Source organism: Pipra filicauda, unplaced genomic scaffold (assembly GCF_003945595.2).
Source record: "Pipra filicauda isolate LSUMZ 115617 unplaced genomic scaffold, ASM394559v2 scaffold76_size2844353_pilon, whole genome shotgun sequence".
NCBI lineage: Eukaryota > Metazoa > Chordata > Aves > Passeriformes > Pipridae > Pipra > Pipra filicauda.
The window spans coordinates 503699-787722 of record NW_024104942.1 but is presented as its reverse complement, the minus strand read 5'-3'; the positions used below and the strand labels follow the sequence as shown (position 1 = coordinate 787722).

General features: G+C 44.3%; 11 protein-coding genes and 1 long non-coding RNA gene across 19 annotated transcripts; 5 read left to right on the top strand and 7 right to left on the bottom strand.

Annotated features, from left to right (window-relative positions):
* Positions 1–28964: 28964 nt before the first annotated feature.
* Positions 28965–37319, bottom strand: RGS13 (regulator of G protein signaling 13). The gene is given in 6 exon segments (XM_039389798.1): positions 28965–28993; positions 31125–31314; positions 33135–33204; positions 33206–33296; positions 35161–35222; positions 37255–37319. Coding segments are annotated over 6 exon segments (507 nt in total).
* An 11999-nt stretch (positions 37320–49318) lies between these two features.
* Positions 49319–52882, bottom strand: RGS1 (regulator of G protein signaling 1). Its single transcript, XM_027713368.2, has 5 exons — positions 52702–52882; positions 52234–52317; positions 51543–51604; positions 50837–51000; positions 49319–50142 (listed from the first exon to the last, which is right to left on the bottom strand). The coding sequence occupies exons 1-5, from the start codon at positions 52800–52802 to the stop codon at positions 49957–49959; spliced, it is 597 nt and encodes a 198-aa protein (XP_027569169.1). The 5' UTR covers positions 52803–52882; the 3' UTR covers positions 49319–49956.
* Positions 52883–85537: 32655 nt separating this feature from the next.
* RGS21 (regulator of G protein signaling 21) lies at positions 85538–89668 on the bottom strand. The gene is made up of 4 exons (XM_027713370.1): positions 89658–89668; positions 88133–88209; positions 86708–86874; positions 85538–85741 (listed from the first exon to the last, which is right to left on the bottom strand). The coding sequence occupies exons 1-4, from the start codon at positions 89666–89668 to the stop codon at positions 85538–85540; spliced, it is 459 nt and encodes a 152-aa protein (XP_027569171.1).
* A 6585-nt stretch (positions 89669–96253) lies between these two features.
* Positions 96254–105948, bottom strand: LOC113983832 (regulator of G-protein signaling 18-like). The gene is made up of 5 exons (XM_027713359.2): positions 105713–105948; positions 104950–105051; positions 101563–101624; positions 100320–100486; positions 96254–97876 (listed from the first exon to the last, which is right to left on the bottom strand). Exons 1-5 carry the CDS (start codon positions 105829–105831, stop codon positions 97622–97624), a joined length of 705 nt encoding a protein of 234 aa, XP_027569160.1. The 5' UTR covers positions 105832–105948; the 3' UTR covers positions 96254–97621.
* Positions 105949–133334: 27386 nt separating this feature from the next.
* On the top strand, positions 133335–141354 carry RGS4 (regulator of G protein signaling 4). 5 transcript variants are annotated; one of them, XM_027713365.2, is made up of 6 exons: positions 133335–133477; positions 133906–134134; positions 136956–137060; positions 137995–138056; positions 138810–138976; positions 139488–141354. In XM_027713365.2, exons 3-6 carry the CDS (start codon positions 136966–136968, stop codon positions 139737–139739), a joined length of 576 nt encoding a protein of 191 aa, XP_027569166.1. In that variant the 5' UTR covers positions 133335–133477; positions 133906–134134; positions 136956–136965; the 3' UTR covers positions 139740–141354. The 5 variants fall into 5 exon arrangements, with proteins under 5 accessions (XP_027569166.1, XP_027569167.1, XP_027569163.1 ...); XM_027713366.2 differs by lacking the exon at positions 133335–133477 and adding an exon at positions 133695–133793; XM_027713362.2 differs by lacking the exon at positions 133335–133477 and adding an exon at positions 133700–133804.
* A 3020-nt stretch (positions 141355–144374) lies between these two features.
* RGS5 (regulator of G protein signaling 5) lies at positions 144375–154292 on the bottom strand. The gene is made up of 5 exons (XM_027713369.2): positions 154176–154292; positions 148878–148988; positions 146737–146798; positions 146459–146625; positions 144375–145976 (listed from the first exon to the last, which is right to left on the bottom strand). Exons 1-5 carry the CDS (start codon positions 154217–154219, stop codon positions 145815–145817), a joined length of 546 nt encoding a protein of 181 aa, XP_027569170.1. The 5' UTR covers positions 154220–154292; the 3' UTR covers positions 144375–145814.
* A 4676-nt stretch (positions 154293–158968) lies between these two features.
* HTATIP2 (HIV-1 Tat interactive protein 2) lies at positions 158969–161436 on the bottom strand. The gene is made up of 5 exons (XM_027713315.2): positions 161237–161436; positions 161046–161153; positions 160802–160939; positions 160007–160068; positions 158969–159466 (listed from the first exon to the last, which is right to left on the bottom strand). Exons 1-5 carry the CDS (start codon positions 161405–161407, stop codon positions 159241–159243), a joined length of 705 nt encoding a protein of 234 aa, XP_027569116.1. The 5' UTR covers positions 161408–161436; the 3' UTR covers positions 158969–159240.
* On the top strand, positions 161028–165045 carry LOC113983813 (1-phosphatidylinositol phosphodiesterase-like). Of its 2 annotated transcripts, XR_005566617.1 has the most exons (3): positions 161028–162449; positions 162665–163876; positions 164291–165045. XR_005566617.1 is itself a non-coding variant. In XM_039389801.1 (2 exons), exons 1-2 carry the CDS (start codon positions 162210–162212, stop codon positions 163778–163780), a joined length of 1356 nt encoding a protein of 451 aa, XP_039245735.1. In that variant the 5' UTR covers positions 161028–162209; the 3' UTR covers positions 163781–165045. The 2 variants fall into 2 exon arrangements, 1 of the variants encoding a protein (XP_039245735.1); XM_039389801.1 differs by having other exon boundaries at positions 162665–165045.
* A 1236-nt stretch (positions 165046–166281) lies between these two features.
* On the top strand, positions 166282–178687 carry LOC113983815 (P-selectin-like). Its single transcript, XM_027713316.2, is given in 20 exon segments — positions 166282–168158; positions 169142–169229; positions 171269–171658; positions 171754–171861; positions 171974–172156; positions 174234–174419; positions 174554–174739; positions 174875–175060; positions 175194–175379; positions 175516–175701; positions 175837–176022; positions 176165–176350; positions 176485–176496; positions 176499–176663; positions 176792–176977; positions 177142–177327; positions 177469–177588; positions 177954–177984; positions 178166–178221; positions 178362–178687. Coding segments are annotated over 19 exon segments (2835 nt in total). The 5' UTR covers positions 166282–168149; the 3' UTR covers position 178221; positions 178362–178687.
* A 735-nt stretch (positions 178688–179422) lies between these two features.
* Positions 179423–257334, top strand: ATF6 (activating transcription factor 6). 2 transcript variants are annotated; one of them, XM_027713313.2, is made up of 16 exons: positions 179423–179504; positions 179588–179652; positions 181309–181396; positions 181715–181809; positions 182279–182408; positions 182669–182875; positions 185640–185860; positions 191837–192022; positions 192444–192535; positions 204100–204243; positions 206014–206133; positions 207038–207140; positions 208299–208363; positions 212254–212365; positions 239108–239192; positions 255004–257334. In XM_027713313.2, the coding sequence occupies exons 1-16, from the start codon at positions 179435–179437 to the stop codon at positions 255210–255212; spliced, it is 1992 nt and encodes a 663-aa protein (XP_027569114.1). In that variant the 5' UTR covers positions 179423–179434; the 3' UTR covers positions 255213–257334. The 2 variants fall into 2 exon arrangements, with proteins under 2 accessions (XP_027569114.1, XP_027569113.1); XM_027713312.2 differs by having other exon boundaries at positions 212251–212365.
* Positions 257335–257807: 473 nt separating this feature from the next.
* OLFML2B (olfactomedin like 2B) lies at positions 257808–271603 on the bottom strand. Of its 2 annotated transcripts, none has more exons than XM_039389803.1 (8): positions 271460–271603; positions 270079–270342; positions 266500–266607; positions 263251–263427; positions 261356–261593; positions 260235–260711; positions 259662–259838; positions 257808–259355 (listed from the first exon to the last, which is right to left on the bottom strand). In XM_039389803.1, exons 1-8 carry the CDS (start codon positions 271601–271603, stop codon positions 258754–258756), a joined length of 2187 nt encoding a protein of 728 aa, XP_039245737.1. In that variant the 3' UTR covers positions 257808–258753. The 2 variants fall into 2 exon arrangements, with proteins under 2 accessions (XP_039245737.1, XP_027569173.1); XM_027713372.2 differs by having other exon boundaries at positions 261365–261593.
* Positions 271604–278533: 6930 nt separating this feature from the next.
* LOC113983798 lies at positions 278534–279207 on the top strand. Its single transcript, XR_003539227.2, has 2 exons — positions 278534–278618; positions 279045–279207. It is a non-coding gene; the product is annotated as an uncharacterized LOC113983798 (long non-coding RNA).
* The last annotated feature ends 4817 nt before the right edge of the window (positions 279208–284024 follow it).

Sequence of the window (284024 nt, the reverse complement as noted above, 5' to 3'; positions counted from 1 at the left end):
TTCCTTAAAATTATTTTAGCGTGGTATATTCTTTTTATCACTTTCAGAGTTGCTGAAATTTGCAATTTCTTCTCTGATCGTAAGTACCAAGATGCACCAAATAGATAATTTAAGGTGAAAAAGGAAGTCTTGCCAGTTCTTAAAGGTTAATCAGAGGTGTCAGAGAGGAGAGTTGAATATGTCTGTGAACAGACTTGTATCTGTAAGTTTGGTAAAGATCTAGAAAGGCTGCCAAGCTGTGAAGACAACCAAGGATGTTGGTCAGCTCATTTGGAACCTCACAAGATACTGCAAACCCTGACCTTTACTATCCCCAAGCTAGGATGAAAGACAGTACTAAAGTCCTGAGAGGGGAGTGATCTTCCAGCAGGCATGTAGAGGAAAAGGGAGGGAGAACTAACTGCATAAGAGGGGCCAAATATTGCCCGAGTCCCACTGTGGACACTGCCTTTGCTCCCCTCAGGTGTGACCTTGCAGATCACCGTTTCTGTCCAGCCTGGTGGCTTCTTCTTAGAGATGAACAGCTACTGCAGGGGAGGGGCATGCTCTGTCTTGTTAGCTGTGAGTTTACCTGGGCCTTTCAGGAAGCTTTTCTTAACTCTTCTAAAAATGAAATCAAATGTATGGCAGTTTCTAAATGAACGCTTCGTTACTTGTTCTGGTACGTGTTGTTCTGAGGTGTGATCCGTGAGCTGCAGTTCAAATTCTGGGATGGTGAACTTATTTTACAGTTACTATTGTACTAATGTTTAGTTGCTATGGTTTTATTGATGGGTTTTGGTTTTGCTTTTTTTTTTTTTTAAATCAAGTTGTTTACTTAATGCCTTTGTTTTAAATAAATGTGTTCTTCTGGTAGTTTTCCAATAAGAACTGTTACTAGAAGGCTGGGAAAATATTCCTGGCAAGTTTATAACTGAGAAAGAAACCAGGGGACAAGATGGCTTACATCAGCCCTCTGGGATACACATGAACATACCAGGAGTCACTGGAGACATAGGTAAATTGCAAGGAGTGATAGAAGAAACTAAAATTTTCAGGAGGAAATTTCTTTCTGCCAGGTCCTATACCAGTGTCCACCGAGTAACTAATGCCGGCTGTATTGATTATCTTCTGCTTGTTTTGGCTACAGGAGAAGCGAGGACAGTTTCTTCCACATATTATGGAATTATTACTTCTTTATATAGTGTATTTTCTTTATTTCAGACAAATACTCTAATCCATATACAGTATGCAGCGAAGAGAGATTTGGAACTGGGCACAGAATGAACACATGGAAAACCTCTTGCAGGTAGAGGATATTTTTGCACTGACAGTTTCCACACGGGTGGTTTGCGAGTAAATGAAGAGTAAAGAAGGATGTGATGATGTCCTCTGCTGTGGTTTTGGTTTTTTGGCAGGTATTACAAAACTACTCTCTGTGCATCATACAGGCATGCTGCTTTGAATATTTCTTACTAAATCTTCTGTCTGCCAGCACTATTTAATTTGCATTTGTTAAAACATATTGAAACAAAAGGTTATTTTGTTACAAGTCAAAATGGCTAAGAGACTTTTGTTTTCTTTGCCAGTTTGCATTTACATTTCTAATGTATTACTAGCCAGCTCATTTTCTCTTCTGATAGACTTTATTTTCAGTGACAAGTACAGCTGAGAAATCAGCAGCTTTTTATTAAACTACATTCCCAATTTTTTTTTATCCCTCATGGAAGGAAATCTAATAAGATTTGGTTTTGCTTGCCTGTCTGTTTGTTTTTTTAGTTTATGACTGAAGAATCAACATGTATTTATAACATTATTATAGTGAGTCCTTTCTGAACTGGGGAAAATAGATAAGGAAAGTCACCTTGAATAGGAACAGTCAGGCCTACAGGGTGTCTGCCTGTATTTTGGGCTGACCGTCCTGGGGATGGAGATGGGTTACCATGATGGCTGTAGTATGGAATAGCAGCATTTCACAGCTGGAACACAGCTGCATATGCACATGGCAGTGAGGCTTTCCTGTTAGGTCTGCCTGACATCCAGCCAGCTGGCAGCACAGGAAAAGCACCTGTGAGCCTGGCTGGACCCCCTCCGAGTGAAGCAGCCTTCAGAAGTGGACAGGTTGTTCTTTGTTCTCCACGAACCTCCATTTTCCCTGCCATGACCGAAAGTGTACATTGCAAATGCATATTCGAACGCGTTTGTGCCCGGAAAGGGAAGGGATTTTATCAAGGGGTGAGAAACGAGCATTTGCCACTCTGCGTCTGTGCTGATCCACTGCTTTATCTGCTCCTGAAACAGCCGTCAGCCCGAGATCACGTTCTGTGCCGAACAGCCCCGTGCCAATGTTCCACGGAGCGGTGCTGAGCTGCAGCAGCTGGTGACTTGGCTTGAGCAGCCCTGGCTCCAGCTCTCTCCCTGTCACAGCTGAATCTCACCCCTGCACAGGCTCCGACACCCTCAGAGGGCAGAGCTGGGCAGCCCCAGCCCTGCCGGGGCTGGAGCTCACTCTGGACCCCGTCCCAGTTCCAGGCGGGTGTGCACCAGGACCACGCACCTACTGCTTCTCTTCAACAGAAAAATCTCTCTGTGGCTTCCTTCTTCCTTTGTGTGAAGCCCTCAGGCTCAGCAAGCCCTTTGAAGTGGTGCTGGCAGCTGGGAAGTAACCTTCTGAATAAAGAGACTGAAGGTTTCCCTTTCCCTCTCTGTATTTCTATTATTTTACTTTTCATGTTTTCTTTCTATTCTGAGAACTGCGCATTCAGTGCTGCTGTGATTGTAATTCTTTTTGTCTTTTCTTCAAATCCTCAGTGAAATAGCAATACTGGTCTGATGTTTTAAGCTTTTAAAAGCAGCAGGTCATTACCATTTGCCATTGCTCAAGTTTAAGAGCATGTTTATTTATAAATATTTACCCAAAGGATAATGAAACAAGAAACTGGGAATGTTTTCCCAGTCTTCTATACTGATCTGGTCATGTGGTACCATTTAGTAGATTTACAGCAATTTTCCAGCTCTGTGAGTTCTCCTAGGTAAGAGAGCTACCAACGAGCAGCTCCTAGATTTCCCTTTTGCCAGCAAATACACTGGGAGAAATGGGAAGGTATGAAGTATCCTGAAAATCTGCAGGTGTCTATATTGGTTGTTCTAAGCTGTGCCATAGCTGACATTTATCCTCATCCACTTTGGTCTGCATAAGCTGCATGAAAGCAGCTGAAAGCATGGTCCAAGGACTGGATCACTGAGATTAAATAGTAATTAAGATTTAATTAAATTAACAAATTATATGCTGTTCAGCAAGAGTATAAAAAGTAGATAATGTAAGTGCCAGCTGATATTCTTTTTGCAAAAAAATAAAGTACAAAAAAATTCTCCTTTGCAGACTCTGAGCTAAAATAGCTAAAATGTAACCGCTCCCAGAGTATATAGAGGAAGGTTGGGTCAGATTTCTACTTGTTTTCAAAAATCTAAAAGAAATTCTTATCTGGAAAGCATCCTGTTATTTTTACAGTAACAGAGGATTTTTAGATTTTGCAATCTCAAATGTTTCTATATTGGCCTGTATTTTGCCCTGCTGTTAATCAAGGGCTTCCTAGAGGGTAGTCATTAGCTTTTACTTGTCACAGAATTCTGGGATGCATTTGAAAGACATGATGAAGTTTTAAACTTACTCCAAACAATGCAGAAGAAAAGCTGTCAGGAAGACTAAATTTGCTGTGGAGAGGCTGTGGTGAGATTTTTAGATCAGTTTAGTTGGTACCACAAGATTTTTAAATCATGGGCACCTGGGTATTAACTCATGCAGCTGCCTTGCCTTGCATCATCTTTTAGAGAAGTAGTGGTTGTTCTCTGTCTTTTGTCTCGTCTTTGTCATTAATTAGCAAGAGTTTACATGCTCAGGGACTTCTTTTCCTTAAGAGACATGTAACCTTTGAATATTTTCAACCAGCAATATAATTACCTTGATCTTCCTGCTTAATCCAGTTGCTGATTTTAAATAGCTATGTTTTTTACACAACCTTTTCATGAAGTAGACTCAAATGCATGTGAAATTATCCTAATCTCCAGCCAAGCTCCATTTGAACGGGAATGTTCTCAGACTGTGATAACAGCATTTTGTGCTCTTTGGAATTTAGGGTAATTTTAGAGAGAGAGGTTGAGAGCTCCAATTATTCTTTTTCAGAAACCATTTCGAGGAGAAATCCTCTCTAGGTAGACACATCCATTTGTGTTGTTTATTTTGCCACAGTCACCCTTTGCTCAGTCATTACCAGGTCGATTTTTCATCAGCTCCTGGGTAAACTGAGCTTCTTTTCTGCTGGCTCCTTAGTTACTGCAATGCCAATTTTCAGGGCCACACAAGGCACCCTTCATTTTCTAGACATGCATTTTGTAAAATATTTCTGCTCCTGTTTCCTTTTTTCATTTTTCCTAACCAGATTTTAGTCAGTAGTTAAATGTAGATGCACTCAAGAAACTTTGCAAGTACTCGAGATGTAAGACAAAAACATTACTAAGCAGTTAGTGTTTGATGCTTCATTGCTGCCCTTTTTGGAATATGTTCAGAACTACTGGAAAAATGTGGTAATGGTAAGAGCTCCATGTTATTTTGTCACCTGATGCGGGGGGCCTTATGGCACATGCTGTTAGTTCTTGCTGGGAGCAGGCTGGAGAGTTCATGGGCGATAGGTCTGTAAATGGATACCAAAGGATAGTTATTTTGGGCTTGTCTACCAGGAGCAAGGAGATAGTGCAAAGAAGGGATATTACAATGATCAAAGGGATGAAACCAGGGGATCACTTGATAAAAACAGTAGGAGACCAGTTAGAATGGAAACAAACTGTCTTCAGCCAGCAGACAGTGACTACCTGGAACTTGCTTCCACGGGAGGCTGTGGAGATGGGGCAGTTACTGGGTTCAAAGTTAAACAAATTCATGGACAACAGATCCACAAATAGATGCTAAAAAGGATAAGGATCCTCTGACATCCCTAGTGAAATAGTTGTGAATGCTGAGCAACTGTGAGGGAAGCAGAGCAAGAAAGCAGTTGGGTTCTCGTAGTAGGTTTCCCTACTTAGCTACTTCACCACCACTGGAGACAGACTTCTGGGCTAGATGAGGCAGTGCTCTGTCCCATTGGGGCATTTCCTATGCCTTTGTAAGTTTTTATTATTGCTCAGACCACCACACAATTAGGACTTAAAGCATTTACCCCTCAAAACTCTACAAGGAAGGACCATGTACGTGCTCAAGATTTTGCTAGACTCAGGTCCTATACTTTATTTGGTTAAATAGTACAGCGAACATTAACACAGCTATACAAATAATCACATCCAGCTAGTCCTGTCAACTGAGCCAAAATAGAGATTTTAAGTGCCAAAAACTTAGAACATCTCTTTCTAATTTTACCCTGGCTCAAAGTATGTTTAGAAGATAAGCAAAATTATTTAGTATCCTGTCACTTGTAAAATGTTTATCAGTTAAAAATAAAAGAGGTGAGAAAAATAAGTTAATCTTTTGCAAGAAGCAAAAACATATCTAATGGCTGGGTTAGGAGCCTGTGTTTAATAAGCAACAAGCAATGATTACAAACAGTCCACGCAGGCTCTTGACAGACATCCTGTTTTTGGCAGTTTGTGCACAATTCACAAAGAGATGCTACCTGCATGTGTTGTCTTAGCTGTAGCTAATTAGCTGGAAGATGGGTAGAAAAACATGAATGACTAAACTGAATATTGGAGTTGTTTGGAGATGTTCCAGCTGACTGGTTTTCTGGTAGAAAACGCTGATTCTTCCAAATGAAAACATTTTGCTAGAATATGTAGTCACAATAAGACTGACTTTTGTGCTCGGTCCAGACTATTCTCCCACTTTGCCAGGCTCTCTGGCAGTCACCAGGCAGATGGTAGAGAGGTGAACCCTTTCCCTCTTCCTCTGCTGGATTTGCAGTGCCTCCTGCCTGGTCTTGCTGTCAGTGGCCATGTCTGTTCTTACAGCCACATCAGCTGACTATGTTGTCTGTCCAAAGTTACCACTGCAGATGATATTTTTTCATGTGTTTGAAATATTTTACAGGCGGAATAGAAAATCTTCCAGGCAGCTGCATTAATATACAAAGATCCTGGAGGCAAGAGAAGTCCTTGCAGAAAATACAGGAGATGCTTTTTTTTTCTCCTGCAAGAAAAACTTCTGTAGGCTCCTCATTATTGATTTGTAAATCAGGAGGGATTTTCGGTGGTTTTTTGAAATATTTCCAGCTGAAACTGGGCTATTCCTGCCCTTAGCAGTGTAATAATATCTAATGGCTTATGTATGCTAAGCTTCATCCTTGTTTATGAAACAGGACTTGTGGCACAAAGGATGCTGAGAAAGGTTCCTGTGCAAAAAAATTTAATAATGTGTTTCATAGCTTATGGTATACAGTAAATCTAATGATGCATGTTACTTTTGGGGAGACAGAGGCAGAAAAGGGAAAAGGAAAAGTCTCAGTAGCCACCTGAGAAGAGGAAAAAGCACTGCCACAGCACCTCAGGTAAGAGGTCTCAAGAGCTGCAGGTGGGAAGCAGCTACCACGTTGCAAAGAGATTTTCAGTGCTACAAACAGTAAGGCTCCTTGCAACATCCAGCTGCTACATTTTCTCTTTACCAGCTAGTTGGATGTCTGTTCATCTCTTTCAATATCTCACGTTTTATCAAACACTCCTTTTAAAAAATCATGGGACTGTGCCTGTCTAAAGGCACGTTGCAAGTTTGAATGGTTTTGTAATAGTTCAGTGTTTTCTCAACCTAAAATGTCACTTTTGCCAACTGTTTCACTGCTTTTGCAACCGTGAGTATAGCTGAAATGACAGGGTAGGAACAAGCAACTTGCATTCCTCTTCATCAGAAAACAGTTCTTTATTTCAGTTACGATATTTGTTTCTTTTTTTGGCTCTAAGGTGTTACAAGTTCTCCATCAGAGAGATTTATTTTGTGCTTTGTAATTTATATCTTTGTGTCATGAATGTCAAAACTTCACAACATAGAAGGCAATAAAAATGTTGAGCTCAGCAAGTCATAGTCCAGGCAGAATGTCAGCCATGGATTTGTCCTTCCTGGAAGTCGAGACATGATATTACCTTAAGGAGAAATGAAGAAGTCACTTAGGTTTGTTTGTCACAGTGTAAGGACTAACTTACCCTGATGGTGGGAAATTTGGACTCATCTCTGTCTTTTCCATATCAAAACTACTGTACTAATAAGGAAGGAAGGAAGAAAAAAATGAGGCAATTGCTAGACAATTAATTCTTGCAAAAGAGAAAAAATATGTTTACAGAACGATGTTTATATTATTAGATGGAACAACCATTAGGGACTTTAAACATGAGCCTTTTCAGTCTCTGTAACTCCCAGATGTTCCTGCTGGCAGAGGCCAGCTGTCCCTTAGCCTTACTGCTTGTGCATCCAAAAAAGGGATGTAGAGTGATGGAGTTTCACCTTACAGCTAAACACATCAAATGGTGATTTGCTTCTGCAGGGGCTGGTCTTGTTGTTCTGGCTCTAGCCCCCATATAACCTCTGGGTGTGATTCAGCTGGCTTTTCCAATGCCAGACTGCTGCTTTTGTCCCTTTCCCAGTCACTATATCGGATATGAGAGAAATAATGGGAAGAGGGTGCAGGGTAAAGCTCCTCTCAGTGCTTCTTTGTGTCTTATGCTGCCTTGGCTGGGTGACATTATACCCTTAGGAATGTGGAGGTTACTCCTTTACAAGTTCCATGCCTGGAGTTTGGGACACCTACAAAAGGATATTCTGGGGGATAGACATGTAGAAAGAAAAAGAAGTATTTTGTGGATCAAATGACTTCTCCTTTTCAGTGATAATTGATGAATTAAGAATAAAGCCAATTTTTAGAAGTGTGTGTTGTAATAATGAAAAGAGAGGGTTGGGTTGAAAGACTGGAGATGGTCCCATGACACTATGCTTAATCTTGATCTGGAATCACAAGTTTTTCCTTTGTTTTCTTTTGGACTCTGTAATTATTAAAAAAAAAGTCCAACACAGCAGCTAGCTGAAGCAAAACATTTAAAAAATTTCCCTGCTCTGTGAAACATTTCCTTTTAACCCTGAACTGATGAACAGTGGAGAGGCGAGTTATTATTCCTTTCCTTTACAAGGAGAAAACACCAGCCTTTCCCTATTGCTGGTCAGCAGATTTCACCATGGATACGGATGACATAAAATACTCTTTTTTCTTTTCATTTTATGCTCCATTAAAATATACTTGGCTCAGTTCAGAGTACTTCTGAGATGGCCAGGTTTTAATCTTTCAAATAAAAATATGCCTGTGCTTTCTGATTTATTTCTCCTATTTATTGACTTCTTTTTATTTCAACATAACAAATTAACTCTCAGGAACAAAGCAACACGTGAGAAATACTGTGGCAGGAATCCCAGTGCAGTGCAGCCTACACAGCAAAGCACCTGCAACAGGACGTGCTGATGATGACTTCTGCTGCATTTTAGTTGATAGATAGAGTTGGGGGTAGTGCTAAGGTCTCTAAATACTATTGGTGGACTTTGCAAGACCCAAAGGATACCAGAGTCCAATAAGACAGAAATGGTTTTGTATATGTATTATATGGGCTGAACACAACGGTCACGGTTGCAGGTACGTTTCAAAAAGCAGGTGCTTTAACATCCCACCCTCTCCCTGGCAGAGGGTTTGTGGTTGTGATGAGACCTGCTGTGGCCAAACTGCAGTGACAGAGGCTTAGTTCTGGTACTGGTAGGTATTATTACACACAGGGCACAGCAAGTTTGTTTTGGGGTTACTTGTTAAAAATATAAGCAGTGAAGATTCCAGTTCTGAAGTTCTCACATTCCTCTAGTCCCTGGGAAGGAACAGGAGAGGCACAAGCTCAAAGAGGCAAGAACATCTTACATTTTTAGAAGGTACTGTGGAGAACATATTAGTATTATTTTGGTCACATGCATTCCAAAATTAAAAAGAGATAAGGAGTTTCACTGCAGGAAGATGTTAAAATAATCCAGTCTTATATTTAAAAATTAGAAAACAATCTTCCCAGTATGATATTTAAAGGCTTTGAAGGCTGCTTGTATTAGATGATCCTGTCTCTCACAGTGCAGTATCAAAAGAATCAACTTTCTCAAGACCACAGGTAGAATTAAAATAGCAGAGAAAGGATGGCTGCCAGAGCTCCTTTTCCAGCAAAGGGTCTTCTTGCAAGTGTTCTGGGAAAGAAGCAAGGAATAATAACAAGAGTGTTGATCTAACTCTTTTTCTCCAAATATATTCCAAGAATGACCTGAAAAATATTCCTTCTCTAAACTTGCAATGGATGTGCTCTTCCCTCTCCAGTGTCTCTCTCTAGCAATGAGAGAATTGCTGCAACAGGAGTAAGGTCAACTCCTTATCTAGATTTTTTTTTTTTTTTAACTAGAAGTAGATTGTTAAAAGAACAAATTGAGACCAAATTGCTATGCAATATCATGTGGAAATGCCAGCTTGGTGGGAGATGTGTTTGAAAGTCATAAGAATATGCTCAGTCCTCTAAAATTTTTGTCTCCTAATTTTAGAAAGGAAACAGGTGCCTCAGAAGGTAAATAGTCTCAACAACTACTTGCAGAAGTTCTTACAAAGAAAGTTTTCAGTGCCTATGAAAATGTAAACAGCGCTGTGCTGCTGACTATTTATTTTGGCTTGGCTTTGGTGGTATAAACTTTGGAGTTTCAGTTGGTTTGCTGTAAATAGATGTCGGGGGGGGGCTGAGAATTCAAAAATGCATTACTTCTGTCGTGTCACTTTCTTCTCATTGTGTAGGATAGCTAGCAACCAAACTTATTTTATTGTACAGCTTTGCTATTTAGAGTTATTACATACTAGTGAACAATTTGCTTAAGGAGCCTAGAAGGACCTTCTAACAAGAACCAGTCTCAAGAACTGAACTTCAAATTCTCTGAAAAGGACATCTCTTGTCTCATTTCCAAAGTGTTCGTCTTCCATTTCCCTTATAATTGCATGGTACTTCTAGGAGACATTCTGAGTTCTGAATCTCTTCTCATAACTAGACAGAAGAGGTTTTACAGAAGTCTCCTTCAGTGGGAAATGCATTGTTTAGCTTAGTTTATCTTTGTGTAGGTATTTAAGATGAGAAGTTAATACATTTTTGTGCAAAATCGTTATGCTGACCGGAAGACTTAGATGGTCCCACTTAACATCTGTGTAGTTTATCTGTAAACAGGGGAAGCAAATGAAGAATTATTAGGGACATTGGCTTGTTTTCTTCACACAATTCTAGGCTCAGTGCCAGAGAGGCCTTCCTTTCCAAAACTCACGAAAGGCTTTTTTGGGCATGGACTGCATCATGGTGACCGTTTGGAGAGAAAAATATTCTTTAATTTTGGTGTATAAGCTCAGAAAATTCAGAAGCATCAGGTGAGAAAGAGGTGACGACATATTTGGGCTTCATTAAAAATTAAAAGCAGCAATACGCCAGATTCAAGGAATTGGCCACCAAGGAAACAGAGTAAACAAACAAACAAACAAACAAGAAAAGGACATGATGGTTTGCAGGCAGGAAGTGCTCTTTGGTGCTAGATGAGGCTGGAAAAGGTGCATGTGGTGGAAATTCTTCTTCTGTCTTCATGAGAGTAAATATTCACAGTTAGCATTATGTAGGGTGGGAATTTCTTGTACGAGTAGTGATAAATAAAAGAATTTTGAGGAACAAGGAGGGCTTTGCTACTTCTGGGAGAACAACCTTCCAGGCATGTCCCCACCATGCTGGGCAGGGCTGGCTGGAGATCCACTTCAGCCATTTAGGAACTTCTGCAGATGAACAACACAGAGAAGGACACAGATGTGTTCTGGGCAGGAAGAAAGGCAATTTACTCTCTCGTAAGAAGGCACAATCAGAGTGCAAGGGTACAACCCATGTACAGGCCATGCTGTCAGCCCTGCCTAGAGGCAGGGGCAGCTGCTCTGCTGTGGTACCTTCAGGGAGATTCTCTTGTCTGCCCATATATATGAGCATCTTCTTAGTGCTTGTGGATTGAACACAGTGATTACTCACTAGTAATCACTGACATAGAGATACTGAGCCACTAAATGTAAGGTGTTCACAGATATTGTTCATGACTCTAAGTAACTTATTCTGGAGAATCCATCTTATTACAGCCCTCTGCTTGTCATCTAATTGCAGTTCCATTATTCCTGTAGCCACAAAAGCAATGTGCTTAATCTTTCAACTTTCAGAGAATGAGTCAGAGGACTTGTTTAACCCATAAAGTATAACAATTTTTTCCTGTTTGTGACTTCCTGGCTTTACCTTACTAATCATGGTGTAAATATTTGACATTATTTCCAGGTAAGCTTATCTGATAAGGCTCACATTGCATAAAATAGAATTTTACATTATTCACCAAGGTATTTATTTAATCCTCAATTCATGGGAATGAGGCTGAAAGTATTCCATAGAAAGACACAGTCAGGGTCTGAGTGACTTCCTCCAGCCTACATGTTAACATATGACTAGCTTTACTAGCAAACTTGTGACAAAAACACGGAATTACCGCAGTCCTGTAAAAGTCTGTGAAAAAAGTCCAGCCAGGTTTTGCTACATAGTACTGAACTGTACATGTAAAAGGGAGGGCTGTAGGGATTAGAAAACTCTTGCAAATAAATTTCTTTTTTCTCGGTAGAAATATTTTTCCTTCCTTTTGTTAGTGGAAAGGAAACCTAAGGAATAGGGGCGGTATTTGTGGATTGCATCAAATACTATCAATACTACAAATACTGAAGATTGGAGCAATATTGATTTATATAAAAGATAAGCAGGAGGAAGTGTACAAAATTATGTTTGTCCATCTTCCATGACTTGGAGAACTCACAGTGAAGTTCCTCTGCGTACGATACATTGAGCTAAGCTGAAATTGCAATAAATCTGAGAAAGCTGCAGTACAAACTGAATGTACTGAACCACAAAATTTATGAAAATTGGTCTTATCTCATGTTCTGTTGTAGGTTCAGACTGTTTCTTAGCCTGATGCCAGAATTTAGTCAACTAGGTGTTTTTTAAAGACTAATTGGATTTTGAAAGAAAATATTTGCATAGGCATCAGATGTGCTTTTTGTTCCATTCTCTTGCTTAAACTGATATGGAGCATGCACCTCTATTACTGAAAATTAATACACCATTTTTGGACAAAACTATACTACTATTCAGCAAGACATACTGTAGCAGTCATGTGTAATGTGAAAATCACAGCAGCTCTTTAGAATCCCTTCATCACCAGTCAGTGCCGACGCAGCCTCGTGCAGGGTGGTTAGTCACCTGCTCGACTCCAATCCCTCTCCTGGTGAAATGATTTCTTATGCTACCTTGTTAGGTTAATCATCTGTTACTAGCTTGGGGAGGCTTATATGTTTCACTTTACCTCCCAGACCTAAGCTGCCAACGTTGTGTAGAAGTACACTAATAAATGGCTGGAATTTAAGGAAGGGCAGAGTGACCAAATATCTAATTAAAACCTGGCGCAGTTGTGATTCAGGCCTCTAAACCAAAGTCTGTGGAAGCTAATAAAATGTGGGTCGTACAACTCTGTGCATAAACACAGATAAGAATCTAATTTTTGGCCCCTGGTTTTTGGAGACTTTTGGCACAGATTTCTTGAATTGCAGCATATAAGCCATTGTTACTTGACAGCTTCTCCAGACAGAAACTGTGACAGCTGACCTATGATGCAACTTGTAAAAATTATAAAGAAACCATATTTCTTTCTTATAAGGAAAACAAGGACAGCCTCAGATCATCACATTTTAATCTCCTCCTCTGTATTTCCTCTGAACTCAGAAGGAATTTGGCCAGGGCTCTCCACTAGTCCATCTTTACTGGAAATTTGTGCTGAATTAATTGGCAGACTCTGTAAAGCTTTTCTGCTTTTGCTGATGGTGATTACAAATCAGGACAATAGTGACTACAAATCAGTGCAATAGCAACCTAGAGGTGACAACTGCTCAGCTGCTTAAAAAGAATAGCAGAGAGCTGTTCTCCTGGGCATACAGGCTGCAAGCAGAAAGTTTTCCTTTTGTTAATGGTCCCTGATGGAATGGCTGTTCCATGTTTCTCTGGTTCTCTAAGTATGATGATATGTCAAGGGGTCTTGCAAATCCAAGTTTAACACCAGGTTTTCTTTGCATGGGGTAGGTACTTTTAAATGAAATGCAGCACTTCAAACTAGACAAAAATATGTTTCAGAGAACACCATAGACCAGAAATACCAGGAAAAATACTCCATAATTTTGACGGCTATTGGTGGATATACTGACACCTAAAATTAGCCGTATAGGTAATTTCAGTAAGGGTAGCCTAGTTTGGAACAAGTAGCAGTTTCTGTCCCACTGCAGATGGAGTTGAACAGCTTATTTAGCAGCTGCTGCCAATCACAGCCCCGAAACCCCATTGGGCTGTCCTAAATAGCAAACAGGTGATGTGCTAACGGCTAATTGAGCAATTAACTGCTGTTATATGAAGAGGCTGAAGTGAGAGGAGGTTTTGCCTGGTTGGAGGGCACATATTTGGGAAAGAAGTTTTGTAAGTTTTAATGTAAGGAGTTTGTTTAGTTTAAGTTGTTTGTGTGAAATATGTAGCGGAGTGATTTGAAAAAGCTATACTGAATTATCCTTCTAATTCACTAACAGGATACTGGCACCAAATCATCTGAGCAGCTGAGACTAGGACATTCCTACAGGAAGCTCCTCCGGTACAGATGGCTAGATATACAACCTGCAAGTGAGTTCAGTGGAATTCTAGTACCACAGTTTTAAGTAAATATGTTGAGTAGTAAAATATAGTTTAAGTAAAGAGGTAAAGTAAATGATCAATTGAATAATCACTTTTATTTTAGCACAAGTTTTCTAAAACTTGGGCTTTCTTCAGGGAGAAGAAAAAACCAGGATGTGGGTAACTGTCACCTCCCTTACCCCTTGATGGTAGCTGTATTTTTAAACAAAGCTTGGGAACTCAAGCTTTAGAGGGGCATGGTTCAGAGCAGCAAAGGTGAACGCTGTGGTGGCCTTGCAGGTATTACGGTGCCTGGAACTGTGGCTTCTCAGGAGTTTACACGGTTTGCAGGCAGAAATCACCTTGCTCTGCCAAAATGCTGAACTGCTGGGAAGGGTCATTATGTAGCTGCCTTGAGTTGAGTGGTGTGCTTGGCCTGCCTGCAAGGCCAGGAATCTGTCTTCAGAGTTTTTGCTGTACAGCTTTGCACATTTTGGAGCACAGGCAAGAGCCTACGCCTGCTTTGGTAATGAGCCAGTCAAGCCTGTTTCTGCTTGCAAAGTACTGGAAGGACAATCTGTAGGTTTAATAGAAGGCTGAGGTATGTCCAGCCAAAGCATGCAAAAGATATCTCTTATCAATTCTGTTTTCTGTTTGTATTTTTATTCTCTTTTAATGAATTCTTTATTGTAATACTTCCAATAAAGACTGAGTAATAAACTTGGGGAGCAGGGCTATAGATTTGAACTGCTACCAGGGAGACAGAAGGTACTCACTGCTCAGTAGGATATTAAAGTTAGTTACTAAGTTAATCAATTAGTTAATTAAGCTCAGCAGGGTTTATGGAGCTGATGCTTAGAGTCTGACTAGCAACATTTGCCAGCACTACACAGATGTGTATGTTCTTTTCTGTTCTTCTCTGTTTTAAATTAATCTTCGTGCTTTTTCCATTGGAAGAGTTTTTAAGCAAAATCTACATTTGTTGCCTTCTGCTGTGCGACCTGCACAGGGATATTCAGCAGAAGGCAGTGCTACCAGACCCAGATGTGAGCTCAGACCTGCTCTGGAAGCTCTCATAAGTATTCCCTTTGCTCTTTGGCACTTAGTGAGCTGCACTGGCTGCTTACCTATGAAATGCCTGATGTCCCTGCAGCTGCTTACCTGGACAGGTACATGACCCTGTCAGAAATAGTAATAACAAAAAACAATACGGAAAGAAGTTGGCGCTTCACTTTTATAATTTAATTTGCTCTTGAACTCCAAAGCAGAACCTGAAAGTATCTCATTTAAGAGTGTAGCATTTTAATTGCATCATAGTCTGTATGCAGTGAGGTCTAACAATGTGTATTTTAGATTGAATTAGGGATGGGTTTGCTACTAATAACTTTCTCATTTCCTTGTGATGAATTTAGTGTTATTTTGTTGTGTGATCTGTTATTTCTGTAAACACTTTGCCTAATCTAGTTATAGGAGCATCTGCCTTTGTGAAGAATTCCATTACTATACCTGCTCCTTATATTTGCATCTCTGCTTTCCGGGCTTGATTATCTTCAAATTTGTGCATCACAACAAGTTAGTCGGTTTTCCACTGAAATAAGTCACATTTATACAAAAAGTGCACTGCCTGAAAATTTGTGCAAGTCATATTATGTGTTCTTTAGAAACTCTAGTGTTTTATTTCTGTCTTTCTTGTTTGATGTTTGTGTTTTGTAGCCATAAAGAAGGAGAGGGAGAAAGAAAAGAGAGCAGGTTACATAAAATGTTTTCTTGCATAAAAATTAGGCTGTGAATTACTTTAAAGATCCTTTTACAGATTAAAGGGTTAAAAACATCACTGGAGTGTACTATTTAGAAGTATGAGGGCTTTTAGTAATGAAAAATCACCAATGAAAATGCTGAAATTATCTCTGTATGTATTTTTTTCTTGAAGAAAACTGGTGTTGGAGCATGCATGTTTCCTTACTTTCATCTGAAATATTCTCTTGGAAAAAGTAACAGAAAGTGGGTGTAGAATAAATATTTTTGATACTGCAAATGTATACAATAGGAGGTTATGTATTTGTTTTACATCATAGAAACCTGGCTGGGCTTAATCAATTGCTCCTCCTTGCTAACCTTCCTTGAGGTAATTTGGCTCTTGTTTTATTAGGGGTTTGTATAATTACGGTTTTTGAAATATTGCTACTATGTTGCAGGAGACAGTATCTGAAAAGAAAATCGGCAAAAAAGTGTGACAGAGAATTAATGTTCTAGTTATAAGTTTACAAGCAAATTTGAACAGTCCGTTCTAAACTATTTTGTACTTCTGGCATAGGAAGACAGAAAAGTGATGTTGGTAAGCTGGAGCAAGTTATGTGTTTGTGTACTTGGCGTGTGGGATTTTTGTGTGTTAAATTTGGCCAGATCTCTGTGGTCTGAAGTCAGTACAGCTTTGCTGGTCAGGAACAGGCTAATGGGAAGCTAATTTTTTCATTTAATGTTATGTTGGAGATCAGGCTTGATATTCCCATTCTGTCTCGTGTGTGTGACTTTCTGCAAAGGTTGTCTCATGATCTGCCTTTGATTTCTTTGTTTACAACATAAAACCAAAATATCCTTAATCTGCAAGGAGTCTGGAAGAGTTTAGATCATTAGTGGCTGTTAGTACCAGGATCACTCACCTTTTCAAACAAATCTTCCTTTGCTAATATATCTTCCAAAACATTTTTTTCCAGTCTTTCTTTTTGGAACCTAGAAAGAAAACGTGGTTTAAAATTTAACCAAAATCAATTCACTGGGGAGAGCAAACCCAACTCTTGCCTTATTTCGATTTTACTGTGGGTTTGATGTCTTGCACACATTGCAGGTTGGGCAGAGCAGCAAAGGACCTGCCTTTCCCAACTCTTGTTCCTCCTGGGGGTGTTTCTGAGAAGGAGAAGGTAGGGTGGCTGTCTGTCAGCAGGGTCAGGGCCGTGAGCTGAAGGGAGGCAGCTGTGCTGATGAGACCTGTTGCACTGGGAGAGGTGGCAAAATCTTCCACAGCAGAAGTTTTTCCTGAGGTCACAATGTTGGTGGAGTGGGGGTGCGTGTGTGATTTTTACATTGTTACTCCTGTACTATTTTACATCTTATTGTAGAAGCTTCCCTTTTGTTTGCCTGCTGTCACCTTCTGGCTCCTTTCCCTGATAAGAGGTTTTCTGTATGGGCAAGCCTGTTACATCTCACCAGGTGGCAAGTGCTCCTCTCCTGTAGTCCAGGCTTCAGGAGAGACAAAAAAAAGCCAAACAGAAAACCTGAGAGAGATCACATGGATGATCTTCTGAAGACACCACTAAATAAATGTTTGTGACAGTGGGAGTTCTCTACATGTGATGTACTCTTTCCAAGTATCCCAGGAGGAAGTATGCCTCACTGACTAGGGACATTCATGGGTCTATTGAAAGATGGAAGAATGAATAAACAGAACGCTTTATTTAAACAAACAAAAAAGGAAAAAAGAGAAAAGAAAAAAACCCACCTCCTGGGTATCAGAAGCAATGCTGTTTGCTGTGATCCTTTATTTGCACAGTAGGCAGGTATTTTAATTTCTCTATTCTAATTACAGTGGCAAGTACATGTTGCCCATTTCACCTTTTGTTGTTGGGTTTTCTGTTCCAAGTATTGTAATTCACATAGAACTGCCTGGAAATGCACAGTCTGCTCTTGATGTAAATAACTTGCTGTCAGTTGCTTTTGAGTAGGGTTTTGGCCCCTATCTGATGGAGGAGACAGAACAGCACAGTGGGGAGCTGTGCATGATGAGGAAATGACTCAGGCCATCTTTACATCTCATTTGAACCTGCAGCTGAGGATTCTTGTACTTCAACAGGCCTGGCTTTAAACTTGTGCACTTAAACACAAGGATGGATTTATTTCAGTTTAATCTAATCTGATCTGTGCTGCTGGATTAATTACTTTCTAAATGAGTGTGATGATTCCATGTAGTAATGGTGCTCTTTTTTCCCATTTATGGGGACTTAATGACATGAAGGATTTGAAACTTGGCATAAAACCATTCAGCAGATCCACATGATAAGTAATGGAACATTTTACTGATAGCAAATATCACTTGGTGGTATGAGACAGTTAGAGATGTAGCTGGTGAACTTCTTGCCTTTTCTTCCCTCCTTGGTGTCTACACCTGCTAATAAGCTTATAAGAACAAGTACAGTAAGTTTGGTTTCCTGTGTTACTCTACTTCTCTGGCATAAACAAATCCACAAAGTAAAGGCAAAATGAATATGGATGTCTTAGTTGCATACTTGCATTCTTATCAGAAACTATAGTCTTTGCTCAGCTGAGCCTTTCAGTTGCCCTGGATACAGGCACTTTGTGTATTAATGTTCTCTCCTTATCAGAACTTGTCAGGAACTTTCAGTGAAAGAAGAAAATGATAATTCAACTAGTCTTTTAAGTTCTGATAAAAATCAATGGTATCTGAGCTGCTTCTGGCAAAGATGTCTTAGCTCTTCTGGCGAAATTCTTTTCCAGAGTTGAGAGAAAAACACTTCTAAAACCTATTGCCTGGACACTGAGGTGTCTTCCATTTGTTTTCAAGACTGCTGGTTGGCCACTGCTTCTCAGCTTTATGCAACCACATTTAACAGGAACTCTTTCTTCCATACAGCAGCCGAGGGTGCTGAACTAGTCATCATTTCAACCAGGTTTTGTTTGGATGTGGAGACCCACTGTGGCATGACCTAAAGCTGTATATTGTGGGGACTTAAGACATTTACTTTAGGCTTTGGATGAGCACAGAAAGGACTGGCATGGGTCCTGAAAACACAAATGGGCATCCAAAAACAATGGGTGTGATTCCTAGCCTGCACTCAGCCTCAATTAACATTGGTTAAGTCTTTTCTAATGCTTTCCTACTGAGACTTGGCTATTAGGGATTGCATCTCATAAGGTTACCTGGAGAACTTGTGCCTGCAGAAGAAATCTTTGTGACACTGACATGGTGATTGCAGAGCTCACCTGTCAGCAAGCATGAATGAAATAGGGGGTGTTTCCTTCAGGCTGAGGGTGAGCCCTGGAAATCATGCAACTGAAACTAAGCACAGTAAGAGCCTTGGCCACTCCCAGTGTCCTGAGCAATATGTATTTTATATGATTTTGGAAAAGCTGATTTCTCTGGAAACTACAGAAAAGCTAGCATTTACAAAGCAGAGTTTATTTGTCTGATGCTAATACTACTTGATCTGTGTCGGACTACATCTGGGTCTTGGATTTTTGCCTAATAGACCACAGCTTTGGAACTAGTGTGTTATAACAAATTAACTGAAACACCTGCTTTATTATGGTCACACTTTCTTTTTTAGATTGTTGAGACAGCACTATGAAATTTTAATTTATTTGAGGATATATTGCCATTTAGTGCTTTGACAACTTGCCAAGTGTTAAGTGACTGAGTTTTCCAGCTGCATGAAACTCTGACTTCCTTGGTTTTGTTCCTTTGAACTATTATTCTGTTTCACCAGCACACTGAGTCACCCCCATACACTGAAGTTATTTGGTAATATTCCTGGAACACTGTATAAACCAGTTTATTCTGAGAAGTTACAAACTAAAACTGACATAATCTTACTCAGCAGACCTACTCCTCTTACTCATTACAACTTATTCCAGCTTACACTGGAGGCCACCTACCTTTTGCTACTTTTTGTTCCTGGGAAACTTTTGGTCAAATGTGCCAAGTCCCAAACCTGTGGTATCAGAACATTTCTCAGGAGGTGCTATCAAGCACCACTGCACAGTTCAATGTGGAAAAAATGCTCTTTCAGACATCTGCATGAAGGAGGAGAGCTTTGATGACAGTGCAATGAAGTTTAACCTTCTTCTCCAAAACTACAGTGTTTGTGCACACATATAGAGCCAAGGATGGAAGATGAGAAGAAAAGTGAAACATTTAAAATATTTTGTAAAAGTCCACCATGTTTACTGACACAAACCAGCAATGAGTGGAGAGACTGATAAGGAATGCTTTTACTTTTACAGAGCAGATACTGGCTGGGTTTTGGCTGTCCCTGCGTTCTGTGAACACCACAAGAGTGATTGATTATGCAGACAGTTATGGAGTGGGAATTCCTTGGATGAGAATTGTTTGGTGGCAACAACTTTTGCCAAAACAGAACCCTGAGTTTTTATATATGCTTTAAAGCGATGTTTAAATGCCTCTCTTTAAATCAAAACGAGAAAATTGTGGTGGTGGAAGGTATTATCTTAGGTTTGGCTACTTTTAAGCTTGTGTGCTTTACAGAAGACATTTAACCTCTGAAAATGAAAGGATTACTTCTGAAAATACCTCCAAGACTGTTATCAGGAAAGAAATGTGCTTCTAGGCTCCTTGCCAAGCCTCGAGGTTGCATCTGTCCTTTTAGAGTATGTTTTGTTAGTGCTAAGGAGACAGTGTACTCCTGTGTGTGTTGTCTCTTTTCACTGGAGTAATAGAAGTGACCTTTCAAAGGATAATTAATTGGATTTTTCTTCCTCTTTTGTATGCTAGTTTCCTACTGAATCTAAACTGTAAGGGCAGAGACTTGCTGGCTCTGTGATCTGTTGAACTGTACCTTCCATCTTATCAGGGCAGCAAATTACAGGTCTCCAATATCTATTGTTGTTGAATGAAGGGCTCAGTGGGTAATTAATATTCCAAAATACCTAGGTATAAGACACTTGTGGAGAAGTTTTGAGCAGTAAACAAACTTGTAAAAGTTGCAGAACTTCTCTACCCAGCTTGTAATCAGCCAATAGGGAAACCTGATGGCTAATATTCAGGTCATTTAAATGTGGTTTTTTCCTCCTCCTTTTTACCGGCAATGACAGATGGGATGGGCCAGGATTGGAGGTTTTGTTCCAGGCCCTAAATATGCTTTCCCATGTAATGATGGAGCAAGCTGGTTTTTGTATTTGATAATTTGAACACTTAGGAAAGCAAGCAGTCAGTGGTTTGAGTGCTCAGAGGAGTTGGGAATTCACCTTTGCTCTCAGTGTTTGCAGTAGCACTGACCAGGTGAGAAGGGCTGGAATAGCCGGGTCAGAAACATGATATATCTGCATGGGGGAGGAAACAGGCACAACTGTCATGCAAATAATAATTGGAAGAAAAATCCACACAATACTCAAGTAACAAGTGATCCTAATGAGAATGGTAATGGTACATAAAAAAGGCCCTAAACATCTAAAGAGCTTGCATGTCAATCTTGAAAAATTCACTTCCAGGTTCCTCCCTTGAGATATGTGGCCCTAAATTGCTCATCAGTTGAGGGTGTTATTTCTTTTTGATGCTGACATTTTCTGTATGGTTTTTCAATTTCTTTAGAAAGTCAAGGAAATGTATTAATACTTTACGGAGGGGCAGAATTCCAGCTTGTGTTTGTATAAAATTCTATCGACATGCTATTTAGACACACCACTGCTCGGACTTTTATTTAGCTTATTTTATTTCATGTTTGAACTTAAGGGGTTTTTTCCTTCTTTTGCAGCATATATATCAGTACTAATTCATCTATATATGACTAGTAGCTGGCAAGTTTCCAGAATGTAGAAGTCTCTGAAGAAACCTTATTCAGAGTCTCATTGCTTACAGTAGTGGGAAAGCAGAAATAATCTGCACCCCTGATAGCAGCATCTTTTTAAGGAATTACTAAAAGAGAACACAAGTGACACATCTTAGTATGCATTAATATGCTAGAACTGCATGAGCTGCTTGATTGGCCACTGAGAGTTCTGCAATGTGCATTTACCCCTTCTAGTTTTGGTAATGTCAGCTCTTAGCTACGTCACCTTCCTCTTCTTAAACAAACTAACTGCGATCTTCACAAAGTGGAAGTAAACATAAATGTCACTCTAAACAGGTAGGTCTGACTGCCTTTTATGGACTAAACTGTGACAAGGCCAAGGACAAGTGTAGCTTGTGGTGGCGTTACTGTCTAAATTGGAATGAGACAAAAAAATTATCAACTTATAAGTGAGTTTTAGGAGTCCTTTATCAATTATGGGAAAGAATTTTTATAAGGAAGTTGTTGAGGTTTAACAGATTTTAGGTCTTCAGTGTGAGTTTATGAATGGATGATGGGCAAGTCTAAGAATTAGATGGTTTCCTGAAGAGTATCTCCAAACTTCTTTGGCTTGGGACATTAACTGAGCCCTGCACAGTCCTCCTGCTTCGATTAAAAGCAGAGACATCAAAGACTCCTGTAATATTTGAAGTCTTCTGCCATACAGAATATTGTGTAGTTGTAACAAATGCAGACCACTCCTCATGCTTTTCTTGTTTAACATAAATACTTGTGTGGTCACTCTATAATACATATGTATAAATATTGGGCATATTAAAAATCAGTCTTTGTAACAAGGCCTATCTCTTTAAAGACTGATAGTTAATATCTATAATCAGCAGTAGCATCATCTTAGCATGCTGAGGCCTTCTTATGTGCTGCATAGTTGTAGCAGCAGATAAAGCTGCATTACTCTTCAAAACTGCATGGCAGGAATAAGTGATCTCTCTTGAAATTTGAGCATGACCACTGTATAAGTTATCAAATTTGTCTTAAAGTGGGTAAAAGTAACTTAAGAAAATTAAGGCAAAGCATGTGATTGCTTGTTTGAGGATCTGAAGAGTCTACACAGCAACTAATCAATATAAATCAGCTTGAATTAACTGGACTATTCAGGACTTTTTATGAAGCCAGATGCTTCTAATGGTGGGGAGTAGAAAAACCCAAACAGAAAACGAAAGCCTCCCCCTGAGTCCTCAGGAATGTCCTGGTGGAGGGAGAAGCTGATGCAGTAAGACTTTGAAAGGTAAAGGAAGTGTGTGGGCTTGATGGGTTTTTTATTTTGATTTTTTTTTTCCTTCTCCACAGACAGTACCTATTACACATTTCCATTCTGGACACAGTTCTAGGAGTGCTTTGACATAATCTGTCATTAGATAGAGTTGTTTTGTTGCTTTAGTGTGGTATATTACTAACAAGAATTGGAAGAAGGGTTACAGCAGCAGGTTGTGCAGGTGTGGTATGGTTGTAAAGATTCCATTACGCTTGAAGTAAAACTTCTCCCATGGAAGATGCTGGACCTAGGAACTGAACTGGGGAGTTGTAGTTAAACAAGGAAGTCAGGCCTGCATATTTTTAAATGTGATCTTTAACAAGGAACAAGAAAAGTGAATCAAAGCAAGTACAGAAACAAATAACAGTTCAAGAAACAGCTAAGCTCACAGCATATTTTTACACACCAAAAAGGCTATGACTTTTGTTAAGGCTGTTGGTAAGCTTGCTCATTTTGAGAGTCCAGTTAATTTTTGTGTTTTTGTAATGTTAGCCACACATTCCCTGGGAACTCCACTGACAACCCTAGTACTGATTTAAGCAGTGTGGAGGAACTGCTTTCTTGCTGAGAGCTGATGAGACCTTTCAGATGTCTTTGGGGACTTTCAAACACGTCTCACAGTAGCGTTACTTCCAAAAAGCACGAAGTAGAAATGTAGGGAAGCATAACAACTACAGCTACATGACAGAAAACGTGATCTGTATCCAGTTGCTGGCATTCCCTTCTCTCTGGGCAGTTTTGGCAGAACAGCAATGCTAACTGGAACTGGTTTCAACTGAATATTAAAGTGACTGAGTGACATAACAGGTCCTTTTTGTATGTTGAAATCAATGCAGTTTTGGAGAGGGTTGAAAGGAGGTGTGTAAAAGGCTACAGCTTGCACCTTTCCTGATCTTTTCCCTAAATGCTCTTCTGTTTGTGAAGCTTCCTTCACAAGTGAGAAATCTTGCTTCTTTATCACAGAGAAATTCTTTTGCTCCCCTAATCCATGACCAGATGCAACTTTTTGGTCATCATCTTTCCTGATCATTATGGGTCAGGACCAGTGCAGGACTGATACACTAATAAAATACAGATATGTTATAAAATTCATATAGTATATAAATTATATAAAAACATAAATTGCTTTACTTTGAGTTATTCACCTTATCTTTTGCTTTTAAAGTACTTCTTCCTGCTTGTTTCTTTTGTTCTTTTTTGGTTGATCCCTTTTGTGACACTGCACTTCTTGTTTCTTCAGTTATCTGAGAATCCATCTGGGATTAATTCTGCACTGGATAGTGTGGTTGTATCTGCCATCTCATTTGTCACGCTGCAGTAAAGCAGAGTACGTGTTGTGCTTTTTGTCTCAGCGAGCTTTACCACTTATTAATTGTCATACACTTTAATCATTTGCTCATGTAAATTCTTTTCAAACCTTTCATTAAAAAGGTTAATGGTAAGCAGCTGAATTTAAATGGCAAATGTAACCATGCAATTGTTTCCTGACAGAGCTCTCTAGACGAGAAGCAGTAACAATTTCAGTTTCCTGAGTGTGTTTGAGGACCATATTTTCTTTATCACATAAGAAAAGGCTCTGCTATGCCTGTCCAGGCAGGTCTGCTTTGTACATCTATCAACAGAGCTGTTTGCCCAAGGGAAAAAAAAAAAAGAGAAAAAGAGAGCTCTAAACAAAATAAAAATAGCAACAGTGGAAAACTGACCAAAAACCATTTTAATTCATTGAGCACCAAAGGAATGTTGAGTTTCTATAATGGTATTTCCCATTGGATCCAAATTGTCCCCTTTACAACATTGGTCGTAAATACTTTTTTCATTGCTTCAGTAATATTATTGCACATCTGGACTAAATATGATCAGCCTTAGATCTTACTGATGCAGTGCATGCTGGTGCATTTGCAGGAATGGACTGTGCACAAGTTGGGAGGGAAAAGAAAGCTTCTAATCTCCTCCATGTGTGGTAGACTTTAAATTATTTGTGAGGGTTTGAGAAAGTTGTGTTAGGCTAAATGGGAAGCCAGAGTCTTTTTATAGTTTTGTTTCTCTACTTTCTTAGTTCTTCTTATTTCTGGTCTTGCAGGAGTGGTGTCCTGATTAAAACATTCTGCCTTCTGAAGCCTGTTGGACACATGTTAATTGTGTTTTTAAATAAAAAAGTCAAATAAAACGGAATGAGAAAAGTCTGCTTGAAACTCTAAGTTTCTGATTTATGTTTGTATGTTTGGTGCAGTTTGCTTCTCTAAATATCAGTCATAAATGATTATGACTGATTGTTTCGTGGGTTTTTAAGCTGCGCGTATTAAAAATACTTTTCTAATATAAAAATACAGAATTATGCACTCTTACTGAAATAGAAGCTGTAATTTAAGATGGCTTGATGTGGTAATGTGGATACTCTGTTTTTAGTTTGAAATTTTAAAAGAATCTATCTTAATAAAGAGCTGAGTTTTATTCATATGACTCAGTTTTTAACCCTGATTCCTCAAACACTTAAAAATTACCATTACCTGCATGGTAATAACCCCTAAAACACTTCTGTAGCTGATGGATGACATGAAGTATGACCCTTGTGAGGTTGCCCTCCTTGTTGGGTGCAATGTTTATCTGGCTGGTTGTAGCAGGTAAAGGAGCCCCAGCAGAGCCTGTGTGATGGTGACACATGGAGTTGTCCTGCAGGTTACTCCTGAGATACCTCCAGGGACTCTTCCCAAGTGCTTGTCCTGGCTGGCAGTGGGCTGTCTAAGGCTGTCTAAGGCTGTGGACTGTGGCCAAATAGGGGTGTGGAGGGGACGAAGTCAGGTTGAGGTGAGCAGGCCCTCTCCCAGCAGACTTCTTTCTGCTGTTTGTTTCATTTGGGGCAATATTTCACCAGCAGACCTGGTACTCCCCTATGTCTAATTAAGTTTCTTACCTGCTGGCTTTCCAACTCTGTTACTCCTTCATGAATTCTTTTGTTGGTTTTTTTGTTTTGTTTTGTTTTGTTTTGTTAAAGCAGCATGTGCTAACACCCTAGGGCTTTCCATAAGGACTACCAGCATTAACATGATGTAAATATATGAGAACCTGGTCCTCTCTGTCCAGAAATCCTTCCAAGTTACATCACTGCTAAAGTCTAACTGTCAAAACAGCTTTTGTCAAAACAGTTTCTCAGCAATGGTTCTAAACTTTTGCTAGTGGGGTTGGGTAGCTCTTGGCACTGGAAATCGTCTTTCTTCTGTTGATGTGAAGTGCAGGTGGAGTAGATAACACCTTTCTACTGGTGCTGTAGATATATTCCAGCTAGCTGGCTTCACTTTCAAACCACTAGATGCTGGGTAGAAAAGCTATTTTTATCACCAAAATGGCTGTCAGGCCCAGTGCAGATAGAGAAACTGGAAGAATTCTTTCCAAAAGCTGTAAGAAGAACTATCTGAATTATTTGGACAATTAGCTTCATGTATCACTGCACAACAATCAGTAAGTCCAAACTACGTTACTGGAGGCAAAACTATCAGCATATTCTGTTAAAACTTTCACCTGTTAAGACAGGTAATTTCTTTGCTAGATTTAATCTTCACTGTTGGATCTCATTTCTGATCATGCTCAAAAAGTTTTTGTAACGCTATACCTTTTACAAGTTGATTAGAGAAGCAGAGCTAGGCAGAACATAATTATCTTGGTAACTGTTGGTTTGCAACTTATCACTTGTGTAATTGACACTAGATGTAGATTTCACCCACTCTTCAATACTTAGAAATGTAAAACTATCTGGTTTTAAATGTCAGTGAACTGTTCGTCCAGTGTACTACAATTGTAAAGACAATACAGGCTTATTATCCTCTGAGCAATTTTATCTTGCCATGCTGAAGTAGCAGCAATAAAAGTTTAACTAGAATCTCCCCCTTGTAATTTAGTCAGTTGCCGTGTTTGTGTTCTGGAATTATATTTGATAATGTCCTATTCATCATTTGTCTTGTAATTAGTCCTTGTGAAGAGACCTCTGAGTCAATCAAGGAGCCCTTTTGACTCGTGGGCTGGATGGGCAGCACTCCCTCCAAGCAGCAGGGAGCTGCCACAGTTATACCTTGCTGTGGTTTAGGTGGGACTGCAGGAAAGTCCATGAACAGCATTTCTGGGAGGGCTTTTTTGGGTGCTGGAGTATTACTGGTGCTTTGGACATGTTATCTGTGATGGTTATGAAGAGACTGTGGTGGTGCTGGAGAGTGTTCTGGAAGGCTCAGTATGGGTAGAGTGGAGAGAGGTCTTTTTTAAAGTAGCATCAAGATAGCTCCTGAGAGAGTATGAGCTTGTCCAAAAGGGCTGGAAGTGATGGATGCTGATCTGGAACCAATGTTGTAAAACCTTACGTTATTTAAAACAAACACCAAACCCTCTAAAATATGCTGAAATATGTGAGTGTTAAATATGCTTTAAAAAGAAATACTGAATGTAAAAAGAAAGGGGAGTCAGATTGGAAGGGAAGGAATCTGTAGAACTGCTGAGATAGATATATAAAGGAAAATATGTTCTAGAAAACAAAAGCAGGGTGTCCATCAGCAGGAACTGTTGCAAAAATACAGCTAAAATGAAAAGTAGGGACAGAGTAAAGAAGATAATGAGGAATAAACAAGTAATTTATGTGTTAGTATCTGAACTGAAATGAGATTACATGTATTAGTTATAAAATCCTCTTTCATTGTTATAAGATTATGTCAGCAACAGACAAAACTGAGTGAAGGAACAGGGATAATGATTCTCAGACTAAATATTTATTCCTTTTGAATTTTTTCATTGATTGTGGACTTTTTGAATTATGATATTAAAAAATAAGTAGGTATTCATTGATAGAGAGTAATTAATAGAAAATATTGCTGACTACTACTGTTAAGAACTGATGTAGTCTGCCATGGTACTGAATGACTCATTAATAACTGACTGGGTCATGTGTTGTGAATGATAAATCTTTATAATTTCAAGTGTCTGAAAACTGCTTTTAGAACTTTTGAGAGTTCTTTCCCTGTATTTTTATGCAAATAAAGTTACGGTCCTGTACTCTCTTTAACTAACCAAAAGCAAAGCAGGTCATGTCATGGTAGTAAGGAAATACCTCCATGAAATAATTGTGTAACCACTTCTTCAAGGCGGGGGGAGGGGGGGCAGAATTCTTGTTCATATTTACTCACCTGTTGTTTCCAAAGTGATTACTGGAATCACCATTTGCAGATAAGGAGTGTGAGAGAAAAACCTATTTGCCTTGGCTGGTACTATGTGTAGCAACAACCTTAAGGATGGATGTTCTGGGTGGGTTTTGACTTAGCAGTGGGAGACTAGTGAGACAGACAATCCAGGACAACAAAGAGGTAACAAATTAATTCTGTCGTTAGATGAATGCCCTGTTCCTTCAGAACTGAGCAAATACAGTGACAATCTGTCATTTCTGATTATCGGCACTTTCAGTGCTTATGAAATGCTATCTGCCAGCTGTGGTGTCACATGATACCTTAAGACTTGTCACCAGCCTGGCAGAGCACTCTTACCACAGTTACAAAGCTGCTGCTCTTCGCAGCTGGGCAGGAAGGCAACACTCATATACAGTCTTTGCTACAAGTTTTAGGTTTTGGCTTCTGAGTTGTTTCCCATTAAGAAGTGTGGGCTGTGGATCTAGAAGGTCCTGTAACAGTGACTTACAGGGGGATGGGTTTGTGGAAGAGGAACTGCAGCCCTGTTTTCCTGCTCTTTTGCTGTAAAGCCTCAGGATTTTCCCCCTGTCCTCAGATTTGTGCACCTAATGCAGAAATCCAGAGAGAGGAAGTAGCACTAGAGAGCTATGGGTGTGAAGGTGGGCTGTGGCTCATCAGTGGAGGTTTGACATGGTTAAAAACCCCTAGCTGGGTAAACTTCTCAGACTAGACCTATCCCATTTCCCAATTGTGTGAGATGCATGTCTTTGCAGTAAGGAGCTGCTCTTAGTCCCTGAAGAGTTGCATTGTAATTTGAGCTGTGCAAAATCTGAGGTACAGGACACTTGAGATAACTGCCATGGCAGTTTTGGAGAGAAAATACATTTATAGATAAAACAGTTCTTCAGTAAATGATTTAAGATGGCAGAGGTGGATAAAGTCTAACAAATGTGAAACCTTTAGCTAATACAGTGAAGAAATCGGGCTTGAGTTGTGTAAACACAGGCATCTAATCCTACTGAGATGCTCTAGGATCTCTGGCATCCACTTACCAGCAGGGAATGGGCAGTGTCAGACCTCCTAGTCGTAGGAGAAGCCTTAGATATCCCAAGGGGCACTATGTGCTATAAAGTGTTTATGTAGCGGAGTCAAGACAGAATCTGTATGTCCATAATGCTGACTGTCTGCACTTCATGATGTCCCATTCCGTGTCACTGTTCCTGTAAAGGCATGCAGACACATGAAAGTCAATGGGAAGACGCGCCTGGAATCCATAATATGATGTTCTTTCTGATTTACATTCCTTTCTGAAGAACCAATTGCACAATTTGGCTGCAGTGCCTGATATCTTATTTCTGGTGTCATAAGAACTCCTAGTTCTTGGAATCTGCACACCTATGATGTATAACGTCTAAAAGAGTGCTCAGCTACATGATTAGCTTCCTGAATACATAATTTGCACCTCCTATGTTTCTTTATCTTTCTTTCTACATTGCTTCACCTGTTTCTTTTTTCTTTTTAATCTAAAAAAAAAAAGAATCTTTTTTATATTCTAATCAGACCCTGAGATTGGTCTACTGTTTTAAATTTGAATTTTTAAAAGTTCGGTTTTCTAAAATGTTTTAGCACTTGAAATTTAACATTTTGATATCAAAGCACCTTAATACTGTGCTACTGATAAATTATTAAATGGGTAATTCTGCTGAGAGAGGTTACCATATTACCACCTTTGTGAAGCTTTTTTGTAGGAGACTGTAGGTAAGCCTGTGTTAGGATGCAGTCTTAGCCAAGAAACAGCTCTGATCTGTAGCCATGGATTCCAGCTCACTGGAATGTGCAGCAAAATGTTCTTTTTGGAAGACTTTTTGCATTGCACTCTTCCCACTGTTTAGCGAACATTAGACCAAACGTCATTTTCTGAAGGGCCCTGTGATTGCAACAGTACTGTACATTTGGTAATACTTGGAAATGCTGCAGTCATTTCCCTTTCCTCTGAGGTTGCAAGGTCCCAAACATTCTCATCTGCCCTGTAATTGGTGATAAACATTTCTGCTCACAGTTTGTTTAAATCTGTTGTCTACAGTACCAAGTTCTGTACAATTGTTCGTTGCTACACTGAGAGTGACACTGCCTGCCATTTATTTTTTGGGACTTAAAAGTAGAAATATCTAGAGTTAAAATGGAAGTACAAAATTGATTGAGAGAACCTGAGAGAAAAGCCTCCTCACAACTTATTCTCTGAAGTCTGTTGATTGTACAATGAAGAGACATTGTATGTTCTCACCACCCATCTGCGCTGAAAATATTATCTTGTGCTATTCTTACAGCTTTGGTTTGATTGACTCTGATTATAAGCAGATTTTTACTTTGTTTCATAGGTCTGACCTGCAATCTGCATTTTTTATTCTATGCTTATCAACTATATACCAAGAGAGTGGATGTAAAACTCATGAAAACAGCAGTATAATAATAAAGTATGAACTTCAAGACCGTTATCAAGAATGGAGGCTAACATGGCTCATATTTACAAAGAAAAAATTATATAATTGTCAGCTCTTCTAAAAACAAAACCCAATAAACCCCCAGACCATCTGTTCAGTATGGTTGTTTTCTTGGGTGCCTCCATAGGTCAACAGTTTCCAGGGTTGAATACGGTTAATTGCTATAGTGGTTTTATTAGTCTGCATTTTAATCTTGCCAAATTTAATGTTAGAAGAGTTGCCTACTTAATTTTTTTAATTTTGTTTTTATTCTTCTTAAATAAATAAGGAAAGAGACAGAATTCTACCAATTTAGCTATTTCTAAGGTTTTTATCTTTTTCAACAGTAGCTTTGAATGATTAATGTGAGCAAATGCCTTTTAGTTTTGTCTGCCAGTGGAAAAGTGTACCTGAGCTCGTTCAAGTGCTGTTAATGAAAGTGATAAAAGCAGTGATTTGTTATTGCTGCTGCCATTAGTTACTGTTTTATGAATCATATGATCTGAGGAAATACAGTGTTATTGCCTTGCATCTGGTAACACAAAAGAACAATCAAGCAAGAGAAAGATCTGTAGCAGTTAACAATAAATCTATTTTGGGAAAAGGACCCTCTCTTCTTCCAGCTGGGATGGGGGGGGATGTGTGGAATGGACTTGGGGGACAGGAAACTAACCTCTCAAAATCAACCTTTTAATTATTTCTAGAAGGAAGGGGGAAGATAGTGCCTCATGAATTCTAGTATCAACAGAACAGTTGAATGGATCAGTAATAATATTCATCTGTTGTCTGATTTTTCCTGTCTACTTAAAATCTGAAACACTTGCATACCAGAAGAACCTTTTCTAAATTTTCAACCATTTCTTTAACTTACCATTGAATTGTTTGCCATTAGTTTGAAGACTGTGTTTGAGTTTTTGGTAGAACTGTGATTCAAGAAATCGTGGATGAGAATCTCTTTCCATGTGCATGTAAATTATTCTCTGTGCTTCATCAAAGCAAGGTTGTGTTGGCACTTGGATATTCCTCATGATCCCTTTCTTCGCAGGACTGTCAGTGTTAATCTGAAACAGAAAGCAACACCACTAAGGCATCTCTGAATATATACAAAGGTAGGGGAAGGATCATTGAATTCAGGGGATCTGTATTGAATGCCTTCTATTTATATCTTTTTATGTATTTTATAATCCAAAATCAGAACTGAAAACAAACCTTTCATTTGCTAAGAGTTGTTTCTAGATCTAGGATTAGATTCTGTAGGAGGAAGCCTGACTTTTGATTTGTAATGAGTCCAAGTGTGTGAAGGTGCACATTACCAGTGAAAAACAATGTCTAAAATTGTTCTGATCTCTAGGATAGATAAAACTGAGCCTGTATACAAACCTTGTTACGGAAAAGTTTTAATTTCTAGAATTTTTCTGTTGCAATCCATGGCTTGTAGCAGATAAATTGAAGCTCTGCAGGTGTGTAACAGCAGAAGGGTGTAGTGATCAGCAAATACACCAGGGAAAAGGAAATGTTTGATAATCCATCAGCTCATGATGAATTACATTGTTTATTTTCAGCTTCACTTTGTCTGTTAGTGTTGAGAGGAGATTTGGTTAGTGCTGATGTATTTCATGGGTTGAGATCTTGCACTTCCAGAGGAGTCATTTGAGTGGCACCTTTTTATATGCTGCTGAAATCTGAATATAAACTGGTTTTAAATCCTCATGAGCATCTAGTTTTTTTAGAGTGGTACCTAGTTCTTGTGTTAATAGTGAATATCAAGAATATATGAAATCAGTGTGTCCTGAAGACTTAAAAACCAGACACCAATAGCAAGATTCTATTACACACTATTTTAGAAAAAAATTGCACAGCTTATTTTTAAATGTCCTGATTTAAGCCCTGACTTTTCATTAATTAATTTGTGGTTGGCAAAACTGACATTTCTCTTTTGGAAATGCAAATGTCTTGCTGAGTTTCCTATAGCTGCTCATGCTAAAAATAAAATCAGGGGGAAAAAAAAGGGACAAGAATGCACTGTCTTGCCAATTGGCCTTTAAAACCAAAAGAGGGAACTTTAAAATTTTAAAGTTTTGGATTTGTGCAAGTGGTTTAATCATTTAAAGCAGCAACTGCTCTCAGCCAACATTTGGGAATCCAGCTGATTTGGGTTTAGCTTGTCCTTCAATGCTGGCAGGGAGGCTGCATTTTGAGACTCTATAATAACTTTATTGTTACACATAAACCAAAAAATAATCTAGCATGATTCTCTGGTTGTGTCAGCCTGCCAAAAGCAGTGGCAGTAAAAGCCAGTACTGGCTTATTTTTGCAAGGGGAGTAATAAGCAGGAATGGTTAAAGGTCATAGAGCATTACTGGCTGAGCAGGAATGACTTTTTTCTATAGCCACTTGTCAGGGGAGAAAAATCAGACATTTTATATACAAATCTGCTCTGTTTTCCCTAAACCTTGTGCTGCTGGAAGCAGGAATAAAAAAGGTTATCTGTCCTGGAATCTTTCTTTTAGCCTGTTTTACAAAGGGTAGAGTTTTTACTTTGTTCATGTATATTTACTCTTGCAAAGACCAGACTATTATATATATATGCTGCAGTGCCATAATCCAAAATCTCTTGAAGTTATATCAATGGATCTGATGCTAAAGAGAACAGGACAGATCCAAGAACTCGTGCCTTTTGTATTCTTGGTGGATATAGGTGAAAGCTTTACCTATAGACAAGATGGACTAAGTATTAAAATTTGAGAAAGAGGTTTGGGGAGGATTAATAGTTTTCACTCCCTTTAATACAAGAGGTGCAAGGCATTTAATGTTGTTCTTTGTTGCATGACACATCAGGCCCTTCTGTAAGAGAAAATAAAGAGCTCATGATATTTTTCACCTCTTTGGGAGCCTAGGGTTGAATATATCTCGAAAAAAGCTTCCTGGCCATGGATATCCTTCTCCTCTGACATGTTCTTATAAGCTTCACAAGCAAGCCAGAATCCTGTATTTTCATCACAGTGTTCTGTCTTCAAGTAGGTCTTGCAGATCAGAGGCTCATCTGTAAATATTTTAGAAGCCAAATTTATATAACCTGTATATATACATTACCTTTAAAGTCCTTTGGAGGCAATAGAGATATTTACAAGGCAGTGTAATTTTTGATTGCACACCTACAAATATTGTATTTATATAATATAATATATAAATATTATTAGATCATGTCAAATGGGCAATTAATCACCGTATCTCACCCCCACACTTCAACCTTGCATTTTCCTGCATGTGCTCCCTTTAACTTCAGTGGCATTTCAGTATACAGGGGCAGAGCATGGAAAGCTTTGTTCATTCTGGACTCTGTGAAAAAAATATCCAAAGACTTACAAGTATTCCTAATTTCCAGTTCTAAGTTTTTACAGAAAATATCTAAGTATTAACAAATAACCACGATCTGAGTAAAAAATCAAGACCATTTTTTGTGCTGTAAGAATCTAGGGGGAAAAGCACTTAGTAAAATAGAAGACAATAACTTTTTCCTTGACGATATAAACATTTAAAATAATTCTTTCTTTGGCAAATGAGTGGTTCTGCACCTGAGGATGTTTTTGAAACACGTGGCATGGAGTTTGACGGGAGCAATTAGTGGGACCTTGGCAAAGATTAAGTTCCTGAGGCTTGTTTTGCACAGAATTAGGTGACAGAGTTGCTAAAATGCCTCTATCTAGCAGAATATTTATGAGGCTTCACTCGGTGGCACAACAGTGGAAATGGTGCTTGCAGTTGTGAGATGTGCTTTCAAAGTAAATCCAACACAGGCAAACACTTTGCCCACTTTTCATAAAGAGCTGCAAATCCACTGGCTTTAGAGTCTGTCTTTTTATGTGAGCACACCTTTGCATTTCTTGATGTCATGAAGCTTAGAAATTAATTAAAACTCAACGAGTAGTGCCATCTAAGAACAATGAAGGAGGCATTTTAAGAAGGGCAGCGTTCTGAGTACTGCTGGAAGATACAAGTGTTTTATTTAAAGCAAGCTTTCCTACTTGTGCAGCACTCTGGGCTTTCATATTTCTGAAGACGTTGAACACTCTCTATCATCTGGCAGTAGTGGTGATCACACGTGTGCCTGCTGCTTCTGCTGTGGTGGTGTCTCTTCAAACTGTTTTCTTTTGTGGAGTTTCTTCCTGTGCTTTCCCTGCAAACTGTAACATACTAATTTGTTTCCTGTTAAGGCTCTTACTGGCAAAATCTTTATAGTTAGAAGTTCTGTCTGTTAATCTGCTTGCTCTTCGTAGTTTGTCTGTAGTTTGAAAATAATGTCAGTCCTCAGGAATAATTTTTAGAAGTTTGTGCTGTGATGTAACATTTTTGTCAATATTTAAAAAAAAAAAAAAAAAGCAGTGATGTTCCAGACTGCTGGCCATATGAGAAATGTGGGAGAGCTCTGAGCCCTCTGTGAGGCAGAGGGAGGCTGGGGTGGGAAAGGTCAGAATTGCTACTGCAGCTACAGTTCTTCCCGTATCTGAATACGGGAGTTAACTTCCATGGCATCACCCTGCACAGAGGTACTATTACATACAGTGCCTTTGCCATACATGGGATTTCCCAAGTCAAATTTTCTTTCACTTTTCTGCTAATATAGGTTGCTATTCAGTGCTCTAAGTGGGGATATAGCAGATAAACCTGCCCTCATCGTATGTCTTTAGAAGAATTATGAGTGAATGCAGAAATGGCAAGTTTGGGAAAGCATTTACAGCATGCTACATTTATTTTTAGTGCAATGCATGCGAAGTATGTCACATACAGTTGTTTTTCGTTAGTTGCATATAAGGCAGCATATATTATACAACATGAGTTGTTGATTTTTGCTTTGTGGGAACTTTTTTTCAGTAATCCATCTGGGATGCAAACACACAATTACTTACATTTCCTTGTTACCAGCTTTTCAAAAGACTGGGATCACTGTAGCACTTCCTCCAAAGACACACTTCAGAAAAAAGGAGAGCATTATTGCAGGATTAGCTACAGTTCAAAGTATTAAAAAATATATTACACTGTTGAAAATCTGTCCCCTAATTTAAGTATGATCTGTGTGAAACTTATATTGTAAAAGGACTTTCTGTGTGTCCTAAATCTTGTGCTTATTATGGTGATACAAATATTTTTCTTGCCTTTTAAAGGTGTTCCCATATAATTCCTCTAGAAATGGCATTCACCTATTTAAACTGTGCTTAGGAGGAGCACAAGAAGTTACTAGCTTTCTAGACAGCAACTTCATTGGGACAGGAATCCCCACAGAGTTTGGGGAATACTGAAGTTTGTATTTAGTAGCAAAGTCTTCAAGGATACAAGATCTTATTGTAATATTTAAAGGCCTTTAACATCTAAGCTGATTTATCAGCTGAGAGATTAATATAAGCTCTAAACATAAGGTAAATAATTGAAAGGCTGATGCAATCTTAGCTGCAAGGGTACTTTCCATCTCTCTCTAGTCTGTTTACAATGCAGAATGACACATTATTACTAATCTAGACAGATCTTGGAGGTGACTAAAATCAGATTTTTACTTTTATGTTTGCTATTCTTAAGCAATAAGTCCATAAGCTTGTAGGAGTCTCCTGCCTGATTCTGGGAAAGAGCATGGAAGTAGTGAGGTGAGAGACTAAACAATTTAAGGAAAAACAAATGTTTGAGGGCAGTAGCTCCATTTGAGTGCACATAGCTCCATTTTCACCAACCGATTTTTAAGCATTGCAGTTTTAGGACATCAGTGCTGGTAACTTGGAAAAAATTCTTATGCTTATATTAGTAGAAGAAAGCACAAGGGATTATGTGCCAGCCAAACCTGGAGGAAGATCCATTCTCATTGAGTATTTAGTTTTCATGTTAGCTATAATTCTGACAACAGCTTTTTTTTTGACACAGCACTTCTTAAAAATCTAAATTAAAATTTGTTACAAGTGCTGCATAATGCTGTGTAGATTTCTGCTGCAGAACAGCCATTAGTAGCTTTGTACCTTTTTTAATTGGTGATGACCCATTTATTTTTAATTTGATATAATTATCTTTCTCGGAAAAAGTACATGCTGTGACTCACAGATTTTGTCAGGCTTTTCTCCTCAAAGAAATACACAATAAGAGAAATGTTACCACTGTTGAACTGTATTGTCAATAACTCTCTAGCAACTCTGGCCAGTAAAATAGTTATTTTCTTTTTCATTCTCATGAGCTATTATCCTTCTCTCTGCATAAACTCATGAAGTGTGTTGTTGTGGGGAGTGAGAATCCTTTAAATGATTTCTTTTTTTTTCTCTTTAAGAGCTATTTCTGAGTCATATTCACTGTTACTGACGCAGATAGTTTTTCACCTCTGTCAGCAATGGCACTTGTATATAGAATGAGTGACAATCGGGCCTGTCTCACTGAACATCGTCAGTAGAGCTGTCTTATTTCCATTTCTGATTATTTGTCTTTACCATTATTCTGTGAAGCAGAAAGAACACTGCCCCATGGGGCAGCTGACACAGAGGAAAAGCTTTTTACCTTTTTACTTTCCTTTAAAAATTGGGAAAATGAGAAAGACAACAAGGGAGAATGAACATGAGTTATGATCTGTATTAATGCAACTTTAATAGCTGTCGTGCTGACAGTAAGAGTCTTGCTGCACTGATCTGCAGCATGATTTAATTTGCTGAAGAATACGTATTACACTGAAAAAAAATTTGGTATTCCACAAAAATAACTAAAGCTTTATAGCTGGAACTCCAAAATTCAAATTGTAGTGTCTTGTGGGAGCTATCATTCACTTATTGTACACCCTCCACTGTGAGTGGCTTCCCTCGACACTGTGGTCCAGAAGTCCTTGTCCAGGAGGCACCGGCTTGGGGCTGTTGGGAAGATGTCACGCCCTTTTGCATGACCTTGAGCTTACAAAGAAAACTTCCACTGTGAATTTTGAGGGTTTTGTATCTCTTACTCAGCTGCACGTACTGCAGAACATAACTCTCCTCTTTACTTACTTAGAACCGATCCCATTTTCTTCTGCTCTGAATATCTTGCAAAGCCAACAGGCATTTGGACTCATTCTTCTAAACATGCAAAATATGTGAGCTTTGAATGGCTATGCTCAGTTGTGGCCTTCTTAAATAAAAACTTAAAATTCACTGTACGTATAGCAGTGCAATCAGTTCTAACAGTATTCTTATTTTATGTATCTGATCTCTGTGTGTGAGTCGTGTCTGAAGCATTTGACCAAAATATATTTTTGTAACATATGAGAACTTAAAAAAAAATAAAAATTAAAAATTATCTTTAAGCAGTCCAGTGAATATCTCTTAGGGAAGAATAGAAATGTTAATAATTCTCCCTTTTAGCTTCCTCAATTGTGAAAAGAGATTAGAAGGTTGAGTCTGACCCAAACCAGAAGGAAACTAGCAGTCTTCTCCCTGAAAGTTCAGAGTGACCTGGATGAGAGATCAGAGCTCAATGTAAACTGGACAATGCTGATTAAGTTGTTAACTGTCAGAGATTAACACTGATATTTGTCCAGCATGTATCTCAAAATCAAGAAAACATCATATAAAACTTGTTTTTGTATAGAGATGATATCCATAAGAAAGTTTTTGTTAAGAATGAGGCAGTTAAAAATATGTTTGTCTAGAAAAGACAAAATTTAAAAAATATCTTGTGGCATGGAGAATGTTTATTGCTTCTCCTTTGGTTTCCAAGCAATGCCAATACTTTGGTAAGTTTTCACGGGACAGTGAGTAAGTTTGTATAGACCTGCCTGAAATCAAAACAATGGTTTTATTTATCTAAAGTCAGAGTTTCTTTCAGGTTTGGGTTTGACTGGCACATATTACTCCTAGAACCAATTTTTTTTCCTTCAAACTGAAACACACAATAAAACACAGGACAAGGCCGTATCTGAACTTGTGAACTATGCACATTTGCCTTTCATCTTATTTTCCTTCTTTCCCTGACATCTATATTGAATTTTACATTATTTGAGAGTCTTACCCAGTACGTTTCCTACAGGATATTGAAACTTCATAACTCTGCCCAGCTGCTGCACTGCCACTCCTGCTGCTCATGCTCCCTGCAGCCCTATAGGATTGCCAGTGGCCACTGCCTGTTGCCTGCTTTGGAATTCTCTGAACTATGTTCTCTGCTTTGTTTCTTTGTCACTTCCTATTTGTTTTGTGAGTATTTACTTGTCTCACCCTCTGCCTAAAAACAGAGTGTCTTTTAAAACTACACAATATTCTATATTTAAGATGAAGTTATACATTTAAATTCTGGCATATGATTATTACTTATCACCTTAGTTTAGACTATTTTACCCAATGCCATCTATTTTGGGTGTTTTCATGTGGCAATCATTAGTCTTCTGTTCACTGAAATCCAAGTTACATACAGCCTTTGTGGCTGTTTGGAAACCTGAAGAAACTCATGTAGGTTGCCTGCTATACAGAAATCCTCAAGAAATATTAGATTAAGCAATGTAATGTAATCTAATTCAGCTACTTCCATCTAAATTCAAACTGTCAGTCAGTAATTTTTTTCTTCAGGTGGTTTCTGCATGAAGTTACTTCTGTGTAAGGAAATGTTATTGTTCTGAGGAGCCATTTTAATTTGAGTGAGAGGCTCTATGCAAATATTATTCCCCAGGGTTGTTGAGTACACACATTTGTCAAGCATACACATCCAGGGCTTTGTGGTTCTCTCCTCTTATGTTACTCATCTCCTAGTAGACCAAGGAACAGAGCATGCTGATTATATCTTCTCCAGAGCTCTTTGGAACATCTTTTTTCCACTGAAGCATAGTATATGTTTCACTAGTGAGATGCTGTGTGTTTCTGCTGACCATAGTGTTAACCCTAAAATAAGACAGGACTAGTATGAAAGCTACAACATCCCTTGAGCAGTTTGTTGGGTTTGGATCGTGTGATCTTCACAAGTGCTGCCTGTTACTTTACCTATATTAATGTCTATTGTAAATGGTAAATCGCATCTTAATTACTCAATACATCTTTGCAGAGTTCAGCTAGACTTGGATCATGGGAACTCTTTTCATCCAATCTGTATAAATGATGTGTAGAATCCTTTCTCTTTGCTCATTATGAGGCTTTATTGCAACAAGGCCATAAGTTTTTTTAACGTGTAGGACCTGTGCTTCCTGCAGGACCTGTAATGAAACAAAGTCACGTGACTGCAAGGTTTTTGGAAAAGGAATTGCCTGACTGATAATATATGAATCCAAGTGCTGAAGTTACTTGTGTCTGTAAAACATATAAGCAGTACTGATCTGGAAATGACTGTTTAACCCTTAACATAGTTTATATTGGAGAAACATCAGGAAAACTGATTTAGTATATCAAAGAACAAGATCTGTTTACTTTTCAAATTACAACATACATTTTGATTTTTTCACCACCTTTATGCTGTGCCAATGAATCTGTAAACTACCTAACGCCACAGTTTTTAGTACACATCTAGCTTTCAGCTAGCCCTCAGAGAGAAGCTGCTATATTAAAGTTTTAATTAATTGCCTCTAATGTTATTCAACTTACTTTGCACTGTTACACAAAATATTCATATATAAATAGGGATAAAGTTGTTTATATATCAGAAACATTTCAAACATGAATGCCTTTGCTATGATGACATACCTTTTTTTCTCTCGGCATGAAAAGTTATTTCCCTGCCTTTGCTATACTTTGCTGTTTTAATATATCAGAGTGTGAAATCTTATACTTGCACAAACTCTTCCTGTTTGCCTTGTTTAAAAAGCTTAATTTAGCAGTTCCATTTGTAAGGGTAATTTTCCAAATTTCTTGACTTGTTCTTTTGTTTCATCATTTTCTCATAGTGTAGATAGTCTTAGTACCCTTTGGCTGTGCCTGTGCTGCTTGTGTTAGTGCCTGACTCCTTTTTTTATACATACTTGGGCGAACAGTTGCTGTGGTTTCTACCAGAAAAAGCTCCTTTGATTAAGGGGCGGAAAACATTACTCACAAAACTTGGACAATACATGCAAGATTTCAATGAAGTAAAGCACAGTTTCATGTCATTACTGCTGATCAGTAGAGATGTCAAGATAATTTCAGTGCAAACAGTCTGTCAGTGGTGCATCAGAGTCCAAAGTTCTTTATATGAAATCTAAAGTCCACGTTGAAATGAGACAAAAGGCACAAGCATTGCATTGAAAACAAGTTTCATCTTCCTACAGGAGAGCATTATGAAGCACTTTGAGCTGCCATGAGTGAAGCTTTATTTTCTGCTCTGACCCATTAGTGTCAGGCCTTTATGTGCTTCTAACTGGTCAACCTGCTCTTGCACAGCATCTGAGGGATGTCAGACCAGAATTCTCTTTAAACTTGTATGAGGTCCCCTGTCATTCTTCTCATAGCTGTTGCCCAGATTATGGCCTCCTTTTAAATTAGGACTTGGGTTATCTACATTTTGCTTATTCTTCTCTAGCCAGGTTTTTCAAGGCAGCTGTGCAGAGCAATAGCACTGAAGTTGCTGTTTGTGCCAGTGGTAGATTTGTTTGTAGTGGTACTGGGGCTTTGAGAGTAAGTGCTACCTCAACTAATTGCTGCAAATAAGTTGTGGAAGGGGATATTTCTAGGGAGTTTTCTGTTCTTCCTGGGGTAGTTATGACTTGTGATCTCTGAGGATTTGCCAGTGCCTATAAAGTGCAGACTGACAGTGTTGAGAGGGCAAGGTTGGTCATCTCCCTGCTCCACCTGGCAGCCCACTTGTGTGCAGTGATATTTCTTTCAATCTTGTCTCTCTCTTCTGACTCATTTCTTTTCTTTTTACAGAGCCTCCTAGGCAAAGCATGAGCTGTGTAGAATTGGAACTTCAGTTGAAGCTTGAGCCTACAATAATACAGTGCACTCATTTATTTTATTGCAGCTCACCCTACTGGTATGCAGCCTTTGTGTGTGAGGATGTACACCAGTTTCCCCACAGTAAGGGTTCTGCTAGGGAGGAAATGTATGTGGTGTGCTCACCCACAGCAGAACCTTGTGTTTGAGCAGGGCAGCATCAGACACATGAGACTTGGCCTGTGCTATTGGCTCCTTGCTATTTGGCAAGGACAAATATCCCTATGTGATCTATTTTCTATGGGTTGCTATTTCATTAAATCTTATTTTGTATTCTTCATAATTTTACACAGGATTTTGGAGTATTTTATTCTATTTCTATATTGGGAATGAGAAGGGGCAAATATCTATGCAATGTGACTGAGCTGATTATTCAAATAACCACAATAGTGACATGTTTTGACTTTCTCACATACCTCCTCAAACATCATACTTCTAATGTCTCATATAGAGGCAGTTATATGCTAAAAGCATCTGAGGGCTGGATTGACAAGCTAAAAATGGCTATAAACAATTTCATTTGTAGAACTACTTAAAGTTAAATAAGAAAAAAAGCAGCACATTAATAACGTTGGCTCTGGAGAAGTTACAGAATGAAAATCCCAATTATGTTGATAGCCTCCAGTAGTGATTTGAACCAGTATTTAACTATTTGATTTATGTATGTTTTGTAAAAACCTTGTATGTATAGATAGGTACATGTGCAAGTTCTTTTGCAAAAGCCTAAATCTATCTTATTTTTGTAATAAATTTCATTGGCATGAAATGATAGTGCATCTCAATTCTCAATATTAAAATTAATGATAATGAACTACTTAGGGCTGTTTTTTCTATCAAATGATGTTCAGGAGACCATATATGACCAGATATTAGGTTTAAATTGTGCAGAGACTGAGGATCAGTAACTAATGACTTTATGTTCACATATTTTTCTTTTACATATTGCAGACATAAAGAAATAGTGTAATATTTCTTGAATTGAAATAAACTTGTTTTGGGGTTTTCTCTCTAAGTTTGTTTTTACTATTAAGTTGAAGAAAATACTTTTGCAAACCTCTCTTGACTTGTACACTGGGAGGATATTTAGGTACAGGACTTGTTACTTATTTCATATCTGCAGTTTTGTTGTATTCTTGACCGTGCTCTAAAGCATCATTTGAAATGTAATAGTTATCCACAGGCACTTAGCATTGCCTGAGTCCCTTAGCATTGGGTGACTGACTTGCTGGAAAATGTGTCCTTGGATCAGTGTAGAGGAACTGTAAAACCAGAGAATCTGTTTGGGTGGGAAGCCCTCAGAAACCTGAGAGACCCTGAAGGGCTGTGGGTACATTCCTGGCTGCCATCTCTGTGCCTCCCAGCCACTACCAGGTTTCTTCTTGCTCTTGACAGAACTGCTGCAATTCAAACCTGTTCCTACTTCATTAAACTTGTTGCAAATATGATTTTACAATTTGTTTCTGACTCAGCTCTCTTCACTACCATCATTCATAGCTTGATACCCAGAATGTTACCTATATACTTCTGTTTTTAAAGCCCATAGGAGTGGAAATTTTAGTCATTAACCAGGTGTGCAGCTTCACTGAAATACTGTGATTTAACCAAAATCATACACTTCCTTTTATTGCATCTATATTCCACTAGATGTCATCTGGTACCACTCTGAAGAAAGAGGTTGAACTGTGGTGTTCATCAGCTCAAACTGGCCTCACGAAGGGTGGATGTGGGTGCAGGCTCTGTGGACACTCTGCAGTGCCATTGATGAATGGTCTCATTTAGCCTCAAAGACTCCTTGTGCAGACGGGTGAGACACTGAGATCAGCAGGAAACTGAGATATAGTTGGAACAGGCAAGTTGACATAGATTCTGAAAGGGCTTTGTTCCTTTGAATTTCTTGTGTTGCCATCTGTATGGGCACAGAACAGCTTTAGTGTCATGAGGGGATGTGCTACCTAGGAATTGATCATTGGCTGGACATCCTTTTCAGAAAAGAAAATGATGAGGAAAATTGAAAAGTACAAAAAATTAGAAGATGGCTATATCATACCAGAGCTGCTGAATTTGTCAATTGTCAGACCTGTTCTTTTCTAGGGATTCACTCTTAGTTGCCAGCTAGTTTAGAAAATGTATGCTGACCATCTTGATTGCAACACTTTTTGCTTTTAGTGAGGATAATGCTCCCAGATGAGTTCTTGCTCAGTCTTCTATTTCCTTTTCTGTTTTCTTGCATTCACGTACCTAGTATCACCTTTCTTAACTTTCATGCCTTCTCTTCGGGTTTTTTTCCTCCTGCTGTTATATTAATTATTTCCCATTTGTGTTTCTATTTTAATGTTCCTCTGCTCAATAAACATCTCACCCACCTACATCTGTTTTGCACTAATGCATGTGGAAGTGCTGTCTGTCTCATTCTCTGTGTTGTACCCATTCTTTCCATCTACCCACATGCTCCCTTGCCTGCACATTTCCACCCTTCCTTCTGCAGTGCACCCACACAGTGACACTCATGAATGCCAGGGACACTGCTTGTTGGGGCTTGCCTGGTGCGCAGGTCCTACAAGGGCATGTTAAATAGGGACACCCAGGATGGGGCCCAGAGGTCCAGGTCTAAGCACAGGAAAAGTAGTCAGACAGTAAGATGCCTTTGTTAATCTTGAAGTGAGCACAAAGTCGATACTCTGATCTAGCTGCTGCTCATCCTTACTGCTGTTTGATTGGGTGTAGTGCAGAAATAATGGATCAATGTTCTTGCTTTTCCCTTAGTACAGCCTTAGATGTTTCTAGCAGAGAGTCCTGTTTCTCTAATTACATCTGACTTGGTGGCTTTGGCAGATTTTGTTGGGAGCTTTCTTGCTATACATATGAAAATAGCCTCAAGAAAAGTTAGGTTCAGTGTGCAACAAATGTCTGCTCAGAGGGTAACAGGGAACAGTGTGCACAGGTTCAACTCCTTACAATAAGTCACAACAATCAATAAGTTGTCTGCAAATATAGAGATGATGCAGCAGTTTGGTTCTAGGTAGAAGTAGCCAAGGCCTGCTAGTAGTTACTGACTGAAGAATTTCAATAGTTTCTGTATTCATGGCTTTAGGTTTTAAAAATAAAGTTGGACAAATCTTAACATTGTGACTGGTTTCTGCAAGCTATTAACTATTGCCTGCTGAGTGAGAACAGATTCAAGTCCAGATAGCACTTTTGAAAGTCTCATCTCAGTTGTACTGTGTGACCTTTCTCTTCCTTTTTTCTTCCTAATACTGTGATGTCATTGTGTGAGCCTGATATCTTGCAGCCATTGCAGTAGGAAAAGACATCATGTCATTAGAAACTTGGACTGATTTTTAAATGAATTTTCAACCCACTCCTTCAGTCAGGCTTCCTGGAGGAGCGTACTGTGGTCTGGGTATGATGCACTGCATACCCTGAACTCTGTCAGACTCTGCATTCCCACACAAAGCTCTGCAGTGAGCAGGGTTAATCACACCACCTGCAGGGGCACTCATTTTGAAGATCCTGGTTCTCCATCTTGCCACTTTGTTTATGTCAAGTTATCAATTATGGTGTGGGCCAAGTTGGTCAGAACATTTGACTGTGTTAATCCAGGGCCCCTGTATCCTGTTGCTCCAGCTGAACTTTAGGCTCTGTTTGAACATCCAGAGTGTGTTCACTGTTTCCTCAGACTGGCATGAACAAGCACACTGCCTTACTCAAACTTGTGGCTGGTTGTGGTCAATATTGAGTCTCTTCTCCGTATCTTAAGTTGGCTTCTTGACCTTCATGGTTGACAAATCATTTGCTACAGTAAATGTAGTACAGACTTTTTCCATAAGTAGTATGGAAATCATGGGTTACTGAGTTATTACTCTTATGCAAAGAGTGTTTGTTTTATTTTTGAAGCTTGTTCTCTAATAGCAGAAGCCCTTCAACCACAGTAACTTGAAAAAAACCCAAACCCCTTGTGACTGAAGTCAAGTTTGTAGGCAGCTGTGCTGTCACTTTAGTACTTTGGCTGCATAACAAACTTTGAAGAGAAGCATTGCTAATCTGCTCTGTTTCTCTCTGCACACAAGTCTAGAGTGGTCCTGAAAGATTTACATTCCTGCATTTCATGTTCTACTCAAGCTATTTCTAATTTTATTAGTGAAAGGGACCATATGAGAGCTGGTCTCCAAACTGGTTTAGATAAGTGCTTTAAGGCTGTGTGGTGCTTAGGCTGCTTGAGGAAATTGAAAGGAAATGCTCAGAAGAATGTAAATGTTGATCATCTTTGGGGTCTTTCAAGAGAGTACCTTCTGGGGATGCTTTGAGAAATGAGGGGGAATGAGTTTATTTCCAAAGAAGGCACACTGATTCATGATTGATGTAAATCCTCTTTTTGTGACTGAAAACCTTTGAGGCTGTATCTATCCAAGCAAAGAGAAGAAGAGGAGGCTCAGGGGAGACCTCATCAGTCTCTACAACTCCCTGAAAGGAGGTTGTAGCCAGGAGGGGTTGGTCTCTTCTCCCAGGCAGCTCTCAGTAAAACAACAGGGCACAGTCTTAAGCTGTGCCAGGGGAAGTTCAGGTTAGATATTAGGAAGAAATTCTTTACAGAGAGGGTAATCAGGCACTGGAATGGGCTGTCCAGGGAGGTGGTGGATTCTCCATCCCTGGAGGTTTTTAAGATGAGACTGGATGTGGCACTTGGTGCCATGGTCTGGTAACCATGGCAGTGTTGGATCAAGGGTTCGACTTGATAATCTCAGAGGTCCCTTCCAACCCAACTGATTCTGTGATTCTAAAGCCAGGGGATAACTTTAGCTCCCCTCTGACCTTGTTTCTGAGCATCCAATAAAAATTTAAATCATCCCATGATTAATTAACCAAGAACTTCTTTTGCAATTTCTGCCTGTGTTTAATGACTAAAGATGTAATTTCAAAAAGCTTCATTTATAGACATTACACACTCTGATACAATCAACCTATGTCCCTGAATGGAAGATGAGAAAATCTAATTTTTCCACCTTCTGTCATCTATTTTTGCTTTTCAAACTCATTTCACTACTATAAAGGAGGTGACATCTGGAAAGCCTGCTGCTGCAGAGCGTGGGCAGGGAGAGGTGGCACAGAGGAGTCTAAGTGGTGAATCTGTACTGTGTATCACTATCTCAGCTTTAGTTTCCTTCCTGCTTCACTGTGCACAATGATAGAATGTCTCCACTAACAGGTTTCCATGGATGGCCTATTCACTATATGGGAGAGATTGGTACTATGTTATACCATGGCTTATTTGGGAAAATATTAAAAACACCTGTTTCAGTGAATTAATTTTTTCCAAATTGGAGAGGTTGAAGTTGGTTTTCTAAATTCACATTTGGGGTCTGCTGGACCCTCAAGTCCTTCTGTAAAGAAAACTGCAGCAGAGAAAAGTTAATTCACTCCAAAAGTATACTCGAAGATGGTACAATAATTGATTTTTACACTGGAACACTGGCAAACAATGAAAATGTTTCCTTCAGGGCTAAGGCAGAACACATAAAGAAAAGTCTGAGTCACTACTGTCAAATCTTAAAGCTTCTCCATGTACTGCATCCTGTTTTCCTATACTTTTCTGTAGCTGATGGTCAGTCTGATTCAACTGCTTCTCTTAGAGACAGTGAATGGAACAGCAAATATCCATTCTTTTATTGTGTGCTTTTTCCAGAAAGGGAAAGCTAAATCTAGTTTAAAAAAAAAAAAGACACAACCCACAGCTGTGAAACCAATCTGTGATATTGAGGCTGTTCATGTGCGTGAGTGGAGGGACGAGATGAGTGCATGCACCTTGTAAATAAACCAAGGATCACAGAAAGTACTGAGTTCCTCTGATCTCTATGTTCCACTGTTTTTCTGAGTCCAAAGAACCCCTGTTTAGCAGTATTTAAAAAAAAAAAAAAAAAAGGAATTCACTGCAAAATAAGCATTGTATACTGCATTTAAAAAAAACCTAATGGAAATACCTATCTCTGAACCATTCTAAAACATGTAAGTATTCTTAACTGTCTTAAAGTAATGTAAAATTTCTTTCACTTGTACCGTCGGACTACTACTTACAGCTTCTTTTATAAAGTATGGATGGCACTATAAATTGTCATAAAATATATCCAGATCTCTCGGACCTTGTTTAAACACTAGTTTGTATAGCCCTGCTATAGCAACAGATGTATAATACTGGGTGTATGACAGCACCCCAGAGCCAGGTCTGAATTTCTGCTATACTGTTTATTGCTTTGTGAAACGTGGTCGTGTTGCCAGGGGACGCTGGAGTGGGCTGGAATATCTCTGGAATTAACAACCTGGGTGATTGACCTCTGCAGTTGATTTTGGGTTTGTACTGCAAATAAGGTGAAAGACTAAGAAATACACCAAGGTTGGGGTTTATGGAGTGGAATCGTTTCTTTTTGATCAAGGAAAAACCTTTCAATTCTCTCACTGTACCAAATCGTGAAGTAGGGAGAGATGCATGTGGAAGAGAGGCAAAAGTCTCTTCTTCCCTTCTAAAATACTCTGGTCTGTACCAGCTGTATAATACAAGTCACTCTACAGTCTTCTCTGCCAGCAACAAGCCATTGAAAAATAAATGAGAACTCTAACTATCCATGCTATGAAATATGATTTTAGTCAGAAATTTCATACAGGTGCTTGGCTAAATTGTAGCAAAATTGTAAAACTGCAGGGGAAGCAAACGAAGACTGTGGCCATACTAATTTAAGGGATTTACAGTCAAAAGAACAATGTTACTTGAAGGCAGTGTCTGTTCAGAGAGTAGCTGATATTCCATAGTTCTCTTTTGTCTTCTCTGAGGTTGAAGTAATGCAAGAAGTGCCATTTGGTCCATGTCTGTGTCAGAACAAACATCATGATCCACCTTGTGTGGGAGGCATATTTGTTGTTGCTGCTTCACAGAAATTAGATTTATTCGTAGTGATCCTGGAAAATTATTTCATGTAAGAGTGCCAGCTGGAGATTGCTTTACATTGTTTCAGGAGCATTCAGGTTTTGCAGTCAGACTCCCTCAGGTATACACATTTAGCAATAATACTGCAAGACCAGATTCTTTTCTTCTGGATTTTTTGGCCCTGAAAGGAGGAAGATGTGATTTGCAGTGGCTTCCAGCTCCGACAGTTGGTGATGGTGGAAGCTGGCAGCGTTTGCGTTTGGCTCTGTTCCTTCCAGCTGTTTTACTTGTAACATAGATTTTTTGTTCTCCCTTGGCAGTCCCAAAGTCCCCAAAGGGTGGCAGCAAGAACACACGGTCTGTTCTCGCCATGAGATGACGTCTCTGGGTTTATAGCTTCTCCATTTGGTGAGGAATAACAGAGTGGGCCTGACTAAGCTCATGTTATTTTGGAAAAATGGAAAATGTGAGAAAATCTTGTATTGCCACCCATGTGATACCAGTATCTCATGATGGTAACTCATTAAGACCAGGGCACTCTTTGATTTATTTTTCATTGTAAACTCTAATGTCACAAGATCTCAAACACTTTAGTTTTGGTGGTACTCATGTTCATAGTTACACAGTTCAAGCATAATCACACAACTTTTCTTCTTTTACTTTAGTTCTCATCACTACCCACTGTGGTACAGGCTACTCAACATTTGCAGTGAAATCACGTGATCTTTGATGCTAGTATTGGTATTGTGAGGTACAGTCTGGATCTTGCCAAGGTGGCATCACAAGCAATGGGACTGCTGGTGAACCTCACTGATTGCTGCCTCTCTGCATAAGCAACCATGGGTGATCTGTGTGCTCAACACATCATTAGTGTCAAAAGGGGATTGAACTGTGAGTTCAGTGGTTAAACAATTTCTGTATTTGAGCTTTGTTTGAAGTGCTGGTAGCTGGGGCAGTATGAAAAACAGGGAGGAAGTTCAGACCTGCTCCTCTTTTTTGTTTGTTTGTTCTTTCTTGGGGGTTGTGAGGATGGATCTGTGTCAGTCAGGATCACCCACTCCAGAAAACTAAGGTTGTGGTTGTGTAAAATGGATAAAAAGAGACAAGTCCTGGTGGCAAAATTAATATTTGGATACCAGGATGAGTAGTGGCCCAGTGGGATGGAAGGGGATCATGTTTCAATACTTCAGTAATTATGGTTGAAAGATCACTTAAAATAAGATACAAAATGACAATAAAACTTTATTTTTAAGTAGATTTCATTGAAGAGTTGCTTATTATTTTGCAATAAATTAAACAGCAAAGATGCTACATACCTGTCTGTTGAGTACAAACTTATTAAAAGTACAGCTTATATAATTCTTATATAATTTAAAACATATAAATTTTAACACATGTCAATTTATAATATATTTACATAGCACAATAGCATCGTGGAGCTCACACTCACACTTATTAACACTTCACAGATTTTTATGAAAGCTATCAGTCTTGTCTGAATGTTTTCTTGTTATGCACAAAATTGTCAGTCATCCTTGTTTTTCTTCTGAACTTGATAATCTTTTCCCATTACTCAGCTTGATAGTCTTGCACTTCCTAATAATCAGCAGTTCTTTGGGATCTAAGATTTGTTTCAATGTTCATAGTGTAGTTCAAACAACAAATAGTATCCATATCCTGTCTTGACTCCATGGTGTATGGGAGGAGAGGATTTTCTCCCTGTGCTGCTCTCACCCTTGTGACAGCCTTGCCAGTTTTTATCCTGCATTGTCTTGGCTGTGGAGCTTTTTGCATCTCCCTCGTACTCTTCCTCCCAAGGCAGGGATTTGCCTTGCCAAGATCCAACCACCCTGAAGGATCTTGTCAGGATACTCTACATAGAGTTTACCTGGCTCTTCACTGCCTCAAACACTTTATTTTGAAGTGTTGGGTTGCAGCTGGTTCAAAAGGTTCAGGTAGGTTTTGGATTTTAAAAATCTGGGATATGAATCCCTTTCCATAAGGGTGTACACTGTTTTCTGGGCTTCATCAAAACTTGTGTGAGTTGGGTCTTGAGCCTTTTTGGCTGTTGCTTCTCTCATCTGATAGTCAATATTGATCTGGAAAGGAAAAACCAAATGCCATTGAAAACTTAAAAATGTACTCTCTTTCTATATCTAATGTTTTCAGCCTTAAAACTCAGTGTGATGGTTCAATGTCAGAACTGCAAAGTGAGGGAATTTAGGTACTTATATTCCAGTTAGGCACTGAAATTGCTGTTCATTATAGAAGTGCAGTTTCTTATGGAGTCAGAAGTAATACAGCTCAACAATGGACTACTTGGAGGAACAGCCTCCAGTTAAAGAGAGAAATCTTGTGTTGATCGTCTCCAGTTTGAAATATGACCAACATACAGAACTTTCAATTTTCTAGAAGGTCCACATATTTTAAAAGACAAGAAATTACCCATGGTGCTTCTGCTAGCAAACTCTAGGGATCTACAGACACCATCAGTAATTCAAACTGGGCTGACTCAGCAAGAAGCATCATGTGCTAAGCTGCTGAGGCCTTTGCTGAGCTCTGCTATTGGTGTTGCCAAGTACTGGCCTGTATTCTGTGACTCTGTTTGTGAGATCTGATAATCTTATGGCTGAAGACAGCAATGATGCAAGTATGGTCATGAAAACATGTGTCTATCTCTTCCTCTTCTGTAACTGAGTGAATGTGTGAGTACGTCAGTGAAGCTACACTTTTATTTTCTCACTGTCCAGAATCCTTGTAATGTAAGACTGCACTGACTGACTCTGTACATACCTGTTTAATAGCATCTGACTGAACAAACTCCTCATAAATCCTCTCTGCTTTGCCATGTAACTCATCAGACTTGGTTTTCTTGTAATCCTCACAAGCCAACCAGAACTCGATGTTTTCCTCGCTGAACTCTGACTTCAGGAACTCCCGAAAGACACCTTGACCACCTAAAGCCAGACACAAATACATCTTCACTTATTGACCAGAAAGGATAAAGTAAAGAGCAGGAGTTGTATTGAAAGCTGATATAACATCTTGCCAAAATACACTGTTCTTCCCTTCTTCACCATACTACAGATAGTCTAATATTAAGGCTGGTGGGAGTCTTCATAGTTATGTTCAGTGTTTTTAGATCTAGACCCTGAGTACCATATTATATCAGTGGGTTCTAGTCCTTCCTGAACAGACTGTCTTATGGTACAAGTGGAAAGAAAATTCCAAGTTACACTAATGTATTATCCAAGGATAGAAGACTGAACTAAAAGCACTGAAATGAGCTATTTGGGGGTTATTTGCTGTACTGGAAATGGAAAGAAGAAAAAAATCAACTTGGAAACAAAGCTGTACTTGTGGCCATGGTGAGAGCTGTAAAAAACTGGAATGCAGCTGGCCATTCTCTGGCAGTGTTTATATAATGCTACAGCTTTGCCTATTTGGTGAGGTTGGACAAAAGTTTGTCCTCAGAGTCATATTGAAGTAATAGACTTACTTTGGCTGGCCAAGAGCTTTTCCAAAGACTGTGACCACTGAATAACTTCCTCTGTAGAAAGCCTAAGATGACAAGAGAAAGAAGAACTTTAAGCAAGAAGTCATGGGGGTTTTTTTGCACATCTGAAGGAGATAAATTTTATTATTATATTCTAGGAATATGTATACCAGGTATTTACTAAACTTATGGTTTTCTCATAATTTGAGACCCTGGAGACAGCCTATTTTCAGGAAAATAATCAGAGATGGAAAAATGTGCAACTATGATGTTGTCCTGAATTCAGTTCCCAGGAAGATAAGCTTCTACTGTAATTGCAATAAAGTAATTTTGTACCTGTACTTCTATTTCCAAATTTCTGCAAGAATGGTAATACCTCCTGCTCTTCACTTAAGTGTGAAGCACTGTTTCTTGTAAATCTTTAGAGAATAGATACCAATGTCCTTCTGATGAAAATGGATTTAACTGAGTTGTCTTCTCCCTCACTATTTTATGCAAATACATCAAATCACTAAGAAAACATCTCTAACTCCATGAATAGTTTCTATTTACTAATGTTCACCTCTCTTGCAGTTTGGAAATTCTAGGCATTATTATAATATTTGTTGTTCTACTAGTTTAGAAATGAAGTAGTTTATTACATTGTAAACTGGCTATAGTTATATTTTATAACTTGTTTTATCTCAGTACTTACATGACATTTCTAGTGTTGGAAGTCTTGATCCCAGATTCAATATGTGGTACCATGCACTTCAAATAGTTTTTGAGATCTGCACCACTGAAACAATGAACAGACATTTTTGTAATCCATTAAAATTACAGTTGCATTTAAATTCCACTTAAATTTTCTTCAGACTTTTAAACAGAGACAGACAGGTCCATCCTATGACTGAAGTCTGGGAAGCTACGTACCCAAGCAATTTTTTTGAAAAGACTAAGAGGCCCCCCCTGTATCCAAATCTACTTCTGATTACTTAAAGCAATCAATTAATTGATATGCCTCAGCTCATGCCTTTTTTAATGTTGCTGCAGTCCTGGGCTTTGAGCAGGCTTTTGCAGTCATCTAGCCTGAAACACAGTGCTAATTCTTAATCTCCAAGATTAGCAGAGTGCTATTTTCACTTCTAATACATTAAAGTTTGTACGAGTTGTATATACTTACAAAGACTTTTGCTTCTTTTTATGGATTTTGCCTTCTGCAAGCTTGCAGTCTTCTCTTCCATTTAATTCAGTCATGTTGTGAGAAAAAAAAAATCCTGGCATTTTACTTAACTTCAGTGTGAAGCGACTTTTGCAGTGATAATCCTCCAAGCACCAAATGTCAGCTCCCTGCCTCTGCTGCTGCCTTTTATTGACGCAGGCAGACCTTCTAGCTGGTGTGAACAGATCTGTTTATCATGTATCCTCACCACAAACTGGAAGTTCCCTTTTTTCAGTGCACAGTGACGTGAGTCTTTTGAGAAAGAAAACAGACAGCGGTGTCTTGTGGTCGAAGTTAAACCGGATGACACTGTGTGTGTCTGTTACCCAAAAAAAAAAAAAGAATCCCCTCTAGAACTTTGAATCCTTGTCCCTTTCTGATTGGTACTTGCAAATCAGTAATATTTCTTGCTTTTATCAAATGAGCTGCAAATACTGCAGTCTTTTTCTTCATAAAATTCACCTGTTACATGCCCATGACCTGAAATTTTCAATTAATTAGGTGGGTTTAGTAGAATACTAGAAAAAAGTACTTTAAGATACTCCAGTATTAAAATTCCATATGCAACAAGCTATATACAAGTCACCAATTACGTTTCAAACTAGAACACTATATTGGACAGAGGCATCTGGTTTGTTTAGACATGTGCTGTGAAAATATTTAGAAGTGATTTTCATAGGAAAGGGTTTTGAAGCAGCAAGAACTTATTTAATTTGGTGTAATTTTACCAAGTCAGATTATTTAGAAGCACACTACCATATTTCAGGAACACCTCCATAATTTTAAGTGACTTGGCACATATAAATATTAAGTTAAAGAGCTGCTGTTGTAACCACAGTGTGAATATTACAGCAGGTTTGAGGGAGGTGTGCGTTTTTTGTGCATACTTAAGTTCCATTGCAAAGAGGAAACCATGGATATAAAACAAGATGAAGAATTAATTGTAACTCTCTGTCTGGGATGATGATTTAGATGTTGAAGTACTTGATCTGGTCCCTGGGCATCCCAATTTCTGCTTGATTGCTTGTTGGGTTTTTTTTTTTGTATTGGTGGTTTTGTTTTGTTTTGTTTTTCTGTGACATTTTGAAGATTTTGTTGTACTAAATAACACGTACGACTTTGATTACTTATAAATAGCTCATGACTGATGCGAGCAGGGCTGCATATGATCGTGGTAACTGCTCACACATCTACAACTTCCTAGTGAGGTGTGATGCAAAGGACTGGGAGACCAAAAGCTGTCTGCAGACAGCTGTGCGCGCAAGGACACACCATCTGCATCAGGGTGGTTTTAACCGCAGGAGGCTCCCGATCCTCAGTGTTTAGTGACACAAATGCGTCTGCATAGGTCGTACTGCAGGAAATATTTATCTCCGTGCTATCAGGTAAACACTGACCTTTGTGCAGCAGAGATATTTACCAACTGCTCTTAGCCGCCCTGAATAAGGCTAAAAAGGAAGAAAGAGATGTTATCAATACTGTGTGTGTTTTCGTACCCAGCGTGCTGGGCTTTGACATTCAGCCCCCTCAGCACCTCATTGTGTTTCCTCAGTTAGTAGCCGTCCTTAGTGAATTGCTGGGAGGGTTTTAGAGATGCTGCATCCAAACTCATCTCACAAAGGTGCAATAAAAGGGTAAAAGGCGACAGACAAAAGTCACATCGAGGGGGGAGAAAACCGAAATCACTATTTCCTATCGTGTATCTCCCGGTACTTTGTAGCCTGAGGCTAGAAGCAGGGCAATGTCTTGAACTTACAATTACAAACCGGTATAAACAAGCCACCAAAGACGTTCTGTGAGTCTAAGAGGGATTAGATAGAGTAGATTCCTTGAAGAATAGGATGGTTCGTTTGTTTATAGCTACTCTCAATGCAAGACTGTTGACAGTTCGTTTGCAAGACAAGGAATGTCTGTTCTCCATTTAAAATGAAATTACTATCTTTACTTTTGGGATTTGTTAAATATATCAATGCATATAACAGGTGTTGCATCAGACCTTCCTCTAAAAAGGGATTATCATGTGGTCTTTGTACTTCACGTTCTTGCGATAAATATTCTCTTGAGTAAAGAAAGAATAATATTCTTGTAATTTACATCAAGATAATGCCATTGTCACACAATATTTGAATTGTTTTCCAGATACTTTATTTTTTATAGAGGAGATCAGATTTATTAATATTACATAACAGTGTCACTTATACCACTGGACTCTAGGGGAAGTGATAACCTTTGTCTTTAGGATCCTGGTGCTAATAAAGACAGTCAAAAGTGAAGTAGGAATAGGTGGGGTACTATACTGTGAAGGAAGAAAAAGTAGTGGTTAACAAGCAGACCACCTGCCATCAGCTGATGTTCTTATGTTCTGTTGTTCTCACATCCTCAATTAGCAATGCTCTTAATACATGGGAGAGTCCTCTCCTGTCTTCCAAACCAGTAAACCCCATTCCCTGCACTACTACTGCTGCTCTTTATTCCTGTGCAAAGAAAATCAGAGCTGCCTCTCTGGTTCACTCTATGCCAGGTCTCTTTGTCTACTTGTGTAAAGATTCGTTTAAGACTGGGAAATGCAGAAAGAAGACTGGGAGTTACGAGTATCTGATTTGGAGAAGGGATGAACAGTGTGTACCTAGGAAAGAAGTTTGGCTCATAAACTTCTTAGCTTAGGCCATAAGAAGTGTAAAGGCAATGTAAAACAACAATATTCTCATCTCTTACTGTAAGCAGTGCTCAAACTCTGCAAAATCAAAGCTTATTGCATTTAGTAGCAGACATCTCAACGTGGAAGTGTGATTATTATTCACTTTTTTTCCTCCACTGTGGATAAATACTTTCTTCCTCTGAGCAACTCTGATATTCAAGACATCCTTTTTTTTTTTTCCTCAATGGCATGTTTCACAGACTTTGATTCACTCTATGCAAGCCTACTTGTCTTTAAAACATTACTTGTTGAGTCCAGTGCAAGTTTCCCAATTTCAAAAATGGGAAAAATTGTCTACAAGACTTAGGTAAATATACAATTACAGTGAGAAGGCAAAGAGCAACTGCAAGATTCATAGGGCTGACACTAACTTTTCTCATTACTTGGGTAACCTTATACTTCCACAGAAAGTCTGCAGACCACAGAAAACCAGGAAAACCCCTGCATGGAATGTCCAAAGTTAAAAGTGCTTTGCTAACTATGTGTTTGGTTATTGTAGGGGATTCTGCTTTGCACAAGAGTTGGACTAGATCCCATGGATGGACTAGAGGTTGATTACCTACAGCTTGCACCATTTTATTGCTCTGAATATCTGACTTGACATTTGCAGTGTCAAAAGGGCTACTGATTTTTAACTTGACTTAGAAAATATAATACTTTCAAACCATAGGCATACATCCATATTCAGGGGCACTATCTTTGTTTCCTGTAGACAGAAGTGTAGTCCAGGTTCTGGTGGGGCTTAACATGATTCCCTGAGGTATCATAGTTATGTCCAGAGCCTGTGGAAAGCTTTTGCATAATTTCTGTCCTCCTAATTTCCTGGGTTTCTTTCAATTTCCTCAGGAGATGGTTGGTAATAGACCTGTCTTTTTCATCTCCCACTGTCTTAATCTACCCATATAACACTTTCCTCTATTTCATGCAGAGCATGATGGCTAATTGCTGCTTGAAATACTTCCTTACTTAATAATCAGTCTTCTTCTGTGTTATTACAGGAAATTGCAAAAAGGATATTTTAAGCCTTACAATTGTAGGGCTTATTAGAATAATCCCATCATTTGATACAGAATTCTTTTTGTCCTAGGGTTTGACCCCATTGCCTCGTTTAACTCTGTCCAATAAAGGGACAGAGGAGCACTTTTTGCAGCAACAGTAGCACAGGTTGCCTTCATCAACTGATTTCTGCTGATTTCCAGATCTCTTGTAGGTTTGTGATAAGTAATTAATCCAACTTAATGTGCACAGAAAACACTTGCAAATATTTGCTAATATCCAACCTGTTTCCATGCATTGTTTTCTGTTGTTTTTGGTGACCGGTTGGTAGAGTGTAAGAGAGAAAATATGAGAATTTCCATGGTTACTGGACAAGTTTGGTTACAGCGAAAGGATAAAACGTTCTGTGAACTCTTAAGTCCCATTTGCTGGTGTAAATGACTTCAAGCTTCTCCTTCTGACTTCTGCTTTTATGTTTCTTTTTGGTCACTCTTGACAATTTTTAGCTTCACTGCACTCTTGCTGTTTATCACAGAGTTCTCTGGAGTTAAGCCTGACCACATCTGCTGAGGTTGAGTGCCCAGCTAGACAGTGCTGCCCCACTGCAGAATATCCACCTGCCCATCACATAGCTGAGTACCAACTACGAAAACAAGTGATTTCTTTGAAATGCTGCTGTCTTTTATGTGACCTAAAGAAGTCAACTGCTGATAAACCATCTCTCTACCAAAAAAGAAAAAAAAAAGGCACTTAAAGGAAATAGAAACTAGTTTTTATGTGGGAGGAAACAGTGCTCATTAAAAAAAAAAAAAAAGGTGGGTTCTTTTGAGGTGCAGGGATGATATGTTGGAACATTAGGATTTTCTCTAATAGCATATAGTCAGTCCATAACAGTCGTGGTATCCATTATGATTTATTTTTATATCTAATTTCTGCTACAAGCAAAAGTTTGCTCGAATGAAATACTGAAGCCATTAAGATAAAAATCTTGCTACTGGTTTTAGTGGTCTCATTTTTGGTGTTGGAATGATTTGACTGAGAATTGGTTTCTTTGAGGACTATTGCTTTTGTTTGAAAGTTCAGATGTTCCCAATGTTAGCTGTTGTTCCTAATTAATTCAATGATAGTTTTAATTTTGGAACCATTGAGGCCTAACTGGGATTGAATGGCATTGTACTTCTCAAAATACAAGAGGACTTCTATATTTGAAAAACAAGTGAAGGCTGATGCCAACCTAGGTCAAGGAATGCCACAAACTAAACCTTGGGCAATGATCTACCACTTGAGGAAAGTCTTGTGGTGTTTGTTGTGTGGGAGACCTGACTCTGGAGGACAAGTAACCAGAGCTTTCCTGCAATCTGTTTTAGCTCTTTCACTTCCTCAACATAAAATAACTTGACAGAAACATTCCTGCAAACTGCCAGTTCTACCCAAAATTGCCCTGTCTGTCTCTGAAGTATCTGCAGGATACTTTTAGGGGATTTTTTTTTTTCTTTTAGGGGTTCCCCTAGCTTCTGAGGGAACCTTGTGGAGTTTTGGGGGGTTTTTTTAGACCATGGCAGCGAAGGAGAGACCTGTCAGGAGCTCTTGAAATCACTGTGGAGAGCACTCAAGTGATGTTTTCCCTGGTTTTATGAATCATATGGAGATTAAAATACAGTCCAGTCTCTACATCCATTCTGGTATGCCTACTGGCTCTGTAAAGAGATGGCAACAGGTCTTTCCTTTATCTGTCTAAACCTCTAAATGTTTCCATGGGCACTGTGCTTCCACCTTTTGTGACTTCAGTCATGTCACTCACCTCTCTGGCTGTTGTAAGTGACCATTAGCTACTGTAAGCCTTCGAATTTAAAACACTGTGGAATATAAGTTGTTATTATGGTTACTATTTTCTCTATGGCATCTTTTCAAACTTTCATGACTCAGCTTTACAGAAAAATACTAACAATATTTTATTATAAGTGTTTTTAGCATTAACAGTCGTGTGATTATAGGATAGAGTCAGTGCAAGGCATTAGATGTATATTTTTCTCATGATGCTGAAGCACATTTCACTGATATGCATATCCAGTAACTCTCCATTTTTTTTGGTGACCATTTCTTAATTACAGTGTAATAAGCTTGTACAGTTTATCAGAAATCAGATCCTTTTCTCTCTGAGGCTTTGCATCTGAAAAAAATTAACTGTTTGATTTCTGTAAAATCAAAGGACTTCTGGTTCTCAGCCAGACTGAGTGACACATGGATTGACAAAAAAAAGGGGGGAGGGGGAGAAAAAACTGCAGTACAGTGACTTTTGGGTGCTGATGCTGATGGTGATGCTTCCTGTATCTGCTGTTTGGTAGCGCAGGAAGTGTTCATCATGCACCATCTGGGAAACGCACACATTTCTGATTATCTCCTCACATTTTTATGCACTCACACACTGCACTGACCCAGCATGCTGTTTCTCATGTTTTATTAAGCAAAATAGAGTGAGAACAGGACCTGAGGCACTGGGGTGTGAAGCAGAGTTCGCTGAGTTATCGCTGTCAGCGTGGAAATGTGGCGTGAGCAGAGTGCAGCTGTAGCTTTTGAACTTGACAGGCTTCAGTTTCATCTGAATCTTAACAGTGAAAGATTAGGTGCTTTTTCTCTCTTACTGTTTTAATAGAAGTTAAAATTCTGTATCCTTCAGTATTAAAGTAACAAAAGGTTTGATTCAACGCAGCAAGCTAAAACTCATGGTTTCCATTTTTAAAATGTTTTTAAAAACTTTTAAACAGGAAAAGTATTCCTGAAGCTTTAAGTGGGATTATGTTCATAAAGACTTCTCTGTAGGATTACAAATAGTTTTAAGTGTCTATTTCATGCTTGGTGTTATAAATTTTCTGGCTGAATTATCACATCAGTCCTGGCCCAAATATGGCTCTTGCTTTGACCAAAAAAACCAAAAAAAACCCCAAAAAATCCTCACAGGGATGGGTTCATCCAAAGATTGCCTTATTACTGGAGACCACTCCAGACACAAGGAGAATCTGTCCTGACACTCAGAAAAACAACCAGATGTATCAGGAGACTATCTTGGCTGAGCAGGGAACTCACGATGGAGCTCAGATTTAAAAAAAACAGCGTACAGGGAGCTGAAGAATGGACATGTTAAAAAGAAGGAATTTAGAAACGTTGTCCAGGGGTGTAGAGATGTTGTTGGAGGGCTTATCAAGGAGGTGAAACCAGGCTCTCACAATGCTGTGTGGTAGGAGGATGAGACACAATGGGTGCGGATTTGCACAAGAACAGTTTTTGGTTATACAGAAAACCTTCTTCCCCCTTAAGGGCAGCAGAGCAGGCTGCCTGCAGATCTGGGTCATCTCCATCCTTGAAGATTTTCCACAGCAGACTGGATAAATTTCTAAGCAACAGGGTGTTGGAGTAGAGACCTACTCAGTTCCTTCCCAATCTGATTTATTCTGAGATTCTATGTATAACTAATGAATAATGTCCTGACTATAGAAGTGTAATTCAGTTAGGAGAGTCCTACTTAGGAAAGAATGGTGATTGTAGAAATTATTACATGTTTCCAACTTGACTTTTTTAATAAGAACTACATACTGGAAGTGCATAATTCAAATTACCATTTCTTCCATCTCCCTCTGAAAATCCTTGCCTAGTATATAGGAGAAGTAGCAGAAAGTTACTTCAAGAAATGGGAAAATTGGAGGTAGCAATGTAGTCTCAATTTAAATCTATGGAGATTTAAAAGCAACGTGTTTTCTGTGATGTTCTCTTAGAACCAGCTCTTCTTGTGATGAACCAGGAAAGGAAGAGAGTTTAGTTGTATTTCCTGTCACTTACTTTGAATCTCACCTGCTGTCTACTTTGACTTCTCAGGAATCAGAATGTTTGCAACAGAAAGACTTGAATTTGCTCTCATTTATTGTATTTGCTGTTTTATGCTATACCACAGGGACCAACCCCATCCTCCCTCCCTCCCTTCCATATGACTTGCACCTGACATATCCTGAAACACGGGGACATCTTGCCCAGAGAGGTGGTGGATACCTAGGAACATTCAGGGTCAAGCCAGACAGGGCTCTGAGCAGCCTGATCTGATTGAAGGTGTCCCTGCTTATTACAGGGAGTGGGACTGGATGACCTTTAAAGGTTTCTTCCAACCCAAACCATTTTAGGATTCCATTAAATGCCTGTACTAGACTGGCTGCTACTTTTGAACTGCTGGCACCTCTGTGCATTTGAGGAAATTCAGCTACCAGCAGTTGGCATATAATTCCTGAGAAGAATGTGGGCAAACACATTATTACAATGCAAGACTACTGTAGTTCTTAGAAAACTGAACTGCTCTTTGATCATATAATATTTAGTTAAAGACAGTTATTTCTAAGAAACAAGTGGGTTTATGTTTGACAAGACAAATATTCCTGAATGTACCCACCCATATTACTGGTGCCTGTGCTTGGCTCCTGTTTTCAAACATGCATCACCCAGGATGCCAGTCTGAAAGCTTAACAAAGCCTTTGGTGCATGGGTTTGATTAAGAACAGCCTAATCCTTCACATACCTTCTCCTTGCAGAGTTGAGAACAGAGTTTATGTATATGCCTAGGGTTTTACTAAAATAAATGTGTGCTTCTTTGGATCCCTACAATTCTCTCTCATCCCTAACATGTGTGGGAAATGACTCTTTAATTCACATCTAAGTTACAGGACATAGGCCATAGATGAGCCTTTGTCATTCAGAACCACTGCTCAGTTCCTCGTTAATTATCTACCTGGAAGCCTACAGACAGGAGTACTGATTAGAATCTTTATTCAAAAGAGGATTTGTCATATCCTCAGAATGGATTTTCCTAATACGTGTCATTCTCAAAACACAAAGTGACTACCATGTCACACCAGTTCCTCACCCGTGGTGAAAACTAATTATTTCAGCCTTGTTTCTGTGACCTCCACAGACCATTAAAACTGCTCTTCCTGCAGCGTGGGCTACGTGTTGCCAGGTCTGAATTCCCCATGGCCTGTGTGCTGTACATGTCAGTACTGTAAACTAGGTGAGTTCTGACACATGGGGCCACTTCCCTTTGATTTTGAAATGAATTTGAACACATGAAAATTCAGTGTGCAAACCAAGATAACCAAATCTGGAGGGAAGGTTTCATATGAGCAGCAGGAAACGGAACCCGCTGAGTTTCACGACAATAATAGTTTTGCTCTTAACTGCTGAGCTTTTTTGTGCTGCTCTGAGTTACTCTGAAACAGTCATCAAAACTTGATATAAAAGTTCTTCTAACCTCAGCCTGAGACATGGGGCTTAGAAACCACGGGATAACAATCCTTTATAAAGATAGCTGTTCTATTGGTTGGCACTGCCTAGGCAAGTGCTAAAAGGAAGCAAAAGAGACTTTTAAATATATTTTTCTTTCTTAAGAGTGTGAGATACTTGTAAAAACACATGTGGGTACGTATGTGTATATATAACTTTACATTATTACATTTAAATGGATATTAGAGATAATAGAATGGCTCCTCTCTTTCCATACGTGATACATAACATCAGAATGTTTGCAGCAGATCTGATTAATACACACCTCTTAGGAAATATTCGTAGATGCTTGCATGTGTTTTATTAATAATGTTACTTAAAAGCAGCTTTGCAACTTCCAAGTTGCCAAGTTGCCAAGTTTCCTCTCAAATACAGTTTGTTCTTGGTTTTCATTTAAACCTTGTCATATTTAACACTCAAGCAATGTATTGGAACACATCATGTCAGTGACAAACATTGCACAAAACCTGTTGGTGTTAGAAAATAAAATATAAAACAAGTATTATTCTATATAGAAGCATGGGGGTAATTCTCTTAGATTTGCTTAGAATCTGATTACACCCTTCAGTTTTACTGTGAACTCACTTAATGTAGGAATAGCCACAGTAAGTGAAGGAAAAGGAAGGCGACTTGGGTTTTTGGTTATTACATTCTCTTTTTTTGTGTGTTAATGTCCTTGAAATGCTAATGCTTTCTGTATTTGTTTTTCTGGAAACTGCAGAATAGCTCCCCCCCAGCTTTTTACTCTTAATGAAGAAATCAAGTCAGGTAATGATGCAGTTTGAATGAAAATCAGCAGAGCTGGAGTGATCTCTGCCAAACTTCACCCTTAATTGTAATGGTAAGAGACACTTCCCTCAGCTTGGAAGCTCTTTCTTTCTTTTTAGCTCTCACTTCCTCATTGCTGTTATTCAGAAGGATGAAACTCAAATTTTCTGTGAGTTTTTTTGCTCACTTAAGACTGTAGAGAAGTCCCAGACCTTTTTAATGTAAAGGTTGGGATCTGTAACCAGAATGAGTAAAGGCAACAACTCAGGAAACAAGAAAGCTAACTTCTGAGCTGAATAATAAATAGGACTTCACTTGGACCAGGACTCAGACACGCAGTGAAAGATTAATTATAAAATTTCTCCTACCAACGGGAGAAATTCCTAGCAATAGGAAATGGCAGGACATTACCTGCAACGGGAGAAATTCCTAGCAATAGGAAATGGCAGGACATTACCTGCTTTATGGTTCTTCTCCTCTAGTGAATTGGCATGTCATGCCACTTATTTTTCATGTAGTAATTGGTTATGAATAACTGGACTATCTCCCATGGGAAGACTTTTCCCGTTGTCCTGACTTTGTTTGGTTATATTTTGCTTAGGATCTTGCATGTGGCAGCTTCCCCCTCACATAAACAAATATTGCTGATTGGAAAATGACAACATCAGGAAGGCTTATTACTGCTGGGGAGGGGGAAAATGTGTAAAATGACATTCTGTATGACATGGCCATTCTAACTTTGGCCATCAAGGATGGTATAAGTAGAATCTACTAAACACAAAGCTACAGTGAACCTTGATGAATATTTAATAGATCCTTTCTGTATTCTCATGGTTCATGCAAATAACCCTCTAAAGTCAGGTCACAATAAAAGAGAGACCTAACAACATTAATTTGCGTCATTTGAAGCTCAGAACACTGTTTGCATATTGTTCTCTTTTTTTAACTCGTTTCGTCTGCTGTTGTAGCAAGATTTGTATTTTACAAGCCAACCTCTTTCTGATTCCTCTTACGTTCATTGAATAACCAGCACCACTTTCACTTGTCATCTGGTTTAATCTCACTGTGGGTTGCTATGGAACGTTCCAAATATTAGGGAGCTGCGGTGTTACAGAGCCCGAGGCTCCATGTGGTTTCCAGTCACAGAGCAAAACAATTGGAAAAATACGATCTTTGAACCTGAGAAACTAACACAGACCTCAAAACATTGCAGCACATGGAATATATATTTTGCGACACTCACGGTTTATGATTGAATGAGGTTTCTGTTTACCTGATCTATCAGTTGATAGGCTCACGTGAAGAACAGACTATTCTGCTATTTCTGCAAATGTAATTTCTGGGAATTTTACTTTCTTGCTCTCATTGGCTCATACTAATACCTGGTTCCTTTTTGCCCAACTTGTGTTATACCTTGTATTCATAAAAGAAGGAAGAACACTTACAACTTCAGTGAATCTCTTCAGAGATTTCTTGTCCAGTTTTTCAATACTTGCAATATGCTGCTTGCATTTTCCAGAAATGGAGGGCTGATGTCAAGACAAAGAAGCAAATAATATAATTGCCTAAAAAGTATATTTTTATGTATCACACTGGACCTGTAGTTTATCTGGATTCTTTTCCCCTTATGTTCATCAGCTTTTGCTTTTCATTCTCTTCTTTCTACGAAGCATCTCTGTCAGTGCTAGAGACCATTCAGCCTCTCTATCTGGCAATGCTGCATGTGGATGTCGAGAAGATTGCAGGGTGCAGAAGGGCTGTGGGTGAGGTAACACTGAGAGGAAACTGAAACAAAGGAGCTGGTAAGATGGAAAAAATAAAGGAATAAAAGAGTGAGAGGGCACTTCTCCCATAGAACCTGCCACTGTGCTGTGGAATGAGCCCCAACCCTGTACTTTTTTCAAGGCAATAGACTTCAGTGAGATGAGGAAGAAGCTGTTATATTCATTTTCTCCCTAAACTTGATAGCAGAGTTTAGCTTGAAACTTCATGTTCACAAAGCTTTCCATGAAAATAACAATGAAAGCTCAGTACTGTCCCAAATACAAAATTTGCCAAGGATATGTGAAGTGAGGTTTCAGAAAAAAAAAGATTCAGTTTTAATCTTCCCAGTCTTTTGAGGATGGTAGTTAGATCTCTTGTTAGCGTACACTGGCTCCAGGAGCGATACAGAAAACCCAGCCTGCATAAATCTGTTTGTTCTAGAATTCAAGCCAAAGCTTTAAGGCTTTCCTCTTGTGCGTGGTCTCAGAAACAACTGGAGCACCTGTGGCCACCAGTGCATCTGCAGTTGCTATCCCCGGGGGCTGGCAAAGGGAAACCACTTCAGAATGAGTGGTTTTCCGCTGTCTGTGCAGTGTTTATCAGCCCTTTTCAAAGGTAACTTATTCCTTTTCACTGTTACAATGGCCAACCAGATGTGGGAGGGAGGGCACACCCGAGGTTTAGAACAAACGCAATACCACGATTCTTTGGAATAAACTTGACAGTCTGTCACACACGCAAAGCACCTGCATAGCAGTATGACATTCCTCTTCTCTTCTTCCTTCTATGTAATTGAGTCTGACTGCCTTTGGTGGGATCCCTGCTGAGAACTAGCTTATTGCAGAATATTTTTGTTGCAGAGGCAGATGAGGAAGTTTTATGCAGCATCAGCAGAACTGTAGGATGCTCTATAATTACAATAAAGTGATTGTTGTGAGCTCACCCCGACAGTGAAAAACACTCATCTTATTTCAGAAGCAGATAAAAGGAAGTCACTGGGACATGGGCTCTAAGAAATCTGTGATACTGCTAGAGTAGCACTGGGAAGTTTATTTATCATTCTTAGGAGACAAAATTGGAGTTCTTTGGTGTGTTTAATTACAAAATTCTAATTAAAACAATGAATTGCACTGAATTGTACCTATATAAATGAGAAAACTGTCTCAATATAATTTGAGATAAATTTTCTGTTTCATTACTAAAAATCCAGCTCAATCAATGGCCTTGTAATTCCCTAGTCACTGTTGAGCCTGGCTGATGGAGATTGTTTTTCTGTTAAGCAAGATAATTTTTGAGTAAAGACCACGTACGCATTCTTATTTTAACGTGTTACCCATTTGTCAAGGGTAGGCCACGTAGGCAACCTCACAAGGAACACCAAATAATACCATGTTTGTCCTTGAGTAGAAGGGGAAAGTATTTGGAAGCTACATTGCAGAGAAAAGGCCAAAAGGCACGCTCTGTGACCTGCTACATTAATGAGCTTTTATACTTTACAGACAAGTTCACTGAGTACTTGTAGACAGTAAAGAATTTCAGAAGCCAGTGTGAGTGCAGATATGATACACTTTTTTTTAAACTCCTTGCTACACTGATACTGTCACTTTGTTCTAGCTCAAAGCATGGGCACAAGGAAGTTGCAGCATCTGTCAGAGGAGATGCAAATTTGTTCAGTTTGGCTCCATTGTCATAAAACCTGGGACAGAGTCTTTGATCCAGTACTAACAGGCATGATGGTAGCTATTGCTGTTTGCACACTTATATAGGTAGAGGTGGGTGTACAAACCTCTTGTGATTTCCTTCTCCATTCCATGGTGCTGGTAATCCTGGGTCCTCAAAGTCTGGGAATAACAGGAGTTAGTTTCAGCACTACGGAGCTGACAGAGGGACAGTGAGTGCTGGATAGGCATAGAAAATCATGTAATTTGTTTAACATAGGGTTCTGGTTAGTTGTTTACTATTTATATAGATGTATATTTTACATGATACAAAAAGAGAAGAAATTTCTTTCTTTTGTTTATTTCCCGGAATTTGTAATAATAATAAAAATTAATGACATCATAGCAAAGAATTTTGTGCTGAACACTATGTTCTGAAGCATATTGATCTTAAGTCCCAGTGTATACCAGTCTGCATTTGCAATGCAAAAAGGTAGTTATGAGTTCCTGGAACAACTGTTGACATGTAACCTGGGTCACTCCTAGCATCACTGATGCAGGTTTAAGAAAAACCCAAAACAAACAAAAACCCCCCAAAATGCTAGATGATGCTGTATTCTTTGGGCTTTGGACCTGCAAATGCTAAACCCAGGTGCTTTTTGATTGATCCTCTCCCTAAACTGTAATCTCTTTGAAGTTTTGTGAAGAAACAATTATCCAAAAGTGCTGCGGAAACAGGGTTGTAGGTTGTATAAGATTGGTAGTATCAAATTGGCTTGGCTTTGTGGGTCCTGTTGTCAGATGTGAGGCTGCAATATTATCTCAGATCTCATCTCAACAAAGAGATTTTGTTGAATGCTTTGCATAGCCATCAATGTCATTGACCCTCTAAAAATTATTTTAACATTAACAAAAATAAATGAAAATTACACGTACCTACTTATAGAAACTTACACATAGATGCATGTCAACCTTTGTGAAACATCATCATGTGATGTTTGACTTTGTCTAGTTCCAGATTTGAGCTGAAGTGTTGAAGGATGTTATTTGCCCATTATAAGATGAGGTTTTAATCTTAGCTCTTTTTAGCATGGAATAGCCTTCTCAATCTGGTAATGTGCTCTCTAACATGTGAATTTTATTCCTCCTTAATACTTCTGCCCCTTTTTTTTTTTTGGCTCTGTCACAGAGTTTTGTGATGTTCCAGCTGTTTCTCCTTTTATTTACAGAAGACACCAGTCAGTAGTACTCTGAAACCTGTTGAGCTCAGTCTCCTATTAGTTCAGTGGATGTAGCTGTGCACCTGCCTAAATACCAAAGCAGATTGAAGACATTTGGAATTGGTGAGAACATGACCTTGTGCAGATATGAGAGAGGAAAGCAGACCAGCTTGCCACCTCAAAACAATTACAGGAATTCAAACTTGTATATTTTGATTTCAAATACCTTTTGTCTGGTTTTATTTGGCTCATAACTATTGTTCTACAGATAAAATTTCAATAAATCAACTAGATACAGTTTCACTGCTGGAGAGCACACTTGAATGTATGATGCTAGAATATGAGGTTGGCAGATATGCAACTTGGTGTTTCAATGAATTCCTAATATGTGTGTTGGTCACACATCAGCAGTATTTACTGATACAGCAGTGAGAACAGTACACGACAGAGAACAGAACATGATAGAACAGGAGAAGGAAATAGATTGAATGTTGGGTACAAAAATAGCTAAGAAGTCATATTGCTGTGGTTGGAAGATAAAGTGTGGGTTGTTTGGTGCTAAAGCATATATAAAATGAAGGCGTTTCTCACCACCAAAAAGGGGTGATCAGTTTAAACAAGTTTCATTGCAGCAATAGCAGGGGTCACGTAGTTATGGAATGACGCTTCAGTAAACTGGGTCTGCCATGGATTTCCTGTGTGAGTTAGAGCAAAACTTATTCTTTCCGGGTTCTTAACAATCACCCAGGCATGGGTATCTACTCCCATGTGAAATATGGTGCTGTGTCTGAAAAGTCTAGGCGGCATTGGCAAGTATGGCCTAGGAGCTGTGGAAGCCCTGTGGTCTCCTCAAGTGATGAATGAAGATCAGGTGGCTCATGAAGGGGTGTCAGATGACAATATGTCACTATGTGCGGGCTAAGTGGCGAGAACAGAAGCCAGAAGAAAGGATTTGTAGGGATTTAGCAGATGTGCTGCAGGTAGAACAACCTAGATCCAACAAAAAACTTACTAAGGAGAAAAAGTAAAATGAACCTTGGCATAGCTTCATGTAAGCAAAGATTAATTTTGAGTTTTATTATCAGAATGTTTGGGTTTCTGAATTTCACACAGCCCCTGAGGTAAGAGCTGGTGTTTACAGGGGAGTTTTGTTCAGATTATATATGTCCAGCCTGGGACAGGAAAGACTATGAACTAAAAAGGCTGTGAATTCAACGTGATGTGGATCTGAAGTGAATCGATAAGTTTTATGAAGTTGTCTAAGGTACTTGGTCTGATTTTGACTGGATTTTTCTAAGTGGTTTGCTCAGAGTTTGAACAATACCGAAGCACTTAGATATTTGGCAGCTTCAGACTGGCCCTGCATCACAGTTAACAATGGCCTCGTTTACTTTGCTTTTGGGGAACATCTTTTAAAATGTGTTTTCTCTTTTTGCTTTATTGCTCCTTAGATAATCAAAAAACAGTAAAGTACATTTTTTCCCCTTTCTCCTTTCCTTTTCTACAGCTTTTAGATACACATAATATGACTACATCTGCTGCTTTCCTTATTTACACCCTCAACTGCTTTACTTAAAGAGGTGACTGTGGGGAGACTATACTTCCTCCACGCTACTAAAATGTCCCATCATCAAAATAGAGTATCAGAGAGGTCCTGGAGGTCTTCTGCCCACACAGCTTTTTTTTTTTGTAAATCTCACCATGAGATTACAAATATCGAGTGAAATGAGTAAGAGTCCCAACTGATTAGTCAGTCCTTCAAAAGCGGAAGCAGACGACTTCCACCCAGAGCCCTGCACAGGGGAGACCAAACAGGAAAAAGGAAATGGGGGACAAGGAGGCTGAAAAACTGCGTTCACGACGTGCGTCCCACATAACCACACGCTCCTGACAGACAGACAGACCCAAACCTTGTCTTACGCATTGTCTCCTCTTGTGACTAAATCAGCATTTACTTACTAAAACAGTTTGTTTGTTTAATCGAATAAATCAAATAAATAAGTGTACTTATTTATTTGACATCAATACTTATAAACCCCTTCCCTTTAAGTGAATAAAGTGGCAGCACATGTTCACACCATTTAACATAACTACAAAAGATGTAATTTTCTTTTTTTTCCAAGTACCAACTGAAATTTGCAAAAAAATTCATAAAGTCCCCCTAATACCATTTCAATGTGAGAAAAATGTTTTGGAAAATGAAATATAGTTCATGAAAAAAACCAAAGAAAATCCAAGTACAAAGGCTGAAAGGGATTATATTCCCATCACAAAATTAAACAAATGTTTGCTAGTGTCCCATCAAACCTTCCATCTACAGAGTCCTATCTATGTCAATCTACACTTTTTTCTGGAAAAAGGGACATGTTTTGGGGAATATTTATACAAGGCTATAAAGAGAAAGATTTTAGACTGACAAATACATTTGGAGGGTCCATACAAATCAGTGATTTCAAGAAAAAAGAAATAAGATACACTAAATGAACTGACATGGCAGCATCATGTCCACTTTCACGGACTTGAAAGTTAGTGCCTCCCTCCTAAGTTTCTTCTGTCTCCCTCCTCACAGAAGTATTGAAAGGTTAAAATATACATATTCACCAAGTCACAAAGGCCCTGGAATTTCTCTTCTTTCCATCTCTCTAATGTTTGCTGTGTCCAAAAGCTCTGCACTGCCGAAGGAAGGGTTTAAAGCATTTCCTATGTACAGACTTGCCAAAGGCAACACTAATGGATAAGGAAAGAGAAAAGATGATCAGCACACTAAACTGGTATGGATTTTAGTCTTATGAATATGTCTACAGATGCTATTAAGTTCCTGAACTTTTGCCTTGTATGAGACTACATAAAGGCTTAAAGAGCATGTCAGCCATTATTGAAGATTTGTGTGGGTTTTGTGGTTTGGTTTTTGATTAGACACAGTGGGGACAAGACTGTCCTGGTTAATAGAACTATGACTCCCTTTGTAGTGAATTTATAAAACTTAGATGTGTTTCTGTGCATTCCCTTCCATATTAAATGCACCATAATCTGGTCATCCTTGGGTACTTTTATAGTAAACCCATAGTTTATCTTCTCACTTCAGACAATAAGGGAAAGATAAAGTCTCTAAGAAATAAGATCCCTTGGTAATATGATTTGGTTCTGTTCCTGTAGTTGTTCAGCCCTCAGACCTTCAACTGACTTCACTGGGATCTGCAAAAATGTAGCTCTAGCAATGCTCCTTAACCAAGGTCATTAATCACTGGTATGATTTTCATGTTCCTGTGAATCCTGTTGACAATGAAACAGTACAACTGCCAGAAGTTTAAGACTGTTTCTAGCTGTTAATAGCAACCAGTGTATATCATAGAATAAATGTCCAACAACCAGGGTGTTCTGTGTTCTCTCTTTTTGAGTGTTATTTGATTAATGTTAGCACACTCAGCTTACATGAAGAAGGATTTACTGGTGGAAAAATAGATAACAGGCACAATCCTACAATTTAATGTACCTCATGAGTAGCAATAAACCAACAACTGATTCCGCTGATTCTGAAGTCCATGTGAGGAGTTATGAGGTTTATGAGGTTTGTAGTAGTCTCTACAGAGATTCTAAATGTCAGATCACAGAAGTAATGAGAAGATTCTAAAGGGCTGAAAAATACTTGCATAGATTCAGAGCTTTTTAAACCCCTAAAAGACCTTGATGACCTAGTTTGACATGCTGCAAAATAAAAGCTTTAGAATTGCATGCAAGTAAAACATTCTTTAGAATGCTATTTAGTTTGGATTTGGAGTCTATTACTGGTCTAATACGTCTTGACATGGTCTTGTCCTTAACAAGTGTCTCGTTCTAGTTTGAACTGGTCTTGCTTTTGTATTTCAATTTCTGTTATGGGTTATGATGACATTATTTGTTGATCTGTTCCATGACAAATTAAATAGATCTAATTTCTTTGCTGCTTTACTAGCAAGGAGGTTGCTGGGCCCCAATTCTGGCTCTTTTTATAAGCCCTTTAAATTTGGAAATGATAGTTTTAACACATGGAAATCAAAATAACATAGGGGATGGTATTTATGTCCCACTTTATATGCAAGGATATTAATACCTTTCTGTGTGAATAATCAAAATACAAAATGAGCTGCCTATCACATTTGGAATGCAGAAAATACACATTTATGTGTATAGAATATATATTTTAAATATATATTTTTGGGGTACGGTCTGTTGGTCTAGGACCCACTCACTATGGGTGATGTGTGAACAGTTCCTGTATTAGGAAGAATGCAATTTTGTACATAAAGAGCAGGAATATATTTCCTTTTTTAATTCTGCGGGACTCTTTTCAAATGAGACTGTATGTTAACTATCTCTGGCACATTCATATGCTGATAGCTATTTGGAGATGGTCCAATTCATTTTCCAGTATTTTGAGAATTTTATAGGGTAGTAAATATTGTTGGAAAACACTTTTAACAAAGTAAAAATGTCTTATTGATAATGTTTTGAAAAGGACTCTTTTTCTCATTTACCAGGGCTGAAAAGAAGAATTCTTGATTTTCACTGGTCCCTCAAAGAAGAAAACCTTTATCCTGATTTTTAAAAGTACATAGTGAAGGTTTTTGTTAGTCTGTGATGGGGGACCATATAAATGTTGTCATTCCTTGGTGGTAAAGTATCATCAAATCTTGTGGAATATGAAGTCATGGAAAAGGACAGCTATGATCAGACATGACTGTATTTGAAACTTCTTCCCCATCCAAAGAACCAGAGTGTGAGACAGCTGCCTAAATATAGTGTATACTGTCCCTGCAGGTAAAAAATATTGAAGGTATAGGGCTGTCAGTTATGACATTGAACCTGCAGACCTCAAACCTTCTGAAATAGCAACTAAGGGCAAGTAGGAACCCATTCAGCATGTAAAATAGCACTAAATATCTTTATTAAAAAAAAAAATCTCTCCCTGGATATTTTGGTTAAATAAAATAGGGTATTGCATTTCTAATCTAAGATTGAGCCTTGTGATCCATACTCCAGGTTTTTACTATTATTATACTACAATTCTGGCTGAATTTGAGCACAGTGCTTAAAGGCAACCAGGTTTAAGAACTGAGACTTTCAGTATCCAAATGGTGTAATAGTTGTGCAAGTGTACAGCTCAGTCATTTCTCAAGAGATCTTTGCTTCTGTAGCACATTTATGTGCACTCTTGACTTTCTTTTTGGATGCCTTTGCCCAATGTTATCTAAACACTGAACCATCTCTTCTCTCAGAGCAGAAGGGCAGATCTATCTCTCTATATGTATAAAGCCTTGCTGTCCCCTGCTGGTAAATAATGTAAACTTTAATTTTTTGAAACAGGGTGTACAGAACCTTGTCTGAGCCCAATTTTCTGCAAACTTACTGTTCTTTTTATCCCATCAAACCTTGGTAAAGTTTGTGTTTGTTTTATTTTGGTGCCTGTGCTTGAGTGACGGGTCATTGAGGCCCAAGTGTGTCTCCAAACCATGTGCTGTGGCTCTGCCAGAGGTCTGCAGGCAGTGGGAGAAGATGTGAAATGTGGGTGTAAGAAATGGAACCTTATGTAAGGGTGAAGTGGTGGGTGACAGCAGGGTGAGACTTTTTGATACTAAGAATAGAAGACACAAGTTTCCATAGAGAAAACAGGTTTCACCGGTTCCAGTCTTCTCACAATAGCTTGTTAAAAAAGTGCAGTTGCAAAACCCATAGCTGGAGTTTTACTTTCAGACTAAGAAGATGTCTTTGAGCAGCAAAGGGGATTGTGTACCAGACTTGGTCAGGATGGGCAATTCAGAAGTGGCAAGGAGGGGAGAACACAGCAGGCTGACTCAGGCATGCATTAATAGCTGGGCATGTTGGCAGAAACTTTCCATGCAAGTCATCACCTTCCTTCTGTTTTTTTTTTTAAAACCTACAGTTGTGGAAATGTCACATGTATACATCTATATATAGATGGAGTGGCTCAAATGTGGGCCAGAGTGCTATATCGATCACCCTCCCAAAAGTCAGACAAACCTAAAAAAGCACACAAGGTCATGATGTCTACCCCCATGCTGAGTAACATTCAGTCTCTGTGGGTAGAGACAGACAGGGGATCACATCATTAGGACCTCAAAAACCAATACACTCTAAATCAAGAAAAAAGGCAAGAGGGAGGAGTGGAAATTTGGAGACAAATGGTCTGGCTTAAAGAAAAAAAACAAAACAAAACCAGAACTGAAGCTACTGCTACTACAGAAGAACCCACATCAGTCAGACAGACACCCCTCAGTCACAAGATAAGCAGCATCTGGACTGAGGGAGACTTGAGACAGCTGTTCTGTGCTCTGTTGCACTTCCATACATCCCAACAGGTTGTGAGTCACTGGTTACCTTCAAATGAGGAAGGAAATACTGCAGTCATGAGGAAAAGAGATTTTTTTTTTTCTTGCCCCTCCCACCTGGTCCTGAGAGTTTCATGATGGTCCTTTTGAAATATACCTTTTTATTTTTTTAGGAAATCAGGGAGTTGCCTCCTAGTTTTTGTTGAAAAATTCTGGCCAGGTTTAACCCCTTGACATACAGAGATATTTTCTTTTCAGTCTATTCATTTGTATATTGATTGCAGGATCTGAACTTGAAAGGATTCTTCATACGAAGCTGTGGAAGGAGGTACAAATAAGTTAAGAGCAAAAATGTTAACTATTACAGGTGCATCTGACGAAAGCCTCCTCCAGCTCTGTGTCTTTGCCACCTTACTGCCCCATTGTGCAGATGGCTAATGTATGGTGGTTTACAGCTTCCTTATCCAGCCCACTGGGACAGTATTCAGCTCATTCTGTAGCATGAAAATAACTGATAAAAAAATCACAAGGAAGTATAGAAGGACTGTATCAGAGTTTGAAGACTCTCACTGAGCCATCATAGTTTTCAATTCCAGTTCTGTGTATACAAGTGAATATCAACATATCAACAACTCTTTCACTGTGCTCTTATCACTAGTCCTGTGACTGTGGGAGTGCTGCTGAAGGAAATGGAGTTTTTACCTATCTTATATAAATCTAAACTGATATCCAAAACTATTTCAGAAAAACTATCTATTCCTGTTGCACTTGATTTTGTTGCTGTTCTCCTTAGACAGTCATGCTGTGTTTTCTCAAACTGTTCCCTCTCTTCCTCAGACTTCTTCACAGTGAGGACTTGACTTTCTCCTCGCCAGCTGGGAGGTGAGCAAATGTTTAAATACTTTCTGAATTGATCTTCTTTCTCGAGAAGAGGACATGTGACGTGGACTGTTACAAGTACACAGCATAGATTGATAAATGGGTGCTTAGTGTGTTGAGGTTAAAGCAGCTGTTTAAGAAACCTTCCTTTAATTAGCTCGATATATCTTCCAAAGGGAAGATTATCTACTGCTTCTCTTTATCATGAGTTATGACTTATTTAGTATAGCATTGAGGCATGGGCTTATAGCTACCATAAATGATGGATATTTGCAAAGATTATTTGACAGGTTACAGTCAACATTGCCTTATAGAGTATGCATGGGAGTTTGGAAAACACATGTCCCAGGTACATAAGTGCCTACTAAGTGGAAAAATATCTGACTATAGTAACAGACTGTGGCATTCACTGGGAAGACAGTAGTGTGAGCCTCTAAAGGGTAGCTTTTAAAAACGAAGAAAATAGTCAAAAGTTCATATCTGGTTATTCTGTCAGAAAGTAATATCCATCAGAGTGCTTCAGGAGAAAGTGGGTTTATTGCTCTGATCACTAGATGGGCACTCTTTTGTGACCTTTTTAAACCTGAGGTAGAGTGGTAACACAGCCATTGGATGGGAAATACTAAAAAGTGTGACAGGAAGGGATCTAAACAGAGAGTCTTCTGAGAGGGTGTAAGAGCCTTTGTTCACATCTTCTGTTGCTTTGTATTTTAGCCTTCTGCTTTCTCTTCAGTTTGACCGAGAAACATCTGATCTTTTGGCATTTTCATATTTCATTGCCACCTCAATAAGTAGGTGTAATATGTAATCTCAGTGCTTTTCTCTTTGGGGTTCAGATGGAAACTGAAAAGTGGGATGCTGGAGAAACTAGTTCTTGAGGAGCCAAAAACCCTTGCTTCAAATTGGGTCATTCATGTCTAATTCTGTGCCAGTTTTTGATCTTTTCTTACATTAAAATGATACTTGCAGTTAGTGAATGAAACAGGAGCACATGTGAGTTTGAGCTGGGGTGTGGCAAGCTGCTTCAAATTGGAAGCACGAATTTGAAAAAACCCAGAGCTTCCTTGTACACACAATAAACAACCTGTTAACTCCTGTTTTCAAACAAGGGAAGTTCTCCTTCCTGCTCTGTGTTTTCAAATCAGTCAAAGCTGTAAGATAAATTTGTCCCTAAACTTCAATACCCTGAGATGGACCTCCACGAAAGCACAAAGTCTAAACAGATGGTACATCTTGTTTAAGAGCAGAAGCCTCATTTCCTGCAGTGATGTGGAAAGGAGGCTGAAGATGGCTTTTGGGAGAAGCAGACAAAAAGGTTCTTGAAACAATATTGTTTGTTATACTTTAGTGCCTCTAAAAAGATTCAAACCCAGGAGAGTATGAAGGGGCTAATTAGCTACTGACCCAGCGAGGTCACCTAAAATAGATGCTTTTTCAGTGTGATGCCTCCAGTCCACTTAGCAGTATCTGTATTTCTGTGTTTTTCTTTCCAAAAGCTCATTTTTACCATGGCAGCTCAGTTACTCATCAGTTTGCCTTCCAGAGTTTTCCATGACTTCTAATCTTAACACCATGAGAGTAAAACCTGCTGTCTTCCCTGTGTTACCTCTCTGTACCTCTTATTGGCTTTCTTCTCCTTGCAAATCTGTGAGACAACAGGGACACTCTGGGCTCCTCCAGGTCTGTTGGTTCCCTCTTGTGCTGCTGATGCCTGCAGGCTCTCAGCAGCTTCCTGAGCTGTCACTCCTACCTGACAGATCTGTGGTGTAGATCCCACCACAGTGCCTCAAAAAGAGGCATATATGTATATATATATATATATGTATATATAAAGTGTTTTCAAATAATGTTGGAACACCTATATCCAGCATTCACTAAAATGCATTTGAAATCTCCTTCACATATCAAGTATTCTAATTGGCAGGAGGATGCAGACGGTTCTGAACACAGCTCAAAACTCTAATGAAAGCAAATGCTAACTGTTCTATTTTAATTTTAAAAAATCATTCACAGTCTTAATGCCAACAGAGCTATCTAAAAATCTGCCACAAGGTGGTACTGCAGTATTTGATAAGATTTTGAAGCTGTTATATTAAAACAACTCTTTTCTTAATATCAGTGCAGTGTAAAATAGATGTGGATCCAAAACAATGTCTTTTTTTTTTTAAGATAAGGCCCCTTAGTGCTGCAGAAGGGCTCTCTGCAGAACTTGGATCTGCTCCTACAAAGGCACCAGCAGTCAAGTCTGTCTGACAGCAGTGATTCAACAGGGTACCAATGTTTGCAATGGGCTCTCCAGACATAATTATGCAAGATAGATTTTTTTAGGTGCTGAAAGTTAAGCAGATTAAATATTTTCCTAATAATAATAGCTGCCTAAGTAAACAAATTAATCTTGATGTCTATCTTGGTTTTTCTCCTCCCTTCTCCCATATGTTAGTCACTGTAACATTTTCCAGTTCCTTGGTGGGGCAATTGTGCCTGAATTGTATAAAGACATTCTCCTGAAAATGCCAGGATATTTAAGTGTCAAGGAAACAAAAAAACCTGGGCAGATTTACTGTATGGGAATAAAGCACCAACTTTGTGTCTCCTGTAGTGGTGGGATCAGTATCCAGCTGAAGTATGAGCTGAAACAAAATATTTAGTAATGAAAGTCCATCAGCTGTGCCAGTGAGGATTTCTTCTCTGGTCCATTATCTATCTAGTATTCCAGTGAGTATCCAGTCTCATGGGAATTCTTGTCCTTTTCCTTGGAATCAACAAGAAAAAAAACTTCATAGGGCCTCCATCTGTATTATGTAGCTGTAAACCCATCACTCTTTGGTGTCTCTAAACTACACTCCGTGTGACAAGATAGATCATATCTTCTGGTTTTATACTACTTTAACATGCATGGTTCATGTTTCCTTGACTGAGACACCATATTTATGTTACTTTCTTTAATGTTTCTTCATAAATTAAACCTCTGTTGCCCTAATTACCTAGACATTGAGTTCCTGCTGGTTCACTTATATTGTTCAGGTAACTGAGGTGCTTCTGATTCCAAAATGCCAGTGTATGGAAATTTTAGATAGCAACAGTTCTCTGCCTGTTGAATACCAATAGGTTTTTGAGAAAGGAATGAGCCCTAAATAGGTCCAGACTGAAGTGTATTGAATTCCAGGACTGTGTATGGATCTGTACTGCTTTTGATCCTTGAAGCAAAGCTCAGTGGAGTGGGTTGTGCTTAAGGCAAGGCCATGTCCCTGGAATTTGATTTCTGGGCTCTACTTCAGCTGAAACCAAAGGAGCATTGTATAAATATTATCTGTTGGCTCAGATCTTTGAAAGGTGGTTTTGATGAGAGTTAATACATACCTGTGAATAAACAAGCTCTCATACCAAGGCACACAATGTTTTTCAAGACTATTGCTTAGCTATCACCTGCCCAAGGGGCTGCATTTCAAGCTGTCTTCCCTCAATTTTATTGGATTAACATTCATAAAGGTTTATAAAGTAATATAAAGCATTTATATTTCTCTGTCATTATCCTGCTGCTGCTGTGCAGATTCTCTGCAATTACATTGTACCCACCTCCCTTTTTAATGCCAGTGGATTCCATTTGCATATGAATTTCCTTCACTTTTATATAATTGACGAATTTAAAAAAGATCTCTAATGGTCTGCAATTCCTTTTGCCATTCCTCTTTTTTTTCATATGAACTGTCAACAAAAGATCAATTCCTCACTTAATTTTAAATACATAATTAACAAAAAAAGGACAGTAATACAAAATAATATTGAAATGTATTACAAAAATAAGATGCAAGATACAATTTTTTTATATAATAAAACCACACAATTTTGTACCACAGGCTGCAATGCTTCTGTAAACACTTTAGTAAGCAACAGCTCGCTGGTAATTGAAGTCTCCATCAGACAATTCCTATGCATAAAACCCTGTTTACACCGAGGACAGAGAAGTATTAATTCATATTTCCATCCATTCTAAAAGGAGGCAAAACAAACAAACCACTCCCTTTGTTTGAGAAAAAGAAGTGTTTATTTTTGCAATTATTAAACCCACAGATACAGTTGACCCAAAAATGTATTTTTAGGCTATAAAATGATAATGATGGTAGTAATTTGTTTTCATTAACTCACTTCACAGAAACCTGTGGAGATTTATAGAGGACCAGATGAATATTTTTTTAAAACCAGAATCCTCTGTTTGTGTTCTCCTTTACCATTCCTCCAATTCTAATTTCAGTTCAGTATCCAAACTTATTACCTCGTCACGCATGGTAAAAAAGAAAGTGTTATTCCTAATAAAAATGGGAGAATAATCTTATAGAATTACCATTAAAAGTTGACTGCAATCAGCAAGTTTTTTTTTAATATATCAAATTATCTTGTACTAAAATTTATTCCAAAATGCAATTTTTCTGTGAAAACCAATGTATTCCTGGTAAATGGCATTGTCACTGCAGAGAAATCTACATAAAGTGTGAGAATAATTGAAAAATGGTATAAATATCAGCAAGTGTAAAGTATGATCCAAGTACAGTGTGTTCTAATAATTTCTGTCTCAGAAGATGTAATTTCTAATACTGACTCACTATCAACAGTGAAAAACATTTGAGACTGAAAGGTGTATTAATGAGTCTGTTTAGTTTAGAATATGTTGTACTTTCCACTTGACATGAAAAGATATCATGTCACAAAAACCCCTTTTATGCCATTTAACATGCCACACATTTTATCCTACTCTAAAGCTCAGCTGTGGAAAAAAATTCAATAAATACAGAGCTTTTCACTAGTGCAATTTTATCTCATTACAACAGGCAAAATGATTGCATCGAGATCAAAGTCCAGTCCATTTGTTCTGGAAATTAAATTCAAATCAATTTGAAACTATTCGTATTGTATAGTTGCCGATGGCACTCCAAGACAAGTGATAGCACTGTGCAAATTTGGAATGGGCTTGAAGCAAGATTGGTCCCTTCACAGCTTGGGTAAGAAAGAAAGGGAGACAGAATGCAGAACTTAGAAATGCACTAGGAATACAAGCAGTAGTGTGATTCTGTCAGATAAATCGCTATGGGCTGATGTGTCCTGGTTTATGTGATGTCACTTTACAGTGTCAAGAGCGTTTCAGAAGTTCTCTGTTGTCAGCTCATTCAGCCTGCATTTGCCTATGCATTTTCTCCACTGAATATAATGTTTTTAGTAACAAACCAGTCCAACATTTCAAAGGAGCTTCCCCCTGTGCCATGATATGAAGGATGAGCTTTTTTGAGTTTGTGATATTTATACTTCTTTCCATTTTTTGATTTCCCCTTAAGGTCTGGATATTTGCTTGGGTTAGTGGCAGAAATATCTATTAACTAGATGAGAAGAACTACTAATAACATTATTTATGTGTAGTGGTGGTTTAAAGACTCTGTAGCCTGTAGTTAACACAGTGCAGTTATTCTATATTTTGGAGTGATTGAAAAAATTATTGATTTTTAGTAAGAGTCTTTTTGCTGCTGGAATTTGGTGAAGAATTGAAAAGTGAATACATTGCAGCTCACCAAAGAGCTTCAGCCTCAGGATGATTGACCAGTGTGGGAGACTGGCCTGGGTGATCTCCCTGTATCCTGCCTTGCTATATTCCCTGTGCTGTGGAGGCACGGAGGTGTTTCTGCCAACAAAGATAAGATTAAGTTGTTTTTTATCCAAAATGCCAAATCATGGATCTTCATCATTCCTCCTATTTCGGTTTTATCCTCTCTGCTAAAATACAATGTTTAGAAGCATAGCATATTTGAAATTATTCAAGAAACAACTTATTTATGGATTTCCCCTCCCACTTTCTTTTCTGGTTTATGAACCTGTAAGTTATAATCACTGTATTAGGAAAAAAAATGTTTTCCCTATGGTTTTTACTGAGTACTTGCTTTTGTTTGTCTTTCCAAGACTGTTATGCATAGTAGGAAAACTATTCATAGAAGTAAAAATAACCTTCATGCAAACCTAAAGGGAAACAGATATGGACTGAGAGACAAATCCATCTCTACTCATTTTATATGCAAATAATTGAAGCCATGCAATATAGGAGAAAAAAATTACAAGGTGCTGTTTCATTTAGTACAGAGAAATTATGACACTGCAGCTAGAAACCATAGCAACAATATAAAAAAATAAGGTAGGGAAGCATTTGATCTCATATATTCTCGTTTTTCTCACTAAAGATCAAAGCATCCAGAGCCTTCTTTGAAAGATGTAGTAATACCTTGAGTCTAATTTCCAGGCCCTAATATTATAGAAGTTGAAAAGCTGGGGGGAAATGGAAAAGAAACTTCTCTGTGAGGTGTTTTTTTCTCCAAATGAGCAGCTTCAGAATACTTAAAGTAGAGCTTTTAGTGATAATTTTAGTGCTGCTTGTCAGTTCATCAAAATACTTTCTGTTACTAAGTAAGTATTTCAAATTATTTCAAAATTACCCTATCAGACAATTAGTGTTTCCAGGCAGTGCAGAGACTGCATCTCATGCTGTATTTACTGAATGAAGGTGAATATGCATGAGGATCTCTTTTTCATTACTCAGTTTAATTTTTCCTTAATGAACACGAGCTGCTTCTTGAGTTACATGAGACCTTTAATCCGTGTCAACAACTGTGATAATACTTCTTTTCATGGTTTTTTTTTCCCCCCTTGTTTTTCAGTAAACTGAAAGGCAGGAAGTACGCTTCATTTTTCAGATCCATAATGTGCTTTAAAGCTCCACCAGCACTACAGTGTGATTATAATCCAGAAATTAAGACCTTATTCTGATTTCATTAGTTTAATTTATCTGTCTCTTCTTTGCAGGAGTACATATATGATAGGTTTCCCTTTCGTACACATAGCAGATGTCTAAGATGCCTAGATGTAGCAATTAGTCTTTCCCAAAATTCAGAGAGTTTTTTGGTAAAAAATGGTTAATTTTAGCCTCTAGTCTTCAGAATTTCTGGAAATTTTATATATCTAGTTCAGACTGGATTGTATTCTCTTGCATCTGATCTAGCACCCCCATAGGTGAGCAGGGGCCCTTCCGCTGGCTAACGTACCTTCATTCACATCATTTCACACGAGCTGGAGCATTCCTAAAGCTGTGTGCTATAGAGGCAAGGTAAAAATCATTCATGTCATGAGCCAGCTTTGACGTAAATATGTAGGGAATTTGTCAAACTGAGCGTTTTCTAGCTGCTGCTTGCTGGAATAGTTTGAACACACCTGTATCGCTTGTGTTTGGATGAGCTGCAGTGGTTGTGGAAGCTGTCACTGACTCTTTCCATGACTGAATTCCATTTCAAAAACTGCGTCCTCTAAAAGAGCTGAATGGGGTCAAGAATCACCCATAGACATGTCATCAAGAGAGAGATCTTTATACTCAGAAAATAAGGCTGATTTAAGAAGAGTCCTGTAGCCTCAGTGGCTGGTGAGAGCTCAGGGAGGCAGAGGATGAGCAGTGTCCGCGTGTCACGGGGTCAGGTCTCTGGGGTCTGACATCAGTCCAAAGGCCTTGGGAATGCCTTGCACTGAAGTCTGCTCGTTGAAAATCTACTTTAGCCCCTCACAGATCACGTAGGTTCTTAGAGCAGTGGTCATTCTGCTTAGCAGCAGACGCTGCCTGAGGGTTTCTGTACTCTGAACTGCAGTGTTTGGGTTGAGATCAAAACAAAATCTAGGAAGCTCTTGTGCAGACCCTGTAATTATGTGTGTTTGTTCAGGTATGGTTTTGCATTATTGTGTTAGCAGAGAATTTTCTGACAGAACAGAAAATACTGAGTCTTCATCTCCAACATGTACTGAAGAGGCTGTATTTAACAAACCTCTGCTAAGACATGTAGGAGTCTCACAAATCCTGTCCACAACTGGAAATACACCTGGCTGCCTATAATTTGGGATCCTGTGCTTCATAACAATCCTGATATGAGTCCTGTGTCAAGGAATACTTATACATTTATTGTCTTTATTTATATGGTCATTATTTTATATATTATATAAATATGAAATATAATAATTTAATAAAAGATAAACTATATGTCTTCAATTTTAAACTTGGGGCAGTCCTGTCATTATGTGAGTGTGATGGATCTGGTGGGATCTATAAGTATAGATGCTATTGGAGTTTTAGGATTGGCACTTTGTGAAGAAATTGAGATTTTTTTAAAAAAAATTTTCAAATGTTTTTTAAGAAATGTGGTATTCACTTTGCATTTATTACTATCATTTCTGTTTGGTAGGATTTTTTTGTAGATCTGCCTTTTTGTGCTGAAAGAGATTGAGTCCTTTTAGCAAAGTTCAGTCTAAATCCTCTAAATCGCACTTCAGTGCCTGGCCTTTTCCTATGTCAAATTATCAGAGCTCAGATGCTAAGCTGTGACATTTTTGGTGTTGTAGAAGTATGAAACATCAGTTTTAAACCTAGAAAATAAAGAGAAATAAAGACTACTGGCTCCTATCTTTCACATCTGGGTGTTTTCAGATAGTTTCTGAAATAGATTTTTAATAATGCTTAAATGATAAGTTATATCACAGAAGTTTTCAGAAATTTGATTGATAAACTCCAAATCCCTTCAATATGGTGTAGATTCTTTTGTTTAATTGTGTATGATACAGAGGGTGCTCGGAAGGTTTTAAAAATTAATTGTGAATGTGCATCCAATTACCATTGGATTTATATGAATTTATAGTGATCATTTATTTAAACTTTGTAAAGCATCTGAAACAGATTAATTAGTAAAACTGTTGAAAGGCTTGATCAACAGCAAAAGTTTAATTAACTTTGTCAATTAAATGTAACACAGTTTTAATTAAGGGGTTATGAAAGGATTAGTATTGTTATGTTACACTTAAGTCTGTGATAACCCCTACAAGTGCCATTACTGTACATTTCTCTTAAACATTCTAGATTAATTGAAAATTTGTTAAAACCTTCATGGTGCTTTATTAGATAATTATTAAAATTAATGCCAAATGCTAAAATGTTAAGAATTATTGCCTCTTTTGACAATAATTGTGCTGCTGATCATAATCAGCCAGACATCATGTGGACATGATGATTCATGCTATTGCTTTTATATAGTTATCAGAATAATGGCATACATTATTTTTATCGTGTTTGCCTATTATTTATGCTTTTAACTTCTCCCTGAGCTGTGTTTTCAAACAGCCAGGAACTGGAGCTCCCTGGCAGCCATCATTCTGGCACTTTCCCTCTCTGTTTGTGATGGAGTAAAGCCAGAACTGTGCAAGTTTACAGGGGCACTGAGAGAGTTGCGAGATTTCTTGACCACACATGTGTTTTCAAGGTACTTTTTTATCCTCAGGTCCCAGGTAGCACTGAAATTTTGGGGTTTCTACTTGCCCTGCTACAAAAGGTGCCACGATCCCACTCCTTCCTCTATGCAGGAAATTTCAGTTCTGAAAATGAGAATTAGACTTGCAAGGAAGGAAAATCACTTGCTACGTTTTTGAGCAAATCATATAATTTCAGCAATCCTGACTGCTGCCTTCGCTGTGACTTCAGCCAGCAGAAATCCCCGGGTGCAGAAAGGCGCCGAGGCTGCACCGCGGGCAGAAGTTGCGATTTTTCCACTGAAATGTCACCGCGAGGTAAGTGGCAGCTGCGGGACTGCCAAAGAAACCCACATCCTCCTTGTAGCTTAACCTCAGCCATCGTGTTCATCTCTCTGCCAACCATCAGGAGTGGGGAAGAAAGAAGAGAAAGAACCGTGGACATCAAGAGGAAAAACCAGGTGATAGAAGCTGAGTGTCAAAGAGTAGAAATTTTTCACCCTGCCTACATAAGCTGTGGTAGGATTTTAACCTCAGTTCACAACTGGAGCTTTCAGGCTACTTAACACCTTTTATTGTCTAAATTAATTGGTTCCTTAATGTAGTTTGATAAAATAGAGAGGATCTCTTGCATAGAGGATGTGATGGCATGTAGAAGGCATGAGCAGAGTTCCAAAGAGGGGGAGATTCCTGGAGATTTAGAGCAGCTCAAAAGCAAAAGCATCAGAAGGATCAGATTAATAACAAAAGAGGGGTATCTATTTTTAAAAAAATCTTATTGCTTTCTCTTGTATTTAGAATTATTTTCCATAGTGAAGATTATTTCTGCCCCATATGGTTTAAAATAACTTTTTCTTCAATATCATGACACAGCTCCTTCCTTACCTAAATATATGCAATAAATCCTCTAATAGCAGTCAATGAGATCAGTGCATCTTGAGACACCTGAAGATTGCACTAGAATCAGATTGTATCTTGCTAGTTTGAAAGATAACCTCATGACTAAGTCCTGTTTTACACATTTACTTGCCTAAAACTGTTTCCTATGCCTACTTTTCTGCTTATCTGTATTTCACTGAAAAATGATAAAACTTAATGAAATTACTTCTTCATGAGTGCATGGCAACAGTACCACTGATATATTTAGAAAATCAAAGAAAACTAATTAATTGAATATGCACAAAGGAAGATTTACTCCTTTTTGTTTTCCAAAATGCCTACACAGTTATTGAACGAGACTTTTCAATAAAAAAATTGAATTAAATAAACACAAAGAAAATTGAACTCATTCATATTGAAGACAGCTGTATTATGAAACATTAATTTGCTCTGAATGCCAGGAACATTTGTTATAAAGCAGCTGCCTATTTATTAAATATTATCACAGCGTGTTATCTACCATATTTCTACTTGTCCTGTTTTGAATTGGTATAAAACATTTTTAAAAGAGGATTTAAATTTTTTTTACAAACTACAAATAAGATAGCAAATGAATGAATAAATGTATTCAAGTGCCCTGAATTTTTTTGGAGGCCATACTTCTCAGAAGAAATCAACAGAAACCAGAAAATCAAAACATTCTGCTTAAAAATGTCAAATTTCTTTGACAAATAAAGCAAGCACTGAAAAAACTAACAATGGCGAACTTCTTTATTAAACAGGTAGCTCAAATTTCTAATATATTCCATCCTGTTTCTTGAATATTTCTCTACCATTAGAAAGTATCATGTGCATTTTGCACTTAAGCTGGCAAAGGCAATTTTTGGGTGTGGTTTGTGCAATTATTTTAATAATTAATAATTATCTGTACTAAATTGCAGTGGAAGATGTTTATAAATTCATAACCCCTCGGGTATTTTCTCACAAAAATGGGAGCCATCTCTTCTGATTTCTGTCCTGATGCTTCTTTACAAGTTCCTTGTACACTTCTGACCTTAGAAACCTGGGGAAAGAGTCCTTTGCCATGAGACTGTAGATTAACCTCTGAGCATTATCAAAGCAGCTGAGTGTGGGCTCAGAGATATTCTGAGAGATGTCATTTTTGGTATGGAAGTCAATATTAATCTGTAGGAAGAAAGGAGGCATAAAACAAATGTCAGTTTGATTGGAAAGCTGAGATCTGTTTGTGTACATGACATAGTCTGCATTTGAATTTCCTCCCAAATTACCTGACTGATGCAAATAAATTGGAAGCTTATCCCTTCATTTTCTAGCATACTGAATTCTTCATTTTATTTGGCTCTTAAACAGATGGCATGACTGAAAAAAAGAAGGGAAAACTAACTTCTGATTATCTCATCTTTTTGCCAAGCCAAATCCTATGAAATACTGATTACCAAAGACTAAATTAGAAGTGAAGGTACTCAGCATCATTTTAGATTTTGGTCCCATGGATTTTGTAAGGATTTTGTGTTTTTAACAATAATAAAATGGATTTGAATCATGTATAAGACATGATTCAAATCAATCATTCAAAGCATGCCTGCTAGCAAAGGCAAAAACATCAGTGTAAAAGTTTAAGGTGGAGAATGTGAATAAAAACAGGAAATTTGTTCTTTCACAGTAAGCATTTTTAAAATAATGATAAAATTGAATGCTGTGGTGGAACTCTTTGCAAGTTTGCATTCTCATCATGTTTAGAATACCTATACAAAAGAACAAATGTCATCATTAACATTCCAATATACTGGAACCTAAAATATGGAAGAAATGGTGCTTATTGTGTTATAAAAAATGGTTAGAGAAAACAAATTATATTGAACATAAATTTCCTTAAATCTTTAGGTAGAAATTTCAGAAGGCAGGATAAACCTATGCTTTGTGTGAAGAATGTAAAGTATAAACCATAATGTCTTTACTTCACAGAGTTCCACCCAGTGTTTTTTACCTGGTAAACAATGGACATGAAAATGGAAGTTACAGTCATGTTGAATTGTATTTTCTGTCATTCCTTGAAGTTTGGTTCTAAGCTTTTCACTTGATTCCCATCCTCAGTACCCAAAGTACATGCAAAAAAACCTCCCTATTTACCTCTTTTGGAGCATCAGCTTGAATAAAGTCAGAATAAATCTTTTGGGCTTTCGAGGTGATCTTGGTGGGGGACTTGGTTTTCTTGAAGTCTTCACAGGCCAGCCAGAACTCCACATTCTCCTCACTGAACTCTGACTTCAAAAATGTCCGAAAAGCTGCCAGGCCATCTGGGGAAAAATGAATGAGATGGTGGGTAGAGGAAAATTGAAAGGCCAATGCAGTTTATACATATTTATACACACCCACGTGTATGTGTGTGTGTGTGTGTATATATATATATATATATATGGAGCATATATATAGTGTAACCTGTGTGACTCATACTGGTTTTCATGTCAGCCAGCAGTTAGGCTTGAGAAGCTGTTGTGGGGGAAATATAAAGGAGATTAAATAACAGTGATGGTAAGGGGACTAAGAGAATTCTTCTGGTGAGTTACCAATGAGGGAACGCTCCCAACACCTGCCTGCTGTGGTTTGGTCTCTCTAGCACGGATACACTTAGTCAAAAGGGGATCCTGGAGATTTTGATCTTCAAGAGAATTTGTGGTGTTTAGGAAACTAGAGATTTGAGGCTGACCCTGGTCTAAAAAGTAGAAATTTAAGTCATATTGTTGTAGTGTGCTTGACCCACAGCTGAGGTTATCTTGCCTAAACAGTGCTTCCACCTCCTTTCAAGTAATGGTTAAGTCTTGGATGGAGAGACAGACACCTCATTACTTCTTTGGTCCACTTTTTTTGCACTTTGGAGGGGGAAAAAACGAAACAAATTAAGGTTTGTTTGGAAGAAACTGCTTTGAAATTAATCCAAATCACAAGCTCTGAGAAAAGAAAGCTGACCCAAATGTAATTGTGTTGGGTTAATACTATCCAGAAACAGTGTGGAGGCACTCCAGAGTCCAGGCCACAAAGTTACTGCAGGAAAACGAGGCAAGGGCAAGGAAATTTTCAAGTTACGTGTGGTTTGGCATGTCAGGACAGTAGGAATGGCATCTCTCAGAGAAGTGACTTTAGATGTGCTAGAAGTAATCATTTTTTGTTTGACTTAATTCACTGCACAACATGTATATTTCTTTGGAACAGGAATACTGAAGAAAAGGTTTGTGAGGTTTTTATTTTAAAAAAATATGAAAACCGGAACCATTGTACAGACAGTTTAGCAGTTATCTTAGTAAAAAATCTTTCAGAGAACTTCTGCTTTATTAAACGTCCCCTGAGGGCTGGCCAGAAGGTATATTGTGTTTGCAGCTTGGACAAATGTGACCCTCTGTCTTTCAGGACAGCAGCTCACCCACCTCCAGCAGCAGCTGGTTGGTTCAGTACATGTGGAGAGCTGAACTGGAGAGCAGTGTGAAAACCTGACAGAAATCTTTGGCAACTGGGTTGACGCATGTTTTTTTTTAAAAAATGTGTTTTTCAATCACTTACCTTTGTTAGCTAGTAGTGTATCCACAGACTCAGACCAGGCCATGGTTTCCCCAGTATTTGACCTGTAGAAACAACATCTATCCTTGAAAATAAGATTTTGATCTTTCACCTGTGCAGTCTGTGGTAGCTAAGGGTCTATGATTTGGCTTTCTTCTTGAGGGAGTAGGCGAGTCATTCATCCCACCTTATGCACAGAATAACAGAAACTCAACAAAAAGTGTGACATGGTTTTTTTGTGTGTGTAGAGAACCACCCAGACTCATCAAGTACACTGTTATTTGACACTGGCAACTTGATTATTCAGCCTGGAAATACTAGTAATGCTTGCAATTGGTGGAACTGTAGTAAAACATAGGAGAGATATTAATGATCTAGAGCGTGTGTTGCATTTCTTCTTGAGTTCAGATGGATTAACTATCAATTTATATGAGACTTTGTGCTTGGAATGACTAGAATTATCTAAAATGTTACACTAACACTGGTAGGATACATGAGCATTATATCAGTTTCTCAGTGGTATAAATAACTGAGTAAACTCATAATTTTAGCTCTTCCTCTGTAACTTTCTGTGAGCTTCTGTTAGACACGAGAGCAAACACTTTGTTCTGTATAAAATGTTACCACTTTTCTTAATTAAAAAAAAACCAAAACCCCAAACCCCAAAAATCCCCACACAAAAACCTCAAGCACTCTAGAATTCTGTAAAAAATATTTGGTATTCCCAAGGGGGGACTCAGACTGCTCAGCTATCAAAACTCTGCTCTGAACTATACAGGTTAGTCTGAGAGCTGTATTCCAAAGCCATTTCTCATCATCAACAGTAAAGGTATTTTCTAATTGTAAATTTATGAAGAGATTATATAACAGTGTCACTATATTAACATAGCTGTAGTTATAATTACATGAAGTTGTGGCAGTGACATCTTTAACAGGCAAGCTTTTTTGTAGCTGTCAATTTACTTGTGTCCAGAGTGCAAAAATCATATTTAAACAAGAAAAAACATGCATGTTTATGAGTAGATATAAACACATACATGATGGAAACTGAAGTGTAAATATAGTAAGTCTGTGAAAACAAAAATGAAAAACAAACATAGCACGATGTTGTACTTTGTGACACATTGAGTGCCAGTGGAATTAAGCAGCAGAAAATTTGTTTTAGCAACTGTAAGAAACTTTTATGAAAAATGTAACAAGTTTTCAGGTTATTCAGTAAATGTTTACTAGCTTTCTTGTCAAACAAAAAAGGCAAATGAAAGACCAGGATAAAACAGACAGTTTTGCTTCTTATCCTTATGAGCAATATTACTTGTTTTAATGTTTGCTCACCACTCAGAGAATGATCTCACTGACCTTGTGAGATTTACTTGAATGGGAATGGCAAGCAGAATTGACAAAAGGAATCAAAATAGTCATATCCACTTCAAAGGGGGAAGGAAAATAAAAGCTGTACAGATTATTCAAAACTTGGTCATCCCATCCCATAAATCTCCTACAATTAAAATAGCCATAAACAGCAACTCACTTCACTGGCATTTTTTGTTCCACTGTTTGTTTGTTTGACTGTCACAGGTTGGGCAGAGTTTCTTTTTCTGACTGATCTTCAAGCTGAAGGCAATGTGACAGCAGGAACAGTACAGTTAGCAGGTGAATAACCAAACAGGACAATGCAAATTGACAAACTGCTTTTAATGCTTCCTTTAAACATGGCTTATTTTTTAACAGTGGCTATTCACAACTTACAGTGGCCATAACGTGGTGACTTGAGGGATGACACCTTGCTGACCTGTGTGGGTGCTGGGGCAGGTCCAGAGAGGGCACCAGAACTGGGGAAGGGTCTGGATCACAAGTCTGATAAGGAGTGACTGAGGAGGTGTTCAGCCTGGAGAAAAGGGGGCTCAGAGGGGACCTTATTGCTCTCTACAATTACCTGAAAGGGGATTGTAGTCAGATGAAGTATATATAATTTGTCTCTTGCTCTTGATAGTTATTCTTTCATCCCCAGCTCTTTTCTTCCTCTGTTTGTTCCTTGCTGTCCCTCACTGTCCTGACCAAGTCAAGCAGCCTTACCGATTTTCTTACCTCCCTCCAAATCTTGTCCTGATGCCCAATCCTCTACTCACCCTACCCAGCTTCCTGGTTCTCAGCGTCTTCACTTGATATAAACAAACTTCCAGTGGTTCAGGAACTGGGATCCTAGCTGTCCCAACTTGTAGAAAAAGGGATTTTTGTCTTCTTGGTTAAAATATTTTACACCAAGTAGGGCAGTCTTATGAGTTTAGGTCCCATTTGATTTCCCTGTGTGGTGCAGTCACATACCAAGCTGTCCCCTGCCTGAGGACAATCTCTCTTATTTTAGCTATGTCTTTCTTCTAAGGTAAGAAAACCCAAGCACCACATGCCATGTTTTGACCTTAGCAATGTTAGTAGGTTATTCCTTATCCTCACCTTTGGTAGATTTGTAAAAGAAGTTTCAGGCCTAATTATCTGATGAACTTCCTATGGGACAAAAAATAGCGAATCTGGTCGATTGTGCCCCAGGAAACTGAAATCAGATGAAAACAAACAGAGAGAGGTGTTTTACTGGGATGAGCAGGAGAACTGAACTGTCTTGCAGGAGAAGAATAAAAGACCAGCTTGTCTATAAGATGTAAGCAGAGAAGACCTATGATTGCCCTCTGAATATAGAGAATAGCCCAGTGAGAAAAAAAAGAATTATTTTAGCTTAATGATCAAACTGACAAAAGAAAAAAAATGTATATAAACAGCCAGTTAATAAATTTAGGCTGAAAACCAGAACAAGGCTTCCCAAAGTATTGTTTTTTACAGTCTCCCAGTAGATATTTTTTGTCCTCTCTGCTCCTCTGTACTTTGAAGATATAGCTTAGTATAATTATGAGATTATTTTAAACTGTTGTCTTTGCTAAGATTAGAAATGATGATCCAAGGTACCCCTTCAGTCCTACATATTACTAAAAAAGATTCCTGGCAACAAAATACAAATCCTTTCTGCAATTTCTTAGTTTTGCATTTACTTGCTTCTGAAAGCTGTAGAAGAGGAATAGAAATATTAATTATCATCCTGATTTCCTGCAGTGCTTCTTGTTTTCCTTAATTGGTTATTTTCTCTTATTTCCAGAGAATGTACTGTGGACTGTAACACTGTGCCAGACAGGACCAAAAGCCTTCCATGCACTGTCCTGGTGAGATTGGCCTCAGCATCTTACAGGTGGAGAGAAAACTTTCTGCACCTGCATTTACATCAAATCCTTTGTGACTGATTCAGTTCCAGGTTTGAGCTTTGGTAAAAGAGGATAAACATAATACAAAATCCAACCAATATTTGTTTGTAGAGCTTCTGGCGTGGCAGACTGTAAACAGCTACCATCTGAATTTTCTAACAGTGAGATCGTCTCTTTATCAATTATTGTAGAAATAGTACCTTTTCCCCCTAATGTTATGTTTTGTGATTGCTGATTGATCTTTCTCATGTAGCAAAAAGGAGGTTCTTCTGCAAATATGTACAAGCTTTTACATGCATTACTGTGTCTTGTTGTTTGTTGGAAGGGACCTTGCTTTTAAGTACCCCAAGTTCTCACTGAGAAATAGTTCAAAATTGGTGTTGAATTTTCAGCCAAGTAATAAAATTCTAGATGTAGGCCTGATGCAAGTTTCCTCCAGATTCTTTGGTGTAATGCCAGTAAAGTCAGTGCAGTTATGAGGACAGGGGTGACACCAAATTAAGCAACACATCATTCTTGGATGATTCCATTTATTTCTCAATGTTTACCCTGTCTCATCCCAATGATTATAGTATTTATGTGCCTTAGATCTGGGATCATAAACTGACTTATTTTACATTTTTGGAGAGGTAATATTATTCTTGTTATGTGGTAGTCTCATTAACTCCTGTTGAAAGGAGTTAATGAAACTAAAGGAACTCCCTATGAAAGGGAGGGTTGCAGGATTTGTGCCTATTTTTTTTATCATCTGATGATACACTTAAAAAAAAAAATTCCAAGCAGTGCAACAGATGCACTTTTTTAAATTTCTATCTAATTGCCTGACGTCTAATGATAGACATGACAATCTCTTGAAGATTTTCAGTGCTGATAGATATTTTTAAGTCAGTCTTAGCAGGCCACAGGAGAGCTAGAACTGTAGGAAAGAGAACGTAGATCTATTGACTGAACATTTCCTCCTTTGCCAATATTACTTGCTAGGGAACACTGATTTATTAAATATTTAAATCTCCAGAACTTTTAAGCTAACTACTTGATTTTTTGCTGATGCTCACCTTTTATTTTTAGCTATGTTTAGTAATTAGTTTCACTGAGTTTTATTCCTTTATGAAAAGCTATTGGCTTCTAGTGGAATAAGGCATGTTGGTTTTTTGTTCCTCTGACCCACATCTGATTTAGACACTAATCACAACAGAGAGTATAAAACAGTGTTACATGATCAAACTATTGGTGTATTAACCTAAGACATAATTTTCATTTATATATGCTCCTAGAAGGGCTGCCTTGTACTCACCTGAGTGCAGTGTGAGAAAAGCTCACACTCTCCAGAGGCTGTTTCTGTGTGCTGGTGCTCGCCTGGATCAGGTTCAACACATTAATGCCCTTCAGCACGTGGCCTCTCTTAATTCCATTCCATACACAGGTCTGCTTGGATAGTGTTGTCTTGTATAACTCAGCCTCAGCAGAAAAAATTGTTAATGTTCTGCTGGTCCAAGCAATTCAAGCGCACGGTGACTTGACTGCATTTCTTATGTTGGGAGAAGCCAAGATGATCTGAGCACTGCTGGCATCCTGGTAACATGGAAACACCTGTCCTACTGGATGCAAATTTATTTTAATCACAGCACTATGTAAATGCCCACCTTCCCATAGCACTGCACAGCATGGGCAACTCAGAAAATAACATTTTTCCATATGAATAACTCTGTGTGTCTGCAGTATGCCACAGAGTTGTTTTGCATAAGAAAATAAGCTGTTATTTTCCACCCAACCAAAGTATGCCCTTCAGGTGAAGTGTTTTGATTTCAAGAACAATCTGTCAAAATATTTTACAGCACTCTTGGCTCCTCATATATAGGATTTCCAAGTACTATTCAAATACAAAGCTATATTGGAAAAAAACTGGAAACAATTCTCAAGAAAGTGTGCAACCCCAAAGATTCCCATGTAGTACTAACTAGCAGATTAGTTGGCACAGCTTGTGTCCTGGATGAATATACTGTTATTTACACAGCATCAGACTTGACAAAACTTCATACAAGAAGCCCATCTAGCAGAAACATAAGGGTTGTATTATGACCTTGTGCTTGGAGACAGGTATAAATTGCACCAATGTGCAATGTGGAAGGAGAGGTAAAAGCTTCAGTATAAAACCAGAGGGAGCTTTTATGAGACCAGCCTTAAATTATCAGAGTGCAACAAATGAAAGATAACAAGACATTAGCAAGAAAAAAAGTAAAATTGGAAACAAGCTTGGGTGGTGGATAGAAGAATACATTTCTATCTTCATCACAAAGCCACACAGGAGCTTAAAGGGCATTTGATTGAAGCATTTGACTAAAATGCAAAGAACAGAGTGGGATCTAGGACAAGCAGCTGAGCAAGGCGTAAGTTCATGAGCATATGAATCACTGATGGGAGGAAGATGATTTTATGCTATTTTTTTCTCAGTTGAGGTCTTTGGCAGTATGCCTGGAAAGGGGAGGGAAATGCATTCAAAGCAGTAGCTAATTAAGGCAGGCTGAGCAACTGGGGACAAAAAGAAGAGAAAAATGATCTGCCATTTTTGAGTTGCTTATAAGTTGTAGCATGTAAAGGCATGTAAGCCGTATTACCAATTGCCTACTTTACTGGAAGATGGAAATTGATCTTCTTTGAGATTAATTAATCTCATATCAATTTATGAAATCTTAGATTTCATTCCTCTTGTTTCTTGTCAGTTCAAAAAATAATCACGTTATTTTTTGTTCAATAACAAATCCACAAGCTGAAGACGACGTGTATTTCTATCTCCCTCAGGTTAAACAAGAACAGCAGATCATAATTAAGCTCATATAAAGCATCTAATTAGGCTGAAGTATTGAAACAGGAGACAAATCTTTGTGCTAATACAAGTCAGCAGATTGTTTCTCTCATACTTTGCATCTTCACATATGTGAGGAGTAAAGTGCAGTGCTTATGTGGGTAAATCATGGTGTTGGTAAGAGGAACAATTTGGGAGCTCTTCCTGAAAGCTGAATGGCACATATGAATATAAAGAGTTGCTACATAAAATAATCCTCAGTAGAAATGCCTGCCCAATAAGCTTTGTGTATGTATTATTTACACTAGGTCAGCTAAACAAGAGGATTTTCATAAGTATGGCATTGATTCTGCCAAAACTAGAGAAGCCTGACTATGTTCTCTGGTACCGCTCTAAGGTTCATGCTGTAAATATGTCTGTGCAGGGTCAGCCCTGAATCTGATCAATTCTGGAAGAGCATCACAGACTAAATCTAAGCCTAGTTCATCCTCTAGTACTGCAGTAGAGCACTAAACAGTAAAGCGCTCATTTTCTCTCACTGAAAGGAGCCTCTTCTAGAAAAAACCTTTTGCCAGATAATTATGTCATTTTGGTTTATCTTTGTGTCCTTTGCCTTCCTTTCTCTGAGTTTATCTTGACTTTCTTTTTACAGTAGTTCCCATGGTATTAGTCTGCTGTAAATTCAGCTGCGGTTCATAATTATCTTTGAAAAACACACATGCATAAATAGCTACCAGGAATATATTATTTGTTTGTTTTCATTATAAAACTCATAATAGAGACTAGCACTGATGGTTTTGAGGAAGGCCTCCCTGGAGATAAGCAGAATTTTCCATGTGTCTGTGAAATGAAATAACGGGTGCCTGCTGACTTGTATTTATCATTGCAGAGTGTTCTGACTAACAGCTGGGCTTTTGCTAACAACAAAAAAAAAAGCCTTACTCAAGGTACTATATTTGTCATTTGTCTAGATTTTGGAACAGTATTAAATATGTGGGGGTTTTTCATTTATTTAGTCCATGGCAATCCATTCAAGGTACAGATTCTCAGCTGATAATGAAGGAACATAGGAGGGCAGACTCTAGCTGCAAATGTCTGTGCTGCAAACAAACCCACTGTTAACACTCAGGTGGGGCTGTTCTCAAATCTGTTTCCTTTCTCTGACAAAGTTACTAATACATGACACAGGAACATGCATATTTTAAATATCTGAGAACTGTCTTTCATTGTTGGTGATGTATTAGAGATTCCCTAATCACAGAATCATCAACGTTGGAAGGGACCTTCAAGATCTTCTAGTCCAACCATTAACCTACCACCACCTCAATCACCCCTAAACTGTACCCCCAAATGCCACATCCAGACAACTGTTGAACAGTTCCAGACGTGGTGGCTCCACCAGTTTCCCAGGCAACTCATTCCAATGCCTAACCATTCTTTCAGCAAAAAAAAATTCTAGTATCTAATCTGAACCTCCCATAAGCAGAAACAGGATCATTTCTGTCGGAATTGATTCTTTTTCAAGCATCAGACAAAGAGCAGAGGTAAATAATCTATTCAGAAAAAAATACTGATTTCAACAATGCTACTGGGTTAGAAAGTTGCCTTTCACTGCATTCATTCACGTGACCCTTTGACAATGGCCCTGGAAGTGCAGACAGCTTGTGAAAAATGGAGGCTGTAAAGCTCCAAAGCTGCATCTGATAGTGCTAAAGAGACTGAAATACAATGTCAGTGCTCCTAAGAACGGTTGAATTGTTCCTGAATCACTGTGCCCAGGTTCTGACTGCTTTACACTGTCAGGGAGAGCATGTGCCTGAAGTTTTGAGATCAGGGAAGGATAATGGAATGAACCAGCAAGGATCATAGCCCTCATAGTTACAAACGTGTTTCCTCTCTATTTCTAGGTAATGATAAGGGCTTGGAGATGGTTTCCAGGTCGTTGTGACTCAACAGCATTTCTTGGTGAGTTTGAATCTTTATGCACAGTAACACTTTTTATTAAAATGGTAATGATTACAGCTAGTATTGAAATTTAAGTGAAATCTTCATACCTTTCTCATCAATGTACTAATGATAAACCGAATCCTGACAACTCCTTAAGTAGATCAGATTTATTGAAAGTTAGTAAAGCAGACACAGAAACCTCAGATCAAGCAGTTCATATACACTCCAAATTAGCAATGAACATAAAAGTCCCATCCTTAGGAACTTCATCTCTTCTCTTTCACCATTTACAGAAAGGAGAAGAAAAGGGAGAAAACTTAAATTCCATGTGAAGCAACTGAAAACAGAAGCCATAGTTACAAATAAATCCTGCAGCCCCTTGCTAAACTGAACCAATGTTTAAGCTTTTAAGAACTGCCCCGTGCTTCAAGGTATGTCTGCATCAATTCTGAAAGAGAAGGACAGGATAACTGTGTATGCTGAGTATGAAAAATATATGTGATTTCAATAGTAAGGAAATAAAAATGGAGATTTCTCCTTCCTCTGCTATAGAGAGTATATTAATGACCAATAGAAATGAAAGTTATTCTACCTGAGTCCAAGAGATGTTAGTTTTCAGATACACTTGCAAAATGAAAGACGGAGAAAATTTAGAACAAAGTGTAGTAACAAAGGTGGCATACCATGACTATTTACAAATAAAAGTAGAAATATTATATATATATATATATATATATATATATCTACATGGACATGACCTGATATTTAATGACACACATTGTGTTAAAATAACATTCTTGGCTCTTTTTTTGCTGCTCAAAATTAGAATACAAGTATTTGATGCCAAAGTTAATCTATACAGCATAACTTAAATACAGAGAACAGACACATGTAATAAGAAAAAAGTACAAAATGTACCCTCAAAAAATTAAATATGTATTTTTATGTTCCCCTTAAAACAGGCAATAGCTACATAATAATTATGCAGTGTCTGTAGTTAAAATTCATGTAACTTTGCATTATACCTAATAATGTTCCTGTGTGTTTTACAGCATGAGAAAATACCACAAATTCTCTGTCCTTAGTGTAGGAAATATGGTAGAAACATAAATATGTGCAAAGACTATGTATATACATGCTAACTGTGATGAAACTCTGGCTTAAATGATACAAGCCTAGGATAAATGTTGGATATTATCAAATGGCATTTTATGCTGCATTTTTATGCAGGAAATTCAATTTTTTCCTCCAAATATGATCACAGCTTTTGCTTGAGTTTAAAAAAAGTACTGTATAAAAACTTTACATTATATGACTTGCCAATATGTTGCCTACTTCTCTATGCAAATGAGATTAATCATCTACTACAGAACTCTGACCTGGTGTAGGTGCATTTAATTTTGCTTTGCCACTTATTTACACCTGCTAAGGATTTGTATTTTAAAACACATACAGGTAGCTGCAGTAGCTAGATGTTATGAGGGCAGAGGTTTCTTGTTACCAAACAGTAAAGTCTGGGCGTACACCTTGAAAATCATTGACAGTAAAAGACCGTGACCGCCTCCTAAGGGTAGGACGACTGGGATTTCTCCCTTTAACCAAATTTAAATAAGGATCAGATCTCAGGAAGCGTGGGTAGCTGTCTTGCTCCATCAGCCTGTAGACTGTGTTCTGTGCTGTGTCAAAGGTGGTGATGAGGGGCTGGTGAATATTCTGACTTGTGGCTTCTTTGGTGTGAAAGTCCAAATTCACCTGGAAAATGAGGAAAAGTGTATTTCTTTAATGTACATTCTTGCATTTCCTGAGTTATCATTCATAGCAATGACATTGTACATTGGTGAAAAACTTTTCTGATAAGGAGACCTTGAATCCCCAACACAACAGGATGTAGGCACCCCAGAATCAGTATGTTCATGTTCAGAAATGGCTGTCAGAAAGTCTTCAAAGCTGTGTCACTGGTGCAAAGCAAAACAGGTAAAATAGAAGATAAGGTCTGATGCTTGACTAAAAGCGACTTTCTAATAGTGATCTTTGTACAATTGCAGCTCTGGGGCTTTGCAACACCAAACTAATACAGAACTCCCTCCATTCTCATTTAGGTTTCATGTAGAGCTTTGTCTAATGAGACTGTGTTAGTGAATATTTAAAATTTCTGGGGTTTGTGTAGAAACCAGTACAGTAGTGCTGTAGGAAGGTGAGAGTAGGAAGTAGCAGTAGGTGTGTAGTAGGAAGGTGAGAAAATTCTAATAAAATGAAAAAAAAATATTTGAATGGGTCTCTGGAGCTTTATGTTGGAAAGCATATAAAAATTATTATTTATTCCATGTGCTGTTGCATTCATCCTGGGAAATGTTTATTTGGTATGAGAATTTTATTAAAGTGTCAGGCACTGATTTAAAATGTTATTTTCAAAAATAAGATAGAATATATAAAAAAAATTGTTGATTTAGTCAAAAAGTGAGTTCTATAATATGTTTTCTTTTCCTCACTAAGAGACACCTGTCATTTCCATACAACTAGTTAAAACAAGTAGCTTAGATCTAAAAACTGAAGGGTAATTAGTGATGATAGAATGGTCCTCTCATCTAAGATTGTTATGAACCTGTTGAACCGTATGCTCAGAAATTTTTGTGTAAAAGAGTTCTGTGGACAAGGAGTTAAAGAAAAGGTGCAAACTCCTGAGCTGTGTGGTCTGAAATGAGGTGCTGTTGGCTGGTCTCAGCTGCTCAGCTCAACCCAAGGAGGAAGTCTGACCAAAGCCAAGTGCTTAAGGTGAACCCAGCACCCACCTACCTGCAGCAAATTAAAGTATGACACACAAAGAAATTGCTTGGTTATTGTGAGTCAAAGTACAGCTTCCATACCCTGTCCACTCCTTAAGCTTTCCTCCTGCTCATACTTTGAGTATGAGCAGTTGTTACCTGACCATAACTGCCCAGGGACTGATCAATTGGCAACAACAGGTTCTGCCTCAAGCGACTCAGGGTGTTCTTTTTATAAGTAAGGTCCACCCCAAAGGCACACAGCAGGGAAAGAAATGAAATGGGACACAAGCCTTTGAAAGTGGGCATTTCCTGGGAAAAGAAGACCTGGATCTTAAATGTAATCTATGAGAAATACAGGTGGAAATTGTACCATTTTGCAATCAGTTTCTTAAAATGAGAATTACACCGTTTTTGCCCTCGTTACAGGGAAGCAGCAAGTGTATAACTTCTGTTATTATAGAAAATAAAAAAAAAATAATAATGCAGGCATTGGCAAGTGACATATTTGATCTGCTCAAACTCAATAGAATTACAGGAAATTGTAAGTCCAAAAGACCTACTGGTTGTGATTTCACTGAAAAATTCATCATCTCCCAACCCGTTCATCTCCTCCTTAGGGAAGGCAAAAATATTCCTCTTGCTCATTTCTGAATCCTTTATAACACACTTAAGTAACATGAAGAAGTTGTAAATATGAAAACTTTTTGCACTGTTATAATATTTTTAAAAGGCCTTAGTGTTGGTGAGGACTGTCATATCAACGTATTTTTGTGCTGACAGTAACATAACAAGGATATGCAATTAGAGGTGGTGGAGGTGGAGAAGGGGGAGGGAGTCAATCAAGACAAGTCCATACCTAAAACATAGTTATTATTTTAAAGGATATATTTAATTTAGTAGTTTCTTCTAATCTCTTTTATTCTTTTAGCTTATTTAAAATAAAAGCTTCTGAATCTCTGTTATGTAATAATTTAATAGATAATTAGTGTTTTAAGAGAAGGGGGGAATAAATTTGTTGTTCTGGAGATAGCTATGAATAAAGACAGGTGATACTTCTCCACAAATGCTAGCTGATATATCTCATTGCAACTTTAACATTTACTATCACTTTTTTTCTTAAATATACATCGTGTATGTGTGTGTATATATATATATATCTCCCAGATTTAAAGATCACTAGGAATCAATGATTCTTATGATATAATATATATATTCATATAGTAACTTGAAGGGCGTATTGAAAGGAGTATGGAAGACAGTGAGAATTATCTCTGCAGATTTCCTTCCAGAGCTTTGATTTTTATTATTATATCCTTCTTATGCCACCTACTACATAAAGTAATTGTTGCACCTGCTTCTGGTCATGCACTTCTTAAAAGCAGATTTCATCAGTTGTGTCAAATAGAGTGTAGAATGAAGAAAGACTTTACCTCCTTTGGAGCATCTTTCTGTATGAATGTTTCAAAAATGGTCTTAGCTTTTGGCAGAAGTTCATGTGCAGTTTTGCTTTTCTTGTAATCCTCGCAAGCTATCCAGAACTCGATGTTCTCCTCACTGAACTCAGTTTTCAGAAACTTTGTAAAGGCATCCAGCCCAGCTACAGAAGGGAAAGTTCAATTGCATTAAAAAAATATATCCTTATCAAACAGTTACTCTTTTCACACAATCTGTGCAAAGAAGCAAAGTCGTTTGTGCTCCCTTTGAGTAATACCACATTATGGATAATTAACTTAAAATACATAAAGGTTTTAAAATAATTGCAGTTTTTCCATTATGATCCTGAGTGCTGTGACTCCCATTACAGAATTCTCAAGATCAGTAAAAATCCACTACCAAAATCTCATAAATTTAGAAAGAGAAGCAAGCAAAACATGTCCATGTAAGTAGAAGTGACGGATTTTATTCCATCTGAATATCAATTTAGGTTGACCAAAACACTATTTGAATCTTTGCTCATAAGTAAACTGTTCTCCCGTAACAATTTAAAGTGGATGGCTTTCAATATCTTTATAATTTCCTTTATCCTATTGTTGTTATGCTGAGGACATTTTCTTTCTCAAGTGTGCTTAAATCTACACAAGTCATGCAATTGTATTGAAGTCAACTGTTCAAAGAACACAGATTTGAAAAGCACATGGTGTCCAGCACTGTAGCTGAAACATGTGTGCCCCTCCAGAAGGAAAGGAGGAACATATGTGCATTTGATAATTATGTGAGCAGCAGGCCCTTCCAAAGGATAGGGATCCCAGCTTGGATCCTGTCATGGGTTTAGAAACAAATTGTATCAGAAGAGACAAAATCTTTTCTTAAGTGCATAGAACATATCTTGCAATCAGGAATATTTGAGAAATATTCAGATTAGATGCTCCTGTTTATTGAAGGAATTCTTTGCCATCTGTTATATTACTTTGTTCAATAAAATACAAAAGTTATTTTCAGTTTTTTTCACTAGTTAACAGCATACTATAGCCGAAGCATGTGAGGAGAGCAGAAACACACACTGCTATAAATGACCCATCATACCTAATTTAGGTAACTGCCAGGTCTACTTAAGAGAACAACTGAATTTTATAATTTTCCATCAATTTTCCATCATTTTCCATCAATTTTCCATCATTTTCCATCACTTTTCCATCCTAACACTCTGCACGGAGAGGAAAAAAAACTACTAACCTTTCTCAGAAAGCAGTTTGTCAAAAGATTCTCCCCATTTCACTGCTTCTTCAGGAGACACGCTGCTTAAGAAACAGAAAGGGATTCTTAAGAATTGTGTATACTGTGTATTTAGGAAGCTGTGTAATGTGTTATCAGTTACCCTTATGGCTCAGGACTGTTTCACAGAGCCTTTGATTAGATCACATTACTAAAGGAACTCATTCTCTTGGGGACTTCAGAAACATTTTCTTTAATTTTTTTTTCTGACCTTTTTTCCTGCAGAGTTGTACTTCTTTTCCCCTTTTTAAAAAAACATCAAAGATTTTTTTTTTTTTTTTTTGCTTTGGTGTTCACATTGCTCTACCAGTCTTTAAGGGAATTGAGATCATGGGGTATTGTAAAACTCCTAAGGGACCCAAGTCTGTCAGCTATTGGAACTTAAGAAATACTTGTGCAGAGGTGTGGTTTTGAATGCCCCCACTGAGGCTGTGTTACCGCAGTCTGCTTCTGATGAAATATGGAAAATTCAACAGCCTGAAGACAGAGCTGTAGCGATATGGTTTGGGTGTTAGCCTTCTAGGTTAATACCACACATAGTCTGGTTTGTTTACCACAAACATATTTCAGATGTCATGTTACTCTGAGACACTGTGCCTCATTTACAAAACTCCTCATATTCTTCATCAAGCATGTCAAGATGCAGGTATTTCACTTTGATTTCAAAAACTCTCCCCTAGAGAACGGTGAAGAAAGGAAAAAACCACCTCGTTCCATTCACACATATACAATTTTGGAGAAATCATTTTTTTGGTTTTGTGTAGACTAACCCTGAATGCACATCTGGACAGTACTTGGATTTTTAGTAGACCAGAACTGTAGTAAGCAGGAGGTGAGCTGTATCATGCTAGGACTAGGACTTAAGTTCTACACCTGAAGGTGAAGTCAATCTTTATCAACTGCTTTTTGAATACTAATATTTAGAACCATTTTCATTTGAGGACAAAGCACAGTACATGGAAAGTATCAATAAGCAACTTGTCTGTGATTAGTTGGTTAGAACAACTTCTTATGGACTGAACACTTCTGGAATATGTTTCTCCCTTCCTCATGGAGTTTTGCAGTTCTGTTGCCTGATTCACACAGTTTGGGCTCCCTTGGCAAAACCTGTAGGCACATGAAGTTTAGATGAAAGAGAATTCCAATCACTTTGGGAAGGAATTTAAGCCAGTAATGACCTTAATTTTGCATAAAACTCAAAAGGAGGAATTTTTTTTATTATTATTTTAATAGGTGTCACATGTCTCCTAGCTGAAGTCATTGCTTACAGGAAGGGAATTTTTAACCAAGGAGAGAAAAACAGTTCTTGAGGAGAGGTACAAATGCTGGAGAAGTGAAATCCAAGAAATGAGCATAGGCTAGTAAAGTAGGGGAATTCTGGAGTCAGGGAAAATGAGACCTCGCTCCCTTACAGAATTTGTTAGTTATGAGAAGCACAAAAAGTGTGGTTCTCTGAACTGTGTGGACTGGTAAGTCTGGTAACTGTGGGTTCCTGTAGCTGTAGAAGTTATTTTGGTCATAGTGGAAGATAAAGCCTTATGACTTCAGACCACATAGTCAGTCCACAAATGCATGGAATGCCGTAGAGGTTCTTTGTTGGGTTTGGAAACTCCTAGTGCAAGTTTCTGTTTCTTCATTTCTCCTTCAGAATCTGCATCAACCCAGTAGCCTCACAGATCCCCAAAACCTGGGTGCAGCAATGAGTTTGTGCAATAATGGACAGAAACCAAGATTTGTTCAGCTTTGCCACTTTCTAAATATAAGAAGAAACTAGTTTAAACTAACAGATTACAGGCTATTTCTACTATCACCCCACTGTCCCTCTGCAGTGCTCCATTAAATTCTCTTTCTACTTGTGTTAGTAACTCCCTGTGAAGAATAGAAATCATGAAAGCTCAGTAAATCTCTTAAAAAATCTCAAAATTTTATCTCACTTTATTATTCGAAAAAGAGTAATTTTCTTTTTTGTTTTTTTTTTTTTCCATTTTTGGCAAAAATAATTGTCACTTCTCTCTAATCTGTATATAAAGACCAGCAAAAATCTGCAAGTTTCTCTTCTATACAAGAACAGCTGAATCTGTTAGTCAGGCACCTATTCGAAGTAACATGGTAAAAGGTAGCTGGCTGAGTGAGGCAGTGATGGTCTGTTAAAAGGGGGAAATTCTTCAGAGAGTTATTGTGGCTACTGTATGTTCCTCTGAAAGTGCCTTTACACAGATTATAAGAATGCAGTAATGGCTGTGTATTTGTATGAAATACCCTGGGTAATGAGTACTGTCTGCATACAGACTGCAGGGCAGCTGTGCTCCCTCTTTTTAGATGCAATCTTGGCATGGTTTTACATTTCTGGAACTGAGATGGGTGGGATATTTCCAAATGTGAGCAACAAACTGCCCAGTTATCCAGATGCGTGGGTGCAAGCGTTTAGATACCACCTTCTCAGCCGCTTTTTCATGGGTTCTAGAAAGAGAGTTTGGGCCTTTATGTGATTTCTACTGTGTGCTCATAACTAGTAAGGGCTTGTAAGAAGCAGTTCTGGTCAAAGCAGGCAGCTTGGCCCAAAAGATAGGAACTGTTTAAACAAGGTTCATCAAGACAAAAGAGCATGGTAAGCACTGAAATGTTCTGAAATGATCTCTGATGGGAAGAAAGGGGCAGCAAATTTTTTAGGCCATGGAGTTGCATTACTTTACATGTTCCTTCTTCTTAGTCAGGACCTAAAAGTGCAATTCTTAATATATTGGTCAGATCTTGGTACCCAATTGAACTCAGAAACTAAACTGTTGCTGAAGTCAATAAAACCAAGAATTTACCCTGTATCTTTATGAAAACATAACAGGGGCAATATTACCACAGTGTATAAGCATCAGTATGAATTTTGGAGAGAAGAGTATTCAACCAATTACTGCAATTACTGAGGAACTATGCATTAAGAATTTAACATGCATATGGCATCTGTACAACATGAAATTCTTTGGAAAACCTGCTTTGCAGGGTGATGTATCATTTTGCTGCAAGCAGTAATTTGTCAGCTGCATTTCTGAGTTGATGCTTAGTGGACTAAGACAAAGACAAAGGCTGTTGGCATAAGTAAAGGTTTAAATGTATCTCCAAGTCTATGGGGACCAGTGGTGTGAAAATACTAGTGGTCAGTTACCTTGATGTGCTACAGATATTTCTATAGTGTGTGTATGCTTGGATTAGATTGGTAACTTTCAAATTAAATAGGTCTAGAAAGCATTACTCTGCCGAGTCTGCACGCACACACATCGATGCAGGAAATGTTCTGAGTCACACAGGCACTTCTTGGAAGGAATCCCCATCAGCTCAGTCATTTATAATGCTTACCTTGCTGGTTTTGCCACGTTTCCAGGTTTACCAAGATGGTCACTTTCATGGAATTCGGGTTTCTGCAGGAGCAGGCTCAGCCTATTTCTCTTCTGCTTAGCTCTACAACAGATTTGGAGTAGCTTTTCAAGAAACTGTTTTGAAAGTTGTTTATTCCCCCTCAAACATTTCCTTTGACTATTACTCTGTTTCTGCATCATAGATCGCTATTTTCACTTACAGTAATGTTGATGTTACTTCTCCTACATATATTATTCACATTAGTTATTTTTTTCTTTACTGCTTAGCACAAATTCACATATGAAGCGAAGAGAAATGGAAATCCTTTTGTTTCCAGCATGCTTTTAATTTATTTTAAAGAGGAAGGGGCAAAATTTCCCATTAGAAAACGCAAACAGTTGGCTCAGCGTCTTCTACTTTTAATGTTTCATAAAGAAAAAAGGAAGTATTGCTTCCTGTCATTTCAAATTTTTGAAAAGAAACCTTCCCAAATCATATTCAGCATTTCTCAGAACTTCTTCCAACCTCCCTTTCCTGGTTTGCTTAGACCATTATTTGATTTGTTTCTTGTTCTTAAAAAAAATACTTCTGCAATGACTTAATATTTTATGTACATGGTTTCTAGAGTTGCAGTTCACGAGTTTTCATATGTGCGTCAAAAATAAAATTACCTGTGCCCTAAATTCATACCCACAAGCTGCGTTAGAGGAAACTTTTATGTAAACAGAACACTCAGATGTTTTGGCATGACCCGAAAACTTACCCAGGTTTGCTTGCTTTGTGTGGCTCTTCTTTAATCACCGATTTCATGGCTTTGTAATAGGATTTGTCCTTTGAAGCAGAAATGTTCAGCTGGGGGAATAAAAGAAGGGGGGTCTCCATCTTCCTTCAGAAATGCTTCCGAAAACGTTCCTCTTGCTCCCTTGCAGTGGTGGCACCTGGAGCAGCTCTCACATGCTGTGCCCACCCGGGGCTGCCCCCGGTAGGGAACGGCGCAGTTTGCAGAGGAGGTGGTGGGAAGAAGGTGGTTCTCCACCTTCACTGCCACTGCAGCTGCACGTACACTGTGCTTTAAGTAGAGTTCTGGTTTTACATTCGTCATTTAGGGAAGTGAGGTTGCAACTTTGCAAAATGTCCGTCGCTCACGCCGACAAACCACAGCCGGAGAGCAGCTCCGGGGTGCCTGCTTCTGGGAGCTGATGTTCTGCTAGGCTTAGGGTGACACCAGCATTTGCCCCCAAACACCTGTAAGAAGTGTACATAGTGTAGTGTAGTTTCTCTAAAATTAACTTTAATGACAATAATATTGCATAAAACAGTGTACAGCATCATCTTAAGCTCTTAGAGAGCTTCCATCTGGCCTTAAACTACTCTCCACAGCTCAGGTGCCATGTGCTGGACACAGTAGTAGTTCCATCTGCAGCATGCTGACTTGAAACTCAAGGTTTCTCAGCATCTCCTGCAACACCCAGATGAAGCTGTGGGGGATCATGTATTTTGCAAGCAGAGATTTTAATTTTTGCACCATTCCTCAGAAATTATAACCACTTTTAATTTCAAGTTTGTACACTAAAAGATCCTTCCATATCTTCTCTATGTGTGGATTTATTTTTACTTGCAATCTCACAGTCAGGATAAAAAAAAAGTCTTTAGTTCAGAACAAAAATATGTGACTTTTTAAATTATTATTTTGATAGTAAATAACCCAAAAATTCTCAATTCAGTTCCATAATATAAAAATGTATTTATGTTGTAAGCTGATCAACACGAATTACTTCTTCACAAACAAGTTTGATGTCAATTAAGTTTCATGGTTTTAAGTTCAACTTGTGTTGGAGATGTCATAAGAACAGTACATCTACTAAAGAAACCTCCTCAGTGTTAACTGAATGAGGTGCTGGAAAAGATTAAAACTATGCAGTAGTTAATTGATTAAGAATTAAATAGTTCTCCTTTTTTTTTTTTTTTTTTAGTGCCAATGTCTCATTTTGATCATTCAGGTAAGACATTGAGCCCTGGGGAGAAGACATGACCTCATCACCTCCAATAATTTTGTTGAGTTCTACAGAACTGCTGCAGCATTGGTAAGTTCTGATGAGAGTCCACTTTGACCTCTTTCCTGTGGCTTGCAGAGCTAAGGAGGATGGGAGGTATTAATATTCAAAATAAACAAAAAAAAAAACAACAAAACAACAACTCTGCCGGGATTCCAAATTTGTGAAACACTAGAAAAAGAAGCTGTTATCTATTGTGATTTTTTTTTAAGAGCAAAAAAACTGAAATAAAACTCACATGTGCTACATTTGTGCTACAAATTTTAAAACCAGACTGAATGGGAAATACTCAGTGAACAACTGCTTTTGTAACCCAAGAACCTTTAAGGAGCAGGGTTATGGTTTGAACTTCATTTTCAGTTTCAGAGTAGGCTTTATATCACATCATGCTTATTTTAAACTGGCTTTAACCACAGCTGTGTTTAATCATTTATTCTGCCTTTTACTGATAAGTAGATAAATATAGGCTGCATGATTTTATTTCACTTTTCTGCAATAGTGGTAGTCACATGAGCTTTTTTTACCTGTTATGTGTATATAATGCTGTCTATGTTTGTCTGCCATAATTTTATAACCTGGTGATTTCAGTTCCTGAAAAATGTCATTAACTGTAGGCTCAGCAATTCATATAAGCTGATTTATGAAAGATTTGGAACATCACTCAGAAGTGAATTATGGTGGCATTGCCACTGTACCAGGTAACTTATAGATGGGAATGAGCAGCTGTGTCATCTCTTTGAGCACTCATCAGTGATGGGCTCTCCCCTGAGAACATCTGAATGGCTTGTCCAACACACTCTTCAGCGACCCCAAAGCAACAGGTGCTATGCTTCAGGTGCTTGAAATATTGCTGTACTACACTGTGGCAATAGCATCAGTCCCAAATGCAGCAGTGTGCTGTGCATCTCCTGAGAATTCATTAGGAAATCTGGAAGAGTGGGGAGAGGAAGGGAATAATCACAAAAAACTCCTCCCCCGCCCCCACCCCCCACTCCCCTATTTTTTTTCCCCATTAATAGAAAGCTAATATTAAATCTAGGCCATGAAGTAGCCAAATTACACCCAAGGCAGCCTGTGTTTTGTCAGGGATGGTGCTGGTGCTAATAAGCATTTCTGTTTTGCACTGCAGGCTACAGTAGTTATAGCAACAGTATTAATGACCCTGTAAATGCTTCTGGGCCATTTTGGATACTGCAAGATGACGATATAGAAAAACAAGTAAGTTATTTTAAGCTGGAAAAAGCAGACCAAGAATATTATGTTGATGACATGACTAGAGACCTAGAAATCTCTAAAGAAATTTGTGATGGGAACTAAATATCCTGCTTCTCAACCATTTCTCTAACCACTGAAATATATCCACAAATCTTTTGGGAAGAAGACTACTGATTTTTAAGCTCTTAAATCAAGATCATCTCTGTAATGTGAGAACATTATTGACTTAATGATTTATTACTTGTAGAAAAGAATAAATATATTTCTCAAGATGAATACAAAATGTATTTGCAGAACAATCTTTCTGTGACACAAAAGTAAAATTGAATAGATCATAAAGTGCAGGAAGTTCCTTGAGGTGATGTCCTGACCCCTTTGGGCCTGTTCTTCAGCTGAAAAGTGTCTGCACTGGCTTCTGTACCTGTTTATAAGTTCCTGTCACAGCTGATGATCAAGTCGTGCTTGGTTTCTACAGACACAATAGCTGCCTGCTGTGAAAGAAATACTGACTGATACTGTTAGCAATAGGGGCATTGTACTATACACTGAGTATGTCTTGTTTCTTTTTTAAAGGAAGGCACTGAAAGGCTCAGCCTTTCAGTTCAGCTGAATAGAAGTGCAGCCCCGACTGAGCGGTTCAGCTCAGCACAAAGAGCTAGAGCACAATGGGGAGCTCTCCTTTGTCAGTAATCCTGCTGCATCTCTCTCCAAGCTATTTTCCTTGCTTGTCAGGTAAGTGTAAACTTTTCATCCTTCATGTCTCTGCTCATGTTCTGGCACTGCCCAGGTTCCTCCACAGCCAAGCTCCATCACTGTTCTTATTCAGATACAATCTTACCAGTATGGCTTTTGTTGGGTTAGGTTTCTGCTGAAGGGAAGCAATATTCATCTTTGTGGGAAGAAAAACAAACAAACAAAACCAAGAGAGGTTCTTTAGCGTTCTGTAAGGAAATAGGCATGGAAAGAAACTTCACAGAAGAGCATGGGCTGAAAAGATGAATTTCTGTATTCCTTTTTCATGTAAAGGGATTTAAAAATTTGAAAATTAAAATTACATGTTTTGAATTAATTTGGTTTTAATAAATAACTCTGCTCTTCACCAACTTCTTAACAATTTAGCACTATGCAATATTTATGTTGTTTATTCCTTATTGGAAACCGTAATTGGACCTACAATTTAACAATTATATGATCCAACGTGTGGTTGTTCTGTTTATCTTTTTCCTATCAAGCAATTCCAAAAGTAAAATAGTTTTATTGGAAATCTCAAGTAGAGGATCTTGCAGTCTGCTAATTCAGTGAATTTGTTTAGTGGTGCACTTAAAAAATTTCATCCTAGTGGAGGAATTTGGCACATGAGATATTTCAGAGTTAGTGAAAGAGAAGCATTGCAACACCTGCACATAGTTCGCATTGTAAAACCCTGTTTCGTTGCTGATGTTTATAAGGAAGGAAACAAAGTTGCATTGCTTCATATATGGATTACTGACAACAGGAACATAACACTTTGCATTGGGGGTCTGTCAGCCGGGGATCTCAAAAGAACTTTGTAAGGAGCCCGTGGTGAAAACTCAAGGCTTGGTGCAGGCTTGGGAATCTTTGTAGTTTTATCAGAACTTCTGCTGTGGAAAGTGTTTACATCTGTGCTAAACTGAATTCATTTGTTATGTCTTTGGAGAGGTCAGAATAAGAAAGTGAGTCTGCAAAGTTCTCAGCTGTGTTCATTTCCTGCCTGTCCCGTGGTTACATGGCCGGCACCTCTGATTAGTTCTATTTACATATTACATACATCACTGTCACAGTTAATCTTCAGGAAGCTGGTTTCTCGGTTGAACCACTCTGTGTTTACAACCAGCTCGCACAAGTGCAGAGCAATGACATCAGCGCTCATTAGACAATTGCCTGTTAACAACCAGCTTCCGGAAGGGCTCACCTAGAACACTCACATGCATTTTTTTAAAACGTGTTTATTTTAGTGTGGTATTCACAGGAAACGCTAAAGGCAGGAATGTTCCCTAAATCCTGCCCGAAATATCCTACTGGAGTTCCGTGCTACTGGATTTATTTCTGTCTCACAGAAACCCAGAGGGATTCCTCACATGACAACCCGCTTTTATTTTTTATTTTTTTTTTAAGGAGAAAGATTTTATCACTCCAAGACAACAGTGCAAGCAGCATCAAGTATTGGGCTGAGCGTTTTCTGGTCCTTCTGGGAAAGGTGTGGGAGAACGGAATGGAGGCATTATTGCTTAATCACATAAGAGGGCTGTGACTCCTTGTCTGCTGACTCTTAGCCATGAAATCAAACTCAAGGGAATAAAATCTGTGTTACATCAGGACTCAGTCTGCTATCACTGAACTACTCAGTGGTTAAAGCAGAGCCAACATGTGTGATGCTAAGCATGCCCTCACTCTGCTTTTCCAGTCAGGAAATTGAGGATTATCTAGGGATAATTATGAATAAGGGATTCGGGAATATCTAGGGATGCTGCAGCCCAGGTTGAACTACTAGGGCAGGCAATGTCAAACATCCACAATGCAGAACTAGGGATGCTGTAAGGAGCACTTCATATCAAAAAAGCAGCTCTGCAGGAGAGATGGCTACCCCAGGGCTGGGAAAGCACTCAGAACAGGTTTTGAAGGTCACACTTCAGTATTTAGGATGAAGTTAGGCAGGGTCTAAAAGCTCAGGGTCTACTGTAAAAACACCTATGAGGGCTGCAGGGTTGCATCATGTTTTCCTTTAGTATAAATAATATGGCCCTGATACAGGGACACCTCATTCTGCCTATTTAAAACACGGCTAAGGTTTCTGTATGATACTTTCTTCAGCTTATATGTTATTATGTTTTATTCATTGTTACTCCTTCCTGATAGTGCATTGTTCTGATGTCCTGATTTAGCTGATGCAAATAGTCCTGGGATTTACAAAGTAGTATGGTGGATTGCTCATCAGAGCAGCAAAAAAACTGGTACCCAAAAAATTGAAAATATATAGCAAATATCTATCTATATGAATATATAAATATATTATCTTCAAAGTCTGTCAAAAGCATCTGAAGATATAAAAGCTACATGTCACTGATTTTTCTCTTCAGTAATTACCCAAAGAAATTCACCACTAAAATTAGGCAAAACTTAGTAATAATGCCACATCACATTTCAGTGAGTATGAAATCTTCAGAATGACTGAGAATGTTTCCAGGAAGGTTCAACTCTTTTTTGAGGATTTAAAAAAGCTGTATTCTAAAATGTAAGTTGGAATAGTTTTATTTCCTATGGAACTTTTTAGGGAAGTTTTGCAGTAGCAGTTTCTTTTCCTACTCCCAAACTGTTAGCAATCTTATGAAGAAGCTGGCTTCAAGGCAGGGACACTCATTGTCAGTGTTCACCAGCCAGTCATAGTCTGTCTTCCTCTTAGCTTGTGGCAGAATTTCCAACAAAAGCCTTCCATTATCAAGCACCAGGGTACCAGTGGCTTTCCAAAACCAGCCATCCGATTTTTTCTTCAGATTTGCAAGAACCCTCAAGAAAAGCTTGCTGATTGCCTAACACAGTAATATGCTGAGGGCTGTGAATCTTAGTGAGCCTTCAGAAAAGCTTCAGGCATAGTAGAGACAAAGCTTTGCTCCTGAAAAGTACTTGTGTGTGTGTTTAATTCCAGTCATGCAAGGAAATCTTGCCTGATTAATTCGCTGTGTTGGATTGGAGGCTGTGTGATCTGGCAAAGACTGAGCCATTTTGGGACACAGCAGATGTAAGCAGCAGCATCATAAAGAATTGAACTTATTCTTCATTCTGCACTCTAGGCAGCAGGATGGATTTTATTAATTCCTCACTGTCACCCTTGCTGTTATGTTCATGACAAAAGACCTTGCCATTTGGGCACTATCCATTTCTTGAATTTTTTTGGCTTTTAGCCTGAGTCATGGCATGCTTCATGATTACGAGTTTGATGGTACAGTTTGTAGCTTTTGCAGATGCTGTCCTCGTTGACCTCTGGTTTTCACACCAGCATCTAAACCAGATTCTCATCAGGACCAATCTGCTGCTCCTGTCTTTCTCATCTGTGCTTCTCTGCCACGGCCAGAATAATGGGAATCATAAAAATAAATTTTGCAAAGCTTGCCAAAAAAGCTTCCTCAAAACAGAGGAAACATGGTATTTGCACTTTCAGTATGCACACTAGGAAACAAGCTATTCTAGTCTCTCTGTTGAGTAAAAACAGGTGATCGTATATCAGGTTACACTGTCAATTTGATAAACTTGAAACTTGTAATAGGTTTGATATTGCTGTGGTCACCAAATCTAATACAAACGTTGCATTTCCTTCGTTGCCAATCAGTCTAAATTGCCTGAGGACAGAGACTTGGTCTGAAACCTGTCTGTGTGGCACATATGAAATAATTTCCATTCCAGTTTGCAGTGACCACAAGTCATTTCTGTAATGCCTAGGGAAGGTCTGCAGACTGCTTTGCTTGATTCCCAAATGCCTTTCAAATTCAAATTTAGAGATTGTCGGGGAGGCTAAGTAAGGCTTTTTTTTCTAAGCCCAGAATGGTCTCCAAGTTTAAAATCTTTGCTTTCTGATTACCAAATTGCACCCCAATCCTGACAGTGTAGATGCATATTCCCCAGAGGATGGATGTATGGGCACCCAGGTTTTCCAGTACCAAAATAAGGCACCTCAGGTGATGGCTGACAGTGGCCACGACAGTCCCGGTGCTCCCTCTATTGGAAAAGTTCTGACATGTCCTTTCTCCTCCAGAAAATGAGAGCATGTATGGCTCTGCTTGGGAATCAACATCCCAAGTTTTCCCCAGTCAAATCTAAAAGAGCTGTGCTCATCCCTCTGCTGCTGGTACCTTCCATTCTCCCGCCCTCCCATCTCCACCTCACTCTGGTGAGGATCCTTGGTTCAGTACCAATACACAGAGCAACCATTTTGAAAGATTTAAAAAGACTCAATGCAATAGTCTGATGTTTTGCAAATATTCTGCCCAGGTGCTTCCAAGATGAAAGGAGTCAGTTGTTTGGGGGTTTTTTTTAGCATTTGATTTCCAGCACAGGCCACAGGCTCAGGTGCAGCCATAGAGGACACAGGACTGCAGTTCCCTGTATGTTCCCCTGGGCAGGGCTCCTTCCAGCCCTCCTGCCCATCTCCCTTTCATTATCACATGCTATTTCTTCTCTGGAGGGGGTTTGGCCATAGCTTGCCCTGTCAGGGTTTCCCCCAAGGTTTAGAGCTCCCTGTGAGCAGGGCTGGACCTGCAGCCGGCAGAAAGAGCAGCTAAGGAAAGCTGAGCACAGCCAGGCCACCCTGGGGCCAGGGGTACCCATCACACACCCCAACAGACCCCTGCTGAGTCACACAGAATCACAGAATCAACTGGGTTGGAAAAGACCTCTGAGATCATCGAGTCCAACCTATGACTGAACACCACCATGACAAGTAGACTATGGCACTAAGAGCCACGTCCAGTCTTTCCATAAACAGCTCCAGGGATGGTGACTCCACCACCTCCCTGGTCAGTCCACTTGAGTGTTTAATTACCCTTTCTGTGAAGAAATTCTTTCTAATGTCCAACCTGAACCTCCACTGGCTCAGCTTAAGACTGTGTCCTCTCATCCTGTTGCTTGTAGCCTAGGAGATGAGGCTGACTCCCACCTGGCTACAATCCCCCTTTCAGGTGGTTGTAGAGAGTGATGAGGTCACCCCTGAATCACTTGGTTGGAGGGTCGAGCAGTCCACATGGGGCCAGACCCTGTGTCAGCTCTTGCCCCTGCTTAAGCTTCAAGATTCCAGCCCCTGTTCCCTTGTGATCCACCCTGTGAGCCATGGGAGCACACACAGGTGAGCCAGACCTCTCTGGTACCTGCAGTTTTGCTATCTGGTTCACACCAACTCATCCCTGACACGTGCTACCATGTGAACTTCTTTGTCAGCTGCCTGGGGGGCAAAAGGGTTGGCCCTCTTGACTCTGCAAACTCAGACCATCAGCCCTCAGTTTAAAGATCATCTGCATCAGAGAACCCTTCTGTCCCTGCTGAGAATGACCAGGATGCTCTTATCAGCCAGTACATTGTTGCTTCTGATGGATCTCCAGTATCTAGAGCTGGGTGATCATGCATCCATTTCCTGGTCACCCGCTTCCAATGACAGCCCCATTAATAAGAGATCCCTGTTTGTGTTGAGGGCACAGGCCTCATATACATTTTTGTTTCTGCTACTTCTGTGGCAGGGCTGTGCAGACGTGGCAAAAGACACAACTGCTCTCTTGATGTTTGCGCCTGGAGTCATTATCTTGTGACTGAGCGCATGCAGGAACCTCTGTAATCTCAGTTGTGAAAAACACAGGTGGACTGTGAGCTGGGGTCCTTTTCTGTCTTCTGAAGAATCATTTGGCACAGCTTTGCCTCTGCGCTTGCCATGCTGTATTCATTCAGCTGGTGTGATGGTTATCTGAGCAGAGCTGAAAACAGGGAACCCCAGCAAGTCCCTGGGGCAGAGTCAGAGCAGACAGTTCAAAGATAAATCCCAGGCTTGTGCCTAGGACATGTGAGGGAAAGCCTCTTGTGCACCAGTGAGCCTCCCTGAAGTCTCATTTAGGCTCCTGCAAAACGTACTCATTTTCAGGTGCCTTCTGTATCTCCACTTTCTGATTATCATCACTTGGGGGGCAGTTATGCTTATGTCAGGTCTTGCTCTAGCCAAGCGTGATTGGATCAAATTTTAGTATTTTAGCTCTTAACTTATACAAAACCCGGTGCAAGCAAGGAGAAAGTCATTGCTTTGGGGCTGACTGTGTCCAGATTGTGCCAGGGAAACTGAAGTTGTTAATCACCATCTTTCTGGGTGGGGGAGGATGCTCTCCCTTTGCTTGAATACTGCCTGCTCCAGCCGACCAGCTGGTGCACCCTAAGATCACAAGTGCTAGATGTAATACTGTCCTATGATATGTCTTGGCACGGTCTGGTCTCTGCAGGGATCAAACTCTTGGAGAGAAGTTGTTGGCAAACAACCTTAGTCATATGAAAAAAATGGTAGTCCAGTGACCAGTTAGCTCTCAGTGTGTAATTGCAGCTGAATGCCACAGCGATAACAGCAGGCTGACTAAGTCCAGACAAAGTTAGTTTCTTGAAGAAAATGAAAAGTTCTTATCTCTCATCCCCAGTGAGAGTGACTCACTGGCTTTGTATGGGCACTGTGTGAGGTATATGTTGGCACATGAGACATGAGCACCAGAGCTCCCCAGATGGAGGGATTGCAGGGTCCAAGAGCAGAGGCCGAGGTGTGCGCAGGGCCATGAGCCTTCAAACTGCAGTGTGTGGTGAAAACCAGCCTGAAGGAAAGAGATGCTCACTGGTGTCTTTCTACCCCACATCAGGCACCCAGCTGACTGTTGCCTCCTCGCTGTCCTTCTGGCAGTGGTGCTAGTCCTGTGCCATGCTTTCCGCTTCCTTATGAGGCATTGGAGTTTTTCTCCTGAAGTTTTTCCCTCCCTGCACTGCCAGCTGTGAGCTTTGGGACAGAGGTGTGGGTGATGGATGTGCACAGCTCCTGACTGCAGTCTTAGGGACACAGTGAAAAAGTGTAAGGTGAAGTGGTCCAGTGTGATCTGAAGAGATACTAAAAGAATGAGCAATATTGCTGTGGCCTTGCAAAGCTCTGAGTAGGCTAATTAGCCAGGGTGATGGCATGGCTAATTGGACAGGGCTGGGTGTGGTGCTGGTACATCTGTTCTGCTGGTATATGCAGGGAGGAAGCCCTCCTGATTGAACTTGAACTACCTCTAGGTCCTCCCTAACATTCCTGGTTGAGGTTTCCTTTTGATGGGACCAGATGCCACCTGATTCATAGAATGGATACAGGATGTCATATCTCTCCTTGCTTTGTGTGAGTGTTGGACCAGATGGGTTCTGGCTGCCTTCCAGCCTCAGTTACTCTGTGAGTCTGAACTCATCAAAGGACTTGACAGTCTCCCCCAAAACAAATGAGCCAACAAATCATCCCCAGTGAACCAGAAAATTGTAGAGTAATGAGCATCACAAAGCCCATTGATCTTTCTCTCAATCCACCATAGCAACCGAGGAGTTGTACTTTGGACTCTTCCCCAGTTTGCTCTAGGACACACTTTCCAGGGGCTGCAGATGTCATCGACAGTCTTGTGTTGCAGGGAGCAGCTGTTGAATGGAAATGGTGGAGGGTCATTTAGCTGAAGTTAAAGCAGAAACAAATCATAAATTGTTTGCAGCTGTGTTGCTGCAGGCAGAACACTGCTGTGCACACCAGCAGTGGGCAGTCGAAGTCCATTCCAGTGTCCACCCAGTGTCCAGCCTGTACTCAGGGTGGGAGGTGGGAGAGGTGTCCCCCACAGACAGGGGAAGGCAGAAGTTTTGTCTAGATTTCCTTTTAATTTTAGCACTGCCCTGGACATTAGCATCTGACAGGAGTCTGCAGGCCAGGCAGGAGCTGGGAAGAAGGTTTAGTGTAAGGAAGAAGGTAAAGCAGCTTTGGTTTATTTTCTGAGAAGGCTGAGATCATTTCTTCCCTCCATATCACAGTCCCGGGCTCTTGTATTTTTCATGCTTCATTAAAAGTGTTTGTAATTATATGAGTGGCTTCAGAAGCCAATTAAGCCTTCATTTGGAGGCTGCTCTGGGTGCTGGAAGCCCTCCATTAGCCTGGGCTTCTGCCAGGGAAAAACACTACATAGTCTTTAACAACTGCACCAGCTCCTATCTGCTTAATGTTGATTTTCCTATTAAGTTCAGCTAATACTTTCCTAATTGTGTGAGCTGGGCCTGAAGCCAGGCTGGGTGACTTTTGCCAGCTGCTTCCAAGGCTGAATCAGAGATGAGCAAAACCCTCACAAACACTTCACAATGCACGTGTGCAATTGCATATAAACCGGCTGTTCTCCCCAAAACTGACTCAGACTTTGGTTTGTGACCCCTGTGTTGTTTCCCAAGGCAAGCCCCATACCATCAGGAGATGAGGATGCTCAAGAACCTACTCACCCAGGGCACTAGGAGTCTGGCATTGCATGGAGCTTACCCCATGAGGTACCAGAAAGGATGCCAGGAAATCAAAGGTCTGCCCACATCTCTGCTTGTCGATGAGCCATAGGCCAGGAACTATTGTGTGGGTTCTTTGAGGCAGGTGATACAGTGCAAACTGCCCAGGAGGGAATACCTACAAATGGAAGGACTTGTTACATCTGCAGGTCTGCACGTGGAAGGGAGGACACTGACACCATTGCAGGGTAGGAGATTTCAGTCCCAGAGCTCGGGGATGCCATTCACCTGCTGTGAATCTGCTACTCATGAGAGGGTGGTATGACAAACCTCCTGGGCCGGGCACTTCTCACTGTGTTCGAGGCAGAGGTGTGATGGGAACCACCTCTATCCCCACAGTCTAACTGGAGAGTTACCACCTGGCTGCAGGCTGGGCATCTCTGCCCAGGAGCTGGTTCTGGAAGCCTTAAGGAAAGATGGGATTTTTTTCTTTTGGGAGCCAGTGTAGAGGCAACATCCAAACAAAATATCTGTTATATCACGCTGGCAGCAGCAAAGTTGCATGTTCTCTGAGATCCTTGCTGAGAAATAGAATCCATTATCAGCAGATGATTGACAGCCATTCGTAGGTGACACCTACTGTCTACACATGAAAAGCGTGCCCTTTTCTCTCAGGCTATGGATTGCCCAGAAAGGTGGTGGATGCCCCATCCCTGGAGACATTTAAGGCCAGGTTGGATGGGATTTTGAGCAACCTGCTCTAGTTGAAGGTGTCCCTGCCCATGGCAGGGGGATTTTAACTAGATGGCCTTCTAAGGTCCCTTCCAACTCAAACTATTGCATGAAATTTAAACAAATGTGTAGTTTCATTGTGGACTAGGAGTGAAACTAAGCACATCTGATTTTAATAATTGAATCTCATTCTTTAATTAAAAATGGCCAGGCAATTAAATAATTTAATAAAAAAGCTTATTTAATTTCAATTAGCTCTGATTAATGACTATTGCTTCAAATTAAAATATCACAATGATAGAAAGCACTGCTTTGGGATTTTTCACTTTAGAAACATTATTCTCTTTTAACTTTGAAATCCTTGCAGCTCTAATACAATTATTATCTGCTAGTCAAGTTTTAATGCCTTATTACATCCTAACACTGACAAATGCAAGAGGCATTCACCTTGACTCTGAGCAGCTTGTGTTTGGAGCTGATTTGCTTCTGAGTGCAACAGTCCCTTGTTTCAAGCCCTGCTGGGCATGGCTGTAGCCAGTCACTTCACAGGGAGCCTGGGCTGTGTGACAGCACCTGGTGCTGGCCAGGTCCCTGGGGGTACAGCAGGCCACCAGAACTCACTGATGGCCACAAGACTTCTGTGGTCACTGCACATGCTTGGACTGTGCAGACCTTTTGGAGAATTTGTTTTTTCCAGAGTTTATCCCTTTACTAAGGCAGGATTAAGAAAATGGGAAAGATTGTTGAACATTTAGGTGTTTAAGATAGGAAATGTGGTCTTTTGGAAGCCAAAATCATGTTTATTTTCTTGACCATAATAAAAATAAAATTTAAAAAGCAGCGACATGACAGGTTTAAAACCTAATTCATCTTGGAATTTCTGGCTACAGAACATGGCTCCTGTGCAAGGTGTTTGGTACACAGAGAGAGAAGTTTAGAGAGCTTGTAATTCTCTGCAACACAGCACTCGACATCCAAACAAGTCATTATTGTAGATGGTTTCCTGGTAGCATAAAGAAGCAAGAGGAAGACAAGGCTGTTTCAGAGCAAATTTGAAAGCACTAATTGACTTTTACTCGCTGGGAAAGAAGATGTAGCATGACAAATGGCCTTGTGGTTGGAATCATTAGAGACTGAGGAGAGAGTTGCTGGCTAATGGGGCAGAAATGGCTGTGTTAGGACTGCTGTGAGCAATTTGCACGATGTGCTTGTAGAGCACGGGAGGAGTCAGCAGGACCCCGACTGGCACCACGTGGCCAGGCAGAAAGTGAGGCAGCAGAGGGATGAGGCTGGAAAGGATCGGAGAGGAAACCAGCAGTGCCTGATGGTTGTCATTGCTTTGGGATGAGCAGGGCTGTACAGCTCTGAGGTGCAGATACGGTATGAGAGCCCTGATGGCACTAACAGGCCTTAGTTACCCCAACCAGCCTCACCTGGGCCCCCGCCCACACCTTCTGCTCATGGGCCAGGACTCTATTTCAACTCATGCCTTGAGCTATCTTGTTGGTAGGTCTCTGTCTAACCCTATCTCCTAGAGCTCCTGATAGGCCTCCCTCAATGTCCCCTGCCCTGATCTATCCCAGGGCTATGGATGGACTACTAGTTCACCCCTGTGCAGCCTGCCATGCTCAGCTGCTGTGGGATGGTGCCCTCAGTGAGGACACAGCCTATGCTGGGGTCATCCTCAGCTCCTGGCTTGTACCCTTTTACGGAGCATCTCCACTTCTGCTGCCTCCTGACAAAGCATGTTTTTCACCATGTTCTCCTGAGAAGGCGACTAAAAGTCTGCTGAGCTACAGAGGGGGTACCAGACAAGCCCTGGGAGGAAGGAGTTGTTCTTCTGTCTTATGGCCTGTCATCTGGAGGAGAGATGCCTTCTCACTATAGCAGTTGAATGCATTTCTTTGCTGAAATAATAAGGTATGAGTCCAATGTTCCTTATTTCACATCATATGCATCAGGGTTTATTCTAGTTGTTGGAAGAAGTGAGCTCAGAAATAATCCAAGGGTCAGTTTTCTAACATTAGGCCAAAATTGTCTTTATTTACTTTTACAAACTTGGCCAAAGCTCAAGGCACTCTAATGTTATGTATTCTTCAGTAAACATAATTAATTGGAAACTCAAAAACACTGGTATAACCTCTTCCCTTGGGACTGGTCACTGTGAACTGCTGTGTCCAGCCAGAAAATCAACTTCCCTTTCTCCAGGTTTGCAGAGTAGGTGGAAATCCATCTAGCTAAAAAAACCCAAACAAACAAACAAAAGTGAACCAGCTTGATGATACAACCCAGCTTGGCTTACATGGTGATCAAAGGGCAACAAAGGTTGGTAAGAGTGGGAAGGTCAGGATTGCAAAGGGCAGGTTGTACAGAACCACTGGGTCCCTGCTATTCAACAAGAGTTCTGTTTCTCTCTGAGGCAGCCAGGTGGGATTGTTAGGAACAGGACATGCTGTGCACCCAAAGTTCAACCACAAACTTCACATGTGGGTATTAAAGCTGAACTTTAAACTCCTGTTTTCCATCTCCTCAATAAGCCCTCTCTGAGGGGGTGCAGAGGGGCCATCTAGAGCCTCACCGAGGTCCAAGGCAGAGGCAAATAAACTTTTAAAAGTGGTGTTAGACGCCCTTCCCCAGGTGATTCAGTCTAGTACTTCATGATCTTACTGCTGGAAAAATCCTGCCTGCTGTTTGATCTAACCCTTACTTTCTGTAATCGAGGACAAACATTTCTTGTCCTTAACCAGCATGGACACAATAACAGTTTATCATCTTCTTCTCTGTAATTGCAGCCTTTTATGGATGTGACATTTAGATACTTCATGTATCATTACCCTGTGTCCTTTTGGTCTGCCCACTTCTAGATTGAACAAACTCCCGTTCTTCCATCTTACCTTATAGGTCTGTAATCTGGACTCTTTCCAGTTGGTCTGCAGCCCTCTTGGGACCCATCTTCCAACCTCTTACTGATCGTCTGAACGAGGCAGAGCACAATGATTATCCCACATGTGTGTGTAAGAGATTTGTGACAGAAACATTAAGGCTGAAGTGAAGCCTGAGTTGTGGTGTATTTAAACAGTGGGGGAAAAACAACGCATAATGCAGAGCACTGCTCCCAGAACTGGGTTTCTAGGATGCCATTCCTGACTGTAAAACTGAAGAATGTGTTTATGGCATGACCAAAAGACCTGTGCTCTGGTCAGGTCACAGCACAGACGAGTCATCACAAAACTCCACGTCCTGTCCAGAAAATGGCATTGAGGTTGCAGGAATTCACATACCATTGCTTTTCCTGACAGGCCACCAGGAAAACAAACATGTCCCTGCTAGGGGAAGCAGGTAATTCTCAAATTGAAAAGTTTAGCCCGTTCTGTTGGTGGCAAGAAGGGTACTGTGTACAGCTTAAAGCTGCTACACCTGGCTTTCTGAGTGCTGTCCTGTGCTTTTGGCTTCACAGTCCTAGGTTCGTGGCCTTTTACCTCCTGGGGAAAAAACTTTGTCTTCTTAGCCATGTAGTTGATTGAAAGCTTCTGTATCTCATCCATTCGTTCTGCACTGACCTTCAGCAGCCCGTCTGTGTGCACAGTACACTCTGCTCTCCCTCCCTTCATTCCCTGTGCAGGACTGCCCATGTTCTAATGGTTTTTCTCCTTACCAACCTCTACTTATGCTGCCTGAGCCCTGCACAAGCTAGATCAGCAGTGCTCTTCCGTGACTGAATGTTTGGGAATTCTGGACTGATTAGGAAGGGAGAGGGTGTCTCCACCCAAGCCCCTTGGAGGTTTTGATCTGATGTACTTGCTGCTAAACAAAGTATTTCCTTCACTGAAATGTGAACCCTGAATAATTAGGCCATTTAGTTCATCAGTGGAGGTTAGTTGAGATAGTCATGTTTCTGCGCCAGTACTGAAACAGGTTAACTGAAAATACATTAGCAGCTAGAGAACACAGAATAGTTTGGATAAAAATTTGATGGAGTCTTGGCTGTGAATAATTTCCATGTCCCCATATAATAACACCTGAGCGTGCGCTGTGGGTTATTTTGGGGTTCAGGGTCTGTTACTGTTTTGTTGTAATATCAAGCAGGTACTGTTACACCCAAGGATTTACTGCAAAACTCTGTCAGTCTAGGGCTAAGGGCTGATATCTTCCCCCTTCTCTCTCATGAACAGCTCCAGGCAATATCTGAAGGGCAAATTGAAGAGGAAAAAAATCCTTCTTCTTTTAGAGCTGTCCCCATTCTCTTTCCAGCCTCTGCTGCACATTGCCTTATGTGACTCATACAGAACAAAGTCAAGCAGGGTTTCATAGATAATTTCTTTAAAATTTGAGCTTACTTTGGTCTCTGCTGCTGACAGTGTCCATCCTGTCTCCTGTACTGGACTGATGGGTTTTGAATCAAGTGCACATATATTAGAGAATTTAAAAATCACAGTGGGATTCAGCCTCTATTATCCAGGAGCCATAAGTAAAGGCAATCCACAGCTGGGTGCAGGGAAATGGAGAAAAACAGAAGCAAACTCACTCCTGTAAGCACCAGATTTCATGCAGTAGCGTAACTCTGTGAAGCTCAGCACTATCACACTGATGTACCTTGGCTATGAAAGTACACAATGGGTGTCATCTCTTGACAGTGCCTGTTCCCTCCTAGTGTGAGCATCATGGTGTGAAGTCCTTTTGGTGTATCAGCCCTGGGAACGTGGCACTAGGCTGAAGATGCTAAACTGGAATATGCTGGCTCCTGTTCTAGGAGCAGGAGCAGTCTGACTTTTCATTAGAAATACCCTGAGCCATGCTTTCAGGACTTAGGGCACTGCTTGAGCAGGTGATGCTCTTGGTCCCACTCCTTCCTCCATGACTTTTTTAACGTTTTGCGATCGGGATACAGGTAACAAGGCAGCTGGCCTCTGTGCCTCCTGGCTTACTTTCTTCACATCTCATTGATTAGAGTCTGCTTCAAGAGTTGCTCATTAACCCTCGGAGAGAAAAGTCCTGTGTGAACACAATTTTTTGCTTGATACAGAATGCATCCCAGTCCTTACTGGGAAGATGCAGCAGAACAGCTCTGAAGACCCACGGAAGCGTGCTCAGGATGGTGCCTTTAGATTGCTGTAGCACAGAGTCCCCCAGCATAACAAAGATCTGAGCACAAGAGATTAGCAGAGAGACCAGGCTTCAGGGCATGTTTTGATTTCTGCTCCAGTGTAACAAGCCGCACATCGGGGAGCAGGGCACGGAGACACTTTGTTCTCATATCTTTCAAAGTCAATCAGTTGCATAATATGAAACACAGAGGCAGCAGGAACGTGACCAAGTGCAGAGAAGGGACACATCAAACAGCTTTATTGTGGCTATGGGAAGGGTGAGCCAGGCCTCTCTCTATCCAACTTATCTTTCCCAAACTGCCTTTTGAGCCTGTTTTGCATCAGCTGCCTGTCACTCTACAACACAGCTCAGATTGCAAGGTAGCTTCCCTGGAGCCCTTGTCTATTAGAACAGGAGAAGTAAGCACCCCCAGAAGCCTCCGGAGTATTTTGGAGACTTTAAATGAGCCACTTCCTCTGCATTATACTCACAGCAGGGCAGAGATTGCTCAGGGTCTGTGCAGGGCTGCATGCTGTGCAGAGCGTGGTTAGAGCAGCATGTGTGTGAGACAGGTGAGAGACAGCACCAGGGCAGGGGTTCACCCTGCCCTTCCTATTCAAAGGGCTGAACTCTGAGGGGGAAATGGCCTTTTGTCTTAAGATAAGGCTATAACTCAGAGCTCCTGCAGCTTGCAAGAGGTGTCTGGGCAACAAGTCCAGTGAGGGGCAACTGGGGTTCTTTCTGTGTGTATGTGTGTGTGTCCTCATGCAACCAAGAGTACCTGTTGCACCATCTGAAGGAATGGGAGCACCAGGGATCCAGATATGGTAGCCTGAGATCTTGGGTGTTTCCCCTTTTGAACCTTCTGCTTCTCTCTCATCAACAAGTGCTTAAAAATTTTACAGATCCATTGTGCTTATTCAGAGATTGAGCTGCAGATGCACTAGGCCACATCAGAAGGGACAGACCCTCTGCATGTGGCAGAAATTGCAGTACCCTAAGGGTGAGCCTGAAAAAAGCCATACGTGTTTTTGTTCATGTCTGTCTGTGATAAGGGAGAAATGCCTCATTGATGTTGACTTAGAAAATGACAGAAAGCCACTCTGTTCTCTCCCAGTGAAAGGTTTGATGTCATGGTTTACCAGATGCTCTGCACACCTGCTGACACCTAAGCACCATATATTTTGGTTGGAGGAAGCAGGGTTACAAGGTGAACAGCAGTTGGGTATGTTGAAGGAAGAGGGGGCAAAAAGAAATCACTCCAATACGAAGCCTTCCAGGCATCTGTGACTGTCATAGGCAATTTGATTTTTTGCCTAACAAACAGCAAGAGCATTTGCTGTTGAAAGCATGTCTGAAAGCTGTGGGAGTGTATAATGACAGTGAGGGGCTTCTGGGCTTTCTTGCTCCACTTTGTAAATTCATCTCTCATCCTTGTTACATTAGCATTATTTTTAGCTGCTCTTACTCAGAACATAAGTGATTCTCCATGATGCATCTCAAGCACAAGATAACAGTAAAGACAGTTAGGATGTTGCCAAGTAGAAGGATCATGCTGGAGGCCTGTGTCTGGCACAGCTCCCCTAGAGATCCCACCACATTGCCCCAAAGCACTGAGGCACTGCTTTCAGCTCACCGACCTCCCTTGCAGGTCAGCAAGGCCACTCAGCACATGCACATGCTCCCTCCAGAGGCAGCTGAGTGTCCCTGGAGACTCTTGGCTGCTGGACAGTGTTCCCAAGGATTTGTCTTGTCCAGATGCTGTGGGACATGCCCTCCTTCCCACGGCTCATCTCTGAGGCCACTCCTCATGTAGCTTCCTGCCCCCTCTGTACATCACTGGTCATTCTTCTCCTTCCCAGCTCTCATGACCCCTGCCTTTTCCATTCCTGGCCAGCGTGGCTCCATCCTATTTCTCAGCCTGGAATTCCCTTCAGAGGCACCCCAAGATGGTGCTGTTCACAGGACAAGGGAATACAGATGGGGACTGCTGGCAGCAAAGGGGTAGGAAATGTCTCAGAGATCAGAGGTGAATGCACAGTGCAGCGTGGTCGTGGCGTGAGGCTGTCTCAGTGACAGAGGGAGAGAATAAGCAATGCCCAGGGAGCGTTTGCTGGCTGATGGGATACTGGGCATGTTTTTATGGGCATCTAGTGCTCTGTGTAACAACCCAGGATCTGTGTCTGGGAATCCTTTCCAGGTGGGACAAGCCCATGAAATTAGGCTGAGTGGCAATCTCATGTGAGGGTTTGGCAGGTGAGGTTTAGCTGGGCTGACTGGGACTGCAGCATTATTTCACAAAGTTTGTCACAAATTACAAATTCCTATGATGCACAAATAAGATAAACACTCTGTATTTATGACATAAAATGCTTTGTACATGATGCTAGTCAATTTATACCATGATAATGCTGAACAGTGTAATTCCTTTCAATGTCATGGTGTCTTTAGAGCTGGCTTGTCTCTCCAGTGGTCAGAAACAGTGCCCTGGAGCTGAACATCCTTGATTTGAGAAAGTCCAGGTCCATAATGTATCTTTGTGGCTCCATCTCTAAGATTATCCAGAGCAGCATCTCCTTTGATATTTTGCATTATATCCTTGGGACTGCAAGTCCTCTGTGGATGATAGTTTAGGATTGCTTTAGTGGTGTTGGTTGGATTCTTGTGTGATCCAAGTAATCCTTTGTTAGATGAGCCAGTTATGGACACTGGAGGCTTGATTCAAAACAGGTGCAGAAGCCCATATTTTTTCCTTTTGGGTTAAAACTTATTTCCAGCTGAAACACTAAAGCATGAATGTGCCTTGAGATAGCAGCTTGCAGGAGGCTCACCTGCTGAGCCAGTAATTGCAGTCTTTAGCATCCAGCCTGTATCTGGAGTACCAGAAAGACTGGCAAACACGGTTTCAGAAGAGACAGTAAGATCTCAGCCACTTGCATCCTGCTGAGAAGTTCAGAGGGATAAAATGTAACAACAAGAAGCATTTATTTCTTTTTTTGGGAAAAGCAGAAATTTTTAAATGGTAAGGCATTAAACGTTGTCACTCTCAGCGTGGTGCTATGAGCATCAGCTGCAGGGCCATGTGCCATGTGCCATAGATTTTACTCAAGCTCTTTCTCTCACTTTTTTTTATTCTTCCTCTGTGGCACAGAGAAACTCAGGTCTACTTGGATTTTCAGCACTGCTGCAACATAAATTTTAAATGGCAAGAGGTCCTGACAAAACAGAGCTCAGCAAGCAATGACTGTTTTCCAGTGGTCTCTATGTCTGTTATATGCTGTATGCATACCTGTGCAACCAGCCTCTGCAGCAAGTCACTTGCTCCCAGTGCAGCAATTCCACAGTTTTGCTACATTGGATATTTGCTGTTTGCAATTTCACTTGTCCAATCCACCTCCAAGACACAGGTCAAGAAACTTTAGGCTGAGATCAACTGTTGCCATTGTTTCCTCTTACTGCTTCCTTTTTGTGAGTGTTAAACTATATGCAGATCAGGGCTGACTGATCAGTTGAATACCTGGCACCTTTTTGAACTCTCCCTCAAACTGGGGCCACGTGAAGAGCATTTAGTTCTATTCCAAGTTACCTCAGCCATTGTATGCAGCAGGCTGCCATCGCAGTGCTTTTGAAAAGATGCTGTTTCTCTGCTGCAGCTGCTTGTCCTTACTTTTGTGTTTCTCTAGCCTGCAACCATGATGCTTGCCACCCCATTCACAGATGTGTCAGAAATCACTTTTTAAATAACAGGCATACCCTTGAGACAGGCATTGACACATGCTTGCTGCTTGCAAATTGCTTTTTGTAAGCAGACTTAGAGAATTCAACAACTAAACTGTTACCAGAGCAGTAAGCAGTGTGCTTAGGATGCTGAGCCATGACCCCACTGACAAAATGTTCCCTTGGGATTTGCACTAGTCAATAAAGCTCTATCCTTTGTTCCCTGGCATGGGCCCTTGCGGTCTGGCAGCTCTAATCCTGCTCAGCTGCCACTAGAAAGATAAGAGGGAAGGGAGGAAGAAAGGTCCATCTGAGGTTGACAGTAGATCCCACTAGATCTGCAGTGGTGAAAGATTTAGCCTTGCAGCTTGTAACTTCACATCCTCCAGTAACTGTCTAGGCAGAAGATGGCTCAATCCCATTAAAAGGTTGGGCTTTTTAAAGCTGTAGAACAGAAGTCACTGCACAGCTGGGTTGCTAAGGTGCTCAAGGCATGAGGAGTGGTTTTGTTGCACACTGTACATAAAGACATCCTAATTTCTGGCGTATCAACCCTCTTCCTGCCTCCCTTTGTGCCTCCTCCTCCCCTATACCTTAGGGCACCGTCAGGTGAAGCAATCGGCCCATGAGTGAGAGGTGTGCACAAACCACTGACTGTAAGCTCTCACGGTGATGGGCCCACGAGGTCAGTCTGAGCTGTCCCACCATTGCCCATCACAGCTCCTGGCTCCATAGGGAGCTTCCCGGTGAGCTTCAAGTAGCCTGTGCAAACCGTTTGCAAAGAACATGAAGGAACACAGAATTGTGTATTTAAACGAACAGCAGCTACATTCATGTTACACTATATCAGATCAAAATGTGGAGTGAAAATACTTTGGCCTGGTTGCTGGGAAGGGTGAAGCTGTTCACTGTGAGCAGTCAGTGGTGTGTGTGTGTCACTAGAGCCACCTTTGCTCAGCGGGAGCAGCACCCAGCTCTCGGGCATTGTGCTTCAGCCAGGGTGTGTGGGCTGAGGAGGGGCTGGCAGCACACAAGCAGGACAAGGACAGCTGCCTGGCACCCCCAGGCACAGAAGCAGCAATGGCAGCGTTGGGGTCTGGCACTGGGAGACTTCCAGGGGGGCTGCAGGCAGTGCTGACACAGCACAAGGGTCTGCTCAATGTCCACTGTAAAAGACAACGAGTGTGTCCCTGCCTGGGGCTACACAGCCCTGGGGATCATCCACACAGTCTTATGTCAACCAGGTGCAACTGGCATGCACTAAGATTCTTGGAGGAATAGGCCAAAGAGCTCCCAGCACAAAGCATGGTTTATTTTAGAATACATTTAGAATACATTCATACATTTTAGAATAAAAGCATATTGGAAGAAAGCCATGCTTTCTTTTCTTCCCACAGCATTCTCCTGGAGAAGCTGACAACCCATGGCTTGGACAGGCGCACTTTTCACTGGGCTAAAAACTAACTGGATGGCCAGGCCGAGAGTGTGGTGGTGAATGGTGCCACATCCAGTTGCCAACCAGTCATTAGTGAGGTTCCCCAAGAAGCAGTACTGGGGCCAGTTCTGTTTAATATCTTTATCAATTATCTGGATGAAGAGATCGAGTGCACCCTCAGCGAGTTCACAGATGACACCAAGTTGGGCAGGAGTGTTGGTCTGCTGAAGGGTAGGAAGGCTCTGCAGAGGCATCAGGACAGGCTGGATCGATGGGACAAGACCAATGGTCTGAGGTTCAATAAGGCAAAGTGTCAACTCCTGCATTTTGGTTATAACAATCCCAGGCAGTGCTACAGGCTGAAGAAAGAGTAACTGAAGTAGGAAAGGACCTGGGGGTGCTGGTGCAGCTGAACATGAGCTGGGTGTGCCCAGGTGGGAAAAAAGGCCAATGGCATCCTGGCCTGGATCAGAAATAGGGTGGCTAGCAGGACCAGGACAGTGATCATCCCCCTGTACTCAGCACTTGAATCCTAAGTTCAGTTTTGGGCCCTTCACTACAAGAAGGACATTGAGCTGCTGGACCAAGTCCAGAGAAGGGCAAAGGAGCTGGAGTACAAGTCATATAAGGAGCGGCTGAGGCAGCTGGGGGTGTTTAGCCTGGAGAAAAGGAGGCTCAGGGGTGACCTTATCACTCTCTACAACTACCTGGAAGGAGGTTGGAGACAGGAGGGGGTTGGTCTCTTCTCCCAGGCAACCAGCAACAGGACAAGAGGAAATGGCCTCAGGCTGTGCCAGGGGAGGTTCAGCTAGGCATTAGGAAGAATTTCTTCACTGGAAGGGTGGTTAAGCACTGGAACGAGCTGCCCAAGGAAGTGGTGGAGTCACCGTCCCTGGAGGTGTTCAAGAAATGCCTGGAATTAACACTTAATGCTATGTTTTACTTGGCATAGTGGTGTTAGGTCAAAGGTTGGATTCAATAATCTTGGAGGTCTTTTCCAACTTTAATAATTCTGTGATTCTCTAAGAGCGGGTGAGCTGTATAGTCACGGAGCTGGTAACCTGTTTATCAGTGCAGGAGCACTATTAGTATGGACGATAGCAAGCTCGTTTGAAAAAGGTGGTGATGCAATTGATACCAGCTGACGTGATTGAATGGAAAAAATAGACCTTTTCTAATGAGCTTAATAGTTTTTTTATGAGGGAGTTATGGTGGTGAAATAGATGTATAAGTGAATACGACTTGCTATCAATATTTGGCTTCATATGTCATAAAGTCCATATTAAATGGATTAAAAGTGGCTAAATGAGACATTTCAAAGTGGTTTTAGTGTTTAGAAAGCATCAGTGAACAGCCATATGTTGACTTGGTTTGTGGTCCAGTGTTATTCAAAACTGTCTTAGTGATTAGCAGGAAATGTTTAAGGGACTGTAAATCAAGATGGATGATGAGACAGATTTGAGAAATTGGAAGGCAAGCTACTCAAATCATAGCTTTTTCTGTGGTCTGATGCCCATAAACAACAATAGCCAGACAAAACAAACAAACAAACAAAGAAAACAAACGAAACACACTTATTTCCTTAGCAAACCCAAACCAGGAGAGGAAAAAAACCCCATCCATTTGGGCTGAACAAAATTCTTCCTTTGATACAAGATGAAATATTTTCTTCTGGGTAGTAACAGAAGAAGTAGGCAACCCAAAAACTGAGGGTTGAAGCAAAGAAAAACACAACTCCCACCACCCCCTTCAAATGATTAGGAAATTCCAAGCCCTTAGAAATTACAAAAGTCCACTGATGGTATAGGTGCCCATATAAGTAGGAAACACCTGAGAGCATGGGAAAATTGTATGGACTGTATGTTTGGTTGTATGGACTGTGTGAACTTGGAGCTAAGGAATGCACTGAATGAATGTACTAACATTTACAGAACATCATTTCAGAGAGGAGCAGGCTCTGCAAGAAACTATGACAGCAAAAAAAGGCTGCCTTGTCTTTACAAGTTCATCTTTGCCTTGTGCAAGAGAAGCAGGAGGTTGACTGGGTCAGCCTGGAGATACATCCACTCAAGAAGGTTTCTGTGTGAGCAGCAAATTAACCATGTTGCAGAATGATGAGTCATCCCTCTCTCAGGGCTAATTTGAGAAGAGATGCTCTCTCCTCAAAGGCTGCCTCTGGGGGCTGTTTGTGAGGGCCATGTCTGTGGTCATGCGGGAAGTCAGGTGGTGCACTGCAGAGACATGGGAAAGGACAGTTTCCTCAGAGTATGCTGTGGGACAGAGTTTCTGGGAATCCCAGGGCTGGCTGGGGGACCCTATGGGGAAAGCATGGCCTCTCCATGTGGCTTTTAGAGGGGTCAGGCCACAGTCAGTGCCCTGGGACAGGAAACATGGCTGCATGCAGTGTCAGGCACAGGCACGTGCTGAGCTCATTCACCCGAATTAGGAACCCAAATAGTCCTTCCAGGACTCTCTGCTCCCAGCTCATTAGTTATAATTCACTCAAACCATACATCTACATGAATAAGATGCAACCCTCAGTACTGGAAGGAAATCTCACCCACTAACAGGTGTACTGGAGAGGAAATCAGTGGTGGGCAGTTGCAGTGGAAGGGATTTTGTGCAGAGTCCTTGGGGCTGGAGTACAGAGGAAGCAAATCAGGGAGTTCAGCATAGCTCCAGGCCCACTCCCCACAGCAGGGCTCTGTGCCAGGGACGCTCAACCGGACAGAAATGTCACCAGAGCAGCTGATTATGCAGGGCTTCAGCCTGGGGCCTTGGGGGCCAGTGCCATCCAGGCTGGTGTTTCTCAGTTGAGCGGGAGCTGCTCCAGTTCCACAGCAATGCTGTCTGCCAGACATGTATTGAGATGAGAATGCCCATAGGAAAGATGGGCAGTGCCTTGCCCAGTGTCCCTCTGTGCACCCAGGCATTTGCCAACCCGATCCCAAGGTGCCTGGCTGGCTTAATAAGACATGAGAGGGGGAAGAGTGAGCCACTGAGCCTCTGCAAGGTGGACTGGGGAAGGTAGCTGTGACAGGAGAGGCTCTGGCCCAGCAGCACATCCTCACAGCTCCCATGTCCCTCTCAGTTTCCAGTGACGCAGAGCATCCACCTTCCCTGCGTGCTCACATCCCACGGCTGCTCGGAGATGGGAAGGGATGAGGCAGGAGGGCAACAGCCTGCAGTAGCTCGGCTCTGGGTAACGACCACAGAAGCAGCGTTCCCGTGCTCCCTGCCTCCTCCCACGGCCTGCCTCTTGGCTGCAGCCAAGCCGAGGGACACATCCCACACTCACTTGTGTACGGGGGTGAGCACATGTGTGTGACGTTTTTCCCTAAAAGTGGTGGTGGGAGGGAAAGCTCCAATTCACAGCCTTGTCTCTAGCTGCTTGGGGAGGCAGGGTGTGGGATGCAGCAGGGATGAGTGGGTGGGTACAAGGGATGCCACGGTGGGTACCGCAGACATTTACGATTGTGCTGGCTCTGTGAGCCCCTGGGTGCCTCCAAAGCATCACAACGCCAAGGGATGGACTAGCCAGGGAGCCCCCACCCCCAGCCCATCCTCACTGCTGAGTTCTCCACGCTGCAGGTGAAGCGAGGCACAGATGACGTGACAGGCGTAAAACGTGGCATGAGCTGCTGCTTCCCTAACTGGCAGGGAGGAGGAGGAGGAGGAGATTTTGGTATTGAGCACAGCACAGTCTGTACGCTGGGAGAAGAGGCCTGACTATGACGGTGAGAGATGGAAGGGGGTACTTTAGATTGGGGACCAGCTGGAGCAGCTGAGAGGATATTAAACTGCAACAGCTGGAAAACACAGCTTCGAGGAGAAACAGTACACAAGCCCAAACTCCTCACAAGAGGGCCAGAGTGAACCAGCCTGTGTTAATGAACTGGAAAAAGGGAAATTTCAACTGCAGCATTTCTAGGAGCCTGCATACCCAGTCTAGGGAGGATGCTCTTAATTGCAAAGCCCTTTGGGCTGGCTGTTGTGATGGCAGTGTTAGAAATTTCTGATTAGAGCCTGCCCACACAGAAGTTGAGGAATGCAGAAGGTGACCTGATATTGACACCACCAGCATCTGAGTGTCATTAGAGCCACGCAGCAAAGGTGCTTACAATCCATAGACAAGTGTGACATTCCTAAATCAGTTTCCACAACAATTTGCAGAGAAACTGCAGAATATTTGTGTTCTGCACAGAAGATCACTGCCCTAGCAAGCAGCCTTTGGGACCTTTCTGAGGCAGGTGGTCTGGCTCTGGCTGCCAGGGTGAGGGTCAGAGCTTGCAGACACTTTGACTGTGTCTGCCATCTGAGCTTGTGAATTGCTTGAATGAAAGCGCTGCATTTGCACATGACCAGCAGTAACATTGCACAAGTTTGCAATTAAAATTAAATTAATTAAATATTTAGCAAATAATTAGTTTTCCTGTTGGCCATATTCTGCCCTTTGACTTCTCATGTCCCCAAACAGAAGACATCAGAGAGCTTTGCCAGTACTCAGTTGATTCCTACAGTTCCACCCAAGTGCTGTCAACTCATTAACACAAAAAAGACAAGGGGATTCACTCAATGAAAATTTTACACTGCCCTGAGCTGGAACTGGTTTTTAGTTGGAACAGTGCAGGATTTGCAGGCACATTGCCTCAGGTTTGGCAGCAGGATGGTTTTCCTACAAAAACATTTTACAGTTAATTAGAGCACTGCCTTTCAGCACAGTTAATGATCTGAGAGGATGCAGTACTCAGGTACTCATCCGGGATTTGGGTTGTCTGTGCTGCTGGCTATTGGCTCTAGAGACACAGGAGGGAAAAACTCATCCTGCAACTTCTGCAGATCATGGGCAAAGTATTGAAAGGTTTCTGGGAGAGGGGACACAGCAGTGGGTAGCGTGGGCAGACAGCCTGCTGCTGATCAGAAGCTTCTTTATTTCACAGCAGGAGCAAGACTTAGAATGCAGAAGACCATATGCACATCCGTCTGCCCAAAGCTTTCCCCTCTTTTATAATGATGGTACAGGCTGTGCTGAGCTGCAACTCAATAAATATCAGCCAATTCTCTCTCTCCAGAGGGGCAACTGCCTTCTGTACCATCCAAGAGCTGAGGACAAGGGGTGTAGCTGAAGTCATTTTGTTCTTCTTGGGACTACAGCAGAGCCAGGCAGTGCAGTGTTTGGTCACCACCAAACACCCCCAGAGCCAGGTGTCTCATGAGTCCATTCTTTAGCACGAGGTACCCTCAGCACTGCTTCAAAGTCCTCTCTGGGCAGGTACAGTTATGCCTATTGTTTTACTTACACATCTTTCTTTGGGGATTCCTGAGTCCCAAGCTCTGGCTTTTGATTAGGGGCAAGTGCAACTGGAGGAGTAAGGTATTGCAGCAATACCCATATCTGAGGCAGACGTGTTGCCAGCCTCCTGAATTTCTTTTCTCCACCCATGTACATGAGCTGTCCTCAAATCTGTGTGCTGAGACACGCACATTTTATATTCCAATAGTGATATGCCCCTCAGAGCTTTTGTTTCAGCCTCACCAAAAGTATATATTCATGACTAGAATAAAACAGGACGGTCTCATCTGCCTGGGTATTTTTCTGGTGAATTTACATTCTTCTCTCCTTAAGAGCTCTGTTTTCTCCATTTGTTGGGATTACAGGAACCTTTTGTGTTTAAAATTCTTGTCCCTTTTTTTCTCCAGGTTACTTTAAATAGAAGAGGAAAGGAAATGAACAGAGGAGCCGGCAAAGCTCATCTCGCTTCTCAGAATTGATTCTCTGATCCTTTTTACTATCTGTGCCCCCCGAAAATCTCCTCTAGATTTCTATCTGCACCATTCCAACTTCCTGCAATAGAGGAAAGTCCCTAAGCCTTTTTCAGCCCTTTTGAAAGAATCCACCTCTGCAGCCAGACACCAAGCTTCATTTCTGGTAAGGTTTTCAATCTCACTCACTCCTTTGTCTGGGTTTATACGTCAGCCTCTTCCTCTTGGGTGGGCAGAAAGGGGACGGGTGCTGCTGCTGTGCTGACTCCTGACTGGGTCACCCAGTGCTGCTGGGCTGTCTGGGCTAGGCTATAAAACAGAGCCAAGGCAGCGCAGCTGGCTCAGAGACCAGACTGAACTCTGCAGTCGGCGCAGGACCCGTGCGCAGCCTCTGCCGCCTCCCGCTTTGTTGTTTTTTCCTGGAATACTGAACCGACCCCGGGAGCAAGATGTGCAAGGGACTCGCTGCACTGCCAGCCACTTGCTTAAAAAGGTACTGTTTATTTCTGAGCATCTGGTAATGGTCGTGTTAGCCTGGAGATACGCTGATGCATTGCGCTTTGTGTCTGGAGCAGAAAAGGCAGATTTGGCTCTGATTATTTTGTAAGATACAAATGATTGCTTAGAGGCTTTTGAGAGTTTTTTTCTGTTAGAAGTAAGATTGCAGAAAGGTTTCATACTGAGCTGCGGGGAACGCTAAACCCATCCTTCCCATCAGCAAAACAAGCAGCTCTTAGCATTGCTATATTTTTATATTCCTGTCAGCTGTTTCTGCCGCAAGCTTTGCACCCCTTTTCTCCTTTGAATCCTCACACTGCCGCCTTTTTTTTTCTTGATTTTTTGAGGGGGAAGCAAGGCAGACAGGATAAAAATTAGGGATTATCCCCCAAAATGCATCCCAAATGCAGAAACCTAGCCTGGCAGGACCAGAGACCCGTCTGCAGCAGGCAGGGATGCGAACCAGCCCAGTGCACTGTGGATCTGGATGCGGCACCAGCCAGTGTGGGGTCAGCGCGAGTTCCCCGGGTGTGCAGTGATGGTGAGGGGCCAGGTCAGGCTGTACCCGCGGTGCACAGCACCGTGGGGCTGCTGTGGGGCTCATCATACACCCACAGTGCAGTGCCAATCAGGATGGGCTGAGCTGCACCCCTGCCGTGGGTGCAGGATCTGGCTGCATCCCAGTGTGCGGGACCGTCCAGGCATTCCTGCAGTGGCAGAGCCTGCCACATCCCTAAGCACAGCCTCGGCTGCGTGGGCTGCCCCACAGCCCAGTGTGAGGGGTCTCTGTGCCTGCAAGGTGGCCACGACCCCTCCTGGAGGGGTGTTACTCCTTTTCAGGTGCTGTGGGCCCTGGAGATCCCCAGCAGGGTGGCACAATACTCCCTGCTCACCAAGCCCATGCAAACTTGGACAGGTCTCTGGTGCAGCACTGCTTTTCTACCCACTCGTGCCCTCAGCAGCGCTCCTGAGACTGCTTCCCAGCAGCTGTGCAATGGATTGGGAAAATGCAAACAGAGACTCAGCTGGTTCCCATATGAGGGGAAAAAGCTCCCTGTTCGTGATTGGATTTGAAAACAAGTGCTGAAAATGCAAGGGAAAAGTATTGACGCCCTCCACTCCAATTTGCAGGAACATTTGATGAGATGAAACAAAAAAAAAAATTGAAAAAAATGCAAAGAAAAGTAGTTTGCATCTTTTAAGCACCTCTGTCCAGGATTCCTAAAAAAACCCCTCTCTCTCGCAGAAGGCTGTGGGACTCCAAACAAGCAAGAGTGTCTTGTTTCCTCCTGCTCCTGCCTTCCTGCAGACCTGAGTGGTCTCCTTCCCCTGGGACAAAGAGCATGACAGCGCCAGGCAGCCTGATCCTGGCAGCACAGAGTCCCCATGTCTGTCTGGGCAGAGCCTGAATGTTGGTCCTGGCCACATGCACCCGGCTCTAAAGCAGCTGTGAGTTTCCTTTGCTTTCACCAGAGGGCTGGATTTGAGCAAGCAGTGAGATAAGACATGGCCAGGATGGCTGACAGGGTGCTACTGCTGGGGCAGAGAGCAGTGCTGAGAGGCTGAGTAGCTACCAGAGCTCAGTCCTGTGGCACAACCTCTTGCTTTTTTTCAGGCTCAGATCTGATAAGCAGGAGAAGAATTTCCTGCTTATGCTATCATTGCACCCTGTGACAGGCCAGGGCTTGCACGGCTGAGCAAGCAGGACTGATTTACCCACCCCTCATTCTTAAACTGGAAGGAAACCCAGAGAGATGCCAAGGCCAATACCAGCTGCTTATCTAGATGCTGCTGTCAGGAGATTGTCCTGAACACGCTTGAAGGCAGAACAAAATTAACAATGCGTCCTCAGAGGAGCTTGCTGTCCTTCTTGCAGAGGAGCAAGAGAGTCCTTCTTGTAGTCAGTGTGGGCTGGTCGTGGTGAAACTTTTGGCTCATCCCCTGATCTCACCCCACAATCCTTCTCCAAGCCCTTGGCTTCCTGCCTTCCCTCTCTGTCATGGGCAGCCTCTTGGTGGGGTGGCCTGGCATGGCCCTGCTGTTCCTGTAGCTGGGTGATGAGGTGGGGAGATGGCAAGGGCAGCAGGAAAGGATTAGTAAGGCTGTGAGAAGCAGTCATTGGTAGTTGGGCAAATCAGTTCAAGGAGAAGTGACACACACAGCGCGGGGATGTCTTTCTATCACAATATTTTAACTGGAAACAGTAGGAAAACAACAGCTTCTCCCCCTTTGGCAGCCCTGCCTCCAGGCTGATGACCTTCTCAGCAAGAAAATGGTGCTGTTGAATATGAAAAATTACTACTTTGACATTGTTGTATTTGTCTAGAAACAGAAATGTGCATTATGTGAGGAGTGTAAAGTCAGCAGTGGAGTCACCGGCAATGACCTGCATTGGTGTCACTGAGTAATGCTGAGGGAGCTTGTTCAGTGAGGAGACTGCAGAGGGAGTGTAATGCATTACCTTCATCTCCTTGATTTGTTTCTTCCAGTGCCAAAGACATGAAGCACCGTCTGGGTTTCTTGCTGCAGAAGTCAGACTCCTGTGACTACAGCTCTTCCCAGGGCAAGAAGGAGAAGATATCTTCAAGCCAGAGGTAAGAGCAGGTGGTGTCATGTAGCTAAGCATGTTGTTCACTGCCTCATCAAGCTGGACTCCATTAGTGTTTCTGCTGCTGCTTCCTAGTTCCTCCTGAATGCCTGTGTTTGAATCTAGTGTGGCAAGAGTCCTCAAGTGTTGACAGTCCCTTTTCATGAAGAAGGTTGAACTAGAGATCCCTTTCTGCCAACACTTCTATGATTCAATATCTATGTGCATGTGGGAAGGCGTGTGCCGTCTCCTGGGCAGGGGAACAACACCATCCCAGACCCAGTGTGACTGGACACACTGCAGAATCAGCATCATTGTCTCTTGGAGCTGGATTTGTGCAATGGTCCACACAACTGCAGAGAGGTGCTGACACACAAAACAGTGAGCAGCCTGCCAGGGTATCACTGGTGCAAGGTGATGGTGTTCTCTCCAAAGAGGACTCCAAAGGCTCCTGGAATAGATGAGCCCTAGATGTTTTAGTATGGCAGGTGGAAGGAATGCAGGATGTGTTCACACATTCCCCATATGTTTGTAGTTCCCACATTCCTCTCTCTTCCACATAACTACTGTTCACCTGACATATTAGAGAAATCAGCTCTTTGGAGTTCACTGATACGACCTGTAAGAGTGATTCCAGATCTGTGCTCCAGCAAGAGATGCAGCCTCTCACAAAATAAACATAAATTCCATAACAATTTTTCCAGGAAAATTCCAGCCCGTGGCTGGTGATAGGAATTGCAACCCAAAATTTCTGTAGATTAGATCTGGGATCCCCAGGGGTATCTGTAAAGCAGGCAGGCATTTCATTCTTGGTCTCTAGTGTATGCTCTTACAACAATCAGGGGAAAATATTTTCTAATGGTACTGAGCAAAAAACCAAATTTGTCCCTTCAGTACTCCCCTTAACTCTTCCCTGTGTTTCTCCCTTTGTCTCCTTTTAGGCTTAGCCAAGAGGAAGTCAGAAAATGGGCAGACTCTTTGGAAAACTTGATCCATCATGAGAGTAAGTAAAGAGGGCCCTTATGCTGCCTGCAGTGTGTGTGCTGTGAGCAGTCGTGGGAGGGGACATGGGATGTTACCTTATGCCTCTTAGGAGCACACAAGATCTCCTTTGGCCACACAAACCTCTGGAAGGGGTGATGAAGGGTCTTCTTGCTCAGATCCAAGGCAAGGGTCAATCCCAACGAATCGTGTGTGGCTTTGACCTACTGCTGATCTGTCCCATTTTTGAAGGCAACTGGCATAGTCTGTGTGTAAGGGGAGGGCAACCCTGGGGCACACAGTTTGTGATGGGCTAAACAAGAATGAAAAAGTGGAGACATTGTTTGCAGCTGAGTCCCTGGGAGACTTTGTCTTCCCAGCAGTTCCAGGCTTCACTGATGTCCTTGAGGTTTCCTTCTCATGGTTCCCATGGCCTGAGACCTTGTGGAGTGTGTTGTCTGTCTCCTCGGGGCCTCATGGGAACACAGGAATTGCTTGTCTTCTCCTGACTGAGACACTGAAGTTCACAGTGGGGGAGCATGCAGCTGAGGCCCCACAAGTGACATCCCCAGGGGACTCTGAATTCCAGCCTCCCACATCACGCACGAGTCTCTGCCATGGAGGCAGGAGCTGTCCCCGCTGCTAGACCCAGGGGAGCTCCTCATTCAGCTCTGGCAAGGAGAACCCAGAATCCCTGTTTTCTGGGGTTTGTGGGTATGACTGTCCAGGAACCAACACTCTTACCTGAACTGGTTTTCCTCTAAACAACCCATAGGAGGACTGGCTGCTTTCCGTGCGTTTCTCAAATCTGAGTACAGCGAGGAAAACATCGAGTTCTGGGTCAGTTGTGAAGACTACAAGAAAACCAAGTCACCAGCCAAGCTCAGCCCCAAGGCCAGAAAGATCTATGATGAGTTCATCTCAGTGCAGGCCACAAAAGAGGTACGTGCACAGAACATTTCTTGGGCAAAGGTATCACCCTCAGTTCTGAACCAGGCCAGCAGTACTGGGATGGAGAGATTGACAGTTTCACAAGAGAGGAAGGGTTCTACTTCTCTGCTTGTTAGCAAGGAAATGGTGTCATTTTTATTGCTTTTATGTTAAACTTGGATAGAGAGAAAGTGTGTTTAGTTACAACCACATGGCCATTCCATGTGCACACTCAAATGTGAGAAGCCCAAGAGGACTATGATTCCCAGTGTTCCAGCTGCTCCCATGGCTGCATCCCAGAGGGATGTGTGTCAGTCTCCCCAACAGTTCTCCTGGCAGCAGGGATGCGTTGGTATCCAGCTGCACAGATTCTGCCGAGGCAAAGGGTGTCAAAGGGTGTCAAACAGCCATTTCAGACAACAGCTCACCAACTACACTTGGTGGAGAGAAACTTGGATTTTCCCTTTCCTGTGCCAGCCACTTCTGGGACGGGTTCTACTTACACTGTCCCTTTGGCCCACAGGTGAACTTGGATTCATGCACACGGGAGAAGACAAGCCACAATATGCTGGAGCCTACACTGTCCTGCTTTGATGAGGCTCAGAGAAAAATATTCACCCTCATGGAAAAGGATTCTTACCGCCGTTTCCTCAAGTCCCCTTACTACCTGGACTTGGTCAGCCCACCTGGGGCTGGCTGTGGGCCCGAAAACTGCAAGAGAAACCATACTCACTCCTTAGACTGCAACTCTAACATCATCTCCCAGTGTGCCTGAACCTGCAGCAAGGCAGGTGCGGGCTGGGCTCTTGCAAGAATATACGGCAGCAAAAGCATTCATTGGCATGAAGCAACAGAGCTGTCTCCAATAGCTGTCTAATGTCCCAGTTGTATCCCATGTCATGCAACAGCCAGCATTTGTAACCCAATCCAGGCTCAGTTTCTGTCGCAAACCCTCCTCTGACTCGGTTGGTGTGGAGTGCTGGGGTCTGTGTCTGACAGGAAGGCTGGGTGCACTCACGGCGTGCCCGCTGTGGGTCTGGCGAGCCCTGCGAGCCCAGGCGGGTGCTGGGAGCTCCTGCCCAGCCCCGGCACTGCCCGCCGAGGGACCAGGCTTGCGGTGTCACCCCGTGACACCCAGCAAGGAGCAGGGCAGAGAGGAAGCCCAGGGAAGCATCGAGGACTGTGATCTCCCCTTTCTAATACACAAAAGCTTAGGTGAAAAGGACTTGCTCTGGTCCTTAGCTGTTCATATAACTCCCAAATGTGTCTAGGCTGTCAGAAGTGTTTGCTCAGAGCTCAGGCTGTGCTGCATTGCAGTAATCAGGCATAGGAAGAGCTCCTGCTTGTTCTCAAAGGGAGACCAAAACTTCTCAAACAGCCTCCCTCAACCATCACAGCCACCATCACAGGGAAGCTCTTCCCTCTGGCTGCTGCTCCCTCTGTAGCTTCAGGTTTATGCTGGGCAAGGATCTTTCCTAGAGCTACAGAGCTGTTATTTTGGTGGAGGTTCATTATTTCATATATTATTAATTGTGACCTTCATGCTCCCAGGTTAAATAATTTAGCTGAGCAGAAGAGAAACATGTTCCTTCTCTCCCACACTGATAGATGTATATTCCTGACTCTGGGAGTGCCATTTGGATTCAGATTTACCTGTCCTGGCTTGTATGGAGCAGTTTGTGATGGAATAGGACCACAACAGCTGGGGAGGAAAGGCCCTGCTTGGGAGTACTTGAAAACGTTGAGGGGTTTTATAGTGATATTTACGTGAGTTTGCATTTCAGTAGTAGCATGGCTCACTTTTCCTGAAGATGATAGGAGGAATGTGTCTATCTCAGTACTGCTGCTGGGCTTTGCCAGAAGGCATCTTACTTTTTAATTGCTGTGGTTAGACACGGCCTTCGCTGTGGGCTTTGGGACTGGCAGTGACCTGCAGTTGGAAGCACAAGAAGCAGCTGCAGAACTTGCTGCCTTTGGGCTGCAGCACCAGGTATCTCACTCTCCCCCAGCCCTTGGTCTATCCTTAATTAGGTATCGCTGCTCTGGCAACTGTGTATTCCACACTCTGCATCCCAGTCCAGACAACAGTTCTCACACCAAGGTTTTGGCATGGCAGGAGGAGGATGTGGTTCTCCAGGCCCATAGACAAATGCCTTTTTTAACATTTGCTTTATTTTGTATTTATTCAATGTACTAACACGTATTGCCCTGCATGTTCAGCTAAAAGATGGAGAGGCTTGCTAAAGTGCTGAACGTAGCCAAGCATGTGGCTATGTTTTATTTTCCCCTGGTACTGGGAACTCTTGATAACTATTGCAAAAACTGTATTGATATTTAAATAATGATGAATACATTCTAAATAAAAATGTTTGCGTTAGTCCCTTCTAAAATGCCATTGTGTGAACCAAAGAAAACGCAGGAAGATCCAATTCATTGGCCAAGGTTGCTCTAAAGAGTCATTTTAAAAGTGGCTTCACTCATAGGTTAAGTCACAGCTGATGAAATACCCATTATGTCCTCCAGACACCCTCAACACCGTGAGCCTGGGGGATGTCAGGCTTTTAGGGATCCGTGCTGTTCCTGACCATCAGCTCAGCACAGGGACCACCCATCCTTGCCAAGGGTCTGGGGTGAGTGTGAGGCACCCCTTAACAGCTTTGGAGGGGGGAATATCAAGGAGTACCTCCTTGCTACAGACACTTTCCCAACGGAGCTCCAGAAGGTAACAGGTTTTAGTTCAGAACTGAACCTGTTCCTGGGCCAAAACACAGTGGGGGGAGCAGGGCTGGCCTTTGCTCAGCCCCTGTGTCACCACAGCTGCTGCTACTGGTGTGTGAGCTGACCCTGCAAGCCAAAGCCCAAGGCAGCACCCACACAGTGGGGCTGGGAGTGCCTGTGCTGCCCTGGCCCTGGGGAGTTTCTGCTGGATCAGCCTCCTGGGGAGATACTTTTGCTCCCTTTTCAGCTTACTTTCAGTCGCTACATCACTGCAGCAGAAGCTCTCAGAGGCCTTTGGTCTTGCCAGGACCTTTTGAGCACAAGTTTTGGGAGCGCCCTGTACAGGGTAAGGAAACACTGCACCTTCAGTGCAAATAGACAAAATGAACAGTCCATTGAGTTAGTAGCAGAAATACATGTTTATGTGTGGATTACTGAGTGGTACAAGAATATGGGTTAACACAACCAGTTCCTCTGCACACCAGCACCTCACATCTTCCCCGCATGTGAGGTCTCTAGTGGAAATCACACAGAAAATTTCAGACCAAAAACCTCCTTGCAGGTGTGAGGAGCTGTTCTTCGCTCCTAACCTTGGCCACAGAACACAGCACCCTCCAGGGAGTGACCAAGGGCTGGGCGGAGCCTGGATGAGCCCCGGGACACCCTCAGCCCTGTGGCTGCCACTGTGTCAGAGGCTTTGGCAGTCCCCGAGACTGGGACCGGGCAGCTGAGGCAGAGCCCTGCCTCAGCACATGGGGCAATAGCTGGTCTCTCCATGGTTCACATCATGGCTGGTGAGGTGCAAGGCTCCTCGTCACTGAAGTCACCATAAAACACACATCAAGCCATCCTTGGCGTTAATCTGAGGGATGCAGCTGCAGAGAGCCCTTTTCCACATGTCCCTGTGGCACAGAGTGGGCGCCAGGGAGGTGTGGAGGCAGTGCCTGGTGCCCAGGGACCCTGGCTGTGCCCCACAGCAGAGGTTGGGGTACCTCGGAGAGCACGAGACGTGCCTCCTGCACCAGCTCAGGCGCCAGGATGGACCAGGGCTGTGGGCACAGGGTGATCCCAGAGGATGTTTTGGAAGATGTACCATCATGTTCACTTGGGCAGATGGCCAAGGTTTCCTTTGAGAGGGTCTGGGACCATGCTAAACCCATGCATCTCTGTGATGGACCCCAAGCACAATATCCAGAAACTCTGCTTTTTGGCTCTCTGACTCACAGGGGATCCAGATGCCCATGTTACGAGTATGTATGTATATGTGTGTGTGTTTATACTTATATAAGACTATAGGAATACAGATGTACATGTTGTGTGTATAGTGCCATATATGCTGTATTTCAAGAGAGCAAGAGTGATAAAATACATGAAGTATTTCCTACCAGAAATATGATGGTTGGTGTCAGCCCGACAGTAAATACCTCTGGGCCTGTGGAAAGCTGGGCCATGGGCTGGGTACAGGCATTGCCACCTTTCTGGGAGAGCCTACTCATATAATTAGCCAAATGACCCTTCCACACAAACACAACTTCCCAAGAGCTCCAAGATGCTTCAGGGGCCACATTTTATGGCTGCCCAGTAGATCACTGGCAGCCCTCAAAGTAGACTTCCAGCATTTTAGCAGAAATTGAGCTGGGGAGGGATTTCCAGTTTTATCTCTCCTGAATCCAGCCTCCGCCTTTCTTTTCAGCACATGCAAACCTAAACACCTTCTTCCTACCCCACGCTACTGTAGCTGTTGTAGCTACTGACGTCTCAGGTTCTGATGGTGCATAGCAAGATAGCCTCCAGCAGCATCCCGACCTTATGGCGTTGGTGGTGGCATTTAACTCTGAAACATGTGAGGGAATCTGGAAATAGCTGCCAAAGGATTAAGTAGAAATGAAAGATCTAGGTCTTTCTGCAGGGAAGCCTGTTCGGTTTTGCATTTCTGAGTCACACTGTAAATAAGGAGCTTGAACGTGCTGAACCCGCTTGTATTGACACCAGTTCATGGAGACTTTGGGAGAGTGCAGGGAGCACGGGCAGGCAGAGGTGGTGGGAGCACCATGCAGCAGCAGAGGAGCTGGCTAAGCTCCCCATCCCATGCCCAGCCCTGCTCCTGCCTCCCCAGCTCTGAGCAGTGGGCACTGCTGGGGGATCCTGCGCCCTTTCGGTGGGACCCTCCTGCTGCTCATGGGCTCCCTTGGGCTCTTTGGGGGCACCCAAGCCACCCCCTGCATTCACCCCTGCTGCTCCAGCACCAACTTTCCCAGACCTTTTGCTCCAGTGTTTAAAAAAAAGTCACATTTGTGACTGCCTCCATCCTTTCCCTGCCTCCCCACTCCTGCCTGGAAAACATAGCCCACTTCCTGCAGCTCGGGATGTATTTTTCTTCATCACCATAGTGACAACATGTAAATATTTGGGGCTGGTGGGGTTTTGATCAGATTTTGAAAGTCTTGAAGAGGCTGGCAAATCCGTTGTTTATGTTACTGCATTTTGCATGGAGTCCCATGACTTGCAGCGAGGCTGAGCAGCCCAGGGAAGGGGACTGGTCTGGGATGCCTGGAGGCAGCACAGACATGGGTTATTTTGCTGGCATCTGTCAGGTTGCTGGCTGAAGCAGCTCCTTGCAAGCCATGACCTGTGGATGCTGCACCAGGAAACCATCACGGGGATGAAACGGAGGCCCTATGGAGCAGTGGTTCATTGCATTTGCCTCGAGGCTGAAATAAGATCCCAGCTGCTTTTCATGTATGCCCTTGCCCCATCCTCAGGTGTGATTTATTCTGTTAGCAGAGGGCTGGCTTTGAATCAGAAAAGAGCTGGTCTTTTTAGAAACAGCCTATGGAATCACACATCCTTGGCAGATGGGAGGAGACAGGAGAGGGAGATGCAGGCTACACAAACTCAGTAGTTTGCATCTGTTCAAGAATCTAGGGGTTTATTTTTCATGTTTCCAATGACGGTTTTTAATTTGGGTTTGGTTTTTGGGTTTGGTTTGGATTTTTCAAACTGGATCTGAACAGCTGCAATTGCAGCTTTTTTTCTCCCCAACATGACTTTCCTCCCTCCTCTGATCGATGCCCCTTGGTTGGGTTTGTGCAGAAGTATCACTTTGGCATGCCTACTGCAGACAGAAGTGACTGGAGCAAGAAACCCCTGCAGCAACCCCCAGAGCTGCCATCCCAGCACGCCACAGACACCAGCACTGCGAGGGCTGTGCACTGGCACTGGGACATGGCACGGGCTGTGGTCTGAGGGCTCAGGACATGGTGCAAAGGTTGGAGAGAGCGAGAGTTCTGGGTTGCTAAACAGTCCTGGTGTTTTGGACAAACAGGTCTTGTTTTACCCTCTTTACTGTCTTTAGTGTGGAGCAAACAGGCTGTCTCAGCACTGACTCCGAGCAGAGCTGTTGGGGAAGCAGTGCTGCAGGCTCGCTCTGCTCACCCCTCGTGCCTGCCAGGTACACTCTGGGGCTCCTGGTTCTGCCATACAGCCATCACTGCCATTCCTGCCATCCCTGCTGTATGGCTGTCACACTGTCCCTGCTTTGCCTCCATCCCTGCACGGCTGTCACTATGCCTGCTGGTTGGCTGCTTTCTGAAGACAAGATGATGCCAATCAGGCAGTGGACACATCTCACCCCGCACCTTGGCCAGGGAGGGAAGAACCTGTAGGGTACCTGCGCAGTCTCAGCAGCACCCTGGGAAGCTGGGAGGAGGGAGCGAGCCTGGGCCAAATGAGTGATACGGGCAAAACTGTGAGAAAAATTGTCATGTCCTAAGGAGTCCTAAGAAGGCAGCGTTGGCACCCCAGAGCCTCCAGCTAATGCCAAGCTCTGCAGCACCAGAGATGTGCCAGATGTCCAAGTGGCTCCCGGTCACTGTGGACCTGGGGCTGCTCTGCCACCCTTCTGGGTCCCAACTCCAGGGAATTTCTGCAATTGGTCTTCTGTGGGAGAGGAAAGAGATGGGAAGAGAGGAAACACCAGGACATCTGACAATCCAAAGCACGGGGAGAGATGTTTAGCAACATCCCTGGGTGCTCTTCTAGGGTGGTATGAAGAAAGCAAAGCAGCTGCAGGAGAAGGGGCGGGTGTTTAGATAGAAGCAGTGGGGATGCCTTGCACAGCCCTGCCACATTGCTACTTGATTAACTCCTGATAAAACTCCGACCGCACAAATCTCGGCAGGGAGTCTTTCTCCATCAGGGCAAAGATCCTCTTCTGGGCCATGTCAAAGCTGGTTGGTGACGGCTCCACCAGGTTCTTCATGGTCACAGCCTTGGTGAAGTGGTCGATGTTCACCTGTGATGGGAGTGTAAGAGGGATGGGGACCTTGCCTTTAGAGGGGTGGGTGATGGCATCTTCCCTCACCTGCTCTGCCCCAAAGGGTGTGGGGAGAGACTGAAGCAAGTTCTTTTCTCTGGAGGAATTATTAGTGGCAAAGCTGTAAGGATGAGGTCTGTCCTGCAGCAAAGCTAACTTGTGGAGGAGGATTACTGTACATTGCCATCCCTTACAATTAATGTCAGCCCTCTGTGAGGAAAAGGGGGACAGGCGTGTGTTGAAGGTGCCCATGGCAGGAGACAGCCCAGCAGAGGCTGAGCATGAAAACAGGGGCACCAGGGCTGTGAAGGGTGGGAATGCAGCACATGGGGATGGGCCTGGCCCTTGCCAAAAGTACAGCCCTCTGAGCCCCTGCAGCCATCACTCTCCTATGGGAAGGGGGCCAACAGTGCAGCAGCCTCACCCCTCCCAGTACCATCTCCTGCCCCATGGCCACTGACCTCTTTGGGTGCCTCGGTCTGGATGAACTCCTCATAGATCTTCCTGGCCTTCTCTGCCATCTTCACAGGGGACTTGGTTTTCTTGTAGTCCTCACAGGCCACCCAAAACTCGGCATTCTCCTCGCTGAACTCGGAGCGCAGGAAGGTGAGGAAGCTGGAGAGCCCATCTGTGGGAGGGCCGAGCCCTTGCTGAGCACTGGCAGTGCCGGGGGGGCCAAGCAACAGCAGGGGATGTGGAGAGAGGGGAGGTGACTGACCACAGGGGGATGTGAACTTACAGGGGTTTTGCAGGAGCTTTTCCAAGGAATCACGCCACTGCAGAGCCTCCTCTGGTGATGGCCTGAAGAGAGTAAAGAAAGCCCAGGTGGTCTATGCTTACCCCACAGCCCCAGTCTGGGCCCCAGGTTTTTAAATAATTCCTTTAAACATGTGGAGAACTGGAGTAACAATCTGCAGGGACTTGCAGAGTGAAGGTGATGGTCTGGGGATGAAATGGTGATGCTGCTGCATTGCAGCACGAGTGCCCTCCTCCTGGGGAGAGCCGAGCGCCAGGGAAGGTGAGGATGGGGCTGGGCAGGCGAAATCCCCCATTTTTGACCAGAGATGTGGCTGACCTGCAAAATGGGTCCCCTCTGCAGCCACAGGTCTCCTCCTTACCTCACTGCCTGTGCATGGGATGGCAGAGCAGGAGCTCTGCAGGCAGCTGGGATGCATCTCTGTGTTTTCCTGCTGGGGTGGGGAAGGATGCTCCCTGCTGGCAGGGGCTTGGTCATTCGGCCCTGTGCTGCTGGGGCTGGGGTCAGCGCCCTCCACTCCCACAGCCTGCCTGCCCCGTTCCCACGCCCTAAGGCAAGGCAGGACAATGGCCTCGGCACCCTTCCCAGTGGAAACCTCCAGTGTTTTCCAGCTGCGAGGTTTTTCCTCTTTTTTTTTTGCTGTATTTTTCAATGTGACTAAAGAGTTGGGGGGGGTGGTTGACTGTGGCTTTTTCCTGTTGTTTTAGTTAAGCTCCAAGGAGTTTGGCCAAGCTGCCTTGGGCTCACAGTTCCTGCCCTGTGACCCACCAGGGCAATGCCTGGTGTTGGCTTGAAGGCAAGGGAAGCCCCTGTGCAACTTGTTTTGCTGCCACAGGAGCCATGTGTTGGGGCTGAAACCCCCTGGGTGAGCAGAGCATCCCAAGGAGCGTGGGCAGGACAGCCTGATGCTTCAGTGGTGGGTCTGGGGGAAGTGAAGTGCTGCTGCCCAGCCGTGCTGCCCATGTGGCTCCAGCGCAGACAGGGGAACAGCAGGAAAACAAAGCTTGCTCAGGGTGGGTACTTGGCCTCACTTGTCATCAGACTGCAGCAGTAAGGACCACGACAGGGGGTTCTGATTGTTCACTTCCTGGACCTCAAATTGTATTTGTACTTCTATCAAGGATCAAAAACTCTCCCTGTTCCTGCCAGGTGACTTCTCACCCCCATGAGGTGAAGCATCGCTGCAGTAACCCAACACAATCCAGATTTCCTGGAAACTACCAAATTCACATTTCCATTATCTGAATGTCCTAGGGATGATATTAACAGCAAGCGAGATTCTGACAGGTGAGCGATGACAAGGCTGCACAACATTGCAGTGCAGAGAAAACAACTCCTCCAGGCAGTGGGGAGAGAGGATGTTCTCTGGCTTTCTGAGGGGACAGCTAATGGGGACAAATGTGTCTCGGTCACAGAGGCATCTGGGGCATGGCAGCTCTGTCTGCCCTGCTTGATCTGGGCAGCTCTTGCCAGGCAGCACTGTGGTGAGCAGGCACCCTGCCAGAAAGCCTCCCCCTGTATATCACCCACCACAGCCTGGATTAGCAGGTAAAATAACTAATGTTTCATGTGCTTTAAGTAATGCTGATAAAGCAGAGCCAATATGATACACCAGCTCAGTGCCGGAGAGCAGTGGCTCAGGACAAAGGCAATAAGGTGAGGAGGTGCCATCATCCCAGAGCTGCCCAGAGCCAGGCATCACACCATACGGTCACACAGCCAGCTCAGGGACACGCTGCCATCCCAAAGCCAGATGGCCGTGAAGGCTGGCACCTCTGGGCTGAGGCAGGTGACTCAGAGAAGTCCAAGTGCCACATGCCTCTGGGAAAAACCTTTATCCAATAACAGGAAATCTCATAAAAAATAAATTGAGTTTCCATGGGAAATTTAGTTTCCATAGAGCTGTATTGCCTGACATGTCTCATGCTGCCCTGACATAACTTCCTGAGCCTGCACTTAGCAGTCAGGCCACGAAGAGCATGCCACAAGCTGCCTGCCTTGTAGAGCCTCCTGTGCCCCCCTCCCCAGCAGGGCTTCAGCTCCTCTGCACCCCAAAAGGGCTCATAACTACCCCACTGGCTGGGCACAGGTGCCAGCACAGCCCACCCCAGCACAGTACTCACTTCTGGGCCTTGGGCGGCTTCTCTGGCTTCTCAGGGTAGGGGATGATGAAGTCAATGGCTGAGTCGTGCTTCTGGATCAGTGTGCCCAGCTTCGTCTTGATCTCCTTGGCCCTGCAGGAGGGGAGGAGCAGAGGTAGGTCAGGCAGAGGAACGGGGCAATGGGGACAGTCACAATCCCTGCCCTGCACAGCCCCTGGTGAAGTACAAAGCTCTGTAATTACTTACAGATGAACAAATGTACCCTCATGTTGAAAAGGCTGCGCCTGGCTGGTGCTGTTCAAACCGGGCGCTTTGCATTAGCGGCAGCTCTTGATCTCTTCACTCTATCCCCATCTGTGGCTGGGATAATTGTATCAGCAGAGCTGGCGGGCTGCTCTGATGGTGAATTAGGGCCGTGTGTGCAGCACTCAGTCTCTATAGTGATGAGCCTGAAGAAGTGCTGGTGAGGAGGTGAAGGAGCTGTCTCCGGAGAGGAGGCTGTGGGGGTGCCGTGCTGGGCTGTACGGCAGTGCCTGCCCCACCGAGCCCTGTCCCACCCTGTGCCTGCCAGCCCTGCACTGCCGATGGCATTCAGAGCAGGACACCCTCAGAGATACATATATATATATATAGTGTAATAAGTAAACTTTATATCTGCAATGGGAAATAGACACTGCAAATAGACACCTCCTGAGTGCTGCCTTCCCTGGGGCAGAGGGGGAAGAACAGTTTTGTCAGGAGTTGAAATACTCTGACTGCCAAAAGCTTCATGCCAGTTCTCCGTTGCCCCAAGGCCATGCCCTAGACCTCTGTTTGGAAGAAGCAGAAACAAGAGGGGTCCTGGGGCTTGACAGCAGGCCCAGATGTCTCCTGAAACATTCCCTTTTGTGCAATACAATTTGCAATGAGGTCCTGAGCATCTAAAACTGTAGACGAGGCTCCCCTCTGCTGCAGCTCAGCGATGGTAGCAAAAGCAAGCTGAGCTTTTGCAGGGAACACTGAGGTGTGCTGTATAAGGGTGAAGAAATAAAGGGGTGAAAACAGATACCCCAAGCCCCATCTTTGCAGGGCAGGACTTTTCCCTGACACAGCAACATTTGATGGCTTCCAGGTCGTCTTGCTGGTAGAGGAGGTGAAGGAGAGCAAGGGGACACACTGCTCCTCACAGGCTGGCTGGGCTGAGCTTTTGGCATGGCTGGCACAGCCAGGCTGTAGGTCCCTGGCTTCAGGGCTCCCTACAATTTTCCTCTCTGCTGTTTATTTTCACAAGCCCTCTGTGGATAATTGCTCCCTTGCTATGTCTGCTATTTTATTGCAATTCCTTTAATTTTTTTCCCTCCCTGTAAAACTCTCTCTGTGTTTTGGTTTCCACTCGCCAGTCCCCATGGGCGACTTTTTGAGACCCGGAGCAGGGGCGTCTGCTCTGCTCCCTACCAGCTGCCCCCAACTTCTGTGAAGAAATCTGCCTCTAAACAGCCACCCTTGCATGAAAGCTCAAAGCAGGGCCAGCCAGAGTGAGCAGCCCAGCTTGGGGCTGCACGGACCACCCGCCGTGGGTGTACGGCACGGGGCATCACGCACCCAGAAACCCAACTGTTTTCATGGAAAATGTCAGCAGCTACAGGGACTAGCAGTTCCCGCTGCTAGTGCTTCTGAGAAAACTTGAATCTTGGAAAGAGCAGAACCTCGGGCAAAAGGTGATGAGGTTGCCATGCTCCCACACTGAGGTGTCTGGGACAGGGATGCTGCTGTGTACCGTTTGTCCTGCTCCCTCTGATAAATAAATAAAATGCAGATAAAAGCTTGGAGCTGGCTCCTGATGTCCAGTGCCTGGGACTGTCTCTCCTGCAAGCCTCAGGCACCCTCCTGGCCATCACAGCCATGCTGGGACACCCATGGCATGGCCCTGACCAAAGAGGATGGCACGGCTGCAGTGATGAGGAGCAGGTGAAGCAGGCAAGGAGCTGCAGCCCCATTAGCACCAAAGCAATGGGTGGGTGCAGAGGGTGCCACAGGAAAGCTGTTGGGGCAGAACAGCCTCTCCCTTGGATCTGCTTTCCCAAACATCTGTGCTGGTGGCTACAGGTCCCTGCAGGGAAGGGGACACATGAGTTCAGGGAGAATCTCTCAAAGAGGGGCTGAGCAGAAATGCTGGCTGCCACCATGTGCCTCTCCCTGCCACAGCCCAACACTAGGGAGGGTAAAGCTGTGGATGTTGCCATGGCCAACCCACTGCCAGTGCTGGGTGCTGTGCACCAGGGACAGTCACTTCCAGGAAACTGGACCATGTGCCCTATCATGAGAGGCTCATCTGGCAGGAGCAGGGGGAAGTCACCCACCTCTGAAGCAAGGATGGTGGATGCAGGAGGTACCGTGTAGGCAGGGTGATAACACGAGCTGTACTGGGAGCAGGGGCACCAACAGCCAAATCTAGCCCATGGTGACCTAAGGAGCTGGGAGGACAGGACCAGTAGTCTGTTGCTGTTTGAACATGACCCGGGGACCCCCCTGCTCTGGTGTAGATGAGCCAAGACATGCACAAGGTGCTTGGGATGCTACTGATGGCAGTTTCACACAGCAGCAAGTACTCTCCTGGATAATGCTCAGAGCTGGTTCAAAGTCCTTCTCTCTGATTCCCATCCTCTGACAGTGACTTATGGGCAACATCTGTCAGGCTCAAAGGGCACTGACAGGCCCTAATGGCCCTGAGCAGCTCCAGCTGAGCCCCACACCCTGCACGTTAATGGGGCTCCATTTAAGCTCAGCCCTGGGGCCTCTTTCTCTCAGGCTGTGCTGTGCAGTGGTGTTAGACCTATATTGCAGCCCCACTGCATGCTGCTCCCAGTGAGACTCTTTGGATGGATCCATCCTGTTCCATCCCATGGTGCTGTCAATGGACCACCAGTGGCTGCCCACCCCACTGGAGCCCTGCAAGTCCTGGTGTCAGGACAGCAGAAAAAACCTCCCCCCTGCACTGAGCAAGTCCTGGCTGTGGGATCTTCATGAAATCCATGGAGGCAGCAGAGGTGAGGAAGGTTGCTAAAAGGAAGTGAAAGGACTGGAGCGGGCTGAGAGATTGCAGGTTGAGGAAGGGAAGGGCTATTTAAAGACACCATCCTGGCGTCCTCCAGCAGACGGATTGCAAGCTTTCAAGCAAGGCTTCAGCAAAGGCTAAACAGCAGGGTAAAAAAGGCAGTTATAAACAAAAAGGTATCCTTCAAAAAAACCCGGCTATGGCCAAGTGAAAAAGAGCAAGAGGACCGTAAACGGTGGAAGGTTAAGTGTGAGAACAGATGGGAGAATGCCAAGAAAAAGTCTGAGAAACAGCTTCCAAGAAGCATTAATAGAAAATATGGGCTCTGTCAAACACATCAAGAGCAAGAAGGCTGCTCGGAGGCCCAGGAGAGACTCCAGCTTTAAAAACAAAACAAAAATAGAAGCTCAAAGGAGTTAAAGCTATAGCTGAAAGCTAAAGGTGCTGCTGTGCCCAAGGGCAGGAAGGTGTGAGCGGAAATGCCCCTTGAGGGGAAAAAGGCTCCAGAGGGGATTCAAGGAGCCATAAAGCTGCAACTGTGATGCTGCATGGGCACGTCAGTGGCAGCTGTGTCAGATCTGTGGTGGACACATGGACAAATATGGTCTATTGGAGAGAAGTCAAGGCAGCTCTGGCGGTAGGAAGAGATTCCTTCTCTGAAGAGGCCAGCAACCACGTTTTGTGAGGAGTCAGGGGGTACCAGCCCCTTGGGTTTTCAGGGGACTTTGGGTGGGCTTTCCAGACCCCAGGCAGCCGCAGGGGGGAAGGCCATCTCATGGATGACAGCGTGGGAAAGGTAGCACACAACTGTGGGGATGGTGCTATGGGAACACAGGCTGGGACCGAGCTGTTAAACGTCACACACGTGGGGAGAAGGGGGTCAGTGGCCGAGGAGCAGATATTGCACTCCCCAGGTATGGCACTCAGGGACAAATTGTGAGGAACTGCGGGAAGATCTCATGAGACTGGCAGTGGAGCAGCTGTCAGAATGCCTCACAGAGCAGTGCAAAGTGATGTGCAGGGGGCAAACACGGTCCTGACTCTGCGTATGGAAGTGTAAGTGAAGCTGCCTTCAGGAGCAAGGATTTGAGGGCACAACAGGTGAAAGCATCAGCATAGCAACAGGGGGAGAAAATCTTTATTAAGAAAATTTAGTATTAGAAAGCATCAGAAGAGTGAAAAAAAGGGGATAGCAGAACAGAAATACGTGGATCACCCGCATCTGGAAGAGTGCTGCTTGTCTGCCTGTGGCGCAGGAGGCTGCAGGGGAGCAGGCAGTGGAGTCACTAGGATGGCCCAAAGGCACATTTCCAACAAAGAAACTGCCACAGGCCCATGCTCCTGTTTGTACCTGTGATGGGAATTTGCCTCGCCTCTGGGCAAGCAGCATCAGACCCCAGTGCCACAACTTCAGCTGGGACTTCTCTGGAGCTCCCCCCAGGACAGTGAATGTCCCCTCATTCTCATCCAAAAACCAGTGCTGAGGCATTTGCAGCCATGAGGGAATCCTCATTGGGGGATTCACATGTATAGTCTTTTCCCAAGCTTCCTCCTTAGGTGAAGCATCGGGTGCCCTGATGCCGCACGGAGACCCCAGATTCCAATCACCATGGAAATGGCTGGGGGCTGGAGCTTGCTGTGGCTCCAAAGAGGGTTGAGAGCAGCCTGGGAGGCAGCACCAACACCATCAGGGGCAGGTTTTGAGGAAAGCACCCGGGTGGGTAGGCGTGAAGATGAGGATTCGTGCCACAAACCAGGCAGAGCTGGTGCTCTGCATGGAACTGAGCCTTGTGGAGAGGGGCCAGGTCTGGCTAATCCGTGTGAGAGCAAGACACAGGCAGTTAAAGAGGATTTAAAAGCACTTGTGAGCCAGGGCTGGTTTTGCCTCAGAAAGGCAAAACCTCTTTTCTGCTTTTTTCCTCCTCCCCTCCTCCATGTTTTGCAAATATTAAGATCTGACAACAATGCACTCCTGCTCAGAGCAGCAGGGGTAGAGGGGCGGGTTTGGGGCAGCCCAAACTCACCCAGCAGAGAGGTTCCCAAGTCAGAGTGGGTAGTTTGCAACTGAATCACCACTCGCCCCACTAAGGGTCCCAGCCACTTGCAGCACCCACTGAGCCGCCCCCAGAAAGCCTCCCTTCCCTCCCAGTTCAGAGCTGGATAATCCCAGTCCCCATATGAGATGTTCATCTCGGGGACATGCTTAAGGAAGAGCCCCTGTGCCTCCAGCTGCCCCGGCAGAACCCTGCGGGGAGGCAGCCCCCTGGCATCCTGGCTGTTCTCACCTCTCCAGGCACGTGTGGGGCAGCGCTGCTAATCCTTTGCACATCTTGGCAGGCTGTAGTTTCCTCGAGCCGTGAGAAGAGTGTGAGTGATGGCTAAACCAAGCAGCAGTGGCTCCGTCTGCAGCCCAGCTCCCCCCTCTCGTTCCTATATAGCGCCTGGAGCTGGACCCCTGCCAGCCCCGTAACCAATGCCGGCCGGCCTGCTGCAGCTGGCCCCGGCCCCAGCAGCTTCTGGATTTTGTTTTCTTCTCTCAAAGCTCACACGGGGGGGAAAAAAATGTGGTCTTTCTGGGGTGAGATCAGGTAATCAAATTGGAAGGGCCAAGCTGCTCTCTGGGGGGCTTCAGGAAGCCCACAGCCTTTCTTTTAACAACATATCAAGCTCCGAGTCAGTATTTAGAAGAGCCATGTAGACATGCTTCATTCAAGTGAGGTTTTTTTCCAGTGAAAAACAGTACTTTCAGAAATAAAAAAAAGTTCTTATGAGAAGTCTTGCTGTTGATTTAAAGGCTGTGGCTAATGTCAAAGCATCCACACCTTCAAAAGTGGCTACTGGCTGGTGGATAACAGTGAATTTTGTGCCAGAACAAGTTCTTTTTCACGTAAGCTTGAAAAAATAAGCCTTTTCATCATCGCAAATGTTCTGGGTTTATCTAACAGTGACACTTTGATGAGTCTAAAAGCATCTGCAGTGTGATTTTTCTCCCAGCCGCAGCCAGCCACTCAGGCACAGTGTAGGTGCAACACCAACAAGTGAGGCTGCCAGCTGAGGGGCAGCTCATGGCAAACACAGAGATCAGCCTGGCTCCAAAGGGTCCCACAGCCAAAGATCTGGCCCCCCTCACGGCTGCTCAGGGGGAGGATGAGCTACAGGCAGCAGCTGCAATGGAGTCACTCCTAGCACAGCTTAGCAGCACTTGGAGTGGAGAGGATGACCACAGCCAGTGCTGAAAACCTGCTGTGTGCCTGGCCCTGACCTTGGCTGTCTAGGTGACTATGAAAATGTGCATGAGTGCCTTGTTTAACACTCAGAGCTGGGAATAGGAACCTTGCTCCCAACCTGGCTGTCCACACCCTGGGTCACTAACGATCATCACTGCCCTGACCAGCCCCACCTGCCCCTCAGCCTGGAGCTACATTTAAGCTGAGGCCTGTTCTTTGAGCTGTGTCGGAGCTGTGCCTGGTTCTATTTTCCAGCCGGATTTTGGACCTCTTCTGGGACTACGCAGTAAGACACTGTCTGCATTTCAGCTTGTGAGCGCAGTAAGTGAAAGGTGGATGTCTGTTGGAAACTGTGCCTCCCTGGAGAGCTTGGGCAAGCTTTGTACTGGTTTGTAATGGAAACTGAATGAAAAAAAAAGGACAGCCTACAATTTCAGAGGATTAGATGCTCGAATGATGTTTGCCTGGGCTTGGGCTGACTAGAGTCCCCCATATGTACCCAAGCAGGGGTGCCAGATGTGGGGTCTCGCTGGGGTGGGTTGCCCCTTCCTACTGCTGGCATTGAGGTGCTCACCAGCCTCTCCTGTGTCTTGCAGAGGGGGTAAGGAAACTGTGGCAGCTGCAGAGGATGGAGGTCCTTTACTCCTTCCCAGGCTGCTATCATTCTGCGCTTTTCCCAGAGGAATCAGGAGGAGGGTCTTTTATTACCATGGAGGTGCCTCACCCAGTCAGTGAATTGGAGGTCACCTGGTCATCCCAAGTCCCAGCAGCTGGGGTGCAGCCCCTGCTCTCCAAAGGAATGCAGCCTTGCAAGCTCTGCCCCTGTGCTGGGCTGTACCAGTACCCTGGGGTCAGAGAGCATGTCAGGGCCATACATTTGCTAGCAGGGACATCACTAGGATGTCACTGAGTGCCAATGAGGCTGCTTTGAAAATCTCCTTTCAAGCATGATGCTGTTTGTAAGATGCTTTGCCAGCTGTCCAGGCACCCCCTGAATCAGAGAGGAGCCGGTGGCAGTGTGGGCTGGGTGAGAGGTGCCAGCAGTTCTTGGGACTGGGAAGGACAGCGGGGCCATGGCACCACACAGGAAACCCCTGTAGCCCCACGCTCGCTGCTGAGCCATTGGGAATGCAGTTATTTCTTCTCATTAATCTGCAGTAATAAAGTCAGCATTGGAATCCCTTGGGTCTGTGGGACCAGGAGGTTTGTGCAAATGCTGTCCAGGAGACACTGAACACCCTTCTGAGCTCTCTTCCCAGCTCCAGCCAGGGCTACAAGCCCCTGGAAAGCAGAGAGACATGCCAGGCATGCCAGGGGCATGGCCCCATCTCTGCAGACCTCTTGCTGCTTGGAGGAACCTGGAGCTTCACCCAGTGAGACACCATGGAGGAACTGTCTGTTCCCTAAAGACTTTTACCTCCTTTATCTCTTTCAGCCCTAGGTGGGCAAATCGCCTGCTCCTGTGGCTCTGCCATAGTTCAGTGATTGATGCCCTGTGATCTCTTCCACAGCTCTAGGGTGGGGGGGTTTAATGAGTGCACAGAGCAAACTGAGGAACTGAGGTCCAAAATGTGTGAGGAAATTCCATGCAAGAGAGTGATAAGGAAGTTATACTGTGTGCTGGGATTGCAGTTGTGCATTCTAACAGAGACTTATCTGAAACACTGAAGAAGAAACTGTGTGCCACTTGAGCAGAAACAAGGGTTACACAGAAATAGCTTGCATTTTCCACAGACCCTTGTCCAGCAATAAATGTTTGTTTCATGTGTTTCAAGGCTTTGGAGTGCTAAGAAAATATTTCCAGTAAGAAACTACACAGACCTTCCTTTTCTTCCCACGACAGCTTAATTTCTTTAAGAGCCCTTCTGGGAGAGCTTTTTGGAGATCCAAGTGCACTCTGAGGACCAGATTGTCTTATATACACAATGGCTGGTTTCCTCCAAGAGTGCTCTAGGCTTGTGTCTTGCAACTGCCCCCTCAAAAGCCATGTGGAATCTCCCACTACACCACATTTATCCTGGGCCCTGTTATTTCCAGACTTTATTATCCTTTCTAACAACATGCCTTTTATAGAAAGCAGCCTAGCTGCTTTGCAGTTTCCTGGTTCCCACTGGAACTTTTTAAAAACTAGTATCATATTTAACAATGTTGACTTTTTGGTACAGGGATCACTGCAATTCTCACCCAGGAGAGTATTTGGCAATTCATCTGAGTGCTCCTTCTGGCAGACTTTTAACCATGTGTTCTAAAAATTGAGTTAAAAATATTTTTATTTTTTTCCCCCTGCATGCTTTGGGACAGTCATGCAAATGTGTGTCCCCTACAGAATGATGCTAGTGTGAGCTCCTTCACAGCAAAGGGTAATGCAAGTAATTCCTCAAGTCTTCCTGTGATGGCTCTTTTCTTCCTATAGAGCCTAATCACATCCTGTCCCTCAGGCTCCCTTTCTGCTTCTGACATAGTCATAATTCATTTTTATGCCTTTAGGATGCTTTCTTCAAGTCTTCTGTGGCTTGCCTTTTACCTGTAACTTTCCAGAGCTTACATTCTTTTTTCAGTCTCTCTTCTGTATGCAATTTTTACTACTTTTAAGGTCTTACCACTTCAGGTGTTCATTTCCACTCCCCTGTATAAGCACATCCCCTTTTTTAAAAATCTCTTTGAGCACTGGAGTGCATTATGCCTGTGTAACCCAGTGCTGCACGCTTGAACAGCTTTCCTGCTCCACAAGTTCAACACCCCTCAGAGACTTGTGTGATGCTCCTGACCAGCCTACCTCTCATCTCCCTTTGGATATGAAATTTTACTCTAAAGGTATTGTATTTGCTCTCACTGGGACAGTCTGAGGAGTAACTGTGGCTCTGTGGTCCCTTTGAACTGAGCCCCACACGTGGTTGAAGAGTTGCTCGGGTGCAGGCCTTGCACCATCTCACTGCCTCTGCCAACTTTCTGAGGTCCTGCCCAGTGATTAAACTGCTTGTGTAGAGGACAGAGATGAGATCCAGGCTCCCTCCATTTGCCACATCCAAGTCACTGACACAGGAGCCACGGGTGAGGTCAGAGAAAATCCTGAAAAGCAGCATTACCCGGAGTGCTGGGACTCTGGCCAGCTGGGAATTTGGGAGTCACGTAAGTCCTGCATCCCAGCTGTCGAGCCACCAAGTTCCTCGACCCCAAGCAGGAGGCCTAAGAACGGTTGGGACTGCAGCTGGGACAATGCACTGCTCGTTGTGCCTGCTCCATGCCCACAGAAGGAACCTTCTCCCCTTCTGGTACCTGGGCAGCATGGGGCAGGGGCAAGCCCATTCCAAGATGTGCATGTGGCTGGCCTCAGCTCTTGCACATGCACAGCACTCTGAGGAACATGGGTCTGAGCTCTGATTCATTTATATAAGGAAAGGCCAGAGAGACATGTGGAGACAGGTGTTTTCAAGTCAACCCAAGTATTTGCGTGGTGTTGATGTGACTACAGGCACCAAGCGACAGCGCAGGCCCAAACAGCTGCATCCCTGCAGCAGTCCCTCTGCACCCTCAGCAGATCAGCGAGGACAGTGTTGTTTGCAGAGACCTGCTGTGGGCAGAGCCACTCCAGGCGCCTCAGCAGCTGTTGCTGAGCACTCAGGAGCTCCGCTATCTTAGCAGCACTGGTGCCACCGTGTGCTCTGTGAGGTGCAGCCTCTGCACAGACAGCTGAGAGCTGATTCTGCCTTCCTGTGTCCATCTACTGCATGGCCGCTTGCCTGTGGGCATTCCCTGTAGTCTCACTAAAAGACACAATCTCGATAGGTAAGGCTGGGTTGTTGATGTGCAGGTGACAGGTATAATTTAAACACAAAGCTGGCACAAACAGATCAGTCGTAGGGTTTTATTCAAGGCCTGGATTACACCACTTTATCTGCATTTGCTTTTTAGATCCAGGCAGCAGAGCACATTGTTTCTCCTCATCCAGCATCTGCATTTTTGATTCCTTGACAGAACGAGCCACTGTGTAAAGAAGGGCACCCACCTCTGGCTCCACATTAGCCATATAAGCACCCTGCACCTCTCCCATGCGTGCGTTCATCCTCGGCCCAAAAGAGCGTCTGAATGGTGAACCAAGCTGTTTCCTGCCATCCCTTTTGCTCTATGTGCCCTGCTGTGGCACTGCCTTTCCCAGCTCATGGATGGCCTTGTTCTCCAGCACCTTCACCTTCTCCTCGCCTGGCTGCAGCACACAGGCCACCATAGCCCTGGCCACTGTTTCCACAGGCACTGAGTAAGCGGTGGGGAAGACCCGAGCCACAACACCCAGGAACTGCCGAGTTACCCACTCCATGGGCCGGGACTCCTGGCGCTTGCACAGCAGCACCCTGCAGAGCGAGGAGGTAAGGTGGGGTCAGCCTGAAACCATCCCCAGGGGAAGGCTAGAGACTGGGTTCTACAGCTGCACCAGGGTGCAGACCAGCTTCCTAAACCCACATGGGCTTTGCGGCTTTAGCAGGCCCACAAAATGTGACTGAGCTGAGCCCCTGGACACTCAACTCCTTTTTCCACTGTGCTGCCAAAAGCAGGATGCCAGTTCTCCTAGGCAGCAAGAGCGCAGTGCAGCTGAAAGGACACAGGTGAGTACTCCCCCCCTGCATAAGGTCAAGGTCCATGCGGAGATAATCTCCAACCTCTGTGCTCCAACCTCACGTGGCACTAGCACTGGGATGGGCCATGGGAAACTGCTGCAGAAAGCAAGCTCTGCATTGGGAAGCAGTCTGCTCATCCGTGAGCTGCATTTGCAGCTGGTGGCTTTCTCCACTTCCCCCTGCTTATGCATCCTTTCTCCTTCTCCATCTCCCAACCTGCTGCCCTGACAACCCTCCACCCAAGCCCTGTGCCTTCCCTCCTCCACTGCTACTCACGCTGGCCGGAGAATGGTACAGCGATCAAAACCAACAGCCTGGACCAGGTTCTCCACTTCTCCCTGTCAGAGCAGTTGGGCAGGAATGAAAGGAGACAAGGATGACTGCAAGCACCATCCCTGCCACTCCGTGAATGGGCAGGAGAGAGTTGCTGAGCTGTGGGCAGGACGGCACTAATGCCAGTGCAAAGCTGGAAGAGGCCAGGCAGGGAGCAGCTCTCCAGGACAGGCAGTGTGGGGCGAGTGCCCGCAGTGGACACAGACTGTGAGTCAGCAGCGCACCCTTGCAACCATCATGTTAACTGCAACGGGCCGCTCCCGAGAGCAACTGGACTTTGCATCCAGCCTGGGGATGGATCCAGCCGGCACACAGCTGTGAATCCAGCAGGCGTTGGGAGCGGCAGCACACAACATGCGGGGAAAAAAGCTTTTACGATAGGTATGGTCCCACCTGGGGAGCCTGTGGGCTATCCATCCCTGGATAGTTCACATCTCACTGGGACATAGCCCCGCCACCTAGCTGTGAAGCAGCTTGAGGCTGGGGAGCTGGATCTGGGCTAGAGACCCCAGCGAGTCTTTCTAGGTTTAAAGAGGAAGATAAAAACTGCACGCAGGGTTATGCTGCTTCAGATGAAGCCAGTCACACAGCAGCCCCTTCCCTTGTCCCACAGCACAAGGAGGACCCCCAGAGCTATTTGCAACTCTTGAGACCTCAGCTACTCCTTCCTTCACGAGCATCCCAGCATTTTGTGACTCCTACACAAGCACCAGGAGCCCACCCCAGCTGACTCCTCACCTTCACGCGGAGGTAGAGGAAGCTGCTCTGTGCGTTTGCCCCCTGGGAGGACTGCAGGATAAAGTGCTTGCAGCCCCCTGCCCGTGCCAGCTCTGCTGCCTGCGCCACGTAGTCCCGGTCCACCCGGACAAAGCCGTCCTGCGGGTAAAGGGGAGAGGAGGGTCACGAGGGCAGGGAGCGCGCAGGCAGGGCAGGGGGCAAACAGGACCCCTGCTCTCCCAGGGGGAGGAGGGGCCCCACTCACTGCGCCAGCCTTGGCCCTGGTGGTGCCCAGGCAGCAGAAGCCCACGTCGTGCCCCTGGAAGGCAGCGGCGTGCTCGCCCAGCCGCTCGAAGTCCACCACCGCCTGCTCCTGCGGGGAGGCCGAGGGTCAGCGCGGCCGCCCAGGAACCCCCACTCCGCAGCCGCCCCCGCCCCGGGACCGGACCCCCGCACCACGGCCGCCTCCGCCTCCTGGCCCAGGCTCAGCCGGCGCCGCCCGATCAGCGTCACCCGGGCGAAGAGCCGCCGGGACAGCAGCTCTCGCAGCAGCGCCCGGCCCGTCTCCCCCGAGCCGCCCAGGACGAAGCAGGTCCGGCCGCTGCCACCACTCGGCGCGGCCGCCATAGCGAGGAACGCCCGGCGGGGCTGGGGCGGGCCCGGGCGGGAGCGGCTGCGCCGCCGCGCTGCGGTCTGTGCCGGGCGGGGCCCGCGCCCGGGGAGCCGCTGCTGCGGCGGGGCTGGGGCGGGCAGCGCGGCGGGGAGGGGCGGCACGGGGCCGAACGCAGGACGGGGCCGTTCCCAGGGCCGGGGGGTGTCTGCCTCCCGCCCCGGGGGCTGCCCCAGGGACCCTCGCTCAGCCCCGCTGGGAAGGTGTCGGCTGGAGTGTCCCCGCTTGGTGTCCCTGCAGGGCCCAGCGCTGAAAGCGACTCCCGAGGATCCCTGTGCCCGCCCTGCTCAGGTGGAGGGGATGTGACCCGGAGGGATGCCCAGAGGAGTCTGTGACCTGTCGGGCGGCTCCTCTTCAAAACCCACTGGGCTCAGTGTGCGCTGCCGACAGAGGTGCCCTGGGCAGGACGTAGGTCACCTCCCGGGCAGCCTTGCAGTGATTCCAGTGTGCAGCAGCCACTGGTGGCTGAGGAACAAAGGGATGAAACCCACTTCCCAGAGAGCTCTCGCTGAGCAGGTCCTGGGATGTGCTGACAAGCACAGACCCACTGCACCGTGTCCCTGCCTGGACGTTGTCCCTCTGACAGGCATGAGGCTGATCATCACCAGGGCAGCACAGGTCCCACCAGGACGTGGTTCTGGAGCAGGCGTGTGGGCACCCCAGGCTCTGCGAAGCCTCTCCCATGGGGCCATCAAGGGGCCCTGCGGCACCTCGATCCCGTTTGTCCTGATTCCTGGGGAGGGAGGTGCAGAGGCCTGAATGGCTGCTTTCGGGATCAGCCAGGCAGTTTTCCAGCCTGGTATGTCTGTCAAGCGCTGCCCGTGGCCGAGGGCTGAGGATGAATCCCTGGTGCACGTGCCATTTGCGAGGCAGGACGCGCGTCATGACTGTCACCGGGTTAATGGCTGGCATCCCGCTCCACCTGCCAGTGTGCCACTGGCACCCACGGCCGTGCACCCCGTCCATCGGGCTCCGCTCCGCAGCCACAGGCAAACCCAGGTGAGTGCAGGAGGGGGAGTACTGGGAAAAGTGCTTGAGAGTGGGAGGGGACAGTACGCTGCAACAGTGTGAGTATTGGCAGCAACGGGTATGGGGCAGGTGGTATGTTATAGGGTTTCATGGTGTGGTGGGGATACCACTGAGGAGGGGTGGGATCAGGATACATGGGGGCCATTTGGTGCTTCCATGGCTCATGGTGTGCTTCTCCATGGCAGGGCTCAGGGCGGCCAGCCAGGCGCCGGGGTGCCCGCTCTCCTGGTGGCATGGAGACATGGCGCCGGCGTAGTGCGGCATTCGACTGCGTGCCCCAGCCGGCAGCCTACTGCCCTGACTGGATGGCAGAGCTCCCCGACGCCCTGCCGCTCTCCCGCCTCTCCATCCCTGGCACCCACGACTCCCTCAGCCTGTTTGGCGGCCGGCGCCTGCGGTGTCAGAGCTGGGGCCTGGAGGCCCAGCTGGCGGCCGGCATCCGCTTCCTGGATGTGCGCTGCAAGCTGTCACGGGGCGAGCTCCGTGTCTACCACCTCTGCACCTTCCAGCGGGCCAGCCTGCGTGGGGTCCTGCGCCGCACCCTGCGCTTCCTCCGTGCCCACCCCGGCGAGGCCGTGCTCATGCGCATCAAGGAGGAGCTGCCCATCTTCTCCCGGCCCGGCTTCGCTGCCCAACTGCATCGCTGCCTGCTGGAGGAGGGACAGGGCTGTTTGTGGTGCCAGGAGGAGATGCCGACACTGGGCCAGGTGCGTGGGAAGATTGTGGTACTGGAGGCACTCACGCGGGAGGTGCTGGGCATCCCCTACGAGCAGCTGAGCATCAGCGATGCCTGGAATGTGCTGTCACTGGAGCGCAAGTGGGCCCGGGTGCGGCAGCACCTGGAGAAGGCAGCTGGCGGGGACTCCACCACCATGTACCTCACCTTCTGCTCTGGCAATGGACTCTTCACCTGCCCTGAGGAGGTGGCCCGCATTGTGAACCCCCGCTGCTACCAGCACCTGCGGCGCCGGGGCAGGCAGCCCGTGCGCTGGGGGGTGGTCATCATGGACTTCCCTGGTGCAGGGCTTCTCCGGCTCATCGTGGAGAGCAACGGCCTGCAGGCCAATGGACACAGCACAGGAGTCCCCAGCACTCCCGCAGCGCCCTTGCAGCATCCCCGTGGCAGAGGGGACAGACGCCGCAGCCGGCACAGCTCCGCTCGCTGCCTGCGCCGGTGCCCATCGGGTCGGACACCGCTCCCGGCCGCACGCCTCTGCCGAAGGACATCAGTGCCCGTAGAGCAAAAGCTGGTTTCTAGGTCTCGCAGAGCACCAGGAAGTGTTCGTGTGACAGTGGTGTGACAGCGGCAGAGGCAGCAGAGAGCTGACAGCCCAGTGGTCGGAGCTGGGCAGCCCGGGGAGCTGCGCCTTGAGCATCGCTCTGCCCGGAGGAGCCAGGTACAGTGCTGGGCCAGCCAAATCCCCACAGCACAGCAGGGAAGGTGGGGAGAGAAGGTCCTGCCTCACCTCCTTTTGGGCCAGTGAGTCCTCCCATAATATCCCTCTGCAAAATAGTCCTTTTGCTTTCAAGGGTAAATAAAAATAAAAAGAAGCTAGGAAAGCACTCCCTATGTTGCCGTACCATTTCCTGTCAGAAAAGTGCAGAAAAGACCTTTTTCTCTTGCTGCTCAGATATGAAGGAGTTTCTACCCCTCTGCCCATGGCCAAAGCACAGTTAAATTGGTGTCTGTGATCATCTTGGTCTTTAAAGCAGAGCTGCAGGAGGTCAGAGGAGAAGGAATTAATTTCAAAGGTGACAACAAAGGGAATGTCCTTCTCCTTGTTGTTTTAGCTTTTGTTTTCTTCTTGCAGGGGCTTGCCCCAAAAGTCAGGACTCTTAGGGAGAGCCAACTTCAGCAAGTGCTGCCAACCCTGTGCATGGACAGCTGGATGGCCACAGGAGCAGTGATTCCAAAGGGGCTGCCCTGTCCCCGGGATCGAACAGACAGGGGATGCTGCATAGGGCAGAGCCCAGTGATTTGCAACAGCATGGGCAGCATGGGCAGGGCAGTTTGTGGATTCACAAAAGCAAAGTGATTGGGACATAAAAAAGACCTTAAAACCAGTGCCAGTGCCTGCCCTATCTGCAGATAATAAATCAGCAATTTAAATAGAATGGCAAGTCAAATGACACAGAAGTTCCTTGGAGCAAAAGGATAACCAAGATCCCAGGGGAGAAATCATCAAACTGCTCTCTGCTGAAGGAGGGAGCTGGGAAAGAGAAGAGGAACTTTTTTAAAAGAGGAAAGCTCAGCCCTGGCCTGCCAAAAGATGAAGGATGTCCTCAAGGATACTTCTGTCTCAGAGGAAAACACAGTGCCTGCCAGAGGGGATGCTGCAGGATTTCCTGGCTGGAGGAGGGGATGTTTTTTGCTCCACAGGGGCTGGCCCTGGCTGGAGACACACCTCTTGGTGCTGAGCATGTTCATCTGCTGGGCCAGGGAGGGGAACAGGCAATAGTACGCGGTGGGCGACAGAGGTGGCAGACAGAGGAATCTGTCTCTGAGCTTGCTCTGTGAGACAGGAGAAGATTGAAATCTCTGCATTAAAACAGACATGTGACAAAAGCACTGGTCATGTTTGGGGGGGTGGGGGCCTACTCTGTCAGCTGCCAATGACTCCACCACCTGTGTTGCCTCTGCGCCAAGCCAGTGTGACAGCTCTAGGTATTGCTCTCATGCCAAGAAGATGGGTGCTGCCAAGGGAGGGCCAGGCAGGTTAGTGGTTGGCTCGGCATTCCAGGGGTGCACAATGCCACGGGGAGCTAGGCAGGGCACAAGCAGAGCAAGCACAGTTCCCAGGAGCAGCTCTGCAGGCTGGGTGATTCTGCTGTCACTTAGGGCAAGGACTGCCTGCATGGCTGAAGGGCTGCCCTTGGATGTGGCACATGGAGATGCACTCCAGCACCCCATACCCACCCTGTGCCCCAGCTCACTGGCAGGGCAGGGGTGCTGGGATTCCCCAGGTGGGCAGAGTCACTTGTTTACACCCTACCACACAAGCAGTGAGATAAGGTCAATGTTACCTACGCCCCTGGCATCCTGTTTGGCAAAGCCTTATCTGTGCCACCCACGTGTGGCTGCTGCCAAGTGCCAGGGAGCAGCAGGCAGCATGGGCAGGGCTACCCAAGTGGCAGTAATGCCCAGTGAAAAGGCTCTCCATCACTGCCTTGGCAGTGAAAGACAAGAGGCAGAGAGCTGTCCTACAGCTGAGATCAAAGAAACATCTCTTAGAGGGACAAGAGTAGGCAGGAGTGATTTCCCCAAAACTAACCCCCTATTCCACAGCCAGGGCTGTCCCAGTGTTGCAAGGTCCCTGTGGGTGGGGGGTGTAGGGTACCACTGTCCTTGGACTGTCTTGGAAACATCCCTGTCCATCTGGTCCTGACTAATCCTTGCAACCATCTCACCCCTCCAGTCCAGGGTGGCAGTCACAATGCGTCTCCGTGTGGCCAAACACTTCCCAATTGTGAGAAAGTTTTTATCGGGTGCTGCTCTCCTCCAGGATCATCCGAGGAGGGTCTGGCTGCTGGGGTTGTGCACCAGGTGCCACGCTGGGAGACTTGTTCAAAGGCACCCTGCAGATCAGGGACAGCCTTTGGGTCAAACACTCCCTGGGGACCTGGGGAGGCAGGGGAATCATCTGCTTCCCGTGCTCAGGAGATGCCTCTAAAGCTTCAGAGGGAGCTGTCCGAGTTCCCAAGGAGGAACAGAGGGATAGCAGCAACGAGGCTGCACCCCAGGGCTGTGGGTCCTCACTGGTACCATGCTACACTTCCAAAGGGGTGCCATTGGGTGCCTCCTTGCTCCAGTGGGCTGCTGAGCCCTCCGCGGGGGCAAGGGGGGCTCCCCAGGAAGGTGCCCCCTCTATCGCCGGCAGCAGCCGAGCCGGACGGGCTGTGCCAGGGTGACTCGGTTCCTCTGCGGTTCCTCTCCGGGGACATTGCACAAGGAGGGGAGCAGGCTGTGCCACCGTGGGGCGGGAGCCTCTGCTGTAAACAACACATACCCTTGCCCGTTCCCCAGAGACAGAGCCTGCGGCAGATCTCTCACAGGAGAGAGAGCATTGCCTCTGTCTGTTGCTCAGCGCTGGGGCACAGTAAAGGAGGCACATTTCCATTCCAGATCCCTGCGTCCAGAGGGACAGTGAGGAGGTAACACAAGAAAGTATCTTTGTACCTGCTCCCTCGAGTACATGCTGAGCAAAGCCCTGGCTTGGAGCTTGCGCTCTGCCCTCAGAGGGGTGGGCACAGGGTGCACTATCTTTCCACCTACAACATCCCTGCACTGCTCAGGCAGGGACAGGCCCTTCCTTGGTAAGTGAGGCAGCAGGAATCCAATGGGAGCATGTGTCCTGCAGCATCCTGAATCCCTTCCAGGGAAGCCAACCTTGGAAATCATCTGAGATGTGAAAGGGCTCCTGGCCATTAACCAACTCCCAGCAGAGCTGATTTGGGTCTTCTCTTCCTCGTACCATGTGTACCTTTTTCCACTACCTGCAAAACAACCCTCAGTATCTGTCCTGCCATGTAGGACCCCCTCTCTAAGCCCAGGTATCTGTGGGCATGGAGTACCTGATCCCACAAAGTGCTTTGAACTTGGCCGTGTACTGCCATGTATTTTGCAGCAGCAGCAGCCACCTCTGAGTGTCAGCCACCTTGATTCTGTTTTTAGAACAATACCAGAAACTATTTGTAGTTACAAAAATAAAGGTGGGAATATTTTTTTTCTACTACTCTACCCTACCGTGTTGGGTTTCAGCAGAAGTGAAACTGGCACAGCCTGCTCTCTCCTTGGGCCACACACCCACAAACACCTCTGTGAGTCCCAGCAGGTGTCTCATCAGTGGGAGAGGCAGTTCCCACCCTGGCCAGCTGACCCTCAGCATTTGAAGATGCTCTCCTGTCCCAGCAGCTGCCCCTCAGCCTCTCTGCCTGCCTCTCCTGTGCCATAATTGACCACCCTCAGCAGATGAGCTGCTAGAAAGTGAGTGCTCCTGAATTACTGGACATACAGACTCATCCCCAGTAATTCCATAGAAATAGACAATTGCAGTAAAACATGATGCAAGGAAGATATCCAGAGACAGGAACTGAGTTTCATTTGTATTGGCCAAGTGTAAAGTAATTAGTGGGTTATGACTTTTGTGGGATGGGTTCCTCCTTTTGTTTAGAATGAGTCCCAGTGGAGCAGAATCAATTTCTTTGGAACTGGAAGATGAATGTGACCTGCATGGCTCTTGCTTGGTTTTAGCTGGAAGCGAGCAGAGTAATTCCTACAGAAAACCCTGCCAAGGCAGTTTTACGTATGAGCAGAATAGGGTAAGGAAAGATTTGTTATGATTCAAGAATGATCCAAGGGGAGGTGGACGCAATTAGGCATATTCCTGAAACTCCGGTGGAAGTTTCTAATGGAAATTAAGAAGTCAGGGGAAGTTCCTCTGGCATATTATTGGACCTTTCTTATAAAGATAAGGACAGGAAAATACATTGTGTAAGTAACTGTTTATAAGCAGTATATGAGGATTCACAGCCAGAACAAAACTGCATGCAAGGAGAGCATCCAGCATGAGAGCTGGGAGGCTGTGAGCCACGCTCCCACTCAGCCCCTGTGGGACCTCATCGCACCTCATCCCTCCTCTGCCTCCCAACCACCAGCGTGGATGCTGCCACATGGACATGGTGGGTCAGAGAGGTCTTGGTGCCCCGGGCACCATGGGCTGGGGTTGAACCCTTCCTGGGGGACCTTTTTCCACCTCCTGGGGGGCTTGGGCAATTCTGGCTGGTTGTGGGTCAGCTCCTGTGCTTGTCACATCCCTATGGCAGTGTGGGGATGCACTCAGCTCCCATGCCATGGGGCTGGTGCTGAGCTGAGTCCCACCAGGGCTATGGCCAGTGGGGACCCCGCTGTTCCCTTCCAGCCCCAGGTGAGAGAAGGGTTTCTTGGGGTGGGAGAGCCCTGTGGTGTGGGAGGCGATGTGGGGCAGGATGAGGGCTGGCAGTGGGGCCGGGGTGGGAGGGGAAGAGGCCAAGGGCAGGGAGTGATGCTCTGCAGGCTCAGAGGAAGTGTGAGCACCGCTGCCTGCCGGGGACCACACACGCCTGGCACTGCCACTGGCTAGGCACAGCGTGTCTGGAGCACCAGCATGGTAGGTCCTGCTCCTTTCCTTGGGGGTGACTCAGGGTCTGCCTGGAAAAGGGGATTTGGAGGAGGGCAGGGCTATGGGCAGGCACTGAGAGGAGCTAGTGCCACTGTCGGGGGCTGTGGGACACACACAGGCTGCTCCAGAGACACTTTGCCTGGGTGACCCCAGGCACCCAGGGCACTGCCAGGCACCCAGGGCACTGCCACTGCAAGGCAGATGCCAGCCCTGGCTGAGCAGAAAGTGCTGGGAGGCCACAGGACATGCCCTGGATTTAGGGACTCCCCAGGAGTGAACTGCATTGCCAGCAGTGTCTCCCTTACTGCTCAGCCGTGCTGCAGGCACAGCCCCCCAGAGTGCCTCCCTGGAAGGGCCCTTTCTGCAGCAGAGCCATACCTGGCAGCACTATCCATGCCTGTGTGTGAACTGGCACAAGAACCGTGCCCTCATGTCCACCTGGCAGCACTGTGGGTGTGTGTGAGCCTCTTGGGATGTGCGTGCTCACATCTCCCTCCCTGTCAGGGCACTGCTGTGGGACTGCAGTCTGCTGGGAGGACATGGACTCTGGGCTCTCGTGGCATCTACCTGGGCATCGCTGCCATCACATGGGGTAAGTCACCCACCGCCCGCTCAGTGAGCCCCGTGTGACCCTGCTGCCGAGGAGTCTGCAGGTCTGGGAAACTGGAGCAGGGCAGCTCCAGTGTTATTTTGGAGGGTCATCAGTCACAACCCTTGTGGCTGCCAGCTCCAGCTGGATCCTCCTAGGCTGGGAGGGGGCTGTGTCTGCTCAGGCCAGCTTCCTCCAGGCAGTCCACGCTCCCCCAGGGTGAGCTTGGCTGCATGTGGGGTCCTTGCAGGGTGTCTGGTTCCCCACATGCAGCATGGCAGCTGCTGCACCCTACTGTGAACTGGAGAAAGGCAGCAGCAGCTCTACCCACTGTCTACACCCACGCCTGTGCTGCAGAGTTGGGCATGGACACGGGCACAGGACACACAGGTGCAAGGGTTGGGAGTACAGCTGGGGCAGCACCACGCAGAACTAGAGCTGCTAATTGACATCAGGAGGAGAAATCAGAGTAGAAAAGAGTTTGGTTTTGCTGCCTGTAGGATATTTCCTTCACATGCTGGCATTGCACAGAGCAAAACCTGCTGTTGACTGCTCTGTCCCTGGAAATCCTCTGTGAGCTGAATTATTTTCCAAAGGACCTCTCATGACTGAGCTAAGGAACAGAAATGAGGCAAATGCAGAAGTGTTAGGAGGAGTCTGAGATTTAGCTCTGAGGGGAAAAGAAAAATGCAAAGACAGCTGGAGTGTGGAGGGTGCTGAGCACCACCCTGGGAAGAGGTATCAGGGCTGCCAAGGGAGCCAAGGAGTTGACTGGGGAGTCAGTGAGGGCCAGAAGGGGGCAGTGGGAACTGAGGATGGGGCAGGCTCCCAGAAGGTGCCCTGAGCTTCTGTCCTGGAGCCCCAAATTCCCAAAGGGGAAAGATGAGGGCTGTAGTGGGAAACCACATTTTCCTCAGCTTCAGTTTTTGTTGAACAAAGTGGATAGTTTGCTCTTTCACAAGGAAAACTAGACAAATTATGAGAATTTACTTAGAAAAATATATAATTATTGGCCAAACTACAGCTCTAATTAGACTTGAGAAGCCCTAAATTTGCATCTATTCTGTGATGCCCAGACCTTTGTATAACTGCAGTGTGGTGTGCTCTCCTGAGACACAAGGCACCCCAGGCTGGTTGTTTGGAGCAGGCTTTTATTCCCATATCACTTTCTGACAAATGAAAATATGAATACCATATCACTTTCAGCTGTTGTGGAGATACCTACTTTTGGGGAGAAGGGGGGAAGCTTCTTTTTGTGGCTAAAACCCTTTGATTGCGTAAAGTTGTGGTGTGAAATGCAGTAAATAAGAGCAGGGTTTCAGCAAAGTGTCCTTCACTTGTGGCTATGGGTTCCAGTTAATCTCTGGCCATGTCCTGCCTGGTAGGCATGACCAGGATGTGAGTTTGACTTTTGTAAGATCTTGTTTTGCAACACTGAGTTTTACAAGACTCCTCAGACCATCTCTAGCTCAGATGAGCAGGTTGGGATCCAAATGCTTTTGGGAGTGAGGGCATACCTGTTGCTCTGCCTTGCTCCAATCTGACTCTGATGTAACACTGTAAAGGAAGAAAACCGAAGTGGCACACTTCTGCACTCAAGGAAGGAACCATGTTTAAGGAACCGTCTTGAAGCAGGGTTTTCCCCTTTGGGAAATTTTTTTGTGGGCAGGGGAACAGGGAACAGGGGCTGGGTTTTCAATACTTGTGTTGGAGAAGGGGTTGGCATCACCACTTGGGGTCCTTCTGCCACCTGCACTCTGCCTGCCCCATGTTGCCCACTGTCTCAGCCTTCACCCTGTCTCCCCCATCTTCCTCATCCCTGTGCCATCCCCTTGTTTTCAGTTCCTTCTGCCATGCCTGATCTACCCAGGTCTCCATGTACCCTTAGAGCTCCATTCTCATCCACATTTGCCATTTCATCCCATCCCCTCACTCAGCTGATCACTGGCCAGGCTTAGACCACCCTCATGCCCTAAGGGATCCCATCCCTGACCCGGCTCCATCCTTTCTGCATTGATCCCAGACTTCACCTTCTCTCACAGGCATGCTGTTGTGGGAGGAGGTGGATGCCTGGAAGTACTACTACAGTGACCGAGGGGACTACACATGGGATCAGGCCAGGAATTACTGCCAGACCTTCTTTACCGACCTGGTGGCAATCCAGAACAAGGAGGAGATCGAGTACCTCAACGAGAACCTGCCCCGCCATGGGACCTACTACTGGATTGGCATCCGCAAGCTGGGAGGCATCTGGACCTGGGTGGGCACCAGGAAGGTTCTGACAAAGGAGGCAGAGAACTGGGCAGTTGGGGAGCCCAACAACCGCCGCTCCAACCAGGACTGCGTGGAGATCTACATCAAGCGGAAGGAGCAGTCGGGCAAATGGAATGACGAGCCCTGCAGCCGGAAGAAAAAGGCGCTGTGTTACAAGGGTTAGTAGGGGGACTGTGGCCCAGACCTGGATTGGGTGGGCTGGGGACCACCAGGGTGGCCAGCAGCTCCTGATGACCATTCTCTGTGTGTGCAGCCTCCTGCCAGCCCTCCTCATGCAGCCAGCGCGGCGAGTGCGTGGAGACCATTGGGAGCTACCGCTGCGAGTGCTACCCCGGCTTCCACGGCCCCGAGTGCCAGTATGGTGAGCCATCCATACCCATCCTTCCCTCCCTGTTGGAGAGCCTGAGCCTTGGTGGCAAACTGGGCAAGTTCCCTGTGCTCCTAATGGGCTGGCAGTGATGTGTCTCTCCCAGTTGTGCAGTGTGCTGAGCTGAAGCCCAAGGGAGCGCACATGAACTGCAGCCATCCCTACGGAAACTTCAGCTACAACTCCACCTGCGTGTTTGGGTGCCAGGAGGGGTTCAAGCAGCAAGGGATGGGCATGCTGCGGTGCCTGCCTTCCCAGGAATGGTCAGCAGACATCCCCATCTGCACAGGTAGGACCTCTCAGGGCCTGGGAGTCTCAGGGATACAGCACTGATGCTTTAGGGGGACCAGCACTATGTGCCCAATGCTGCTCAGGCAAGTCTTGCCGTGCCCTGCCCTTTGTGGAAGCATCTCCTGGTGCTGATGCAGGAGGCGATTCCCTCTTGAGGCTGCAATGAGCAGAGCAGCTGTGAGCTCTGAATAAGCCCCTTGCTCTGCCTGGCTGTCCCAGTGCCCTTGCTCGCTGTCCTGAATTCCACCCAGATGTCAGCACCCTTTGTGCACTAAGCAAGGGGTCAGGATGGTGTCTTAGCACCTCTGTCAACCCAGTGGCACAGCCTTCATCTCCCCAAGCCCACTCCGATCTGCCTTGGCAAGGTGCTTGGCATCTTGAAGGTCCTCAGAAAAAAGAGGGGCTGCTGTCCTGCAGCCAGGGAAAGGGGGTATCCTGGCAGGCCACATCGAGCTGCCTTGAGTTGGGGACAAGGACCCATGAAATGAGGTTAGATATAAGCTGGGAGGGACAGAGTGTGGCAGGAAGCCACAGAGGAGAGAAAGCTGTGGTGTGTTATGCTGCAGGGGCAGGGAAAGTCTTCCTGTTGGTGGCTTGAGGGCTTGCAGCCAGGCACCACGCGTCCCAGGGAAGTGCTGGGCTTTTTTGGGGATGTGAGAGCCTTGCTCCACCTTTCCTGTGCTGCAGCCTTGCACAAGGATGGGATGAGCCAAGGACTGGAGCAGACATGGGACGCAACTGGGGACCCTCTCTATTGGGAGACCCAGCAGAAACTGCCAGGGGCCAAACAGCATCTCTGTACATGTATTCTTAAAAAAGAAAGCCTGCCTTGAAGTTAGTGCTGCTAATGATGCCTGTGCAAGGTGTGCCTGTAGTCCAACCCAGTGCTTACTTTAGGCACCTGAGACCAACAAAACTTTCTGCAGTTAAGACAACAGCCATGGAGCTGTGATGTGATTCTCTGTAGTCACCATCCCAGCAGGGGCAGGAGCTGGCTCCCAATTTTATGGAAGTCCCCCTAGGCAAGCTGGGCTGTGCCTGCCTGCTCCAGGCTTTTCAAGTTCCCAGAGGCTTGTTTTCCCAGCCCCTTGTTTTTTTCCTGCTGGCTGTATGTATGATTGATTCTTGTTTCTTGCAAAGAATCAGATGAGTCAGACGGTTGCTTGTGATTACAAAGCAGTGTTAGTAACCATTGCCAGTTGGGCTTACTCCAAAAATGAGCAGAGGTTCCTGCTGTGGTGAGGCTGATGGTGCTGTGAGGGCTGTGAAGGACAAGGCTGCCTGCCCTGTCTGAAACCATGCCCTGTGCCTGCCTGCAGCTGTTCCATGGTCATTGTTGGCCCCAAAAGGGGCTGGGTCACTTGCTCCCATCCGCATGACATGTTCACCAATAGGCACCTCTGGGAATTCTGTGGGAAAGCAGACTTGCCTGTAAAACAGCTACGAAAGGAAAAGTCTACCTAGGAAAGTATTTGGTGTTGGTCTGAAAGCCGAAGGTACAGTAGATGGGGTGTGTTTCAGCTGGGCTGGGTGATGGGGGTGTTAAATGTCCTCCCGGCACTAACCTGCAGTGGTCCCGCAGGCAGCAGAGCCACTCACCCCAGCAAATGCTGGGTGCTGCCCTGGCATGCAGCAAAGCACATCCTGGCCACAGCCTGGGGACGCTGGCACACAACCCTTGTAGCCATTGCCGTCATCCCACCTGGTCCTCTACAGCCCCAAAGCCATTCCCCTGCCACTGTGACAAGGATAGAGTCAGGTCTCTGCTCCAATAAAGGAAGGGAGGCAAGTAGACTGCAGCAGGTGTGGTCCTACATCCCAGGGCCTTCAACGCAGGGTAGTGCAAGGGATAAACAGGGCTCTTGCAGAGCAGCAATTGTGTGCCCCCCAGCAAATCACTCGTAGGGCAGAAAAAGCATTGTACCAACTACTGTTTTTGAAGAGGCGAGTCTGGGTGAGAAAGGCAAGCTGAAGACATATGACCACAGCTTTGGTTTCCTTTGATTTGGATTCAGCCCTAATCCTTAGATTTAACCTCATCTATTCTGTCTCTGAGACTTGCTCTCCCATTGCAGCCATCACCTGCCCGGTGCTCAGTGCTCCAGACCAGGGAGAGCTGAACTGCTCCCACCTCCACGGAGACTTCGCCTTTGGCTCCATGTGTGCCTTCTCCTGCCAGACAGGGTTTGCACTCATGGGATCAGAGAGCCGCCAGTGCACAGCCACGGGGACATGGACGGGGGATGCCCCACGTTGTGAAGGTAGAGCTGCTGCCACAGTGCAGGGTGTCATTTGCCTTGGGATGACGGTGTGATATTCCCCAGCCCCTTGGTCCCAGAATTTTCGTCTCCCAGTTCCCAAGCTCCTGCTTGAAGCGTACCTCTTCATTCTGCAGCCATTGCCTGCCCAGTGCTCAGTGCTCCAGACTGGGGAGAACTGAACTGCTCCCATCTCCACGGCAATTTCACCTTTGGCTCCACGTGTGCCTTCTCCTGCCAGACGGGGTTTGTGCTGATGGGGCCGGAGCATCGGGAGTGCACGGCCATGGGGACATGGACTGGAGACATCCCACGCTGTGAAGGTATTGCTGCTGCTTAAGCTGTCACAGGCTTCTGGTTGACCATGGAATGTTCTCCAGTGTCATGGTCCTTTCATTCCAACAGTTTATCCTTGTATTCCCCAGACTCCTGCTTGAATTGTGTCTCTGTCCTTTCAGCTGTCACCTGCCCTGTGCTCAATGCACCAGACCAAGGAGAGTTGAACTGCTCCCATCTCCATGGGAACTTCACCTTTGGTTCTACATGTGCCTTCTCCTGCCAGAAAGGGTTTGTGCTGATGGGGCCAGACATCTCTGAGTGCATGGCCACAGGGACCTGGTCTGAAGACACTCCACACTGCGAAGGTAGAGCTATTGCTAGAGCTCAAGATGTCACTGGCCTTGGGGTCACACTTGGGTTTTTCCAAGCCTCTCAGATTGAACAGTTTAGCCTCATAGTATCTAGGATCCTGCTTGAAGTTTTTCTCTATCCTTGCAGCCATTGCCTGTCCAGTGCTCAATACTCCAGACTGGGGAGAGCTGAACTGCTCCCATCTCCATGGGAACTTCACCTTTGGCTCCACGTGTGTCTTCTCCTGCCAGATGGGGTTTGTGCTGAAGGGGTCAGAGACCCGTGAATGCATGGCCACGGGGACCTGGACTGGGGACACCCCACAGTGCAAAGGTAGAGCTGCTTCTCAAGGTGTCACAGGCCTTAGAGTGACCATGAGATGCTCTTGGGTGTCTTGGTCCTCTCATTCCAACAGCTGACCCACGTAGTCCACAGACTCTTACTTGAAATGTGCTTCTTTACCCTGCAGCCATCACCTGCCCAGTGCTCAGTGCTCCAGACCAGGGAGAGCTCAACTGCTCCCATGTCCATGGAGACTTTGCCTTCAGCACCATATGTACCTTCTCCTGCCAGATGGGGTTTGCACTGGTTGGGTCAGAGAGGCGTGAGTGCATGGCCACAGGGACATGGACAGGGGATGCAACACGATGTGAAGGTAGAGCTGCTGCTCAAGGTGTCTCAGGCCATAGGTTGACCTGGGATGTTCTTCAGTGTTTTGGTCCTTTCATCATAAGAGTTTAGCATTGTAGTCCCCAACCTCCTTCCTGAAGTGTTCTTTTTTGCCATGCAGCCATTGCCTGCCCAGTGCTCAGTGCTCCAGACCAGGGAGAGCTGAACTGCTCCCACCTCCACGGCAGCTTCACCTTTGGCTCCACATGTGCCTTCTCCTGCCAGAAAGGGTTTGCACTGATTGGACCAGAGAGCCGTGAGTGCATGGCCACGGGAGTCTGGACCAGGGACACACCACAATGCAGAGGTATTGCTGCTGCTCAAGGTGTCACATGCCTCAGGTTGACCATGGGATGTTCCGCAGAGGACCCTCTTGGTCTTCTTGTTCCAACAGTTTAGCCTCATAAGTACCCAGGCTCCTGCTTGAAAATGTCTCTCTGTCCCTGCAGCCATTGCCTGTCCAGTGCTCAGTGCTCCAGACCGGGGAGAGCTGAACTGCTCCCACCTCCACGGAGACTTCGCCTTTGGCTCCATGTGTGCCTTCTCCTGCCAGACAGGGTTTGCACTCATGGGGTCAGAGAGCCGCCAGTGCACAGCCACGGGGACATGGACGGGGGATGCCCCACGTTGTGAAGGTAGAGCTGCTGCCAGAGTGCAGGGTGTCATTTGCCTTGGGATGACGGTGTGATATTCCCCAGCCCCTTGGTCCCAGAATTTTCGTCTCCCAGTTCCCAAGCTCCTGCTTGAAGCGTACCTCTTCATTCTGCAGCCATTGCCTGCCCAGTGCTCCAGACTGGGGAGAACTGAACTGCTCCCATCTCCACGGCAATTTCACCTTTGGCTCCATGTGTGCCTTCTCCTGCCAGACGGGGTTTGTGCTGATGGGGCCGGAGCATCGGGAGTGCACGGCCATGGGGACATGGACGGCACATGCCCCACGCTGTGAAGGTAGAGCTGCTGCCAGAGCTCAGTGTGTCGTTGGCCTTGGGGTGGCACTAGGATGTTCCCCAGCCCCCTGGTCCCAACACTGTAGTATCCCAGGCTCCTTTCTGAGGTGTGCCTTTTTACCCTTGCAGCCATCAAATGCTCAGCACTGACCACTCCGAAGATGGGCCAGGCTTCCTGCTCCCACCCGCTTGGGGACTTCACCTTTGGCTCCACGTGTGCCTTCTCCTGCCAGAAAGGGTTTGTGCTGATGGGGCCAGAAAGCCGCAAGTGCACAGCCATGGGGACCTGGACTGGGGACGCCCCACAATGCAAAGGTAAATCTCATGATCTCACACCTGTCTGGGAGTGCTGTTGTAGCAGACTGCTTTTCCAGTGCCTCAGTCTATGTCAGTTCATCCCCTGGCTTCCCAGCCCAAGTGTCCCTGTCTCACTACCATCAGTCCTGTCCTCTAATACTGCTGCTGTGCTTTATCTCCAGCCATCAGCTGCCCAGTGCTGGACCCCCCCAGCAGAGGCCAGCTGAGCTGCTCTCACGTGCATGGGAACTTCACCTACAACTCCACGTGCACCTTTTCCTGTGAGGAGGGGTTTGTTCGGATGGGAGCAGAGGTGCTCTGGTGTGAGGCCACAGGGAACTGGACCAGGCATCCTCCTGTCTGTGCAGGTATGGTGGGACCCCCTGCTCCTCTAGTGCTGCGGGGGGGTCCAGCTTTCTTGCAAGTGCGTCTTGAATGTGGTGAGGGCACTCCAGGGGCTGAGAAGTCCTGGCAACTTTCTAACTTGGGGGTCTGTGGATCTGTTTCAGAGGATGGTGCCTTCTTAAAGCAAGTCCTGGCTTACAGCAGTGGCACAGCCCTGACAGTAGCTGGTCTTGTGCTCTCTGGGGGGCTCATTGCCATCCTTGCCAAGCGCCTCAGTGACAGAGGTATGGAAACACCTCCCACAGCCCACAATAGCTTTGTCCAGGGGCTCTCAGGCACGGTGGTTACAGAGTCCCTGGGGAGGGTGGGATGATCAGAAGAGTTTAACGGTGTGACTGCCTCAATCCAAGCGTCTTATTTGCTGCAAGTTGCATGGTTCCGTGGCAGTTTGTTGAGCTGAAAGTGTCAGCAGCCAGCTTTGGAGGGCAGAGCCAGATAACACCCTTACTGTGAAGGAGACAGGAAATGCTTCTGCCCCTCCCCGCTCCATCCCATACTTCTGCTCCAGCTTCTCACCATCTTCACTAAACATCTGGTTTTTTCTTTTCTATCTGTTCTGTCCCCATGGATATTTCAACACCATTATCAGAGGAGAAGAAGAAGCTCCTGAACCCCACCAGGTGAGAGCCATTCCCTGTGACTCTCACAGCCCAGTGGTCACTGTTGTCACTCAGATCTGCCTGTGTGAGGCTGCTTTTATATGCAATGGGAGCATCTTGGGGGCTGACAGGGCTGTGTTAACACCTGCCCTTCACACACTCCTGCACTGTCCAAGGTGACACCCTTGTGTTTGCCCTGCAGTGACCTAGGATCACCAGGCATCTTCACCAACGCAGCGTATGATGCCAACCTGTGAGGTGAGTGCTGTCAAGACACTCACAGCACCCTGTTCAAAATTCACCTGAGCAGCCATCCTCCTGGCTGGAGCGCTCCCAGGTGGGGACACCCTTGGGGACCAAAGTGGGTAACACCAGCTCCATCTCTTCTGTGCTTCCAGCCTGCCCATGACTGAACCCCACTGTGTCCCCCAGTGCTGCAGACCCAGTGGGAGCTGCTGGTGGGGCCCAGAGGGACTCCATGCCTAGAGCTGCAGCCCGGACCAGCACTGCCTGTGGAGACTGTGCCCACACTGCACATACCACCAGGAGGGGAAGCTGCCTCCAGGAAAGGTGCTGGAGACCTGTCTGGGGCCATGGGCCACTGTCTCATGTGGGCAGCCTGCTGCTTGACCCGTGGACATTCCCTGTGAATTTGGACATTCCCCCTTGGCTGCCCCAGGGACGGGCTTGTGTCAGCAGGGCCCAAATAAATGCCTGTGTCCAACCAGTGTCTCTGTGTGCTTGGGAGGGGGGGAAGGTCTCCATCAAATAGTGTGGCCAACAGGACCAGGGAAGTGATTCTTCCCCTCTACTCGATACTGCTGAGGCTGCACTTCCAAGTACTGTGTCCAGCTCTGGGCCCTTCAGTTCAGGAAGGACATTGAGGTGCTGGAGCAGGTCCAGAGAAGAGCAACAAGGCTGGTGAAGGGACTCGAGCACAAGTGCTGTGAGGAGAGGCTGAGGGAGCTGGGGTTGTTCAGCCTGGAGAAGAGGAGGCTCAAGGGAGACCTCATCACTCTCTACAACTCCCTGAAAGGAGGTTTTAGCCAGCTGGGGATGGTCTCTTCTCCGGGGCAACTAGCGACAGGATGAGAGGACACAGTCTTAAGCTGTACCAGGGGAGGTTCAGGTTGGATATTACGAGGAATTTCTTCACAGAAAAGGCGATTAGACATTGGAATAGATTCCACAGGGTGGAGTCACCGTCCCTGGAGGTGTTTAAGGAAGGGAAGACTGGATGTGGCACTCAGTGCCATGATGGTGTTGGGTCACACATTGGACTCAGATCCTAGCTGATTCTGTGACTCTGGGGGGTGGGACAGCGAGCCGCGCCCGTGTGAGCCCCGTGCGGGCCCCATGCGGGCCCCGCTCCGGCCGCTCCCGGCCCCCCCCCGCCCAGTGTCCGGCGGCGGCCGCCGTCGGGGGCGGTGCTGCCGGAAGCAGACGTGTGTTTCGAGAGGAAAGGGAAGCGATGGCGGCGGCCAAGGCCGAGTGGGAGCCGGCGGGGCTGCTGCCCGCCGCGGGGGGCGGCCTGGACTGGGGTGAGCGGGGCTGGGGGGGCCGGGGCGGCGCGGGGTTCCCCGGCCGGGTCGGGCCGGCGCTGAGCCGCTTGTCTCTCCCGCAGAGGCGGTGCTGGGCGAGGAGCTGAGCGAGCTGCTGGGCGCCGCGGCCCCGAAGGACGAGCCCGACGTGAGTACCGGGAGGGGACGGGGGCGGCGGGGGCCGGGCTGCCCGTTCGGCCGGGGGGGTGACCCGCGGGGATCCCCCCGGGGCAGCCCGGCAGGAGACCGTGGTTTCCCGGCCTTCACCCTGCGTGAGTCATTGGGATATCGATCGCTTAGCAAACCGTGGGTCTCAAGGCCGGAGGTTGAAGGTGTAAAGGGGAGAGTCCAAGGTGAGAGCTGGAGGTGCCGTGCCCAGGAGGGGCGGTGCTGTCGCTGCCCCAGGGAAGGTGAACCCGCAGGGCAGCGCTGCGGGAGGGGAGAAGCGTGGGCGCGTTACACCTGCATCCACCGGGGCTCGGCTTTACCACCCTGCCTGTTAGATGGCGTCGTGTTTTCTTCTTTACTGTAGGATTTTCTCCAAAAACCTTTGCTTGCAACCTTATGCATTAATCCCCGTGTATTTTGCTGTCCAGCTGCACATACCACTTTTTCTTTCCCGGGGCACCTGTCTCGTGGATTCTCCATTCCATATTCTTCCTCTTGCCTTCTCTGTGCTCACTGTGTCCTGACTCATCTCCAGCACAACCCCTGGGTTATCCAACATAAATCTCAGGTACTAAGAACCTTCCTGCAGGTGTTGTAGAGCCACTGACTGGAGAAAACGTTGGAACTGCATGACTGTACAAGGGAAAGGTAGTGCCCGTCAGCAGGTTGGCATTAGTTGCCTGTGTGGAGGCTCTTACTGCACAGCTTGGGCTGTGGGTTTTTGTCATTCTTCCTATCAATGTACTCTGATGAGCTTTCTCTTCATTCTAACTTGTAAGTAGTAACATCTGGGCAGACTTTTTGAGCCTCCCTTTACGGCCAAGTTGAGAATGTAAGGAAAAGGTACACTTGCAGGATGGTTTTTAGTAAGAAAATCTTTGCCGTGTATTTGTGTGAGTTGGGTATGTCATGTTTGTTTTTTTCATGCAAGTGCTCATAAAATGCCCCATTTGCATAGAGAACTGGGACTTACAGATGCACAAGCACAAAAAAATGGAGCAAAACTCCCAATTGTTGTTTTTAAGGTCCCATGATAAATCATATATATGAAGTGATTTTAATCTTTTTTTCTTGTTTGTTTGTTTTTATTTTTGTTGGAAAAGGAAATTGGGGTTCATGGCTTTAGAAAATGATGATGTCAGTTTATTCAAATATAGGGAGACCTTATATATACTGTTCATCAAGTCTTAAACAAATCAGTACTTGTATCTCTTTTCCTTCTGGTAAACCGTCCCTAATGGTGCTTTTGTTTATAAGATGCTTTGAGATGTAATGATGGAAGGACATTAAATAAATTTTTCAAGGCAGACCTGTGTTTTATTTGAGGTGGTTCAATGAGTGGACTTAGAATTTTTGGTTTAGAAACTATCAATAAGGGTATGATAATTAGTGATGGTCTTAAACTGACATGCTCCTTTCCTACAGGTCTAAGGTTTAATGTAAGCCTTGTCTTGTATGTTCCAGTTGAGAAATTCTCCTTTAAGGACTTTTATCTCTGCATGCCTTAAGGCAACTGAAGTGGTAGTTGTATTGTTTTGTTTTGTTTTCTGCAGCTGTAAGAATGTGCACATAATGGTTGGTGGTGTCAATGTATCTTTCTTTTTGTCTTGTCTCTTTTTCTGAACTGTCATTTCAGGAAAATGATCTCTATAACTTTCATTTTGATTTGGATTTGATGTCTTGGGACTCAGACCTTTGGAATATTACAGGCCATGCTTATACAGGTAATTAATCTTCTGTATTTTGCAGGTGTGACTCTTACCCCTCTGCCCCACAAGGGTGAGCTGTTACAACTTAGTGGTAACTTATGTGGAACTATTCACTTCCCTACAGCTGTATTACGAGAAGTTGTGCTGTGTAGGGCAGGTACAGCTGGCAAGGACTGCCCTACAAGCTAAGCTGTTTAGTACCTTTAGTTTCACTATGTTTTCTGCTGTGCTTTGCTTCAGGAATTAAATAGCTGGTGTAGAGCAGTGCATTCTTTACTGATCTCTCCTTGCTAAAAACTTGTGCAGTAAAATTTCCTTATCTGCCTCTTGCAGATGACAGTGTGAAGACAGAACCCTTATCACCAGCCACTTCAAACTGTTCGGTCCCTTCTCCGTCGTCTGTGGACTCTCCAGTGCAGAATGTGCCTGTATGCAGAAACCTCCATGTGATACATATAGCAACAAGAGCCCAGTGATTTACTTTTCTGATCAAATTCGTGGCATAAGAGGAAACATTTTTCCAACCCGTGCAAAAGCACCTTTCCTTCAGTGGCGTTTTCTTACCTCTCTGTGACGCATTCGAATAAGAGCATGTTCAGTTCCGTTTCCTCAGTTATGTTTATTAGCCTGGTTGCCAAACAAAATGCCTTCTAAAGGCTTCTTAGTCTAGCAGTTGCTGGCCTCTGCCTTGCATTGCTCTGCTGATGGGCAGAAGTACTTGTTGGGGTTTTTTTAGTGGTACTTGGCATTGACCAGGATAAAACTGCAGAACAAAACCTTTCTCCTGTTTGCTGCAGCAGCAACACAGAAGTGATGAAAAGTAGATATACTCTGAACTGCTAGTAGACACTTCTTTGTGTTTCTGAAGCATTAATCTCATGTACTTTCTGTGTGCAGGATGATGTGGACTTCAGCTGTAGCTCCCAGATGTCTCCCATCTCTCTCTACAGCAAGAGCTGCAGGAGCCCTGCATCCCCCGAAGGAGATGGGGGGAAGAAGCCTGCTGTCAGCATCTCTTCTCGACCTGGTATGAGAGATAGAGCTACTTTGATCCCACAGATAGTATGCGATTTACTTTGATCCTATAGCTAGTATGTGTGTTGTATATGAATGATTAACTAAAAGACTATAGATATCCTGTCATTTCTGACTTGAATTTTTGATCAGATATCTTTATTTCTAACAAATATTATAGATAGGTTAAAAAAAACCATACCAAAAGCCATTTTATTATTGCTTGAATTCTTTATTTTATGCCTTCTGTTCTGACTTTTTTTCCTTTTCTAGGAAATAATTCTGTGAGGAACCTGAAGAGGTGTAGTCAGACAGTGTCCAGGCCTTTGATACAACCCAAACCCCTTTTGCCTGCTGTGCCTGAAGCTCAGGCTAACATTGGCGTCCCAGCTAAAACCATCATTATTCAGACTCTTCCCATGCTTGTACCACTGCCAAAGAGTCAGCCAGTTGTTAACATTCAGCCAGCACCTCCTAAAGGTAGGTGAATTGTCCTGACTGAGCCAGGTCTTGGGGATAATTTTGTCTGTTCGGGTTGGCTGATAGAATGAAGTGAGGTTTGGTGCATGAAAGGGAAGGGGTAGGAGAAAAAGGGGTCCTACATGCTTGGCTGAAAAAGCTTAAGGCTGAGAAGGTGGCCTTACTCCTCTCATAGAGTCCTATGAGAAACAGCCCTTACCTGGGTGTTATTTGGAAAGGAAGACACTGGATTATAATAATTCCATTATTTGGAATGGAAGACAGAGACTGTGCTGAGCTGTGAAGATAAAACTGCTGATTGGGAAAGATCTGTAGGGACCCTCTGCTGTGCTCTGCTTGTGATGTCAGGTGGTGCATAATGTGATTATAGTGTTGTTCTCTTGTAACCAAAGGAAGGTCCAGGAGAATCAGGGTGGCTTGAATGAAGCTGGAAAGCTTGGGGAAAGTGGTAAAAGCTTTTTTTTTTTTGCCCGCATGAAACTGCCACAGGATGGTGGGAACATGAGTTTATGGCTTTTTATCTCTCTAAACAGCACCAAATAGAATGTTGTGAAATCTGCTAAAAACTGAGAGCTGTGTCAGAGGTTAGAAAAGTTCCTTACAGCTGCAAGCTGATGAAAACTAGAGGCAAGTGATTTCCTGTCCCCTGATAATTCTTCATGCCTGCATAAGCCTAGGTCACAGTCAAAGCATAAGTAATTTCAAAATCCCTAGAGTTTTGTGCAATAAGGTTATTTGGGTGTTAACATGATGATGAAGGTGTACTTGTGTTTGTAAAATGCCAGTGTGGGACTACTGAACACATTTAACCCAAAATTCATTGTCAAATTAATTAAACGTTTCGTATCCCTCCAACATATACTTTATTCAATGCAATTTGTCATTAAGAAAAAAATCTAGTCATCCATGAACAATTCCTGAAGTTGCCCTGTAACCGATTTTTGAAGTAACTTGAGCCTTCATTTCTGAATCCAAAGCCTTATTTCAGTCTCCAGCTGAGGCTGTGGGGACATTGCTTGCGTTGCAGGAATTGTCAGATGCAGTTGCTCGTTTCACCAGCTGATGGCCACAGTCCCTTGCGGTTGAATGCCCAGGCACTGAGGCGTGGAAGGAAAGGGAGACAAATTGTTAAGGGCATGTATCTAGAAATTATTGCAATAGTGAAAAATTTGTCTTCGTTACTAATTGCTCTTCCATCAGGAGTTCAGCCAAATCTGGAGACACTGACGTTTGTTACAAAGTGCCTAAGATTGTTAGGCTGCTTAAAACACAGGTCAGCACAGTCAGCGTGACCTAATTCTTATTCCTTCTGATGTTCCAGCTGATAAAATACCATCTGGAATAAGGAATGTTGGGGATAGGGAGTTTTTGGATGTAAGTATAGTACTGTGAAGATCAGCTTCTCCTTTTCCCTGAAGAAAAGTCAGGGCAGTAGTTTCTGTGAGACAGTATAGAGGAAATACTTTTGGGAAAGTATTTCCATGTGATGTTTAAGTGGTGATATGTTTAAAAATTCTATTGTGCCGCTTCCATAATGAAAACCATAAGGATCTTTTGTCATCCCCTGCATATGACAGGTTGGAGCTACCAGTTTGAAATATCCCATTATCTTCAAAGGAGCATGAGAAATTGTATTTTTACAGTCCCTTTTATAAAAGCTTAAAGGGGCAAGCATGGTCTTAGAGCATCACATCCTTTATACATAAAAAAAATTTGAAATAGTCTCAAATTCACTGTTTAAGGTTCTTAAATAGGGTAGTACTAACCCATCGTGTCTTCAAGACTGTGTCTGCAAAAAAAAGGGAGATCCAATCCTGTACCCCATACATAAAAGATCTTGGCACTAGGTATATTACTTCATTTTTTGCCTTCCAGAAGATCGGGTAAATGCTGTAATACACTGTCGTGCGTTTTGGTTGGAATGCTCAGCTGGAATGTGCTGTTTCTGAAAGCTGGCGAGGTCATCCTGTTACAAAGGATTAGAGAGACGTTAATGTGTTTTCAGACAACAAAATATTACTCAAGCACCTGCTTGAGTTAAATGTAGTTGTTGGACTGAAATTTCTTGGACGTGACTGTTTTTAATTCCATTTCAAACTCTGTCAAAATTACCTCATTTTTTCTGCCTGCTTTTCTTTAAACTCTGTTCAGCTTGTGCATAAACTTTCTTGCATAAAACATTTTTTAAAACAAATGGTCTTAGTGTGAATTGAAGCTTTAGCATAAGTTTTGAAAGTGTAACTTGCATTGTTCTTTTTTGTTCATCTTCTATCTCTATGCTATTTTGTATCAGTCAGTGTAGTATGAGTCAATTCTGTTTAGTAAGTTTTCCATTGAATACAGCAATAAAGTAGGTATGAACAAAAGGGAGAAAGAGGATTGAGGAAAGCTGGCTAAGTTCTTTGAAAAAGTTGTCCAGAGTGCTTCAAGTGTTAGCAATACTGAAATGAGTAATGTTTATAATAAGTGTTGAATTTTATTAACTTTGAAGAGCTTTTGGGAGAGAGTTTGATTTATTGGATCCCTTTAATATACGTAATTTTAGTTTGCAGGATGGATTAAGAATCCTGCAAACTTTTAAACTTTTTTTTTCTGTTCCTATTCTGTGCAATATACTAGTGGATTTGAGATAAATTGTGCAAGGCAGGTGGGGAAGCAAGGCTTTCTACCTCCTCTATCAGTATGCCCCTACTGTACACCAAAGTGATGGTGTACAAATCCATTCCATAGGTGCTGAGCTCTGCTGTTTGTTCTTGTGTTCCAGGTCAATCAGTGGTGCTCCCCCAGCCCTCCGTGGTGCAGCTTCAGGCTTCTGGGGTGCTTCCTGCTTCCCAGCCAGTCATTGCTGTCACTGGAGGGACCACACCACTTCAAAACCACACGGTGAATGCGTTGCCTCCAGCTGCTGGAAATGGCTCGACAAGTGGGAAAATACCAGTGACTAAGCCCTTGCTTCAAGGCAGCACACCAGCAATGGGGCTGGATGTAAGTTCTGACTGTGTGTGATAGCTGATAACCAAGGCTTGGAAACAGCTCTCAGTTACCTATTGTATAATAGGTATTGTGGCATCTAATGGGATAACCAGATCCCTTCAGAGTCTCAGGGAAACTCTTAATAGGATTTCTAACGGTAAACAGGGAATCTGGCAGCTTGGCAGAGAACGGGGATGAGCAGCTTGAGATCTGCTGGCCTACCTGGAATTGCAGACCAGGGATGCAGGCGTAGCAAAAGACAGTGATGATACATTCTTTCCATCATTTTTTTTCTCAAGTGCAAGCTCTCAAGGTCTCTTACATACAGGAAGATATATCTGATTTTTGGTTAGTGCTAAACCATTTTTCTAATCCATATAATAAAAACACTCCTTTTGAAATAAATGAATTGGAAATGTCACTGCTTAGTTATTTTTCCATCCCCCTTTATCTCCCCAGATTTTACTTATGATTTTTAGAAACTTCAGGTGTTGAGTTTCAATGAGCCTAATCTCTTCAGGCTCCCTTTTGGTCATATACTGTATGAGTAGAAAAGGTGTAAGCTCTCAACAATCCCTGTGCAAATAAAGAAGTTTTTCCATAGTAACTCACAATAAGCAGTAGGTGTAAACAGAAATAGCTTTTGATATGTGTGGGGTTTTTTTTCTCCTTTCAGCTTTGACATCTTAACTAGATAGAGAACTGGGTGTTAAATTGATTTAGTTCCTAGTAATTTGGAGCTGCTTTGGTTGCATTTTGTTGTCCAAAGAAGGCATAGCTGTGAAAAGTACCAAAGCTTCTTGATTGTGGCTTTTAAACTCTGAGTGCTGTTCTTCAGTGTCATATTCTGAAAGCCATTGTGAGCTGAGGGTCCTGTCACGTCTCTCAATGTAAGGGAGAAAACACTGGTGTCCATTCACATGGAATTTTGCTGTATTAGCTTATTAGCAGTGCAGGTCACTGTATGTCAAAGGCATGTGCCTTCAGCTTCTTTGGAGGGATGTTGCTGTACAGTTTCCTCATGTCTGAGAATTGCCACTCGTGCTTGATATTAAATTCTCCTCACTAATCGTGTTTGTGTGGGGGCTGCATTTTATAATGAAAAATAACGTGCTACAAATAATTCAGGAGACAGAGTACAATGAAAACTTGATATTGAAATTACAAGAAGCTAACAAAGGTCTGACAGGAGACAGTTAAGAGCACTGCATTTTTAAATGGTATTTGCCTGCTATACAAAGCCAAACTGAAGAGACCTGTCAGCAGTCATTTGATTTGAGATTCCCTGTAACCAGGACTAACATGGCACCTTGCCATTGTCTGAATATAAGGGTTAATTGACAAAACCCACTTACTGTCATTTTACTTGATGTACACACCCGTGACAGTCACTAGTCAAATGTAGCCGGGTAATGATCAGCTGTTTGTTTCGAAGGATGGTTGCATGGGTATTTCCACCCAAAGCTGTTTTAGGGCAACAGTTTTAAGGCTTGTGAAATACTGCACATTGTACCTGTGTTTGTTGAAACGTGAAGGAACAGTTGCAAATGCTCTTTGGCACATACTGTGAAAAAGGGCTTTGAGAAGGGACAAATGTTTTGGGATTCAGCTGGCGCCAGCAGGGTTAAATCATCTCGCGGCTGCCTCGGACGCCATATGTGGGCTCAGAGCTGCACAGATGTAGCTGTCATTTGAGCTCTGTAACACGTGTTTTTGTTTGCTAATCTGAGCAGATGTTGCGGGATAAAAAGAAACACTGCAGGACTTTCTTTTGGGCTTAGGAGGGATAAACTGTTGGCTTAACACTCAGCCCTTGCAGTGGGTTATACTGAGATGGGCCGATAGCAAGCCGTTGGCGTGAGGCCCCTCGTGGTGCATGTCCTGGTGGCACACGTTTGTGCAGCCTGCCAGCCGTGGGGAAGTGCCAGGCTTTCTGTGCAGTCACTCCTCACTGGGAAACAGCTTTCCACTGGGAAGTTGAACAAAAGAAACGCTGCCTAAGCAAACCACTCTTCCGGTTGAAGGAAAGAGGCTCTTAATGAAAAGAAACAGATTGCCTTTCCTGTTGCAGTTAAATGATATGAGGGCATAAACAGTAGGTGTGTGAAGCAATTCGGTTTGTGTCCTTATAGGGCCTTTTTCTCATGTTTCCACTTTGTAGTGAGAAAGGATTTAATTCTGCCTCCCAGTTATCTTGATAAAAAAATTTAAAAATCTGGAAAAAATTAGATGATGAAAAATTCCTTCAGCATAGGTGTGGATTTCTGTTGAAACATTTTTCTCTACTGTACATTGTGTAATATTCATATGAAATAAACTCAAGAAAACCCAGAACTTCCATAAGAACGGACAAAAAACTTGTATAGGTTTTGCATTCCTGCACTTGAGATGCATCATTAAAGAGAGCAGCTTTTGTAAGCTGAGTTAAGAAGCCAGCCAATGCAAACTTGAAATGATTTGTACTTTCAGCTCTTCATTAACTTTCCCAGTGTTTGTACAGAAAACTCTTTGGAGTGTGAGAGATGTTCTTACTGCGTTGTGCTAAAGTACAGCTTGCATTGGATTGGAGGTTAAATTTTGCTCATAATTGAGTTTTCTTTGGAAGTAAATTGAGGTAGCAGTGTTTGTTCTTTTTTCCTAAAGTGCATGGCTCTTCATAAGACCTCTGCAGATAGAGGACAATCTGAATCTAGTTAGTCCTGTTTGAAGCAAGGGTTTGCAGTGAACCTTTCAGTTCTCCATATTTACAACACTCTTATGTGCTAGTGGTGGTGTAGTTTTTAAAGCTAGGAAGCAGAAATTGCATCGCTGATTACTGTTTGATGTTAAGGCATATGTTTTCCCTCTATGGTCTGTGTTTCCTGAGGACCAGAAGTTACTATTTTGAGTGGAAAATTAATACAATACAACTTAAAAAGTGGAAGACTGCAAAAGAAGTTAGCAGGGTGTTTGCTGCGTTTAATCTTGGTTCAGGACTTGTACAAAGCAATGTTGCTCAAGCAGGCTGACTTTATAAATTAGTTCCTCTCTCTTCTGATTATCAAAGTGCTCAAGCAGGGAGCATGTTTATTTTGATGCCAGGCCAGCTGTGTAGTGCTTATTGCTATACCACTTCCACGTTCAAGCATTCTTGCACCATTTCACTCACTCAGCTCTTCCCATTTCCTGCATCAGATTTAGGTGGGATTGGGTGTGTAGTTGAGGCTTATTTCCCAGGAAAAGCCCGACAGGAGCTAGAATGTTGACCAAAGGCCTTACATTTTTTAGGGATTGTAAATTAAATTAACTCAAAGATGCAAATATTGGGTTTCATGTAAGCAAGCTTAAGAAATGAGTCAAAATGAAACTGGTGTGGCATAGACCGAAATGCAGTTATTGCTCAGAGCACCTTGAATCGGGCTGGGTAGAGCTGCTGTTCCTCCAGCATCTGGAGGACAGTGAGCAAAGGAGGGCAGTCTGGATGAGATGAACAGTGAGCAAAGGAGGGCAGTCTGGATGAGATGAACAGTGAGCAAAGGAGGGCAGTCTGGATGAGATGAACAGTGAGCAAAGGAGGGCAGTCTGGATGAGATGAACAGTGAGCAAAGGAGGGCAGTCTGGATGAGATGAACAGTGAGCAAAGGAGGGCAGTCTGGATGAGATGAACAGTGAGCAAAGGAGGGCAGTCTGGATGAGATGAACAGTGAGCAAAGGAGGGCAGTCTGGATGAGATGAACAGTGAGCAAAGGAGGGCAGTCTGGATGAGATGAACAGTGAGCAAAGGAGGGCAGTCTGGATGAGATGAACAGTGAGCAAAGGAGGGCAATCTAGATGAACACCCTGTGAAATGTAGCTGGCAGTGTCTGGAACAGCGACAGATGTACCTCAGATGTACTCTTTGTGTACAGGCACTGCACTGGTGCTAACACCATGTTTTCTGCAGGGAAGCACGTTGATTTGCCAGACACTTAATTAAAAGCTATCCAGTAATGAATAATCCTAAGCAGGTCTGCAAACAAGAGTGGATGTAAACAACTTGATCTTCTCTGTTTGACTTCATGATGCAAAACCTCTTTTCAAAAAGAGGAGTGTAACTACTTGTTTGGAATATCTCACAACTCGAGCCAAAGCTGCTGCATGAACTCATTCCTTATTATTTCATCTGTGTACAGTTTAAGTGATCCTGGCCCCAAATTGGTGTGTTCTATACACTGCAGTTCTTGGCTAGCCCGAATGGGGTTTTTTTGTCCAGTTTTTGTATGTCTGCAGAAGTTTTTTTTATATTGAATGTTGTAGTACTTAAAAAATTCAAGACAAAGCTTAGTGTTAATGAAAATATGTTAAAATCTTTTCATTCTCCACTCTGCTAAAGAGAGATACTGGAGTAAGTACAAACAGCTACACTTTCACAGACTTTTGTTGGTGGCAGCAGACTAGACATATAATAAATGATCTTTCTAAAAAGCAATTAGACCAACATGGGGGCAGCCCAGAATGTTAATGCACTGTAACGTGTTTTCTTAGTTTTTGTCACCAGCCTGCAGCATGATGAAGAAGAATGTCATCTTCAAACAACCTGTAGCCACTTTTTTTTGCAGACACCAAAGCTGTAGAGCAACACATTGTCTGCATGCAGGTATATACAAGGAGGGAGTTGGAAAGCTGTGGTTAAGGTTCTTTACAAAGCCAGGCCTTAGCCAGAGCACACTGTCTGAGTTAGTTAATGTTACTATTCTGTGATTTGTTATTTTTTCCCTAGAATAATACTTCTGGAATAGTTCTCATCTGTTTTTCTTTAACTTTCCTTCTCTGATAAGTACAGGTCACTCCAGTGCGTGTGTTGGCAGCTACTGGAGGATATTCAGGTCTGTGTAAGATAGAGCATTTGATTATCTTTCAGAGTAATTGTCATTAAGGCACGTCCAGTTGTAGCTTAATAATGAGATGGAAGTCTTCTGTTCTTAATGAAAACAGAGTTGCTGTTGCTAATCTGTGAGGGAGAGAAAATCAACAGAGTAGTGTTTAAACTTAATATTTCAAGTAGTTTTGTACAGTTCTGCAGTATCCATCATTATTATCCTTGTCAGCAGCAAGATGCTTTCAGTCTGGGTCATCCCACTCAGTGCAAACCACAGAATGAGTAAGTGGTAAAAGACGATGGAGTGTTCCTGCTTGGGAAAAAAATCAGCCACCAGGACTGTTGGAGGATGGGGAGGGGTTACTTTGAACTGTCCCAGTCTGGTCTTGCAGACTGAATGCCTGCTAGTGCTCTCCTGGAGTATATTTGCTGGTTGAACTTCATCCTGAAGCAATCCAGTTTGTGTGCTCTTTCAGAGACTGTTCTGTCAAAGCACATTAAGTGGGACAATCAGGAAATGTGCATCAAAGCCACTCTCCTGATCTGAATTAAAATGTTAGTATAGATGCACCCAGAGACTGCATTTAAACTGCCATGTAAGTGCTTGATACACGTAGAATGTGCAATCTGAGGCCAGCAACAGTATTCAAAAGCTCAAAAACGATATAGCATAGCTGGAAAAGGTACATAAGCAGATGTAATCAGTGTGGAAATGGTTTCCATGCAGAATAGACTGTAAAACTGTAGAACTTCCCTGTTAAGAAAGGAGGTGACTGATTGTAGCCTATAAAATGGTACCTGGTAAAGTGAAGGTGAATGACATTCTTGCTGTCTTGCAGACCTGAAGATGCGTATTTTCTGTCTTTGTGATTTGATGATCAAACTGCTGCTCAAGTATACATTTTGTGTCCCCTATACATAGGAGGTTGAGAATGCATGAAAAAGCAGGCGGTGCAGGGCCCGTTTTTTCATTATCCCTGAGCTACGACTGAGAGGTGTACCACGTGCTGAACATTTCGGCTCATTTGAAACAGAGCGTGAGAAACCATCTGTGCAGACTTTTGACAAAGTGGAGAAGCAGAAATTATGCATGAAATAGAGGCACTTTTAAACTTGTGAATTGTTGACAGGCCTGTGTATCGTCTGTTCAGGTCAATGTCTTGAGACGGCAGCAGCGCATGATCAAAAACCGCGAGTCGGCCTTTCAGTCACGCAAGAAGAAGAAAGAATACATGTTGGGACTGGAGGCGAGGCTGGAGGCAGCCTTGCTGGAGAATGAGAAACTCAAGAAAGAAAACAGCACACTGAAGAGGCAGCTGGATGAAGTAGTATTAGAGGTAAGAGATTGTGATGAAAGTCTGACTTTATATCAAGACAGTTGTTCAGGTGCAAGGTGCTAGAACAGACTCGTGGAAATGTTGTCTGGAAGACCTTTGGGGATTTCTAGACCAGCCTCCCACTCCAGACATGGCTTTCACCAACTCTGGGTCAGGACACCTGTCACGTTACCTGGTTGATTTTTAATTCTTTACTCCATGGTGCTTCTTAAGATTTCACTGAGAAGATAGACGGGGTAGAAGCTGAATATAACGTACAAACAAAAGTTTTATTTTTAAATAGTCCTGTCATGTATTCATACATAATTAGGCAAATATAAATCTAAAAAGCAAGCATCATTTGGTGTATTTAGCTTCTGACATACATTTGCATATCTGTGCCCCTCTTCTATTGCATGTCTTCTGATTTTTTCCTGTCTAGAACCAGAAGCTCAAAGTATCATCTCCAAAGAGAAGGACCCTGTGTGTGATGGTGATACTGGCTTTTATAATGCTCAATTATGGCCCATTGAGGTAAGCTGCATAGAAATTCCTCTTTGCATAGCAAGTTTTCTGTTCTGCAAATTTTGTTTGAATCATTAATACAGGCAGCAGTGTGTTTTAAAGACTGGAGCTTGAAGTCTGACTTCTGTCCTTTATTTTTCTCCTGATTAAGGGAAGATGTATCTGTATAATGGTTCTTTTTTTGGACTCCTTCTGGCACCAAGAGCTAGATCTTGTACTTTTAATTTCTCTTGGCTTGGCATTTTGTTAATCAATGCACCCCAGAGGAGTTTGTCTACTTGGTTTATATCTGAAGAGATTAAGAACTGTGTTTAGAATCCTTTTAGGAAAAAAAGTTACAGACTTCGAGAGCTCATCTGGTCATTTATACCTGTGCTCATTTCAGTACTGATGAGTTGAAGCTGCATTAGTATCCAGTGAGGAAATCCCTCTGTATGTTCCAGTGTTTTGCAGTCCTGACCTTTAGATGTGTCTAGCTGCAATCTCCCTTGTTATTATGAGCCCTGCATTACTTGTCTTCTAGATTTGGTGAACAGGTTTTTCCCTCTACTTGAGTAGTCGAAGTGATAGTCAAAAACCTCTCATTTGAACTGTTATCAGTGGGGCATAGGAACCAGAGAGCAGGAGGGAAATGCTGCATTACTTCCCAGACACTTTAAAATAAAGATCCGTGGAAGAAAGGAGAATAAAAAGCAGTACTTCTTGCACATACTTGTTTATTTAATTTGACTTTGGAACGTAAAGGGGTTTTATACGAAGCAGTTTGCTTTTCCAAAAGGGGATAATGTTTCAGTAGATTCTCAGTCAGCAGTGTCTCCATTTGTCCTCAAAACCCCAGTCAAACTAAAGGAATGGGATGGGATAAATATGGAGGAAGATTTTGTTTCTGACTGTGATAAATTTTTAGAATGTTGGTGTTTGTGTTTTTAATAGTATTAGCAAATCTGCTAAAGCTGAAATTACTTTTGAAGTATTTGCACTTATTGCAAATACTGTGTATCTCAGGCAGTGAAATATAGCTGATAATTTTACTTTGATATGGATAAGGTAGACCATTTCTTAATGCATTTAGGGTCTGTATTATGATGTTTTGACTACCAGGCAGAAAAATCAGCTTCCAGAGATTAAGTGATTGATTTTACATCCCATCTGCATTTCAAATGTTACCACTTGCTTGAGAGAGACACTTGGTGAAAACTACTAGAATTAGTTATCTTTCTGAAGCTGAGGGAAATTCTAGTTGTGTCTGCATTACAGTGAGGTGATGGAATGCATGAAACTCTTGTTAGTGATAAAAGGCTTGGGAACATGGAGAGATGGATGAGAAGTCTTTTACCACAGTGCTCTAAAGCTCCTGTGGCAGCTTCTCTACCCTCAGGAATGAGTAAGCTGTTGAGTTTGATGGCAAGGCACTTCTGTCAAAGGAGGCTGAAAGGTCAGCTTGTGTTCATATCTTTGCAACAGTCCGTAAGTATAGAAATGTGAGAGGGTTAACTTCTTGACGTGTTTGACGTTTAATAAAGTAGATAAAGCAAAAAAGAAATCCTTGGATGTCTGGCTGTTCCTGGCCAGTGCAGTAGCTGAGCATGCCAGTGTGACTGCTGTGCCCGAACCAGGTGGTTTGCATCAGTACTGGATTTAGGCAGTGAAGAGAAATGTATTTGCAAACTTGCCTTTTTTTTTTTTTTTCTCCCTAGCAGAATAAATGCTTTGCACTGCAATTAAAATCCTAGACTTTATCAAGGTGGTGTGAATGATGATTGTGCAATACTCTTTAGAAAACCCAGAATGTGAGCTATACAAACCATTTCTTTAGATTTCACTCCTCCCATACGTGTTTTCTTCCTTTTATAAAGGTGTCACTGAATGGTAGCTCCACAAATGTGATAGTCAGGATTGCTGTTCTGCTTAGTCCTTAACAAGAGGAGCTTCCAGTGTATGTGCTGTTTTTCAGCACCTGCAATTTCTTACAGAAAGAAGTAATTTTTTGTTATAATATCCATGCTAGCTTATAGTTCAGCAAAAGTACTCTTTTCCCCCCAGTTAGCTAACTGTGGAATACCTAATTTCTGTGCAGTGATCTGCTGGAGATAAATATGTTCTGAAACCTTGTGACAGTGTTGCCATTTCTTCTGTGTTGGAAATCATTTAACTTGCACACCTGTGTGGAGGTGTGCCAGCATTCAGGCTCAGGATGTTTTGATTCGGGCATATTAGCAGTGAATAATTATTCAAAACCAGTGAACCATTGCAAAGGGAGAGTGACATCCAAAAGAAAAGCAAAATCATGGGAAGTTCACCCCCTAAATTCTAGAGCAGACTTTGGAATTCCCTTAGCCATCTTTATTGTGAGACGCTTCTCAGGTTCTTAGCTGGAAGTGATAGGATTCTTTGAAGACTTGAGGTAAAACAGAAGGTCAGATATATAGATTTTCTCTTTAGTTATCTATTTCTGTCAGGTAAGAGAAAGAGAAGCAGTTGGATTGTTTTGGGACAGGAATGTGAAGCTGAAGAACAAGACAGTCCTGCAAACCCTCCATGGCCCGCAGTGGGTCGATGGAGGTGCAGTGTATGGGCTCTCAGCATCCCACAAAAAATCCCATCTGGATGATTGGCTGTGTAGTTAGTTCTGTGTTTTCCTCTGCATTAATGGATGTGTGTTGCACTAATACTGGCTCACACATAATTTTTTTAGATTGGTTTTAAGTCTTGTTGACTGTGTATTTGAGTGGTGAGATGTTTGTGATGTTTCATGGAGGACTCCCAAGACTGCTGTTCTACTGTTTTAGGATTATGGGAAGCAGTCCAGGATGTGGCAGCCCTTGGCAAACAAGTTTAGCAGATAAAATTATTCTGCTGCCACATTTTTTCATGCTGACAAATATGTGTATGGGTAATCTGTAATGTTGAATTTGGGAATATGGGAGTGGGGCCGAAAGTCTGGTAGGGAAGCTGGCCTGTTGACACAAGAAATCTGTTGGAAAATACTGGAGGAAGAGTCTAGTCCAGTCTGCTTAGTTGCCAACAAGCTTTTAAGAACATCCTTCAGTCTTGGACACGGCACCAGGTTATCTCTAAGAAATGAATGTAAGTGTAATTAAATATAAATTGAATATCAGTGTGAATTGAGGCTGTGAAAGTGGCTTGTATGGAGTTAGTGGTAACTCTGCATTAGGTTGTACTGTGTTACTAAACTCTGTTGGGTTTGTTGATACTTTATATAGAAAACAGAAACTTTCAGTTATTAAAAGCAGAAGTAATTTAGCAGGAATTGTATTAGTGTAAGTTTCTATTTTATCTGTTTGTTTTACACTAAAAGAAAGGCACCCAGGAATTTCCCATCTGTGTGTCAGTGAACTATTCTGTAATCTTTGTGAATTATTTGGGTTTGGACTTAACATGTATAAAAACCTCCTTTTATTATTATTAAAGAATGATTGGTGAGGTGTACGAAGGGAAAAGGGTATGTTTTGATCCAGCTCCTTGCAGAGGTCACCCCCTTGCCCCAGTCTTGCATACCATGAGGTGCAAGACAGGAATTGGCAATCCGGGGTGTTTGCACGAGAGGCAGTGAGCACACAGACCTTGGCACAGGCAGGGTTGGGAGCTGGGGCCACGGCACCTGGAGCAAGGTATCTGTGAGATCTCCTGCATTCACATGTGCCTTCTGTGAGAGGCAGGCCAGTCACTGCAGCCGCATTCCCAGCTGGCTTCTGGCACTGAGAAACACCTAGTTTGCTGTGCATTTTTGTTTTACCACTTACTACGTGGAATCTGAACATTTTCAAATTATTACAGTTCCTAGATGCCTTTTTTTTCCCCTTGTTTAATTTCCACATTTGTGTTAGACGCTGCCTGTATAGTAACCAGATCTGAAAATGTGTTAAACAAGCACAAACAAGGCTGAAACAAATGGAAACCAAGCCCATGTTCTAGTCTAAACAACCTGTGTATTTATTTTGGGAATATTTTTATTTTGATTCTATTCCCCATTTGAATATAAATTGTCTTGTGTGTGATTTTTTTTTTTTTTTAATGCAAATCCTAAATGTGATAGTAACATTTGCAGGAAAATAACACAACCAATGTATAAAAATCGGGTATGGGAGAATGATCACAAGAAGAAGCAAAAGATAATTTTTCTGCATATCTTCTTTTTGGGAGAGTAGCAGCAAAGCATGTAAAGCAGGTATTTGCTAGTGACCTTAGCATTATTTTTTGGCTATGAAAAAATGTTCAACTACTTATTTTTCCCCCATAATCAGTCTGCTCAAGCTTACATGGTAGCTGTCATCTAGCAGCAGTCTTGGAGCATTTATTAAGATGTCAGCCAGCCAGAATGTGTCCTAAGTACCATTTCAGATATTTAGTGGACAGAAAACAAAATAAAATATGAAGTTGGAGAGAGGAAAGGCAAATTTGCAAAGAGATTGGAACAGGAGGTTTGAAAGGGTGGTGTGATATTTTAATTTTTTATTATTTTTTATTGCTTTTTTGTTAGCTTACAAGTTGACCACCTCTGTATGATTGGAACCTCTTTCAAACTGAAAAACAGACTTGATGGTGTAAAGAAAATTTCTTAAGCTGTATTTGTGGTGGAGGATGACTGAGATGGTGATTGATGGAGCTCAGTAAAGCTGCTACTGCTGCTTCAAAACCTCTTGTGTCCTGTTGACCTAAAGCAGCTGCACTAGAATGGCTGGCCTTTTACAGACTTCATTGCAGCTCCTCTCTAGGGTGTTCTCATGGGTTTTCCTCTGCTTTCCAGGACTATCCTGGAAATTGAATAATCTATTAAAAATTTAGATCCAGTGACCAATCTGCAAATAAAGACACTGGCCTGGCCAGCTGAGAAATGTCATTTATCTGGTATTGTCATGGACTACAGCAAATGAAGAAACAGTGATTTTTTTGACTCCTGAAAGACTTCGGGATGTGTCTCATTCCTTAAATTGGTAGCACAAACAGGAAAAAAAAAAACCACACCAAAAACAGAAGTGGTAAGATTAATCATCTTTTACTAAAAATGAAGAAATTGCCCAAGGATTGTTCAGCTGCATGCTACCACGACCTGCTGCTTGTAAGGATGAAGTAATCAAAACACAAGTCTTCCACCAGGACTGAGATTAGCATCCTACCTAGTCTGCAGGCTGCTAGTCAGTACTAATGTAGCCTGGTGAGGTTTTGGAGCACGAGCAATTTGAGCTGCCAACAGCACCAATTGAGCACACCTATATCGGTGTCACTGTAGTCTTACACAAGTAAGTGTAAGTGCTCTTACACAGGCTGAGCAATCTTGAGTTGGTGTGTGGGAGAGCAGGATGATTCTGAGGTCTGGTGCATTCAGCAGTGTTTTTGTGCAAGTTTTCTCTTGTTTGAGCCTTTGTGGTGGACTCCTTGATTAAAGAAACAGACCCGTCTTGTGGCAAGCAGGAGCCCAGGGATACCTTGGTGGTGGGATGTTGAAAAGTTAGAGAAATAATGCCATAGTTCCCTCAAAGGGAGCATTTGCTGTGTGGGCAAAGGAGCTGATCTCCTTACCGTAACATCACGTGCAGCAAGAGTTGTGTTGCTACAGAGGTGTTGGAGCTGTGTGTTGTGTGCTCGGGTTTGTCACTGCAGATCCCACCCACAGCAGCTGCTCCTGGGCCGAGGTCTGGAGCTCACCCCTGTGCTGCCCTGGCAGGTGAGATCAGTCACGAGATCAAGCAGCATGGTGGTGTGTTTGAAAACACCCCAAATGTCCTCTTGAATAACATGGGCTAAGTAGACTAAAGCCATGTGTCTGGCACCTGCCCAAAATGAAGGGCAGCGACTGGCAACTGAAACACAGCATTATTTTTGCCTTATGTTATTTTGTCGCGTTACCAGTTCTTTCCCAATCGTGTGTGTGCTCCTTCCTCCCTCCATTCCAGTGTGAAGTGGGGCAGATTAGTTGGAACCTCCCATGGCTTGCAATGTAATGGAGGAAGAACCCCCCAGCCAGGTTCCTTGCCTGGCCTTTGCTGCCTTCCAGCTAAGCCTAATCTGGGAGAGGTGCTGAACTGTGAGCATTAAACATTGTGCCGGTGGTCCATGGTTTCCTTCAGCTGCAGGTGGGATGGTGTTGTCTAAATTTGCAGTGGCTACTTGAAACATCTCCAAAAGATGTTCTGGTAGCAGAGAACCAGAGAGTCAGTTTCTTATTCTCACTTCATCCAATCCTGGGACTTTTTACACTTTGTGAAAGATATAAAAGGATTGTTTCTCTGCTTTTTGCAAGCCTCATTAGCCTTCCATATGTCTTCAGGAGGTTGATAGGCTTAAATGTGATATATACCTGAAGTATGCTAACAAACCTGCATCCAAATGATGACAGGCAAAGGGCTATTAATTTCTTACACACTAGCAGAGAGGAACTGGTGAAATGTGAAGAGAAAACTGTTAATGAGTGCAAGAGGCATGAAACAGTGCCATGTGTAGCCAGCTCCATGTCTTCTGGCTGCCAAGGAAATACAGAGCCCTTTGAGTGTTTTAGCAAAAACAGCAGAAGCATCGGAAGGCATTTGCGACTCTGAACACTTGTAATATGGGAAACTTAGTGTAACATTTGTGACACTGAAAAAACATTTTTCAGTGCTGAGTGTACATTTGTGTTGCAGATGACCCACAGTTAGAAAACCGTTTCTGTAGCACACCTTTAGCCTTGTATTGTAGTTTCTCCTTGAAGAGAGAGAGAGGAGTCGAGAGGGAAAGGACAAGCTGAGTAAATTGGACTCAGGTCCAGGTTCCAGACCTTTCAATACCTCTTGTGATGGGTTGATGCTTGAATAAAATTGGATACTTTAAGTTTTTTTACAAACTACAGCTGCAGGAGGAGGAAGTGATTCATTCCTCCTTCCTTTGCTGATCACAGCCACAAGCTTTGGCAACAAAGGCCAGCCCACTTCCAGATAATGGTATAGAGTTTTCCAAGCAGAAGAGAAGTGCTCTGGGTGTCAGTATTTGCTTTCTTCCTTTCTTTTCCAGCAGCTTTATTAAAAATAAATTGCTTTTTAAAGCATGCAAAACACAACAAAAACCACAGAGATCATTCCTCCACTTTGTGTTACTTTCCTCATCTTCCTCTTTCCAGCCCAGTGCTTGGAGAGGGTAGGTCTGGAGCAGCCCGGCAGGGGAAGGTAGAGCCTTGCTCTTGGCAGATGGTGCACTCATCGGGAATAAGAAACAAGAAATACTTTCCAGAGAGTGTCTGGCACTGTGGCAGCCTTGTCTGGAGTCGGTTAGGAAGAGGACAAGGTCTTTGGTTGGTGTCTCCTTGCAATGTCAACTTTAGCTTGTTGGAACCATCACAACTCATACTCAGAGATGGTTCTGTCCCCAGAAAACTCTTTGTTATGATATCACTATTGGCTTTCGTCTACGAATTACTGTACAGCTTAAATGTCAGTATTCAAAAACTTGAAGTGCACAGCCAGAAGCACAAGCAATATTTAGTTCGTGCTCCTGGCAAGACTTGCTTTCACATTTATCAAACTGACGTTCAAACCAAAGAAGTAAAAATACAGCTAAAATATCAGGTGCCATTGAATGCCTGGAGAAGCCATGGCAGCAGTGTTGCTTTTCTTTCCCTCCTATAATCAAATTTATCTACACTTCTGAACAAACATCTGCATGAAATATTTAGTGGTTCTTTCTTTTTTTCCCTTGGATCTGGTTTTGCATCTGAAACAAGCTGATAGCTCAACCAGCTTGGACATGGTGTTCGCGACTTGTGAAAACCCTTTCATGCTCGTGGTGTCTGGGATGTCCAAATGCAGGCTCTAAAGCCTTGGTACACCCCAGGTGTGTAAGTGTGGCCAAACAGGAAAGATTCCAACTTCTACTCTGGCAGTCTTGTCCAGTAAAACCATTTTTCAGCTTCAATTTTTTTTGACTTTTAAGGTGCAGCAGTAACTCAGTTCCTTTGAATAGTAGGACTTGCTCAGGGAAGATATGCTAAAGTGCTCTTCCTTTTCCAAGTTCTCATCTTGTAGCCCAACAGAATGAAAAAACTGCCCATGCTTTTGCCATCTGTCATATTAAAGCAGTTCTTAGAGCAACTATTGATATCTTAGTTGAAAATACTGTTTTTCTGAAGCTTTTTTTTCCTCTGAATGAGATCTTCTACCTTTCTTTCTATGGTTTCTAGTCTCTTCTACCTGATGTTTTTAAATGCCCAGTATTGACTTCATCTTCTGTGTCATGGTGTTGGGATCTGCTCTGTAGACCCTTCCTGTTCCAGCTTGTATTGTTGCTGTTCTGCCTGGCACTTGTAAACCTCAGTATGCCTCAAGTGGACCGATGTTTCCAGATGTAGTTCTGCAGGAGAGGTCCATCCTCTCCCAGCTGCTTGAAGGGATTCCTTGGTCCTAAGTCATGCTTTTTACCCCTGTGTTAATTTGAGATTTCAAAGAAGGAGTATTTCTGATATCCTTTGTCAGACTGTCATGAACCCACTTGGTAAGGAAAGGTCTTTGAGAAGTCAGAGGATACAGACCATTACCTCCATGTCTTCTCCTGTCTGCTTCCTGAAGATGGAGCCCTATTTATAGACAAACTTCACTAGTGACCTCTCGTGGGAGAAGGGAAGAGGAAGAAATGATACAACAGAACAACATCATCTGTTCAGATGGGGAAAAAACTAACAAAACCACCCAAGTAACTAGAAGGTGGAAGAGGGGCAGTATTTCAAGTTGTGGGGCTTTTCCTTATCCAGACAGTTATTTTGGGTTTGGGTCATTGCCACAAACCAAATGAGCAAGAAAGGGGTTTTTAATTTTTTTTTAGGCATATTTTAGGCTTTGAGAAGGAAACTTTTGGTCATCTTCAAGGTACAAAAAGGAATGGGAAAGGGGAGGCAAATGTGGCCCATATGGCTTATGGCAGAAATTGCTGCTAGCCCTGCTTCAAAAGAAGCATTTTGTGGAAAGTAACAATCCTAAAAAGGAAAGATCATTTGAATAGATACCCTAATGCCATATTTTGTTCTCAGTTGGTGCCTGTGTTGTCAGAAGTGGGAGCCATGGTTTATGTCTGTAAGAATGGCAAAATGTACTCTGTTCACTTCCTTCTTTGTCTTTTGCTGCTGAAAATATCTTCTTTCATGTTGAAACATCCCGTACTTGGCTGCTGCCAAAAGTGAAATTTTAATTTTGATGAAAAGATTAAGGTGCTTTAAGCTTGAGAAGAGTAAAAATAAACTTTTCCTCTCTTCTAAATCTGATGCTATAAAATGAGGTGTGTGTGGTTTTGAATGGCTGTAGAGCTAAAACAACTAAATTAAAAAAACTGAAGATTAACTGTGATTGTAGAGCAGTGGGTGTCTTTATCCTGGATGGATTTGGTTTGGATTTCTCTGCTGTTGTTCAGAGCTCAGGGTGAACTGGAGTAGGAATGTATTGCATGTGACACTTCACCTCAAACTGGCCACCCCGCCAAGCTGGAACCTGAAATAAGAATCGCCTTTGCAGAATGAGGCAAATAGGAAGGAAGAACCATCATGGAAAAATGCAAATTTGTTACAGATCTTCTGCTTAGATTTTTGTCAGCTTTAGCTAAGTAATTACATGGAAAGTTCCTCTGGTTCGATGTGTCATTTTGAACAGGAAAGGAGAGAGGTAGGATAGACCAAAATGCCAGATCCAGTAGGTTTGGCAACACACTGGATGGCTGATAGACTTCAGGCTGTGGAGAAAGGGTTTGCAGGAGAGTTACAACTTTTAGATCTTCTGACAGATATTCTTGGTTTGATGAATAAACTACCCTGTCCTTTTAGCTGTCATGACTCCAGGTTAGGTAGAGTGAGGCGTTTCAACAGTGAGCGACTTCCAGCAGGAAGGTGTGGCATCTGTTTAAGCCTCAGCCTTAGTTTTGAGCTCTGGTTCTGAGCTTGAGATGCTGCCAGTTGTGCTGATGCTTTCATTGGAAGAGAAGAAACATGGTCTCATAAAATCCAGTAGATAGTGGAGATGACTTCTGTTAAATTGGATAGCCTGGTGTTACCTGATACGAGGTTATGAATAAACCATCCAGCTTTCCATGCTATGCAGTAGAAGCAATGAAACAGTTGGATATCAGTGCACATAGGCAGTAAGGAAACTGTAAGTACTTTTCTGCCCATTGGCACTAGTGAAAGCAGAGCCTGTAGCAGTTCTGCTCCCCTGACTCAATGGTGCTGCCTAGAAACCTGGAGAAGATGAGGCAGCCAAAGTGATGTCAGCCAGGGTCTAGGATTGCCCTGACTCCTGTGGTTCAGAGTATGACAAAATTATTCACAGGGACACCTGGGTTACTACTAACAGGAGTGCAAATGTGTTGGCAAAAGACGTGAAGTTGTTAGGCAACTCTGTGTGCCTTCTGTGTAGTTGTGCAGTATTTAATCTTGCCCGCCTAGTTTTTGCCTGTCTCTTGTTACCATTTGTATTTGTTGCCTGTTGCAAAGTGATGCCATGTAAAACTAGGAAAATGAGAGATTCCCCTGTAGAGTTTATGCTCTGCTGCACAGGAGAAGTGAGGCATGAATTAAAATGTGCTCTGTGGGCAGTGGTCAGCATGTATGGCAAAGATCTCATTGGTGCGCTGGGGGCTTGTATTTTTGTGTTTTCACCATGTTGCTGCTGGTGATGCTCTGCTGTTGTCAGCCAAGAAGGTTAGGACTTGGGTTTGTAAATACACTTTTTTCAGGAAGCAACCACGTAAAGGCAGCCTCGGGAGAGGAGAAATTGAAGGATTGCTTTTGTGCTCTCAAGATTTCTCACTTGCAAGTCGCCCTTCTGAACTGGGATGCAGTCGATGTTGTACAGCAGTTGGCTGGTCGTTTTTCCAGCTCACATGTGCAGTGCTGCTGCCTTGCTTTGCACAGAGAGCAGCACAGAGGTTCCTGTGCTGCATGGCTGGCTGGATGAGCAGCCCCCAGGGAAGGATCCTGGAATCAATGCAGGCACACACTGGAACAACAGGGTGTCTGGGACCATGGCCTGCTGCTGCTTTGTAGATGGGGCTGTCAGCCCTGCCAGTTGTTCTAAATCCAACTAGAATTGAACATACATGTTTGTGTACAGTTTTGTTAGATGTCTGGCATAACATTCCAGGCTTGCAGCTGCACAGGATTTGGTAGCTAAGTTTTCCTTACATAATGTATTCATATAAACTATGTCAAATGTACTTTAAGGCTGATAAAGTTAAAGTTTAGGGGTGCTTTTATTTGGATATAGATAATTTTATTACGCCTGCAGATCTGGGTTACAAGCAGATTGATCTTTGTTTCATCAGGTGAAGCTTATGTGGGGGGGAACATGAAAAACAGAGCATCAAAATCCTTCAAACAATTAAAACTGAAGAACTGCTTTTCTGTCCACTAATGCTTTGAATGACAGTATTATAGTGACACAAGATATCAAGTTTTTACATTAGATATGGTATGAACCTTATCCGTGTAACATAACAACAGCCAGAAGCTTCTCCACCTGAGAATATTTAACACTTCACAGTCAAGTGCCTTGCAGAGCCTTTATGTGCATGATACATTTTACTATGTTTATTATGTTTTCCAGTATATTCGAAAAGGATCCCAGTGGAGTTGATTCCACTGCGAGTTCTAATCACCGGACCAGAAATCTTCTGGAGTTCTCAGCTGGCCAGGAGTCCAGTGCAGCTCAGAAAATACCTGAGGGCATCATTCCCGAGAAGAGTAATAGGTGAGATGAAAACCTTTAACATATTTTGAGTGACAGAGGGCAATGGTGCTTTTAGCTCTCCCTGCCTTACTGACCTTTTTGGCCAGCGCTATTGCTGTTTTTATAGAGCAGCAGAGCTTACAAACACAGTGTTTTGAAAGCTGGTCTTTTATTATTTAACAAAGTTTACCAGGTTGTTTTTCAAATAATAATGGTATTTTATCTCCAAGATTACCCAATACGTAATGCTTCAGAAGTGTACACGTGGCTGTGCTGCATGGTGTTAGGGAAGAGAGCACATAAACAAGTGTATGTCACAGAGGCTTCCAGAACCTTTTTCAGTCCTTCATCTGTCTGCTTTTTTCCTCTAATCTATATTTTAGCTTGCATAGTTCTGATACTTGTCATATTATCTATATCTGCATACTTTTCAAGCTGGAGTATTTATTTTCTTAGTTGCTCGAGAGAAGACTGGGCAAGTTCACAATTAAGAACACACTCTGAACTTAGCACTGTACATTTTTATAAAACTCTGAGTCCATCCTTGTGTTTTTGCATTATTTAATTAAATACTGGCTTTCAGGCTTCCTAAATCTCTAGCATGCAGTTCATAAGTGAACATATAATTGCCTCCAGATTGAAGTCTGGCTAATACAGCTCATGTTTTCCCCTTACAAGATTTATCCTATTAGACTGTCCCTTTCCAGTAGAGTGTTTTGGCTGGTTGAACAAAGCCAGGCACAGATGTGCAGAAAGCCCTAATGTATTTTGCCATGCAGAAAGAAGGCAATAAATCAAGAGCATTTTAAGGCTGTAGCCATGGTGAGGGCTTTGTGTCCTATGTGGTACATTTCAGACCATGACTTAGGTGATGTAAGAGTAGACTAGTTCTCTTAGGAGGATATGCATGTGCCTGTATCTCCTCCTTTTCTTTCACTGTTTCACCCTGATTTTGGCAAGCTGTGAGCTCTTTGCTGCATATTCTTCTTTATCAGTCCTAGATGCAGTAGACAGGAGAAGCAGACATGAAGATGAAGAGAAAGCTGGGAAAAGGAAGGGAGTGTAAATGAGGCTTTCATGAACTCTTATACCTGATTTTTCAGAAATTGAAGTTTAGGAGCTACAAGTCTATCAAAACCTAGAGGACTAAAGCTGTTACATTGATAACTTATCAAGGGAGAAACTTATAATAGGTATTGTGATAAGTAGTTAACCCCTCAAGAGGTGCTGAGAGTGTTATGGATTTTTGTACTGAGAAATAGATGCTCCTTTTCACTTTTTGTCAAAACCAAACTAGATTCTGGAGACACTTGGAGATGTAAGTCCTCTCCATTCAGTTGTAATGTAGTTCGTGGCTGCTCCATTGTTGTATAGCTCGTGGTCTTTACATCTGCATGGTTTTAGTCGATAATAAATTTAGTATTTCTGTAGCACAGCTCTGGAATGAAAAAGAAAGTTGCCTCTGCAGAGATCACATAGTTTACATACTATGAGGAATATTTTACAGGCTACATTTTCTTTCAATATCTGGCCTTTATGGGAAGAGATCCAACATCTGCTAATGCTCAACTGTCTTCCCTGTGTTGAGTGCTGTCAGACCCCATTGAGGAATTGACTGAGAACATTGGATGTTTGATAGGAATTGTTATTCACCTGTTTCGAAGGTCCCAAGGGAGCAGCTATAACATTTGTGGGTCTGCTGATATTAGTGCTCATTCTCTGGATTTGGTCAAAGGTCCATAAAAAAGTATTTTAAGGGATTTCTTGATATCCTTTTCTTTATTTTTCCAGGTATGATCGTTCTGTGTCTGATAATAAAGCACTAATGATAGTCTCAGAAGAGCCACTTTTATATATTTCACCACCACCCCCGCCCTGTCGGCCTCTGATCAACCGGACAGAGTCACTGAGGTGAGCAATCAACCTTTTCTGAGTGTTTAAGGTTTACTAGGAGTTGAGATACAAATTCTGTGTTGGCTGAGTGCTACTGGACAGACAGCTGTGAGTGATGTTATTGTACATTCATAGAGTTCCTCCAGTACGTGACCAGTGTCTGTCTAAACGTCTGCACTGTCCAGTGTCTGCTGCCATAAGGACAGCTCGACTTGGATCTTTGTAATCTTTTGATGGTTTTAGTCATGATTTTCACTCTGTTTTCACACTGGTCATTTGCAGTAACTGAATAACAGTTTTCTGACTGGAGATTTTTCGTGACTCAGAAGAGAAATTGTTTCATATGTAGGAATGTTCATGATATGGAAATCAAGTCCAGCTAAAAGCCTTTTCCATCTGAATTACATAAGAGATGGTCTTCTATTTTTCAGCTTCTGATACAAGCAGACTGAACTTGTGCAGATGTGCTTCGTTCACTGTTAGAAAATACCTACCTCCACTTTTTCCATAGATGTGTCACTAACCTTATCTCCATCTTCTTTGTCCCTTCTTTCTCTCAGATTTATTTGCCATAGTTTAGCCTTCTTAACCAATAATTTGTCTTGATCAACTTTTGATTTTGAATTTCCATGGTCCTTCCAGTAACTTCAAAATTGTTGTTCATTGGGCAAAAGGAACTACTGTATCTACTTTATATTGAAACATCCATCAGTACAATACTTTATAGATGTTCCCTTACAAATTCCCTCATAAATTTCACCTTACAACTTTATTTTATTACTCCTTTATTAAAAATAAACGATCATAAGATAAAAGAACAGTAATCTGCAGTGTGTCTTTATAGTGGCTAAACTGTTTTATGAAACTAAAAATCTCTGCCATTGTTCTCTGAGAGATCTGTTGATGCTGTGGGTTTTTCTAGGCTGAATCATGAACTTCGAGGATGGGTTCATAGACATGAAGTGGAACGAACAAGATCTAGAAGGTTATCAAATAACCAGCAGCAGAAAGCACGGGTTATGCAGGTATACAGGTTTATACTCATGACTCAATAGCATGACAAGATAATTCAGTCGATGTGAAATATTCTCTCTTACTTGTTTGCACTTGTTATTGTAGACAAAAGTAGCGATGGTGCCTGTAATTAGGGTACCCAACACTTCCCATTTTAAATTGCTGGGTTTGGTTGATCATTATGTTGTCAAAGTTGTTCTTCCATTCCTGCTCTTGGATTCAGGCTAGAAGTTCTGAATTTTTTTAGCGGTCATCAAAATAGGTTCAGCATTTTCTAAAATTAAATCAGTAGTTAGCCTTTTTATGGCTTTTCTGCAAAGATAAGCAGTTGGTTGCAACTGCACATTCATCTGCCTCACTGTTAAGGGGCACAGCTAATTGATTTTGTTGAAATATTTCTATTTCATTTTTCAGATTTTTGCTGGAGGGATTACTTTTTGGTAAGACTACAGAATTATGAGACTTGCGCTCATCTCTCTCTTTTTTTGAAATCCCTTTTATATACATAAATCCTTTCATCTACATGGCATACTGATACCAAGGCTGAAATGAAGACAATGAATTTTCAAAGTCTTTTATTTGATTAGAGGTAGTAGCAGCTTGAAAAAGAATTGAACTTAACAATGTGGGAAATACTTCACTTTTCTAGGGAAAAGGTATTGTGCATTAAACTTCAGATTCTTTTCACTGATGTCCAAAGGAGATTGGCAGAACAGTTAAGGAGAGAAAATTCGTGTGCTTTTAGTGTTTCAAACACCAGAAACATGTTGTGAATAGTCTGTTTTAGCAGAGTTGCAAAGTGGACGTGACCTCAGAAGAATTCTGCACATCTGATGTCAGTGGTAGCAAATTTTTCAGTTGGATCACACAGTTTGTGCAACTGTTGGGTTTGGTGCCAGGCTCTCTTCTTTGTCTCTGAATGTGTGACTTCAAATTTGGCTGTATTAAAATTTTTTTGTTGTTTTTATTCCAGCTTGATTGCTGGCCATTTCAGTTATTCATGTTTCACCAGTGGAAAAACGCACATTTCTGGTGCAGGGCACTGATTAACCTCTGCACCCCACTGTACTCTCTCTTACAGATGTGCAACATATTTTATGTAGTGGCAAACCAGGAAAATGCTTATTGTTTGCACTTTGTGTCATCTTTTCATATTCCCCCTTTTTCAGAGCTCCCTGAGTGAGAAGGCAGATTCCCAGCTGATGGCCATGCCTTACACAGACACCAGTCTCAGGTAAGGCAGAACAGCTCCTTTGTTACTGCTTTCTACTTAATAACCCAGCTTTTCACCAACAGTTGGTAAAAAAGGCTGGGTTTCACTTTGTCAGAATTCTTAAGCCAAATGCAGCTACTTTTCTTGGCCTAATTTCTGTGCCTTAGCAAATAATTGCTTCTAATAATTTAAACTACACTTAAAGGTATCACAGCTCCACTCTGGGGTCTTTCTACCAATAAGTCCTGCGAAAATCTTTACTTCACTCTGCAGAATCCCTTTCCAATCAGATTTGAATATTTAGGGAAAAAAGGGGAATTGACTTGGGACTATCTGTGAGAACATCATTAGTTTATAAGAAAGTTTCAAACAGCCATGAATCTGGTAGGAGAAAGGTTTCTTTCACTACCTTCAAGAGTAGAGCCAGTATAGCTAGGACCAAATTATTATGATGAAGTTAAAGTACCATTATGCCTTATTTGCATGGTTTGTCTCCGTCTCCTGATTTTTCCAGGAGCACACTAATCCAGAGATTCCTGATGTCCCCTGCTCCCTCCTCCACGTAACTATCCTGTCCCTCTTCCCTGGTGACAGGAAGTACTGGAGAGTAAAACTTGAGGAAACAAAATTTCTCTCTCCTGAATTCTGTGTGAGACAGTTCAAGGGGTTCTCTGCTTTGAAGTGCCAAAGAGGAGTGTAAGAGCAGAATGGATTATAAAGGGGACTTTTTGTTGAGAACACCACCTGAAGTGTTGCTGTTGAAAGACAGCTGTGGGCCTTCGGTTTGCATTGCTGCTTTGACAGCAGGATCAGCCAGGGGGAAAACAGCAAAGCTGCAGGCCAGTGTTATGGAAACCAGGCTGTCAAATTTTGATATGTCTTGACTTACAAGAAAAAAAAAAACCTATTTGAGTTCTACAGGTAGACGAAAAATATCTGTTTTAATTGAACAAGCCTCATGGCATAAAGCAGTTTAATATACATGCTTGCATTACTCTTGAAAAAAATTATCTGGATTACTGGAAACAGTGTGCAACATCATGTAACTCTGCATGGAATAATCTGTTGTGCTCAGAAGGAAGTGAGAATTTTTTCAGATTAATGATGTTTACATGAACAGGACCAGTGAGTCATGGCAGCTGCATGCTATGACTGTCCTGGAGCTGCTAAGAACATAGAACAGATTTCCAGTTCCTCCCAGAGCCATCAGCTATTAGGTGCTCCATGAAGTCATAGAATCACAGAGTAGTTGTAAAGAACCTCTGAAGATCTCTAGTCCAATCTCCAACTCAGAGTAGATTTAACTTAAGGTTTACTGTATGTCTCTCTTAGAAGACATGATCTCCATCTCTGTTGTAATCTCCATCAGGAGTATTACAGTTAGAGCCCCCTCAGCCTCCTCTTCTCTGAGCTGAACAAGCCCTGTTCCTTCTGTCTTCTGTCTCTCCTTGTGCATCCTGTGCTCCAGTCCCTGTCCATAATCCAGCCCACTATGCAGTTTCCCTCCAGATTCCTGCTGGCTCACATTCAGCTTCCCTGCAAGCACCACAGCTCCTTTTTGCAGCACTTGTGCCTCATCAGTTGGGAATAAACTGCTATTTGTTTAGTTTGGTCGTTGATATTACCCCTGTCAAGGTGTTTAATTTTTAATACCAGTGCTGTGACTGTAAATTGAGTGACCTTTGTCTTCTAGAACACCCTGCTTGGTGACCTGAATCCATGGACAGGAGGACATTAGCAGTATCTAGATTTATCTTTGTAGCACTGATTATCATGTTGGTCCTGGATTCCAAAAGAAATTTTATTAATTGAAAAAATTGCAGAGAAGTCAAAGCACGGGATGAAGACAAAAATTAAGATGATTTCAAAGGAAATCATCAAAACCCCTCATCTGTTTATCAAACTTCCTTCAAAGGTGGTTTTGTTGAAGGCTTCTGCAAGTGTGTATTTTAAGGCTTTCGATATTAAACTCTCTAGTTATTTTCTTGTTTCTAAGTTTTTCACTATTGAAATTATGGTTGTTGATGCATAAAGCCCTGTGTCCACAGTCTCATTCCTTCTCAAAACAAACCTATGTGCAACAGTGCCCTTCAAACTTTTAAAACAAGAAAGACTCATTTATCTCCCAGGCTCAGCACCACTGTTTTGGATGTACATTTAATATGATGTTTTCTTGTAATATGTGAAGGTGTTACTGAAACAACTGATGTTTTTGCACCTGTTTTTGGCTCTGAAGTTCCTCCCTTCCTTTCATGGAGAGGTCCATTGCAATTACCCAGGATGTTCAAAGGTAGATGCAATGTAATGCCTGTAATCCCCTGGTATCACTTGGAATCTGGGACTAGTGTTAGATTTGTTCCACGACCAGGAGAGCTTTGTAAAAGCCCAGTGGTTTCCAAGTGCTTTGGAACAGTTTTCTCCCATGCCTGGATTTAGAGTTATAAAAGGCCAGTTTTTGGGTCTAGCTACATCTTCTGGAGTGTGGGCGAGCAAACGGATCTGTGGGGCCCGTTTCAGCTTTCAGGATGTGTTGTGCTGAGCAACACGTGGGCGTGATGCCTTTTATCACAGTACAACTTCAATGCTGAATCTCAGGGGTGGCTTGGTGGGCCTACGTGTTTTCATGAATGAGTAATCAAGCTCAAATTAGCTCCAGTCTTTGTTTCCTGTGTGTGAAGGATGTGATCTGATTCCTTGCTTGCTTAGTTCTGCAGAAGAGGATATGTGGTGTAGAGCTGCCTGCTCTTGATCCCCCAGGACTTACACCCCCAATCCTGTTAAAGGGCAACTGGCGTGGCAGCTGCAGTCCTTCAATTGCAGCAGGACTATGTTAACACTAGAAGAGAAGATAATGACAGTCTGCTATTACTGCTGCTTGAGAAAATCACTTGATGATAGATTTGTGCCTTGTTTTGGGTGCGTGGTCATATTTTAGAAACACATCAAAATAGTCTAAATTAGCCACCATAGTTTAAAACCTGGGTCAGCAGAAGACAAGCTTGGGAGGGGAGGGATAGTCTGATCAGTGTCCTTGCCACAAACACTGCAAACACAGTGTGCTATTAAGATAAAATGACTGGTTGAATGTCCAGATAATGGTTTGTGTAAGTATAGCCTTCCAATTTGTTTAAATATGTTATTTTGGAATGGGATTGGGGAAATATACACGATAGCAGTATGTGCCAGGAATTTCTCACCTTTCCAAGATAAACAGTGGATAAGTACCGTGATTGTAGGACTTGCCAGTATTTTTGCTTAGAATGGTTTAGAGCATCTTTTCCTTGTGTCCGATATATGTAAGATGAGAACTGTGGATAAGATAAGCCAGAATTATGCAAATATCTTATTTTTGCTCCACTGTCTGAATTGAAAATCAAGAGCTAATCTTTGAGGACACGGGGAAAAAAATTAAAAGGTGGGTGAGAGAAAAAGTGGAGTTGTTATTTGACAGTAAATTAAAAGCTCTGTTTATGCTTAACTTTGCACTTCTTTCAATTTCAGTGGTTTGGATTCTTATCAGTAAAAGAAAATTATTAAATGTTTTGATATTTCAGAAGGACATTACATTCTAAAATTTATTTTCAGAAGTCATCACAATTTTTCAGAAACTTCATGTTGAAACTTTTTTTTTTTTATGTTGAGCTAGCAGACAGGTTTTTGCCAGCCTCAGAACCATGAATAAAAACAAGCCTGGAAAACCTTCCTAAAGTAAGACCTTTTAAGCACCTTGAACTTTCAGAAAGTACCCAGTACTTTCACTGTCTTCACCTGTGTTTAATGTTCCTCATGCTTCTCTCAATGGATGAAGAGCTGCTGTTCCTTTGAAAAGCAGGTCTTTTAAAGTCATTGTCTCACTGAAGTTAACTTTCTTGTCTAAAATAATTACCTTTCCCCCTTCTTTATTTCAGCAGGAACTCAGGGAATGAGCTGCAAGTGTATTATGCCTCTCCAAGGAGCTATCAAGACTTCTTTGAAGCGATTCGCCGAAGGGAAGATACTTTCTACGTGGTGTCATTCCGCAGAGTAAGTGTAGTGGTTGTGTAACACTGGCCTCTTATTTGTGTCCACAAAATGTGACTTGGTCAAGGTTGAAGCTAAATTTCTTTCTTCTGAAGTGATGCTTCTGTGTACCCTGTACATGGCCAGATCATGGTCTTTGCAAAATATGCCCATCACAGTTGGAAATGCAAAGAGCTTTGCAGAAAATATCGTAGTGCTGGGGCAAGACAGCACAACATGGCATGAACCCTGTGGTTAAACACACATTATAGCTATTTAATAGGTGCATAAGCCTTTTGTGCTTCTTCTCGGTATAGGAATAAATGTACCCTGTGCACAAATTATTTCTGTTAGCTTAACATAGTATTGTTTCTATCTTCCCCTAGAACTTTTGCATTTGCAGTTTTATGTGTCACATCTTGCAGCTGTAGAGGACTGTGTGCAGCAGCACAATTTTTCTGCTGTTTTGTGATTTGTAAGTTGAGACAGATGAGCAGTTCTGCTGTCTGTGCTTTGATACAGCATAGACTTGTGCTGCAGCTTTGTCAGGCATGTCCTCACATCTGCAGTGCAGTTAGTGACAGTAAAAGGTGTTATAAAATGTAATTCCAGGTGTTTGATGACACTTTGTGAACTGCAGGCCCCACTGGTATTGAAGCCAGGACAGCTGCAGTAGTGAGAAGCTGCTTGGGATGTGGTGATCGAAATGATCAAGGCAAACAGTGGTTGAAACACCAACTTGGGGTTGGAGGAGTTTATTCCCTCCTTTTTGCAAGGGTCTTGATGAGCCTTTAGATAATGTATATAATGCACATTTGTCCTGGGACTGAACCTGGGGTCTTGGCTTGCTGAGCCTCCTGCCCTGCCATTTTGCAGCTGGAGTGTTAGATGAGCACTGTTATATGCATGTTCACACCCAGCCATGGTCCCCCTGGGGCCCTGCAAATTTCCATTTCCTTGTCTTAGGAGTGTTCTGAGAGGGGTCCCAAGGTAGTGGGGGACCAGCAGTGGCCACGACAACAGCTCATCCAGCTACAACCTGTTCTGTGTAAGAGCATACAGATAAGCCTAACTAGTTTTAGCAGTTTCTGTGTTGTCATAACTTTACCAATCTGTAGATGCCGTGGGTACATAGGTCACCTGGTACAAGGTAACTTTTTTAATCTGTGAGATGCATGTCTTTAGAAAAGGTTCAGGCAAAATAAAACTAGCGGTGCTCTTATTAGGATTAGGGCTTTATGCTGAGTAGAAATGTGAGGTTAGTTTCCAGTCTTGGGATTACTGGGTTGTGTCACAAGGCTGGAATTTTGTTATTAAATGCTTGGCATGTTCTGCTGTTCTTTCAGCTAGCAACACAAATATAGCCAGCACCAGGCTCCACGTATCCTGAGGATGAGGAGAAGGGAGTAGAGAATAGGTTTTCTGGAAACTCAGAACAAAAAGCTGAATAGTGTTTGTCTAGGTCTGCATTTTGAGGCCATTGCTCCAGTCCACCTGAATGCATGTGCTTGTACATAGGTCCTGTTTATGCTGTCAGGTTAATGACCTGGAAGTTGTCAGCTCTCATTTCAGCTTGCAGAGCTGTCCTTGAAAACAGAGTGTCTTGTGCCACAGAATCTCTATAGCTTGGCTCTGCTCTACTGCAGGGAGAGATGCAGAGACTTTTTAAACCCATCTATGAAGTTTATTTGGTAGCAAAGCTGTTGGTATTTCTGTTTTATGAATGAAATGTCCTCAAATCAGAGGCAGTTTTATGCATTACCTCATTTATTATCTTAACGGGGCAAACCTGATCTGGTGGCGAGCTCTGCCCTGAGGCACTTTTAAATTACTTGCTTGGATTCTTTTGTGAGTGCAGAAGAAAGGGCTCCTGAACAGCCCGAGGGGTGCCATCAGCAGGGCCCCAGCAAGGGAGGTGCCCTTTCACCTCCTCCTGAGGACTGCTGACTTCATTTTCTTTGGACCACAATTCCCTTTTCACTGATGATTAGGAGCTGAGTGGGGACTGATTTCCTCAGTTCACTTTTGTTGCTTTCTCTTGTCCAACTTAGGAACCAAGGCCTGGAGATGATAGGTTTTGTTCCTTCTCTGGCTGTTTGCCATGCAGACACTCCCAAACAGTTAATAAGCAGCCAAATAACGTAACAAAAGAACAAGAATCATCTAGTTAAAAGTTCCAGGGAGTGAATGGTTCTGGTATTGGTGATTGTCCTGCTCGGAGTGGGAGGTGGGACTGTGGATGTCCAGAGATCCCTTCCACCTGATGTCACTGGATCCTGTTTCCATGTGTTTTCTGCTCTGTGTGTAGCACCACATAACCTAGCATTTCTCCTGGTTGCATGTGCTAAATTGCAACAGATTTTTTTTATGTGTTCTCACTTGCACTACAAGATCTGTGCTCTGAGTTCCTTGGATTTTCTGGAAAATGGCATTTGCTAGGGCTACCCGAGCCTCTCATATGGTAGGACTCAGCCAGGGCTTCTGAAGGTGCAAGGTTGGAGAGCAAAGCCCTTATGCACTGTGTCTTCTTCTGGCAGTGCTTAGTACCTGTAAGACTGAGTTTTCCCATGATCTCATAAATTTTATTTTCTTTCCTTGCCTTGGAAGGCTTGCAGGTATGCGTATTTAGAGTTGAAGTTTGTGTGGGGTTTCTTTTTCTTTTTTAAGGAGGAGAGAGGAAAATAAAGTAGTATTTGGATCAGCTGAATCCATACAAGAAGCAGGGCTTTCACTTTGGGAATCTAGAGAAATTAATTTTCTGCTATTGCCAGGGGAATCTCTAATGTAATTTTTAAACAAGAAGAAATATGCCATTAACAGTGACTAAAGAATTGTTGAACTGAAGCAGTGTTGTCTCCCAGCTCTGCCAGGCATCAGCAGCCAACATCCCTCGTAGGCAAGGCTCTTCACCATTTCTTTCTTCAGATAGTAGCTTGGTCATTTTAATTTTTTTCTTGCTACTTAACTTTTAGAAAGCCATGGTTTTCAGGAGTCATTTAGCGTTGCAGGGCGCTCTGCTCTCCCCAAGTGCTCCAGCACTCCAAAGTGATGTCTTTGCACTGTGCCTCTAAGTTGCACTGGTTTGGGTTGTCTTTGAGAACACATCCAGAACTGGGAGGTCTGTGCAGTAGGTGCTGAGAACAAGTTGCCTGGTTCTGTGCAAAGAGCGCGGCAGTTTGAGCTCTGCTGGAGCACACTGGAGTCTCCAGTGGGTGTTGAACCTTCCTTTCACTTCTCCCAAGTCTCAGAGGCAGAACGGAGAGCCTGTTGCTCCGCCAACACCTTTGATTTCTGCCCTGTAACGTCTGTGATAGCAAGTCTGCTTGATCTGTTGCAAACAAACCCCCAGTGGAGCACGGATACAAAACCCAGGTTAGTTGATCCGAGGTGCTCTGTCCGCAGGGAATAGACACCTGGCTGCTGCTTCAGCTCTCTCTAAGCCTGGCACCCACACAGCTCCCTCCCAGAGCTCACATCTGTTTTGCCACAGAGTATTCAGGCCTTGAGGTTGTTTCTAGAATTACCTGAATAGCTAGCTTAATTTGAAAAGTAATTAAGTAAATCATTGGAGAAAACAAATCCCTTCCAATTTAGTTTGGCCTGTAGTGCTGCTTGGGATCATTCCATTCTTGTGTGGTTGGGATCAGAGTTCCCACAACTTGGAGTGATTAACCAGTTGATTTCCCCATCCTGGAAGGTTCAGTCAGTGACCCTTTGATGACATGGCTGCAGGGCTTATTTAGGGACAGTGACATTTTTTAGGGTAAGAATGTAATTACTGTTTTTAAGGAAAGCATGGTTTAAAGTTTGATTCACTTGGGAAATTCAGAGGACTACTGGCATTTCCTCTTGCTACTTTATCTATTTCAGAGCACAAATGTCTCACAATCAAAGTTTGCCACTTGCATTTAATGCAGTGCATATACAGTATCTTACAGTACATTGCAGTAAAAAGTAGATATTAAAAGGTGCTTCTGGTTATTATTTGTTAGAGTGAGAGTGATGGAGCCCTATGGAAATCAATGGGAAAGCCTTTACCAACTCCAGTAGGAGCAGAATTTCACTTGGTAAATATCTGCTTCAAGTGCCACAAACCATAGAGCTTCAGGGAAACCTCTTATTATGAATGTGAATTTCTGGTCCTTCAAGCCAACATCTGCAATGAGCATTTAAGGGTTTCTCAAGTTCTGCAAACAATTTTTCACTGAAGTGATTAAGCCAAATTTAAATCAGAACTTTTGTTCTTTCTTTGTGTGCTGGGAATAAAAATGTCTAGATTGTGTTGTGCTTCTGTTGGTAATAAGCCTGTGCTGTGCTAATTGTATTTGGGATGATATAATTTTATTTGGAATGATATATTACTTTCAGGAAGCAAAAGATTATAAAGCCTGGCTTTGACATGCTTGTGTAGCAGTAGGTTGCTGTGCTGCACACACTTCTGGCAATAATAATTTGAATGTATTCAGAGAGCATGAGACAGGTTTCAATTTGCTGCACTCCTGATGCCATCTACATCCTGCAGGCAAAACTGCTGGATAAGAAGTTGGCTTAAGATGACGTTTTATAGCCAGAAATTCAGTTCTAACATATACTTTTCTCCTACTTTGTTGCACTTGACAATGGGTGGTTTTTACTGAACATGAAGTTTTCTGCTGTTGACTTTGTTTGCGGATTTCTGTGGACTGGGGTGTGTAATTTGGTCTTTCATTCAGATAAAATGCCCTGATTAGACCCACACAGTCCTGCTGCTCCTAAAGATATAGCAGCTATTTTATATGTTTTCAACTGCTGCAAGTTAATATGCAGATTTTTGAAATATTTTACAAACTCCCCTTTCTCCTGGGGAGCCTGACCTTAGCTATTGAGAGGGAAAAAAAGTTACTTTATCCCAGGATCCTAGGATTTTAAGATCTTGTCCTATATTGTATACAGATGCTGAGAATAATATGTGTTGAAAGAACTGAGGCTCAGGGCATGGTATCCATGATAAAATTGCCTGTCCTTTTCAAAGCAGAGGTCACCCTTTAGCCTGTCTTCTCTGTGAGGCCAACTCTTGCCTCTCTGGGAAAATCTGAGAAAGCAAACAGTGTGTGTGATTGTGCTTCAGCATGCCCTGAAGCTCAGTGAGCCAGCCTCTGTCAAATTACAGCTTCATTTGACTTTCAAATTTGAAAATCCATTATGAAAACCTCCTGTTGCCATCTAAGTGTCGATAGTGAAAATGAAGTCTGGCCTGCTGCATTCTTTGTTACAAATTCCCTATTTTTTGGCTAAACCGTGGATTCTCTCTGTGTCAGAGAGATTTTTCTCCACCCAAATCCCTGATGTCTGTATGAAAACAGTGAAGGAGTTTTGTTTTTGGTCTTTCTCAAACTGTCATCCTTTCTGATATGGAAGGGGAGCAGGGAGAGATGACTTTCAAGGGGACTGAGAGGTGGTGAGGAGAAGGGTTCTCTGTGGTCTTCTGGTTACTCAACTGGAGAAGATGTAGCTTTTGGTAGCATCTTGGAGCTTAGTGTAAAAACCTCCAGAGAGAAATGTAATAGTCTAAAATTAAGTCTAAAAGTGTATATTGGTCTTTGGAGCACAAATGGCCTTACCTCAGTCCTGAGATTCTCAAAATACTCGTGGATGAGAAAAATACAACTGCAAGTTTAAAACAAGTTAATTTAGGTTTGCAGCTAAAGGGCCAGCAATTCCTTAAAAAGTGTTTCTGTCAATACCTTTTAGTATTTTCCAGCAAAACCTATGAGTGTGTCATTATTTCTCACTGTAAGGACATGCTTTTGGGAGGGAAGCAGTGAAGGGCTGTGTGTGTGTGCTGTAGGGAGCGAGCAGACTGAGCTCAGGAGGACGAGAAGGAGCCAGGCAGTGAGACACCTTGGATCTGTAGGAGTGGAACCCGAAAAGGAGCAACCAGCAAGTACCAGCTGCAGTGTAGCATCTGCAGGGCAGGAGCCTGGCTCAGCCAGATGCAAACAGTGGTTAGGAGGGACCAGAACAAGAATGCAAAAAGCATTCTTCGTTACCTCCCTCTGAGAAGGGAGGTAATGCCTGTCACGTCAAGTGGGGTTTTGTTTCTTTTGGATATATCTGTTCTGTTCCTACCTCCTACTTGGAGAGCTACTCCTAGGTATCTTGGAAGCAAAGTCTTTGTCACTCTGATTTTTATCTCCTCGAGTCTCTTTGAACCCCACTGTCCTCCAAATAAAATTGAGAATGAATGTAGTGTTGAGGACAGATGTGTAAGCAGAGATAGAAAAGTCACTTGAATGTGTCTGGCATGGAGCAAAAGATGCTTTTGGGTTTTGTGTATAGTCTTGATTCGTTTGTCTTCTGTATGGTTGTTGGAACTTCATGAATCATATTAATGCCGTCACTGAACTTCTTTCAGCCTTAGATGTCCCAGACCTAACTAATACTTTGTTATTTTTAAACTAGTATTTGGAAGGACAACATACACTGCAGATAATTATAGTGAAAATAAAACATACTGCAAAAAATGTCTCCAAAACCCAAAGTGGTTGCAGACAGACGTGACCAGTAATAGTATACATGTATTTAAAATGTGCTGCATGCTTACAGACAAAGAGTTGTGGGCAAGAAGTAGAGAAGGATTGTTGGTTTTGGAAAACCTCTGTAAAAGACCCATGAAATGAAATTGGTGTGCTCATGCTTATGAAATTGGTGTGGACATAGGCTAGAGAAGTATGGGAAGCATGGAAGATGTGATTATAAAGTGGGAATTGTGTCAGTAAAGGAAGTGACAGCAGTATCTCACTTAATAAGAATACAGAACAGACAATTGCTGACATCAAAGTGAGCAGGAACACAAGTTTATCCACAAACAAGTAATGTGCATTCAGTTAGAGCAGATGGTGGAAATACAGCCCTGAAGTAGTTCCCTTCCTTCGGGAAATAACCCGAGTTCAATAATGCATTAATAACACTTTAATTATGCCAGATAATAGTGCATCTCTCTTTAGCGATAGCATGATATTCATGGAAGAAAAGTTTGCTCAGTTTATTCTGAACATTTCCCATAAGGGAATGATGGGCTCTTGCTTAGGATGTGTAGCAGTATTTAATTATGGGATCGATGCTGACTGAGCCTTAACTGTATAAAGACAGAAATTATACCTTTCAGCTCTGGAACTGCGGTAGCCAGTAAGGAATTGATTTGCATTTGGTAGGAATGAGCTGCATGAAAACAAATGACCTTCATGATATTTGATTTGCCTTGAATGATAGTATACACAGAGAGCACTTTGAAGTACTGCTACTTGCTTTCTCAGTTGCACTTCACACTTTCACAGGTTCAGAAGTAAAATGTGAAGAATTGAGATGTTTTTGGTTTCATTAGGTAGTGGTTTTGTCCACAATAGAAATCTTACCTTTTAGCAAATGTTAATCATTATAGTATTACATTTGAGACCATTATTTAAAACCTTAGGCACACTTTTAGAGTTAATTCTGGTCAGATTAAGTTATTTGCTTCCAGTTTGAATTAATCCTTTTGCCAGATTTTTAGCTGGACAGCACACAAAGCTTTTTTTATGGAGTAAGAGCCCAGGTGTTATATTATGAGTGTGTGCAGATTATCATCTCCTCCCACTGGACCAAACAGAAGACTTGTGCTTCCAGGTTTTATTTTTAAATCACTTACACTCCTAAGACAAGAAGTGTGATAAAATTAACGGTACATTTTTATCTTTTAGCTGGCTTTGAATCTTGTTACTGGCTTTAAAACTGCGTGAAAGTGGAACATAAAACTTGTTTTCTGGGACTCCTGGTTGCTTGTGGCCTATCTACTGGGCTGGCTAATGGAAAGGCAGAGTAGCAGCTGCAGAAATTCACTGGCTTCCCATAAAGGGCTGAGAAACTTTAGGAGACACTTGGGCATGTAAATCTCCTCTCTATAAATACTAGAAAGCAGAAAGGCCTTTTTCTCAGAATACAGTTTTTATTTCTTCCCTGTGTTTTATCACTGTATTGGGATGGGTCTGTTGCAGAACTGTATGGCTAAATGCTCTTTTAGAGTATCCTATATAGATGTGTTCTACCTGTATCCATAGCAGCTTCTCACCATTTAATTATTTTAAAATATACTTCCATACCAGCTCCCAGTAGGGTGAACCTCTGTTTTTGATAGTTGAAGGAGAGATATGGGTCTGAGAATGAGCTCATTTTGCTTCATGCCTGTTATGGCTTGTTCCTCACCATGTACTTGGATAAACTCCAGTTTTGCCAGCATAGTTGATAGAAACTGTCCAGCTTTGGGTTAGTGATTAAGAATCTGGAATATCATGAGCTAAGCAGAGGGATCTTTCACTCTGGAAACCACTGTTCAGGAAATCCTCTTTGTGTTTTGATTGCAAATGCTGAAGTGTGCATGTGAATAATTCTGGCATTTGAAAATACTTCTGTCAAGACAAGGCAAAGCTGTGCAGGAGGGGCACATGCACAGCTCTCAAACAGCGTGTGCACCATGAGGGTGCAGGGTAGAAATGGCCTGTCTGTTAAATCCCACGGGCCACTGCCCTCGGAGTTGAGTTGGCAAAGTGCCACGAAGCATTGCATTGCAGCAGTGACTATTACTGTTCCTTGGTTTTCTTGACTGTCTGACGTGTCAGCTACCTCAAAGAGGTGTTATATCCAATATGAGGAAAGTGGTGCTCAGAGAGCTTGCTGTGTGCGAGGAAGGTACACAGACCTTCTGCTCTTGATCTAAGTCCTGCCAGGCTCCTGTGTCTTAAGCAATGCTCTCCTCTGAGACTCTAGAAGTGGACATTCCCAAGCTGTTCCTCAGTGTGGAGATTCCTGGGTTGAGTCACTTGTTAACATCTGGGAGGCCCTTTTTTAATCTCCTTTCTAGGAAACCAGCATGGAGCTCTTCTCCTTTTTCAGAACAGTCCTGAGCACTCGGACCTGGAGTTTTTCATCAGGATCAGGAACTCAGTAGGTAATCACTGGGCAGGTGATTACTGGAAAATGAGACTGAAAAGGAACCATGTTGCTGTCTCGGGTAGTCTGGGACCAGCATCTCTGGAAGGACATCTCCTTAACATCAGGGAAATAACACTGTGGGTTTCTCTTTTCTTTTGCTAACCCATCTGTTTGGTATTTGCTAACCAGCTGTAAGCTGTAACTCTCCAGCAGGCAGCAGAGGTGCTGCATACAATCTAGGCATGAAGTTTCCTATCTTCTCAGTTTCCGAAGTGCCAGCATCAAGAAACATGTACAAAAATGAAACAGGACATAAACATGCTGTCATTTGGAGAAAAGGGGCAGATGCAGCGGTTTTCTGGGTGTAAAATTTTAACAAAAGCAGTTAACTGCAGCTCTAGGAGAATAAGAAAGTGTAAAGAGCTACATTTACACAAGCAGAAAGAAACTCTTTAGTTTCGTGCTAAACACAGGTGTGGTACTACAAATGCTAAGAAAAAAAGGGTGTGAAACCAGCTGAGTAAACTGCAATGTCGTGACAGGGTATTTCCATTTCAGTGTAGAGTTGGCCAGTGTGGGTTTGGTATGGCAGCCCAGGAAGGGGATATTACCCACAGCATGTGACTTGTCAAAAGGATGTAACAAATGCGTGTATAAGTGTGTATGTACTTCAGTCTCATTATCTTGCACACGTGTGTCTGCAATCAGGAGAGTACAGCTGCAAACCTTGCCAGAGAGAACAACCTGATGTCCTTTAAGTTCCTAAATAGTTAGCATTTAATTCCCTACAGCACTCCCTTCCCTCCTCTGCTCTCCTGGCAGTTATAACCATCACCGTCCTGCAGAGTAGAATGTCTTTACATGGATCAAAACTGGCAGTCCTTATGACTTATACAGTCTCTCCAAATCTCGGTGGCTGATTTAAAAATTTACCTGTTTGCTTGTAGAAGTTGCTTCCAGTACCTTAATTCTCATAGGAAAATAGACATCTAAGAACAAGACTGGTGTGGATTAAAAGAAGGAAAATAAACCCAGAACCCTGTACCTTGGCAGTAGTACCTTCTGTCTGATTCTGTTACAGGTCACTTCTATCTGCTTGCGGTGCTTTTTCTGTTTGAAAATGTCCTGACAAAGCCTTGATGCAGCTGCTTTGGCCTGTATAAAGTTACAGTGTTGAATCTGGCCCATCAAATGATATGTTGCTGTGCTCCTTGTCTGCATTTTCCTCCCAGTAAAGGCATGTGCAGTTGTTACAGGGCTGTGTGTGCTTACAAACAGATTTCTGTGGGATCAGAGGGAGAGGGGGAAATGATTTGGAGCTCAGGGACTGCCTGGAGTTCATGTTGCCTTTGTGCAGGTCAGGGGTAGCTCTGCAGAGCAAGGAGAGGTTCAGAGGGCAAGAGGGAATGAAAATGAAAGGAAGCACATCCACCAGGATGAAGTAGCCTCAGGCTCTTGCTCTTCTGTAAACCTGCACATTGAAGACCTGATGAGATATTTTCATTGATGAATTCAGGTAATAAATAGTGACTACACATATTAAACTGGCTAATGGCAAGCTGATTGGCCCTCCAGCTGTATTGGAGGAGAGGATTAGGATTGGAGCCTTCAGGGCATCTGATATTTTGCAGAAATTGTGGTGAGTCCAGAATGTTCAATTTATTTTTTTTTATAGAATTAAAACCAGTACAGTAGTGAGAAAAGATGGGAGGGCTCATATGGGAGCATAGTTTGGGTGATTAAAAAAGTTCCCATGCAACTGATGCTATCCACAGAGTAAAATCAGTTCTTTTGCCATATTATTTTTATCCTCAGTGTCTAAGAGTACCCTGATGTACTTACTCATCTAAAAACTTCCATGCATCGTTCTTCACATCTTTATTCTAGGATTAGAATTCCAGCAGAGCCTTTCTTTGACCTGAAAGTCCTCTGTATTTTGAAATAATAAAGCTGGAAGCTCCAGTGGCTTGGTGAAATGTTGTCAACAAGGCATTTCATTTTTAAAACTCATATTTATGAAAACGGAGCTTCTGCGGTTCTCTGATATGATTGCAGGATGTTTGCAGAAAATGTTGAAATCAGCTTGAGACTTCTTGTTTCATAAGCAAAATACACATAATTAGAATACTTGGAGGCAAAGGCATTTATTGTAGTTCTAGATGTTAGTGGCACATGTCAAGGGAGAAGTGCACAGATAAAGGCAGAGAACTGCACCCATTCGTCACTGGTTGGTTTCACCAGCACCATCTCCCTGTACACCAGAGTTTCTAAATAATCTTTAATGAAAAGGATTTTGTAAAAATCCACTAACAGTCTTCTGCAGTATTGCCATTTTGGTTTTTACTTGCTAACAATTGCAAGATTCTGAATCCTCACAGAATCACAGGAGTGTTTGTTAGAGGGACCTCTGCAGGGCTCTAGTCCAAAGCAGGACCATTGTCAGCACTAGATCAGATCAGCTGTGGCTTGGTCTAGCTGAGTCTTGGGACATTCCAAGGATTGGGAGACCCTGTACCTCTGTGGTGACCCACAGCAAGGCTGCCCTGCCAGGCAGGGGAAGAATCCAAATGTCCCAGTCCACCGCACGTTGCTGGGGCACCTTGGCACATCATCCAGCACTGCAGAGTTTGGCTTCATTGTCTCTCTAACTCCCTTCTGGTGGTTGTAGATTGCTCCTAGATTGGCCCCCTTGTCTCCTCTTCAGCAGACTCAACCAGCCCAGCTCCCTTCAGCTCTCTTCACAGACCACGTGCCCCTGACCATCTTGGTAGCCTCTGCTGGCCTCTTTCCAGTTTCCCCACATCCATCTTTGCCCAGGAGAAGAGAAGGGAACCCAAAACTTTGCATCCTACTTTAGTTATGTCTCACCAATGCTGGAAGGAGGTGACAGAATTTCCTCAGTGGCCTGGTCACACTCCCCAAATTTGGCTTAGGTTTGCTTAATTTGTGGTGTTCCTCTAATACTTACGGTTTTCTTCCTTAACTTCTTTGCATCTGGGTTTTGTTCTTAAATCATTTCACAGGTTACTGTTGCTGCTTTATGGAATACCAGGCACCACAAATTCTCAAGCACCACATGTGAGGCTCCTTCTCCGCTTAATGGGGGCAGAAAAGTTCTTCTCAATTTTTCCCACCTATCCCAAACACCTACCATTGCATGGACTGAATTTCCTTCCGGCGGTGCCTCTCCTTCCGTAGCTTTTAAAGGGAGCCTAGACAACTCTGTCAGACAGCTAAAGCTGGAAAAAATTAATCTCACCCTAAGTGGGGAGATGAAAGGCTTCTATTTGCTGGAGCTGTTATGTTTAAATGTGGTTGAGCACTGGCAAGTACTGATAGAAGAAAACATATTGCTCTCCAGGATGAGAGACAGGCCCAGCCTGAGAGCTATAGCCTGATGTGTCTTTTGAGTAGCGTGCAAGGAAGCATCTCTCTACATTTTTATCTTCCCAAAGCTGACCTTTCACTCTCTCTAATCTAATCTGGTGCCTGTGATCTTGCTAATTCAATTGCCGTTGCAGACAGACACTCACATGCACGCTCATGAGATGGACAAGGAGTGTTCTTGCACCAGTTTATATCCCTTTATCATTTATCAGTCAGTCTTCAGACCAGGATCCAAGTAATCTATTGTCTCAAGAGAAGGCTTTTTCTAAGGAAACTGCAGTTTTGATCACAATAAGTGCATATTGCTTTGCCTCCATCACAGTGCTGTAAGTTTTGGGGGCTTATGTGAGTTCCCACAGCACTGTAGTACTCTCACAGTGTTCAAAATTGGATGATTTTTTTTCTCTTCCCTAGATACGTGAGCAGATTCCAGCATTTTTTACAGATGAAGACCAGTGAGTCATTTAAATGGTTTACCACCACCAGAAGGGAGGGTTCCTGTGGTCCAAGTTGGGTCCTTGGTTGTGCGTACTCTTGTCAGATCTGTCCTTGAGCCATTTTATTGTGTTGGTGGGAAAACAGCCCAAAGAGTTCAGAGGACTCTCAGGACAATTGCCAGAGGCTGGCAAAGAAGGTGCCAGGGCTGAGGGAAGGAGAAGGAACCCTCCTGTTTCAGGTGGCCACCTGTAGGCTATGCCCAGCCATTCTGAAGTGCACTTAATGTAGGTAGGGGGTGATTAAGAAAGAATCCTCAACATCAGGCATCCCAGATCCTTTTTGCTACCAAATGTGAGTTAATCATATTCCTCATGTATGCTTCTAAGACCATTTTCCATCAGATTGTTTTCTTGTTTTGGCTTAAGGGGTTTTTTTAGGGGAAAATGTCAAATGTTTATAGTCCTTTTTCCCTCATAAAATGAAGTCTGTTTCTAAAATGGATTTATGTGTTCCTCAGCAGCACTAGAAATTCAAACAGAGCAGACGTTTGGCAAAAAAACTGGACGCAGAATTAAGATTTAGAAGTGAAACTTAGCTACAAATATGGAGAAGGAAGTTCATCAGGATGGGGTAAATACGAGTTCTGCAAAGCAGCAGGCAAAAAAATGAAAGGAAACTTCATGTTCATACTCTCTTAACTGAGATTATTAGTAACAGAGGCAATAACTTCTTTAACATTATTATACTGAATATCTCTTTAATTAGAAGAAACTATTAATAGTTGATGAATCCTTAGCCATACAGATGTCCTGGGTTCTGCAGAATGAGAAACATCTTTCCAACAATTATCTATAATGGAATACACATTGCACAGATTAAAACACTGCTGTCAAATTTGGATTCGGCCCACTGCATCTTAATATTAAAATCTTGTCGTCTGTGAACGGACATTTTGGGAAAAACAGAAGGCAGCTTGGATTTGGAGCCCCAGCCACGACCTGAGCGTGCCAGACCACTGTCCAGCCTTCGGCAGCCCAGGAACTTTGCCTGTCCCTGCTGCCAAGGTGTACAGAGACCCACCCAGGTCTGAGCTGAAGTCATTGCAGAGCTCTAGGTAAATCTGGGGCACTCAGGCAAAGATGCAACCCCACTGCTGACTGAGAAGAGTATTTATTTCCATGTTATCTGGTTGTGTTTCTTTCCTTATCTCTCACGTTGCTTTATTCTTTGTGTTTGACGGTGCCGTTTGCATTGTGGAAATTGTATTTATATGAAGGTAGGCTTTTATTCAACATTGACATAGTGTGGAAGGAAGGGGAAACCATTTTCTGTAATGAAATCAGAGGAGGGGAAAATGGCAGATCAGTAGAGAAGGAAGAGCACTCATTTCTTTAGGTTCCATAGGAAGGTGATTTTATTGCCACTTTACCCAACGGGTACTGACGATGCAAATGAGACCTAAATTTTTAAAACCAGGTCAAAGCAGTTTGCTGAAAGTACTGCTTGTATTTATATAACACCTTTCTTCCTGTGACCTAAAACGTCATTTATTGGCACTGCTTGAGAGGTGATTACCTCCATCTCAGTGAAGAGGAGTTCACCTCATAGAGGTTAAGAGATATATTCAGCTCTCTTGAACATATCAGGCTAAAGGATGGGGGGCAGGAGGAGATCTCCAGGAACTTAACTCAGGGTCAGTTGCTTTTCCCAAGAAGTTGAGGAATAACAAACATTTCTAACACAGACTTTCCACTCCTCTGATGTATGTCTGTGTAACTGATTCAACTTCCACAATTAGGAAAAATTTGTTGCTAATTTCCTGTACATCTGCTGTGCTCTCAGAAGCAGCATCTCTCTGGGTGCAGATGAAAATCAAGCTGCCACTGTCTGCTCTTGGGCAGTGCCATGGTTTAACCCTATCCAGTAACTAAGTACCACACAGGCCCTTGCTCACCCCCTGTCTCCCCACGGGTGGGGAGGAGAAGTAGGAAAGATAAGTAAACCTTGATGGTTGAGATAAGAACAGTTTAATAATTGAAATAAAATAAATATGATGATAAAAATAGTAATAATTGTAATGAAAAGGGGAGAGAGAGGGGGGGAAAACACGTGATGTAGAGTATAATTGCTCACCACCTGCTGACCAATGCCCAGCCTGTCCCTGAGCAGCGATCAGTGGTTCTTGGCCAACTCTACACAGTTTATGTACTGAACATGACATCCTGTGGTATGGAATATCCCTTTGGCTGGTTCAGGTCAGCCATGCAGGCTCCCAGTTCTTGTGCACCTGCCCGCTGGCAGAGCATGGGAAACTGAAAAGGCCTTGATTTAGGGTAAGCACTACTTAGCAACAGCCAAAACATCAGTGTGTTGTCCACATTATTCTTATATAGATTGGAAACAGAGCACTGTACCAGCTACTAAGAAGAAAATTAACTCTATCCCAGCTGAAACCAGGACAGGCAGGCAAGAACAAACAGCAGCAAGCTGGGAGAATAGAGAGGAGCACCCTGAGTTTGGCTCTCACTAATTTTGGCCTGGAATTTAACTCAGACTATTACTTTATTCTCTCCTTTTGTTAGTCTTGCTTTCAGTTTATTTGTTTACCCTCCCCGGTGAATATAATGCCAGCAAGTTGGCAACAGTCACAGATCAGTGGATGAATCAGGAAAAGGAGAAAGTCACAGTGGCTGTGAGATGTAAGATGCAGTTGTCCTTTTATTCTCTCAAAACAGATCTAAATCCAGTACCTGATGTCCTGGCTGCAAAGGACATGTATGTTTTTTGCAGACACTAAAATATGTTTTAAGATAAATCCCATGCTAGGCATTCAAGTAAAGAATGCATCTGCTCACATTAAGTATTTGGGCTAATGAACAGTTTGGTCTCATTGTGCAGTATGATGGATGATGATTTTCAAATAATTATCAACTTCTGTAAAATGGAGTTTTGCAGTCTGGTAGTATTTTTATCCATAACTTTAAATGTACGTGCACCTGTGCACCAGTAATAAATATAATTGTTCTTTGCATGGGAACATGTTTTGGATCCACTTAATGAAAGTTGCCCTTCAGACTAAATCCTGCATCATGTGTCCAGATTCTGACTGTTTGGCTCTTTGGCTGAGCTGTCCAAGATGATGAGTCCAATGCAGCGACAACTGCAGGTGATCTACTTCTTGGCTTGCAGCTGTCTTACATAGGGGGGATTGAATGAGAGATTTAAACAAATTATTTCTGTTGCTGCAGAAGGCAAGAAGACAGTAATTTCATACCATGGCTGGATCTTGTGCCAGATGTGTTGCAGGATTGAACACACTGGGATCAAATTGATTTAAATGAGTTTGAAGTCTTGACTCTACTTAACAGTTGTTTCTGGTTAGGATTTTAAAGTTCTCTTGTGTTCCCAGCTACCTGCATGTGTGGGCATTTTTGCTCTGCAAGAAAGGATGCTTTCTTCAGCTTTGAAATGAAATTGTTCTGCCAGGAGTGCGTTCAGTCACAGACTGTATGACCTTTCAGGGACTTGTGTAGCTGTTCCTAAATGTTTCTTGTGTGTATGTAGCCCTGATTGCTATCAACATCTCTCTCAAACCGTCTTTTCGTGAGAGGTTAAGATAGTGAGACCAGGCAGAGGTAAGCTAGAAATATAATCTTGACAGAGTTCCAGATTTGAGACCAGGTCCTTATGGATCTTGGAAATGCTGGTTAGAAGAGCCCTCAGGTCCATCCTCCTGTGTGAAGGAAGGCTGTTGCTGACACTGCGTGAGGTTGGCTGTGGCGTTGTCATTGTGGCTCTGAAGACCTCTAAGTATGGAGATCTCACCACAAAGTGAGATCAAAGTGTTCCAGTGCTTCACTGTCCTTTGAACTCAGTTGGAAGAGAAAGCAGAGGACAGCTGTATTAGCAAATGGGTTTTGAACCGCAGTGTTATGTTGATCCAGCATTTGGAGAAAGCCTGGCATAAATTTATTTTTACCCATCCAGCTTCTCTTTTATGGGGAATCTGATCTAGAGAGAACATGTTCCACTGTAAGGAGCGTGCCCATGAAACTTCATCATTTTTGTGCCCTGGTTGGTTCTGTGCTGGTCTGACAGGGCTGTAAAAGGCAGAACAGCAGAAAAAAAAAGATGTTCGCTTGTAATAACATTCCCCAATTTGGTTTGTGTTGTATGTGCTCTTTTGGGGCCGAGTCTCCAGCTGGACAATAATTCTGGGAATCCAGGATTTGTCTTCTGTAGAAGACCTGAGGTCTTGCAGGCAAATATAGAAACTTTGGGTTAATGTTTTGTGAGAGAAGCGAAGAATCTGGATTATATCCTTTTTGGTTTTACTGGACCGTATTCACATACCCTACCTAAATTACATGTTTTTGCAATTACAGATTGCAGTTGCAAAACTAATAGCCTGCAGATGCTATGCAAAGCCAGAGCTCTGCTGCAGTGAATTAGAGAAGGAGGGGAATTTCTTTTTATGGGTAGTAGTAATAAAACAATTAATTCCTTTTGGGTCTTACAACTTTGTAAAATCTGCAAAGATAATTGACAGACTCAGCTTGCAGTTACAGATGAACATGCATTTCTGTGCTTATATTGCCCCTGGGAAGGACAGAAAATGGCAGAGAAACATAATTTTCAAATAATTTGGAGCAAACTTTTTTTAATTTTATGATACTGGTTTTGTTGAGAGACCCTTTAGAAGAAAATCTGATCCTTATCAAATGTAATAGGAGGAACTTTTTCACCAGTACAAGCTGGGATTTTTTTTTTCCTTCAGAGAGGCTCCAAACTGAGTTAGCTATTCACATAGACATACCTTTTCCAGTTTGTTTTGAAACTCAGCTAATTTCCACAAGTAACACACGCACACACACAAATTTTCAAAGCATTTTCAAGTCCTTAAAAACCTTCCTATATGATTTTAACCAAAACAGTTTACTTAAACAGAGAATTCTGTTCCTCACATCCTCTTACTTCGCATTTAGGAATTTTTTTTTAATCTGCTGCCAAACCAAAATTACATCATAGCAAATGCATGCATTGTTCTTTACTGTCAGGCCGGCAAAGCAGTTCTGCAGACAAGCTTAATTGGCTGCATTTCTGTCCAGTCTCTGTCTTGTGCCCTCCTTGTTCACATGACCTTTCTTTTTCTTTCCTATACAAATCAAAAAAGACAAAACTACAAGGAAGTTTATGATAGAAATAAAGTCCTAATCAGGTGCTTTCACCTCATCCTCCCTTGCATTTAAATTGTCTTTGCCATGCCTCAGTAACGTTTTCACATGCAAGCTTCTGTAACTGTAATTTCCTGGAGCATTCCTTATCCACTGGGGAAGGATGATGGTGTTTCGTGCCTCTTATTTAGGATGTGTTGCAAGTCAAGAGTGGTATTCAAAAAGCTTGGATAGAAATGAGAGAGGTTCATCTTGGGTAATTCCAGAATGAGGGATTTGCAGAGGAATGGGGAGCTTGAGAAGACCTGGTAATTTTGCAGCTCTGGTGTCACTTTGTTAACAGGATGTTTTAGCTGGAGATGTGGTTGTTGGGCCAGTCTTCTGGAAGTGTGCTCATGTTCCTGAAGGGAGACAGGGTGCCTTCTCAGAGGCCACTGGGTAGAGTGTACTGTTTGGTTAATAGATACTAGTCAGCAGCATATTTCAGTGTTACCTTGAGACATAACTTGTATTTTGAATAAAGGGATTGTAAACCGTGAAAATTGTAAATTTTAAACCTCAGAAAAACTGAGGAGTATAACAACATTTTCCACCTTTATGTGGCATCTGCTTTACAGCTGCCTTTTGTGCACCTATATAACACTTTGCATTATAATCTGTTGTGTATTAGAAAGCTGTTTTGGTCTTTTCAAACTTTCATGGTGTCATGAGGTACTCTTGCATTTTTATTCTTACTTTCTGCATTATAACCTTCATCTTCTGCCTTGAGGGAACTGAGTAACATACCAAATGAAACAAAGGGTGGCAAATTAATCTTGGAGGATGTGGGTTCAAACCAAGGAAAGGAATTCATACAATAGAAGTAGGCTTGTGGAACTTCTTGCCAGAATGCATTATAGATGCTCTAAATTTACATGTATTCAGGGGAGGACTGGGAAAGTTCGTGGAAGAGAACTCTATTAATACCTGCTAAATATACAGAAGTCACATCTTTGTTAGAAAATCTGTAGAACTGTAACTGAAGAGTGGCTGAAGACAAGGGGGGGGAAGTGTCATATCTTTACACGGTGCTAGTTTCCATCTTAGCAAGATAAATTGGCTTTCCTTGGAGTCAGAGGAGGACAGCATCAGCTCCCAGGAAGAAGCAGGAGTGCCCAGCCCAGGACAGGCAGGAAGAGGAAATCAGCAGCAACTACAGCAGCAATAAAGCTTAATTTGCCTCTAGTCACTGTGAAGCAGGGACCTCTGCTTTTAGCCTGGAGAGATTTTTTTGTTCTAAAGTACAATCGTATGGTGGCTGTTGTTATATTCGGTATCTTTTGGAACTTAAGAGCTACCAGAGAGATGATCTGAATAAATGTCTAAGCCTGAGACACTTGCACTCCATTTAAAAATCTAAACTAGTCACTTTAATCTCACCTCTGCTTTTTAGGTTCCTTCTAGCCTCTAAGGAAATGTAACAAAAATTCAATCCCAAAGGAAAAGGAACAAAAAGTAGTTCTTGCTTTACTGACGTTTGCTGTCTCCATTTGTGAACTGCAGAGACACAGTTCCCAGCAGGTCTTTGTATCCTTAGTAGTCTCCATAACCTTTTTAGTTCTTAATCCAGGAGAGGTCCTTTGCTGCTGGTTCTCCTTTACACTGAGAAAACAATCCAAAACTGAGCCCTGCTCAGCATCAGTGCTGCTATTGCAGCAGAGAGTGGAGGAAACTCCTCCAAAGGAAGTTTGTGACAGAGTGAATTTTCCATTCCTCTGAGGTCTCTGGGATTTTCACAAGGCTCTCTGACTCACAGCGAGGTGCTTTCCAGTTAGTTTAGTTTTGGAGCCCGGACCATATCACATCTGGCAGTAGCACAGTTTACAATAAAAGGCACTAAAGACTTCTTCATTAAAAGGTCTCTCACATGGGAACTAAACTGGATAGCAACTCCCTCTTCGGCAGGGACAATGAGCAGAAAGTGTTCCAGAGTGCAGTTAGGTGTTATTTATAAAAATTTGTCTGAGAATGGCAGAAAGGTGTAGTCTTACACTACAGGACATTGTATTGAATGTGGGATTGAGGTATTTCTGGTAAAACACTTAAAAAAAAGCATATCTCATCACTTCATTGCTGTGTGCAAAGTATAGGCTGTAAAAACCACCTGTGCACAGAAACACTGGGATTGGAACAGCATCAGGGTGAAAAGGAACACTTTTGGCAAAAGTAAAAGCACTATTCCCACCACTTTTTGGAGGTTTCTTGTTATGGGACAATCTTCCCCTCCTGCCCCATCCCTCAAAACAGGCTTAAAACATATAAAAGTAATTAAATTCTATGATTAGGAGTTGGGAGTTGAATTCTCAAGTACAGACTCTCTTCTTTAAGTATGCTGCAAAATCAAACTGTGTTAATGTATGCTAGCTAACCTCAAGTTTAATATATGTAGAACTGGTACACTTTCAAATTAAGTTAAATGGTTATTGTGAAACCAAGAGTAGTAAAGCTACTGGAGCCTCCCAGGGTGGGCTGTCAAGAGCTGGTGCAGAGAGGCTGAGACCTTGTGAAATTTTATTGTGGGTTTTCTGCGGATTCCTTGCTGTCGTTATCCCATCTCTGACCTGCTCCCATACTCATCTTTGCCTGTCATGGATTCCCTGTAAGGATCCATGATGAGGTGAGTAAATCTGCTTGGATTTATAAGGTCTACCTTAAAAAAACCAACCAAACAAAAAAACCCACATGTCAACTTTAAAAACAAGGCAAAGTTCATGTTATAATGAGAAGTGTGGTGGCTATGAGTCACAGTTTGTGTAGAGGTGTTAACTGGTTTCCTCTCTTTTTTCTGCTGTTAAAACCATCCCCATGCTTTTCAGATATAAGGGTCGGACTGAAATGGTTTCAGAGGCACCCTCCCCTCCCCTCTGCAGTTTCTGCCCCATTTAATATCCACTGATAGTGAAGGCAATGTTGCAGCAACTTCCAGCATTTTCAGATGGACCAGTGTTGTATCCAGTGTGGTGTAACCTCAGGACACCATATGGTTGCCATCACCCAAACAAATCAATAGTGAAATTATACAGCTATTTCCTCTACAAATTTGTAAACTTTCATACACATCCTCTTCGAACTGACAGAGGAAACCAGAAACAGATACTCCAAGGCCAGATTCCCGTTTACACCCTGATCTGTGCTGTATGCATTGCAATTTCTCTTTCCTGGAGAACAACCTCCTTTTGTGTCTGGAAAGCTACTGAAGTCCAGCTCTGGCTGTCCTGAGAATGAAGTTCCACCTTCAGAGGTACCACTTCCCAGTTAGGAGCTGTGTGCCAAAGGCTGCAGTGCTGCTCAGGGCAGAGTCGATGGCCTGTGTAGGAGGTCAGGACAGACACATCACATCTCTGGCAACAATTATTTTGAAATTTTTAAAAAGTGTAAGACCTGTGGTTTATGAAAGATCTGTCAGCCCAGGGGTTTAAAAAGTCCAGTTCCTCAGAGGATCTGTGTTCTTGAATCAGTCTGTGAAGTGGCATGCAACTTTTTGGGCCTGGGAAAGCACATTTTTGTTTCACATTCTTTGTTATGGCCGAAAACATGCCTCTGTAAAAGGTCCGGTGTCATCTCATTGACTTGAAAGCCCTGAAGATGTTCAGAAAAAATAAGTTGGAAAGACAGTACATGGATTTGATGCACAATTTTTTTTTATGATCAAAAAAAGCACTTGATTTCTATCTGCTTCATCTTGAGATCACTAGATGTGGTCAGGTTGTTAATAGATAAGCTGTTAGGCTGTCAGGAGGTGTTGAACACTACTAGAAGTACTGCTGTTAAAGAAAAATGGTACCCCCAAGAGCTTTGGGAAGCTGCCAGCGCTTCGGTGGGATGTGGGAAGCTCCTCAGCCTGTATTGGCAGTGGTTGTAATGTGGTCCCAGAATCACAGCATGAAGATTCAGGCTGGAAGAGATTGAAGCATGATTCCCTGGGAGACCTCTTAGTCATAAACAGAGATGAAAAATGCCCAACTACAGTGTTTGTTTACTGTAAGAAGTCCTGTGAAGCTGCTGGACAGGGTGCCCTTTGGCATGCAGAGGCGCCTGGCTATCTGCCCCCATTGCTCTGGCAATGCCTTTGTTGGTTGCAATATTCTAGCACGTAGCTGGTCTCCAAGGCAATGGTAAAGATCAAATCTCCTCGTCAAGGCAATTGCAAGAACACCACATTAAAGTTTTCCTTTGGTATTTTACTCCAGTCTCCTTGGAGCTTTTATTCCTCTAAAGGAACAAATGTCACTTGTTTTCACAAAGGTTGTCCTTAGTTGGTCAGAGAGGGATCTCTTAACAAAGAGCAGGGCTCATTTGGACCTCTTTACCAAGTCTCTGTGGGAAGTGAGGTAAGGGCTGTCTTACAGGAGTGGAGTCTTGGCTTCCACATGGATCACATCTGTACTTTGCAGGGTACATGCTCCAAACCACTGGGAAGGTCAGGCTTGGTTTGCCCTGCCATAGGGCAAACAGTGTTCGCACTGGCAGATGTGATAAATGCACTGTAACAAAGGACATCTAAATCAAGTTACGTTAATTATTTTCTGGTCTTTCAATGCTTTTGCTCAAGACCTTAGAAAAGGCTTTTGAAAAATACTTATCCATACCTAAGCACAACAACTAAGAAGGTAAGAAAAATCTAGGGGAATTGATTTGACAGATAGTAACCTCTGGGATAGGAGGAAAGACAGCTCATGCTGAGAGTGCAGAGCCTTGCAGGGCTGGAAATCTGTTCCTTTGTGTCCTGTGTCACTTGGGTATCCCTCAAATGCATGCACATTCACTCTAAACATTCCCCATAGCTCTGGTAATATTTTCCTCCATCATAGTCATACTGTGAGGATTAATTCCTTCATGTTTCTTTGAAATGGAGGAGGAGCTCAGCAGATTGCCTGCAGGGAGGTGCAGTAGTGCTCCCAGGGGGATGCCTGTAGCTGAGGGGACATGCATTGCAAAAGCCAAACCCAGCAATATTGCCAATTCTATTAATTTAAAAGCCAGGACTCCATCTTATGAAATGATGATAGTTTAAGAAACAAAATGAAATCAAAAAGATCCATGAACAACATGTTTTTTCTCTATTTAATGCAACTTCATTGTACGCAGTGGTGATGTTTTATGTCCTTTAACTATGAGTTAGAAACAATTTTTTTGTTTTTCAAATGCAAGTTAAAATGCCTGCATATTTTCGTGTATCTAGGTAGGAGGGACTTTAAGTACCAAACCACATGTCATGAGGGTCAGGCTGAAGCTACAGGAGCAGGCTGTATATTCTAGCACAGTAGAACAGGATTTCCATTGCCTTTTGCCTCTGGGGCTTAGAGATACATGAGGCTCCAAAGCTTAATCGCTGTTAGAGCCCTGATAACACTGATCTTATATGTAAGAAGCCTCAGAATCCTTATTGCAGTTCCATATGTTGGTGAGTCCAGAAGCTGATTAGCAGGTATTGAATTAGCCAGCAGAGTAAAGATTCAGTCAGGAAATTCATTCTGCAGGGGTGCCTAATTTCTAAGTGTTTACAGCTCTGATTAACTATATTCTAATAATATTCCTGGATGTTTTGTGGTGACAAGGACTTAGTAGATGTGATTATTAATCAGAAGTTTAGCAAGTAACGTCTTCATAATTTATCCCCAGGAAAAATGTCCTTCAGTATTCCAACTTATTAAATTAAGGTAATGTATTTGTGGCTGGATTTTTAGTTTCTGTGTCTGTATTTATCTATTTGTCCATCAGATATCTGACTTCAGTATCACTGAACTGTAGAGATGATCAAAAGCAAAATGAGAATGCTGAAGCGGGGGTCTCATTTGAAATATTGTCTTTCCAGACTGATATTTTTCCAGTCATTCTGCCAGAAGTCTCCATCATCTATTTAAATTGTCGCCTAAGTGCAACTCTTGGCCCAAGTCAAGGCCATCTGTTGTTGGGTAATAGTTGTGATTTATTCTGCCTCTGGTTGACGCTCATGCTCCTGGGCCAGATGCTGACTTGCAAAATTTGCTTTTATTAATTTTCGGGTTTATACCATGTGTTAATATCACAAATAGCATTTTAATTTTAGGGGTTTTTTGTCTAGTGTTTAAAATTAGGGATAAGTAACAGTATCACGCCCCTCTCTGGAATGCAATTCAGCATACTTGAGAACAGGATAGCACATTTTAGAAATACGTTCAAACAATGTTTCTAAATGTCTGCTTTCTTCCTAATCAGTAATCTCTATGCTCATTTCTGTTGCATATAAATAATTAGGTATTGCTTTCAAATAAAAGTTTGGGACTCTTCGAAGATTTTTGGAGCTTGAGAATATTGTGGGTGGCTAACTGTAGTGAAAATATCTGTGATAGTCTGCAGCATAAACTTTGCTTTCAGTGTAGAATGAGGGTAGTTATGAAACTGCAAGTTTGGACTGACTGTCAGAAGGACACCCCTGCATATAAAAGACGAAGGTTATTAGGGAGATGGATAAATTTCCCTAATTCCAGATTTTAAAAAATGGCTCTTTGTAGATGGGCAGCTTCCAGACAGTCTGTGCTTCTTGCACAGTAACTCCTGGTAGCAGTTTGGTTTTAGAGCTAATTGGCTTTTTGTATGTCTGTCTTCTCCAGAGTTGGTGTTGAATCACTGAGGGGTTGTGCAGCAACTCCAAAGCACGTTTGAATACAGTTTTGAAGCCCTTGTGGTGGTTCTTAATACAATTTTTACATACAGTAAGTAAAAATGCCATTATAAGCAAAGCTAAGCCAGGATAAATTAATGCACCAATCTTCAGATAGGTTAACGAAAAATAGTTTTTACTTGTAATGATTCTCAGGTGTGCAGTACTTCTATTTTGCTAAGTAATGATGGAGTGGACTCTCAGAAACATTGAAAAAGAAAAAGAAAACAGTATAAGCATTTTTAAGCGATGCTAAAAATAGTCATCAAGTCATGACAAGGGCATTGTTACAAAATGCAGTTGTAGACATCTTATCTTTGGCCTGTTCCCTTGGGAACATTGGATTTCAAGAACGGTTTTTATGTAAAGTTCATTGTCGTACTGAATGTTGTCTTAATCTTAGTGGTTCAAAAGTGAAATGGGAATTACATGTGTGATCTGAGATTTATACCAGAGTGGTTTTATAATTTTGGTACCAAGATGTTTTTTACAGACATTCATTTAAGTAATGTTTTCTTCTCATGGTCAGCCATTTGGGTTTTTGGGGGGGAAATTTTTGATGGGAAAAAAAGAGAGTGGTATTTCTTCAATTGTGTGTCTGCAGAATATCTTGATATGTTTAACACCTAACTGTGTGTAACTCAGTTCCCTGAATCTTACACATAACAATGTAGTGTTTAGATATTAAAATGGCAAAAGTACAGTTACCCTGACATTAATAAATCAATAACTGTGTCCTGAAGGAAGTCTGATTCAGTCTACTGAAAAGATCACCTTGGCCAAAAGTATGAGATGTGTGTATGCCTGTTCTTACGTGGGAACATGGAATTTCATCCCATGAAATGGGATGGGCCCATCAAACTTGCTTCTGCTTTTTAATGATGTGTCTGGCTCTTGGAAAGCAAAAGGCAGATGTTCTGTTCTGGTTTTAGGGCAGTTACAAAAACCTCTTAATGAGTTGGTGTCCACATATTTGCATGGTTACACCTGCCAGCTTTCATTTTTCTCAGGGACACTAGGAATGAATTGCTGGGATTGGGAGAAGGGCAAACACAGGGGCTGGGAAAATAAAGCTTTCCATTAATTCTTGGAGACCTGGAAAAGGTACTTAGTGATTGGCAGGTTTTCGTTTCACTTAGAGCCTGAGTTATAAATTTAAACTCAATTTGACAGTTATATGAACAGCCATTTGTTCCTAATTACTAAGAGAGAGCAAATATACTTCCTTCACAATGCCCACTGCATGCTGAGACAGTGCAGTGAAGCAAAGTTCTGTCAGGGAATCTAAACTTTGAAAGACATGGGAAGCTTCCCTCATCCTTAGTAGTCTTTCTTTGGTCCAGCTAGATCAGCAAAGCACTATAATATGGGAGATGCCTGGACTGGAGCTTTTAAGTTCTGTTGATAAAGGAAGAACCATATTTTCCCTTGAGCAATTTGAATTTAGCAACAGCAAAAAAAACCAACCTGAAGAAAGGCTGCATTTTTCCTTGCAGGTCAGGTCCATATCCAGAGTGCTTCCTGCAGATGCAGCTTCCACGGCTCAGACCCAAGGTAGTTAGTTTGAGCGCTGCTGTCTTACGGCAGCACCCAGGCACCTCACAGTTGAGATATGATACTAAAGCACAGCTTTACCATCAAACTTCCCTGGGAGGTTTTGTCAGCAGAGCTCATATTTCACACCCCATCACAACTCTGACCAATGAGTCCTACTGCACGATGCATGTGGTGCAGAGCTTGACAGAGACAGCAAGATGACTTAGAGTAAATGGCACTGCAGATAAAACTCCAATTCAGCAAGGTCCTTTAACCACATGTTTAAATATTGTTGAAGTCAAGTTAAACTACTTTAATCATATATACATAAGTACTCAGTTGAATGAGGGCTTAATAGTAGTTTCCATCTCTTTCCCCATGATCAAGGCTTTTTCATATTCCACTGCATGCAATAGAGATTTCTTCTTGGTTACACAGCATGAGCAATTGCTGTGACTTTTGGAAGACTTCCACAACGATATGAATTTTCTAAGCTGTTGTAAATAGTTCTATGTGGAATGCCTGTAACACAAAATGGAAAGGAATTTTCCCAGCTCTGTACTTTCAGAGCAGATTTAACACATCTTTTCCGCTGTTTTCCAGGACCACCTGTTACTGCCAGCCACCACACATAATAAGACCAGAAGGCCAAAGATGTCTATAGTGTTGCCAGCTGTAAACATCAATGGTAAGTCCAAAACATGAAAGAGAACGATAAGAGAACAATTTCAAAGAGATGTGCCTGGAGCGTGCATGGAAAGCAAACTTAGACCAAGTGTCTGTCATTATAGCTTTGCAAAAGAAGTCAAACAGGTCATTACTGGGCCTTAGTTGCCAGGGTCCCCTTTGAATCTGGAGTACTGGCAGATCACCTGTGCCTGGTCACCCAGACTATATATGGGACTTGGCCAGTGGTTCTGCAGTGTCTCATTCTGGCTCCTTCGAGAACAGAGGGGGTGCCATCCAGTCTTGATTTGTACACAGCTGGTTAAGGGTTACATGAAAATGATTTAACTTCTCTGACTTGGTGGCTACAGAGATCCCATTGACCGTGGAGACTGTCCTCATCTTCTCATTTGTGTTCCTCCTACGCCTGCCTAGCAGGGCAAATTCCTTGGCCTTGCTAGTTTGTTAGGATGCTGACTGCCTTCCATCAGCTTCCTCAGCTGTTTACCACTGTGTTATACAACACTCAGTGTGAGTGGGACCTCTCAGCACTGCATGGTCAAGATTAATAATCATCATGTTACAGTGCTGCAGGACAGCAGGGAAAACAGCTTTGCAGTGGGGCACAGGCTTATTAGTGCACAGAAATGTTCTTGATCCTCATTTCAGTCCCACATGAGAGACAGGACATGGCCTGTGCAAATATATTGTTAATTCCTATGGTGAGGAACTGCCAATTTAAGACATGTTTGGGGCACGGGGTCATTGTCACAGTCATCAAATGCATTGTGAACCCTGTAACAGTATAAACTTTACTTTCTGAGTAACTCTGCACATAATGCTTTTTTGAAATGTCTGTGTTTTACAGTACATGAGAATCATAAACCCAAATGTTATTGTTAAATTGGAGCATGCCGAAAACATTATCTGATGATGCGAATTTCCATAAACTAAGGGAAAAAAAATGAGTTCAGACTTTCAGCATTTTGATAATTACACTTTCCCATACAGTATTGTCGAGTGTGATAATCTGTACAGCTGTCTTAGGGGAATTTTTATTAGACGTATCAGAATTATTTTTGGCATTTATCTACCTGAAACTCCCTTCTTATGTCTATTACAAAAATCCTTCTCTGGCTGAGCTGAATTATCACGTGCAAATGGGTACTTTGTCACTTGAAGTACAAATGCTATTACTAAATAACAAAGTATTTCTTCTTAACAGTTTGCTTTGTCTTGTTTTACTTGAAATAATTTTTCAGTTGGAGTAAATATAATTTGGAAAATATGCATCAGAATCCAGTGACAAGTCTTATCCTTCATTTATTATTTCATTATTATGAAACATTGTGAAATATATTTTCTTGAGTTCTTTGGGATTTTTCTTTGGAACATCAGCATAATCCAGGAAATAAAAAAATGTCCAGGGATTTGGGCAGAGATGTCAAAACAGATGAGACACAAGGATAGCATTAAGTAAACAATGGTGTCAAACGCTGATTCCTCTGTGACACCCAGCCAGGTATTAGGAACAAAACTATAAGATACACAAGAAACAGTTGGTAACTTGGCTTGATTTTCATTTGACTATTGGTAGATAACCTGAAGGAAACTATTTCCTAGAATGTTCTGTCTGGAGAAGAACCCATTTGTTTCCTTTGAGAATATTGTTTCTCCGCCCTATTCTCCCTCTGTAGGGACAGAGCATGTCCTGAACAAGCATCTGGAAGTTAGCTGTCAACAAGGCTTTCCTCCCAGCTGTCTTAAGTTCTTTTGAACCCACCTTAATTCTTTGTGCACCTGCAGAGAGTTGGCTGATAGAAAACCATGAGTCTCCTTGGGAGAAATTGGCAAAACTTTCGCTGAAAGAACTTGTCCCATCCTGCCTTTTCTTGTGCCTCAACCAGATCTCTTTGCAAGAAGGGAAACCTTTTCTACTACAACTTCCTTGCCCTTCCTTTTTGCTGCCACAGCCCTGGCAGAGGAGATGACAGGAATGCAAGTAAAAGGGTCTTTTTTGTGAAACTTTTCAGAACTTCATGACTTACTTTCTTCTGCAGGGTCTTTTTCTGTGTGCTAAAGTTTACTCATGAAACTGTTTCCAAACATGAAACAGTTGACCGTGCAGTTGAGAAGCAACCCTTTTAATTACTTGGACAGTCTTTTCCCATCAGGATACATTCTCTTCTGATCACACTTTGATTGCTCTAGTACTTTCTGAGCTCCACTGGAGACTCTGCCTTTAGCTGACTTGAGCCATTCTCACCACTGGCTGCCGGGACAGAGAACAGGTACGGACAAAGATTAGAAAGTAGAATGAGTTGTCAGCTCCTGTCCTTCATGGCTCTGCGTGGAAGTTCATGACATGGTTCTGCAAGACTGGTCTGGCAGTTTTCACCAGTGTGCAAAGCAGAGTCAAGTTTACAGTCTGAAGAGGTTTCCTGTGAGGGAAGAGTTGGGGTGAGTCTGACCACTGGCAGTCCTTGTGCTGTGCAGGTAGTGGCAGATCTTTGTAGTAGACACGTGCATGCACATGTGTGCAGTCAGTAAGATGGAAGTTGAGGAGAATGACATTGTACAAGGCAATAACAGTACATGATTAAATTTCAGGATAAAAACTTGATTTAAAGTATTCAGTTGCTGTATGTTGGAAAAGAGTAAAAATGGCCATTACTTGTAGTTTTCTGCCACATGCTTCTTCTCCCAGTCAGCCTGAACCACCCATGCCCCTCTGCAAGCTTGAGGATAAGCTAGACAGATCCTCACTGAGGGCATCTGTGCAGGTGCACAGAAATATATTTAAATATATTTAGTGCGTTAACATATGTTAAATATGTTTAATGTAATTTTTTTTTTAAGTATAGGAACTTGTTGCACGTTAGTACATGTTAATCCTCTCCCTCATACTCCCTGTTCCTTCCTCCCGCCCTGTTCATAGCTCCTTTCCAAGCTTGCTGGGCTGTCCCCCAATTCACAGTCAATACTTGCTGTCAGCTCCTCCATTTCTGCCTCCCTAGATGCTCTTGCAGCCCTTTACCCTTCTCCCATTTCCCTGCTGGCTGCTGTCCCATGGCACAGCTCTGCCCTTGGCCCCTGCAGCCAGACATGCCCAATTCCGACCCATGTCTGCCCAACATCAGAGCCCCAGCATTTGTGGACACATGTAGTACTTGCAGAAAATCTGCCTGATGGTACCTAAGGACCTTACTGTTGGTAAACCTGGAGAGAAAAAAGCAGAACTGTGGAGTCCTAGTCCCACTCTACATGGTTTTGGAGGCACCATTGGTCTGCCTTTCGGAGAAGTTATTCCAAGAAGAAATATCTTGCAGTTTCTCATGGGAATGAAAACCAACTGCAATTTACAGTTAAACTCCAGCTTTTGTTTTCAAGCAAGCCATGTTTGTTATGCTGGATTGCAACTATTATTTTAGAAATCTAACTATGCACTAGAGACCATTTAAGTCTCCAGTAGGTTTCATTCCTAAATTTGCTTTTATTGTAATTCAGAATCTTGTTGGCTCATTACACCAATAGCAAACTGACATATAGGCGGTGCCTTTCTTGAAGTTTAAGTGAAACCATCTGCCATTAGCCTTCTATTTATTTAACTGCTGTAAAAAATGCGGTGGGTTATGACATTGATCTTTGGGTCCAAATAATCTATAGAGTACAGCATAGCTAAGCCATTCTTCCTACCCCAAGCACAAGCCTTTTTTTCCCTGCAGAATGCCTGCAGCTTTGCAGCATAGCACACCCCACACTCCTCTCTGCAGCACAGAGAAGTGAGAATATAAATAGAGCCATTCAGTGTTGGAGATTCCATTCAACATTTGGCCCAAGAGCCCCTTCCATGAATGCATTTCCCCCTAGGATTAGGTGAGGTGCTCTCACAGCTTGCTCTTCCTCTTGGTAGGAGCAGCTGTAAATGTCTGTGCAGGTGTGTACTAAGCAGTACAGACTGGTGTGTACTAACCAGGAGTACTGGTGGCCCTAGCAGCAGCAGAAAGACCATAAAGGCCTTTTTTCTTCTTGGGATCCTTATGCAAAGCAGTTCCCCGAGCGGGAAAGTCCTTCCATCCTTTGCTCTCTCTAAATTGAGGATTGGTGTCTGCACTCTCAGCCAAACAAAAGTGAGAGACCTGATGAGAAAGCCCCTGGTGCAATCTGAGGCTCATTTTCTTGGAATTGGCAACCATGACAGAGAGAGTTTAGAATTTTTTACAAATATTCTGGATAGATCCTCAGTCTAATGTAACCCAGCAGGGCTTGTCTTCAATCTGCCTTAGCTGTTTGTGTGCCTGACCTTCTATCAATTGTAGGTTTCTGGGTTCTTAAGGAGCCCTGTTCTTTTAAAGGATAGCTTTCGTCGTGAAACACAACATCAAAATAATCTTCTAAAGGCAGAAGTAGAATGGGATAGTGAGTTTTGCAAAGTCCATGTGCTCTATCGTGTTGGCCAACTTCTGATTGTGACCACTTCCCTCAGCTTCCCTTGTTAGCATCCGTCATCCTACTGATGTAAAAGACTTCAAATGTGCTCTGAAATAACACACATTCTAATTAAAAAGGCGAATTGGTAAGTGGTAAGGCTTTTTGATCAAAACTGGAGTGATTTCTGACATCAAGCTGCATGATTATTTGCATGCAACTACAAAGAATGTTCTTTCAACTGACAGCCATGCACAAGCAGCTCACAGATGTCCAAGGCTGGTAGCAAACTGTCTGTGAAAAATCCATAAGGCAAACAGAACCCACACGGGCTGAGAAGGAAAATAAAAACTAAAGCTCTTTGGGAAGTGACAATGTTCTGTAAGTTCCCATGTCTTGGGGTTGAATAAATAAAGTCTTCAGCTTCCTCTGCCTTTCAGGGTCAAGCAAACAAAGGATGCTGAACATTTCAGTTTTTCAGAGCAAGAGGCAGAATTCCCAGTCAGTCATTGAGGAAGGTCTAAAACAATACATATCACTGACTGAACAGCAGCTGACTTCCCTCAAGGTTACTGTTTGATGTTTGGGGTAGCCTTCTCTCTCACTTTGAATAGCCTCAGAGTGGTTTCCAGGAGGGTAACGGCCCCACCTATCTCTAGCTGTTGTTGGTTCATTCTTCTCCTTGTGCTTGAAAGCCAAGTCTTAGTGCCTGTGGCTCCCTCTCACAGCTGCTCTCCTTGTCCCCAGACTGAGAAGCTCATGCCACTCTAGCAGGCACAGAGGACGCATCTCTCGGGTACAAAAGCATGATCCATAGAGATACTGCCCTCACTGTTTCTGCTTTTACATCCGGATTTAGCAGAAAATGCTGAGAACTCAGCACAGCCCTACAGGCTGCAGTGCATGAGCAGAAAGCTCATTGTGTATGTGGAGTTACAGCCTATCTGTGAGATGAAAGAATGGTGGCTGCTAAGGTCTTGTAGGAAAGTCACTGATAGTCCTTCAAAGCAGCAAGTTCTGTGAACTAGGATGTAGGAAAATACATCTGAGAATGTCTCCAATGCTGTAAGACCTTTTGAAATGTTTTGAAACTGCCACTCTTCTGCTTCTTGTGCTGCCAACTGAGGAATAAAAGTAAATTGGTGAAGTCTGACCAGGGAAAAATCAGAGCCATGGTTAGCTCTTGGTTAGATGTCACTGCAACCGCCAGTCACTGAGCCTGGACTGAGAAAGAGAGAGAATCTTCTGTGTCCTGTATGCAGCCATGGACAAGCAGCATGTCAGGTTACTGTGGTTCTCCTGTTATTAGGATGAATTGCTAATGTCACAGATGTATTTTTGCTCTCATGCTCATGTAGAGCTGTGCTGCAGAGGTCAGGATTGAAAGGATGGCAGAACATATTTTATTGAGGAATTTTAACGACAGATTTTAGTCATCTTGTAAGATGCTGTTCTTACTTCTGTTCTCTTTTAAAAGTGATGTAAAACTGCAGTTTGTCAAAACAGAATACTCCCTCAAACTTTCCTACATTTCTTTGAACATCAGAATTGATCATTGCCTAGACTGAACTTTAAATAGAAGTTTTCAACAGCATTTGTTGTCTTTGAGAGACTACTCTCCTCAACCATTGTCTGTTAATATATGTTGTCTTTGACAGGAAGGAGAAGATTAAATTATTCAAAAAAGTATGAAAGAAATCATTCAAGAATCTGTGCACAAAAGTAATGGAATCTGTGTCACTTGAGTTCATGTTTATTTAGTTAGACAGGAAACGATCAAGAAATGAAATCATAAAGGCTTATTCCCTAATGACTTTTCATAACGAGCTGTTTACCTAAATTGCTAAATGAGTAATCTATTTTTATGCATTCAAAATAACAGGAAGGTTATTTCAGAGGATCTTCACTGTCTTTTTGCCCCTTAGTTAATATGAGAAAGAATATCTCTTGGGTTTTGACAGAGCAGGCCAAGCCCCAGTGTGACTGGTCTTCCCTGTATAGTTAGGATAACTGCTACAGATGGCATTTCCTTGGGAACGCACTGTTCATGAAGGGGGTAGAGAATTAGTCATAAATTAATTGGGCTTCATGCTTAGTATTTCCAGTGCCAGTGTTGAGCCCTTACACCAGATTGGTTTTTCCATATAAATGACGCATTTCTGTAAAATTCACAAAGTATCATTAAAAAGAAACCCATGATGTAGGCTGGCAGTACTGATGCCAGCATGGAGTTGCAGAAGGAGCCAAGTTGGTTTGAACTGAGCGTGAACTGTCTTGCTGCAGAGACCCTGTCTCCTGGGTGTTCGTTATCCCTGGATGCTGATGCTCCTGTGGAGATATGCTCTCCCACCAGGCTTCAGAGAGCACTGTGCTGAGAGCTGTGCAGCATATCCTAATTATAGCCTCGAGCCCAGCCAGTCTGCCTTAATGTATTTTCAAATGTTGTAAATTCAAGATTATGTAATTCCTCTTAATGTGAAATTACAGGTGGCAAACACAGTTTTATGTTTAGGATACATAGAACCAACTCTGGTAGCTCTTTATTTCTGCAGTGGTCTGAAACATAATTATCCATAATGAGTTCACCCTGTAAAAGCTGCAACCCATGAAAAGCTGCAACAGAGCTGGGAGAGGAAGTTCACATTTATGAGTTCTGTCTTGAGAACATCACTGGAGTAAACCTAGAGATTAGTGGAAGCACAGCAGTCCCAGACCGTCTGTGTCAGTGTTTGGGTTGCAGTCTCTAAGGAGATTGCTGCCAGTTGGGCCAGGAGGATTTTGCCTGCTCCTCATATTCCATGTCTGTCCTCCATGGTGCAGCTTCCCTCGCCTCTTCATGCGGTCCTCCTTACCTCTGGCGCTTCCTGGCATGCTTCTTGGGTGTCCTCTGGGCTTGGAAAGTGTTTGAAAAATACATCCTGAGCATCTGAAGAACATATCTGGTCATTGACCACTTCACTGTAAATCGTCTGCCTCCATCCTGTCTTACTCTGTAGTAGCTCCAGAGGAAGAGACTGTGGCACAAGTGACTTCTGGGTGAATGTGGGTGAAGAAATGACTGTCAGCCCAAGCTGCCCCTCACTGTGGGAAAGGAGACACCTCTGTTTCAGAGCAGGACTTGGACATTAAAGCTGTAAACCTCCTGTTGCTGTAGCTGGGAGACAGAAGGCTTTGAAAGGGACGTCTCCCTTTATTAGTGTTCTGTGTTCAGACAGGCACTGCAACAGTTTTATAATTAACTGGCAAATGCATTGAATCAGAGAAGCTCATGTGGAGGAAAGTACTCGCCCCACACAGACAAAAGCTTCACAGAGATGGTGTTAAAAATACTCTTCTGCGAGCAAGAGCTGATTGCAGTATCTAAATAAGTGAGGTAACTTTATGTATCCAAGAGACAGGTGGAAAATTCAGCTCACTCTCTGGACACCGTCCAAACTAGAAAGGCATTTTAACTGTAAGTGAATACAGGCTCTTACCAGCCTTCACTCTCAAATCAGTGAGACACATTAACACCAGGATACAAGTGATATTGGGTGATAGAGAAGGTCCATGTCAATGAAAACATGATACTGCCTCTTGAAAAAAAAGATTAAGTCCAATAGTTAAATTAAATTTATCAGTAAGTGCCTACAACTTGAAATGGTGAAGTACATGCTACAGTTCAAAGGTAAGGGCTAAATAGGAATAGGAAAACATATTAAAAGAAAAACAATTGGGATAAAATGCTGGCAAATGTTATGAAGATTGATTAAAGATTAAAAGATCACTGCAAAAATCTTTAACAGGACCCTAAAAATACAAAGGGCTTAAGTAACACATTAAAGTCAATTCATAGAAGTAAGAAGATATCTTTTAAACAATAGACATTGTAGCCAAATGAGGAAATAGGAAAAAAAAGAGGATGATTTCTGGCAGACTAAATGTCAAACCATAAGAAGTCAAGCCAGAAAAAGATACTAAGAAACAGCATGCCTGAGGCATAAAAAAATAATAAAAACATTTTTCAGAGGAAGCCTGCCAGGGAATCTCTAGGGCCTGTGGAGGACGAAGGTAAAAGAGCACTTAAGAGTAGAAGTCAGCACTGCTGAAGGGAGGAGCAAAAAGTTCTTGTGCTGGTGTTAACCACTGAGGTGATATAAATATCAGGGGAACAGCAGGTGACAAAAATGGCAAACTTTTAAAAAATGGGTTAAGGAACTGAAGCTGGCAGAATCTGTGAGAGTTGAGTGTGTCCTGGTGCATACAAGAGATTGGGACGAGAGCACAGCTCCTGCAGAGGAAAGTCCTCCTCGGTGCTGGGGAGATGCCACGGCTCCCATACCCACCCTGCTGCACTCAGGGCGAGAAGCCCCCTTGTCATGGGACAAGCCCTCCAGCCCTAGTTCTTGAAAGAAGCCTTTGCTGGAATGCCTTTTTCCTGTGTGCAGTTTTTTGTGTTGTAAGTGGGTATGTCTGGATTTGCAGGCAGTGTGGGAAGGTTGTTTATTCTTTCTGTGCCTCCCAAGCAGGCATGGGATGGTTCTGACTAAGCATTGCTCTTTCTCCAGCCTCTCTCCTTCACTCCCAAGAGTTTTCTGTGCAGCAAAACTCCTTTGACCCTTGTCTTTCTTTTCTCTTCTGGCTTTTTCCTCTTGTCATTAGCATTGCCACAGCTGGTTAGATTTAAGATATAGTCATCCTGCAGCAATGATATTCTGCCAACAACACATATTGCACAGCCAGAGCTGTCAAAAATGTCAGTTTTTCTGAGAAATACTCTGTCTGAGGGAGATTTAAAGTAAGTGCCTTTGAGGGTCAACACTGGTGATCCTGATCTTCTCTTCCTGAGATGACCATCAGCTCTCTCTGCGAAAGAAGAGCAATCACACTAGGTACACACTGGGCCATCTCCTCTGTAGCTCATGTTCTTTCTCTTAGAGGGAAGTGACTGCAGCAGGAAAGAAGTTTGGAAGGGGAGGTGGGCGATCAGGTGGGAAATGGTTCCTGGGAAAAGCCAGCTTTCCTTCCCTCTCCCTGAGACCTCCCACTCTGGACCAGGTACTGCAAAGCACCATCTGGCACAGGTTGACCACTGACCACATTGCCCAGAGGTGCTGACCTTTTCCAAAAATCAGAATGGTGTAAGCTAAGGGCATGTGATGTTCCTCAGCCACAGCCAGTGCTGATCTCTCCTCTGTCTCATTATTTTCTTAGGAGGCTACAGAGAGCTTGTTTCTTCCAGTTTTCTTGCTTACCTCTCGTGCCTGTATATATCTCCCTTGGATATCCCCTGGCATCAATGTTCCAACAGCTTAGACATGGAGAAAGACCCTGTCTCCTTGCTGTCAGCTTGTGGCTTCTCCAGGTGGCTTTGTTTCTGTGGATCCAGTATTTCAGACCATGGCCCCTGTTCCTACACCCATATAGACCCTGCAGTGTGGCTCACAGTCTGAGAGGTGGTCAGAGACCTGGAGACCTGAAATGCCCAAGATCTCCCTTCACCTCTGTCAGGGACTGAGGACTGCTGAGTCCGCAGAGGTGAGATCATTGCAACTGCTTTGTTTAGAAATAGTTCCAAGTGGGAATTTGCTTTTAAAAGAGAAGTTATTTGGGTCACAATATAACTTTCTCCCTTGCCTCAGACAGTCCTGTCTAACAAGCAAATCTGTAAATGTTTTAGGAATCCTGCTGCGTTGTTGCAGTGAGCGTATTTTTAGTCTGTAATGCTGCTTCATTTATATACTTATTTGGTAGTGTATATCAACCCTTCAGATGGAAACATTGTCCAGATGTGCTGGGTAGGACAGTCAGGGCTGCTCAGCAGAGATGAGATGGAAGATTGCAGAAGTGACAGTGCAGAGAAAGCCCCCTGAGTTATGTTTGGGGACAGCTGCAGCCTTTCAAAAGGCCAGTGCCAGAGCTGCCACTGCAGCTGGTGCCCTCTTCGTATGAACCCTATACTGCCCTAAACATAAGCTCTCTTTTGGGCCAGGGCAGTATAAATCGTGTAATTTGGTGCTAAATCATTCTTAAAATCAGGCTTCAGCATCATCAGCTGAGCCCAGCTAGCACAAAGCACCAGGTACTGGACCATGTCTGGTGGCTCTTTGAAAGCTGCCTTGATTGCTGCTGGTGTGATGGAAGGGGCTCCAAGTGTAAATTAACACTGACACAGGCTGTCTTTGGAATCTGGTGTGGCAAAGCAAACTTTCCCATTAGAAGGAATAGTGGAAAGTGTAAAAGGTGTGGGTAGCTGTTAAACAAAGATTTCAAGAGAGTTGGTGGGTGTTTACCATCTTATGTAGAGGTGATTCCCTGACACCTATTTTGACATCAACTAAACTGGTTCCATGGATAGCAAATTCACTGTATGCTACTGTCCATGAGGAGGGGATGATTCTCTAGCCTTAGTGACAAAGACAGGTAGTTAAAGATGAGGCAAGTGATTTCCCTTCCTGTATCTTACCAGAAGAAGTGAGGACATGTAGTCCAGATCTGTGTGGTTGACAGTACCTTAAGTGTGTATTTGGTGAGCACAGTAGATACAGAGCTAGGCAGGTTCTGACCTTTTTTACAAGTCACCAACTAGGAAACCACCCAGTAGGTTGTCTACTGCAAAGGCAATAGGGACCTTAAAAAAGAGTCTGAGGATTGGGGTCATCAGGCCCTGAGTATTGGTCCCACGGAATATTTTTTTGTAATCCACTGAGGTACTGCCCAGAGTAAGGTAAAATTCATAGTTGTTCTGGTAGAATAAGGCTCTATAAATGTACCTAAAGCGTGAGTGCGCCTTCAGAAAGCTGTAAAGCTTTTCCATGGTGTTTGGTTACAGCTTGAAACACTCCAGCAAGCTCAGGTGGCCTTTCAGGGGAGCTCTGTTTCAGCCTCTGTGCAAACTGCAGTTTTCAAAACGAGCATTTTCCTGCAGCTAAACTTTCTTGGGAAAGTGTATGTAAGTGGGAAAGGATAAATTACCAGAATTACATCTTCTGTCCTATGACTGTGTCCGTAGGGCCAAACAGCCCAATGATATGTGTAAAGTTGAAGTCTAGAGAGGCAGTTGACATCACCATTTGTTCTTAGTGCATTACCTGCCTTTCAAGCCCTTTGCCTGTCTTCTGCCTTTCCCTAAGACAGCATTTCTTGTAGAAGTAGATGCCTGATCTCACAGACATTTAAACAGTCAACTGATGGATACATGTCAGTGCTACTGAGGGAAGAAAGGGGACTTTGGTTCTATGGCCTTTCTAATAAGACAGCTTTGAAAATCTAATGCTTCAAATACGAAGACAATCCTCCATCATCTTCAGTAATTTATAACAGTAGTTAATACCCTCAGCCTTATTTTTTGGTTTTGGTTTGGACCACAGACTTCAGCTTTCATCTGTGGGATCTTACAACATGGGTTTTTATAAGGGGAGTTGCCCTAGACCCTGGGGGAGCAAGCACTGGGAATTAGGTTTCTGTTCCCTAGACCAAGCTCGTGCTGGGAGTTTGGTACAGCCCGTGAGAGCCAGTGAGGCTCTTTGGGAAGGTGCAGTCAGAGCAGCAACGCTTGGCACAACTACCTTTGCTGTTAATTTGAAATAGTCAATCATCTGAAGCATGGCTTTTAAACCTGTTAACAAATAATTAACTGCAATGCGGTCTCTTGGCACGGCAAGGATAGCTTCTTAAGCCTGAGGCTGTACCATGTGAGAAAGTGTATGTTCTGAACTTCAAAGAGGAGCAATAAATCTATTTATAAATCCAGACACCTCTACAGGAGATCCGTTCCTGTGTTTTCACTTACGTAATCCCACAAAACATCAGTCATACGTAATTCAATACAATAAACTTTAGAAATCACTCAGTGTCAGCGTTGCTCTGGGCTATTAGGCAGCCCTGTGTAATGCACACTGGCAGTGCTGACCTTCAGCCAGCAAAGAGCAGCAGGCAGCAGCCTGGGGCTGTCAGCCCTGCTTCACAGACACCCCTGTGCCCCCCTGGGAGGTGTGATGGGGGCATGCTCAGGCAGGGCAGTACACACTGATCTGAGCACTGGTTGTGCACACTGACCCCTGCAGAGACGAGCCACACGCAGCTGGTGAGCTCAGCACCCAGCATGGACACTCTGGAAAACCCGCCTTCTGCTCCACTGGTGTCTCCCAGATGTTGGTACTGCTGGATGGCCCCGTGGGAGGGGAAGGAAAGAAAGCCTGACCAGGCTTTTTTAAAACATCTGACAGAGGAATGACCAGGAAAAATTGTCCTATTCTGTGATATTGCCCTCTTGCTCACAAGGGGTTAGAACAGCACAGCTCCAGTCTTGAGCAGGCACCTGCACTCCCAGAAAGGCAGGGTCAGAGACATCAGGAGCAACTTCAAGTATCTGTGCAGAGCAAGGGTTAGGTACCCCATATCTTGATGGGCAGGCAGTCATGCAGTCTTTCCTTAAAAACTGCCAGTCTCAGAGATCCTCTGGTCTCCCAGGGTACTTTCATCCAGGGCTTGTGTTTTGTTATCATCACAAACTCGGTCAAAATTAAACCTGTTTCTCTTGAGTGGGGCTGATAGTTTCTAGTCCTGTCATGCTGTTGGCTTATGCACAGTGATGCTCTGCAGTCCTCAAGCTTTTTCTGCAGGGCTTCTGCCCAGCCCCATTTTTACTCATGTTTTCCAGTTCTCTTGAGCATTGTAGTTCCCTCTGGCCATGGTTGAAATGCATTCTGAAGATTTTGGACAGCCTCTCTCTTTTATCAAAACTGCAGTCTCATCCAATCCAGCCACTCCAAAATGGTTGAAATCTCTCCAGTTTAGCATCTTCCAGAAATCTTATAAGTGTGTTCTCTGTTCCTCATCCAGATCATGAAACAGTTTAATGGCATCGAACTCAGGACAGAGCCATGTGGAATCATTTTTTGCAATGACATTGAGCTAGTCTTCCCAAACATGAGATTGTGCTGCATTCAGGTCACGTTTGCCTGTTGTTTTGCTGAGACCATCACAGCCCATGGATGTTCACAGAGCATCAGCCTCTCCACTCTCTGGACTGGGGTGTGCCAGGCAGGGCTCCCCCATGGAGGCCAGCCACCCCCAGGCTGGCACAATTTCCAGACCACTCCTTGAAACACAGCTGGTCCAGGCACCCAGCAGCAGCATCAAGTAACTGCTGTTTCTGCAGAACATCCCACCTCCTCTTCTAAGTCAGTTTGGAGCTAATGGTAATGAGAAAGGCTGCTGGAAATGCCTGTAGTGGGAGTTGAGCCATTCCTTCTACTGCCCTCATCCCTGCGAGATTAAATCCTTTGCAGAGGCTCCCTGCAGCAGCTCGTCATCAACAATACCTTCACCCCAAAAAGGGAAAGAATCAGATGCTTTCTTTAAACCTGCCTGTAACTCCTGGGCTAATTCACAGGCCCAGGGCAGGATTTAGGCACTTTGTGAATGTCTGAGTTGGGGGGAGTGTGTCCCCTCCATGCCTGCTGGCCAGAGAGGCTCGTCATGAGCGTGATTATTCCCAACTGTGGTAGCCTAAGAAGACACAGCACCTCTTGCCACGGGGTAGCAGGACTATGGCTTACTTAATCATGGTACAGGTAGTCACAAGAGAGCCTGTGTCAGTGCTGGGAGAAGCGGGATCCCGGCTGTCCAGAATGGGCTGAGCTGGTTCCTTTGCTCCCCTCTGCCACCCACACAGCACAGCTCCCTCTCTTGCATGGGCTGCTCCTGGTGTTGCTGTTCTCCTCTGTCTTGTGCAATGCCCAGGAACCTAATGATAGCCTGCTGTGCTGGCTGCTGCCAGCACAGCAGGAAACTCTTCCTGCCTTACCAAGGGGTTTTCCTGGTCTTGGCCGCTGTCCCATCCCACCTCACCCACTTGTGCCTTTGGAGCACTGTTTCTCACATAGCTGGGGTCCCTGGGGTCCTATCGACTGCAGCATGAGGCTGAGGAACTGTGTCTCTAGGGGAACCCATCTGTTCCCATTTGCTGTCTCCAGGCTCTTTGCTTCCCCTCATGCCCCTCTGTTCCCCTGTGCAGCCCCCTGTCCTGAGCAGCACCACCAACCCCCTCCGCTCTCTGGTGCTGGGTCTGTTGGGTGGGAACTGAGAGCACATCCCTTTGGGTGTGCTGAGAGAAAGGGTGACCTGGAGGGATGGCCCTCCTGTGGGGGGACCAGCTGGGGGCACAGCACCTGAAGTCATAGCAGGGCTTTATCAGCAGCACGGCATACAGGAGGGGGGAGGAGCTTGTCAGGTTTTTTGGGTCAGTGGCACAGAGATATGCACAGCTACTCCTTTCTTCAGTGTCTCAGTGGCACTGAGAGCATTTTCCATTTCATTTCTTGCAGGTGGGAGCTTTGATTTCCCTTGCAGGCTCTCAACCCCCTTAGCAGGGGTTTGCTCCTGCTTTTCATTTCTATACCAGACATACTTGATCTAATGGCTTCTACAGGTGGCGTGGGGTACAAGAGGGTCCAGCCATGGTTGTCAGCTGTCATCCAAAGTCAGAGTTAATCCAGGAAAACAGTAAAAATTAGTAATGTATATTGCATTCCTCCAATCCATACGCTTTCCATTAGGTGATCTTCCATCCTCCTTAGCACAGGAGGAAAACCCTGCCAATGGCAGTCTTCTGACTCTGAAAGGCAAGGATTAGTCGTGCCTGGAAAGCCGAACTTGCATTCCTGGGCACACTGTCTATGCAGGGAGTAGTCTCCCACCTTTAAATCCAGGCAGCAGATGCTGGCCATGTGCACAGCCTCTGCCTGTAAGCCCAGGAGCTTCTGCAGCAGCAGATGTGCTGGGCCTGGGGCCACACTGGGGTGATGCAGCCAGGGTCCCTTGTGCTGATCTGGGTTTCCCTGTGTCCAGAGGTCTCTCAGTATAGTGGCGTTGCCCAGTGTCACCACATCGCCCAAGAACAACAGCCAGGTCAGGACGGTAACAAGGCACAGTTAATTCTTTTGAGAGATCACATTTTAGCTTTTTAAAATTAATAATCTGATGAAGAAATTCCTCTAGATCATCAGTGTCAAGAGGGTTACACAAAGTGAAACATTCAGCTTTCTTAAATAAACCTTATCTTCAATCACCCCCACACTCTAGTGGCTCAAGAACAACAGTTCTGTAATAAATGTTGTACAGCGCAAACTCCACCGGTAATTATGTGCAGATGAAGGAAGGGAAAATAAAAGACATATTAGTTTCTAAGTGTGGCTGCACATGCTAAGTGTGGCCTGGGCCTTTGAGGTGTCACAAGCAGACTGGGGCCATGTTGTGTGAGATGGAGCTCCATGTGTGGAGCTATATAAAGGAAGGGAGTTCCCCCCCTCCAGCTCCCGCTCCAGACAAAAAAAAAGGTCCAGAAAACTCTGTTTTTGGTGCTTTTGGCTCATTAGCTTGCAGGGCTAACTCTCACCTTATTTTTATCCTTACTTTTGCAGAGAATGTCATCAACGGGCAGGACTATGAGGTGATGATGCAGATTGACTGTGAAGTGATGGACACCAGGATCCTCCACATCAAAAGTTCATCTGTCCCTCCGTACCTCCGAGAGCAGCGCAGAAATCACACTGACACCTTCTACAGCTCGTCCCCCTCCGTCCCAGAGATGCCCCATGCCCTGAGGGCCATTGTCAAATCCCCGCAGTAGCTCCTGGTTTAGCCGGTGCATCCGACATGCAGCAGGTCCTAGCGCCAGACTGAGCCCTTCCTTGGCAGGGCCCTGGGGCTCCTGGCACATGAGCACAGCAGGGGCAGTCCCCCTGAGCCCATTCCTGTGCCTGACCCTACCCAACCACCGCATCCTGTCCAGGGATTATGCAGCTCAGCCCTGGGGGCCCCATGCAGCAATGCCTGGTGCCAGAGGTGTGGGTGAGGCACCGCTGCAGTCCTGGGGTCGGCATCAGCAGCTGCTGCCCAGGGCTGGCGCGGGGGGGACACGGGCCATCCCTGCTACTTATGCATTGTCCAAAACTGTGGGTTGTTTTTAATTTTTGTCCCTGTTAGGCTGCCTCCTGAGGTGGGGTGCTGAACCCTGATGTCCTGCCCAGAGACATCACAGCAGACAGCCAGGCTTGAGATCAGGCTTCTCTCCCTGCAGTGTGTGATGGGCAGCAGCAGGAAGCAGTGTCCAGCTCCCAGCTGCAGGTGCAGGGGTTGCTGCAGCCCTACACCCCATGCTGGGCCAGCCACCCAGGCCTGGCCCTGCACCCCAGGAACATCCTTCTTCTTCCAGAATGGCTGTGCTGGGCCTGACCGGGCAACCCCACTCCACATCAAGCCCAAAGCTGCCCAAATCCCTGCCTGTGCAGCCTCCCTCGGTGGGGAGCCCTGGGATGCTTCCCAGGGTAGCAGTGGTGCTGTGGGGCAGCCCAGCCACTGCCACCCAGGAGGGTGGTGGGACCCTACACTTACAACTAAAGCACCACAGCCCACACTGACAGGGCAGTGCACACCCCCCACACCTCCTCAAGTCTGTGCACTCTCCTGCACACTGCTGCTGTCTTCCCCAGCTCACGTGGCTGCTTGGCAAAAGGCTGGGGCTTGGCCCAGGGGAGGTGATTTAATGCAGCAGATGCATTTGCAAAGTTTTTGGTTTCTTGGGTTTGGTTTCTTTTTCCTGTTTTTTGTTTGGGTTGTTTTTTGTGTGTGCTATTTAATACCTTTCACTGCTAACAACAGCCTGTGGAGCAGCACTGGCCCCGCTGGGGCAGTTGGGCTGCTTCAGTTCAGAGGGACACAGTCACAGCACCTTCCTCCTGAAACCACACACACATAACGCACACTCGGCCCCACACACCCCTCTCTGCCTTCCCAGCACTGACAGCCACCTGCCAGGCAGTGGGGGGTTGTGCTGTTTGCCCCAAACATGGAGCTGCAGCCGACTGCTGCTGTTCCAAAACCAGTGTGGAGCTCTGTTCGGTCTGTCCCACGTTTGCCGGCTGAGCCCCAGGCCGGAGCTGGGCCGAGGAGCACTGAGGTGCTCAGCTGGGACGAGAGCCAGCAGAGCATCGGCCTTGCATAATGACTTCAGCATGTTACAGCATTTTTCTTCCCCTTTACAGTTCACACAGAAGATGATGGGCTTCAGTTTGCCAGCCAGCTGCCTTTCCTTCATGATCTGAGCACTGACTGGCTCGTGTGGGGTTTTTAACTATGAATATTATTATTTGTGTGTGTGTGTGTGTGTGTGTGTGTGTGTCTGTTAGGAAATAAAAGCTGATCCAGCAGCAAGACAAACAGCTCCAGGGGCAGTGAGGAGGAGGATGAGGAGCAATACACCCCTGTGAAGTATGTGCCTTGCAACACCATGGAAAAACTTTGCCCTTTGCCACGTACTCGGCGCAAGCTGCGCAGGCCCCCCATCCTCTCGGCGCTCGCGCGGCTGGGAAGCAGCCGGGCTCGGCAAGGGGTTTGGCTGCACTCCTTGCACCAGTTCGTTTTCCTGGCCCCGGCCCCACCTGACTGTGGGCCAGCTCACACAATATTCAAAAATAAAAACCCCGGCGGTGCCCCAGCCAGAGGCACACGGCTCCCCTGCAGTCCCAGGAAGGGATGGCCGACTGCTGGGGGGGGCATTTACTGGGTTGGCACAGCCCAGCACGTTGGGAAGGGCTGCTGGTAGAGGCTGGGGGCTCAGGACTGCTACAGCACTGCATCCTCAGTCAGCACCATGGGCTCCAGTGGTGGAGAGCATCTCTCATCCTGTGTACTTCTGTTCTCTGTGTCCCTGGCACTGAAGGCAATAAAATCCTTCTTTTATTTATTATTAATATTTGTTGTTATTGTGCTTATTAATGCTGTTTTCCTTAGGCAAATGACTAGAAGGCCTGTGCTGTGTCTGCTGTCTCTTGGGCTGCAGCGTGACTCTGCTTAGCACAGCATTGGCACTGCCCATGGCACATGCACCCAGACCTCTCTCCTGCTCCTGAGAAGGGCACCCTGCATGAGCTTCTCCACTTTGCCAGTGGAGCCTGGCAAAGAGAAGGCCACAAGGGTCTCACTGCAGCCCAAGTGACCCCAGTGCAGCTGACATCACAAAGACAAGCTCTTGTCAGGGCTGGACATGACCATGTCACCTTGGCCCAGTGCCAGTTCCAAGTGGCCTAGAGCTCCCTAGGGTCCCTCCCCGTTTAGTGTGAAAGTTGGGTCTCCCCAAACCAACCAAAACCAATCCAAAACACCCCCATGTATTTCCATGCACCCAAAGGTCTGAACCAGAGCCAAAGAAAGCCCCAAACAGCTGCAAAGGTACTGGATCCTTTATTACTGACAGCAGGTAAATACAAGATGCTGGTAGGCAGGAGGGCAAGGGCTTTGCCTCTGTGAGGGGATCCCGATGGTCAACAGCCAGGACCAGGCTGAGCACGGCAGCAAGAGGCAATGCAGGATTTGGAGCAGCAGGACAAGGGCTCTCCAGCCCCCGGGGCTCCCACAGCCCCCTGCCCAGGCAGCCCAGTGCCCAGCTGAATGGAGCCTTTGCCCAGCAAATGCCAAGGGGGACTACTTTAGGTTACAAAATGAACAAACAAAAGCCATCTACACGTATTTACAGCATCCCCCTCCTGCCACCAGCTCACTCCAGCTGTGAATCAGGGCTCAAGGTGCACCTGAACCCCCCGAGGGGGTTGCAAAGGGCAGAGCCCAAGCTGGAGGGGACAGTCCTTGGCGTAAGTGCCAGCACCAGGGGCTGCTGGAGCTGCGCTCACAGCCCCATTGTACAGCAGGATCTCCAAAGGGAAGCTGGGAAGATGGTCCTGAGAGACGGGACATTCCCATGGGACACACAGGTCCTCCACCAGGGCAGGCAGACATCAGCATCCCGCTGGGACCTGGTGCCCACAGCAGAGAGGCCAGCTTTTTACTGGTTCAGGGTGTCTTGATCATCTTCAGCCAAAAACATCATCAGGGGGACCATGGCCACCTCCTCTTCCCTGGGCAGGAGGGCCCATCTGCCCTTCCGAAGGAGAACCTCCTTCCCCTGGGAAGGAAAATCAGAAGCAAGGATACAGCAAAGACAAAGGGGGTGGTTCTGGCCTGGGGATCGATCTACAATCCACCATAAAAAACCAGCTTGAAACAAAACCCATCATTTACTCTTCGATTTGTACAAAATAATAATAACAATAAAAATAATAATAAAAGGTGCTGGTGGCCCCTGGCTTGCAGTGCCCCACTGTGGTGGGGGGGTCTCAGTAGGCAAAGATGACATGGTAGGTGACTTGGTGGCCATTGTCCCAGGCGTAGAGCAGGCGGTCCTTGGGGTTATAGTCTATCTGCGTGGTGTAGGCGTACTCGTTCTCAAAGAGCAGCCTGGGGATGATCTGCGTGTTGGTGTGCGTGTCAAAGGCGTAGGAGATGTTGGCATTCCTCTTGTTGTAGCTGTCGACCGCGTACAGGACCCCACAGATGACAAAGCAGTTCCCGTAGAAGTTCTTCCGCAGCCCCGTCCTCCACGTGGTCTCCTTCTGGGTGCTGAGGTCGGCTGCGTTCAGCTTGCTCAGCACGATCACCTCCTGGTTGAAGCCCTCGTAGCTGATGGCCGGGTAGATGACCCACAGGCCGTTCTCATCCACAGCAAAGTCCACGTCTGAGTGGCCTCGCCACCGCCAAGGGGTGGACTCCTCGTAGGCCACGTCGTGCAGCATGGCCCAGGCGGCCACGTACCGCTGCTTCAGGTCGTACTTGATGATGTTGCGTGTGAAGGCCCGGTTGTAGTAGAAGGAGCCATTGTAGACAACGTGTCCCGTCCCAATCCAGCTGTATGGGAGCTTGTAGGAGTTGCTCCAGCGACCTGCAGGGCAGAGACATCTTGCTGGTGAAACTCTCCCTCTGCTTTGGGGTGGGTGGTCCTGCTGTCAGCACCCTCTGCTCCCAGCTCTGCCTGCGCTCCCTCCACGGCCACTAGCTGCAGCCTGACCTGCCCCATGCTCTGAACCCAGGTACTGGCCCCAGGATGGGGGGTCCCCAGGCAGGTCACTCCCCCATGATCCAGTATCCCTGGGAAGGAGGGTGCTACTTGGATCTTCCATGATGGAAGACAGTTGCAAGGCAAAGGGAGCAGCAGCCAGCGTGGCATCGGAAATGGTGCAAAACCCACCTTGCTTGAAATTGTCGAGGTTCCTGAACTCCACCAGCGTGTTCCCATAGTAGTAGTTGGTGACATAGATCCGCTCCTCCCGGGCCAGGGGATCCTTCATCCAGGCTCCCTCGTTGCGCCCATAGGTGTTCTGGGTGGTGGGGCCCGAGATGGTGGACAGTGTGTCCTTGCAGCGCCCTGCATGGGCAGAGAAGGGCTTGTGAGGCCCCAGGCAGGGTGGCCACACTCTCCCTGCTCCTGTTGGGGTGGGCATCCCCCCCCTCCAGCCCCTTACTGACCCAGCAGGTACCCCCTGCTACCTCAGCCCAGTTGCAGCCTCATAGGACCCAGGAGCACTGGCCAGATCCTGCAAACATCTCCTCACAGCCTCAGCCATGTCCCTGCCCCAGTTGAGGCTGCTACTTCTCCTGGGTCCATGTCCAGGGAGGCCTTTTTTTGCCCTGCCCAGCCCAGCCCCTAAAACTGGGGGAGACTACAGTAGGTTCCAGAATTAATAAGCAAGTAAGCCCAGCCGGACACGCTGTGGGCACAAGCCAGCCCCCCTGGGTGAGTGCAGGACCTGCAGGCACTCACCAATGATGTTCCTGATGTCCTCCTCCTCCAGGCCCTCCTTTGGGGTAGGGGGGCTGACTGGTGTTGGGGGTGTGCCTGCCTGTCCCCAAACTCCTGGGCTGCTCTCCATGTCACTCCAGGCCCCAGCGGTGGTGGCTGGGGGCAGGTTCTCCATGGCTGTGTCCAAGGCTGCCAGTAGCTGTGGGGTCCCCTCCTCCACCAGCCCTGCTGGGGCAGTCACGGTCTCTGGGGTGGGGGTCAGCCAGCTCACAGCATTGGGGTCTGGCGTGGGGTCCGTGGATGTGGCAGGTGACAGGGGCACCGTGGCCGTTGCAGCAGTGTCAGCAGCTGGGGGGGTGGTGGGAGCACTGCCAGGGGTGGGTGGCCATCCCACTGGGGAGGGCTTCCTCACGCCCTCGCCCGCCCTGCTGTTGGGCCTCAGGAGCTGGTCCTCGATCAGCAGGTCCACCGTGTTGTCCCCGCTGAACAGCTCGTCCGCTGCCAAATACAGACACAGGTGTCACCCCACAGTCCCCCACAGCCCCTCTGTGTTGGCCCCTCCACGCTGGCCCCCTGCCCACTTCTGCAGTCTGTCTTGTACTAAGCCCACATGCATTCCCTCTCCCCTTCCAGTCAGAGAAGGGCTGTGTGAACTACAGAGGCTGACGGTAGGAGGTCAGTGAGACCCCTTCACAGCCACATCCACCACCCCAGGCAGGGCAGAGCAGGAGGTGATGGAGAGCAAATCTGTCCCAGCTGCATGCCCAGCCAGATCCCATCCACCTGACCTGGGATTCCAAAGGGAGTGCCTCATCCAGGGCACGGGGACCACTGGGGCTCCCCAGCCACTGCAGAAACTTTTGGAAAGGTGTTGGCGTTGGGTGTTTTAAACTGAAGCAGTGACCTATTTCTTTAGCTACCAGGGATTTTCCACCGAATAACAATGCTGCATTGCTCCACATACAGGGCTCAAAGGCTGCATAGCAGTGAAGTACCAGTCATCCCACCTCCTCCTGCCTCCTCCCCCTGCTGCTCCCACACGCTTTGCCCACACATTCCCACGGGATGAGGCAGGACTCAGGGGTGGACACTGGTTTTTCCACAGGACACAGCCAGCCATTCCACTGACCGTGGCTGCATACCCAACTCACGTTGCTCCTCGATGTCATTCTCCGACTCGGTGGACTGGGCTTTGTAGTAGGTGACCCCTCGGACAATGGTGGGCTTGGAAGGAGGCCGGGTCCTCACCCTCAGCTTCCTTTGCAAGAGCTGCTCAGGCTTCTTTTCCTCCAGAGAGAGGTGCAGCTCTGGGAGGGACTCAACAGAGTTGATCTGCTGGGATATGGTTTCATCTTTCAGGAATCTTTCTTCATATTTGCCCTGGAAGAGACACAGAATGTTGTTACTGGATAGGCCAGAAATGCAGCATTTTGGGGACAGGGTAGGTCAGGCTGGCCAGTCCTGAATTGGGTAGGAGCTCTGTGCTCCCTCCTTCTTCAGGGTCACCCTCAGTCCCTTCTGACATGGGAAACCCTCCAGGAGACAGAGGGATGGCAGACCAGCATTGCTCCTGCATATCCTTGGTGCCACCCTGCAATTCCAGGACTCAGCACTCAATAAGGCATAGGCTGTGGGATGCAGGACAGGCAGAGTGAGATCCACTCCCTTGCATGCCAGGGAGCAGTGCTGGCAGCTGATCTGTAGAGAGAGTGCAGTGTGCACCGAGCTTTCACGAGGCAGAGAGGCTGAAGGCACCTTCCCAGCAGGACCGGGAACCCCCCCAGAGGCAGGGACCGGGAACACCCCGGGGCAGGGACCAGCTGCGGCAGCTCATGTCTTAAGGATTTCATCTCATTAAAGGAAATCAGAAAGCCAGCCTGAAGGTTGAAGCTGTGCCCATTTGGCTGAGAAGATGGGCCCTGCTGCAATTAACAGTGAGAAAAGGGGCATATTGGGAAATGAGGTCACTTGGGGTAATAAAAGCCCCACACTCTGCTCTCCTTCCTGACTGGGGCTGGCTCCCCTCCAGCAGGCAGCAGCTGCTCAGCTTTTGGCGTGGGGAGCAGGGGGAGCGGGGCTGGGAGCATGGCCGGACATCCCCTGCCTGGGGCACAGCTCTCCAGGGGCAGAGTGTGCTGGCACAGCACGGTTGGGGCCATTTCCCCACCTGCCAACACACAGTGCAGGTGTGGGAGCCCACCCTTCCCACCAGGGCTTGGGGAGCCCACCCCCACAGAGGACCCGCAGCACCTGGGGGGTCAAGTGCAGGCTGTTGCCACCCTTAGGAGCTGAGCACCTCTGTTTGAGCTGGAAATGATGTTTCCCTCCCTAGACACCTTCTGCCCTGCAGAGGTGAGGGCAGGATGCTCCAGGAGTTGCCCAGCAGGGATAAGAGGAGCATGAGGCCATGCTACATCTCACTGCTGAAGCAGCAAATGCATCAGGACACTCTGGACAGACCTTTTCTCAAAACACCCCTCTCACCCCTCTCTGAGGCTGCACAAAAACTGCTGCCCCAGGCTGAGGTTGTTGCCATGCTGAGCAGACCCCACGGAGACCCCCCCAGTCTGGGGTTGGGTGCCAGAGCCAGGGATGCCCAGCCTCTGCCTGGAGCCTGCCAGGCGCAGGGGCTTTCTGTGGAGGGGTAATTGTCGGGGAGGGAGGGAGGGCAGGCGACAGGCTGTCCCTCCACGGAGCCCCAAGCCCTGCTAATCAAAGGCTCTGAGTTTCCCACCGCTTCCCAGCCGGCCCCACAATGACATCACGCTTTCCGAGCAGTTCAGCCACTGCTGACCTCGAAAACCAACAACCCCATGGGAAGGGGGGAGGCTCAGGGAGCAACCTCCCTCTGCTCCCACCTACATCCCGCCCCGGCGGCAGCTGGTTTGTGCCGAGAGAAGCAGGCTGGATTGGAGGCATGGAAACAGGGTCATCCGAGCCGAGAAAAAAACCACCGGCCCGGGGTCACATCCAGGAGACACCCCCAGGGCTGGCTGGTGCAGCAGCAGTGACATCGAGCCGTGTTGGGCAGCCGTACCTCTGCGTGTGTGTAGGCAGCCTCCGCATCCCGCTGCAGCGAGCCCTCGATGTCCGTGAGGCTGTTGGTGAGGAGCCTCGAGCAGTTCTCCCTGTCTCTGCCGGAGGGATTCTGCAGACCCTCCTCCCCACTGGCTCCTGCACGGTGACCTTCCTGTGTGAAGTTCCTGGACATGCCCTAGAGTAGCAAGAGAGGAGACTTTACCCCACTTATAGTCAAGGGATGCTCCATGGCCCCCAAACCACAGCTCAGAAGCCAGAAAGCAGCTCTTTGCTACCATCCTGGGTTTACAGCTGGGATGCTTTAGCTGCTAAGAAGATGCCCCCTGACCCTAGTGAGATTCAGAAACCCCATCCTTCGTGTGCACATCCAAGATCTACTCTTTTCCACAGGTCCCCATGGAGCAGGAGAATGGCCGTGAGGTTCTTCAACACCCATCTTCAGCTACGCTTGCTGGGTCATGGAAGAGGAAAAGACAAGCTAAAACACCTAAAGTCTCAGCCTGCTGTCCTTGGCCTGCGGCAACAAGTTCATCTCCCATTTATTAACCTCACTTTCCTAGCAGGATGCCATCCTGGCTGGTCACTGCCTGCCTGACCTTCAAGGGATGTCCTGGAGGTCAGTAACCCACTGGTCTGGTTTCAGCTGTCCTGGTCCTGCCCTGCTATCTGGCCACACAGTGCCTGCACTCAGAGACTGCTCTTCCCCATCACCCTTCGCTCCCACAGAAGAGAGCGAGAATGTGGGGACAGGACAAGAGCCAGTGACCCTCAGAGAGTACTCCTGTAACCAGGAGGGAGCTGGGGCTGGCTGCAGCTCATCAAGCAGGCAAACCCTTTGCCCTTCTCAGTTCCCCAACAACAGGCACATCCCGTACCCAAGGGGTTTGTGCAGTCTCTGCTCATCACTCCTCGGGCTTCTACATCTCAAACAGCAACTGCTTTAAGTAAGGCGGCACATCAATCACAGCACTTTTGCACAGAGACTGGGGGTGGTTACCCTGATCCTTCATTTTCAGTGTCCTGCCACTAATTTCTCTTAAAACCCACCGTGACCTCCAACTGTGACCTCAAAATCACCAGCTGATGCGACAGCTGTGAGCTAAAGACAAAGCAGAGGATCTGCCTCGCTGGAGAAGGTGCTGGTTCTGTGGTCTGGGAGTTTGGGGGTTCCTTCCCTTTATGGACATCACTTGAATAAAAGACCTTTTTATATGGGAAACAACTCACAAAACCTTCTAATCTCTGCAAAAATTCCATCCTGAGCTCAGTTAACCCCCAGCCCCCTCCACATGCATCTGAATTCCCAGTCTTTATCCAGAAATTGTGAGTCACAGGTTTTGAGGTCGAGTCCAATGATGCAGGGACTTTTCAGCAAGTGTTTTGCCGTAGTAAGCAGGTCTTCTTCTCGTGATGCTCTCCTAGGATCAGCGCAGGAGCAGCTTTTGACACCATCCTCCTTTGGAGAGGATGACTAATTCCAACAGCCTTGTGCCCTTATCATTTATTCTGTGTAATGTTTGGCTTATGACCTGCTTAGGGATAAAATCTGCCTCCCCTTGAGCAGGGAGGCACCACCAAAGCCTGGCCTGTGATGCTGCTGGAGGCCACTCAGTGGCTTTGCTGCAGAGCAGCTGCCAAAAGCACACCCGCCTGGGAGGGCAGTGCTTTGAAGCCGTGCCAGGCTCTTGTTCAGCATCTCAGCTGTCCATTGTGTCAGACCCCGTGGCCGATGCAGGGTGTGATCCTCCTCCACGTCCTCTCAACAGGAATTTCCGTGCTAAGCCGGCAGCAGGAGGCGTTTCACACCTGCTGCCTGCACTGCCCTGCATCAGCTCGGCCCTGCCCCAGAGCACTGGGCAACCTTCATCTAACCCAGACTCCTCCTGTCTTTCTCCATCCCAGACCAGTGCCTGTAGGCAGCTTCAGCTGCTTTTACATGATTCTGAAGCCCTGTTTCTGGGAAATTAAAGACCCCAACCTGTGAATTCCCTGCTCCTACACCTTTACTGCTCCATCTCTGGCCAAACTACTTCAGCCAGACTGAGCTTTCTGCTACTCTGCCTCCCTGTGACAGGCTGTAAGCAGAGTGACCAGGCTGCAAGGTCACCCCACATGCCCAAAGTGCCACCAGCACTGCTGGCTCTGAACCTCCCATACAGGACCCAGCTGGTAAGCAGGGCCACTTTGGCACTGAAGCAGAGTCCAGTGATAACGCCACTTGAAGTAATCCCTTGGCAAACCCAAGTAATCACTGGAGAACACCCTAAACCACAGGAAGAGGGTGGGATTGCAAACAGGAACATTGGTGCTTTGTTATTTTTAGACATCAAAACCCCTTTTCCCCCTTTTGGGTCAATTACTGTGCTTGGAAATCAAGAGCCCCTCAGGCAAGCCTGCTCCTCCCAGCTGTCTTCTTCCTGACCTTGGGATGGAGCATGCCATGCCTTCCCAAAAACACTTTGCAAGTGGAATTTTGGCTTTATAAATCACCGCCTCTCAGCCTCTGGCTGGAGACAAACAGGACTGCTCCACTCCGACAAGAATGTGGAATTACTGTCCCAGATACGGACCACGGGAGAAAACTCCAGTATTTAATCTGGCAACCTGTTGCTACATAGCTGAGCACAGCTTAACAAACTGCAAACCCTAGGCTGTGCTAGCCAAAGAAATATTAAACTATATGGAAGTGAAAATTATTTCACTGGAAGTCTGCTCTAAAAAGAATGGAAGGTTGAGGGTTCTGCTCTTTTTTAACGCAGGCCAAGATGTAACTTGGTCCTTCAGGAATCTGAGCTCCTTGGCTCCCTGCCGTCCTGGTGAGTGTACCCCAGCACCAGCCCTGAACCTCTCGCCCCCACATCAAACAGCACAAAAGCAGCCTGTTGAGAGCAACCAGCACAGAGGTAAAACTGAGAAGAGGAAAAACTTAACAGCAGGCCCTTCTGACCCCAAGGAGATACTGCTCCTAGTGAGGCCACAGCTGGGATCCCGCACCCAGTTTGGGCCCCAAGGGATGGGGGGAGCTGGAGAGGGTCAGACAAGGCTGATGGGGTGGTGATGTGCTGAGCACTGCCAGTGAGGAGTGGGGGGGAGTCTAGTCTGGTCTGGTTTAGTTTGAGCCAAATAGTTAATTAACATTTCTTCCAAAAGCAACAAGGCTCTGAATGCACCAAAGGCACCAGGAACTTAACTGGAAGCAATTCCCACCAAAGGCAACAACCTCAAGGGAGAGCAGGATTCATCTTACCTCCTCGAGCTTTTCCACCCGACCCACCAGCTTGGTTGTGACCGAGTGCAGCTTCAGAAGGTCTAAGCCATAAAAGGCACTTTCCAGCATCTCCATGATGGAAGACAGCTGCAAGGCAAAGGGAGCACAGTCAGGCAGCAGCACTTGCTATCGTGTGCCTTGAGTGGTTTCCTCAGCTGAAAAGTCACGGGCGATGCACCCATCTGAGTACAAGAAGTTTATTAAAAAGCGAGTTTTCGCTTGCACAGCCTTGCTGCATTGCTGTCCCCGTCAGAGCACAGCATCCAGAGCAACGTGCTATACCTCTGCAGAGCTTCAGGGCTTTGGGAGCACATTTTGGGTGCTGGGGATTAGTAGCAGGACAAGGAGAAGCACTGCTCTCTTTGCCAGCTCTAGGCAGGCTCTCCTGCAAGCCCAAAGGATTAGCTACAGTGATGCGACTGCCAGCAAAAGAGGCAACAAGAGAAAGGCAGCTCAAATAAAAGTGAGTTTGAGATCAGACTCTGAGCTCGTGCCATCCTGTGCTTTTTTTCCTGGAACAAGAAGAAACTTGTTAAAAATTTTTAAAATATTCCCAAACGCAAGAGTGAAGAACCAGATATTCAGTGCCAGCCTGGTAACAGTTTGCTTCCTGGAGAACAACTCTATCAGAGAGATGCTGCCCTCTCCTGCAACCACCCATTTCGGAGACACCCTGTATTTAACTCACCCCTGTCCCACAGCAGGAAGGGTTGTGTCCCCTTGTCCTGCCCAGCATCAGCGCTTGCTCAACAGTCCTGGGGATCTGGACAGCAGTACCCTCATTCTGCCTTTTGTCTGGGTCCTGGTGCTCCTCCACAGAGGACAGTGCTGACCATGGCAAGGCTGAGGAGAAGCCGGCCCATTCCCTGCCTCGGCTCCCACACGTCTCCTCCCTCCAGTCCTATGTGTCCCCACATGTCCACATGGTGCTGCAGACCTTACAGTCCCAATGGCTGAGAAGGATATTCAGTGCATAGGAATTACTACAGGGCAATGACATTTTCTCCAAGCAGCTACAAACTGGTCAACAGAGCTTCATAAACATGGGAGAATCACAGGCAGCACTGCTGGCAGCACTCGTAGTTTCCACCCCAGCCTCTGCAGTCTCCCTGTGGAGCTGACAGCAAAGGAAAGATTTTTTTGGGCCAGATAAAATGGCAGCATTAAGAGACAAGAGCTGTTTTATGGCTATGCATCCACTTTCCACTGAGGGCTGGATGAAGACGACCGATACAATGCACACAGCCTGCCAGACAGCCACTGGAGACATGTGCTTTCCCTCCAGGCTGGATAATTTCCATCAATGCGCAAAGGTTACAGACTTTATTAACCTCCTTTCAAACCATCCTGAACACAGACTCCTTGCACTGACTCTGCACCCGAGACCCCACAACACACGCTGTGCCTACAAGCAGAGGAGCAGTTTGTTGCCATTTCACAAAAACAGATCTTTGATTAAGCTACTCCCTGCCAGCACCATGCTGACCCTCCCCGAAAGATCACACTGATGTTCCTACCAACTCAATGCTTCCTTCCCTTCATCCACTGCAGACTTACACTCCCACTGGTCTGATGGTCCATGAATTCCCATGGGACCTCATTAAAGACCTCAGGTCTTTAATTTCAGGTGGGACTGAAATCTTCAGTTGGGATGCCCAGCACAGCCACTTGACTGAGTTGGGGTGCCCAGACATACGTTTCTGCTGCCTGGACTTTTCTCTCTGTGTTTATCCCTCTTTCTCACCGTTCCCTCAGGGACACATCCTCCAGCCCACTCATCATAATGGAAGGAACTTCCCACAGCTCTCCCACACGTGGAGTACCCACGGTTTTTGAGTCAGAGCATAAGAAAGTCTGGTAAAACACAACACACACAGAGCATGACCCTGTGCACTTCCCGCTGCTGGACTGAGCAAGGGTGATGCTCCTGGGACCAGCAAAGAGAGCTATACCCCTGGGGCTGACCCGGCCCTGCGCTGAGGAGTGCAGGAGCTGCTCCTGCACGAGTCACATAAGAACTGGAGCTGTGTCCTCTCCTATTCCCAGCTTCTCCCAAGAGAAGTGGCTGTTCCCAGTGAGCCCGACAGCAGGAGGGGCTCTGAGAAAACAATCCTGCTTTACAGCTCCTGGGGATGGACTTCCACAGCAAAGAAAACCCCCGCGTGTGTATGTTTGGATAAATCTTGTGAAATCGTTTGGCCGCGAATCCTTGTGAAATGAGCAGGGGAGCCGGGGCCAGTTCCTAGAGGACAGGCTTTCACACCACAGCTGGCTGTGAGCAGCTCCCCGGTGGGAAGAGCAGCTGCAGCCAAGGGCGCAGCTCGCCACACCACTCTGCTCCTCCTGGAGGCTGACCAGCCCCAGAGAGGATGGGGAGAGAGCTAGATGTGAGAGAGCTAGAGAGATGTGAGGTGGAGGAGCTCTGCCTGCCTCCTGGCAAGGGACTACAGAGTGTCCCCTCCCCTAACACACAGAGCTCACAACTCCTTATCTAAGACCATGTGTGACATTCTGGCTTCTCCCCCAGACGAAGGACCACCAAACGACTCTAGACTGGGACTCCTCCTTCCCTGAAATGATGGATTGTCTGCCTGTGCCTGTTTATCTTCCCTAGCTGCAGGGGCGCTTGGACAAGAAGCTGCTAACTGTCTGCAGTTGGACAAGATGAAACACATCCTGAAGCTCCAAATTAATTAGAACAAGCCCATGGTGGTGGTGGCCTCAGTGGCAGGCTGCCCCACAGCATCTCACACACCGCCTGCCTTCCCCCCAAAGCTGGGACAAGCAGGGCTGCCCCAGGGTACATCCCATTGCCACCCACACCAGTGCCACCAGCATTCAGCCTTCTGCTCCAGGGACTCCCCAGGGCTGGACCAAGCCAGTGGCAGTTTCTGCTGCCCTACACTGGTAGAAAACTTGAAAACTCAGCAAGGTTTGCTGCCAGCTGCTCCACCAGCAAAACCAAGAATCCAGCAGAAGTCAGGAGTACGTAGAACAAACACTGTCATGTTTGGAAAAGAGTTCTGTATTACTAGAGAGATAAAATACTAAATAGTAGAGAAGTGTCAGCATTTAAAACAACAAACCCATCCTGCCATCTGCCAGCTGTGCAACACACCCTCACGCTGACGCATCAGCAGCTTTTGGCCCACAGAAGCCAAAACAGCTTTTCTGTATGGGTCTTTGGGAGTCCCTCTCTGCAACAGGAAAAAGACCTGACAGCTGCTGAGCAGAGCAGAGCTGTGCCCCAGGGACATTTGGAGCTGGACAAAGGGCAGGGAGCAGCCCAGTTCCTCCTGGGCTTCCAGCAGAGACAGCCACGGTGGACCCCAGGCAGCATGGGATCAATCGAGTGAATCATCCACTGCAGCTGCTCGAATCAATCCCTTAAGCTGAGCTTGATTTTTATATCAGACATGCGGACATAAAAATAAGTAGGAGATGGTTTAGAAAAAAAGTTTGGGAAATATTTTTTTTTTTTAGAAACAGCTCTGAAATAAAAGGCTTCAGAAGACCTCCCTCTCCCCAAAGAGTCCCAAGCTCAAGATGCTCTCCTACCTTCAGGTCACTGCTCTCTGCCTCCCGCAGCTTCTTTAGCCTGAAGTCCCCCTCGCAAGGGTTGAGGGCCGAGGGGGGGGCCACGCACGCACACTTGCAGCTGGGTCCTGACGTGATGGTTTCCACCGTGTAAAAATCCTCTGCTCTGAAAGCGCCTTCGTTAATCCTCTGGCAGGCGCCGCGGCCCAGGGGTCTGACCAGGCATTTGCACCGGCAGTCGGAGCCTTCAGACACCGCCTTCACCTTGTCGTAGTCACCTAACAGCTGAGCACAGGTCACCGCAGTTAGCCAACCTCCCATCCTCTGCCTGCACAGCAAGGACAGCCTAGACCTTGAGGTCAAAACAAGGACACTTTGGATACCCCGAACCTCGAGGAAACTGGCCGGCTTTTCCAAAATCTGCCAACCAAGAAGCTTTCTAGAGATTGCAAAGCTTTCTGACCCCTGCCTACAGGGGGAATAAAAACTGGCTTCTTACAACATGGTATTTTTTATTCCACTGTGTGCAGAATGCTGCTTTGAATTTTAAATACAAAGGATTTTAAATACAAACACCATCCTGCTGTCTTTTAATGCTCCACGTCCAAAAGACCCAATAAGTCACCTGCTTCCCAGAACAAGACTTTTTTTACACAGGCAAACAGGGTAACGGTACACTGGAAGAGTGACTGAAAGCCACCCTAAAAGCAGCATAACCTGGTGGTGAAGCAGTATTTCTGATTAGCCCTATACAATGCCAGGAATTTCCTTTACAGAGATCTGCAGACAGCGCTTCTGAAAGCCCAAGCACAAAAATAACTTTGGCGGTACGTTTCCAATAGTCCTTGCGTTAGCCATTTCCGAGGGCAGATAATCACACACCGTCTGATCGGCCAAGTCTAACAGAAACCTCCACCGCATCCCACTGGCAGGGAAAGAGCCTGGATCCCTCCCTTCTGCACACAAAGAGGCTCCACTAATTCCCCTCCCAAGAAACTCCCCGTTTTCCGAGTCCTCCTCGGGGAAATGATAGGATGGAGGCTGTGAACTGCTCCCAGATGGGCTTCAGAGAGTTCACTGCACCCCGGGTGATGAACTCTCTCCAGTGCTCACCGGCGGTGCTGGCTGAGTATGCAGCATCACCCAGCATCGCTGAGCACGCACAGCAACACATAGCACCACCCAGGGTGCACACAGCATCACCCAGGGTGCACACAGCACCACCCAGGGTGCACACAGCATCACCCAGGGTGCACACAGCATCACCCAGGGTGCGCACAGCATCACCCAGGGTGTGCACTGCATCACCCAGCACCGTCGAGCACGTACACCCGGCATGCCCCAGCACCCCGCAGGCTGCGCGCATCATCCCCCCGGCAGTGCCTGCATCCCCCGCGGGTACCTGGGAGAGAATGTTCTCTTGGTTGTCCGCCTCGTCCTGCAGCGGCTCTGCGGAGGGCCCGGCCGTGCCGGCAGGGGTGGTCCCTGCCCGGCAGCCGGCGCCCAGCGCGGCCAGGCAGAGCAGCAGTGGCAGCGGCCGAGCCATGGGCGGGCGGCGGAGGGGCCGGGGCCGGCGCGGAGCCGCCGCTGCTCGCTCAGGTGCGGCGCGGCGGGGCGGGCGGGGCCGGCCCGGGCTCCCGCCCCGCTCCTCCCTCCCACCCGGCCTTCCCTCCCTCCGTCCCTCCTCCCCGGTCCTCTCCCGGTCCTCCCTCCTTCGGCGACGAGACGGGGCCCGGGCGGGGCCGAGAGGGCGGCGGGGCGGGACCGGGGCCGCCCCGGGCGGCGTTTCCCACCTGCGGCGTGGGCTCCCCGCAGCGCCAGCCCGCTGCTCGGGCCGCCCCCGAGGCGCTCGGGCATCTCCCGCCCGAAGGAGGCTGCGGGGCGACCCCGCGCGTCGGACTGCTCCGGGAGGATGCGACTCGCCTTCCCAAAGTGCCCGCACTGCCGGTCCGCACCCGGCAAACCTGAGCCTCCCACCCCTGCGGTGTGCCAGGGGGCTGCTGGGGGACGCAAAGCCGTCCTTACGACCTCCCTGGCTCCTGAGAACAGCCTGGCTCTCACCGTCCATTCCTTTAGGTCCCAGGGAAGTGGTGCTGATGGCATGGCACGGCACACTGTGGCTCTCCAGTAACACTGCACACACTGGGGTCACACAAGCAGTGCATGTTTCCAAGACGGGCTCCCAGCCATGAGAGCAGACCTGTGTGCTCACTGAAATCCAGGCTGACGCCGCCGGGAAGCGGTTGCACTCTGGCAATCCTGTATCCTTCTGCACCTCCTGCCAAACGGAAATGTTCTGGACATGCTGTTCCCAGGGAAAGCACAGGCACAGCATCTTCTGCTGCGGAGGTGTCTGCACTGCCCTGAAGATGTCCTGAACCTCACTGAAGCACGAAGAAACCTGAGATGCCCTTATAAAAGTACCAATGACAATCAAACACAAGCCAGCACCATGTCCCAGATATGGCACATGCTCACATTTGCCTCAAAACCTGCCCACGAGGTCACAGAGAGAAGCCACACACACAGCAGGCAGCACGAGAGGCCACATGAGCTCTTGCTGAAGCAAAGCTGTCCACAAGCCAAGTACCCCCAGTCCTTAACACACTCATGTCCCAAAACCACCCCAAACCTGGTGCCTGCAGCCCTGGGACCAGGCATCTCCCTAGGGGGGCTCTGGCTCTCCCATCCCATCACTCTCTCCCAGGGTCACTCCATGGGGATGAAGCTGCCAGACACAAAGAAAACATCTTGTGTGAGAGAGGAAGTGGCTGTGGCACAGGGGATGGTAGAAGATGCTGACTCCAGGACTGCAGGATTCGTGTGGGATGGCACTGTGCCTCCCTCTCCTCTAGCCTCCCTGGGAAGTGAAGGCTGTGGAAAAGGGGGCAGGGACATGTGGGTTCCTGCAGCAAGGCTGAGTGGAACAGAGCAGGAGGGGAAGCAGCCAGGGAGGATGGGAGGACAAGGACAGCCAACCTTTGGGCAACTGGAGAGCAGTAGGAGTCAAAAAAACATTTCTAAGAGCCTCACCCCACCAGTCTCTCTCAAGGATAATAGTTCCCTTGGGCACCAGCTCCTTCACTTCTGTTTCCATTGCTGAGCTTCCCTGGGAAGCAGCTACTCCCTCTGTCATCACAGACTGCCCCAAGGCTGCAAGACTGAGGCTTCTGAAGCCCCCAGCTCGTGCCCAGTGGGGCCTCCAGCTGGTCCAGAGTGCCAGACCCCTGCAGGGATGGCACTGCCAGGGCTGGCAGTGAGAGCAATGCCAAGAGCTCCCACAGCAAACAGCACCTGAAACTTCGTAAGCCTTTTCCTAAGGATCACCTTAAAGGCTGGGAAAAAAAAGAAAACAAATCAACCGCAGTATTTCAAAAGGGAAGGCTTTCCTATGTTACTGAAGTCCTTTGTTGATTTCTTTTCTAAGGGGAAAAAAGCATTTTTGGTGGTATTTAGTTTGAGTTAAAGAGGGGCTTAAGCCTGTGCTTTGGGGGTAAGAAGAGAAAGTGACAGGCATTTAGGGTTCACTGCAGTCATCTCTAAAATCTGAACATTTCCCCTTCAAGGAAAAAAACAAGACAAACCCACAGACTGAGGAGGACAGCAGAGCAAGTAAGTGTGGATCTGCCTTCTCTGTCAAGGTGAAGGAGGCTGCCCAAACCTTGGTCTGAGCAGGAGATCCCAGGGTCCCCAAAGCTGGTCCCATTCTCTGTGACAGGGCTTGTGCAAAGCCAAGGCAGCACAAGGATGCAGATAGACAGTGCTCTTTTCTAGTGCCACAAGAGTGCCATCAAGTGCCATCACCAAGTCTTGGAAAAATGGAATCTAACAGCTTCAAGACAGACAACAGAACATGTCTGTGCCAGGAGCTGTGGGTGCAAAAACCTGCATCCCCAAAAGCATGTCCTTGCTGCCTCTCACCTCCCTGCGCTTGTGAGGGGCTCTTGCAGCAGGGAGACCATTTCATTATGGGTCAAACCAGGGCACGGGCATGGCGGTGGGAGATATAAGATCCGGGATGCCCCCGGCGATGGATGCAGGGAGCCATTCATTTTGATTGTCAGGGCCTGCTGAGATTGGCAGGATCGAGGGGGACAGCACAAGCGGCGGCACGTCCTGGCCTTTGGGGACAAACGCCGCTGTCCCCAGTTTGGGGCAGCCGGGCGCTCCCCTCGCCTGGGTACCACTCCCCGAGGGATGCTCGGAGCCGAGACGGGTGACCGGAGGCAGGACCCCCGGGCCCGCTCCCCGAGGGATGCTCGGCGCCGGGGCAGGACCCCCGCAGGACCCCCAGCAGCCGCCGCCGGTCGGTGCCGCCGCGTCGCGCTGGCGGGGCCGCAGCTCCCCCGCGTGGCCCCGCAGCCCCGTGCACAGCCCGGCCGGGACAGCCAGGGAGCTCCTTACAGTTCTCCGCAGTTAAAACGCTTCCTATTTGGGAGCAGCGATCCGTGCTGGCCGGCCCGCGACACCCCGAGCCTCCTCCAGGTGGGACAAGCCCCAGCGCGTCCAGCAGGAGAGACGCTCCAGTTCCGTCTCCATTCCAGTGTCCCTCCCCTGGAAGCTCTCCAGTATGCCCATCTCTCCCTTGTACTGGGCAGCCCAATTCTGGACAAAGCGTTGCAGGTGGACCTTAGCAGTGCCGAGCAGAGGAGAAGGATCCCCTTCTGCCTGCTTTCAGCCCTCACCACACCAGTCGCCTTCTTTACTGCAAAGGCGTGTTGCTCGTGTTCAATTTATTATCTACCAGCACCCTCAGGGCCTTTGCCACTGAGTTGCTTTCCAGGTGGGTGGTCCAGCACACAGTGGTGTGTGGGGGGGCTGTTCCTGCCCAGATGCAGGACTCTGCACTTCCCCGTGTTGAACTGCGTGAGATCCCTGTCACTCCACTTTTCCAGCCTGTCTCTGGATGGCAGCCTGGCTCTCTGACCTGTCAGGCACTTCTGCCAGTCCAGAATGACACACACGTGCGCAGGACACACGTGAGCTAATTTAGGGCCCAAAGCTGAGAGATCCCTAGCATCCACATGGATGGGACATGTCACCTTCCTTGTTATCTGGCCTGGAGATGAGCAAGGTGAGCTAGAGGCTGTGGTTGATCTTGGCACACTCCTGGTATTTGCCTGAGCTCTTCCCAGCACCTCCATGTGGCCTCAGTTCACGTGGCTTTTGGTCCCATGGCCTTGGGTCTCAGCGCCACATCCCGTTGAGACAGATCAAAGCTGCAGGAGGCAGGTCTCCTTGCTTGTATTCCCATGCTGGATTCTGCAAGGCCCTATAAGCTAGTCCAGTTGCCGTGCAGAGGTGACATGTAGAGGCTGATGGAGTATGTCACCATGTTCTGGGCTCTGCAGCTCAGTGCCTGCTGCCAGCAGCAGCCAGGGGCTCCTGAAGGCAACACTTCTGTAGCTGCCAAGGGCCAGTAAAGAGATGGGTGAGCATTTAAAGGGGGAAGTGGACTCAAGAGAGACCATTCACCTGGACACAGCAGATGGTTGGATGGCAGGAGGCCACACAGCTCAGCAGCGGCCACAGCAAGTGGTGAGAGTCCCTCGTGCATCCGCTTCGCCACACGGCTTTGCTGCTCATGCCCAGGGTGAGGGAAGCTCCCTCCCACTTCCATTCAGTGGAGGAGAAAATCCGTCTCACAGACTGAATTAACCAGCCATGACGTGACCGTGAGTTGCACAGCAATTTGAGAGGTTTCCCTACTGACCTCAGCAGCGAGACTTGTGTTTACATCTGTGAGTCAAATGAGACCTGGGTGAACAGGCACGTGCTCCGGAAACCATTCCAAGGTTGTCCAACCCGTGTCACTGCGGGAGGCACGGCTGCACCCAGCCTGACCCTTCAGCCTCCCTCCTTCAGCAAGCCCTGGGCAGATAATGGAGGCCTGCCCAAGCCAGAATACCAAATGCATTAAAAAGTGTACCCTAAAAACAACACTAATAGAACATTACAAGAATGGTTTTTGAAAATGGGATCGGGCCAGGATAGTTGCGCTGTGTCAGACAGGCTTGCTAGCTGGGAGCCCCAGGCCTCCTAGGAAGGTCTGTTCCACCTGTAAGAGTTTATGAGAACAGCTTAAACCTGGGTTTAGGAGAACTTGAACCAAGCTGAGCTGTGCAGGCACTGAGTACAAAGGTCAGGACAGATGACTGTAATGTGAGAGAAGTGGGACTTCATACAAGTTCTGCTTTATTATTAGATAATAATTATATAATACTATATAATAATACAACTTTTAATTATTTTTATATAGAATAATATATAATATAACAATACAATAACTATGTTATTACACATTGTTAATAAATTATTCTGCTTTATTATATTATGCTGAAATTGATGGCTTCCTGTTCCCATTCACCAAGCAGTGCCAGACCCTAGGGCCTGGTATTTTCTCACCACTGTCAGAGACTTTTGGCACCAGTTGGGCTTTCCTACACGACATGGGTACCTGTCCTGGGCCAGCACTGGTACCTACAGAGTGCAGGCAGGCAGCATGGCTCTCACAGCAGCCTCAGACACCCTGCAGCCCCACTCTTCCTCCATGGAAACCACTGCCCCATGCTTACGCCACGCATGGCACAGCCAGGAAAACAGGCATGGCTGTTAGTCCTGCTTTCAACAGCACAGAAGGTGACAAAGAAATCCAGTGGGTAATGTGAGGGATGCCAGCTGTTTGTACCCATCCACATTTCACACTGTAACCTGTGATCAAGGTGAGGTTCTACCTTGCTGTGTTTCAAAACACAAATCCCCTTGAGCACACACTTCACAGCGGTACAATGTGCCCTCTCTGCTGGGTGGAACTGTGAAAAACTGACCCTGGGTTTTGAGGCCAGGTAGCTAGTGCCAACACCCTGCCTCACTGTCACGTTTCCAGCACACCCACACACCATCAGGGCTGCTCCATCAGTCCTTGGACACACAAGGATATGAGCCACCTCTCCGCTTCCAGGCCATTTGGGAAGAATCAGCATGTCCCCCCGTGCCCCTCTCGCATCTGCACATCCTACCCTTCAGTGGGAAGCTGTGGTTGGAGATGGTGAGCAGAGGATTCGCTGCAGCAGAGCAGCACCCCCAGGCACCACACGTGTGCTCACATCGCCCTTCGCACAGCAGCTGTACGAGCACCCATCTGCACGTGGCACAGCCTCTCACTGGAACCTCACCAGGTCACAAAAAGCAGCACCTCTAGTGACAAACACTCAGCTGAAAGCACAAAATCAGTGTTTTGAGATAGAAGCCATGATTTACCAAGCTGGTGCAAAAGGTTAGCAATCTCTCCACACAGTCCTGACCACAGCACCCTGCCCACACACCTTTCCATCTACTCTGGACCTCCTCCTTGTTGGCCCAGCTGTTCTCAAAGCAGCCTTGCCAAGACAGTGGCAGGGGACAAGAAGGGCCCTCAAGGACAGGCAGGGGCTTGGGGGAGCCATGGAACTGCTAAGGACAAAGCAAGGAAGCAAAACCTTGTTTCAATCTCCCAGACAAAAATCCCCACCAGAATTTTCTGTGGAAACCTCCAGCCTGGACAAAAGTGAGTCTTTGGGGACTGGTTGGCTTCAGTTGTTTTGGCTCCAGGGAAACCAGCCTGGCTGTCCCACATAACTTCCAACTGTGTTGGCATTTGCTTTGGGATGTCCCTCTTGTTAATACCTTCTCTGCTCTCTCCTGAGCTGAACCGTAGACCTGAGAGGTCAGGGGGCTGTCCAGGGAGACCCGGGAAGAACCTGCACACCCTGGTCAGCCCCTGCAGAGTCTGCTGGGGGTCAGCGTTCAGCAATGCTGGCAAAGTGAGGGTGGGCAAGGTCCAGGACAGCCTGTCCTGCTCTAAACAGTGCTTTTGAGGTGTCCAGGCCACTGTTGGACACACAGCTCACATACCAGTGCTGTGCTAAACATCAGGAAAGCCAACCTTGGTCCCACAGCAATCACATCACTGTTGAACACCTCATGGAGGGATATGTGAGCAGGGGAGAAAGGTTGGGAGAAAATGGGGATTTAGCAAGGCCTGCCAAAGACATGACTTCTCCCTGTCTCTCTCTGGCAGAGGTCTGGGTAACAAGGAGTGTTGGCAGGTCCCATCACAACTAATCAGTTCAGTTCCTGAGGCAGTGGGCAGGCAGCACCTGCCTGATCAGCAATATTCAGGGAAGGTGATCAGACAAGGCAGGGGTGGATGTGCTGGGGCAGGTTTCTCCAGGAAACAGCCACCACATGTCAGCAGCACCTGCAAGTGTGGTACTCTGGGCGGCACATCCGGAGATGGAACCAGGGCCAGGGTCACCAAACCAGCCCCAAATCACCTGGGGGTCCTATTAGTGTCCAAAGGAGAGCTATGAGAATGGTGAAGGGCCTAGAGGAGAAGTCATAAGAGGAGTAGTGAGGTCACTTAGCTTGTTCAACCTGGAGAGGAGACTGAGGAGAGACCTCATAGTGGTCTACAGCTTCCTCACAAGGGGAAGCAGTGGGGCAGGCACTGATCTCTTCCATGTGGTGACCAGCAGTACCACCTGAGGGAACAGCATGAAGCTGTGTCAGGGGAGATTTCTGTAAGATATTAGGAAAAGGTTCTTCACCCAGAGGGTGGTTGAGCACTGGGACAGGCTCCCCAGGGAAGTGGTCACAGCCCCAATCCTGCAAGAGTTCCAGAAGCATTTGAACAATGCTCTCAGGCACATGGTGGGATTCTTGGGCAGGTCCTGTGCAGGGCCAGGAGTTGGACTTTGATGATTTGTGTGGGTCTCTTCCAACTCAGGATATTCTAGGATGCTATGAAAGCTGTTCCAGCATGCTCTCTGTTTGCCCAGGGGTAACAGCAGCAGCTCACTCCACCGTGGTCAGTGCCCACTCTTCACTTAAGAGCCTATAGGTTCATGGGGGCCCAATAGATCTTGGGGAAGACACCTCCATACCATCAACTTCTAATCCCACCACCTTGACTGCTTGCTCACCCTTCTCCCCTATATCCTTGCCAGCTCTACACCCCAATAGCATTGTCCCAACCTTGAGTTTGGGAAAAGAGAGGAGGGCAGAAGCTGGAGAATGACTGTGCATACCAAGGAGCGACATTTCCTGCAGGAGATATCCCACCCTCATTGTCTCTTCTCATTAAACACTGTGCCTGGAAGGCCAACAGCACCAGAAATGCTTTGTTAATGACAGAAATGCCAAGGACCATCACCACATGGGTGGGAGGAAGCCACTGGTGCCCACAAGGCTGAGGTGGCTGCATCTGGCAAGAGATGCCTGCCGGGCTGTCATGCTGCTGGATGACTCATCACCCCAGTGCCAGGGTTTCAGAAAGGCAAACATGCAGTTCCAGAAGGACTGCTGGTCCTCCTGTAAATGGCAGAGGGGTCCTCAAAAGCCCAGCTATGTGACAGGGCATCTGCCAACACACCCCACCTGGCCCTGCAGAGCAGGGACCTCCATCACAGACCACGCAGCTAAACACCCTGGGGCTATACTACCCCAGTACACTGGCCCTCTGGGAGAGAGCTCACCCTACAGCCAATATTTAGGTAGGAGGATGGACCTCTTACCTCACATATGAACTGCAAGGCCAGCACATAAGACCACTGGATCCAAAAGCCTCCTGGTTCAGGGCATGGAAGGAGAGCAGGAGAGCCCAAGGACATGGCCAGCACCACGTGGTGCAGCTGGGAACCAAGAGGTGGATTATCAATGCTGGTACTAGTCCTGCTGCGAGAGGGGCATCCTTGACAAAGGACCTCCAGAAGTTCATGTCATCAACACTCCTATGAGTCTATAATAACACATCTGGAGACATGACCTGCTGCCCGTATACAGACACATACCCAAACTGCCAATTTTGCTCCTGCCATTCCAACCTCTGACCCCGATCCGGTGTTTCCTTCCAGCCTAAACATGAAGCAATGTACATGCTACAGCCTCCTCTCCCTAATTTCACTGACCTCAACGTCTGCCACTGCCTGGCAGGTGGCCCAGAGACAGATCCATTCTCACAGCTGGCCTCCAAACCTTTCTGTTCTCCAGCACCTCTGTCATCACACAGACCTGGGTCATCCCTCCCACCACATTCTGCCCACTCCCATCCACACAGCCCAGACCCAAGTGATAAACACATCCCTCTTCAGACAAGAATGCCTATCATGATCTGGCTGGGGAGCTGCTGGGCACAGCAGGAAGAGCCTGAGTCAACCCAAAAGCTGCCCAAAGCCATGGAAGCCATGACCTGCTGAAAGGTATCCAGGGAATTTGAGGCAGGGGTGCAGCCCTCCTGACACCTGAGCTGTGGCAGCTGCTGACAGGCAGAGTGTGGGTAGGTAGTGCGAGGATCTGCTCCACTCCTGAATGGTGTTACTGCATTTTAAGGCCTTTAAATAAACCCCAGTGCCTGGAGGCCGTGCACACACATCCTGGGGTTCCACAGGACCAGCCAGCACAGAGCAGCATCCCTACAACCTTCACATACTGCTGCCTGGAAATGACTTATCCAAACCATCTGGCTTTTGTTGTCTCACCTTCTAGTCAGATGACAAAGACATGAAATATTGCTGCACCTGCCACGGGCAGAGAGGTGCCAGCCACAGTGACTCATGGAGCTCCCAAGGGGCAAAACTCCCACTGAACCAAACTGAGCTGACCTAAGCTTCTGCTGAGACAGACAAAAACACAGAGCAGGGCAAGTCTGGAGCTGTGCCTCCACGGCACACCCTGCAGTCATCTTTGTCTTTAGTAGCTTCTCTCTTACAAGAATCCTACGTATGTGTTCAGCACCTGTGCTGCCTGGCACAGCCTGACCCCAGGCTGGGTATCCAGCCACCCTCCTGTTTGCTGTGCTTGAGGCAGTTTTAAGGGAGAAATGAATGCACAGTGAGCAGCTCAGCTGCTTTGCCACAAGGTGAGCGTCATCCAGCAGCCTTGGTGGTTCATCTGCCTGCCCCGTTGTCTCCCCTGCTAGCACTTTGGTTTGATACAAACCCTTGCATCTGCAGAGGGTTTCTAGCAGGGCAGCTGTCCCAGGCCCCTCTCACTCAGCACCAATGACAAAAATGTCCACTACAGCATTGCAGCCTCTCCAAGCTCTGCTCTTATACAGGAGCATCTACTGATGAGCAGGATAAAGGATTTACTACTCATTCTGATTCTTCTCACAAGCTGTTCCTGAACTCATCCACCATTTCTCTTGGAGATTTCTCCTTCAGGCACAGCTCCCTGTTTTGCAAAGCAGGACTGACAGTCCTCCCTGACTCTGTGGGTAGTCTTGGCTCTCTTTGGGCTTTCCCATTTCCTTGGCCATGTGGCACATGTCTGTCCCCAGCCTCCAACACCACACTCTTCAAGCAACTCAGCCTTACTCTCCCTTGGGAACCTGCAAAGTGTGTGAGAGCAGCCCTGGGACAGGGCCTGGGAGGGGTTGTGATGTGTTCATCCCTGGAGACTTCAGAACTCGCTTGGACATATCCCTGGGCTGCCTGGGCCAGCCACCAGGCCACCTGCTTGAAACAGGGCTGGCTGGAGGTGCAAGCTCTTTCTCCCCATCAAAAACTTCCTGGGGCTCTACAATTTAACCATTCTCAGAAAAAACCACCAATATCCAGGTCCCTCTTGGCTCTTCCCTGCCAGACCGGTCATGCTGCTGTAACACTTTCACAGGATTTCCTGCTCCCCATTTCTCACCCAGCTGTTCAGAGGTACATCTCTCCTCTCCCCGCACTGGGCAGCTCCCCTCCAAGACCTTCAACATCAAAGCTGCCATTCAGAGCTTAACCCTGGATCTTTCCAAACAAGCTGACTATATTACATCCACCTGCTTACAGGGACACGTGCTGATCCTTGCTGTTTTCTTCTATCCTATTGCCTTCCCTTCCTGGAGAGGCAAAGGTCACCCAGCCATGGGATTTCAGCCTGATCTCAAGTTTTCTCCTCCCTTGGCCAAGGCTCAGTTCCTACTCACACTCCTGTTATCCATGCCCTATATACCTGAAAGCCAGTTGAGCTCAAAAGCAGTGGAGGACTCAGGCTGTGTTTGGAGCAAGGCAGTGCATTTGCCAGCGAAGATAAAAAACCAGTAGCTCAGGGTGAGGCATTGTGATTAGATTAGATAGAGGCATATTAGATGAGGCACGGTGACTAGATCGTACAGCTGATTGTGCAGGACATCATAAAGCAACCAAAACAAGTTTTCAGTCTCAAGACCTGCCCTAGAGTATCTCTGGAAAGCTCCGTATCCGAGGATCACAAGCAGCAAGCTCCTGTATTAGCACTGATTCACAGCTGCTGCTGCCAGCTCTTCCCTTGTCCCACCTGACATTCCTCACCACCCTGCATCACCCCTGGCCCACCACAGCCAGGCAGGACCTGTTTTCATTGTACAAAGGGCTCGGCAACACCACGTGCACAACCTCAGCAAGGGCACCCAACTCATGCACTGGCATCAGCAAAAACAAGGAAATGGGAGTGCATTGGGAGGAGGCTGACAGATACATGCACTTGCCTGCTCTTCTTGCCCCAGTTGCTGTTTCTCCATTATTTTCATGCCTGGATGTGCTTGCCATCTGAAAGGGATTATCTGGGGGATTAAGCTCCATGTATAGGGATTTGTTAGCCAGGAGCAGGGCATGAGGAGCCATCCCTCTCTGCAGACCAGCAGCTCCACAGCACTAGCCAGCTCTTTTCACAGTGGGCAAGATGGTGGACAGCCAAACCAGGGGGCACAGCACCCTCAAGCCAGATTCGCCAGGCAAAGGTCACAGAGAGCAGCCAAAAACTGAGCCACCCCTGTTCCTTTGGGCAGCCCCTATTTCAAGGCTCCAGGTCCTACCTGTGCTGTCAGGACACAAAAGACAAAGCTTGAGAGGTGGTTACAGTTCCCATCCCACAGAACAGTCCCATCCTTTTGGTGTAAAGATATCCAGCTTCTTGCTGCTTGGAGGAGAGGGGCAGAGGGGGAAAGTAAGCACAGCCAAGCTTTCTTCTGCAGAAAGGCATGGACAATCATCTCTGGAGTCACAAAAGCAGGCAGAAACCCCAGTAGAGCAGTGGAGACCTGTGACAAGTGCCATAGGACACTAGAGCACCTTGTCCAACTGAAGAGCACTCCCTTGGAGACATCTAGGCTGACTGTGCATCTCCAGCTCCATGCAGCTCCAAACTCTTGGGAAATCATAAGCTTTAGCCCACCTTTCCCTGTTGTTCCATCTCTCCAGGGCTCAGTATGTACTTAGCACCTTTTGCTCCTCTTTCATGTGACCCTGAACAGGAAGCTGAGCTAGAGGTCTCCAGAGGCCACTTTGCATTCACACCTCTCACAACTCCTGAATCCCATACTTGCATCTCTCAGGATGTAACGCACACCACAGTTTACCAGGTGCCATCACAGCAACTGAGGTGAAACTAAACCACACGGCAGGCTGAGCTCAGACACAGTAGGACAAAACCACACATTTTCTCTAACCCTGATCCTCAAGAGAGAGCTACAGAGAGCTTTTAAAATGAACATAGAAACATGTTCATAGCTTTACTTGGCACCTATGTCATGGATAAAGACTGGTGGTGGTATATCACACATCCTCTTCCCTCATCAGTCACTGCATGCTCCATAGGCAGAAAGCACTTGTCCCATCCCATCAGACACTACTTTTCTTGATAAATGCCCAACTTCATCCTATAGGCACACACTTGACATAAGTACTCAAAGGTCTTACCTACAGTCACCAACCTCTGCCCATATTAGAAAATTGCCCCTTTTTTCTAGGCTTTAGGGAAAAAAAAAAAAACAAAACCACAACAAACCCACCAGACTCACGTATCAGAAAACATTTTTCTTAACTGTGCTAGTTTATTCAAAGCTACCTCTTCTAGAACCTCCAGACCTCACTGCACTCAAATCCTAGGGTTGTCATACCTGCAATGCCAGCACAGAGCTGGTGATTGAACACAGAACCCCGACCCTCCCACACCCCAGTAAG

What these genes read in the sequence shown, in the direction of transcription:
- LOC113983832 (XM_027713359.2), bottom strand. Translation starts at nt 105,831, where the DNA reads ATGGAGACCCCCCTTCTTTTATTCCCCCAGCTGAACATTTCTGCTTCA. An exon ending in CACAAAGCAAGCAAACCTGG is followed by an intron (nt 105,052 to 105,712) that starts GTAAGTTTTCGG and finishes AATCTGTTGTAG; the next exon opens with AGCTAAGCAGAAGAGAAATA. An exon ending in AACGTGGCAAAACCAGCAAG is followed by an intron (nt 101,625 to 104,949) that starts GTAAGCATTATA and finishes TTTCTTAAGCAG; the next exon opens with CGTGTCTCCTGAAGAAGCAG.
- RGS5 (XM_027713369.2), bottom strand. Translation starts at nt 154,219, where the DNA reads ATGTGCAAAGGATTAGCAGCGCTGCCCCACACGTGCCTGGAGAG. An exon ending in AAGCCGCCCAAGGCCCAGAA is followed by an intron (nt 146,799 to 148,877) that starts GTGAGTACTGTG and finishes TACTCTCTTCAG; the next exon opens with GCCATCACCAGAGGAGGCTC. An exon ending in AAAGCTCCTGCAAAACCCCT is followed by an intron (nt 146,626 to 146,736) that starts GTAAGTTCACAT and finishes GCCCTCCCACAG; the next exon opens with ATGGGCTCTCCAGCTTCCTC.
- HTATIP2 (XM_027713315.2), bottom strand. Translation starts at nt 161,407, where the DNA reads ATGGCGGCCGCGCCGAGTGGTGGCAGCGGCCGGACCTGCTTCGTCCTG. An exon ending in CCAGGGCCAAGGCTGGCGCA is followed by an intron (nt 160,940 to 161,045) that starts GTGAGTGGGGCC and finishes CTTTACCCGCAG; the next exon opens with GACGGCTTTGTCCGGGTGGA. An exon ending in TCCTCTACCTCCGCGTGAAG is followed by an intron (nt 160,069 to 160,801) that starts GTGAGGAGTCAG and finishes CTGCTCTGACAG; the next exon opens with GGAGAAGTGGAGAACCTGGT.
- RGS21 (XM_027713370.1), bottom strand. An exon ending in TACACTACTAGCTAACAAAG is followed by an intron (nt 86,875 to 88,132) that starts GTAAGTGATTGA and finishes ATTTTTCCCCAG; the next exon opens with ATGGCCTGGCAGCTTTTCGG. An exon ending in AAGCTGATGCTCCAAAAGAG is followed by an intron (nt 85,742 to 86,707) that starts GTAAATAGGGAG and finishes TTCTTCCTACAG; the next exon opens with ATTAATATTGACTTCCATAC.
- OLFML2B (XM_039389803.1), bottom strand. Translation starts at nt 271,603, where the DNA reads ATGGCTCGGCCGCTGCCACTGCTGCTCTGCCTGGCCGCGCTGGGCGCC. An exon ending in CGAGGAGCAACGTGAGTTGG is followed by an intron (nt 260,712 to 261,355) that starts GTATGCAGCCAC and finishes TGTATTTGGCAG; the next exon opens with CGGACGAGCTGTTCAGCGGG. An exon ending in GGACATCAGGAACATCATTG is followed by an intron (nt 259,839 to 260,234) that starts GTGAGTGCCTGC and finishes CTGCCCATGCAG; the next exon opens with GGCGCTGCAAGGACACACTG.
- LOC113983813 (XM_039389801.1), top strand. Translation starts at nt 162,210, where the DNA reads ATGGCTGCTTTCGGGATCAGCCAGGCAGTTTTCCAGCCTGGTATGTCT. An exon ending in GCAGCCACAGGCAAACCCAG is followed by an intron (nt 162,450 to 162,664) that starts GTGAGTGCAGGA and finishes TCTCCATGGCAG; the next exon opens with GGCTCAGGGCGGCCAGCCAG.
- RGS1 (XM_027713368.2), bottom strand. Translation starts at nt 52,802, where the DNA reads ATGCCAGGATTTTTTTTTTCTCACAACATGACTGAATTAAATGGAAGA. An exon ending in TCCAACACTAGAAATGTCAT is followed by an intron (nt 51,605 to 52,233) that starts GTAAGTACTGAG and finishes TTGTCATCTTAG; the next exon opens with GCTTTCTACAGAGGAAGTTA. An exon ending in AAAGCTCTTGGCCAGCCAAA is followed by an intron (nt 51,001 to 51,542) that starts GTAAGTCTATTA and finishes GTCTGGCTTTAG; the next exon opens with GTGGTCAAGGTGTCTTTCGG.
- ATF6 (XM_027713312.2), top strand. Translation starts at nt 179,435, where the DNA reads ATGGCGGCGGCCAAGGCCGAGTGGGAGCCGGCGGGGCTGCTGCCCGCC. An exon ending in TGGATGAAGTAGTATTAGAG is followed by an intron (nt 192,023 to 192,443) that starts GTAAGAGATTGT and finishes TTTCCTGTCTAG; the next exon opens with AACCAGAAGCTCAAAGTATC. An exon ending in ACGTGGTGTCATTCCGCAGA is followed by an intron (nt 212,366 to 239,107) that starts GTAAGTGTAGTG and finishes GCTGTTTTCCAG; the next exon opens with GACCACCTGTTACTGCCAGC.
- RGS4 (XM_027713361.2), top strand. Translation starts at nt 134,418, where the DNA reads ATGTGCAAGGGACTCGCTGCACTGCCAGCCACTTGCTTAAAAAG. An exon ending in CCAGCCACTTGCTTAAAAAG is followed by an intron (nt 134,462 to 136,955) that starts GTACTGTTTATT and finishes TGTTTCTTCCAG; the next exon opens with TGCCAAAGACATGAAGCACC. An exon ending in CAGTGCAGGCCACAAAAGAG is followed by an intron (nt 138,977 to 139,487) that starts GTACGTGCACAG and finishes TTTGGCCCACAG; the next exon opens with GTGAACTTGGATTCATGCAC.